The 275,569-nt window shown below is 54.1% G+C and overlaps 13 protein-coding genes and 1 pseudogene across 33 annotated transcripts; 9 read left to right on the top strand and 5 right to left on the bottom strand.

Moving 5' to 3' along the window:
- The first annotated feature begins 16,474 nt into the window (after positions 1 to 16,474).
- On the top strand, positions 16,475 to 19,559 carry LOC148184942 (protein XNDC1N-like). The gene is made up of 5 exons (XM_088051312.1): positions 16,475 to 16,478; positions 18,460 to 18,503; positions 18,792 to 18,930; positions 19,035 to 19,190; positions 19,510 to 19,559. Exons 1-5 carry the CDS (start codon positions 16,475 to 16,477, stop codon positions 19,557 to 19,559), a joined length of 393 nt encoding a protein of 130 aa, XP_087907438.1.
- Positions 19,560 to 25,748: 6,189 nt separating this feature from the next.
- Positions 25,749 to 31,242, bottom strand: LOC102102079 (uncharacterized). Its single transcript, XM_088051311.1, has 4 exons — positions 31,200 to 31,242; positions 28,495 to 28,631; positions 27,021 to 27,705; positions 25,749 to 26,820 (listed from the first exon to the last, which is right to left on the bottom strand). Exons 1-4 carry the CDS (start codon positions 31,240 to 31,242, stop codon positions 26,063 to 26,065), a joined length of 1,623 nt encoding a protein of 540 aa, XP_087907437.1. The 3' UTR covers positions 25,749 to 26,062.
- Positions 31,243 to 36,895: 5,653 nt separating this feature from the next.
- LOC148184941 (endogenous retrovirus group K member 5 Gag polyprotein-like) lies at positions 36,896 to 38,490 on the top strand (annotated as a pseudogene).
- Positions 38,491 to 46,401: 7,911 nt separating this feature from the next.
- LAMTOR1 (late endosomal/lysosomal adaptor, MAPK and MTOR activator 1) lies at positions 46,402 to 50,966 on the bottom strand. Of its 2 annotated transcripts, XM_014253634.2 has the most exons (6): positions 50,755 to 50,927; positions 49,146 to 49,340; positions 48,908 to 49,053; positions 47,836 to 47,913; positions 47,270 to 47,396; positions 46,402 to 46,992 (listed from the first exon to the last, which is right to left on the bottom strand). In XM_014253634.2, exons 2-6 carry the CDS (start codon positions 49,167 to 49,169, stop codon positions 46,900 to 46,902), a joined length of 468 nt encoding a protein of 155 aa, XP_014109109.1. In that variant the 5' UTR covers positions 49,170 to 49,340; positions 50,755 to 50,927; the 3' UTR covers positions 46,402 to 46,899. The 2 variants fall into 2 exon arrangements, with proteins under 2 accessions (XP_014109109.1, XP_005524188.1); XM_005524131.3 differs by lacking the exon at positions 49,146 to 49,340 and having other exon boundaries at positions 50,755 to 50,966.
- A 2,565-nt stretch (positions 50,967 to 53,531) lies between these two features.
- TOMT (transmembrane O-methyltransferase) lies at positions 53,532 to 55,806 on the top strand. Its single transcript, XM_005524134.2, has 4 exons — positions 53,532 to 53,666; positions 54,245 to 54,505; positions 54,865 to 55,077; positions 55,303 to 55,806. Exons 2-4 carry the CDS (start codon positions 54,260 to 54,262, stop codon positions 55,621 to 55,623), a joined length of 780 nt encoding a protein of 259 aa, XP_005524191.1. The 5' UTR covers positions 53,532 to 53,666; positions 54,245 to 54,259; the 3' UTR covers positions 55,624 to 55,806.
- Positions 55,807 to 55,907: 101 nt separating this feature from the next.
- Positions 55,908 to 57,711, bottom strand: ANAPC15 (anaphase promoting complex subunit 15). Its single transcript, XM_005524136.3, has 4 exons — positions 57,535 to 57,711; positions 56,475 to 56,534; positions 56,256 to 56,393; positions 55,908 to 56,145 (listed from the first exon to the last, which is right to left on the bottom strand). Exons 1-4 carry the CDS (start codon positions 57,652 to 57,654, stop codon positions 56,098 to 56,100), a joined length of 366 nt encoding a protein of 121 aa, XP_005524193.1. The 5' UTR covers positions 57,655 to 57,711; the 3' UTR covers positions 55,908 to 56,097.
- Positions 57,712 to 57,806: 95 nt separating this feature from the next.
- On the top strand, positions 57,807 to 60,519 carry LOC102102259 (folate receptor gamma). Its single transcript, XM_005524204.3, has 5 exons — positions 57,807 to 58,815; positions 58,980 to 59,127; positions 59,344 to 59,532; positions 59,606 to 59,741; positions 60,106 to 60,519. Exons 1-5 carry the CDS (start codon positions 58,769 to 58,771, stop codon positions 60,378 to 60,380), a joined length of 795 nt encoding a protein of 264 aa, XP_005524261.2. The 5' UTR covers positions 57,807 to 58,768; the 3' UTR covers positions 60,381 to 60,519.
- A 1,055-nt stretch (positions 60,520 to 61,574) lies between these two features.
- INPPL1 (inositol polyphosphate phosphatase like 1) lies at positions 61,575 to 77,117 on the top strand. The gene is made up of 28 exons (XM_014253505.2): positions 61,575 to 61,782; positions 65,880 to 65,943; positions 66,630 to 66,780; positions 66,865 to 66,985; positions 67,072 to 67,209; positions 67,292 to 67,382; positions 67,577 to 67,666; positions 68,007 to 68,105; positions 68,285 to 68,435; positions 68,652 to 68,758; positions 69,011 to 69,113; positions 69,192 to 69,388; positions 69,761 to 69,878; positions 70,349 to 70,445; positions 70,537 to 70,675; positions 70,766 to 70,865; positions 70,948 to 71,036; positions 71,116 to 71,197; positions 71,292 to 71,381; positions 71,493 to 71,606; positions 71,718 to 71,806; positions 71,903 to 71,990; positions 72,072 to 72,227; positions 72,298 to 72,382; positions 72,779 to 72,928; positions 73,000 to 73,723; positions 73,814 to 73,932; positions 74,482 to 77,117. Exons 1-28 carry the CDS (start codon positions 61,610 to 61,612, stop codon positions 74,570 to 74,572), a joined length of 3,816 nt encoding a protein of 1,271 aa, XP_014108980.1. The 5' UTR covers positions 61,575 to 61,609; the 3' UTR covers positions 74,573 to 77,117.
- Positions 77,118 to 78,168: 1,051 nt separating this feature from the next.
- PHOX2A (paired like homeobox 2A) lies at positions 78,169 to 81,634 on the bottom strand. 3 transcript variants are annotated; one of them, XM_088051881.1, is made up of 3 exons: positions 81,427 to 81,634; positions 79,475 to 79,669; positions 78,169 to 78,617 (listed from the first exon to the last, which is right to left on the bottom strand). In XM_088051881.1, the coding sequence occupies exons 1-3, from the start codon at positions 81,632 to 81,634 to the stop codon at positions 78,169 to 78,171; spliced, it is 852 nt and encodes a 283-aa protein (XP_087908007.1). The 3 variants fall into 3 exon arrangements, with proteins under 3 accessions (XP_087908007.1, XP_087908005.1, XP_005524194.1); XM_088051879.1 differs by having other exon boundaries at positions 78,169 to 78,675; positions 79,482 to 79,669; XM_005524137.1 differs by having other exon boundaries at positions 78,169 to 78,597; positions 79,482 to 79,669.
- A 3,561-nt stretch (positions 81,635 to 85,195) lies between these two features.
- Positions 85,196 to 159,157, bottom strand: CLPB (ClpB family mitochondrial disaggregase). 2 transcript variants are annotated; one of them, XM_005524138.3, is made up of 16 exons: positions 158,430 to 159,157; positions 157,510 to 157,561; positions 143,570 to 143,656; positions 131,684 to 131,787; positions 127,394 to 127,522; positions 113,354 to 113,451; positions 107,176 to 107,290; positions 100,354 to 100,431; positions 98,076 to 98,131; positions 94,577 to 94,621; positions 92,545 to 92,706; positions 90,752 to 90,908; positions 87,776 to 87,849; positions 87,167 to 87,286; positions 86,628 to 86,732; positions 85,196 to 85,884 (listed from the first exon to the last, which is right to left on the bottom strand). In XM_005524138.3, exons 1-16 carry the CDS (start codon positions 159,103 to 159,105, stop codon positions 85,633 to 85,635), a joined length of 2,310 nt encoding a protein of 769 aa, XP_005524195.3. In that variant the 5' UTR covers positions 159,106 to 159,157; the 3' UTR covers positions 85,196 to 85,632. The 2 variants fall into 2 exon arrangements, with proteins under 2 accessions (XP_005524195.3, XP_014108992.2); XM_014253517.2 differs by lacking the exon at positions 94,577 to 94,621.
- A 2,804-nt stretch (positions 159,158 to 161,961) lies between these two features.
- STARD10 (StAR related lipid transfer domain containing 10) lies at positions 161,962 to 169,189 on the top strand. Of its 2 annotated transcripts, none has more exons than XM_005524139.3 (6): positions 161,962 to 162,215; positions 166,186 to 166,333; positions 166,549 to 166,652; positions 166,833 to 166,950; positions 167,690 to 167,742; positions 167,817 to 169,189. In XM_005524139.3, the coding sequence occupies exons 1-6, from the start codon at positions 162,033 to 162,035 to the stop codon at positions 168,042 to 168,044; spliced, it is 834 nt and encodes a 277-aa protein (XP_005524196.2). In that variant the 5' UTR covers positions 161,962 to 162,032; the 3' UTR covers positions 168,045 to 169,189. The 2 variants fall into 2 exon arrangements, with proteins under 2 accessions (XP_005524196.2, XP_087908284.1); XM_088052158.1 differs by having other exon boundaries at positions 162,099 to 162,215; positions 166,191 to 166,333.
- Positions 169,190 to 170,067: 878 nt separating this feature from the next.
- On the top strand, positions 170,068 to 206,032 carry ARAP1 (ArfGAP with RhoGAP domain, ankyrin repeat and PH domain 1). Of its 12 annotated transcripts, none has more exons than XM_088051252.1 (34): positions 170,068 to 170,175; positions 177,954 to 178,705; positions 184,779 to 184,921; positions 186,418 to 186,485; positions 187,209 to 187,378; positions 187,818 to 187,988; positions 189,607 to 189,676; positions 189,956 to 190,076; positions 190,192 to 190,397; positions 190,765 to 190,871; positions 190,954 to 191,153; positions 191,240 to 191,325; positions 192,444 to 192,626; positions 193,569 to 193,743; positions 195,170 to 195,304; positions 195,544 to 195,679; positions 196,183 to 196,285; positions 196,373 to 196,568; positions 196,893 to 196,938; positions 197,147 to 197,310; positions 197,612 to 197,824; positions 198,769 to 198,874; positions 199,098 to 199,245; positions 199,448 to 199,531; positions 199,689 to 199,757; positions 199,915 to 200,032; positions 200,875 to 200,988; positions 201,418 to 201,560; positions 202,888 to 202,970; positions 203,438 to 203,488; positions 203,868 to 203,931; positions 204,122 to 204,277; positions 205,194 to 205,231; positions 205,414 to 206,032. In XM_088051252.1, the coding sequence occupies exons 2-33, from the start codon at positions 178,032 to 178,034 to the stop codon at positions 205,209 to 205,211; spliced, it is 4,521 nt and encodes a 1,506-aa protein (XP_087907378.1). In that variant the 5' UTR covers positions 170,068 to 170,175; positions 177,954 to 178,031; the 3' UTR covers positions 205,212 to 205,231; positions 205,414 to 206,032. The 12 variants fall into 12 exon arrangements, with proteins under 12 accessions (XP_087907378.1, XP_087907376.1, XP_014109086.2 ...); XM_088051250.1 differs by lacking the exon at positions 170,068 to 170,175 and adding an exon at positions 171,074 to 171,096; XM_014253611.2 differs by lacking the exon at positions 170,068 to 170,175 and adding an exon at positions 174,807 to 174,923 and having other exon boundaries at positions 187,209 to 187,312.
- Positions 206,033 to 218,244: 12,212 nt separating this feature from the next.
- PDE2A (phosphodiesterase 2A) lies at positions 218,245 to 259,644 on the top strand. Of its 2 annotated transcripts, XM_014253591.2 has the most exons (31): positions 218,245 to 218,442; positions 236,689 to 236,740; positions 247,744 to 247,833; positions 248,344 to 248,432; positions 248,865 to 248,974; positions 249,423 to 249,478; positions 249,553 to 249,612; positions 249,712 to 249,871; positions 249,955 to 250,007; positions 250,489 to 250,563; positions 250,660 to 250,701; positions 250,788 to 250,856; positions 250,979 to 251,109; positions 251,241 to 251,352; positions 251,437 to 251,476; positions 251,916 to 251,979; positions 252,072 to 252,150; positions 252,234 to 252,411; positions 253,302 to 253,414; positions 253,672 to 253,749; positions 253,927 to 254,049; positions 254,253 to 254,323; positions 254,719 to 254,841; positions 254,945 to 255,032; positions 255,135 to 255,182; positions 255,290 to 255,364; positions 255,521 to 255,620; positions 255,852 to 255,964; positions 256,216 to 256,254; positions 256,401 to 256,507; positions 256,715 to 259,644. In XM_014253591.2, the coding sequence occupies exons 1-31, from the start codon at positions 218,375 to 218,377 to the stop codon at positions 256,938 to 256,940; spliced, it is 2,832 nt and encodes a 943-aa protein (XP_014109066.2). In that variant the 5' UTR covers positions 218,245 to 218,374; the 3' UTR covers positions 256,941 to 259,644. The 2 variants fall into 2 exon arrangements, with proteins under 2 accessions (XP_014109066.2, XP_014109067.1); XM_014253592.2 differs by lacking the exons at positions 218,245 to 218,442; positions 236,689 to 236,740 and adding an exon at positions 237,568 to 237,647.
- A 2,148-nt stretch (positions 259,645 to 261,792) lies between these two features.
- Positions 261,793 to 273,904, top strand: ARRB1 (arrestin beta 1). 4 transcript variants are annotated; one of them, XM_088051344.1, is made up of 16 exons: positions 261,793 to 262,030; positions 266,966 to 266,996; positions 267,625 to 267,685; positions 268,151 to 268,195; positions 268,562 to 268,758; positions 269,353 to 269,412; positions 269,532 to 269,599; positions 270,020 to 270,155; positions 270,235 to 270,319; positions 270,418 to 270,490; positions 270,827 to 270,964; positions 271,155 to 271,238; positions 271,432 to 271,455; positions 272,309 to 272,383; positions 272,743 to 272,794; positions 273,435 to 273,507. In XM_088051344.1, the coding sequence occupies exons 1-15, from the start codon at positions 262,011 to 262,013 to the stop codon at positions 272,753 to 272,755; spliced, it is 1,110 nt and encodes a 369-aa protein (XP_087907470.1). In that variant the 5' UTR covers positions 261,793 to 262,010; the 3' UTR covers positions 272,756 to 272,794; positions 273,435 to 273,507. The 4 variants fall into 4 exon arrangements, with proteins under 4 accessions (XP_087907470.1, XP_087907471.1, XP_005524198.1 ...); XM_005524141.3 differs by having other exon boundaries at positions 261,794 to 262,030; positions 272,309 to 272,379; positions 273,435 to 273,904; XM_088051345.1 differs by lacking the exon at positions 271,432 to 271,455.
- Positions 273,905 to 275,569: the final 1,665 nt, after the last annotated feature.

The following is a 275,569-nucleotide window of genomic DNA, read 5'->3' as shown; positions in this document are numbered from 1 at the left end:
ATAGAATACACTGCTAAATTAATCTGCTCTTCAGTTTCATGGGACTAGTATAAGTAACAAGGTGATTATAAACACCACTTATCCATTTATTAACACAATGCTCCGTTTCTTCAGGTTAATGTTTAACTTCATCATGCTGTAGCTGTGAGGTCATTATTGTACACAATCAATCGTTTTGCTGCCTCCCTGCTTACCTGTGTTCTGGTCATTTATTAATAAAGATAAAACCATTCTTGGCTGCATTTCCTATGTTGCAAAGTTGTATTGTTGGCTTAGGGAGCTCAGTCTATCCAGAACCAGTCTCTGGGGTGGCTGTAAAGGGATTGGAAGAGATGTGAAGGATACAAACTCACTTGGACATCATGCACTAAAAAGAGGGAAATTGTTCATATTCTGTGTGTGAAATGGTATCTTTTTCAGTATGCATGGAAAACAGTCTCTGATGGAAAGCTAAAATTTCCTGGACAACATAAAACCCCTGTGGAAGAAGAGCAGAAGTAGCCAACTCTTACTATGATGGCAGCAAAAGACACATGCTTGAGATCCAGGCAGCTTTAGGGCTGCCTTAATGGGCAAGCCCAGATCCAGCAGCACTGTTTTCTCCTGTGTTTAGACAGTAACAGCTCCAGACCATAGTCCCATCTCTGCCCCCACCCCTTGACACACTGGGGAGAAGTGTGAGCAAGGTAAAATTTCAGGAGTCACTGGTGAACAGTGACTTTGCAGCACTGTTTCTGTGTTCAGAGCAAGCCTGAACAAGCGCTGGGAAGCTTGGTGTCTGCTCCAGACAAAGGTCAGCACATTGCTTCTGATTTAGTGTCAGACTGGTTGTTCTGCCAAAGGATTCCTCCCTGTATCATCACCTTACTCTCTCCTCTGGACTCTGCAGCAGGCTAGAAGTAAGCCAGAAGAAAATATCACAATTGCTCTTGAATCTTATTTTGAAATGGATGAAAATGTTGTTTCCCTGGTGCCCACTAGGTGAGACACCAGTTTCAGCAATGAACAAAGAACTATGAAAAGTGACAGGGAGACTTACACCTCTAAACTGCTGGGATGGAATGAGGTCAAGTTTGGCATAGTGCATTACATCATCTGGAGGAATCCTCCTTTAAGAAAAGCCCTTTCCAGCAACACCAGATGCATGTTCTACCCTGCCTGTGCAAAACCACCACTGAAAGCCTCTTTGTCCACCAGGGCTGTGACAAAGATGTTCAGGTACGTTTCTGCAAGAAGCAGCATTAATGCCTACTGTCTTTTATGTATATTTGTAATACAGCTCTGTGGGCTCTCAGTCATCCACAGCACGCTGTTCCTGGAGCATGCCAACAATCCTTTGCCATAAAGCAAACATCAGAACCTATCTTTTAAATAAAGAAATACTTCTTCACACACATGAAAATTCAGGCTTGCAAGAACTGTTAGTACTGTGATACAGGACACAAGTTTCTTGGTTGCTTTAGGAGTGTTCTAAGTCCACCTGTGCTTGGACTGCATTGTTACTTAACAGGAATGGCAAACTTCAGAAGGATAACAAATAAGACTGAATGAGTTTTCCTCATGTGGCAGACTGGAAACTTGTCTATGTGTCCATGACAGAGACAGAATCAACACCAGATCCTTATTAAATATATTTGTTTGTCTTCAAATTCTTCCAAAACATGACAAAGTGCTAAAGGCACTTTAATCTTGGCATGTGCAATTATTTCTTATGAAATGAAAAGTTTGCTTACGAAATCTTCCTGTCCCTGCACATCATTCCAAGTTGCCTAGGTACCAGTACAAACCAGGGCCAACCCTGACCTTAAACTTAACCAAGTACCTGAGCAAACGTTTCATTTGTACCTATGAACAGTTTTACTGAAGTCACAGGTCTGAAATTCTGCATGTGTTTTTCCCAGTCATGTGCTAGTTCATTATACAGAAAGCAAAAATCCAATCTACATACACATATTATATGTACATATATATATACATATGTATCTATCTGTAAATGTATATAGCAGACTGCTAGCAATCAGATTAATTTTTGAACATTACCCAGATGTTTTTGACTCCAGGCTCTCCTGAATTCCTTAAATGTGTGTGTCCAAAGGTACAAATAGGTCATTGGAATGAGAAGGCAATTCGCTGAAATCCATCATTCACACAATATGGTGAATGGCAAACCTGTGCTGAATACACATAAATGCCTAATAAGGAGACAGCCATAATATGACTGTGTGAGATCTGATTTCTTTCCAGTGTTCATATGTAAGTGGACTGTAGTTGACAAATGTGAATATTATATACATGTTAAGAAACAGCACAGTCTGTGCCTTAGCTTTTGACTTGGAAACTGAAGGATTCCTTGGTATCATGCATTTTTGATCTTGTAGAAGTTTTTTTAACTATTATTTAGAACACATTCCACCCAAAAAGGTGCCTAATGACATTATGTGAAAGGACAGGAAGGCATATTGACTTATAATTTATTGCTAGCTGTACTAACACTACCCATATTAAATATAAATCTTCTACTGTTGTGAACTGTACTTGGAGAAATCAGCAGCAAATTATACCAGCTATGGCTATTCTGCCTCCTTTCATTCCCAGGGCATTATCTTACTTGTTATGTTTCCACCTTGGAAGAGGCAAGTGAATTTAGAGTGATAACTGCTCATCAGCCAGTGCTACGCACAGAAATTGGATTTGAACGTAAGCGTATCTGCTGCTCCAAGTTCTCTCCTGGGGCTAAAAGTGTAGACTTTTTTGCTGTGGTAAGAAATTTTACCAATAAAAATAAGAATAAAAATAATTAAAACCTGAGGTAGATCCTGTTTCTTGAGCTCCTGGGTGCGTTTGGGCTTAATGATACGTATGAAACTCTCATAAATGTCAATACATGGAATATTTCTGACCTCACAGCTTTAGATATAGTTTCCAGCTCACTGTCTTGTCTTATCCTAGGTGTGTTTAGCTCTGTTCAAGCAGGACAATGTCCTACTTGCTGTTTGCTCCAGTGGTATCCCTAATCCTGGTTCAGCTTGGGGTGGGTTCATCAGGAGAGGGAGGGACAGCACCGAGCTGCTCAGTGTGCTTAGAATGGGAGGGAAAGGAAACTGCAACGACTGAAATGGACCACCAGAGAGAGCTTTTGTCTTGCTGACTTTATCAGAGCTGTACTGCAGCTCTCAGCTAGCAATGCAAGGTTTTGTAGGTGTTGAATTATCAGGTGGAGAGTAAGAATCGAAATTCACAGCACTGATACCATTTTAACATTGGTCCTTTGAAGCGATCAGGACAGCTGGGAGAACTGATGTCAGCATGGGGAAAGCTGCTACGAGATGAATGTCTCCTATCTACAAAACCCTGGTCTCTCTGATTTTGGCTGGTACAATCTAGAGAGCCTGGGGAACTCGGGGAGTGATGGGACTGCCCTTGGAACTGAGCAGCACATCTCTCCTTTGCCATGAAATCACAGATTCATAGTGTTACAGAATCACATAGGTTGGAAAAGACCTCCAAGAGCATCAAATCCAACATTTGACCAATCAAGCTCAGGCATAAACTTGCTCTGGGAATATCACTTTTGGTTTCCACAAGTGACACACAATTGGAAAATATTTGTCAAATGTATGTGATCACACCTTCATTGAGCTTTGAAATACTCTTTTTGATTGCTCTGGATTTCTTAAGTGGAGAAAAACAGCTTCCATGAAATGGATACAATTTCACAGAAAGTTTTGTTTCACTCCTCATTTGCCTGTGTGGTAGAGCTTGGAACGTATTTTATCTGGTATTGTTTGTGGCAAAATACCAGTGTTGGCTCAGGAACAGAATCAGGTAGGTCAGAGTTCTGAAGCTGTTTCTGGAAAGTGTCAGGACTTGTTTGCAGGTTTCCTGGCTTCTTTCCTGGGCAAAGAGGATACTAGGCAAAATGGATGCTAACTGGGGATCCAGCATCTCCACCAGCCTTGTGGTTTGAGAGGAAGCATCTCCCTCTCTGCCCTCCCCACCTCCAATATCCCTTCTCCACATTATTGCAGAAGTGTGTTTGCAGTTTTAAATGTGAACAATACCATCATCATGTGAGCCCCCTGAGACCTGTGTGAAAGTGGATGGAAACCTTCACTGAGGCAAAAATGTCCTTGTGTCCTTACAGGAAGATGATTATTGTCATTCAGATCTTTCACTTAACTGGGCCACACCGGTCCTTCCCACACTAAAACTTCAGGGACTGCTGGGGAATAGGGATGTTCAGGCCTGAAAAGAAGTTCTCACTGCAGGTAGAATAATTGCAGCTGGTTCCATTCTCTTCCAGAAACAGTCTAGTCCTAGGAATTTCTTAGTGTCTTAAATGCTCCTCATTGCAATGTCTCAGTGTACTCCATTTTTCTGTTGTTGTTGTTTGTTTTGTTTTGTGGGAAGTGATCAAACAGCATATTAAATAGCCACCAAAGCAGCACATATCCTCCAAGTGAGCCAGACACGTGACCAAACTCCACACAATCTAATTGTATGTAGACATGTAATGTATGTAGACATGAACATCAAGAAGTCCTGGAGAAAAAGACCATACCACAGGTAACATGGATTATTCTGGCACATTATATCAAACCAACTTAATTATAGATTGTCTTTAATGCTGTGTTCCAGGTTTTAATTTTGTGTGTGTGTGTGTCTGTGTGTGTGTGTGACTAAATAAATAAAAACACTGACAGCCTAAAAACTTTTGTGAAGTCCTAAAAAAGCTAAGCTGTTTATGTTAGTTTGGGATTCATATAGACAAGGTTTCAAATTTCAGTGGTTCCAGATAGGAATGGGTGACTATGATCAAGTATCCTGGTACAGGAGCAGGCTCTAGTTTAATTGTGTGCTCAAAAAAACCATTGTGGCAGTAGATGTAATCCAATGCAGCTTTCAAAAATTTATTTTAACAAAAATGGACCTCTTCAATTTATTCCATCCTAATTTTCACCCCAGAGCGAGCAGTAGCTGCTTGCTGAGAATCCTGTGGCATTCCAGGCCTTGACATCAGTGAGGACAGACACATTGCTGCACTACTTGATTGACCAGGTATGCAGTCAGAGCTGATCATATTAAAAATTCATCCGCTCCAAGTGAGGTTTTAGAGTTGCTACATTTGAGACTGTGCTTGAAAGCAAAGGTGAAAAGTTGTCATAAATAATACAGGATTTGACCCTGAGAGACATTGTGCCCCTTAGGTAATAAGTGAAACTCTCCTCTTAGCCACCTTCATCATTCAGAGTTAATGATAATAAAATAAAGCTTTGGACAGGCTGGACTGATGGGCTGAGGCCAACGGGCTGAGGCTCAACCAGGCCAAGTGCTGTGTCCTGTCCTTGGGTCATAGCAGTGCTGGGCCAGAATGGCTGGAAAGCTGCCCTGGGGAAAAGGACCAGGGGGTGCTGGTTACAGCAGAGCCAGCTGTGCCCAGCTGTGCCCAGGTGGACAAGAAGCCAATGGCACCTGGTCTGTATCAGCAGTGGTGTGGCAGCAGGACCAGGGCAGTGACCGTCCCCCTGTGCTGGGCACTGGTGAGGTCACACCTCAGTCCTGTGCTCACTTTTGGGCTCCTCACTGCAAGAAGGACATTGAGGGGCTGGAGCATGTCCTGAGAAGGGAACACAGCTGGGGAAGGGGTCTGGAGCACAAGTCTGATGAGGAGCAGCTGAGGGAGCTGGGGATGTTTGATCTGGAGAAGAGGAGGGTCAAGGGGAACATTATCACTCTCTACAGCTGCCTGAAAGGAGCAGGCAGCCAGGTGGGGTCAGGCTCTTCTCCCAGGTAACAAGTGACAGGACAAGAGGAAATGGTCTTAGGCTGCACCAGGGGAAGTCTAGATTGTACATTAGGGAAAATTTCATTCCCTAAAGGCATCAGAACAGACTGCCCAGGGAATTGGTGAAGTCACCCTCTCTGGAGATATTTAAAAGTTGTATACACGTGGCACTGAGGGTCACGGTTTAGTGGTGTACTTGGCAGTGCTGGGTGGACTTGACGATCTTAGGGGCCGTTTCCAGCCTAAATGATTCTATGATTCTGATTTCAAAACCTTAAACTGAGTGCCTGGCTGTGTCTGTGGGTGCAGTTTGGCTCTTTTGCAGCTGCTCTACAACCTATTCCTGCACACAGAGGGTAAGGTGTGATACTGGAGCAGGGGCCCTCCCTCTGCCCAGCAGTGCGTGTTCCCAGGACCATGGCCTGTGAAGCGGCATCAACTCAAGCATTTCTCAGACCACACTGTGAATCAGCTCAGGGAACTGCTTTGGGTGAAAATAAGCCAGCAAAACACAGTGCACAGGGACCTGTGCCTACCCACCTGCAAAAGCAGAGCAGGCTGCATAAGGAAAGGGATGTGGAGAAACTTGAGGAGGCACAAAGCCAGCGAGAGCACTGCAACCCTCTGGTTACAATGTGCCTCAGTATGCACCAGGTCATGGCTCTTTCTCTTTTCCACATAGAGTGGGGAAGGGTGTGAGCTGGCAGCACAAACCTCCTCGTGCCAACCAACTGCACCAACACTCATCACTGTCCTTCCTGACCTTCCTCCCTGCCCAGCCATGAGTGCTCCTCGTGAGCCAGAGAGCCAGCAAAGGCTGCAGCTGGTTTTGTGCCTCTTTAAGGACCAGCTCCCCAGAAGGGTTTGGAAGAGGCCAGAGCTGGCTCAGTGGCTGCAGTGGGGAGACAGAGCACTCTGGTGCTGAGGGAGGGGACATGGGTAGTGGGGATGCCTTTGCTTGGCAGAGCTGGCTGGGAAAGCACTGCACCAGCACAAGGCAGCCCACTTCAAAAGCTGCTACACCTGGAGCCTCCTGGTTTGTCCAGAGAGCGGGTATCAGTGGAGTTCCATCACTGCTGACTGAAGGCTTCTGGGCTTGGACAAGAACAGTAGAAAGACCTGTATTGGAAGGGACCTTAAAGATCATCTTCCAACCCCCTGTTGTGGACAGCAAGCCCTTCTACTAGACCAGACTGCTCAGAGGTCGATCCAAGTGAACATTTCCAAGGATGGAGCATCCACAGCTTGTCTGAGAAATCTGTGCCAGTGCCTCATCACCCTCACAGTAAATAATTTTTTCCTAATATCTAAAACATACTCTCTGTCAGTTTGAATCCATCCCACTTGTCCTGTCACTCCAGGCCCCTGTAAAAAGTCCTTCTCTGACTTTCCTGTGGGCTCCCTTCAGATGCTGGAAGGCCACAATTAGGTGACCCCAGAGCCTTCTCTTTTTTGTGCTGATCAATCCTAATTCTCTCAGCCTTTTCTCACAGGAGAGGTGCTCTGTCCCTCTTGGACTCACTCCAACAGGTCCATGTCATTCTTGTGCTGAGGACTCCAGAGCTGGATGCAGTACTCCAGGTAGGGTCAAGCATCCTCCATTTGATGGAGTGTTCACTTCAGTGTTTAGGATGTCTTTTCCACTGCACCATCATCCCCCAGTGTGCCTGATGTGTCTTGATAGATCTCAGCACCTTTTTCCCTGCAAATGACTCCTTTGTCCTTTCCAAGTGTATCTTTTCAAAGTTTATAAAGAGAAAGCAATACAACAGACAAGTTGCTCTGCACTGCTTTCATAAATGCCAGTGCTAGGCTGAGAGTTTATACTGGATTTTTGAAGCAGGGGACTAAAAGCATTACCTTTCTTCCTCTTCTATAATGCTTCAGCCCAAGGCTTCTAATTTCAGTATATTGCTTATCACAGGACATACCACGAGGTAAAAACTGTCTCCAAAGCACAGCAGTTTGAAATGGAACTGACATACAGCCTTGTGATATAGAACAGCTGACTCATATCAAAGGAAAAATAAAGGGATAAGGAATATTTGCAACTAATTTCATGCAGCTGTTGTGGAGGGAGAGGGTAGTTATTGTCTAGAGGGGCAACACAAGCAGATAAACCTCTGCAAGGCAGCAAAAAAGCTGTTTTACACCTATTACAGGTGACCTGGCACCACACTTGCTTACTGATTACTGGTTCAGCAAGACTGCTTTAAACCATGGGCAATGGAAGTAGTTCCCAGTGGCTCTCAGGCAATTTTGAATTTACCAGAGCAAGGATTATACAGCACAAAACACCTTCAATTTGTATTTTGGGCTCTACATTTTTTAAATAAGTCTGAAGGAACCTGCTGTCCATTTCAGAGAACTTTTGGAAGGATTAGTCCTCCCAAAAAGTGGAGAAGCAGAGACTAGTGGCACTGCATTGCATGCAGCTGGATTTTTTTTTCTGTAATTTCCTCTTGTAATGGTGTTTATCTTCTGGAAGAGGATAAGGATATATAAGTATCTAAGGATACTTAGAGAAGATGTGGAGTATCCAACCTTTGAGATATTGAAAATCTATCTAGACACTGTCCTGAGCAACTTGCTCTGTCTGGTCCTGCTTTGGGCAGGGTTTGAACCAGGTGATCTCCCAAGATGTGTTCCTGCCTGAGCTGATCCTGGTAGTGAATGACTCTGTGTGTCTGCTAGCGAGAGAGCAACAGTGAGTGCAAGAGCTGCTCAGTGGCCTGCAGCCAGTGCATGTTACTCATCTCCAGATTATTATTTAGTCCCTGTTTGCTGGGTGAAACTCAAGCCTGGCTTGGGAATGAGAGCTCTGCCAGAGCACCATGAATTCACCTTTCCCACAAGCGTAAGCAAAGGTAATAACATGATTTGTGTTTCTGGACAGATCTGATCTTGCGTCTGAATATGACGCAGGAAGGAAATATCTAGTTTTTTCTGGTTTAGTTCAAAGTTGTGAAAGGTGTCTCAAAACCAGCATTAAAGTGCTGTAGAAAATGCAGCATGTAGAGAGCTAAGTTTGCAAAATGGAGCATTCTGGTTTGCCACGCTGCAGTTAAAGTGAGCAGTGCAGTGTGGTTTGTCCCTCTGTGGTTAGTCATCATGAGTCTTTGCTCAGACCATCACATATAGTTTTTCTCTATGCTTTCCTCCTCTTCTCCCTCATTCCCAGAATAGATGGAACTCACTGAATGAGCAACCAGAGATACTCTTTTAACCTTTCTCAGTGTTTCTGTCTGCTCCAGCCCAGAGAAACAACTGAGACACGTGGGCGCCCAACAAGCTGTGTTCATCCTGTGTTCCAACCATGTTTTGGGGTCATTCCCATCTGTGGTTCCCCCTCAACCTGACTCCAGTGCTCACCACACTTGGCCGCTCAGGGGAAGGGTTTTTCCAGCATAAGCCTCTCAGGGAAGCTGGATCCTTTGCCTGGGTTCTCAGGGAGCTGGTGCTGAGGGCTCCCACTTGCACCGAGCAGGGTCACCTGGTGGCCTGCAAGTGCTTCAGGGATGGAAGCACAATGACCTGACAGCAGGGCTGGGGGCTTTACCAGAGCAGCAAGAAGCAGCCCTTGGTCCCAGCCCACTGTCAGGCCCTTGCAGCCTCCTCAGCTTTGTAGGGCAAGTGAGTCTCTGACTCACTTTCTTTCAACATGAGCCAGGTTGGTTTGGGCTTTATTTAACACCATGAATTATGGCGGTGGGTGTTTCTGTTGTAGGACAGCTATGAAAGGAATGGGAACAGACATCCCTCACCTGTTCCCTTGGTGGCCAAAAGGTGCCTTTGCCTCACCAGACCCAGCACTGAGCTGTCAGCAGGTGGAGTTCATGGCCAGCTAAACCCCACAGCACAGCTGGCTTGGATTGAGGCCTCAGCCTGGCATGGACAGCCCTGCCAGCCCAGCTTGGAGTCACAACCTCTCAAGTGACTGTCACAGCACAAGGGATGTCTCAGAGGTGTGTCAGCTTTGGACACAGACTCACAGGGGCAGGAGAAGGCATCCCTCCAGGGAGGGTTCCATGACCTTATGCCCATGCACAGGAGCTCATCAGAGCCACGGCTACCAGCAGTGAGAAAGGAAGCAGACACCTTGTCTTGAGGACTGTACACCAGCAGTGCCAAACTAGCAGCTGAGGGATCATGTTGTGATCAGAGGAGTCTGAAATCTGCATTGCTGGGAAATGCAATTTTCTTTGCTTACATCAGATCTGTAAAATGTGTAATTTTTTCTCAAGAAATAATACACAGCTACAAGCAAGTTTTCAGAAAAGATTAGTCTTGGCTCAGTCACGCCTTTAAAGAGGCCTTTAAAAAGGCCTATGATCAGCAAATGAAACTGAAATGCTCACAAAACCCTATAGAAAATGGTGCTGAAGAACTGGTGCATTGAAGTAGAAGATGAATAAATAATAAATTATGACTAAGCCATGTGCTTTCAGCAGGGTGAAAAGCTGCATTTCACTTAGTTAGCTACACAGTGTCTAGGATCTGCCTCTGATAACAACATGAAGAATATCAAAGCTAAATTGGCAAAGGCTTGAGCTGACCTTCACCATGAAGTAACTTTCCCATGATGACTTCCTTTGGCAAGGCCTGCTCAGGTCTTGCTGAAGATGACAAATCATGGGGACAAACCTTTTAGCTGTGCTTGTTGTGACATGACAAGGAGTAATGGTTTTAAACTAAACCAGGTTCTAGTTAGACATCAGAAAGAAATCTTTTACAGTGAGGGTGATGAGGCACTGGAATAGATTGCCCAGGAAGAGAGTAGGTGCACCATCCCTGGAAGCATTCAAGACCAGATTGGATAGAGCCCTGAGCAACCCAGTCAAGTCAAGGTGTCACCACCTGTGGCAGGAGGCAGGAACAAGATGAGCTTTAATATCCCTTCCAACCCAAACCATTCTGTGATTCCATGACACTGAACCAGCTGTCTCACTGTCACTGATGGATCTGTTTTAAAGCTCTTTGGCCAGATAGAACAACCAATATAGTTGTGATTGAGATTTGCAGACACACATGTGTTGTACTTACAAATAAATGCTACCTATTACTGTGTGTAAGTTATCTGCTTTTAGAAGAATGTTTTTGTCATCTGAATTTTCCTCTGTGGAAAACCCCAGTTGCTAAACAACATGCAGTACAAAACCAGAATTAGTAAAGAGATCACATTGACCATGATGTGGCACCAAACACTAAAATGTTGAATTTAAACATTAACATTTTGATCAATGCAGTTAATTCACAGATTTGTTGTGGTTGTTGAATAGGATGGTACAGAAATAAGGGAATGGATGAAAGCATCTGGTCACTAGTTTTATTTTTGTGGCACTGAGAGGCACCATTACATTACTGGGAGCAATAACTGGTCTCCTGTTGGATCAGTGTCTTTCTTTGACCCACACACCAAAACTGGAAGGCTTCTCTAAGTGCTGTGTTATTTTGACACATACAAAAATAAGCACAAGCCAGCGACCTTGGCCATTTGTCACACTGAAGGAAAACAACACAAGCAACAGGCTGGGCTTGTCGCTGTGGCTGAGCTGAAGGCCTGGCAGCTCTGCTGTGGTCACCATCACCCAGAAGAAAAATGCCCTTGGAACAGGCTGTTCTTCAGCCCCAGCCCTGCAAGCCCAAGGCCAGGTGGTGGGTGCTGGGAGACAGCACAAGGACAAGGCCAGCTCAGCACTCCTCCTCTGGGAGCAGAGGCTGGAGGGAAACAGTCCTATGCCTGCTGGCAGAAACCCAGCTCTTGGGGCCTGCATGGGGCTATCCCAAACCACAAAACTGCAGCTTCATTTGGGAAGGGCTGGAAAAGATGTGGTTTCCTCCCACTCATCCTCATCCCCCACATCTCAGGGTGAACTCTCAGCAAAGTCAGCTGCAGAAGTAGCTGATGCTGACAGAGACTCACTGAAAACCTTGTGTGGATGCTGACTGGCTCCTCCAAGGGCAGGATCTTGTTAGTTACTGCTGTGAGAAATCTTATTATCTTTTTTTAAAAGCTAAAGAAAGGAGGGAAAGGCCATGCCTTTTCCTTCCTGTTCCTTTGCCTCTCAGTATAAAGCACCACCACCTTTCCTTCAAAAATTAACCTCCTTCCCTTCTCAAGAGCTGATTATGAAGAGCAAATAAAACTGTTGAGAACTGGCTGGTTTGGATGAAACTGCTGTAAGGGAAACCTTTATGAGTATACACAGTAATAAAAAAAAATATTTTTTTTATTTGCTGCTGGAAAAAACATTTACAAGAGGATTTCAGGCTAATGAAGATGAGTTTGACCCGACTGCTGGTTAGAGGTGTAGGTGAGTGCATCTTTTCCATGACTGTGTTAAGCACTTTTTAAGCACTTTTTGGCCTTGCCTTCCTTTCCTTACCCTTCAGGTACTGGGAAGGCCACAACTTGGTCACCCCAAAGCCTCTTTTTTAGGCTGAAAAATCCCAATTCTCCCAGCCTTTTCTCACAGCAGAGCTGCTCCATCCCTCTGATCACCTTGGTGTCTCCTCTGGCCCGGCTCCAGCAGCTCCCTGTCCTTGCTGTGCTGGGAGCCCAGGGCTGGATGCAGCCCTGCAGGTGGGGTCTGAGCAGAGAGGGGCAGAGGGGCAGAATCCCCTCCCTGCCCTGCTGCCCACGGGGCTTTGGATGCAGTTTTGGAGGGTGCTGTTGCTTGCTAAACTCTTTGAAGCCTGTAGGTGCTGAGTGAGGAGAAATATTGCATGTTCCAAAGTTATTTGCAGATTAACGAATATGCCAATTTGCATTATTCCTTCACCTACCTCCACACCGAAGCACCAACTATCCTTTAATACAGTCACCTGTACAAAGGCCTTGTTAATCTTTAACTGCACAAAGAATATAAAGTAATGGCACTTCAAACAAACCTCTAGTCAGAAAGGAGCACAAGTGATTTTCAAAAGCACACTCTATGTAAACTTCTATTCAGCATCTCCTTTTAAAGCCGTCTGGGAAGAGAAGTCCATAATTGTTTATTTCAATTCACAGCTCTAAACAGAATAATTTGTAGCCTATGATCTTTTTACTTTGAAGGCTGGCTGCCTTGGATTTTGAATTCTAGTTACTTTACCTACTGGAAGCCAAAAAACTGCTGCTTCTCCTGCCTCAATCCCCTTAAACTGACTTCCCACAGTATTTTTGGTTTTTTAGCAGATTAGCAAGGTGAAATTGAAAAGGTGAAAATCCTGAAACTATTTTTTGATACATTCATCTCGCTTTAGGTGGATTAAAGAAGTCCTGTCATGTAAAGCTGGTATTTGACTTCACAGAATTATTTTCTTTCTGCTTTATCAGAAGGAAAAAATATTTTAAAGAAGAACTACTGGACGTGTTCTGCTGAGGACCTTGGACCAAACTGGTGTTACTAAATAAGAAGTTAGTCTATCCTTGGCAAATAAACTCTTGTCTTTAGCCATGTTTCTTCATGTATGTGTTATAACAATCTATGCTACCATGACAGTAACATACACTCTTATATATATACATGTATATATTATATACCAAGATATTTTTTATTATTTTATATTATTATTGACTTAAGAGGAATCAATGAAGGCTGATAGGTGCTTGAGTGACCACAGAATCAACACACTGACTTGAAAGTATTCAGAATACACAGAAAAGCACAATAAATGTTCAAATAAGAGGCAGGAGAAATTCTTACCCAAGTTCTCACTATAGGTAGACGTGAACGTATCTCATCAATTTTGTGAATATGGCCACACAGACTCCCCATGGGACTTAGACTGAAAAGGCCACCTCTGTCCCATAGCCCATTTCTGCTTCATCTCAGCATTGCACACTTGTGAAATAAGGATGAAGGTGATGACAAAGATGCTAAAGTTTTTGCAATAGAGGTTCACATATGATCTGCTCCAGCACCAGTCTCTGTAGGCCTTTTGTTATTGCAGAGGGTTTTGCTCAGAGACATCTTGATGTGGAGTCAATTTAGCATCTCAGTGAATAAGGTACTTGCATTCACTTCTTTGTCATTGAGAGTAAAACTAAATGTTACAATGAGGTTTTTTTAAAGCTAGCCTAATGCCAAGACTACATCTCAAAGAACTGAAAAAGGCACTGTTTGACTCCTGAGTTACTGAGGCAGATGGAGAAGACAGAACAGAACTGCATAAGCTTCCCCTTGTTAGCCATTTGGGGATTATTAATAATCATGCACATTTTTCATCAGTGCTAAATCATATCTTCCTGAAAATAACATATTTTGAACATTTTCTTAGTATTCAGGTAGGGACGTTTTCAGCCAGCTCTGGGCTTGACATCCGATTTCTTCCCGATTTTCTGCCTCTTCATGTCCATGCTTTACTCCTGAATCCTTGAGCTACCCATAAATTGCTCTGTCAACAACCCTACTGTAGCCTGCAATTTTGCCTCTCTTTGTCATGGTGCTGTCTCACCTTTTCTGAGATGGGGCTAAACATCTGTGCCTGGCACTGAGGAAGGTGAGGGGGTGAGTGAGGGAGGAACTGGGGGGTTACCAAGGGGAAGAGAGTAAATTCTCAGGTGTTACCAGTACTGAGAAGTGAACCTTGATTTCGCTGTTGTTCATGCCAACAGAAGAACAATGGCATTTGTCAGGCTTTTCATGGTGGCTCAGGACTGCAGACAGCAAACAGAGAAAATTGCTCCTGCAGGCAAGGACTGGGAGGTGTCTGATACAGCTACCTTAGGAAAAGCCTTTAGAAAAGAATTAACTACATGACTACAACCACCAAATTAATTTGTTCTCAGTAACTGAGAAGAACAGTCCTTTACATAGATATGCATATGGTAGATAAACAAGTGATTGAGAGATGTTCCTGCAGGTTTAAGGACTTTGTGGCAATGGGAACCCTATGGGATACAAATCAAATAGAGCTGAAAAACCCAGTGAAGTTCTGTCTTTCATTGCAGCACAGGATCTGCCATTGATTTGTGATACTACTGTACTACCAAACAATAGTAATTTAGCATCATCTTTGGTTTTTTCTACTCTATTGCAGAATTTAATCTACTTTGGGAGCTGTGGTCACTGGCATTCCTACTTCCCTTTATTCCAACACAGTCTAAACATACCACCCTTATGAAATAATTTTTTTAGAACTTGAAGCCAAGCAATGCTAACATATTTAATATTGCAAAACAAAAGTGAACAGAGGGCTATTTCACACAACACAATAAAAAAAGGTCTTTTTAAAAAACAGGCTTCCTTGCAGACTTTGTGAATTTAAATCATGGCTTTCTTTAGCCAGAAGCATCATGATTTTGAGATGTTTCAGAACCACAGCTATTGTGTGGAAGTTCCCTTAACATAAAACCCAACCAACTTTAATAGCCCCAATGCTATTTCTACAGATACAGCTTCCCTAGTGTAGTTGCAGTTATACATCATCAATTTATATGAGTAAAAACCAGAAACAACATTTTATTCTTTATTAGAACCAAAAATCCTGGGGGGGGGGAAAAAATAAGCAATCTGCTAATCTGAAAAAAAGAAAGTAGCAGATTGCTTTATTACTTTTCCCTCAAAATTAACTCCAGTATTTAAATATGTACATCTAGATCTCATAGCTGCAGAACAAACGTAAATGCCCCTGTAATCCATTACATGTCTGCTACATGGAATTAGCATTTCCCATTTTGACAGAAACAGTTGCATTACCTAGACAGAATAGAATATTATCATAGAATCCTAGAAAGGTTTGGGTTGGAAGGGACCTCAAAGATCATCTTTGCTCCCTGCCATGGGCAGGAACAACTTCCACTATCCCAGGGTGCTTCAAGCCCTATCCAGCCTGGCCTTGAACACTCTCAGGCAGGGGGAAACCTGTGCCAGGGCCTCACCACACTCACAGTAAAGAATTTTTTCCTAATATCTAATCTAAACCTGCTCTCTTGTGTAGCAGAAATATAAAATCCCAAACAAACAAATCAGTTTTGTTCTGAGGGTTTGATTAATTAAAAAGCAGCAATAAACCCCAAGTTTCCTCCCTGCTCTCTGGACATGGCTCACATTTAACTCAATATTTACCCACACACATTTTCCAGTGAAAAGTCAGGAAAGCAATGAGGAAAGAAATCCTCCATGTATGTGATGATTTGCACATTTTCTTACAGCCATGTCTGTCCTCTTGAACTCCTCTGGGCTACAGAGATGTGCTGCAGAAAATGTAGCTTACAGCTGACAGACACTGGGGTACATGTTGACCCCTTCTGGAACTTGGGCCTTAGAAAAAGAAGCTATAAAGCAAATTTTTCAGCATGTGTGCCAGGTGTAAGCTTTCCTTTCCCCCAAGTCACAATCTGAAGCAAAGCACAAAAAAACCTGCTTCTCCACGGCTTACATGACCCCAAAGTCAGCATTCCTAATTATAATTCCTCTTAAAAAAAACCAGCAAAAACAACCCTCAACCTTGCCTGATCAATAACCTAATATAACAAAAATAAAACATTTCAAATCACAGCAAGGACTTCAAAGTGTAGATGGTATGCATTTAATTCCCACAAAAGCAAACAGAAGTGTTAAGTATAACTTAATTCTCCTCACTACATAGTTGAACTGAAATTGACCTTCATCAGTCTGCTCAGACACCTGGGGAATGCTAAATCCAGCCTCCCTCAGACTGCACAATGGCCACTTTCACAGGCAGGAGTAACAGAACCCCACAATGGGTCAGGTTGGAAGGCACCACAGCAGGTCATCTGGTCCAATCTCCCTGCTCAAGCAGGATCATCCCAGAGCACACAGCACAGGATTTCATCCAGATAGTTCTGGAATGTCACCAGTGAGGGAGACTCCACACCCTCCCTGGATGATCTGTTCCAGTGCTTGGTCACTGCACAGTGAAGAAGTTCTTCCTCAAGTTCAGAAGGAACTTTCTGTGCATCAGTTCCTGTCCACTGCCTCTTGTCCCATTGCTGGGCACCACTGAGCAGAGCCTGGTGCTTCCTCTGATCCCTCCCTGCAGGCACTGACAGACATTGATGAGGTTCCCTCTCACTCGTCTCCTCTCAAGGCTGAACAGCCCCAGCTCCCTCAGCCTTTCCTCGTAAGAGAGATGCTCCAGTCCCCTCATCATCTCTGTAACCTCCACAGGACCTCCAGGAGCTCCACGTCCCTCCTGTCCTGAGGAGACAGAACTGGATACAGCACTCCAGAGGTGACTGGACTGACAGTCCAGTCTGACTGCGATTTTCAGTAAGCATCTGGATTAAACTGGTTTGGCTAGGGGAAAAAGAGGAATTTTTCAAGCCCCTTACTGTAAGACAGACACTGAAGGGCTGGAGGGTGTCCAGAGAACGGTAAAAGAGCTGGAGAAGGGTCAAGAGCACAAGTCTGGTGAGGAATGGCTGAGGGAGCTGGGGACACTCAGCCTGGACAAAAGGAGGCCTGGGGGGGATAGTCTTCCTCTCTACAAGGCCCTGGCAGGAGGGTGGAGCCAGGCAGAGCTTGGGCTCTTCTTCCAGGTAACATGTGATGGGACAAGAGAAAATGGCCTCAGGCTGTGCCAGAGGAGGTTCAGGATGGATATTGGGAAAATTTCTACCCAGAAAGGGCTGTCCAGCCCAGGCACAGGCTGCCCAGGACAGTGGTGGAGTCCCCATCCCTGGAGGGATTTAACACACATGCAGATGTGGCACCTGGGTGTGGACATCATTTCCTGAGCCTGAGAGAGTTTTCAGCCTGTCAGCGGCTGATCTGTTCCCAAAGGAAAGTTTCTGGAGAACATTTTTCTCTCAAGGACTGATTTTTGTAAATAGATTTTTGGTTCCCAAAACAATATTGTACAGATTTCCTGAGTGTTTTCTCTTGTTCCACCAATGGGATGAGAGAGGTGTTGTTCCCTTTACCAATCATGTTAAACCTGCATCGAAAAAGGGGCTGGAAAACCCCAAAATAAAGCCTTCTGATGATATCTCTGGATGCTGTAATTGAATCCATGCTCCTATTTCCTGTCCACTAGCGACACCTGGGGACACGGTTTAGTGGTGACCTCAGCAGTTCTGGGGGAATGGTTGGACTCCGTGATCTCAGAGGGCTTTTGCAACACAAACTATTCTGTGATTCCATATTTAGCAGCAGTTTAAAAGAAAAAAAAAAAAAATATTATTGCCTTTTAAGACAGTTCATACTTCCCCCCCATCAAAAAACCCTTTCCTGCCCCACTGTGACCACAGGCTGTGCTGCTGATAGCTCTGGTCAGTAGCAGGAACTCAGTTGAGCTGTGTGCTCCAAATCAGTTCCCAAAACACTCACCTCCATCTCTCCTCTGGGGACAAGAATGAAAGATCGACTTAGGGAGGGAAAAAAACCACCCATGAAATCAGCTGCTGGGAAGCTCTGGATTTAGATGCTTTAAATAAGAAGCCTTGACATGCCCACAGTGCCAGCACAGCCCAGAGCTGTCCTTCACCATCCCAGGAAGAGCAGTGATGACCACAACCACCACTCCCATATTTTATTGGAGCCAAGGCTCTGCCCACCATCCCACATGATCAGAACCAGTGAACTAGTTTAAATCCTACATTCACAACCCAGCCAGGTGTCTCAGGGCACAGAGTGGTGATCCCAGTGAAGCCAATGCTCCCACCAGTGGTAGGATCCAAACAGAAGTTACGTTCTGGCAGACTGTTGTCTCCAAAGGATTCTGAGTGGCTCCAGTTAAAATCAGCTATGTGGTGTCCTTCTCCTCCCAGGTGCCTGGGGGCTTCCTCTGGGGGGCTGAGTGTAGGGGTGATCCCTCTGAACTGCTGGGGTCTCTGAAGAGGTGGGTCAGGGTGTGAGAGGATGCAGCACTGGCTCTCCTTGTTAGGCTGAAGGGCAATGATTCACATGATTCTTGCTCTCTCAAAATGGGGTGTTGTTCCTGTAGGTTACCAGAGAATTCTGTGCTTCTCCCCTGTGCCCAGAACAAGCTGGAGCTGGAGGAGAGGACATTTAGGGAGGGGTTGGTGCATGATGCTGTGTCCCTGCAGTGTGTGCAGGACCCCAGGTTGCCAGCAGCGAACCTGCTGAGTGAGGATGGCACATGGTCCTGGCTTGGCTGCCCCAAGGAGCACAGCAGGCAGCTGAGTGTGGAGCTGCACCTAGGGAGAGCCGGTCCCATTGGCTGTGTTGATGTTGGTACTTGCCTGTCCTCTGCCCCCATGCAGGAGACAGGGCTGTGCCCCACATTGGGGTCAGCAGCTCTGAACCCCCTCACCCCTGTGCTTCTCGCTGCTCCCCAGGGAAGTATGGCTGTGTCTTTCTGCAGATTGAGGTTGGATGTTCCTCATGGCCCTGTGACCAGCCCTATTTCACCCTGGTGCCCACTGTCACACTGATGCCACCAGCTGTCTTGAAGCTGGACCAGAATCACTGCAGGGTTTGGATATTTAAGGAAGGTAAGGATTGAGCCGAAGGAAAAAGGCATAGGGAAGAGCTGTGGGCCTGGTGGTGGGATGGAGCTGATGCGGGGGGATGGTGATGGAATGGGGCTAGGGGTAGGATGTGGCTGATAGGAGGGTAGAAGAGGACAGGTAGACCAGGGATCAGGGTTGTTCATGTCCTCAGGAAAGCTGTACCAGCTCTGCTTCCCTGCCCCAGCTCTCTTGTGCCCATAATTCCCCACACACCCTGGGTGGCACAGCAACAGAGCAACAAGCAGAGGCAGGAGTGGTGTTGGGACAGTGCCCCATCCACCCCAGCTGCTCTTCCCCACAGAAGACTTCTCAGAGCTGATGGTGGGGCAGAAGTGGGACCGCATGCCGTGACAGCTAGATCTGGTCTGTGAGCCGCACAGATGAATTTGACACAACAGACCACAGATCAGCCCAGTACATTCAAGAGCAGAAGTAAACAAGTCCCCGGGTAAAACAGTGATAGGCTGGATTCGGATTCAAACAGGAGACGTCAGCCAATCCCATTCAAGGCTGAATACAGACATATCATTGGCCAGTGAGCTGGGCAGTGTTAAGACCCCAACCAATCAAATGCTCAAGTGTGGGAATTTTGAAGCCCCTATAAAAGGGGGCGCTCATCAATAAACTCTGTCTGTTGTTGCATGAGCTCGGTGTGTTTGGTTGTGCGCCTGACTCCAAAACTGCAACAGCGTGCAGCTCACCTGCAGCCAGCCCGTCAGTCCGTGCAGCTGCTTCGGGCTCTCCATCTGCCTGTGCGCACCACAGGAGCCTGACCCCCCAGCCAGCCTGGATGCAGTAGGTGTCTCTCACATCTCCATGGGGAAGCAGCAGGAAGGGGCCACTCCTCCACAGACATCACTTGTGCCCCATGGAAAGCCCAGGAGGTGCTTGCTGGGCTGAGCTAGTGGCTGTGTGCAGAGTGGTGGGCACAAGGTACCAGTCTTAATCGCCTGGGGCCTCCCCTTGTCCCACAGGAGGACACTGAGCTCTCCAACAGATCCTGGTGCTTCAGCTCAGCCTTTCACCACTTTCTTTCTTGAACCATGCTTGTAAGGCGGCCTGGTGTGGTCCACCCTATCCTGTCCCTGCACAGTGTGGCCTGGAGCCCTTGAGGTGCTTCCTTGGAGCCCAGAGCCCCAGCTCCCACCAGCTTTGTCCTCCTGTGAGGCTGACACTCCCTATCCCCAGGAGATCCAGGGAGGAGGAGCTGCCTGTGGAAGCTAGAAGGGGCTGCCTGGAGCCCACCTGAGCCAATCTGCCCAGTTGGTGCTGTTGGCAGAGTGGAACCAAGAGCTGAGGCCCAGAGCTGGCATGAGTACCCTGGGGGCTCACCCGGAGCTGCCGGCCGAGGATGCAGGAGGTCCCGCAGTGCCAGGTGGGTGAATCTGCACAGCCTTGTCCTGGGCTGGTCCCCAGCCACTGTGGGCAGTGGGGCAAGGGGGAATTCTGCCCCTCTGCTCTGGTGAGACCCCACCTGCAGAGCTGCCTCCAGCTCTGGGAGCCCAAACATCAGAAGGTCTTGATGGAATGAGACCAGAAGAGGCCATGGAGGTGCTCTTGAGGAGCATCCTCTGATGTGGAGACAGGCTGGGATATCTGGGGCTGTTCAGCCTGGAGACAAGAAGGATCTGAGAACTGGGAGTCCCTTCCACTGCCTAAAGGGGCTCCAAAAGAACTGGAGAGGGACAATGGCCTGGGAGGACAAGACAAGGGGCAATGGCTTCAAATTGACAGAAGATAAGGTTAGATGGGATATTAGGAAGAAATTCTTCCCTGGAAGGGTGGTAAAATACCAGCATAGATTGCCCAGAGCAGCTGTGGCTGTCCCATCCCTGGTAGTGTTCCAAGGCCAGATTTGATGGGGCTTGGAGCTACCTGGTCTGGTGGAAAGTGTGCCTGCCCATGGTGAGGGGCTTGGAACCAGATGATCTTTAAAATCTCTTCCAACCCAAACTGTCTTTTGTCCCTATGATTCCTGCCTGCTCTTTCCCAGGCTCTGTACTGGATGTCCCTGCAGCTCCTCTGAGCACCTGCAGGCAGCTGGACAGGCACTGTGCTCCCAGCCCTGTTGGTAGGTAAATCCCACACGTCACTGTCTTCCTCCTGCCCTCACCCTGGCCATTTACCATTCTCAGTCTTTCCCAGGTAGTTCTGGGCCCAGTCCTTTACTCTTTTGGGCTAGCAGAATGTGGCATAGGGTGCCTTCAGTATGTGACTCCTCTGCAGGGCTCCAGCTGCCACCTCAAGGATGGACACCCAGGGTGAATGGAAGAGCCCGAGCCTGTGGCGCCCGAGAGAGACACATCAGGAGGAATGATGGGAAGGCCAGCAGTGACGAGGAGACAGATGTCTGCCCATCTCCTCAGCTGGGTGCTTGGCAGGGTTGTCCTCTGGTGGCCAGGGGACACTGAGCAGCAAATGGGGATAGTGGTGGCAGTTCTGTGACGGGGACATATGGCTCCTGCTGGTGCCCTGGCACTGGAGGGACATCACAGTGCATTCCCAGGCTGCCATGAGAAACATCAGGGAGGGTGTCAATCCAAACCCCACATCATCAGTGAGCCTGTGACAACCACATCACCTTCACTTTCCACAGGCTGCTTCCCGCTGGATCTGCTCCCCACACACACTTCTCAGTGTGGAGAAGACCCCACCACAGCCTGGTCTCATTGGGATACAGAAAGACGGGGTCAACTGAGAGATGTTATAAAAGGTGTTTTATTGCATAATCAGTCTCATAGAAAGGTGAGACTTTTAAGGTGTTAAATTCAACACCATCACATCAGAGGCCGTCTTAATTCTAGTTACAATGTCTTTTATAAATTTCTTAGCCAATCAACAACTTACATAAAGCTCGCTAGCATCTTCATAAACCAATCACTAATTGCTTTTTCTCACACCATTCTACTGCAATGCATCTTTTCTTATCCAATCATATAACACTACAGAAACTTACATTGCTACATCTTTAATTTCTAACTAGCTTTATAACAAGTTCTACTGCTATATAACAAGTTCTACTGCTAGACTTTAAAATTTTCTATATCTTGCTTAAAATATTTATTTGCTTAGATGAGGCATATTTCTGCTTGCTTAAAACACATTTCTGCTTAAACTATAAACTTCTATTCTTACTTCATGTCCGTTTCACTTTATTGCTCTAAAGCTTCAAGCCTTCTCCAAGGTCTCAGGTCAAACATTGTATCCATCTACTGTCTCTGAGCCTGTATGTTCAAGGCCTCCAGTGCTTTCTGTGCCTCCATTTCCCAGTCTTTCTTGTCCCCTGATGCCTGGGTGTCCTGCCCCATTGGCGTGGCAGAGGTGGAGCAGCATGCCAGCAACTGTGGGGAGACACGAGAGGTCCTGTCCTCACCTCAGTGCTTGCAGTAGGACAGCAGAGCTGGGGACAAACCCTGTGCCACCACCCCTGAGGGCTGAACCTGCAGTACTCCAAGGGCAGAGACACTGCAGCCTCTGGACGTTGGTGGCAAGGCTGGTATGAGGATGGAGAAGGTGCATCCAGCCCCATAGCCAGGTTTGATGGGGTTTGAAGCACTGTAATGGCAGGAGTTTCTACTGGAGAAGAATAAGTTAAAGGAGAAAAAGAAGACAGGAATCTGCATTATGACTGCTTGGTGCTACAGCAGATTCCCTGGGTGAGCATCCTGCCTTGGGACAGCCAGTGTAGTTCATGGGGAAGGTGACAGGAAAAGGAGGAGGTCATGCTTTTCCTCCCCTCAAGCCCTGATAAGGGTTCCAGTGCATATAGACTGTAGGAGAAGGAAGCCAGGACCCCCAGAGCAGTTGAAAAATACACTTTATTTACAAGTAGAAAGGGCCAGCCCCTGCACCCCTCTGTGTTTTTAGCTCTCAACCTCTGTGCATCCCCTTGCCTTGGGTTCTGGAAGGGTTTAGGGTGATGATGGGTGCAGGAAGGGCAAGGGGACCTTGTCATGCCCAGGGCACCCCCACAGTTGTCTGTGGGATATTCAAGGCAGTCATGTGGGTGGTCCCACCAGTTCCCCCTCAATAGATTGTAAGAGAATAGAGATAGTGCCGCAGGCAAATTTCAGCACTAATGAATTGCATCTGTACTAATTACCAAAGAGTGGAAGCAGCCTTGCCCTTAACAGGTCACAGCTATGGCCCATAAGGATGGGTGTTATAAGAGTGGTGCAGCCAGTCATGAGCAGTAAAAGGAGCGAGAAAAAGAGTTGGTGTTGTGTGGAGCTGTCCATGGGAAGTTGACAGAGAGATGGTGTAAGAGGTTTTAAGATAATAAGGGACTGATGTTTTCATCAGTTGTGTGTCCACCATCAATTGGTGTCCTCTGTGAGGAGCTACCAATAACATCCCTTAGTGCTCCTGAGGCCTGGGGGGACAGGGAGAAGTAAGGGGGTGCAGGTGGGGGCCAGGGCAGAGCCAGCAATGCGGGCACTGGGGAAACCTCAGGGTTGTTTGTCCTTGTGTGACTGGGCTGGAAAGGACAGAGCAAAGACAGGAGGTTAGGGACTGTGAACATGACCAGGGTCCCATGCTGGAACCTGCTGTTGCCATGGCACCCTAGGCACAGCAGGGACTGTCCCCCCTTTTCCCCATGGCCAGTATGAACCCAAGGCAGGGGTTGGGAACACTAGGGTGAGCATGAGCTCAGAAGTGTGCCCAGGGGGTCAGGCAGTATCTCCCTCGCCCTTGGGGGACTTGGCGGTGCTGCTGCTGGTGGAGGTTGTGGGAGTGCTCCTCTGGGCACCCATCTGGCACAACACACGCCTCCCCAGCTCCCTGGGGTTGAGGATATGTCTCTGTGCTGCAGAGGAGGGGCAGGACAGAGTAGTCCCTCCTGATCCCTCTTTTTTCTCTCTGAAGCTTAACTGTGTGGCTGGGGCTGGCTGCTTGCTCTCTTGACTGACCTGGGAGCCACTCTGCTCACTGCAGTCCTGGGTGGTCTGGGGCCGTGGGAAGCAGCAGGTTTTCTTGGACTGCAAAACAGGGGACCAGCCAGTATTGTCATCTGTGGGTCACCCTGCTGTGGGCCTGGCAGCAACGAGGGAACTGAGGGGCTGCAGGGAGGGGACGGGAGAGAGGGTAGCAGTGCCCAGGGAAGGCAGGAGGGCTCAGCCCTTTGCCTCTGGAATGGCCTCTTTGGCTCCCAGCACTGGGAGCATCATGAGTACTAGACCCACTGCTGGATGCTGGGAATACTGGGCACTGGTATCCAGGATCAGTGGGAACATGTGGCCATTGGGGGTGTTAGCCACAGGGCCACAGCAGCTCCCTCAAAACCTGGAACACCTGTTGTTCCCGGTAGGGTGCTGTGATGGGGCAGTGGGCTGAGCTCACTGGGGGGGTGTCAGGGTCCTGGTGGGTCTCTGAGAGGCGCTTCCTCTGCTGCTGGGTAGTGATGCTGCTGGCCTGGGTGCTGCACTGGCTGCCTGCCTTGCTGCTGGCGGTGATGATCTGGGAGAGCTGTGTGCTGGCATGTCACAGCATCTCCTCTGAGTCCCATCTTCACATCCTCATGAGGGGATGTGGGGATGTTGCTGAGGGGCACTGTCTGTTCCCAGACCCCCCTCCTGAACCCCGGTTCTGGAGAAAGGGCTGCCTGACCTGCCCCTCCCAGCCCCCACCATGTTCTCTAGGGGGTAGCTGGTCTTCACGTGGGGTGGTGGGCCTCGTTCCACTGCTGCAGCTCTGCAATGCAGTTCCAGTCATCTGGCTGCACCCTCTTTTCAGGGAGCCAAGACTTCCTCCCTTTTCATCTTTCCAGGGGAGAGATGGTTCCCCCTGAGCCTCCTTTTCTCCAGGCTTAGCCCCCCACAACTCCCTTAGCTGCTGCTCATCAGTCTGGTGCTCCAGATCATTCCCCAGCTTTGCTGCCCTTCTCTGGAAACTCCAGTACCTCAATGTGACAGTCTCTTCCACACCTAGAAATGTGTCCCACAACCCCAGTCCCTGTGCTGAGCAGGACATGGATTCAGGGGTGTGCAGAAGAAAAAAACCCTCCTTTTTTCCAGCAGGGCTCTCCCACCCACAGCCCTCCTGCTGGGAGTAGAACCCCTACCTGAGCTGTCAGTCTTTGCTTCTCTTCCAGGAGTTTCTTCCTCTCTTCCAGGACTGCTGCTTTGCTGCTCTCATACTCCTTACTCCTATCCTCCAGCTTCTGTACTGCCTCCTTAGCCTCCTGCCTGCTGCTGGTCACCAGCTTCTCAGATGCTGCCCGCAGCTGCTCCAGCTCCTGCATGTGCCGCTCCCTGGCCTGGCCCAGTTCCGCCTCAAGCTGCTGCTGCCCTTGGCTGTGGCTCTTGCTGAGCCCCTGGTTCTCCTCAGCCAGCTGAGCATTGGCCTGTTGCAGCCCTGCCAGCTGTGCCCCTGCCTCTGCTGCCTCAGCCTGCAGCCGCTGAATGGCCCGGTCCCTTCTGCCAACTGCTCCCACAGTGACGGCACCTCAGCCACCTCCAGCTTGACCTGCGCTAGCTAGGCTTGCAGTGTTGTCTCTCTATTGGGAACAGTGAGAAGAACAACACAGACTCTCTTGTGAGCTGAACAGGAGAGCTTAAGGTTTATTACCTCAGATCTTCTTTTACAGACCAATATGTGAAAGTACAGAAAGGTAAAACTCTTATTGGTTAGTGAACTAACACATCACCATCATCGGTCAGTGGGGTGCACCACCCCTCAACCTTCTCTTGCAAGAAAAAAAGAAACTGACAAACAGCACCTGCAAGGCTGTCTTCTGTCTCTGAGGATTGTTTTAATTCCTCCTTATGATTTCCCAGGCCACTTTCTAGGTGAGACTGAGAAAATTATGTGGCCTGCTTTTCCAGAGGCACTGTGCTCCCTGCTTTTGCTCATATTTAGCATCCATACAGTGTGGACATGGCTTTTACTCTCTGTTCCAGGTCCTGGCGGTGCCGGCTTCCCAGGGAGACACGCTTGGCCTGAGCACTGTTGAGCTCCTGCTGCAGGGCAGCCAGGAGCTGTTCCTTCTGTAGGCATTTGTCCTGGCAGACCTTTGCCTCCTGCTGCAGCTCATCCTCCTGCTTGCTCTGGCAATGGCGGTCCCTCTTCAGGGCCTCAATGGTCATCCGCTGCTTCTCCATCTCTTCCTGGCACCGCTGCACCTCCACCTTCATCAGTGAGCACCTCTCAGCTGCACAGGAGGCTGCAGTGGCCATCTCCGGCTGCAGCAGCCGCAGCCTCTCCTCCAGCTTCTTGCTCTTCTCCGACTCAGCCAGGATCAGGCGTTTCAGCTCCTTGCTCTCTCCTTCCTTCTCCATCACCTGACAATGAAGGATGGAGACCTCATGCTCCAGGCTGCTGATCAGACTGTCCTTCCTGTCAATATCCTGGAAACACTGGGATACTAGCTCCTTCCAGCTCTCCTTCTCCTCCACAGCATAGTGAAGGGACACCAGCTCCTTCTCTGCTACCCGCAGCTGACCCATGTGCCTTCCAGCTCCTTGGATTTGAGCTTCTCCTGGGAGAGCTGTTGAGAGACTCCCTTCAGCAGCTCTCTGGGCATCTCCCACCAGCTTGGCCACACACTGGACTGCTGTTTGCTTTGTCACAGCCATCTTCTCCTGCAGGGAGAAGTCTTGGCCCTCAGCTTCTGCTCCTCACTCTCCTTTTCCTTTGCCCATGACTGAATGCTGGACAGGTCAGCCTGGAGTCGCTCTGCCTAGGCCTGCAGCACAGCCACCTTCTCCTGCTCAGCCTGCAGCTGTTCCTGCAGCGCCTGTATTTCCTCCTTCAGCCACTTGCACTCTTCATCCTCCCCTCGGGCAGCAGGAGAGGCTCCCATGGGCTGCTCTCAGCTCTCCTCCAGCACCTGGCGTGTGGCCAGCTCCTCACTCCGCTTCGGCAGAGCTGGCTCCCGGTCCTGAACCAGCTGCTGTCTCTCTGCCTCCAGCTCAGCGATCCTGGCCAGGTTGCCCTCCAGGCACTCAGCTGCCCGCCTCTTCTCATCCTCCAGTATACCCTCAGTGTTCCGCAGGGATTCCTCCAGGAAGAGCAGCTGCTCCTGCAGGCGGCTGTTCTCCCGGGCCAGCTTCTCCCTCTCGGCCAGCTTCTGCTGGCTCTCCTTTAGCCTGCACTCCAGCTCCTGCAGCTGGGCTTTCAGTGCCTCTGCCGCCATTCCCTGCTGCCGTTGGGCACCCAGCTCCAGGATCTGGGCTTCCAGTTCGCCGATCTTGCGGCTCAGTGCAGCCTTCTCCTCACCCACGGCCTGCAGCTGGCTGCTCAGGGATGTGTTGGCCTGCTGGAGCTGCTGCAGGGCAGAGTCCCTTTCCCGCAGGGTCTGCTCATGCTGGACACTGAGGGCAGCCAGCTGCTCAGCCTGGCCCTCAGCAGCCTGTGCCTGCAGGTCTCGCTTCAGCCTCTCTCGGGCCTGGTGGCTCTCCGAAAGGAAGCTCTGCAGGCTGGTGACACGGCTCACCAGCTGCTGCTTCTCCTCCACTTCGGCTTTGAGCCTGGACGCCTTCTGCTTCAGCTCCTCCAGCTGGAAAAGACAAGAGCAGGGAGACTGTATTAGATCTTGTTAGGGGTTAGGTGTCCTTCCTTTTGCTCTTTCTCACCTATAGAATTTTTTGCCATTAGTTGCAGGGAAAACCTGATGGCTGGTACTTAGTGGGTGCTTGAGAAACACAGAGTTTGGCTGGGCCCAGGGGGGAAGTGAAGCAAGGGAGGGGGAGGGCAGGGGCAGTTGGGGGCTGGCTGGTTTCTTCGGCTTGAGAGCGAGACACTGGCTCTCGGAGCTGTTGCTGTTTGGAGAATTCGCCATCACCTTGAGAGTTTCATCTCATCAGCAGACCCACAGCTTGTTTATGAAGACAAACATGTCATTCCTATTACTGAGAGATAACAGAAACAAGGGCATGGATTCCACTGAAGGACGAAAGGGAGGGACTCTGAGGAAACACCATGAATTCCACAGGAGTTAAGAATTAAGAGGGGGGTTGTGCATGGTGGGGAATGTCCGGTATTAGGCATTCCGGGAAGCCTGTACCTCTCAAGTACCTCAGCCTATGGGGAAAGAGAGAAGGGACATGCGGCCGGGAAATTAGGATAAAAAGGAGGCTGTGCCCTCCAAAAATTTGAGAGACCCCAGGGGAATGCCCCATGGCCTCTCCCTTTATTCGAATAAAGTAAAAGGACTCTCCTCCGTCTCCTTTTTGGACATAAACCTCTGGTGTTCGTGGATTAATTTTCCTGACAATTTTGGGGGCTCGTCCGGGATATTTCCACCATCCAGGGCAGCAGGCAGGCAGCGGAGCTGAAGGCGCCTCACCCAGTTTCGGTGATCAGCTCCCCTTGGTAGTGGCCGGCACCAGGCGATCGATTGGGTTCCCGAGACTGTCCAGGAGGCAGACAAGTGGCAGACCAGGGGAGTCCATGACGAGTCCACAGGGAAGGACCACTGAAAATCTCACCAGTGAGTAAAATGGGATCTTCAGGGAGGGCACCTATGGAGGGTAGCAGAGGTAAAATAAGGCACCCATAGAGGGCTGCAAGGGTACCGCTGGGAAGGGGCCCCAGCAAAAGTGATGACGATCCCAAATTTTCTCTGAAGAATCCCTTGGAAGAATGTAGAGTTGGTTTACACATTCTCACAGAGGTAATTAAGGATATAGATGCCCAAAGGGGGCAATAAGGGAAAATCGAGAAGGGATCTTGACACTCCATGCCCAGGGGGGCAATAAGGGGAGTTGAGAAGGGGTCTTGACAACAGGGGATGGATTGTTGTGTTGTTGTGTTGGAACAGAACTGGTTAAAGGAGAGTGTGGAGAGATATAGTTGAGGTAAGGAGCAGCAGGACCAGGCGTGGAGGTGTGGGACTGGGAGCACAGGCTGGGGGCCTGTAGGGCTGCTGGGACTCAGTGCCGGGCAGTGCCTGACACCGCCAGCCCCGGGTAGGGGTGGCAGCGGCTGCCAGCCCTGTGAGGCTGCAGGACGCCCCAGCTGCCTGTGGCCTGTGGAAATTAGATTATTAAACTATTAGAATGTTTCTCTTAATAATCTTACCTTTATATTGTCAGTTAAGTTTGAGCTAAAAGTGGGAAAATTTTTTAACCTTAAGAAAAGAAATAGTAAAAAACCTTTAACCTTAGCAATTGTTGGGTGTGCAGAAGGCCAGGGGGATCTGAAAAGTGACCATGGGTGGCCAGCCCAGTCGAACCTAAATGCTGGGTTATCACCCTAAGTGAAGTCCATAATGGAACAAGATTTTGGGACAAAGAAAGAAGTCCATGGCAGCTTTATTCTTCTGAAAGAGGCATTTATTGTCTAAATAGAACAGGAAGCATATACATGGGGAAAAAGCATTTGCAACTGGACTTTATCTTTGGGTTTACATTGTTGGACCCCCAACTCCTTATGATTGTTCCAGATATTGAGGCAGATGGAACCAAATGCATGTTAAGCTCACTAATGGTAACTGTGTAAGGTGTTCCTTCCATAATTACCAAAAGGATTTTGAAGGCTGTAAAGCAGCAGGGAAAGATAAGTTTTTTTACCCCATATTTTTAAGCTGCTCCTGCTGTGGCAGGATGGATGGTAGGGGTGCTGTGACCTCCCTGATGAAGCACCTTTGAAAAGATGGCCCAGGGGCACAGGCACATCCCTAGCCTGGCAGGTGATGTTCAGCTCAGGCTCAGTGGCAGCTCTCAGGCGACACAGAGAGGGACTCAGAGCACTGTGTGGCATTACCACAGAGAACAGGCCTTTATTAAAAGCAAGGCCCTCTGTGAAGGGAGCCAGTGACAGCAGCTCCCCTTGAACGAGGAAAAACTGGGGTTTATACAGGGAAAAAGAGGGGCGGGGTGGAAACTGGGATACAGTTAATAGGGTAGAGTGTCCGGGAAGAAAACCAATAGGATACAATGGATTAACATGTAACTCACAAAGGTCCCTGGGAAGGACACTTTCTCACTATAAAAGTGCCTTGCCTAAGGAGAAGCTCTCCAGGGGAGCACCACACTCCTGCTGGCTGATTCTTTGGCACCCACAGCCCCTGAGATAATTCCACAACTAAGACACGTTGTCTGTGACTATCAGTGAAAGTGGCAACACCAGAATGGAACCCAAACCCTTTTCAGTAGGTTCTGGTCCAGATCTAACAAAACAGATCTGGGATGTGACTGCAAGTGGAAACCTTATATGGGTGCTTGGAAATGCAAATATTGTGATTCCTTATGGTGAGGCAACTATTGTTGGGGGACCACTAGGCCCTGGAAGTGAGCTGTATTTTGACCCATCAATTGATGATAAAAATTAGTAAAGTCCCTTTGCCAATGAGATCTGGGCTTTAAAGGGGCATTACTGGAATTGTGCTCAATATGCTTACTGCAGGTTACCCCCAGACTGATCAGGGATATGTTATGTGGGGTATATTAGACCATTGTTCTTTCTGCCACCACAAGTTCAGGAAAATCAGTTAAGAATCAAAGTATATGATAATCTAATTAAAGAAAAACGGTCACTTGATGCATCCCTGGCTGGAGGGAGAACCCAAAAGTGGGGCAAAGATGAATGGCCACCTGAATGACTCATGTAACACTATGGACCAAGCCACTTGGAATCCAAATTAATTAATATCAGGTGCCAGAGAATCCATTTTTAATTTAAATCAGATAATTAAGTTGCAGGCTGTCTTTGAAATAATAATCAGCCAGAGAGCTACAGCTCTTGACCTTCTTGCTGACCAGTCTACTCAGATGAGAAATGCAACATTTCAATATTGGATGGTATTAGACTATTTATTAGCAGAAGAAGGAGTGTGTGGCAAATTAGATTACTCAAACTGCTGTTTGCAAATAGATGACAATGGAAAGGTGGTGAAATAAATAACAAAAGGAATAAGAAAGTTAGCTCAGGTACCGGTCCAAACATGGAAAGGATGGGAATGGGACATGTTTTCATGGTTACCTGGTAGACTATGGGTTAAACAAATGCTTTTTTTCCTCTTATGTGTTTTAGCAGGTCTAGTCTTTTTACCATGTATGATCCCTTGCATCAAAGGGATGCAGGTAGCAGCCATGCCTACTGATCCAGAGATGGCTACAAAAGGGCAGAGAGTGATGCCACTGCAAATAATTGCAAAACCAAAAAAGACCCAGGAACAATAAGTCAATGATAACTAAAGTTTGTAAAAGCAATTATTAAAAATTAAAAGAGGGGTGAGAGGAATGACAGATTTGTCTTCACAAACAAGCTGTGGGTCTGCTGGTAAATAAAACTAGCACTGAGAGATAAAATAAACAGTAAGATGGATTCCACTAATTGATGAATGGAAAGGAGATATTTGCCTTTACAAACAAACTGTAGGTTTGCTGATGAAATTGGATATTGAAAGATGAAAGAAACAATGGGGAAACACCATAAATTCCATAAGAATTAAAAATTAAGAGGAAAGGTTATACATTAGAGGGGAATCTTAGGTATCAGGTGTTCTGGGAAGTCTGTACCTCTCAAGTACCTCAGCCAATGGGGAAAGACAGAGGGAAATGTGGCTGGGAAATTAGGATAAAAAGGAGGCTGTGCCCTCCAAAAATTTGGGAGACCCCAGGGGAATGCCCCATGGCCTCTCCCTTTATTCAAATAAAGTAAAAGGACTCCTCTGTCTCCTTTTTGGACATAAACCTCTGGTGTTTGTGGATTAATTTTCCTGACGGAGGACACATGTGTCAGATTATTGGGGTAATAATGAAAATAAGTTATTTGGCATTTCATTATTGGATGAGTTGACACTTAAAAGACCTTGAAAAGATACTTCTTCAGCCATTTTGAACCCTTTTACCCTACTATATATAGCTCCTTGTACTATGTAAATATGTAATATAGATAAGGAAAAATAAACAACTGAGCCCAAACGCAAAAACAGGTCTCTCATCAATCTCGATCCTGGGTAAAAGAACTGAATCACCAGTGTCACCCCAGTGTCACTTCGGCGTTCAACGTGTGAGGAACTCAAAATCAGGAGCCCTTTGGAGAAGGCAGCTAAAAGCTGGAAGAATCCCCGGGGACCAAATCAGCCATCTCTGAGCTGGTGAGAGCAGACAAGCCAGAGCCAGCCACCCGTGAGCTGCTGGATGGACCACGGACAGAGGAGCCAAGGCTCAGACTGACCCAGAGGTCAGGTAAGACTCTAGAGGGAACTTAGAAAATGGGAAACTCTGTTTCCAAACTAGAGAGAGAAGTTTTGATTCTCTTAGAAGCAATGCTATGTCTCCATGGATGAGATTTAAAGCCTATTATCCTGCATTCAGGCAGAATTTCCTGGCATGGATCCACAGACAATTTTTAGCCCGAGCCTGTGGAACACTGTAAATACAGGAATTTATGAAAAAGCCACTCTGAAGAACTCGGCAGCAGCCAAACTCCTGCCGGCTTCTAGAGTGATTTATGGAGTAGTTTCCACCAAGTGGAACTCCAAAGCCCGGGCAAGGGACATCACAGAGACAAACACAGGGCGAGACTCTCTCTCGCCAAAGCCAGAGATGGCGGGGTCCGATCTCCCTCTTTCCGCAGAAGCGGGGACACCCCAGTCCCAGAATACAGCGCTGCGAGCATTGGAAGTCCTTTCAAAGGATCAAATCTCGGCGGTAATAGCCCAAGAAGACATTTTACCCCTCATAAACCCAGCGGGGACGGCTCCGCTACCACGACCGATCTCGGGAGCCGAGAGTGGGACTGCGGAACACAGAGCCCACCCGGAGAGGAGCCGGGGTCTTCCCAGCCGGCCGCGAGACTTTTACAAGCGGCAGATTCGCCACAAACCTCTAAAAACTCTCCTCCAGCAGCTGGAGCGGGGCGACCTCAGGAAAACCCATTGGCGCAGCCACGGAGAGACCTGGGGGCGATTACAAAGCGCAGACAGCAAGCCCATATCCTGCCCGCAGCGAATAAACGCCCAAAAGGCGCTTCCGGGCTCTCAGAAACCGTACACACATCTTTAACGTTCTCCGGCACTGCGCATGCGCCCGGGGCGGCAGCGGTGAGGGGAGCGCTCCAGCCCGCGCGGGCCTGGCCGCGCCCCTCTCCAGCCCTTGGGAGGAGGAGCGCAGGAGCCTCCCCGTGTGCCCTGAGCAGATCCCCGTGATGTGCGCTGCACGCCCCGCAGCCCGCCTGCCCTGTGTGTCCTTCCAGCCCCAGCTGCCAGTCAAATTACGCCAGGAATGACGCCACCGTCCTCGGAACCCTTCGCCCCACCCGTGCCGTCTCCTCCTGGTCCGCGCTCGGTAGAGGCGTGTTCCACACCCCGTCCAACCCCTGTACCCCTGCTCCAAGCCTGTTCCTTCCCTCCGTACACAAGCCCGAACTGCGGGGGGAGGGGGGGGGGGGGGGGGCGGCGACGGCGGCGGCGGAGCCAGCGACAGCGGCTTCGGCAGCTGTGCCGCGACAGTAGCGCTGTTACCATGGCAACCGCAGCACGGCCAGGGTTGCTACAGAGGGGCACCCCCCACTCCCCAGGCCCCCCGGCCTTGTCCTGCAGGGCACCATGAGCTCCTTCTCCAGCTGTCGCTGCTTCTCCTGCGACTGCCGTGGCAGCGCTGTGCTCCTTCCAGAGCTCATCACGGGCATGGGCATCGCGAGGAGACAGCTGTGTCCTGGGCTGCAAGGGAGGAGGGAGGAGCAGCTCCTCTCTGGTGGGACCCCATCTGCAGAGCTGCCTCCAGCTCTGAGGTCCCCAGTATCACAAGGATGTGGAGCTGCTGGAGCAAGTCCAGAGCAGATGCTCCAAGGGCTGCTGGAGCCACTCTGCTCTGGAGACAGGCTGGGAGAGACCTGGGGGTGTTCAGCCTGGAGCAGAGAAGGCTCCAGGGACACCTCAGAGCACCTTCCAGCACATAAAGGGGCTCCAACAGAGCTGGAGAGAGACTTTGGACAAGAGTCTGAGTGACAAGACAAGAGGGAATGGCCTCCTGCTGACAGAGGACAGGTTTAAATCGGATATTGGGCAGAAATTCTCCTTTGGGAGGGTGGTGAGGCCCTGGCACAGGTTGTCTAGAGAAGCTGTGGATGCCCCATCCCTGGAAGTGCTCAGGGCCAGACTGGATGGGGTTTGGAGCAACCTGGTCTACTGGAAGGTGTCCCTGCCCATGGCAGGGCGTTCCAGCTGAATGAGGTTTAAAGTCCCTTCCAACCCAGACCCATTTTTGATTCTGTGCCTGCTGTCTTCTCCCCAGGACACAGTGGCAGAGGAACAAGAAGGTTTCTTTCTCCTGTTTCATGCACTGCTGGGAAGAGACAGACAACACAGAGTCTGGGGATGTGGGAGTGACAAGGTCACACCTAGGAGGAAGGAGTGGACGTTCCTGGAGGATTACCTCTCATTCTTCTCCCTAAGCTCCTACATTTCTTTGGGCTCCAGCTGATATTCAGCTTGCTTCTCACCAAGCTCTATCAAGCGATCAATCTGCTGCTGCATTGTGGTGATCTGAACATCTGGGGAAGGGGGCATGAAAGTACCCACTGCCAACTTTTCATGTCACCTGAAGCCCTCACAACAGCATTTCTGCAGAGAAACCCTCTGCAGCAGATCAAAGAGCCAGGCTACCATGAGAGCACCTATGCTGCTCAGCATAGCTCTTGCTTCAGTCATGGCTTTTGTTGCTCAGGATATATAAGGGAATACAAGAAGGAAGAAAGAACCTAGACTCTCACTTGAGGCCTGGCAGGATGGACCATGCATGAACAGAGTTGTGGTGGGGTCAAAACAGAAAGCCAGAGAAACAGGGGGAGATCTCTGCCCCACAGACCCCTCCCTGTGCCCCAGGACATCCAGCTAGTGACTGGCTCTTTTCCATGATGAGCTTGTGAGCATCCGCCTCTTCCCAGTTCTCTCTCTCAAAAGCCAGCTGCTCCTCCAGCTGCCACAGCTGAAACCAGTGGGTCTGCATGATGTGTCCACCATGGCTGAAGAGGGAGTGCTGGGCAGGCTGCAGGCAGACACACTCTGAGCTGGATTATCCTGAGCCAGCTCAGGCCCCGTGCAGCCAGACCCACTCCGCTACCCACTTTGGATGCTGAATGTGAGAAATCAGGCAGGTAGCACAGTGTCTGTGTGAAACTAAGTCACATAACTTTCTCACACTGGCCTGAGAAAGTGTGGCCTGAGAAACTGTGAGGCGGAATTCAAACAGTCCTTAGAGAAGGTAAACAATCTTTGCAGGTTTTGTTTGTTGCCTTGTTGTTTACTTGCAAGAAGCGGTCGAGGGCTGTTGTTCCTAACTGTCCAGTGATGGTGATGTGTTGGTTTGATGACCAATGAAAGTTACCTTTTCGGACCTTCTCAGAACTGTCTATAAAAGAAGATCTGGAAGAATAAAAAGGGCTCTCTCTTTGCAACTAAGTTGAGAGTCGTCACTATCGCCATTCCTAATACAGTGTGACATCTGGCGATCCTGATGTTCATTGCAGCCAAGAGCTGAAGAACAGGAGTCTCCCTCCGCCTTCCCTTGAGAGGTAAGGAGTCTTTCCCTGTGTGCTCCTGGAGAGCTACAGGTCTCAGTCACCCCGGGTAGTGGACCTTGCCAGTAATTGGGTCTGGAACGTCCCTCCTGATAAAGCTAGAGTTTATATATTCCCGGGATAAACTACTTCGTCTGTATATCGCACTCGCCAGCTGCTGGGATAAAGGCTTCCTACAATGGGGAACCAAAGTTCCACTGAGAAACAAATCATTCTCTCTGTGTGGAAGGATGTATTGTCACACTTGGGACTCACTATATCAAGAGATTCCATGCATGCTTTATTTCAGTGGGCAAAAGCCCAGGGCTTTATAGTAACCACCGACAATGCCTTTAGTCCAGATGCTTGGCACCGCCAGATGCGGTGGGGGAGCGCTTATGGTTCGAGATAACTGATGGAGGTACCAGCGTGTGTGTGGCCTGGAAGCCACCTGGGGCACACTCTCTAAAGCGTTACAGCGCTGTCCATTTCAGGAGGGCGACGGGGGGATGGAGGATTCGGATGCCGAGGCTGCCTTTCCTATGCACACTGAGAGGATGGAGGGTGGCAGGGCTGCGGACGCCACAAGCGGCGTTCCCTCGGCTCTGCCCAGACCTTTGAGGGACATGGGAATTGAGCGAACGAACTATTGGTCACCACAAGATTACGTCCCTGCAAAGTGTCCCTCTCCTTGGGACTTTGCAATGGCAAGGTATCCGTCACCATCGCGGAACAGTTTGCGAGGGCTCCGTCAACACAGGAGAACATCCACCTCCTTTTGCGCTCCCCGTGGCGCTGTTCTCAGTAATGCAGGCGGCCGCAGGAGAACCTTTGCTGCAAATACCTCCCTTCGCCCCCTCCCCACGCTTCCTGCGCCTCTTTCTCCTGCATCGCAAGCAACAGTACAGCAGTCCCCGCAGCAGACCGCCGGCACTGTGGGAGGGGTCGTTCCCTCGGCCCCCCCACTTCCATCTGTGGGGCCCATGCATGTGTCAGCATTGCCAGGGCAATTGTTTCTTCAGACCGCTGCCCCCTAAGCGCCTCCGCTTCCAGCTATGGGGCCCATGTCTGGGCCCGCACTGCCCCCAGATGCTCTGCCACCGTGCCTCCTGTCATTCCGGACCAACCACCCGCGATGCCCATGGCTGTGACCTCCACTGCCTCCGCATCTCTGGCCGGCCCACCCTCCTCCGCTCCCCGCGCATCATCTCCCGCATCGCTGCTGCTGCTCCGGGACACGGATGGTGATGCAGCTGATGACCAACACTCCTCCCCACAGCGGGGAGGCAGTCTGGCAGCTAGTGCCGAAAACACCGAGCTGCGAGATCGTCCCAGAGCTATCTCTGGACATTGCCACCGTGTCAGGTGACCGTGAGTCTGGAGCAGCCAGGACGCTTTTGGGAAGCGGAAAAAAGCAAGCTTTGGAAATGGTAGATTGAGATTTATTAGATGGGAAAGCCCGGAAATGAAATTATTAATGACATGGTGCTGGAGGGAGGGAAACTGAGGGAGGACCAGAAGCTGCTTCAGGCTCTGATGAAGAGATGCAGACAGATCAGGAAGTCAGTGGGGCACCAACCCCACTCCAAACCTTCCCTTCCCCAAGGCTGCCCAGAACATGGGACAGGCTGACAGGAATGACATCATAGCATGGAGAGTTGTACAGGATATACAAATTAAGGTGGCAAAGTATGGACTCGGCTCTTGAGAAGTCCTAAAGATTATCAGGGTGTTAAATACTGCTTCATTTGATATTAATCATCTGGCCCAAGTGTTATTCCAGCCTGTACAATTTAAAGTCTTTGGAGACAATTGGAGGCAGAGGGCTCAAAGAGCTGCAGAAGAGAACATGCACTTGCCTCTGCATGATCTCAGGCATGCTGTTGGTGTAGATGTTCTTATGGGAACAGGTGATTGATAGTTTTAATCCTGATCTTCAGGCCTGTTGGGACCCTCGAGATCTCAATCAGGGACAAAAAACAGGCATTGGAGCACTGCTAAGGACCACAGAAACAGATGCTCCTAGTCCACGATATGTGAAAATCACTCAAGGATTAAAGGAAACATTTTCGCTATTTGTTGAGAAAATAGCAGCAGCCTTGGAGAAACAGGTTGAGGATGATAACCTGAGACACATTCTATATAAACAATTAGCAAAGATAATGCCAATGAAGATTGCAGAAATATCATAGAGGCTCTTCCATGGAACCCTTAGATAACAGATATGGTCCAAGCATGTGCTAAAGTAGGTTCTGTAGAGCACAAGGTGTCTGCTTTGGCTGCTGCTATAGACCCAAACAGGCAGGCCATTGGGGTGGATCACAGAAGCAAACAGATGCTCAGGGTAAGGAACAAAAGGTAAAGCAGAAGAAAAAAGGAAAAGGTAGTTTCCTGTGTGCTAGATGTAAAAAGCCAGGTCATTTTGCAAACCAATGTAAATCTAGATACCATGCCAATGGTCAGCTTTTGACACATTCGGGAAACGTGAGCAGGAGCGCACAGGGGAACTGTGCTCTGACACAAATGGGCACAGCACCAGTACAGGCCTACTCAGCCAGCTTAGGGGCAGCACCCAGGGAGCTGGATTTACACACCACAGCAACAGTCACACTAGATTCTAGCTGTTTATATAAGGTTCTCTTATGTATGTGTATATAAGGTTCTCCTTATGTGTATGAGGATGCATTTGGTCCTTTGGGTCAAGGATTAAGTGCACTGCTTGTGGGAAGATCTAGTGCAACCCTACAAGCGGTATTTGTGCATCCAGGAGTCAGTGATGCTAACTTTACAGGCCAAATTATGCCATGGTTTCCACGCCCACCCCCCCCCCGTTACCATCTCTGAAAAGACTCACGTTGTTCAACTTGTGCCTTTTAAGTCATGTGTTCCTAGGAGTGCTGAGCAGAGTCATGGAGATGGCAGCTTTGGATCTACCGGTCTGCTGGACTGCATGCATTTCCAGTTAGCAACCACAGATGATGTGTACCCTGATTCTACTGAATGCCAGCTCACCTCAGATCCAGCTTCGAGGCCTCATTGACACAGGTGCAGACGTGACGATTATCTCCTTTTCTGCATGGCCTCCAACACGGCCTTTGGCTTCCGTAGATTCGGCCATTGAGGGTCTGGGAGGTGCAACGAAGATCTCTGTGAGTCAACGGTCCACGCTGATTAAAAACACAGAGGGACAAACAGCTACAGTTCAGCCTCATGTCACTGCAGCTCCACTTAACCTCTGGGGCTGGATATTTTGGCAGCATGGGGGGTACAGATTGGGACTTATTTTTGATGGGGGCCACTGTGTTGAAGGGCGCACAGTACCCTACTCTGCCTTTAAGGTGGCTGGTGACCAAACCCATCTGGGAAAACCAGTGGCCCCTGGCAAAAGAGAAGTTGGTCGCCCTTCGTGAACTGGCCCAGGAACAACTGCAACAGGGACATATTGAACCTTCTACCAGTCCCTGGAACACTCCTGTTTTTGTAATTAGGAAAAAAATCTGGATAATGAGATTGTTACAGGATCTCCAAAAAATCAATGCAGTAATGGAAAGCATGGGGGCACTGCAGTCTGGTATGCTCTCACCTACCGTGCTTCCTATGGGGTGGACAATTTTGATCATTGATTTGAAGGAGCGTTTTTTTTACAATTCCTTTGCATTCCAATGTAACACTGAATTTGGTCACTGATTCTGCTTATGTAGCAGACTTGGCCAAACATTTGGGTTGTTCACTTCTGAAAGAAGTTGATAATGAAAACTTATTTCAGTTGTTGAGATCTTTGTGGTGTGCAATCCAGGCCCGACTTCACCTATATTACATCCTGCACATTCGTAGTCACACTAACTTATCAGGTTTCATAACAGAAGGTAATGCCAGGGCTGATAGTTTAGCTAACCCAGTGTGGGTAGCACCTCAGCCTGACAAAATTGCACAGGCCATAGTGTTGCATAGTGTTTTTTCATCAAAACTGCACATACCCTGCAAAAGCAATTTCAATTAACACCAACTGAGGCTCGTGACATTGTCAGTTCTTGTACTCACTGTCATGGACACTGCCGTGCTGGACAAGAAATGTTAGTGACATTTGGAGGCAGGAGGGAGGGAAGGCACAGCAGGAGAATGAGGAGCCTGAGCAGCAGTTTTCCACTGACCCCTTGTCAGGATCCTAACTTGTGGGAGTGGACCTGCCATCCTCCCTTGGTGGGTGCAGAGGCCTGGTGCTGGGTGCAAGTCACGTCAACCAGGTCTGACTAAATATACCTGTGGTGCAGGCAGCTCCTTCCTCCCCACCCACTGCAGGCAGATCCCTGCTACAGGCATGCTCTCCTTACCCTGCCCAGGAGGTAATTAGCACACACAGGCTGCCAGCAAGCCTCCCACCAGAAGGGTTTGAAAGCAATGCATGGCAGCCTCACACCCTCTCAATTTGTTTTGCCAGTTCCTTAATCACCAGGCTTCATCCCACCTCTGATGCCCATTATGGCTGTAGATTTTAGTTGTCCCTTGCTCCCAGGCAACAAACACAATTCCCAAAGGAGGCATTCCTCCCACCCCTGCCCAGCCACCTCAGGTGCCAGGACAGAGCACACAGCACTCCATCCTGACCACACTATACTCAGCAGCAGCCTGACATCCCCAGGCAACAGAAGCACTTCATGAGGCAGAAACTGTCATTCTTTACACTGCTTTCCAGACACAAGGCTTCCTCAGGATCCCAAGGCTGCCACTCAGGATGACTTGCTGGGCTGTTCCATCAACAGAAATGAATAAGCTCCTGTGCAGCTGCAGGAACCCCTGTGCCACTGACAGCAGAACTCGGATCTTTTCTTCAATCTCAGGAGCAAACCCAGATGTTAAGTGCTAGATGTGATAACAAGTCTCAAATGACAGGAACTCTGACCAAAACATTCCCTGCTCTGCAGGACCCAGCAGCTCTGCACAGACCCCAGCTGTGCAGCAGCACAGAGGAGACGGAGACCCCATCATCTCATGTGCCAGAGGAGGAATACCCCAAGACTCCCTCCCTGCCCAAGAAGAGACTCTTATCTCCTGGGGGCTGAGACCATGGCTCCAGGAGGCAGCCCAGACCCAGCTGTGTGGTTTGAAATGTGCACACAGCACCCCATACTCACACTTTGTGTATCATTACAAATTGGGATGGCAAAATAACGATACGAGACTCCAAGCCTTCATCGGAGGGCATGTATCGAAGGTTTATTAGAAACACACTCTTTTTATACAGCACTTTGGTACAATGAATATGATTGGTCATTTAGAACAACACCCCTTGACTCTTATTTCCAAGTAAATAACAAGTTAGAAAAACACCACCTTTTTCTAACAGTTTTTCACCTTCCAAGGATTGTTTGGATTCCTCCTTATGATTTCCCAGGCCAGAGTGAGGAAGTCGTGTACTTGACTTTCCTACAGGCTCAAGCTAGTGCCTGAGGCCTGAAAATCTCTTATTTGACCACTGTCAGTTCCCACATTTATGGATAATTCTGATGAAGACACTACAGTGCTGGAGCTGGGACAGATCATTGAGGGGATCAGGACAAACATTTGTGCTGTTCTTCTAGAAATGGGGTGGCACAGTCAGAAGGCAGAAACTAAGACAACACTGTGCTGTGCCACCCACCACCTCCAGTCCTGGCTGGGGACAGCACAACTGGTCTGGGTGTGAAAATAAATCTACCCCTTCAAACCACCCCTTCCCGGGGAACAGATGAACGTGATCCCCACAGCTCCACATCTGAAGTCTGGCACAGGTGCCATTTATCACCCTGCTGGAGCCCCTCTTCTCTGGAGAGGCTGAGAGACGTGGGTGTGTTCAGCCTGGAGAAAAGAAGCCTCCAGGGAGACCTCAGAGCCCCTGCCAGTGCCTAAAGAGGCTCCAAAAGAGCCGGAGAGAGACTTTGGACAAAGGCCTGGAGGGACAGGACAAGAGGGAATGGCTTCCCACTGACAGAGGGCAGGGTTAGATGGAATATTGGGAAGAAATTATTCCCTGTGAGAGTTGTCCAGGGAATGGCTGCCCCTATCCCTGGAAGTGTTCAAGGCTAGGCTGGATGTGGTTTGGACCAACCTGGTCTAGTGGGAGGTCTCCCTGCCCATGGCAGGGCATTCCAGTTGAATGAGCTTAAAAATCCCTTAGTCCCTTCTAACCCAAACCATTTTATGAGTTTTTGCTTGGACACAGCAGTGCTTTGTGAGACAGATCCAACAGCCCCTTTACACTACAGGTGCTTCAGGCTCAGCTCCATCTCCCAGGCAGTTTCCATGACCAGACCAAGCCGTTCCAGCATTTCTGTTTCCTCAACAGGAAGAGTGAGCAAGGCTTCTTCTGGAAATACCCACCTTCCCAGGAACAGTAGCAACTGGGCTACCCTAAGGCCTGCTCCAGCCACAATCCCTCCTGTGACAAGCCCCAGCATCGTGCCCTGAAGCTGCCAGTGCTGGCAGCAGCATGTCCACCTATGCAGTGAGCTCCAGCAGAGGAGGGGGGACTTACCCAAGCAAGGAAAGCAGCAAATCTTGTACCATGAAGAGACATCATAGCCAGCCTGTCAGGTCACTGCCCAGACCTAAAAACACCAACAAAGGCAGGGGGGCAATAAAAAAGCTAAAGTATAGTAATTATGTTACTAAGTGACTTGCACCCAGCACCAGGCCTTTGTGCCCACCAAGGGAGGATGGTAGGTCCGTTCCACATGTTAGGATCCTGACAAGGGGTCAATGGAAAACCGCTGCTCAGGCTCCTCATTCTCCTGCTGTACCTTCTTCCCTCCCTCCCACCTCCAAATGTCACTAACATTTCTTGCCCGGCAAGGCAGTGGCCAAGCCACTGAAGCGCTGCCAGCTCCCCTTCCCACTGCTGCTAGTCAAAGAACCACCTGCTGGGGGCACAGGGAGCTGGGGCATCACTGCATTGGAGGGGAGCAGGGATGAGCTGCCCTGACTGGATATGGGATCACTGCCAGGTCCCCTTCACACCGATCTTTGTCTCCATGCTGGCTGCCCCAGTGCCACCCTGGGAATCTTCCAGGGGAGGAGACTGCTGGGAACCCAAAAGTCACCCAGATGAGGAGGGGGCTCCTCACCCTGTATTGCACCTGGAGACTCACACCATGACAGACCAGGAGCCTGGTCAGGATCTGCAGCTGCTCAGCACAGCACAAACAACCAGTCATGGTGGTTTTGGGGACTACAGAGCTCCCACTGCCGTCAGCCCAGCTGGGAAGCATGGGATCCTCAGCGGGACAGGTCTTCCCTCTAAATTGACTAAAACCCAGCTCCTTGTCCCATGGCTGGGTCACTCAGCAACTACTGTCCCTCCAGCCGGTGCCACAGCCAGGACCTCTCCCTAAAAATCCACTCAAAGGCACTCGTGCAGCACTGGATGTAGAGCCTCGGAGAAAACCGTGTTCCACCAGCGTCGAGCTGGTTTTTACCAGAACCAGTCTGCAAATACACTGGTGCCTTGTGTGAGATGTGGACGGGCAGGGCTACCGCTCCTGCGGCGGTCACAGCCTGGCTTGTCCCTGGTGACGCTGGCCATTCTGAACACCAGGGACAGAGACAACGCCTCCGTGAGGACGCGCCTTTGGTGATGGCAGGCGGAAAGTGGTTGGGGAGCCCGCCAGCGGCCGTGAGCGCCTTCCAGCCGCGTCCCCGAAGAGAGCAGCTGCAGGGGAGCGGTGGGCACCGGGGAACGAGCCCCGGAGGTGGCGGCGTCCGCGGCGGCATTGTCCTTCCCCGAGCCCCGGAGGTGGCGGCGTCCGCGGCGGCATTGTCCTTCCCCGCTTTCCCCTGCTCGCTCCGGTCACAGCACAGCGTTACGCAAGCCCCGCGCTCCGGAGCTCCCGACGCGCCACCGTGCCGGGGGGCCGCGCCCGCGGGCCCCGGGCTGTCCCCGGCCAGGGGTCCGGCTGCGGGAAGCAGCCGGGCGGGGTGAGCGACCCCGGAGAGGGGTCGGAGGCGGAGAGCAGCCCCCAACCCGAGCGCCCGGATGTTGGCGAGCCCGACGCGGCCACCCGCGGCCCCGGGGGCTCGCGAGGCGCCGGGCCGGGAGCCGGACGGGGCGGCGGAGCTGGGCGCGCGGAGCTTCTCCGCCCCCGCCTCCCTCCCCCTCCTCCGCGCCCGCCCGGGGAAAACAAAACAAGGAAGAGGCAGAAAAGTCTTTGCTGGGGCCTTACCGGGGCCGCGCGGCCGTCGTCGGCGCGCTGGGGTTAAGCGGCCGTGAGCGCTGGCAAGCCGCGGAGGGCCGGGGAGCCAGCGGCCACGCACAAAAGAAAAGTTGTTGAGCTTCTCTTCGGCGGGGCTGGCAGGCGGCGGTTCCCCTTCCTGGCCCTGGGCCACCCCGCGTCACCGCGCCGGGGCCGCGCTCGTTAAAGGCGCACGGCCCAGAAACCTCCGGCGCCTCGCCATGGAGGGGAGGAATCGTCCGAACCTGGACGCGCTCACTGCCGCCACCCTGCCCAGGTACCGAGTGACGGGGAGCTGGTGAGGCCGGCACAGACCCGCTCCCGGCCCCAGCGCAGCTCAGGAAAAGCCGGGGGCTCGGCAGAGAATGCCCCCAATGTCACGGAAGACTGGAGTCACATCCCAGCTGACCCCTGAAAAACTCCCCCCGACACGCACACACCCCGCGGCCACGGATTCAGCGGGAACCGGACCCTACAGGTCGCCAGCTCGACCAGGGAGGTGCCGGGCGAGGAAGGGACGCAGAGGAACCCTCGAGTAACGCGGCCGCCGAACGCCGCGGACGAAGGCTCCGACTTCGCCAAGTCCCGGGGAACGAAGAACAACACGGCCGAACCACAGCGCTCCGGCCGGGACCGCCCCCCGCCCCCGTCCTTAGGGAAAGGGGACACCGCTGAGCTTGGCTCGGACGGAGGAGGCTGTGCCACAGGCGTGCCCCGCCGGCCCGAGGGTTTCGCCTGTTGCCTGCCTGTGGCACAGCCCCGTTCTGCGGCCCTGAGCCCCCGCCGAGGGAAGCACCGGGGCCCGCCCCGCCTCAGCTCTCCCCCTACCGTGACCGCGGCTCGGAATCGTGTCCGTCCTCAGTGCCTTCGGCGTCACCGGGGCTGTCGGGGCTCCAGCTGCATTGAGTCCCGTAGCAGAGCGAAGCCGGCAGGCTCGGTGCCGCGGCCGCCCTTATTGGAACGGCAGCGCCCGCCCCCCGCTGCCGCGCATGGGGCACGGGCGGGCCGGGGCCGTGAGGCGGGCGGAGCGCGAATGGCGGGTGCGGCACACACGGGGGGCTGCAGGGGGCGCGCTCTGCCCGGCAGCGGGAGCACGGCCCGGGCTCCCGGGAAGGCGCAGGGACACACACGGGACCGCGGCGGTGTGTGCGAGTGTGGGTCTCGGGCCCGGGGCTGTGTGAGGCCACATGCAGGGCACGGAGTACTGGAAGCCCACAGTGAGTCACGGGACACGTGAGGGACTCTGGCGGTGTGTCACACGCAGATACCCCACTCTGCCCTGCAATGTGGCCCTACCACACCCCAAACGTGTACTGACCTACTAGTGGGGCCTCATCTCACTTGGGGGATCCTGGCCTTGTCCCCATGGCCACAGCCCTATTTCATCCTGTAGAGGCCCAGAGAAGTTTAGGCATGGACTGGATTGTGGTGGTGCATATCCCTGCCACCGCCCAGGCCCCACCGAGACCTGAGAAATGCTTGTTAAGACTTTGTCCTCAAAAAACAGCACCTGGGCTAAGCCCCTCTTGAGCTTATTGGATATATTCTGTTGCAAGGAACTAACAGATGTTTATCAAGTATCTGATTTTTAATGAACGGACTTGGAAACTGATTTTTCTTGCCTGAGTAGCAACCCAAGTGAAATAGTATTTTTGTTGTTGAACCTTCAACCAACTCAAATTGTGGCCTGGATGGAAAATGACTAAAACCCACTGTCTTGTAACCTTCTAGACAGGAATCCAAAGTGAGACCCTTAGAGCTCTCAATTATAAAGGGCTAATGCATACTGAAGCTCACTCTATAAACCCTATAAACTGCAGTCCAAAGTAAGTCTTACTGAGCATTCTATTCCCAGAACATAATAGAGCTAATGTGTATGTCTCAAACATAGATAATTGGACGGCTGTGGAGTCAAGCAAGGTCTGTTGGTAATAGGCAAGGACTTGATATTAACACGCCATGAGAAAGAACAAGATGTGGCTGAAGAAGGGGGGCAAGGTGAGATAGGGCAGCACTGGAAAAACATCCCTGTAGTTCCTGCTGATAAGCACAAAACAGTACAGCATAAGCACAGGAATGAGTGGCAGGAAGTGGGCACGGACTATAGGGTGGGATTAAGACCACCAATGACCCCTAAACCCCTCTGACCCATTTCCAGGAAGACCTGAAAGAACAGACAGTGCATGATAACTAATTTGCATAGAAAATGAGAAATCCATCTTCAGGATGGGGAAACCTATCCATAGAAAGGTACCCTGCAATTTCCATGCCAAGTGTGTAATTTACTAATAAAACTTTCTGATTATTTGCAAACCCTCTGGCTTTTGACATTCCTTTCTATAACAAGCATTTATGAATCTTACGTGCTTCCTTCCCCTTAAAGGTAGGTCATCATACATTTCCTGTCCCCTTGTCCTCTTGGCCCTGTAGGACATGATCAAAGAGGTGACAAGGGACAGACAGATGTGTGTACCCCGCCCCCAGGGCATGGCTCCTCCATCACGTCCATGCTGTGTCCGACAGAGAACAGTGGAGACAGGCACTTGGATGAACGTGGCTTTATCTACTGTGGCAAAAAATAATAGTAATTAAAAAAAAAAAAAAAACCAAAAACAAACCACCAAAATAAAGGTCTAAACATGTAAAAAGGAGAAGGGATGGTGTTGGAGCCACCAGGCCCCACGCAGAGCATCATATCTTCCTGGCTCCAGCCCACCCATCCTGGTGACCTGGCAAACGGTGCTGACCCAGCACCACAAGGACCTGCTTGCTGTTCCCTTTGTGCCCATCCCTGTGCAAGGCAGTGTCCAGCTGACACAGCCTCCTCCCCATGCACACCCACCCACGAGGAAGAGAAAGCCTCAAGCAATGCAGGTGGGCTCGACGTGCCAATGATGGGCGCCTTGGCATTTAGTAGGAAACAGGGTATCTGTCCAAGTTCTGTGGCAGCAGCATGGGGAGAGAAGGGATATAAAGAGAAAAAAAATGGGGAACAAATAAAAACAACCCAAAGCGGTGAATGAGCGGTGGTGGGGGCAGATTCAGGGAATGCCAAACTGTACAACCAGTTCTTCTTTGGCGTCGACACGGATCTGTGAGAGCGCACTGGAGGCGTAGGCAGCTATCCGGGACACCTGCAGGCACGAGGACATGGCTGTGTCACCGGTGGCTACGGAAACTCACGGTTATCCCAAAGAAACTGTCGCAGGTGGTTAGCCTCTGGCCCTGACGAGTTCCTAAGCCCGTCCTGGGCTTTGCTCCCGCCTCTAACAAGGCCTTAAACCTGACCTAGGCTTTACCCCCAGCTCTAACAAGTCCAGTCAGGGCTCTGGGCATCACTGCTCCTCCAGGATGAGGATGTGTCCCTGGGGAGCATCGCAAGGGCTCACGGCTCACCCCAGCCCTGCTCACCTGCTGCAGGTCTGCAAAGGGGACAGGATCACTGGCGAGCACTTGGTGTGGTTGGTTAGTCAGAGATGGCAGCAGTGGGAGCTTCTTCCAGTGCGTCAGGTTGTTGCTGAGCATGGCCAGGCGTGTGCTGTGAGGGGAGAGCAGAGAACATCAGCACTGTGCCAAGACATGGGGACACCCAGAAGATGGGTGCTGCACCCCCAGACGAGAAAGGGAGAGCAATGGTACTGCAGTCCCAGCATCTGGCCCTCTTCACCCCCTGCAGCAGGAGGATGAGGGAGCTTCCAGCTCTCCCACAGAAGCACCTTTCAAGCAGAAGCAGTCACATCCAGCCCCCCACCATCTGCCCCAAGGGCTGGGTGAACACAGGAGCCCCTTGTCCTGGGCTCTGCTGCCTGCACTGCCATGGGCCTTCCCTGAGCAGGCTGCACCCTGCTCTCTGAGATGCCGCAGCCCTTCTACATGCCGAGTTCAGTCCCCCAGGCCCAAACCCCTGGGACCTGCCCAGGGACACACACAAGTGTGAAGGGACTGTAGGCACCCCAGGGGAGAAGTGTAGGTCTCACCTGTACTGCCTGGCTCTGTCCATGTACTCATGCTGCTCCATGCCCTGGGAATCTGCGGCTGACACGTCGATGATGTTGCTGCAGAGACAAGACAGTGGCTCCCACTGGAGGCTCATTGCTCCCCCTGAGTTCCCTCCCCATCTCAGAGCATCCTCTGGCTGGGGCAGACAAAATCCAGCACCAGCCAGCACCCCAAAACAAACATCTCAGGGCCAAACTCGCCCAATGAATGCTGCCAGCTGGACACAAGTGTGCCAGGCTGGAGTGGCTGGCTGTTTGCCAGGAAGGAAATGCCAGGGACTGTTTGCCCACAGCTGTCCTGGGGCAGAGGCAGGCAGAGGCTGCAGGAAGCTGGGGGCCGGTCTGGGCTCTAGGGAGCTTGGCATGCAGCCGCCTGGAGAAAAAAGGAACCACTGGGAGGACAGTGTTCTTGGCAGATGTCCTGAGAGCCCTGGTACCGGGCCCTGGGATCACAGAGGACCTGGGCGCTTGCCCAGGGCCCTGCCGCAGCCCCATTGCATGCACCCCACAGGAAAGTAGCACTCAGGGCTGCTGTGGCCCTGCATGTTGGACACACACCAGTGGCCACTAGCTCCCCAATGTCAGGCAGGGCAGCAGAGGGGCCTACGAGCATCCCAAAGCCCTCCCAGCCAGGCTGGACACAGCCCTCTTCTCACAGTGCCCCTGTGAAGGCAGTGCCTCCAGTGCCCATTTCAGGAAAAGCCTCCTCAGAAGTGGATGCAGTGCTGCAGCCTCAACAGCCCCCCTCTCCACATCCCCATGAACTTGCTTTCGTATCCAAACCCTGCCCCTATTTCCAGTCCAGCAGCTGAGGGGCTACCTCACATCTGGGGTCTTGTTTCTGCGTCCCCATGGGGCTCAAAGCTGAGGCAGGGGGCTGTCTGAGGGCAGAGGGCCATGGGGGGCTCTGCCACAGCTCCTGCCTTCCCCTCAGCACATACGTCTGATCAGCGGGGCCCACAGCCAGGCCCCCCAGCTGTGTGCCACATCCAGGGTCACCGCTGGTCCCCAAGGTGTGCTGCCTGCCCCACGGGCACAGCCTGAGGCTTACATGGCTGTTTTGGCGAGGATGGAGGACAGCATGGCCTGCTCATCAGTGCGTGCTGACGGGAGGTTGTGGTAGCTCTGCTCCGCCCCATTCAGCACCTTGTTGGGTGGGCTGGCTGCGGGCTCCAGCAGCCGCTTTGTCTCTTCCTCCTGAGCAAAAGGCAAGAGGAAAATCAGCCCTGTCTTCCCCACACCAGCACCATTAACCCCAAGAGATGAGGCGAGTCTCACCCTTCCCTCACCTGCCAGGAGGGCTCCCTGTGCATCCCAGTGTAACCCAGAACAGCCTCAGCTCTGCCAGGCACCTCTTTGCCCAATTCTTTTGCTTTTTCCCAGCTGAAGCCCCCTCAGCCACAAAGGCAGCAAGTGTGGCTGAAATCAGGCAGCACATCTGGAGAGGCCAATCCTGCAGGCAGGAGCCTGCAGCCAGCATCAACCTGCATGAAACCCCACAGTTAAATGAGGACCTACTGTGGCCCCACAGGCAGCCCACCCTGGCATAGCAGGGTGCTCACCTGAGCCAGGGGAACCCCACCTGCCATTGCCCAGGGACTGTGTGGGGTGGGGGTTTCCCAGAGTCACAGGGCACATTGCCCCACTCACTCCAGGAGCTGCAGCTCAGCCCTTGATCCTCTGGTTTGTCTGAATGGTGCTACAGGGGCTGTGACAAGAATCCAGTAGAGAGATCATGGGCACAAACACCCAAGAGAACACTTTCACAGAATCAGTAAAATTGGAAAAGCCCTCTGAGCCCAACCTTTCTCCCAGCACTGCCAAGGCCACCACCAAACCATGTCCCCAGGTGCCAAGTCTACACAGCTTTTAAATTCCTCCAGAGGTGAGGACGCTAACAGTGTTCTGGACAGCCTGTGCCATGGCTTGTACAACACTTTTAGGTAAATTTTCCCAAATATCTAACCTAAACCTTCCATGACACAACCGGTGGCCCTTTCCTCCTGTCCTGTTGTTTGTCCCCTGGCAGCAGAGCCAGACTCCCACCTGGCTTTACTCTCCTGTCAGGGAGTTGTGGAGAGTTAGAAGGTCAACCCTGAACCTCCTCTTCCGCAGGCTGAGCCCCCTCAGCTCCCTCAGCCACTCCTTGTGCTCCAGCCTCTTCTCCAGCTCCATTCCCTTCTCTGGACATGCTCAAGCCCTTCCATGTCTGTCTTGTCCTGAAAGGATGCTCAGCCTGTGACCCATGGTGAGCTGGGAGTGCAACCACTCCTCCACACGCACTGTTGGTGGCATCTCCAACTCCTCCCCAGCCAGAAGCTTCCTCTCCCCTTCCTCCTGCTGGGAAATGCTGCTGCAATACTCTAGCCCAGACCCTTCTCTTTCCTTTCTCATGACACAAGTGGGAGGCAGCTGGGCTCCCCTGGGACAGGCTGTCCCAGCCGAGCTCTTGCTGCACCCATGGATTAAGTTTCGCAGGACAGGTGACAGCCCCAATTCTGCCCTGGCCCCTGAGCTGCGTGGCAGTCACGCTGTCCCAAGAAGGAGAAGCTGGCGCTGCTCCCGCCAGTACCGTTTGAAGCCTTGGACTTACAGCCGCAGCGGGACGGGGGAAGGGTCTGGCACGACCCCCGAGCCCCCGCCTCCAACTCCCACACACGAGGGGGACACGCGAGGTGCCGCGATACACGCGAGGAACGAGTGACACGAAGGCGATGACAAGTGGGAGCAGCGCTCACAGACTGCCCCGGGAGCGGGGAAGGGCCGGGCCCCGCCGGGGACGCGCACCGCCTGCCCCCCCGCCACCGGGCAACCCCGGGGGAGCCGGGAGTGGAGCCGAGCGTCCCTCCCGGCGCCACCCCCGCCGCGGGCCTAATGTCCCCCTGGCGCCAGGCCCACCTGGTCGGAGGCCTCAGCTTCGCTGCTGTAGCAGCAGCCCATGGCGAGTGCGGGCCCGGCTCCGGCACGGCCCTGGCGCGCGGTCACGTGAGCGCCGAGTCACCCCGATCACGTGAGCGGCGGGGGAACACACACACACACACACACACACACACACACACACACACACGGCCGCGCCTGCCGCCGGGGGCGCGCGTGGGGTCACGTGGGACAGGACGGCACGTGGCCTACGTCACGCGGCCTTCCGCGCGCGGTCACGTGTCTCTTGCGGTGCGCCGCCCCCTGCCCCCCCAGCACTCCCGGTGTGCCACATGCCCCCAGTGTTCCCAGTGTCCCCTGTGTCCCCTGTTCCCAGGTCTTCCAGTGCTCAGAATATAAACTGGGGGGAAGATTGAGGAAGAGGGGGGTGTCTGGAGTTATGGTGTTTGTCTTCCCAGATAACTGTAACATGGCCCTACTCTCCTGGAACAGCTGAACACCTGCTCGCCCATGCAAAGTGGTGAATTAAATTCTTATTTTGCTTTGCTTGTGTGTGTGGTCTTTGCTTTCCGTATTAATGCATCTTAATGTCAACCCACGAGTTTTCCAGCTTTTACCCTTCCCATTCTCTCCCTGACTTTGCTAATGGGGAAGTGGATGTGTTGGGCTTGGTTGCTGGCTGGGGCTAAACCACAACTGCTCTTATTTGTCACCCAGCGTGGGGCACTGAGGGTTAAGATAACGATGGCTCTGTCCAGAGTAGGTTGGAAACAGACTTCATCTCAGCATTTGCTGTATTAGGGCCAGAGCCATTGGTCACACTGGTGCTTGGTCGGTTCATGTGGGTATGGTACCTAACCCTGGCTCTGTTCCTGTATTCCTGTACATGCTCCTTTGGGTGGCCTTTTACAGAGCAGGGACAAGGATCGGCATTTCTTTGTTGTTGTACTGTGGGATATGAGTTTATGACATCATAACATCAAGGGCAATGAGGGTACACTGGGATGTGTATTCAGTGCTGCTCTCCTGCCCTTACTTCAGCACTACCTTTGGGTAATAACTGTACCCAGCCTGTGAGGGGAACAGGGGAAGGATGATTTCCCCCTTTTTTTCCCCCCTCCTTCAAACCTATCACAACAGCATTTGAGAATTTTGAATTCCCTTTGGATGGTAAGGAAAGCATGTTGCATGTTCTTGTTGCTATGTCTGCTGTCTCTGTGCAGTCCACACTCTTTAGAGTCATGTTTGGGGGCAGAACAGAGATTTCCAAGAAGGCCATTCAGAGACCTGTCCCAAGGGGGAATAGTCATGAGTGGTATGGAATGTGTGAGAAAATTGGCCAATTTTTTGAGAAATTCTCTGCTCCAGTAGTTTGGGAGTTCATCCCTGAACAACTACAGGACTCTGATAAAGTGACAGAATATTTGCAAGGAGAATGCTGTGGCAACTCCAGAGATGAGCAGCTTACTTCAGTGTGTTTGGCCCTGGCTACTCTTTCTTGGACACTGGTGGTCAGTAGACAGCACCCTTGGGGGAGGAGAAGGAAGAAACAGAGCAGCAGGCACCGTGGCTACACCAACTGCAGCTGAACCAGGGAAACAACCCGTGCTGCTGGGAGCAGTCACCCCTGCACAGAAGAAGGAATCCAAGACAAAATCAGTTCAGTTAGCGAGGGATGGCAAAGCAGGGCCCTTAGGACAGGAGGAAGAGGAGGCAGGGACAGAGAAAATCACCTGGTCCATGTCCATGGGTGAGCTGTAAGATGTGTGAAAAGGTTCCAGCTGCCAGTTAGATGAGCCCCTAGTGACCTGGCTACTCCAGTGCTGGGATATCCTGGCCCACGATATGGAACGGGATGGTAGTGATGCCAGGCAGCTGGGATCCTTGTCCTGGGATGTGAACATTGCCAAGGGCATCAGGAAGAGGACAGAAACTCTCAGTCTCTGAAGGCACCTCCTGTCAAGTGTGAGGGAAAGGCATTCTCTCAAGGATGATCAAGTAGTACACTGAGACAAGTGGAACACTGTGGAGCAAGGTACCCAATATCTTGGAGAGAATTAGCTGTGCTGGAGGTTGAATCTACTATAGGGATTCAAATAACCGAGTCCCCTGTGGGCCCCAATGTCCAGTGTACACAGTCCTTGTGACACAAGTTTGTACAGAGCACGTCATTGTCATAGGCCAACTCACTGTCGTGTAAGTTGGCAGAGGGAGCTGTCTGGTATCACCTGTTGTCAGAGGGGGGTCTGCCATGTGAATCTGTTCTTTTCCTGTGCCCTCTGTCATTAGTATTGTTGTTGTTACTGTTCATTTTCTTCTAGCCAGTAAATTGTTCTTATCTCAACCAGAGATCTTTACCTTTTGTGCCTCCAGTTCTCCTCTCCATCCTGCCACTGAGGGAAGGGGGAGAGGAAAGCAGGGGAGGGAGAGAATGGGCATGGTTTGGAGGGTCTCTGTGGGGGCACTGAACAGGGGAGTACCATTCCTAAACCACAACAGATCCCAGTGCTCCAATCCTCCACACCCCCAGTGCTCCCAGTGCCCCCATTGTCCTGGGACCCACAGTGTCCACTGATTCTGCCTCCCAGTCCTCCCAGTGCTTCTGGCTCCCCATTCTCCTGGTGACCAGCGTTTCCAGTACCCCAAGTTCTCAGTGCCCAGTGACAGGAGCTCAGCTCCAGCATCAGGACCACAGCTGCTGGTACTACACACCAGTCTTGGGACCCCAGCCACACCATTGGCCCCAGGCCCCCTTGTGCAGCCCAGGACTACCTCCCAGCCCCAGCCTGGCCCCGTCTCCGTTGCCAGCCCCACTGAGCTGGTAACCAGAGCTCCGATAGCAGCTGCAGCTGAGGTGACACCATCAATAATTGAGTGGCAGCAGGACTCCACACAGGACTGCCTGCCTCTGCCTGCCTGGAGTGTGGGAACAGGTAGGTGCTATCCCCATTGCCCTATCCTGTCGCTGTGGCTGGGCACCACCAACAGCTTGAGCAGGGTGTGGGGAGCAGGGTGTGGGGTGTGGGAGCAGCAAAGCTGGACCAAGGGGGGTGCAAGGGGTTGTGCTGTACAAGGCCCCTCACTGCAGCACAATCCCCTGGGATGCCAGCCCTGCCGACCCCAATATCTGGACTCTGGCAGATGGGTCTCCAGAACTCCCCAGCCCTGGCACAGGGACCTCCACAGCATCCTGGGGTGCCCCAGGCCTGCAGGCCCAACAGCACTGGAGCCAGGGAGAGGTACTTCCAGCCAACTCATGCCATGAGTGGGAGCTGGCACCCTGGGAGGATGCCCTACCACAGCATCCCCTGTGAGGGGATAGATTTGCCTCATTATGGTTTAGGACTCACGTGCTTCAACAATATCTGCACAGGGTAGATTTTCAAAGCCTAGGCCCAAGTTTATGCTACTGATAGTAGACACAAAGGGTGCAGAACTTCCCATTTGGCAGAACTCCCAAGATAAGTAGGAAACTAACAAAGTCAACTCAGCAACTGTACAAAAATCACAGCCTCTCTCGCTTGTGATGGTGTCTCCGGCGATTGCCCTGGCCTTCCTCCCCTTCATTGTCACCCTGCTGATCCGGTACCGGCACTACCTGCTGCTGCTGTACCGGGCAGTGTTGGTGGCCTGGCTGCGGGACCGGCTCACCGGCACCTCGCGGGAGCAGCGTGCCTTCCAGTACCTGCTGGCCCACGCCATCCCTGGGGACCCCCACCACATCCTCCAGACCTTCGACCAGTGGTGCTACCACTGTGAGCACCTCAGCTGTGTGGGGCCTGACAAAGGTGAGTGCCGCCCTTGTGTGCTCACCCCACGTGGGGCACGGCACTGGGCTCAGCCATGGCACCACTGGCACGGCCGTGACACCACTGACGTGGCTGTGACAGTGTTGGTGTGGTGCCAGCACCATTGGCATGGCGGTGGCATTGTTGATATAGCCATAGTACCACTGGCATGATTGTGGCACCATTGCCACGGCCATCGCACTGCCAGCACAGCCACGGCACTGCTGGTGTGGCATCACTGACCTGGCTGCGGCATTTCCTCCATCCCTCTGGGCACTGGGAACCGCTTGGCACCTTCGCCCTGCCCAGGGCTGGGGTGGCACAGGCGCGGGGGTGCTGAGAGGCTCGTGCCACGTCAGGGCGGATCGTGGAGCGGGTGCTGTTGGAGCGGGCACCACTGCGGGTGCTGGAGCTGGGCACGTACTGTGGCTATGGCACCGTGCTGCTGGCACAGGGGCTGCCCCCAGGTGCCCGCCTCTACACCATCGAGGGGGACCCCCGACACGCTGCCGTGGCCGAGAAGGTCATCCGCCTGGCTGGCTTCAGTGAGCAGACGGTGAGCACCCGGGATCTGGGACAAAGCCCAGCTCTGCAGCCGAAACTGGGGAGGAGACGGGTGGGGGTCCTTGACTGCTGTGGCAGGGACTGCGGCACCTGCTGGGTAGTATATGTGGGAATGGAAAGGTCCTGTCCCATCTGGACCTCTCAGCACCCTGTGAAGCAGGGTGGTGGGTGGGCACCCTGACACCCTGCCCCAGCAACTGAGGGTCCTGCAGCACAGGTGGAGCTGATCGTGGGCCCCTCGGAGGAGGTGATACCCCGCCTGCGGGAGAAGCACGGCCTGACGAATGCCAACTTGGTCTTCATGGATCACTGCAAACGCTGCTACCTGCGGGACCTACGGCTGCTGGAGAGCCACCAGCTGCTGGCTGAGGGGGCCACCATCCTGGCTGATAATGTCCTCTTCCCTGGAGCACCCCACTTCCTGCAGTACGCCAAGACCTGCGGCAAGTACCACAGCAAGGTGCACCGCGCCAGCCTGGAGTACTTCCGCGCCATTCCTGATGGGATCGCCGAGCTGCGCTACACCGGCACCCACTGAGCAAGCAAGGAGCTCCTGCCTTGTGGTGGCCATGGTTACTGGCAGGGTGCTAGGTCCCCAACCCCCATCTCAGCCTCAACATGGGCTCTGGAGGAAACACAGTGGCTGCTGTGGTCTGTGGTGGGGCGCAGTGGGTAAGGAGGGGGCTCATTCCCTGTAGTGCTCCTGCCTGCACTGCACAGGAAGGTCTGCCAGGCACACCAGTGGATGGTGGGGGGCAGCCCTGCACTTGCCTGAGTGGCACCCCCTGCCTGGCCTGGTGGCCTCAGACACCAGATTTGGGGTTGTTTTCTTGAAAACTGAGTTTATTAGAAAAGATGTGTCAGCTCCAACGTGTCAGGTGGCAATCTCCCCTCAGAACCCCCCTGCCCCACACAGCACCCACGGCAGGAGGAGCTTCACTGAACTGTCCCCCAGAGCCGTGAGGGGCAAAGGCTCTCCCCCAGCCTCCAGTTTGGTGTGGTTGTGGCAGAATCAGATCATCCACTGGTCCTGATCCTGCTCTGTCCCCTCCATGTCCACCTGGGAAAGAAAGAGGTTTGAGATCTCGCACCAGAGCGAGAACCCAACAGAGGGAGGGAAGGAGAGAAGACAGCCCCTGGAGCTCATACTCAGGGTCTCACACTACTTACCTCATTGATCTCCCCATCATCAGGAGACTCATTATAATCATTCATCTCATCCATATCCTGCATGTCCTCATCGTCTTCTGAGTCCTCTTCGCTGTCTTCATCATCTTCGTCATCCTCCTCCTCCTCCTCATCATAGTGCTGTGGACATAACAGCTCCAGCAACCCCCTCTGCCCCTCAAGCCCTGTGACAACCCCTCACTTCCCTGCCCACACACCCACCTCGGATGCTGGCTTTCCTATGGGCACCAAGTTGTTGTCCTTTTCAGCAATGCTCTGGAGCTGGGGAAGGCAGAGAGGCGGGTGAGCACCCCGACAGCTCCATGGTACCCCAGCAAACAGGGCCCTCGGGCTCAGCTGCTGCCTTGTGTCACTTCCTGACCATGTCTAATTGCAGCCCGAGTCCTGCTGCCTCCCTGGCAGCCCCCAGCCAAGCAGGGAAGAGCAGCTGCGGACACCTGCCTGAGCACCCTGGCTCCAGGCAGGGCCCCAGTGCCACTCTGGGGCTGAGAGGGTTCCAGGTGTCCCCTTGTGTGGCATGAGGAGCCACACTTTATCAAAAAAGAACCAAATCTGAGACATCTGACCAGCCAGATAAGCACAACCACATTAGATAATTAAAGCTCAATTAAAATATGTCAGCACCTCCCACCCAGAGGGACTTGGAACCTCTTCTAAGTGCTGGGGTTTTAATTGATTTAAACTTTATTATTTAATTATAAAAACTTAATTACTGCTTGTTTTTTTTAAACTTTAATCAAATAGATGTTCTTCCCCCCATACTCAGGGGCACTGTAGCGCCAAACCAGGCTCACAGCACAAACACTTGTCACTTACCAGGATCAGAAATCGCTCCTCGCCTCCCTCGGGAGATTAGTTAATTCATTAATTGGGAGCTGATGCGGGAGCCTCGGTTCAGCAGCAGCTTATTAATTAACCCCCCCCCAGCAAACGGGGAGCTCCGGTATCAGCCCGCCGGAGCCAGTGTGACACACGGATGATGCACACGAGAGCAGCGGTGCCCGAGCCGGTACAGGCAGATGTAGCACCGGCACAGGTACCGGCACAGGACGCTGAAGCACGGGCACGGCCGGTGAACAGGCGGGGGAGCGATGCACCGGAGGAGCCCCGTGTGCCGGGACACGCGCGAACCCCCACCCCTGCACTGAAACGAGCACCGCGGCCGTGCCCGCTGGAGGAGCGGAGGCCGCTTCCCCGGCCCCGAACCCGTTCCCGGCCTCCGGATACCCGGCCCCGCATCTCCCCACACCCCGGTGCCCACCCAGGCCTGGTGCTGCTGCTCCTGCTGCTGCAGCTCGGTCTCGTCAACGCACGGCCGGTCGAGGTTGAACCAGAGGGACTCGGTGAGGCGGGGCAGGAGCGAGGGGAACAGCGTGGACATGGCAGGAACATCGGCAGCAGCGCCAGGCCGGCGCCGGCCGCCGAGCCGGAAGTGGAGTCCGACCCGGAAGCAGTTACAGCGCACGGAGCATGCGCAGAGGGAGGGCGGTGATGTCCGGCGGGCCCAGGCCCTCAGGAGGAAGAATGGGTGGGCGTGGCCTGGGGCGGGGATGTGGGCGGGGCAAAGCCTGATTGACAGGTGGTGGTTGAGTCTGGGGCGCTCGTGACCACCCCCAGAGATGGCTGTGACCCCAGTGAGGGGGTATTTGTGATCCCCACGGAATATCTGTGACTAATGGTGGGTATGTGACCCCCCCACGGGTACCAGTGACCCCAGGGGGAGGTATCTGTGATCCTCATGGGGTATCTGCTCCTTTGGGGGCAGCTGGCAGCCATGGCTGGGGGTCTCTGTCATCTGTGCTGTGAGGGCGGTATCTGCGACCCCACCAGGGTGTGTCTTCCCCCCTCCTCAGGGCACCTGTGACCCCCGGGGCATGTCTGGCCCCCCATCATGGGTGATCTTGGAAGTATCTGCATCTTCCAGGGTATCTGCCCTCCCTCCCTCCTCGAGGCATGTCCCACACTGGAGAGTTTCTGTCCCTGGCGAGCCACAGGTGACTGCTCTTCCCCAGGGCATCTGGTCCCCCCGCCATGGGGCATCTGTGATCCCCTGGAGTACCTGTAATTCCATGAGGGGTATTTGCCTCTACCCTGTGGCCATCGGTGACCCCACAGGGGTTCCTGTCCCCACCAGCAACATCTCTTACCCACTGTGGTGCTCCCCCCCGGTCACTCACAGGGACCCGGTGGTGTTGGGGGGCCAGGTCCTGCCCCTTGTGCTGGTGTCAGGGAATCAGGCCACCTCCCACAGGAGGGAAGGAAAAACAGCCATAGGTGGATTTTGGCTGGTGCTGGCCCCAGCCTGGCGCCAGGAGGATGAATCCCAGCTGCATGTGGGGCTGGTGGTGGGCCAGGATATGTAGGAGTGTCAATCCAGGACACAGCAGGGTGCCAGGGCAGGGTGCACTGCCTCCTCTGTGCCCTCAGTGCTGTCCAATCTGCCGCATTCCCACATCCCGTGATCCGTGGCCAAGGGTTGCACCACGATCTTTGAGATGAGCTGTGCTCGTCCCACGGCACCTGGAGCCCAGCTGCCCCCCAGGTAAGAGCCCCGACCCCTGGCACCCCCCAGGTAAGATCCCTGGACCCCCTGTTGGTGGCAGTGACCACGTGCTGCCGCACTTCCACACGCACAGTGGGGGACTTTGTCCCCGCTGTCACCGCGTGTCTCAGTGCTGCAGTCCTGACCTGCTGTCGCCCTGGCAGAGCGATGGCAGCGGTGTTGGCTCTGCTGGTGCTGGTGGCCTGGCCAGATCCTGCCGCAGCAGTGACGCAGGACTCTCTGCTCAATGTCTGCATGGATGCCAAGCACCATAAAACAGAGCCTGGCCCTGAGGGGCAGCTCTATGGGCAGGTACGGTCCTCATCCACTGCACCAGCACACGCTGGTGTCACTTGCTGTGGGGTCACCAGGATGGAGGCTGGGGGGCTCTCTGCTCCGACATGAATTCCATCACCCAGTGTCACCCAGCCATGGGCACTAGCGCTTTCCCTGGACCCACAGCAGGTCCCAGCTGAGCCCTGGTGGGTCCTGATGGGTCCCAGCTGAGCCCAGGCTGCCCCGGCGCAGTGTGTCCTCTGGAAGGACAATGCCTGCTGCACTGCCAACACCAGTTTGGAAGCCCACCAGGACCAGTCCTACCTGTACAACTTCAACTGGGACCACTGTGGGGCCATGCCAGAGAAGTGCAAGCGCCACTTCATCCAGGACACATGTCTCTATGAGTGCTCCCCTAACCTGGGGCCATGGATCGACCAGGTAGGTGCAGACCTCCCCTCACCCACCCACCAGGATCCCTGGGGTGAACTGGGGGAAACTGGGGGCCCTGCAGGCAGACAACAGCTGGCGGAAGGAGCGGATCCGGGATGTGCCACTGTGCCGGGAGGACTGTGAGCAGTGGTGGGAGGATTGCCAGGATGCTGTCACCTGCAAGGTCAACTGGCACAAGGGCTGGAACTGGACTACAGGTAAATAGGGGTTGTGGGGCACCCCCCATCACGCCTCGACTCTCCTGTGAGTCTCCAGTCACCCTCCATCTTGCTGCAGGGGAGGTTGTGTCCCCCCTCTGTGGTTGCTGTGTGTGGGTCCAGGAGTGTGAGGGTCCCCATGGGGTGGGGGTAGCAGCCAGGTGGGAATCCCCTGTGGATGTGCGTGGGTCAGGGAGTGTGAAGGTCTTCATGGGGTGTGGGGTGATGGAGACCCTGTACCACCTTGAGGTCAACTCAAGTCTTCCCCAGCAATGCCAGTGGGACCCATTTGCACCCCATGCACAGGAAAACCACACCTGTTTTAAAAAGCCCTTCACCCACTTCACCCCCTGCCTGCCCCCAGGCACCAACCACTGTCCCAGGGGTGCCATGTGCCAGAAGTTCAAGTTTGTGTTCCCCACGGCGGCTGCACTCTGCGAGCAGATCTGGTCTGGCTCCTACCGCTACACGTCCCACCACCGTGGCAGCGGTCGCTGCATCCAGATGTGGTTCGATCCCACACAGGGGAACCCCAATGTCGCTGTCGCCCAATATTATGCCCGTGGCGATGCTCCCCCAAACTCCCCGCTCTCCATCCTGCTGTGCCTGCTGCCCCTCATGTTCCTGACCCCGCTCTGAACAGGAGAGGCTGCAGGCAGGAGCAGGCGGTAGATGGTCACCAGGCTGCCTTGTGCCTTCCCATGGCACGGGGAAGGCACAAGCACTCAAGCTGTGTCCCCTCCAGGCATGTGGCTCGTGAATAAACACTCCTGCCCTCTGCTTGGTATTGGGGTGCTGTGGGACTGAGCGTTGGGGCGGCAATAGGATGGTTGAGGGACGTGGGGGTGTCTGATCATCCGATCCTGCTTCTGGTGAGGAGATGAAGCAGACATCACTCCCATTCATTTCTACCTGCCAACCTGGCTACCCAGCACTGGCTCCCCCAAACCCAGGCAAAGTAGAAGGCATGGAACTGCCTTCCACTGGGGCTCAGGGGAATGGGATCACTGAATGTGTCCTAGCACCTGACACGGATCCAGGGCTCTGGGCATCACTGATATCCTGGGGTGCACAGGACAAGACTGGGAAAAAAAGGGAGGACATCCTGGGGACCCTGAGGTGGGAGCATGGCTGTCAAGGGAGTTCTGCCGGCCCAGAGCCCATTCCAGAGGTCCCTTTCCCGATACGTTCCGAGTTCCCAGCTGTGGGTTGGCATCGCCCCGACCTCTGGGCCATGGAGAAGTCCCCGGTTTTGGTGGCAAAACCGGGTCGTGCTCCCAACTTCAGCCCGTGGCCCCAGCCCTGCCCCACCGCGGCACCCGTTCCCCCAGTGCCCGGCTCCCCGGTATCTTCACACTGCCGGTGCCTTCACACCACCGTGCCCGCGCCCTTCCCTTCGGGCACGCCCCTGGGTACCCCCAATCTCCTGCTGCTCCCCTGGTGTCCGCCTCTCGATCAGACACCCCTGCTACCCCCCTGAACCTCCTACCCATTGGCCCCGGATTTGCCCCGGTGCCTCTCGCGGTGCGGTCCCCACGACCCCACCAGTGCTCCCCCGTTAGCTCACTGGTGCTTCCCCCAAGCTTCCCCCTGCTTCTGCCCCAGGATCCCCTCCGGTGTCCCCCTCGACCCCCGCGGGTCCCCTCCCGCGATCGCCCCTCCCGGTGGCCGCCCCCGGATCTCCCCCCGTGGGCCCCTGGGTACCCCCGGGGGCGCCCCCCTCTTGCCCACGGTGCCCCCAACTCTCGAAGCCCTGGCCTGTTCCCTGGATGCCCCCGTCCCCCACCTTTCCCCGCCCCGGTGCCCGCCCCCCTGCTCCCCCCTCCCCCTCAGAGCGCGGCCCCGCGGCGCGGCCCCGGTGGCGGAGCATGGCGGGCACGGGGGGCGCGGGAGGAGCGGCCCCGGTACCGGTGCCCCCCTGGTACCACCGGGACCTGAGCCGGGCGGCGGCCGAGGAGCAGCTGGCGCGGGCCGGGCGGGACGGCAGCTTCCTGGTGCGGGACAGCGAGAGCGTGGCGGGGGCCTACGCACTGTGCCTGCTGTGAGTGGGCTTCGGGCGGGCGGCTGCCGGGGGCACACCCGCGAGGTACCGGGGCGGCACAGGGGGAGATCCGGGAGCGGCCATCGGGGTGACGGGAGGCGGTGCACCGGCCGGGGACCGGCGCAGGGCCGGGGGAGCTGCGGAGGCACGGGCAGGGCGTCGCGGGGAGGACCCGGGGCGACCCTGGGGGAGCAGCAGCGGGGAGCTTGGGGGAGCACCGGCGAAGTACCGCCGGAGCTTTGGGGGGATCCTGGGAGAAACGGGACGGGGTACCGGGGCGATTCGGCGGCGTAGGAGTGGAGTGTTCAGCGGCGCACCACAGGGGCCTCGGGGATGGTCCGAGGAGAGCGGGGAGGCGGGGGTGGGTCCTGGGCGAGCAGCGGGGAGGATTTGGGAGAGCACCAGCGAGGTACCGGGGTAACACTGGGGCGTCATGGGGGTCACTGCAGGGATTCGGGGGAACACTGTGGTACACAGGGCGAGTGTCCAGGGAAGCACTGGCAGAGAACCGGGAAGAACAGCGGGAGAGGCACCGAGGGCGGGAGCGGGGGGCGCCAAGGAAGCACTGGCAGGGGAAGCATTGGGGATCACTGGAAAGGATCTAGGGGAGCACGCAGAGAGCACTGGGGATGCCAACACCAAGAGAACAACAGGCAGAGGGGGGACCCACCTGGGGGGATACAGCAGACATGGGGGTCACCAGTACCGTGTGGCTTGTTAGGAATTTGGGCCCAGGGAGACTGTGACAGCTCTGGTCAGTGGGTGCTGAGAGGGCACAGATGCGAAGAGACCTGGGGGTTCGGAGGGACGCTGGCACTTCTGGGACACAGGGCACCAGGGGAATGTCACCTGCTGTGGCCTGGGTGTCCCAGAAGACCAGACACCAACAGACTCTGGAGGGGCTGGGGATCTGTGGGTGCTGGGGGTGGTACTGGGCTGGCTCCAGGGGGGCTGTGACAGCCACCCTTGCTACCATGGGGGTCTATGAGATGGGCGGCCTGGGCCCTACCCCACACTCTTGGGGTCCCTGAGCCTACCCATGGCACTGGGGGTCCCCAGCTCATGCCGTTGTGTCTGGGGTTTCCCAACCTGGGGAAGGGGAACAGCTCTGTGACCTTGAGTTGTGCCATGGAGCTCCATGGCTCCCAGCTTGTGCCAGGTCACAGGTGAGTGCTGACAGCCCTTGGGGTCCTGAAATGCCTTTGCCCAGTGGTGTACCCTAGCACCCCACCATACCTGGGGCCTCTGGCACCTTGTGCTGATGGTATTCCATGTGTTGCAATGCTTCTGGGAGCTCCCAGGGCTTGCCACTGCCTCTGCTTGAGGCTGACTACCTGTACCAGCATCTGGACCTTGATGTGGTTGTGGGGTGGTGGTTGAGGGCACTTGAACTCAAAGCTTTTCTGTGCCCTGAGAGCCTGTGGGAGAACTGTGAATACACTGGGAGCTGGCCTGCCCTGGCCTGGGGTTGCTGTGTGCTGGTGCCACGTGCAGGTGCCAGGCATGCAGTCTCTTTCGTGGGATGGTTGTCCTTCCCTGTGGACAGTGGCAAATGCAGTTTCCCAGCCATGTGGGCATAGCATGGTTCTGGGCTCTCTACCACAAAGCTGGGCTGGCGAGCAGCACTAGGCACAGCCCTGGGAGAGCACATTATTCTGGCACCTAGTGGTGCCATATGGCTGGGGGGCATTGTGGTGCCAGTGTGGGTAACAGAGGGCTTACAGACAGCATCATGGTGCAGGTGCCTGGGGAAGGTGTGTCTGTCACTGATGTCTGTCAGTGCCTGGTGAGGAGGCCATGGGTGCCACATGGCTGGGCTGTGGGACTGGGACCATGCAGCATGGCAAAGCCTGTCGTGGGGATGCCAGGCTGGGAGGCTGCACTGCAACAAGTACTGTTGGGAGTCCCTGGTGCTGTGATCTCACCAGGCATCCCTGTTGTCAGTGAATAGGTGGACAGGGCTGCGGGGCCATTGGCCCAGCTATTGCTGGGGCCCTAAAAATAGCTGCAGGGTCAGAAGGAGGAAAGGGAACTGCAGCGGGATCCCAGCAGTGTCGGCTTCCTTTAACCCTCCCGCCGGTCTGCCATGGACTCACTGGGCTGGATGTGGCACACCAGGACATCTCACTGTGCCCTCACCACGGCACACTGGGGTGTCACGTCACACTTGCGGCCTCAGGGTGGTATATTGGGGCATCACCGGAGCTCACAGTTCCAGCTGGCATGTGGCAGTGGCATCCCAGGGTGTGCTGACATCCCTGGTTGGTGAGCAGTGCCGGTGGGGACAGTCCTGGCGTGGTGTCCCACAGGAGTGCGGGGGCTTGGAGCTTCCATCCCAGCTCACGGCCAGTTCATGGGGACACCAGTGCCAGGGTGGTGCCAGTGGGCACACGGTGTCCCCCTTGCCAGTGTGCCCACATCCTGTTCTTGGTGGAGTAGGGTACCAGAGAGCAGTGGATATGGGGTGCCCACTGTGCTGCTGGCAGGGCTGTGGCAGGGTGCTGGCTGTGCGTCAGAGACGGCAGGGGAGTCCTGTGGCTCCCGCATAAAGGCTCTTTGTACCCAAGCCCGGTGCTCTCTGGCCCCCCCCCTCCCGTCATTGCTTACCAAAATAGCAGCCGACAACGGTGCAGGACTGGGCAGCCAGGGGGCCCTGCAGTCCTCCTCCACAGTACCACTCCCGGTGCTGTGTGTCCCTCCAGCCCCCCGTCACTTATCCATAGAGAGCCCCTTGATATCCCCCACAGCTGAGGTTCCTCCTAAGGGTCCTGCTCCTTGCCCCTCCAATCTTGAGTTCCACTTACTGGTGCTGTGCTGGGGTTCCTCTTGCATCCCCGTCACACCTCCACTGGTGTTCCTGCTATGGAGACCCCAATTGTGTATTACGACTTCCCACCAAGACCCTTTATGCTACTTGTATAGCATACTGGTTTGGGGGTGTCTCTTTGTGCCCCCCCTGCCATCCCACCAGCTGGGATTCTCCCACAGACTTGAGCTGGGAACCCCTGATCCTCTCACCCACAGCAGCGTTTTCCATACAGCCCCCCCGGAAGTGGATTCCCATTAAGCTCCCCCTACCACTTGGAGGGCTCTCCATGGCCCCACCCTCCCAATGACCCCCAACTGGGCATTGGGGCACCTGGGAAGATCCCAGTGGTGCTGGAGGTCATACCCTGCAGGGGAGGCAGGAGAAATGGGGTACCTGCCACTGCAGGGAGCTTGGTGGTACCAGGGTAACCAGAACTGAACTGTAGGATGACACCAGGGGACGTGACAGCATGGCATAGGATGCGAGGGCATGGCACCCTGTTCAGGGACGCAGCACAGGATGGGGGGATGGATGCTGCCTTGTTCCAGTCCTCCAGCCCTGTGTCAAGCTGCCACCGGGGCAGGGGACACAGCAACTGAGTGGCCCTGGTGTGGGGACAGAAGCCTTAATGCTCATGGTGACCTCTGTGGCCAGAGCCCAGCCAAGGAGTCACTGTTCCTGCTGACAGCTGTGGAGTAGGGAGGTCTGGCAGTGCTGAAGCTCCCTGTCCCCTGGAGTCCCTGAGACAGGGAGGGGTCCCAACCCTGCTCGTTGCACCCAGTGATGTTGTCACCCCATCTCTTAGCACTGCCCATCTCCACCTGCCATGGGATCATGTCCCTGGTTCCTGTCAGCTCCCACTGGAAAAGAAATCGTTTCCTGGTGTTTCCTGCCTGCCAGCTCCTGCCTGCACCTGCCAGCTCCTGCCTGCACCTGCCAGCTCCTGCCTGTGCTGTGGGCTGGGGACAGTGCCTCTGGCACAGACAGGCAGTGTGGCAGGGGAGCAGCACTGCCAAGAACATAGCAGTGTCGATTGTGGGGTCGGAGCAAGCAGGGGAGTCACTCTGGGACTCCCAGCACCCATCCTTTGCAAGCATTTTCCGATGGGCTTTCCTTGTCAGCTCATTGCATTCCATGGGGAACAGTGCTATTGGAGCTTCTCACTGTGGGTGAAGTAGGATGACTGGATGAGTACTGGGCATCCCTTTGGGGCTGGCAGGGGCCATGCAGGGAGGTGGGGGGACACCACCCAACCCCCAGTACCCTGATGCCCTCCCCGCTGCCACAGGTTCCAGAAACACGTCCACACGTACCGCATCCTGCCAGACGAGGAGGATTTCCTGGCCGTGCAGGTGGGCAGCGCGGGCATGGGACACCCTCTGGCTCATGGGCAGTGGGGGATCTCCAGCTCAGCAGCGCTCAGTGTTGACCTTGTGCTGTGAGTTTGTCCGTCTCTCTGGCTGTGCTGGGTGGCTGTGCTGGGCTCAGCCCTGGCCCAGTGCCACGTGTGTGCCCGGCTGTGCCGGATGGCTTGGCTGTGCCCATCTTGGCTGGCTGTGGCACTGGGTATTTTTAGAGCAACAGAGCCCTCTTTGTGCTGGCCAGGCGGGCAGGAAAAGCTGCCCCTGGGAGGGAGGAAGCTGAGGGACGGCTGCTGCCTGCACCCTGTCAGCCTGCCTACCAGCCCTGCAGGCCCCATTGCAATGGGCTCTGGTCCCCACCATGGGGCTGTGGGGTCAGCCCCCCATCCTGCACGGTGCCATCTCTGCATGGGAGGATCCCTACATGGGGGTCCCTTCGTGGGAACATCCCTGCATGGTGGCAACTCTGCATGAGGGGATCCTTGCATGGTGGTATCCCTGCCTGGGGGTCCCTGCATGGTGGTATCCCTGCCTGGGGAGATTCCTGTTTGGGGACATCCTGCATGGTGGCATCCCTGCATGGTGGGTTTCCCTGCTTGATGGTGTCTCCACCTGGGGGGTGTCCGGTGATGCTGGCTGCAGGCGCTGATGGTCCTGGTGTCCCCATGTCCCCGCAGACGTCACAGGGGGTGCAGGTGCGGCGCTTCAAGACGCTCAACGAGCTGATTGCCCTGTACCTGCAGCCCAACCAGGGGCTGGTCTGCACCCTGCTTTTTCCTGTTGAGAGGGAGAAAGAGAAGGAGACCGTGGAAGACAGGGACTACTCGGGTATGGCAGGTGACATGGGTGGGTGAATAGGGTCCTGAGACCCCTGGGGTGGCGGTGACTGGCCCCGTCATTGCTCCATTGCAGACGGAGAGGATGAGAAGCCACCGTTGCCACCACGCTCCGGCTCCACCAGTTTCTCTGGCACCTCGGTGGGACTCAGCCCCACTGGCCTGGGACCATCTGTGCCGGAGGGACCAGTGGAGAGGTGAGGGTCCGTCTGTCTCCTGCTTGTCCCCCTGTCTGTCCCCTGCTCCTCCCTGCTGGCCCTCACCCCCTGGGTGCTCTCTGCAGCACCAATGGGCTCATCAGCATCTCCCATGAGTACCTGAAGGGCAGCTACACCCTGGACCTGGAGGCAGTGAAGGGAGGGGCCAACAGCCTCCCCCACCTCAACAAGACCCTCGTCACGTCCTGCAAACGGCTGCACAGGTGAGTGCTGGACACTGGAACAGTTAGACAGATGGAAGAATGTCTGTGCCACTCGGTGAGCCGGCTCCTCTTGCCCTTCCAGTGAAGTGGACAAGGTGCTGGCAGGGCTGGAGATCCTCTCCAAGGTGTTTGACCAGCAGAGCTCCCCCATGGTCTCCAAGATTCTGCAGCAGGTAAGCAGAATACGGGGACACAGCAGTGGCAACCCCCTACCATCCATGGGTGGTGGAAAAGCCTGTGGAGAAACACCCACCACCCTGCCCCATCCCAAATTGCCAGTGGGCTCTGCCACTTGGGGTGAGGGGAAGCTCTGGGGTGGGTCTGGGGTTCACGTCCCTGTGCTGGGGTATCCTGCTGGGGATTCCAGACAGCAGGGCAGAGTGGAGAGCAGGAGCTGGAGAACCTGGTGTTGAAGCTCTCTGTGCTGAAAGATTTCCTGTCCTCCATTGAGAAGAAGGTGAGGCTGGAGATGCTGGGGTGGATGGCCTGATGGGGGTGTTCTGAGGGGGTCTGGATGAACTGGAGGGACTGTGGGACTGAGGGCACTGGTGGGACTGGGGCAGCTGGCAGGGATTGCTGGGCTGGTGGAGCTGAGAGACTGGGGATGGGCTTGTGGGACTGAGGCACCAGTGGGCTGGGGAGGGCCAGTGGAGCTAGCACTGGTAGGGCTGAGGGGGCCAGTGGGGCCTTGTGGACTGTGAGGGCTGGTGGGGCTTGGAATATTGGTGGAACTGGAGGGGTTGATGGATCTAGGGGGACTGGTGGGCTCTCGGCTGACCCAGCTGGGACTCTGGCAGGCACTGAAGGCCCTGCAGGAGATGAGCTCAGCCGCTCCTGCCACCCCCCCTCAACCCCTCTCACGCAAGGCCAAGAGCATCCCAGTGCAGACCTTCGAGGTGAGCCCTACCCTACCCCCTGCCCTGCCCAGTTTTGGAGGTTTGAGGGGTTTTCAGCATCGACTGAGTACCTCCAGTGTGACACTGAGGGCACCTAGGTGTCTCTGGGGGAGGCCAGATGCCAAATTGGGTGCTGGGGTGTCCCCTGTGTCCTCCCTCATCCCACTCTCCTCTGGCAGGTGAAGCTGGATATCACCCTGGGGGACCTGACCAAGATTGGGAAGTCACAGAAGTACACTCTGAGTGTGGACGTGGAGGGGGGTAAACTAGTGGTGCTGAAGAAGCAGAAGGACTCCCAGGAGGACTGGAACACCTTCACCCATGACAAGAGTGAGTGTGGAGGCGTCTTGGGGCCCCAGCACTCATGGGATTGCCTTTGTGCTGGGGAGCATCCCTGTAAGGCTCAGTGCTGGGCTGGAAGCTGGAGGATTTCCTCATGGCTTGGGGTGTCCCCAGCTTGGGGATCCCCCAAAGCATGGACTGGGGGGGGTTCCAGCACCCAGCTGGGCACCCAGCAACCTCCCAGCTCTTGCCACTCCTCCGCAGTCCGGCAGCTGATCAAGTCACAGCGGGTGCAGAACAAGCTCGGCATCGTTTTTGAGAAGGAAAAGGATAAAACGCAACGGAAGGACTTTGTTTTTGTCAGTGCTCGGGTGGGTAATGCTCAGCTGGGAGCAGGTGGGGGACAAGGGGTGCATTGTAGGGCTGGGGTGGGGCAGGATTTAGCCCCTGGGCCCTGATAGGGCTCAGGGACAGGTGCTGGATACCGGTGCCTGATGGCTGGGTGATGCCCCTGGGGCAGTCCCCCATGTCCAGAAGGTGCCAGGTTTGGTTGAGCCAAAGCAGGGGGGCTGGAGAGGGTTGTGGGGAGCCCCTCTACACCCCCTCACTGCCCCCTCCTGCAGAAGCGTGAGGCTTTCTGCCAGCTCCTGCAGCTGATGAAGAACAAGCATTCTCACCAGGATGAGCCTGACATGATTTCTGTCTTCATTGGCACCTGGAACATGGGTGAGTGGGGCCGGGGACAGCTCACGGTGGGGTGTCAAGGCCCTGGAGTCCCCCCTAACTGTGCCGTCCCCCCTGCAGGCAGTGTTCCTCCCCCCAAGAACATCACTTCGTGGATCACCTCCAAGGGGTTGGGCAAGACTCTGGATGAGGTGACGATGGCCATACCACACGACATCTATGTCTTCGGCACCCAGGAGAATTCTTTGGGAGACAAGGAGTGGGTGGACTTTCTGCGCACTGTCCTCAAGGACTTCACAGAAGTTGAGTACCGCCCGGTAAGAACCAGGGCGTCCAGGGCTGTGGGGTGCAGGCACTGGTGGGTAGTGGAGGTGTGTGTTTCTCAGTGTCCCGGGGGTGGCTGTGCTCTGGCTCTGTGACACTGGCTGTTCTGAGATGCTCTCATGGTGCTGGGTGGCTGTGGGTGCTCCAGGTCTGCTGACAGCAAGTATTTTGGTGTGTTCTCCTGGTGCTGGGTAGCTGTGGATACTGATTGATGGTGGTGGGATTCCCTCGGCAGCAGGCCTTGTTGGGAGAGGCTGGGATGAAGCAGTAATGAGCATCCCCTGTGGACACACCAGAGGGGCCCCTAAGGCCCCAGGTGGCCCCAGTGCGTGCTGACGGGGGGCTGAGGGTGCTGGTGCCCACAGGTGGCCATGCAGTCCCTGTGGAACATCAAGGTGGTGGTGCTGGTGAAGCCAGAGCACGAGAACCGCATCAGCCATGTCAGCACCTCCAGCGTCAAGACAGGGATCGCCAACACCCTAGGTAGGGGCACAGCAGGGCGTAGAGGGACACAGAGATGTGCACTGCACTGGGGGGAGTCCTTGGATATCTTCATTATGGGGGAGATCCTTTTGTTGCATGTGTTGCATGATGAGGATTCCTGGTATGTGGGCATTGCATGGGGAGGGGTCCCAGTGTGTGTGTGTTGCACAAGGAGGGGTCCCATAGCACGGGAGTTTCACAATGGGGGGCTTTGTGTGCAGTGCACAGGGAAGGTTCTGGGAATGTTTGTGTTGCATGAGAAGGCCCTGGATGAGCGTGCTTTGCATGAGGGGGATTCTGTGGGGGTGTGTTGTATGAGGAGGGCTCTCAGTGTGTTCTGCATGTGCCTGTGCCAGCTGGCCAGGTGAGGACTGTGCCCCATCACTGTGACCTGAGGCCAGCTGGGTGTCCATCCCCGAGGTAGAATCAGGGGTTGCCTGATCCCATCCCATGTCTCCATTTCCTCACAGGGAACAAAGGCGCTGTGGGTGTCTCCTTCATGTTCAATGGCACCTCCTTTGGCTTTGTCAACTGCCACCTCACCTCTGGCAATGAGAAGACGGCACGGTGAGCACCCCCACCCTGGGCTCGGCTGGGACAGAGCTGTTGCCCCTGTCCTCATGTCTGTGACACCCTGTCCCCATGTCCCCTGCTGCAGGAGGAACCAGAACTACCTGGACATCCTGCGCCTCCTCTCACTGGGGGATAAGCAGCTGAACTCCTTTGACATCTCCCTTCGCTTCACTCACCTCTTCTGGTTTGGGGACCTCAATTACCGCCTAGACATGGACATCCAGGTCAGGGGAAGGGGTGGGTGGGGTTGGGAAGGTGGGTGAGGCTGTCAGGGTCCCCCTCCCAGCCCAGTGCCAACCCCTTTGTTGCTGCAGGAGATCCTCAACTACATCAGTCGCAAGGAGCTGGAGCCGTTGCTGAAGGTGGATCAGCTCAATCTGGAGAAGGAGAAGCACAAGGTGTTCCTGCGCTTCGGTGAGGACTGGGGGGGTCCAGGAGGGTCTAGGGCTGCAGCCCCTGTTGTCGGGACTGTCCTCACCCACTGCTGTCCCTGCAGGTGAGGAGGAGATCACCTTCCCTCCAACCTACCGCTATGAGCGAGGCTCCCGGGACACCTATGTCTGGCACAAGCAGAAGCCCACAGGGGTAGGTGCTGGGGCAGGGGGAGTCAGAGGAGTGGAGTACACCCTAATCTGAACCCCCACCCTCTCCCCACCCCTGCCAGGTACGTACTAACGTGCCATCCTGGTGTGACCGCATCCTCTGGAAGTCCTACCCTGAGACTCATGTCAACTGCAATGCTTACGGTGAGCAGTGTGACCACCCCCAGCAGCCTTGTCCCTGTTCTGGGGATGGTCCCCCCCTCCATCCTGACTTCTTCCCCATCCCCACTGACTGCAGGGTGCACAGATGACATTGTCACCAGTGACCACTCGCCTGTCTTCGGCTCCTTTGAAGTGGGAGTGACATCCCAGTTCGTTTCCAAAAAAGGTGCCTATGCCCAAGGGGATATCTCACTGTCCCCTGCCCCTCCATGATCCCATCTCTCCCTCTAAATAGAGGGGTCCTAGGGGGATTCCAATCCCTCGCCTCTCCATGGAGGGCTCTCCAAGTCCTCAGAGCAGGCATACATCGAGTTTGAGAGCATAGAGGCCATCGTGAAGACGTCCAGTCGCACCAAGTTTTTCATCGAGTTCTATTCTACCTGCCTGGAAGGTGAGTACTGGGAGGGCAGCGGGGGGTCCCAAGGGGCTTGAGAGGGGCCCCAGGAAGCTCATGGCATCCTGGGAGGTTCAAGGATTGATGCCATGTCCCGCTACCCCACAGAGTTCAAGAAGAGCTTTGAGAATGACAGCCAGAGCAGTGACAACATCAACTTCCTCAAGGTGCAGTGGTCATCCCGGCAGCTGCCCACGGTGAGGAGGGGTTGGGGGCTGACACGTGGGTGCTGGGGGAAACTGCAGGCAGGGAGACACCCACTCAGTGCCAGCACCCCATTCCCTTGGCCACAGCTGAAGCCCATCCTCTCCGAGATTGAGTACCTGCAGGACCAGCACCTCTTGCTCACCGTCAAATCCCTTGACGGTTATGAGTCCTACGGTGAGTATCCACTCCAGCACCACGCCAGCACCGGGGGTGCATGGGGTGCAGACCCCCAACCTCCCCCACTCTCACCCCCAGGGGAGTGTGTCATTGCCCTGAAGTCAATGATTGGCAGCACAGCGCAGCAGTTCCTCACCTACCTGTCCCACCGTGGTGAGGAGACCGGCAACATCCGTGGCTCCATGAAGGTCCGGGTGCCCACGGAGCGCCTGGGCACCCGCGAGAGGCTCTATGGTGAGGTTCCCTCACCCCAGGGGGGACGGTGGGGACAGGACTCCACCACTGAACCCCTCTTCTCTGGCAGAGTGGATCAGCGTCGATAAGGATGAGACGACAGCCAGCAAAGGGAAGGTGCCACTAGCTGCCAGGGCCACCCAGGACAATGCCAAGTATGGGGGACAGGGCTCGGCAGGGTGGGGGGCACCAGTTGCTGGGGGTCAGCAGGCCTCAGGGATTCACCTGAGCACAGGTATTGCTCAGAGTATATCCCTCTGGGTTGGTGTGTGGGATGTGACTGGGGACAGTCCTGATGCCAGTTCTGTGCCACAGAGGGTGGGGATGGGGCTCTGAACCTCTAAATACATTTCTGGCTGTGTTTTGGTAGCTGAATCCCATCCTGGAGGGCAGACCCCCATCCTGGGGATCTGAGCCCTGACCTGGACTATTGAGATCCATCCCACGGGGTCTGAACCATGTTCTGGGTGATGTGAGCCCTGTCCTGGGAGTCTGAACCTGCACTGTGGAGGTTCAAGCCTAGAGGGACACCCAATACCTCCTGTTGGCAGGTCTGCAGGGCGAAAACCCACCGGTGCTGAGACCCTCACCACCATCCTGGCGAAGCTCCCAGAGGAGCCTGAGAAGAGCAGCACCCCAGCAGCATCTCGTCCCCCTGCCCCACACCGCAGCACCCCCAGGGACGAGGCCGCCCCAAGCCGGTGAGGGAGTATGGGCAGGGCTAGGGAGGGGGAGTGCTCTGTGGGTGCCACGCTCACCCCTGTGCCCGTAGGTCCAAGGCGGAGGCAATGCCAGAGCTGTCAGGGGGTCCCCTGAAGAACAGCTTCAACAACCCAGCATACTACGTGCTGGAGGGGGTCCCCCACCAGCTGCTGGTGCGGGGTGACCCTGGCAAGCCCCCCAAGGCCAAGGTGCAGCTGGCAGTACAGGAGTGCTGCCAGTGCCCCTCAACGTGCTGTGGTGGCGAGAGTGATGAGGAAGAGGACCTCGGCACCCTCAACCTGCCACCGCCGGATTTTCCCCCACCGCCACTGCCACGGGAGCTGGAGCTCCCCCCAAACACCTTCTTCAGCACCACGAAGGAGCTGCTGGTGTCCACCGGGTGTGAGGACCCAAAAACCCACCCTGCTGCCTTAGGAGAGGCTCCCCTGCCTAAGCCTCACCCCCGGCCACCCCCAGCCACCAGGGCTGGTTTTGGGATGGAGGGGGCTGGTGGGACGCCTGTTACCGGGGGGCTGCCTGCAGTTGGGGGGCTGCCCACTCCTGGCGGCCTGCCGGGAGGGCTGCTGGATGACCGATCCTGCTCAGTGTTGCAGATGGCCAAGACGCTGAGTGAGGTGGACTATGGGGGTGGGAAGGGGAGGGTGGTCCCCCCACCACCACTGCTGGCCAAGGGGGGGTTGCCTCCCCGCTGCCTGCACCCCGACTATGGCCACCCCCTTGCCTTCCCTCCCCACTCCATCCAGGAGAGCATCCAGGAGGACCTGGCTGAGGAGGTGGGTGATACAGGGTGGGTGGGGGTCCTCAGCACCTCAGCTGGGGCTCCCTTTAGGGTGCCCCATGGTGCTGAGGCTGTTGGGGTGCAGGCGCTGGGCCGTGGTGTGGGCACCGTGCCCGGTGTGGGCGAGTGGCTGCGGGCCCTGGGGCTGGAGCGGTACGAGGAGGGGCTGGTGCGCAATGGCTGGGATGACCTGGAGTTTCTCAGGTGAGCAGCCCCCCAGAACGGTGGGGAGGGACCCCCACCCACTCCCACCAGCAGCCTGGCCAACCCCAGTGGGTCCATGTCTAACCCAGGGGGTCATTGTGGTACCTGGGTTCTGGGAAGGTCCGAGGGGGTGCGTCCCTTGATGGTCACCACTGTCCTTGGGGGTTCCCCACTGCCCACTGAGGGTCTCCGCTTCCCCTGCAGGTCCCCACTGCCCCTGCAAGTCCCCACTGCCCCTGCAAGTCCCCACTGCTTCCAACGGTTCTGTGCTACCCTGGAGGATGCCATTGCTCTTAGGGGTCCCTGATGTCCCATGGGTGTCTGGGTGTCCCAGCTGCCCAAGATGTCCCCACTACTACCACATCCCCTTTGCCTCTCGGGATCCCCACTGCCACCCGAGGGTCACAAAATCCTGCAGCAGGGGCAGGGTGGAGCCTGGGTGGGCACCCAGCAACCCGAGTGGGGGCTCCAGCACTCCCAAGTGGGGACCCCACCCGAGGTTGGGGTACCCCTCGGGGGCAGAGCCCCATATTTGTGCTTGATTCCCAGTGACATCACAGAGGAGGACCTGGAGGAGGCTGGAGTGCTGGAGCCTGGCCACAAGCGCATCCTTCTGGAGAGCCTCCAGCTTCGCAAGTAGCTGCCGCTGCACATCCAGCATCCCGTGCATCCTATGGCCCAGCATCCCAGATCCTGCGGCTGCATATTCTGCATCCTGCAGCCCAGCATCCCAAATCCTGCAGCCCTGTATCTCAGACCTTGCAGCTGTGTGTCCTATGGCCCAGCATCCTGCATCCCACAGATGCACATCCTGGATCCCATGGCTGTGCATTTCACATCCTGCTGGCACGTATCCTGGACCCTGTGGCTCTGCATCCTGCAGCTGAGCATCCCAGATCCTGCAGCCGTTCGTCCACAGCCCAGCATCCTGTGGCCACATACCCAGGGTGCCATGGATGTGCATCCCAGGTCCTGCAGCTGTGCATCCTGCAGCTGAGGATCCTTCATCCTACAGTCCCACATCCTGCATCCATTCATCCCACCATCACCAGCAGCAAGTGGGAGCCCCACGACCTCCACAGCCCGTCCCCCACCCTGGATGCTGGGTAATGGGGTGGGAAGGGGGGGTGGTGTGTCCTGGTCAGATAATTTCATATGAGGATCCCTACAGGGTGCCCTCACATTTAAGTTATTTTTTATTTATTGGGAGAAGGGATGGTGGTTGAGGTGTTTGGGGGTAACCCTTGGGATCCTGGCTCCCCCCATGACTCCTCACAGCTAGGAGGAGGAGGCTCTGAGCAAAGTCATGTCTCAACCCAAGTGCCTTCATGATGCCTGGGCTGAGCTGGGATAGGATGGGATGGGATAGGATAGGATGGGATGGCTCAGCCAGCCCCTATAGACAGCACTGGGCACAGCTCGGAGTCCCCATCCCCAACTCTTAAGGATCCTGTCCCCACCCTGAAGGTCCCATCCCCACTTTGAGGGTTCCTGTCTCCTCCTGGGCACCCCTGTCCCCCTGAGGGTCCAACATGGATGTCCCACTCCAACCCTGGAAGATCCCCATCCCCACCCACGGGGTGCCTATCACTATCCCCTTGCTGTACATCCCTGTGCCAACTCCTGTCCCTATGCTGGACATCATATCTGCACACCAGGGGTTCTACCCCACCCTGATGATCCCCATCCCTGCCCTGGATGTGCTGTCCCCACCCCTGGGGGTTCCTGTCCTCACCCCATGGGTCCCTGTCCCCATGTCCAGGGGTTCCATCTCCACCCCAGGTATCGGTCTCCATGACAGGAATCCCTGTTACCATTTCTGGGGGTCCCATCCCCTCCCTGGGGGGTCTCTGTTCCTGTCCTATGGTTGCCTGTCCCCTATCCCTGGAGATCATTTTCCCACCATAGGGGTCCCTGTTCCCACCCATGGAGGTGCTGCCCCCATCCCCAGGGCCCCCACCCCAAGGATCCATCCCACCCAGAGGTTCCATCCCCAGGGGTCCTGTCTTCCCCATACTGGGGATTCTGTCCCCACCTGGATGGGTGTTGTCCCCACCCCTGGCGTCCCTATCCCAACCATGGGAGTCCCATTCTCGCATGGCAGGGTCCCCATCCCCACTCTGGGGAGATGTCCCCATGCTGGAAGTACCATCCCCAGCCTGGCAATCCTTTCATCGCAGAGCCAGATCAGTGCCTTCCCCCAGAGCCCACCCCACACCACCAGTGCCTCTGGGGCATACCCCCACTCCCACCCAGTTTGCCCATTAGGTACTTGCTGGGTGTGCCCACCCCTCCCCGGGGCTTTTGCGTTGCCCTTGGGGGCAGCGGGGCTGGCAACCAGGTCTCCTTGTGGGTGCTCAGCCCCCAGCCTTGCCAAGTGTCCTTCCAGGAGGGTTCCCAGGGTGGGGGTCCCCAGGACAGGGATCCTCCCGCTGTGCCTTCCCCACTGGGATACCCCCCCCCAATCCCCCACTCCGGCTGAGATGAAGGATGGGCCAGGCCCCCCTGGCATCCCCCAACATCCCCCCCTTTCTTACTGGGGGTGTTTGGTGTGAACTTCCCCCCACTAAACCCTCAGCTCCTCTGTTTGGAGGTGTTTGGTAAATCTGGAGTGATTTTTGTCATGTTCATGCAATGGGTATGGTGGAGCTCTCAGTGTGGGGAAAGGTCTGGGGAGGGGGACAAGATAGGGAACCAGGGGGAAGAACTGGGTCCCAGCATAACCTGTGACCCCTCCAAGCTGTCTGTACTGGTCCCAGCAAGGTGGAGTCCCTTGTCCCCTTCTTGACCGTATTGGGTACCTCAGACCACTCCCCCAATAGCCTGGCATGCACCTTGTCACCATGCCAGTGCCCCCAAGACTTTCTTCATCATCACCCCCCAAAGGGTCCCTAGAGGCCAGGGGAGCTGTGTGGGGCACCCCTCTCCTCACCCCACCCCACTTGGGGCTTCCCATGGGATGCCCCCTCATCTTCCTGCAGCTGTTCAGGGTCTTTGAGTGGGGGGCACCCAAAACAATCCCTGAGGTGCTGGAGGTCTGTGGCATCACCTGGGGGGTTCTGGTGGCTTTCAGAGGTTTTGGGGATGGGACTATGCAGCCCCCCACCCCTGAAGCCCTTGGCGGGTTGGGGTGCAGCAAGGGCTGCAGGCCAGCAGCAGCGTCAATAAATTAAGTTTAATTTGGATTAGTGGCATTTGCAAACATGGGTAATAAATTACAGAATGGTTAAAAACCAAAAGAAAAGTGGGGAACCCACCTCGGGGGGACTGGGAGGGATACAGGAGGGAACAGGGACGCGTGAATGGGCTGCCAGCATCCTCAGCGTGCCATGAAGCCCAGCAGCACCGGTGTAGTGGGTGGCTGGGTCGAGGTGCCCACCGGCACCACCCCCCTGCTTCGGGAACCCTTTGGGGGGTCACGGGGTGGTGCGGGGGGGTCCCAGCCGCACCAGTGCCAGCTCCAGCCGGAACACCCAGCCTGCTGCTGGCGAGGGGTCATGGCTGCTCCGAGGCATCTCCCTGGCTGCTCCATCCCACAGCGGAGCCCGCGGCGGGGGCCACCTCACCCCCGGCAGTTCTGTCCCCATTGGCGGCGTCTGCAGCAATGCAGGTGAGCGCTGAACCTCCCAGCCCTGCCTTTACTCCCCACAGTCTCCGGGGGCGGGGGGAGTGTGTTTTCTCCCTGCCAGGTGCTGCTGGGTGGGGAATCCATGTCAGCAGGCAGGATCTGGGGGAAATCGGCCCCTCCCCACACCAAGGGGTGTCTCCATACCGGACTCCCCGGCACTGCCCACCCTGTGGGCCCCAGAGCCCCCCCATAAAGTGCTTTCTCGCCCCCAGCCCAGCGGCACAGACCACTGAGGGGCGCATCTCCTGGGGCGATGCTGGAGCGCCCTCAGCGCCGTGGGGACCCCCACATCTGCCCCCAACCCTGGAGTGCACCGGGAGCCCCCAGCCCCGAAGGCTCTGCCAGGGCCACGCTGGCCGAGCGTGGGGGCGGTGTCCCCCGCCTCGCACCCCCATGGTCCCGCAGCACCCACGGGAGTCGGTGGGAGCTGCCCCCACTCCGGGTCCGTCCCATCAGCGCAGGGTGCGGGAGGCGGCGGGGGCGGCCCCCGCTCCCTCTCCCCGTTTGCTGAAGCATCGCGGCTGGGTCCGTGGTGGGGGCGGTGGGTGGAGGGTGCAGGGTGGGGGCCGAGGGGGGTTTGGGGGCAGCCGGAACCGGTGATTCAGTGATCAGAAGAGGTTTGTCTTGATGCCGCTTGGTTTCCGATGGAAGGAGGAGAGGACGCCGGAGAAGGGTCCCGGCACAGCCTCGGTGGGCTGCCAGGCCTTCAGCAGCTCGGCCGTGTTGGGGGCGCCGCTGCCGCCGCCCACCCCTGCCCAGAGGGGTGCCTTGAGGGGCTGGGGGGCATGGCCGGACCCCAGCGGTGCCCCCACGCCAGGGCTGGGGCTCAAGCTGCCGCCGGGGCTGCCGATGGCAGCCGCAGGCAGGGACGCCGTGCTGTCTGGAGTCGGGCTGCAGTTGGATTCCTTGGATTCGTCGTCTTCTGAGGAGGAGCGCGGCTCCGACTTCTTCCCTGTGCTGCCGGTGCCACTGGCACCTTTGGCATTGGCCGCACGCTCCTGCTTGCGGAATTTGGCTCGACGGTTCTGGAACCACACCTGGAGGGGATGGAGGGGATGGGAACACCCGTTGCCACGGTCCCCGGGGGTTCGGGGAGCCGGTGGCTGCGGGGAGCCCTCCCAGGCTCCGGGGTGGGTCTCGCAACCCTCCATTCCCTCGGGAAATGTCTTCCACATCAGCACAGGGATCGGTGTATCCGCAACAACGTGGATTTGTGAGGTCGGTGCCAGGCACTGGCCTGTGCTCCGGTGTTGGGGAGGGAAATGGGGAGGGGACATTGTCACACTGCACCCACAGCTGCACCTTGTGCGGTCAGAGCCCACCCCCCAGCTCCCCATGGTACCAACAGTGGGGCCCACTTCACTCACGATCCCCCCGGGGAGGGAGGGGGCAAGGACCCCCACTTCTGTGGGTCCCTACATCCCTATGGGGACAAATGTTCTGACAAAGGGGAAGCATGCCAAGGGGGATCTGAAGCCACAACGGTGGTATTCACTGACACAGGGGGGATCCCACACAGAAGGACCCCATGAAGAGGGTTCTGCACTGACACAGGGTGTCTGCATCCCCCAGGAAAAATCTGCACTGACACGGGACATTTGCATCTGTCCTTCTTGGACTCTCATCAACCTCAAGGTGTTTGGGACTGGACTAAATCATTGATGACAGTGACAGTGCTGTGGCATGAACCAATGCCCGCACTCTACTGGGAGCCAGGCTGTCCCCCCAAGCTCCCAGCAGGGCAAGGCTGTGACAACAGTGTGTCCCCTGAGTGCGGCAGTGCCAAGGCCAAGTCCCTTCCTGTCGCCCCTGCCCATGCAGGGAGCAGAGCAGCAGTGTCCCATGGTCAGGGTGCCTGCTCTGGTGGTATTACAACCTTCCACCCCCACCCCCAGCCCCCTCCTCCCTCCCCGGAGCTGACCTGCACCCGGGCCTCGGTGAGGTCGATCTTGAGGGCCAGCTCCTCGCGGGTGTAGATGTCAGGGTAGTGGGTCTCGGCAAAGACCCTCTCCAGCTCCTTCAGCTGGGAGCTGGTGAATGTTGTCCGGATCCGCCGCTGCTTCCGCTTCTCGTTGATCCCCGATGGGTCCGAGAAGAATTTGTAGGGAACTAGGAGGGAAACAGGGAGTCAGTACAGCGGGAGGGCTGTGGTGGACACTGGGGGACACCTGGGCAGGGGGCATCAGGCAGGGGTGGACCAGGAAGAAATGGACAGAGAAGGGATGCAGCAGGCATGAGACGCCAGGCAGGGATGGATCAGGCAGGGATGAATGGAGCAGAGATGAACCGGGAAGGAACGCACTGGGAAGGGATGAACGGGAAGCAATGGACTGGGCAGGGGACACTGGCCAGGGATAAATGAACCAGGAAGGATGAACTGGGTAGGGAGGAACCAGGAAGGGAAGGACGGGGCAGGGAAGGCTTGAGCAAGGACTGCCTAGGAAGAAAATAGACGGGGAATACATAAACGGGCAGAGGATGCACCGGGCAGAGGAATCGGCAAAGGACATATGACCAGGAAGGACAAACTGGGCTGGGGTGATCGGAGAAGGGGTGGACGGGGCAGGATGAATCAGGGCACGATGAACCGGGCAGGACTCCGCGGGCAGGGCGGGAAGGACGAGGGCAGGGCTGGATCGCTGCCCCCGCTGCGCCCCCGGCCCCGTTCGTTCCTTCGTTCGTTCCGCGGGCCGCGGGGCCGCGGGGCAGGAGCAGGGCAGGAGCAGGGCAGGAGCAGGGCAGGGGGGACAATGCGGTACCGGCGCGGATGGGGTGGCCGGTACCGATCGGCAGCTTCTTCGTTGTCGGCGCAACCACAGGCAGCGCCTCCGCGGTGACAACGAATGCGGAGCGGGGAGTGGGGTTCCAAGGGCGAGGACCTGCCCCAACCCCTCTCTGGGGCCGTCACAGCTCCAGGGATCCCCAGGACCTGCGGCCGTGCTTGGGAAGGTTCACCCACACGGGCGGAGGCGAGCGGGGACACCCGGGACGGGGAGGGGGTAAGGACCGAGCCAGGCAGAGCCAGCCTGGGCTTCGGGCTCTGGCAGCGCCGGGAACCGGCGGGACCTAGCACCAACAGTGCCGGGGATCGACAGCACCGGGAATCGATGTCACGGGGAGCTGACGGCACCGAGGACCGACAGCAGCCGTTACCGAGGACATCGAGCCTGACAGTGCCGAGCACCGGCGGCAACGGGAACGGACGGCAGCGGGCACTAGTGGCACTGACGGTACCGAGAACCGACAGTACAATTTGCAGGAACGGGCACTGGCTGCACCGGGAACAGACGGTTCCCGGAACCGGCAGCATCGAGCACTAACGGTGTTGGGCACTGGGGTCACCGGGAACCGATGATATCGGTCGCCAGCGGTACCTGGAACCGATGGTTACGAATCCTGACAGTGCCGGGCACCAGGGGCACTGGGAACTGGCGATAACGAGCGCTGTCGGCACCGGGAACCGATGGCAGCGGGTGCCGATAGCAGCACCGAGCACTGGCGGTACCGGACAACAACGGTACCGGGAATTGGTGGGATAGGGCACCGGCGCTGCCGGGAACCGGCAGTAATGGTACCGTCGGCATCGAGTCCTGGCAGTACAGGGCAGCGGCTCCGGGAACCGACAGTATCGGCCACCGACGGCATCGAGCACTGACCGTACAGGAGACCGACGGCTCCGGCAAGCGATGGCACAGAGCCCCGGCATCACCGGCAGCCGTCGGTCCCGAGCCCCGGCTGCCCCGGTGCCCCGGCAGTTCCGATCCCTGCCAGCCGCGACGGCTTGGCCGCTCCCTCACGCCCGTCCAGGGGCTGCCCGGGTAGTGTCCCTGGTAGCTCCCGGCGGCTCGGGGGTCCCTCTCCCTTACCTGCTGAATAGGGTGAGGGCTGGTGGTCGCGGAGGGCACCCAGGGCGCAGCTGGCGGAGGCGAGGGGGGCGCAGGCGGGCGCGGGCCCGAAGCCCCCCCGCATGGGGCTGTACTGGAAGGAGCCCGCCTGGCTGCAGGGGCTGAACTCGTAGCTCGCCTCCATGGCGGCCACGCAGGACTCGTAGGAGTTGAGGTAGGAGTAGTCCATGGCGAGCCCGGTGCGGCCCCGGCTGCCACCCGCCCGTCCCCGCCGCCTCCTGCCCGCCGGGCCCCCCCCCGCCCCCGCCGCCGCCGCCGCCGCCGCCCCGGCCCGTTAATATACCGGCGGGGGGAGCGCGGACAAAGGCTGCGCTCGCCGGGGGCTTTTGCATGACAATATCTCCCGGGGACGGCGGGAGCGGGCGGAGCCGACACCCCCCTCCTCTCAGCCCCCCGCCCCCCTTAACCCTTCGTGGGCGCACGCACCCCCCACCTCGGACCGACTCTGGCAGCCGCTACTTCGGGGCGGGAGGTGGGAGGGGAGCGGCCCCTGGACACCCTCCGGAGCAGCACTCGGCGGGCCCGCTCTGGGACCAGCGCTCGGACCTTCCCCCCGTGTCCCCATCCTTCTGTATCGTCCCTGTCCCCAGCGCCATCTCCATCCTATCCCCATCATCACCCCACGACATCCCATCCCAGTGCCTTCCCTGTCCCCATCCCGTTCCATCCCGTATGTGTCTCCATCCTGATCCCCATTTCCGTCCCTATCGCCGTGCCATGCCATGCCATGCCATGCCGTGCCATGCCATGCCGTGCCTCTGGGGCTGAGCAGCCCAGGGGCAGGAGGGCAGCACCACCACCACACCCCATCCCTGGGTGCCCTCCACCGTCCCTGGGTGCATGGGGGAAGCAGGCGGCTTTGGAGCGGTACTCAGTCCCACCCCTCTCTCCTCGGGGGGCTCTGGCCTTTGCAATCCCCCTCCCCAGTTTTCAGCCCGGATGAATTTCAAAGCACACCATCCCCCCAGCCCCCTACAGTGACCAAGGCAAAGGCTTTCGCCCCTTTCAGGGGCACTAGAGGGGGATGTGGGGAGGGGGGATGCGGGAGGATTTGGGGAGGATTTGGCGGGATTTGGGACATTTTCAAGACAAACACTTGCACTAAAGAGGATTTAAAAGTCTAATTGTGCCTAATGAAGGGCTTTGGGCCCCCCAGGGGACCGGGGGGGCTGGGGGAAGAAGGGACTCTGCCTGAGTCCTGTGGGATCGGTTCGAACCTGTTCTGCTCCATGTCCTGCCCTGTATCCAACCCCTCATCCTGTCTCACTTTCTGTCCTATGTTCTTGTCCCATCTCCTGTCCTAACCTGGGTCCTTCCCCATTTCCTGCCGTGCATCCTGCCCTGTGTCTTGCCCCGTGTTTTGCCCCGTCTCCCGCCCTGTCTCTTGGCCCATGCCCTGCCACCTGTCCTGCCCTGTGTCCTGCCCCATGCCCATCCCGCATCCTGCCCCACATCTCAAGCCACAAAGGGTCTTGCTCCGTCCTGGACTCCGTTCCCTGGGAACAGCCCCCACTGCTCCCGACCGGTCATCTCTGTCCCCGCTCCCCCGCCCGGAGCCCCGGGCCCCCGGTGGGTGCTGCTGTTGCCCCCCTCGCGTCCACCCCAGCTGCACGGCCAAAGCGGGCAGCTTGCTAAACAAGTTAATTCGATCAGGGCGTGGGGCTGGCGCGGAGCGAGGCCCCACTGTCGGGCTGCTGGAGCTGTGAAAAGTTAATTCAATTAAGTTTTCCCTCTAAACTAATTAGGCAGCAATCTGCCACGCAAGGAGCTGCTGGTGCTACCCAGAGCCGGGGAGAGCCGGGAGGGCGAGGAGGAGGAGGGAGATGTAGGGGGAGAGCAGAGGGAAGGGAGCACGGAGGGGAGCGGGATGGGGCGCAGCTAGGGGGTAGAGCCAGGGAGCCGTCCTGCATCCCTCGGCTCCCGTGGAATGTGGGTGATCCCTGCAGAGTGTGGTGGATAAAGGGAGAAGGGTGCTGGCAGTGGCCCAGCTGTCCCCGGTGCTGCCGAATGGGAAAGAGGGGGGGTGTGGGTGAAGACTGATGCTCCTCACCCTCGAAACGGGCAGCACTGGCAGCAGGGGAGGCTGGGTGCAGTGGGGGAAATGGGGACAGGGACCACTATCACTCCATCCCATTGTGTGCTGGGAGCTGCCTGTAGGCTTGTGCCTCCATGTCCATGTGCCTGGGTGGATTGGGGTCCCTGCAGAGCTGGCTGGGGGGAGCTGGTGGGACCCTCTCCAATGGGACCCCTTATGACAGGCTCCAGAGGGACTGTGCTGATGGGACCCCTGTCTGATGGGGTACTCCTTCCAATGGAACTCTTTGAATGGGACCCCTCTGATGGGTGGAACCCCTCCAATGGATCCCATGCTGATGGGACACTCTCTGATGGGACCCCTCTGCAGGGTCCCCTCTGATCACACCCCAGACTCCCCCAGCTCTAGTCCCAGCTTGGTTGGGATGATAGCACTTATCATTGCTGTCTCTCCCACACTCTCTAGCCTTCATCACCCCATGGAGTACCCCAGGTTTTGTGTCAGGGGGTCCTGGTGGGGCTCCCAGCCCCACAGCTGCTCCCAGTGGTGCTGGAGGCCTCTGTCCACTGCCACATTGTTCCTGGGGACAAAGCTGAGGTGCTCCAGGGTGTCCCGAGCCCTCATGCTGATGGGTACACTCTGCCCTGACCAGATTAGGTGCCAGCATGGGGTTCAGATGCTGGGAACTGAATGTGTCTGGAACAGCCAGAGGATTCTTCCTCCAGATCCCATGCTCCTAGGCACTCTTCTTGGCAGTGGAAGCCCATTTACCTGTGTTGGCACCAGGAAATCCACCTTGAAGGGTTGAGGAGGGCCCACGCAGCCCTGGCTCCTGCCTGTGGGACTGTGATCCATGGCGCAGGCACAGCTTGGCACACTGGGACGTGGCATGGTGGTGCAGTGTGGAATGGAATGGCACGGTATAGGATGATGTGACTTGGCAGGACAGAGTGACCTGGCACAGCATGACATGGCACAATATGGCATGGCACAGCTGTACCCCCAGGGACAGCTGAGCACACACCCCAGAGCACACCCCAGGGAAGAGCTGTGCTCAGAGGTCCACACCAGCACACGTGTACATTACACCTTTGTGCTGCCATGCACATACACAGACCTCATTGTACACCTCAGTGCACACCTGTGGAAGTGAATCTCACCTTGGTAGGCTCCAGCAGAGCCTGGTGACACTCCCAAACCCTCCAGGGACAGGATTCTGCTCCAGCCCCTGGCATTAAGCCAGGAAAAAGCAACTGGTATAGGAAGTGGCTTCAAATAATCCCCCACCAAACCTCCTCGTATCCTGAGAAGACAAGAACCAGCACTAGAACCAAAACCCCCAAAGGACATCAGGGTAGGGGGTAACAGTGGGATAGGGATCCTGTCTGCATCCCAAGGGACAGTGACTCAGGGCTCATTCATCCCAGTAGTGACCGTGTCTCCTATTCCTTCCACCATAAGCAGCACCCTGAAGGGTGAAGGAGCCCCCATGGGGGGGCCACAGCCTCTGTGTCCTCACGGGGACAACTTGGACAGCTCAGTTCCACCTGAGATATTAAATATTTCCTGGAAGAAGTGGTGATGGTGGTATCTCCTGGTGACATTCCTGGCTCCTGGTGATGAGCAGGAGACCCCAGAGCGCCCTGGGATGAGGACAGTGGTCTCAACAGCTGTTCTTTCTGAGGACACCAAGGGTTGGATGCACATAGCATGTTTATTGCCATAAAGAAACAGGGACAATACAGAGCAAGTGCCTGGTGGCTTTTACACTCAGTTCCCATTCCCTACCTTGCCAGCCCAGCTAACCCAGCAAGCCCCCTCCCATGGGAATGACAAATTGGCTCCCACATGGTCCACAGTTTCCCCTTGCTTAAAAACTCCAACACCCTGTGAAACCCCAGGACCATCCACTGACCCATCCCTGAATGGCACCAGGGCACCTTGTCACCCACAGCTGCATGCCTAGAGCCCTTCATGCCCATCCTGGGGCAGCTCCTGCCTGTATCTGTGTCCGTGCCTGTGTCCACGCCCATGTCCAAGTGGTGGCAGGACTGTGGCTCTGCCCTTTCTGACACCAACGCTCACTCCAACTCTTGGGGTATTTTATTGTTACTGTGAGCACCCTGTGCTGCCTACAAGAAGTAAGTGATGTTTTCGGGGTTCAGTGGTGCCTGGATCTCCAGTTTTCGGGCCTTGCTGTCCTTCTCTACAATCTCCAGCCGCAGGGTCGGCCCCTTGGATTTTTCTGTGCTGGAGGAAGACTCCTTTGCGGTTTTCAGCAGCTGCTTGTCAAAATCCTCCACGATGATCCTGAGGGTGCAGCCCCGTGGCAGCAGGTCCTGCTCGTAGGCAGCTGCCAGCTGGTTCACCACGCGCCGCTCCACCTGAGGGACAGACCAGATCCTGACAGGAAAACCCTGTGGAAAGCCTCCCACAGAGATGGCCAGTTCCTTCCCACCCTCAGCTTGTGCAAAATCATGCAACCTTTTCTTCATCCTACTTATTCCCTGCCTCTGGAGTGTGGGTGTGCCACTTCTTCCCCCAGACCATGGACATCTCCCCAGAGATGTCAGACCCACAGAGTCAGGAAATCATGGAACGGTTTGGGCTGAAAAGGACTTTTTAAAAATTTGTTAACATTTCGTACCACCCTGCCATGGGCAGGGACACCTTCCACTAGACCAGGTTGCTCCAAGCCATGTCCAACCTGGCCTCCAACACTTCAGGGATGGGGCTGCCATAACTTCTCTGGGCAATCTCTGTCACAGCCTCACAGAGAATTTCTGCCCAATCTAATCCTGCCCTCTTGCAGCCATTTCCCCTTAATTTACTACTCCAGGCCCTTGTCTGAAATCCTTCTCCAGCTGTCTTGGAGCCCTTTTAGGCACTAGAAGGGGCTCTAAAATATCCATGGAGCCTTCTCTTGTTCAGTTTGAACACCTCCAGCTCTCCCAGCCAGTCTTTAGAGTAGAGGGGCTATAGCCCTCAGAGCATCTCCATGACATCTTCTGGATTTGCTCCAGTGACTCCATCTCTCTTTTGATGCCTTTACAATTCTGACTGTCCCTGGGCAGTGGGGCTGGAGGTGACAACATGAACTTCACCCCAACTTCCCTCCTGCCTTCACCTCGTGTTTGATGGAGCGGGCACCATAGTGAAGGTTGTAGCCATCAGCCAGCACGTCCATGACCTCCCGGTCCCACAGCAGTGTGATGTTGTGCCTTGCCTTGGCCTGCCAGGGGAGAGGGGAGGAAAAGGAAGAAAAATTAGGGATGCTCCCCAGCAAACCTGGCATCCTTCTCCTTGAGCAGTGAGGATGCTGCACTGGGATGCTGAGATGGGTTGAGCTCCACTAAGCCAGTGATTCCACAACAAAGGGACCCCAAAGTCCCATTTAGCCCCCAGCGAGCTCAGATGTGCAAAGACCAATTAGACAAATGACATCTATGAAGGCAGCCTGGAGCTCATCCCTGTTCCAGTCCAAGAGGAACCATCTCTGCTGCTCCCAGAGCTCTCCCCAGCACCACAAGTTCAACAGCTTGTATGATGATGGTAAAGATACACACATCATTGTGTATCTTTACCCCAGGACAAATGCTCCAGCAGGGATTTCTTCTGGAGTTATTCTGAGAAGTCCCTCTAAAGCCATTAATTCTTTTTTTTTACCTTTTTGGCCCAAAAATTGAGCTCCTTGTTGACCAGCTGGATGAGCTCCGAGTGGCAAAAAGGGAGAAAATAGACAATTTCATTGATCCTCCCCAAGAATTCGTCCCGTCTGAAGTGAGCCTGCAGGGACAAGGGAGGAGGTCAGCAGGGAGAGGGATGATGACCCTGATGGGAACAGCAGTGAGAGAGGCACTGGAGGAGCTCCCCAGGGATCATCCCACCTCCCATAGCTCCCAGGAGCCATCCAAGCTCCATACCATGGAGCTGGACAGCATCCTGAGGTGCTTCAGAAACATCTTAAAGAAACTGAAGGTCATGGGGAAGTCACTGCAGACAGGTTTTCCTGACCTTGGGAGAGCAGAGAACCCCCAAATCACACTGCAGCACTTCCTGTCCTGTGTCCCCTCCCCACTACACATTGTGGCTCCACTCCAAGAGTAAAGAAGCTATGATTTATTTCTGCTGGGCTCTGACCTCTCCAACATTTTTAGTGGGGTTACATCCCTTCTCTCATAGCTGGGAGAGAAACACAGGGAAGGAGTGCTTCTTTTTGTATGGGACCAAAGCTCAGGACACCTGAAACATGAGCCATGAAAACACCATCCATACCTTCAAGATGGGGCGAATAACCTTTTCCTTGAACTGCTTGGAAATGGTGATCTTGTCAGCCATCTGGACATCCTCTGGAAGAGAGGTGGATGGGGGGTATCAGTAGGGAGAGTGGGACAGTGGCATCACTTCTGTATGAATGAGCTGGAGCTGAGGGCAAGGAAGGGTCTGGGGGTCACTGCAGGACAGACCTGGGACCTGCACATGTGCCAGCAGTTTGCTTTGGCAGCTTGATGTCCCTGCACCTGGCACTGTGGACAGCAGTTCCGGGTCCTGTGGTGCTCCAGGGGAACATCCTGTGCTGATGTGGCTCCCTTGAACAGCCAAAGAGCCCTGGCTCTGCCTTTGCTCCCTTTTCTGTGCCTACAGGAGCTGCTCCCAGAGGTTTTGGGAAGCTGAAGTGCCCAGCTGGGCTGCACAGCAGCTGATGACCTGTCACAGAGAGCACACTGGCCCTCTGGGGCTGTGAACACTGGAAGAGCCTACAGTCTCTCCAGCAAACATCAAACTCATGTTCAGGGTGCCTGCAGCACTGCTCAGGCTGCAGTCTACTTCCCTCTGCTGACTGCAGATGGAGCCAGGGTCTGTCTGCTCTCAAATCCTGGCTCCCAGCCACTCTGGATGCTTGGCTGCAGCATCACCCTTCTTTCTCTCAATGTCGTCTTTGTCTTCATCATCCCAGTTCTTCCCACAGCTTCACCCATTCCACACTCATTCGCCTCCATGCGCTGTTTGACAGCAGGGTGCTCACAGCAAGAGATTCCTGTGCTCTGGATTGGATCCTGGCACACAGGGCAGGACACAGGACACAGACCCATGCTGGGTGCTGGGACCCTGCCCCAGCTTTGCAGCCTTGATGAAGATTGCTGTCCCTCACCAGCAGTGGCAGGAGGGGTTCTTAGGCTCCTCTGGAGAGGTAGTCTAGGTTGGAAAAGCCCTCTGAGACCATTAAGTCCAAGTGTTCTCCCAGCACTGCTGAGCCCACCACTAAACTGTGTCCCCAAGTCCCACATCCACCTCTTAAATCCCTCCAGGGATGGGAACTCCACCACTGCTCAGGGCAGTCTGTGCCAGGCCTGGACAACACTTTTGGGGAATAAAATTTCCCAATATCCAACCTAAACCTCTCCTGGGATAAATTGAGGCCGTTTCCTCTTGTCCTGTCACTTGTTACCTGGAAGAAGAGACTGATGCCCACTTGGCTACATCCTCTATCCAGGCAGTTGTAGGGAGTGAGGGAGGTTTCCCCCTAATGCCCAAAGTGGTGCAGGGTGCTCTGGAATCACCTGATTTAGTTCCAACCCCTCTCTCTCAGGCAAGGATGCCAGTAAGTCGCAGTGTTTTAGCAGAGGAGAGTTGGAAAGGCAGAGGGGCAGAGGAGCCAGCACTGCTACCAGCATTCCCACTTCTCACATGTAGTATCTGCTGCCGCCACTGGTAGATGCAGAGCCCACTGGGGAAACTGTTCCTTCCCTTTATCTTCCCATTTATCTGCCTGCCAGGCACTTCAGTGACCTTCTGCCATGGCATCTCCACACTGAGAGCTCAGGAAATGGACAGGAGCTCCTTGAAACCAAATTGAGGGCAGCTGTTGTGCCCAAATGCCTTCCCCAGCTCCTCTCCTGCTGCAGCTGTACTGTCCCAGAAATTAAAATTCAATGCTCTCCTCATTGAGCAGAGAAACAAGAAACATTTGGCATTTTCAAATGTTATTCTGGAAAGTTCAGTTGAAAATGTGTTTCGTCCTTTATCCAGCCTGATTGAAGTTTAAGGATTCTGAATTAAGCCAGTGTTGACAACCACTTCTCCAAAGTAAAAGGAAGAGACAGGAAGAAAGAAGCTGGAAAATAGGTTTGATGCCAAAATCCAATGTTTTTTCCTGCTCCTGTGGAGCTGATGCAGGAACATGGTGTATCTGAGATGGCAAAGGCTGTTGGATACCTTGAGAAAGATGTGGCATCCAGACAATTAAGATCATAAAAGGATCTTAAAAAGGATCTTAAAAACCCCAAACTAAGTTTTTTAAGAGTGATGAGAAAAGGGATGCAGTCACTGTCCATGGCTTCCTGGTTATCCACAGGCACAGCAGCACTTGATGGAAACAGGCTTTCCCTCTGCTCCATGGGACAAACACTGCCTAAAAGGAACAGTCCCTGGTGCTAGCATCACCATTCCTCTGTGATCCTCAGAGTCACCAGCAAAGTCGCTGAACGTTGCACATCAAGTTGTTCCTTTTCAGTCTCAAAGACTTTGCTCTCCTCATTCCATTTTTATTACCTAATTCACATTTTGGGAATTTTTTTCTCCAGAAACCTGATATGTGAGGCCAGGGCTCCCATTCCACAGGGAAGTAAAATTCACTAAGCTCAGTCCCTTTGCAAAGGACTGAGAGGAAACAGAACTTTTCCTCTTTTATATGAGCAGCTGAACCAGCCACAGCCTTTTGCAGGAAGCATTTGAAAACATACCAAAAGAAAGAGAAGGGCGAGTTGATAAAGAGAATCATGGAATCATGTAAGAGTTTGGGTTGAGAAGGACCTTAAAGACCAGCCAGTTTCAATCCACTTGCTCTGAAATCCTCATTATTTGACATTGCATCCTTCAGAGGGAGACTGCTTCTTTAAAGCCCTGTCCAACCTTTCAGCCTTTCTCTTTCTGTACTTACTTGCCTGGAAGTGTTTCAGGCCAGGTTGGATGGGGCTTGGAGAAACCTGGTCTATTGGGAGGTATCCTGGGCCATGGCAGGGGGTTGGAATGGGATGGTCTTAAAAGTCCCTTCCAACCCAAACCCTTCTGGGATTTCATGACTTCCTGGCAGAGGAGCATTCCCAACTCATGTGCACTTGTTAGGACCAGTATAGAGGGGACTGAAGAGTCTGGGTGTGCCCCCCTACTGAGGGATAGCTGAGCTGGTGTCAAAGTTGTGTTAGGAAGGACGGAGGTTCTTTAGGGATTTGAAGATTAAAACTCCAGTACCTAAGTTTTCTGCAATCCTTTTCTTGCTCATCTCCATGGCCTCCTGCCGGAGCTGCAGTGCATGCTGTGCAATCTCCTCACTGGCCACGTTGGAGGTCATGATGAAGATGGCATCCTTGCAGTCAATGGTCTTCCCCTTCCCATCTGTCAGCCTGCCCTGCAACAACAGCAAGATGACACCAGCCGTGTCAGCAGGTGCTGGAGGACACAGCCAAAATACTAGGAAAAGGAACATGGGTCCCGTTTTTCCCCAGAGTGGATGTAATTTTGAAGGTGGAAGAAAGCAAGGATGAGTTTGGAGAAGTCCTTGTCTCTCCATGAATGGCAGGAACATCTCCTGTACATGGTTCCAGCCTGCCCCATACAGGACAGAATTGATAGAAGCACTGGGAGATGCCTTGGCAGGAGGAGGGCTGGGGAGAGGGAGAGAGGAGGCACTTCTCACTCTCTACAGCTCCCTGACTGGAGGAGGTTGGATCTGGGACAGGCGTCTTGGCTTCCTCAAGGTTACAAAGGACAGGCCTCAGGCACCAGGGAAGGTATAGGTTGGATATCAGGAAATATTTCCTCCCTGAAAGTGTTGTTCAGCCTTGGCAGAGTCTACCCAGGGCAGTGTGGGAGTCCCAATCCCTAGAGGGATTTAAAAGCTGTGGGCATGTGGCATTTAGGTTTAGTGATGGGCTTGGCAGTGCTGAAGGAAGGGTTAGACTTGACGGTCTCAGAGAGGTTTTCCAACCTCAATGAGTCCATGACTGTTTGGCTGCCCATACAGAGCTCCCCAGCCTTTGACCCTCTGCCTACCTCACTGTGATGGTTTTAGGTCTGACACAAGCCCCAGGCTCAGGTCAACACTAGTGCTAACCCTAACCCTGAGCCTGACCTGCCTGTGGCTGTGGTTTGGGCTGGGCAGAGCCCACAAATAGCCATGTTATGGCTGTAACAGAGTGACCTGAGCAGCAGAGCTCCTCATTCCTGTGGGATTGATCACCTGGCAAACCAGGGCTGCCCAGCACCACCACTGCTGCAGTGGCATCAACCCTCAGCCTCCCAAACCAATCCAGGAACCTTTCCAAAGCACCAGTGCTCTTGATTAATAATATAAAAAAGAGAGGGAAATAAGGAAAAAAACAGCATCTCCCCAGGCTGTTTCTTTCCTCAATCCATCTCCAACAGCAGAGATCCAGCACAATGACACAAATCCTTGTTGGGCGCTTGAGATTAACATTTGGGTTATTGCCCTGTCAAGTGCCTGGTACAGGAATTGATTTCACATTGAACTGCTACTGTGATGATCTATGCAAGAAAAATGGTGCTATTAATCCTTACAAGAAAAACAAAAAAACCCTTCAAAACCTTCCAGCATGTTGCCCTGAAGTTTGGTGGCCTCTGAGGACAGACTGGGACCTTCAAAATCAACCAGAGTGCAGGAGAATGACTTTGGACAAGGGCCTGGAGTGACAGGAGAAGGGGGAATGGCTTCACACTGCAAGAGGGCAGGATTAGATGGGATATTGGGAAGAAACTCTTCCCTGTGAGGGTGGTGAGGCCCTGGCACAGGTTGCCCAGTGAAGCTGTGGCTGCCCCATCCCTGGAAGTGTTCAAGGCCAGGTTGGATGGGGTTTGGAGCAACCTGGTCTAGTGGAAGGTGTCCCTGCCCATGGCAGAAGGGGTGGACTAGATGAGCTTTTAAGGTCCCTCCCAACATAAACTTCTCCATCTGTCATCCCTCCCACCCCTTACTGTCGCCTTCTGCATGTCCCTTGTATTGACTCTAACCCAAGATGTGGATTTACCTCATCAAACAGCTGCAGCATGATGGTGAGCACATCAGGGTGGGCTTTGTCCACCTCGTCAAAGAGTACCACAGCATTTGGGCACTGCCTCAGCTTTTTGGTGAGCTGTCCACCCTCTTCATGGCCCACATAGCCTGGTGGTGAGCCGATGAATTTCGCGACCTGGGAGGAAGGAACAGGAAAGGTGAAGGCTGATCCATGGACAGTGGGAATGAAGCCCTTCTGGTAGCTCCTCAGGCTGCCACCACTCTTTGCTGCTGACAAAACAAGTTCTATGTTCTTTGTGACACCTATCGCACCCCAGGTATCCCAAAATCTGCTTAATAAGCAATAATTAAGCAAAATAAGGATTTAGCAATTCCCTGCCCAGAGCGCAAACCAGCAGAATCCAAGGAACAGGCATGGGCATGTAGGAAGGCACCAGCTCTGTTTCGCTGTGCAGGGTCTGAGTAACCTGTCCCAGATGCCCAAGACTTGTTTTCATCTCTTTTAGCCTTTTTAAGAACAAGGATTCAAAGGATTATGAGTGGCAGGTGGTTCTGGTTCAGAATCAAAGCCACAAGTAAGCTTTGTGGGAAGAGGCCTCAAATAAAACACTTTTCCTGTGTCATCACTTCTTGACACGGTGATTTTTAAAAAATGTCTAGAAATTTAGAAGGCTATAAAGAATAGTATTTCTGCCAACTGGAAAGTTTTAGCAAAATGACAATTTTTGACACATAGCTTGGTGCATCTTACATCTACCCATAGCTGAGTGTCATCCAAAGTCAGTCTGTTATCACAGAATCATGGAATGGTTTGGGTTGGAAGGAACAATGTAGTGCCAGCCCTGCTGCCATACACAGGGACACATTCCACTGCACCAGGTTGCTTCAAGCCCCATTCAATCTGGCCTTGAACACTTCCAAGGATGGGGCAGCCACAGCTTCACTGAGCAACCTGTCCTGGTGTTCTACCACTCTCATTGCTAGGACCTTGCTGCTTTCTGGGGAGACAGAGCCCTCCAAAGGGATTTAGGACTCCCTCAGCTCCAGGGATAACCTTGGCAAGGATCGCAGAAAACTTGGCACCTTGGACCTCCCGTGGCACAAGAGCTGGGCAGAAGTTGTGATGGGAGGGCTGGACTTGGCACCACTGTCCTGTATTCTGCTGGATTCTGGCTGAGGCAATGATCCCACACTGGACTTAGCGAAGTTCTGGGGATAATGGCTTGGGGTAAGCTGTGCCTGCGGATTTTGATGCACAGGATGATACTCTGGATTCCACCATCTCTTCTCAGCTGCTCTCTCCCCAAGGGCTGACCCCACCCCAAGGGAACTCACAGCACTGGACACATATTGTTAAAGTTTTCCTTGCTCCTTGGTCTCTGTTCCTAATTTGCCTCAATGCCTTGGTTCCAGCCAGGAACAGGGTTAATTTTTGCAGTAGCTAGGAGAAGCAAGGCTTGGACCTAGAGGATATTCTATTTTATGTAATTGCTGGGAGCAGAGGGAAAGGAGTCTCTTCTGGGGAGAATGGGTTCCTTCTGCTCAAATAAGAGTGGCAGAAGGATGTGGAGTAACATGAAGTAGCTGGTTCTGAGCTGGAGGGTGTGACTGGGGGATCCTGGCTGTGGCTGGGTTGGGCCAGTGAGCATTTTGCATGTGAATCAGTCTCTCCTTTTTTTACATACTTTTGATATCAATATTGTTGCTTGTTTGTTTTCTTATCTCATTTCTGTTTCCAGAAAGCCTTTACCTTTTGAGCCTCCAGTTCTCTCCAGCCCATTGCTGTGGGGAGGGATTAGGGGAGGTGGGGAGTGAGTGAGTGGCTCCTGGTTTGGAGTGTCTCAGTAGAAGGACTAAATTGGGGAGTACCAATTTACTGAACCACGACACTCAATTAAAGTTGCTTTCTGGCAATTTACTTGCAATTTAATGCACAACCTGGAGCAACTCCTGTTGTTCTGCTGTGCTCCCACCCTGACACACTGAAATGCCCATTTTTTCTGGATTATATTTGAAGTTGCTCCCTTCAGAGCCCATTTACTGACCTCATGCCTCTCCTGGAACTCCGACATGTCTAGTCTGATGAAACCCTGCAAGAGACTTAGGATGAGATTTGATCAATCTGCTCACTGCCAGAGCTGGAACAGTACTGACAGCACTGAAATTTCCTAAATAAAATTGATATTTTTGTGGTTCAGCTTTTTAAAAATCAATCAAAAGAAGAATGCAACACTCCTCCACAAAAATCTAGCAAAAATCATAAAGCTGAGGTGAACTAGGCTTGTAGTGATCACCTGAAACAGAGAACAGTGTTAGAGAATTTATAGCTTCCACCCAAGTTTCCACTTTGCATATGAAAAGCTGATGATTCACTGCAGGTCCTGAATGTTGTGATCACGGAGCTGTAATCCACATCCTAGATGGGAAAGGAAAAGAAGGGAAGGAGAGGGAAGGGGAAGGAAAAGGAATATTTCAGTTGGAAAGGACCTACAGTGATCCTCTCATCCAGCTGAGCAAGAAGAAGCCACACCTGAACTTGTCAGCATCATCCTGGACATATGTACATGGCACACACATGGACACCCTCACATGGGGATCCGAGAATCAGAGAACAGAATCACTGAACCGTTTGGGTTGGAAAAGCCCTCTGAGACAAAAGAGCCCCCTCAGCACTGCCAAGCCCACCACTAACCCATTTCCCCAAGGGCCACATCCACATGTGTTAAAATCTCTTCAGGATGGGGACTCCACCACTGCCCTGGACAGCCTTTTCCAGAGCTGAACAGAAAAAAAAAATCCCTAATATCCAACCTGAACCTCCCTTGCTGCAATTTGAGGAATTTTCCTCTAGTCCTGTCATTTGTTACCTGGGAAAATAATGTAATCAGAGAATGGTTTGGGTTGGAAGGGACCTTGAGGACTATCCCATTCCAACCCCCCTGCCATGGGCAGGGACACCTTCTACAAGACCAAGTTGCTCCAAGCCCCATTCAACCTGGTTTTGAACACTTTCAGGGATGTGACAGCCACAGGTTCTCTGGGCAAAATATTCCCAGGCAATAATTTCCCTGAAAGTTATTTAAATATCTACAAACTGCCCAAGACAAAGCGAGATGGAAGAAATTAACTCTGTCTTTCAGATGAAAGGGGGACAGTTCCAGGTTTTCCCTTCTTAATCCATTAGTTCCTGTGAATTGCTGCCCCTCATCAGAGCCTGTGGGAGGTATGACCCCCTCTCATCCCTCATTAGGGAACCAATGGCTGAGCTGGTTCATTACTAGTAAATCCCAGATTCCTGCTGCTATCAAATTAACACAACACTCAGGGTTTAACTGATTTCCCCATTGGATGTCTGGCCATGGAGTAGTTCCACGTGTGGGATTAGGGATGAAGATGCATGAGATCCAGCATTTATGGCTTCTGGAAAGCATTTATAGGGGCATGAGGAAAAGAAACCAGAATAGCTATTTTTATAGCATTGGTTCCAGTTGGTCTTCTTTCTACACATATCACTGCATTGTGTGTCCATTCACTGCTGGAGGATGTGGGAAAGAGGGATTCATCTACACATAGCTCTGCTTGTCTTTCCTTCTTTTCCCTGGCTTCTCGTGGGAGAGAGTTAAGTACCTCTTACAGGTCAGCAGAGACTTAAATGTAAAACATGGAAGAAAATGTAATGTAACAGATTGGAATGGAATGGAATGGAATGGATTTGACTGAAATTGAATAGAATTTTGGAATGGAATAGAACAGAATAGAATACATTGCAATTGAATGTATTGAAATAATTGAAATTTAATAGAATAGACAGAAAGGAATAGAATGGATTGGAATGAAACAGAAAGAACAGAACAGATTAAGAATGAATGGGAGGGGAGGGGAGGGGAGGTGAGAGGGGAGGGGAGGGCAGGTGAGAGGGGAGGGGAGGTGAGAGGGGAGGGGAGGGAAGGGAAGGGAAGGGGAGGGAAGGGAAGGGAAGGGAAGGGAAGGGAAGGGAAGGGAAGGGAAGGGAAGGGAAGGGAAGGGAAGGGAAGGGAAGGGAAGGGAAGGGAAGGGAAGGGAAGGGAAGGGAAGGGAAAGGGAAGGGAAGGGAAGGGAAGGGAAGGGAAGGGAAGGGAAGGGAAGGGAAGGGAAGGGAAGGGAAGGGAAGGGAAGGGAAGGGAAGGGAAGGGAAGGGAAGGGAAGGGAAGGGAAGGGAAGGGAAGGGAAGGGAAGGGAAGGGAAGGGAAGGGAAGGGAAGGGAAGGGAAGGGAAGGGAAGGGAAGGGAACGGAAGGGAAGGGAAGGGAAGGGAAGGGAAGGGAAGGGAAGGGAAGGGAAGGGAAGAGGAGACTCGAGGAGAGGAGACTCGAGGAGACTCGAGGAGACTCGAGGAGAGGAGACTCGAGGAGACTCGAGGAGACTCGAGGAGACTCGAGGAGAGGAGAGAAGAGGAGAGGAGAGGAGAGAAGAGGAGAGAAACCCCAGACAGCACTGACAGCAGTCTTGCAAAGCCACCACTCCATGAAATAATTCCAACCCATCTTCTCTAAAAATCTGACCACTGGGTAACAAACTAAATAATTCAAACTGCTTCTGGATACCAGCACTTAAAACTCTGAGCAGGAAATCAATGTTGCAACGCTACAGTTCATACTGGCAGGATGTAACAAGTGGTGGAGCTGGGGACATGGAAAACAGATTTCTGGAATTTTATCCTTCTAGCAATTTACAGTGATAATAGTAATAGAGGCAAAAAAATATGTTCACAACACAGGATGTCAAAATGAGCAAAATTCAACAGCGAGCACAAATGTTACATCCATTTAAATTTTTACAATTCAAATATTCTGGTGACATAGATAGGAGTATAAACAGTGTCCTGGGCTGATCCCACAGTGTGGGCAGCAGGGTGAAGTGGGGATTTTGCCCCTCTGCTCTGCTCAGGGAAGACCCCACCTGCAGAGCTGTCCCCAGGTCTGAGGTCCAACATCAAAGAGATGTGGAGTTGTTGAAGTGAGTCCAGAGGAGGCCAGGAAGATGCTCCAAGAGCCGGAGCCCCTCTGCTCTGGAGAGAGGCTGGGAGAATTGGGGATATTCAGCCTGGAGAAGCGATGGCTCCCAGAAGATCTTAGAGGTCCTTCCAGTGCCTAAGGGGCTCAAGAGAAGGGTATGGAGTGACAGGACAGGGGGGAACAGCTTCCTACTGACAGAGGGCAGAGTAAGATTGAAAAAATTATCTGCTGTGAGGGCAGTGTGGCCCTGGCACACACTGCCTAGAGAAGCTGTGTCTGCCCCATCCCTGCAAGTGTTCAAGGCTAGGTTGGATGTGGCTTGGAGCAACCTGGTCTAGTGAAAAGTACCCCTGCACTTGACAGGAGGGGTGGAACTGGATGAGCTTAAAAGGCCCTTCCAACCCAGGCCTTTCTGTGACTCCATGGCCTTCACAGGTCCCTCTCAGTGCAGAAGAAGCACTGTCTCAGGGCAGCACAGCCATGCAATGAACCCCCTGATGACCCTCCCCGAACCCCTGTACTGCCAGCAGAATGCTGGGATGAGCTATTACCTTTTTGATGTCCTTATGGATGTACTTGGCTGTTTGCTTGGCCAGCTCCGTTTTACCTGTTCCGGAGAGGGAAAGGAAAAGCTTGCATTAAACCAGGTCTGTCCATCTTCTGTCTGTTCATCAGCTCTGCTAACACCAGAGCTGGAACTTCCTGCAACCAATACATGTGGGAAGTGGGTACTGCTGCTTTATCTCCAGGATCACACTCACTGGGGTTCCCAGCCTGGGCAAGGTGAACAGATGCATTGGAATAGTGGCATCTCTGCATTGGCTCCTTCAGCTTTAATTGATTCTCATATGATGGGAACAAAGCTCTTGATTTTTTCCACAAAAAGATGTGGATAGATCAGAGTTTTGCTATATTGGATGGATCAGATTTTTGCTATATTTACCCTTGATATTCCAAGTTCCTTGTGCAATGCCTTGTAATCTCCAAATAAGGAATTTCAAGGAAATGGGGCGTTTTTTCTTTGCTTTATATAAGATGATGGTCAAAAAAATCTGGGATTAGGATCTATCAGTAAGGGAGCAAATCCATCCTGATGAGGGTGAATACGTGCACCAGCTCATGACAGGCCATTCCCAGCCCATCCACCTGGGGAAAAACTTCCATTAAAGAGGCAGTTTTACTATAGTGTGGGTGCCAGAAAACTTCTCTTCCCTGCTGCTACCCCCCAGCACGACACTGCCACCTCTGTCAGGTTGGTCAGGGGAAGGATTGCGCTGATTCTGGCTCCTGGGGTGACCAGCAAAGTTGAGGTGAAGCCTGTCACTTTCCCAGAGGATGGATGCTCTGAGGGTTCACACTTGTCCCTCGCACACCTGTCAGCAGTGCACTGCACATGGATCCCTGTGGGATTTACTTGCACACTGAAAAATCAATGAGCAGGGACAGAATTAACTGTTCTGAAGAAAAAACCCATGTGTTTTTAAAAGGAAATTAGGTTAAAAAGTACATTCTTACTGGAGTATTGTACATCTGTCCACAGCTGTATTTCAGGGACAATAGATCTGGTGGGTCAGATCAGCAAATCACCAAAAAAAGAGCTACAAATACAGGAATTCATGGGATGTGCTCTGCTCCACCTGAGAAATCTCTGTCAAAACTTCGCATTTGATTTCAGTTTGAGTTTTGCTGACTTTACATGATGCTGGATCAGGGCTCCTAAAGTGTAAGAATGCAAGAACCTATGTTTCTTATAAAAAAGAAAGAAGAAGGGGAAGGGGAAGGGGAAGGGGAAGGGGAAGGGGAAGGGGAAGGGGAAGGGGAAGGGAAAGGGAAAGGGAAAGGAAAAGGGAAAGGGAAAGGGAAAGGGAAAGGGAAAGGAAAAGGAAAAGGAAAAGGAAAAGGAAAAGGAAAAGGAAAAGGGAAAGGAAAAGGAAAAGGAAAAGGAAAAGGAAAAGGAAAAGGAAAAGGAAAAGGAAAAGGAAAAGGAAAAGGAAAAGGAAAAGGAAAAGGAAAAGGAAAAGGAAAAGGAAACCCCCCATGAAAGGCCATGGTATTGGAAGGGCCAACAATTTACATCCCTGAGTCTTCAGGTCTGCTGTAGCAGGACAAAGAAGTACCAAAAATATTTTATCCTGGTTTTATACAGCTTTATAGCAACTTATTTGGAGTTAATGCTTGGCCTGGCACTGTTCTGTGGCAGGAGCTTGGTCTCACCTGTGCCCCTTTAACCCTTCCAGCACTGGAGACCAGCCCTTTGGGAGGCAGTGGAGGCAGGAGAAGCCCTGAGGTTGTTCCAAATGTCACAGATCAGTTACTTTGAAGCTGTTTTGTTGTGTTTTTTCCCACAACTAAAAGTCATTTGGACTATTTCATGAACTGATCAGCTGTCATGTGGCATTTGATTGGGCTGGAGGACAAATCTTATCGGTGTCAATAAAATCCTGTCATTCCAAAGCAATCTGTGCCCACAGGAGCAGACAAGCAGAGATTCAGTTTGCAGGCAGCAAATTTCCACTATTATCCCACCATTCCCACTGGAATAGAGGGGTTTTCACTTGAAAATGGTTAAAGTAATACTTTTACTCTGCAAACTGTCCCTTTTTGAGACTTGGAGCAGGGGTGTCCTCTGGAATAACTCAGCACGAGGCTGGATGTGGCTGTGTGTGCTGGTGTCCAGCTGTGGTCACCCTGCTGGATGATGGGTGACTCACTGATAGATGACAGTGTGTTTAGCTGGTATTTTGTTCAGACCCTGCAGCCCTGCAACAGCTTCCACCCCCTCTCCTCAGGGCTCTCCGTCCCCCTCCGTCACCACAACCCAAATGTTACCTATTCCAGATGATCCCAAGAAAAGAAACACCAGCGGGTGCTCCTCATCATACCAGCCATTTTCCTTCCTCCGAATAGCTGCATTTGAAGACAATGAAAACAAAAAAGAGGGGGGGAAGCATATAAATCAATGCCACAAAGCAAGTGTAATTATCACTAAGTATACGCTATGTTTTACTGCTCTCTACCCACTCCCAGTCCTCCCTGCCATTAGTGCTCTCTAATTTGATTAGCCAGTCAAGGCCCCAGAGACACCTAATAAGGTTAGCATGGATTTGGAAAGCTGCCCAGAGCAGATTTCGGATAAAGTTTTCCAGGATGTGCACTCAGCGTTGCCAGGGAGACGGCAGACGGGGGGGACAAGGATGGATGGATGGACAGAGGGACGGAGAGGCACTCTGCCTCGCCAGCTCCCAAGTGCAACCTTTCTGTGAGGAAAAAACAGCAGTTTTGAAGAGGCTTATAGGTTATTTCTGGCATGGAATGGGAAGAGGGAGGTGGCTGAAGGTCACAAACACTCTGAATTGGTGCAAAGATTGGGAGAAGTGTGGTGATTATCTCAGTGCCTCTCTAGACAGCAGCATCCAAGTGCATCCTGGGTGGAATACCAGTGGAAAATTTTACAAAAGGCAAGAGCCCTGATTCCCTCCCAAACTCCTGTCTGACCAACACAGTCCTTTCTCAGGACAGACACGGATCTGCTGCGCAGAGTGGGTGATGGCTCCTACCCCCATAGGTGCCCACAGCTTCCCAAGGTGCTCTTCAGCCCCCCAGAGCAGCCTCAGCCTCTGTGAGTGTGCTCACCAAACCAGTAACATCACTGCACTGGGCTTATTTTTAGGAGGAGGAACTGCTTTTGAGGTCAAAAGATCAAATCTCATCTTCTGCTGGCTGGATCTGGTCTCTGGAACACAGAAGTGATTCCCCTGGATCAGACCAACTTCTAGTTCAACGTGAGAGATTAACTGACATTCCAGCCTTTCTGCTTTATCCGCAGTATTTCAATCCAGCCTGTATTACAGCTCTTACACAGAGTTAATCCTTCCCTATGAAATCTTGTAAGGTGTTTTGTAAGAGTGAACATGCACTGTACAGACTCAGGACCCCTCAGACCCAGCAAGATCTCATGACTGGTGCACAGCACTCCCAGATCCTGCCAACCCCAAAATGTGGCACATTAGGCAGCAGTGGATAAAAATGGCAAGATGTCCAAGAATTGTAGCTGACAGGAATTTGAAGGTAGCAGGGGAAAGCAGCAGCATTGGAGGTGGGACAAGCAGCAGGAAAATGCTGGGAGAGCTGTGACTTAAAGCTCTTGGAATGCTGCTGCACACAGGCATGGCAAAGCTTGGCCTCTGCTGCCTTTCAGTGGTGTCCACAGCAAAAGCAGGAATAAAGCCAAGAAAAAATAAATCCACTTCTCTTTGTGACCCTTCTCTTTTGTCACCCTCATCTCCTTCTGGCCACTATCCTGGGTCTCAGCCTCTGTCCTTGTGCCTCAGTCCTGTGTCTCCCTTGAACAAGGCACTGGCTGGCTCTGTGGGGAGCTGTGGGTTTGTTTTCTTCCCTGAGCTGTCAGGAGACCAAGACAGTGGCTTTTAAAATTGCAGAATTCTTAAATTCAGTCTCAAAGTCCAGTCCATAAAACCCTTTTCTTGATGGGGTACAGTAAATAGAAAACACCTAAGAAAAGGCATCCTAGGCATGGCATGCTAAGAGTTCTTCCTGCAGGGGAGAGCAAACTGACATGGGAAATATATGGTGCCATTTTGCACTGAAAAAGATTTGTATATAAAAATATTTAAACAATATTTCCATTTTGCATATAAAAATAAATGGAATGTCACAGCCTACAGCCTGACACATAAAGGCTGCCTGTGCCAGCAGGCACACACTGGGAAGATGTTAAACAGCAGTAGCTCAAGTGAGATATTCCAGCAGCTGGAGTGTATACATGCATGGAGGGGTCTCATGGCAATTTGGAGCTGCAAGACCTGTATGAAACTGAGCTCCTCAGAGTCCATGCTTGTATTCCAGGAGACCCAGGTAGCATGGGAGCCAGCAGATCCAGTGAGGATTAGGAAAACAAGAGCAAAGCCTTACTGCAAGAACAAATCAATGAGCTGAGGTTAATGATGAGGGGTATGAGGAGTGACCTGACCAGAGTCATTAAGGATCTCCCCAAGAAGGCACTGAACTTGCTCAGCTACAGAGAAAATGAAGGTGCTCCAGGGGCTGAAGCAAGAGGATCAAACTACAAATAAAGCAGAACAGTTTTAATAACGAGGGTGATTAACCACTGCAGCCACTTAGGAAGAGAGTGGGACTGAATTCCTAATCCCTGTAAAGTCTTCAGGAAAAGCCAGAAGGGCTTCCCAAAAGGCAGAGGTAGCTTAGGACGAAGATAAATGACTGCATCGCTGTCTGAGTATCAGAAAAATCCCCAATTTAACCTTAAATCCAAGGCATGCAGAATCATGTAATTGTAGAAGGATGTGGGTTGGAAGGGATCATCAGTTCCAACCCGTTCAGAAATGGAACTGAGTGCTGGGATTGTGCATTTAGTGGGAGCTGGACCTCAGCGGTGCAAGAACTTGCCATTCTGTGCCCAGACACAGGCAGATGCATTACCTGTTCTCCTGGCCATGCCAATGAGTCCTGACTCCTGCCAAGGCTTAATTATCTTGGGAACAAGCCCAGATGCAGCACTGGCTGGTGCCTGACTACGTTTCACCCTGCCTGGGCATATCATCACGACAGACCAGCTTGACTGCAGCCAGCAATCTGGTTCTGTTCAAAGTCCTGGGCAAAGCCTGGTGGGAATCCTGTCCTACCCTTCAGCTGCTCACTGGCCATGTCATCCCTGGAAACAGCCACCACAGGAGATGAAGAGGAGAAAATGCTCTGCCACTGGCAGGGAGGTGCAGAGAAGAGTCTGCTGCATCTCTGTGTGCCCTTCCCTTGTTGCACATGTTCCTTCTCAACCCTTTACTGCAGTGAACACGTGGGGTGGGGAAATTTCATAAAAATTTATGGGGACTAACACAACTGCTGATAATTCCTGCAACTATCTCAGCTAAAATAACAATGGTAATAAAAGTAATAAACTTCTGCTTTGGTGCATGGAGTCACCACTCACAGGGTCAAGAACATTCAGGGTCCAAAGACAGTGGGGTTAAGTGCTGCCTTCTTCCCCTTCCCTCTGCAGCAGGATGCCAGAGTTCATGGATAAATACTCAAAGCAACTCCAGGGATATAAAGCACCCCTTAAAAAACTACCACAAAGTTAGAGCTTGAGATTCAGCACGTGATCTCTGTCGAAAGATGATAAGCATCATATTTAGGAAGAAATTCTTCCCTATGAGGCTAGTGAGGCAATGGCACAGGTTGCCTAGGGAAGTTGTGCCTGGAAGACCAGGCTGGAGCAACCTGGTCTAGTGGAAGGTGTCCTGTCCACATTAGGGGGATTGGAATGAGATGGGCTTTAAGGTCTCTTCTAACCCAAACTGTTCCATGCTCTCTAGTCAGCAGGTTAGTCAGATCAACAGAGTGATAAGGTGTCAATGCTTTTCTACAAGCAGCCTTAAAATGATGAGCTATTCCAGCACACAGCACTCTTAAGGTTTGGAAAAACTTAAAAAATCTGGATATCCCTAAGGAAGAGACACCACTCCCTAGGTTCCACCACTGGTGCTGGAAGAAGCTCTCTCAGGCTGTCCAGTGCAGTGTTCAGCTTCAGCAGTAGGAACAGAAGCCCCATCCCAGGCCAGAGCAGAACATCAGTGCCAGTTCCAAGGATGAAAATTTCAGCTAAGAAAGCCAGAGAAATACTCTTCTCCTTGGAGTTTGCACTCCCAAAGCAGCTGCTGGCCATGCTGACCGCTCTTCATTGTCACCCAAGCATGAAATCCATGCTCTGCCTCTGGGAAAGCTGCCCCCTTCCTTCCTCCTGGCAGAAATGAATAAATAAATAAATAAATACCAGGAGGGAGGTCACACTGCTGTGCTGAAATCTCATTATGACATTCAGCCCCAATGTCCAAAACAAGAGCCTGATGGTGATGACGCTGGGGCCTTCTTCTGCAGAGCTGTTTCTGACATTGCTGCCGTGCTCTTGCTTTATTTTGTCCATCTGTAACGGTGTGACTGCAGCCCTGTGTCTCCAAGAGGCCCTTCAGCCCGCTATTGAACTGATAAATTCACTGTATTACTTTACACAAATCAATACCCCAGCAGTTATCAGCACTTGATGTGACTGAAATTGGTTTCAGCCAATTTGTGAGTGTAATAAATGTCCATTTATCAAATCAATTCATTCTGTGGGGCTCCTCGGCCCATCCGGGTTTGGGGTACTGCAGGGTGAAGGCTCTGGGGCCAAACCCACTGTGGGATCATTGCCTCCATCCAAATTCTGCATTGATGCTCCAGGGTCTGCAGCATTCCCAAAGAAGCTCCTTTCCAGCCCTGCTGCTGCTGGCTAAGGATTATGGAACCCCAAATTAGACCAACGCCATGTCCTTGCAAAGTTTCACCTGACCGACAGGCAGCAACACACATCAAACAACAGCCCTCATAAAGGATCCTATATTGGCCAAAATAACCCCAGTTTCCTTTGAACCAGAGCAGAATGATAGTCCTGCTCATCCATTTTCCTACAGTTTTGAAACACTGACTGATTTCAACATTATAGCTGCTCAAAATTGGGAATTTTATCATTAAAACATAGATTTTTCTGTACTACCCTTTCTTCAAAATCTCTGAAAAATAAACACTTTTCCTTCCTTGCTCCTTATTCAGCTTCAGGAAGAGCTGTAATAGACTGCTTCAACCCTCAAGATTTATTCCCCCTGAAAGGGGGAAGTGGCAGGTTTGAACCACCCTACTTCTAAGTGAGCACTGACCAGCAAACATTGCATATCCATATAAAAAAGGTATTCTTTACCTGCCATAATATTTAGGATATTACACCAGAAACCGAATACACATACATATATATTTGGGAAAAATGACTCCTTTAGCTTATAACCTCAGAGAGGAGATGTTGCTGATCCCCTCTGCCTCCACATCTTCCAGTGAAAAGGAAAAGCAGCCCTAACCAGCTCCAGAGCACAGACATTTAATGGAAGTGCCTGGAAACACAACACTAAGCCTTTTAGCTGCTCATTTGTATGTACCAGTTAGAGAATCCCAGCAGTTCCTGAGATGGCAGAAATGACCTGCTTGTTTCTGATGTCAGGAGATGGAATATTTAATGGGGATTTTGTTAAGATGAACTGAATATCTAAACCTGTCGAGGGGAATGGCCAAGCTGCCTCCCACCATCACCCAGTCAGTCACTGGTAGAAACCTTGTATGCTGGGAGATGCCCAGTTACCATCAGTTAACCATCATCCACCTTCTCCCAGTCCTGTCCTGTTCCACATAGCAGAAAAGAGTGCTGCAGGGCTTCAATATATCCTATGGAGGCAATGGGGAAGGATTTTCCCTATGTGGCAGCGATGCCAGGCTGTGGGGGCTGTGCCTGCAGTGGGCTCCCCACCAGCACTCCTGGTGCATCCCCTTGCAGGGGGTTGCTGGGATAACAGCTGGACTTGGTGATCTTAGAGGGTTTTCCTGAATGATTCCACAATTCTGTGATTCCATTCTATCCCCATCACTCCAGACCTTGTGCTTCTAACCCCAGATCACACGTTCCCTTTGTATTCCTGGCTAAGCCCCTCTGGAGACTGTTTGGATCATGCACCGAGTGACGGATTAAATCCAATTATTCAATTAAGGCACCAGTTATAAATTAAACATATCAGCCAGGCTCGGTGGCTCTGAAGATGTGGCATGTGGCAGATCTGCTCACCAGCAAATGGCAGTGGCAAGGGCAGAGTGGAGGGATGTAGGGACTACAAAGCAGCAGGAAAACCAGCTGGGCACAAAATAAATAGCAAAGATAGAGAGGAAGTGCTTGAGAGAGAAAGTCCTGCCTCAAAATTCATCCTTCTGGACAGAAAACTAAAAGAAAAGAAAATGAAAAGAAAAACCAGGCAGAAGGGAAGGGAGGAGGGGACAGAGTCTCCCACTATCTTTTGGTCCAATATCCCGAGGCTGCAGGGGTATCAAGCACATTCCCTATAATTCAATAAGAAAAACCTCCATAAAGGCAAGGACGTTAATGCGCAGAAACGCCACCTGTGTCAGGAACAGGCACTGACCATTAATCACAGCTCCCCAATTAGCCAGGGCTGCTGCCCCCAGGCACAGCCGCCCTCTGAACACATCGGGTGGCTGTTGTTTTTGCAGGAGTGTAGACTCCTTCCCAGCTCCTTCCCGGTTCCTTTGCAGCTCCCAGCCCACACTGGGCTCCTCTTTGTAAACTAAACGCAGTGAGTTTCTGTTTCTGCCAGCATGTTCCTTGTGGTTCTGCCCTGCCCTCAACAGCTCTTATTTTGCTGTCTCATTTTCAGGCATTAACTGGGATGCACGGATGGGTCAGGAATGATTGACAGGATCCAGAGGTTTTGGACTGGCAAATCAAACCCAGCCCAGATTGCTGGAGCCTTGATTTCACAGAATCACAGAACAGTTTGTGTTGGGAGAGTTTCAAGCTTATCTCATTCCAACCCTCTGCTATGGTCCACTAGACCACATTGCTCCAAGCCCCATCCAACCTGGCTTTAAACACTTCCACAGATGGGGCATCCACTGTGAATTCCCCAGCAACCTTGCAGACCTGCCTGGAAGCAGCGTCAGATCAAGGCTTGAGGGAACAGCTTGTCTTCCGTGTGGAACAGGTATGGGAGGGCAGAGTCAGCAGCATGTGAAGGGTCCTACCTCCCCCCACTGTGGCTATGGCATTCTCCTGACCAATGATGTGCTCTTTTAGCCGCTGTTCCAGTGGGAATCTCCGCCGTTCCTCCACTTCCCTCCTGCGCTGCTCCTCCTGGAACTGTGGAGGGAAGAAAACATAGGGATCAGAGGCTTTAATGGAGCATTGGGTACATGGAAGTCAGAGCCCTATATGGGGACCTCTCTGACATGGAGCCAGAGCACCCCAGGTCACATGCAGTTTGGTCTGGATGCACCAGCTTTAGCTAGAGGAAATTTCTGGATCTGTCACAGATAGAAGTTGGGGTAAGTGGGAATGGGGATCCTGCAGATGGGAAACCAGACCCTGTGCTACCACTGTACTGGTGACAGAGAGGGAACAATGGCACTGCTCAACAGCTCTTAACCATTAGGTGCTGTTTGGGAAATAAAGCCATGACTGTTCTACCTAGACTTGTCTTCCTAGCCTCCAACCGTTTCCTGTTCAGACTCCAACCAGATCCTGCAGGGATGGCAGAGTATCACCATGCCTTACATCCAAGAGCTGGAGAGGGACTTTGGACACAGACATGGAGTGACAGGAGAAGGGGGAATGGCTTCCCATTGACAGAGGGCAAGGTTCGATGGGATATTGGGAAGAAATTCTTCCCTGTGAGGGTGGTAAGACCCTGGCACAGACTGCCCAGAGCAGCTGTAGCTGCCCCATCCCAGGCAGTGTCCAAGGCCAGGCTGGATGGGGCTTGGACCAACTTGGTCTAGTGGAAGGTGTCCCTACCCATGGCAGGGGGTTGAAATTAGGTGAGCTATAAAGTCCCTTCCAATCCAAAAACTGTGATTCTAAGATCTTTAGAAAGTGCTGCTGAGCACCCCTTCCTGCCACAAGCTATGCTTGGCCATTCCCCACTGAGACTATTTCCTCGGGAAGATTTCATCCCCCAAAGCCAGACTCATATCAAGACAGAACACAAAGAGCCCATGGTATTTGCCAAGTGAGTAACTGTACCCACAGAACAGCCCTTGTCATTGAACCTGCCTCACTAAGGAGAAACACCCTCTAACAAAGCCAGAAGGCAGGTGCCAAAGCTGCAGCAGGGTCCAGCTGCTGGAGCCAGAGTGGATAACCCCCAGCCAGGCTGCTGACATCTCCTGGGCTAGCAGTGATTCTGACAGAAGTTTAAAAATAATAAATAGCAAACAATCCAATTTTGGCCAGTGCTATCAGTCTCACGTGTAACAGAGATGCCATCAGCCCTGATCCTCACACAGAGCAATAACTTCCCTGCAAATCCCAGTGGAGCAGCTCTGGGACAGACATCCTGACTGTGCTGATCCCCCCAGTGCTGGGTACGACCTCACCATACATCTGTGTCTGCCTGTAGGATCCTGACAAATCTTTTCTCTCTCCCTCCTCTCTGGCCTTTTGGAAGGTGCAAGGATGTGATCAGTGATGTTAGGAGAGTGGGTAAGATGTACAGGAAGAGAAGGAAAAGATACTCCTCCTCTGAAATTCCCTCTCCCTCCTGCTTTGGAAAACTGACACAGTACAAGTCCTGGGTAGGAAGGAAGTCCCTTTCATGGGTAAAAGACCAGTGTTACAGCTTTTTCCATGCTGTCCCACTACCATTTTCTGCTCCGGGTCTGTTCTGGAGAGCCCTGCACTCATGCCAGCTCCTCAGTAGGCCAGAAGTCCTAAAAGCTCCCAGCTGGGTCATGCAGCTGGCCTGGAGCATCCTGATCATCTGCCTTAGCTCACACTGTACAGGGGACACTGGGACAAAAAAACCCACCAAGAAAAACATATTTTAGATCCATCTGTGACAAAACCTCCAAGAAAAAGCCCGTAAGACACGAACTTCCACTCCTCTTTCATCTGTTCTCCTCTCCATACACATACAGCTGTTCCCACCTCCTTGCTTTGTGGTGTGCAATGGTGTTGGTGGGGACTGTGTCCTCACCCTGTGGTAGCTGATCTTCCATTGTCCTGATGACACTTGTCTGGCTCAGCATCAGCACTTAAATGGAGCACAATGGTGCCACTTGCTTGGAGAGCAATGCAGGGAGCAGTGCTCTGCTCTTATGTTGGAGGCAACCAGACTTCTGCACTCTGGGTTTCTGCACTGGGTTAAGAGGTTCTCTTGGTGCAAGGCCAAAAGCATCAGAAATCTTAATTTATAAAAAGAGAAGGACTCACTCTGTGCTTTGTCAGGTGATAACAGCTGTCTGCCTGTCACTGGGGTGGGCATGGCAGTCATAGAATCACAGAAAGGTGATCTTAAGAAACCTTATAGATCATCCCACTCCAACCCCTTAGCCACATGTAGGGATACCTTCCATTAGACCTAGTTGCTCCAAGCCCCATCCAACCTGGCCTTGAACACTTCCAGGGATGGGGCAGATATAGTTTCTCTGCACAATCTGTGTCAGAGCCTCACCACCCTCACAGGGAAGAATTTCTTCCCAATATCCCATCAAACCCTGCACTCTGGCAGCGTGAAACCATTCCCTCTTGTCCTGTCCCCCCACGTCCCTGTCCAAAGTCTCTCTCCAGCTCTCTTAGAGCCTCTTTAGGCACTGGCAGGGGCTCTAAGGTCTCCCTGAAAATTTCCCTTCTCCAGGCTGAACACTCCCAACTCTCCCAACCTGTCTCCAGAGCAGAGGGGCTCCAGCCCTTGAAGCATCTCCATTGCCTCCTCTAGATTTGCTCCAGCAGCTCTATGTCCTTCTGATGTTGGGAGCCCCAGGGCTGGAGGCAACTCTATAGGTGGCATCTAACCTGAGTGGAGCAGAGGGACAGAAGCCCCACCTCACCTGCTGCCCACGCTGTGGATCAGACCAAGACACAGGGGGGCTCCTGGACTGCCAGCACATGTTGTTTTAAGGAAGTGAAGTGGAGAATAAAATAACTGAGAGGGGTAGAATTATCCGCTGGGTAAATGCTCTCTTGAGCCCAGCACCAATAAGGAAACCTGCCCTGAACAGTCTGAAACTTGCCTTGGTTTTTATGTTTAAGTAATAGCTGGAGGAGAGAAAGGAAATATATCTCTGGAGCTGCTCCTGAGGAAGATGATTGTACTTGTATATAAACCACCAGACTGCCAAGCCAGCCTGTGATGAATATTCAGTTGGGGGGGAACTGGTGCTCCCGGGGTTTCATCCTCCCCAGCAGCCGCATTCCACCGAGAGTCTTTGAGAATTTATTGCTCATTTTAATCACTGCTAGAGAATGAATAGGCAGAACTATTATGGGATGGACATATCCCATAGATTTTATTTACATATCTTTGTGACAGAATAACAAGGAGTTTTCATATGTATTTTTAATTTATTTTGATTTCCTTTATTCTATAAAAAACCAAACCAGTACTCTGTGTGTGCTTTTCCTGAGCTTAGACCACACTTGCCTGGTGTTGAGGACTCTTGAGTTGGTTCCCAATGCTAAACAGGCTGAAGAAATTTAAATAAGCACTTGTGTATCTACAACTGAAAGGGAAGGAAAAGCCCTTGAAACTGGTGTCTTTCCTCTGTCACGGGAGGGATAACAGTCCCTGGACTGACCTTGGCTTTTGCAACTCTGTCCTTGCCATTCAGCTCCTCTTTGAACCTGTCAAACCCATCTGGTGACCTCCTCTGTCTCCATCAGTGTCTGCTGAAGGGTTTTTAAGGAATATTTTAGCCAGGAAGAGCACACAGTTGCCTTTTCCCTAACGCCCTTCTGGAAGCAGCAGTGTGAGACTTCCTGACCAGGAGCTGGTGTCCACTTCATCCCAGTGAGTCACCTTTGATAGACCTTTCAAAGAAAACAGGCCTGCAGCTGTGACTCACATGCTTCTTTTTCCATCCTGAACATCCTCAGGTTGCTGGTTTAAGCATATTTCATGAGAAAAATGTCTCTTTTGGTTACTTGAAAACTGGCTGTTGGTTAATCTGGGCACAACCTTCTATGTGGAGTTTAGAGCAGTGAAAGCTCATTTTAACCTTTCTTTAAACCCACAAGAATTACATCAAGATCTATTTTGCTTTTCCCATGGAAGAACCCCACTCCAGACCTCCACAAAGCTGTCACAGCTTAGCTCATGTCCCTGACATCTTCTGAGCTGATCAGTTGCTATCCTGCTTTCCATTAATCTTTGAAATTCATTTTCCTGTAAGGTGAAAGACACTGTCACGCTTCGCAGGTTTTATGCCAAGGTTTGGTTCTGCTGGTGCTGTGCTCATGGACCTCTTCCCTTGGAGTGTTTTCTCATAAATGCAGCCATGCACGGGAGGGATGAAAGAGGGATAATAAAGCTGATGGACATGGAGGTACTCCAAGGGCTGGATCACCTCTGCTCTGAAGACAGGCTGAGAGCTAGGCATGTATACCTGAAGAAGGGAAGATTCCAGGGAGACCTTAGAGCCCTTGCCAGGGCCTAAAGGGCTCCAAAAGAGTTGGAGAGTGACTTTGAACAAGGGTGTGAAGGGACAAGGAGGAATGGCTTCCCATTGACAGAGGGCAGGTTTAGATGGGATATCGGGAAGAAATTCTTCCCTGTGAGGGTGGTGAGGCCCTGGCACAGGTTGCCCAGAGAAGCTGTGGCTGTTCCATGCCTGGAAGTGTTCAAGGCCAGGTTGGATGGGGTTTGGAGCAACCTGGTCTAGCGGAAGGTGCCACTGCCCATGGCAGGGGGTGGAATGAGATGAGCTTTAAGGTTCCTTCCTTCATGATTTTATGAAAACCTGCTCTCAGAGCTGCCAAAGTGACCACATAGTGCTACTGGCTACAAAAGCAGCAATCAGGGCCACAGAGGACAGCCATCACAGCATTTCCTTTGCCAAGAAGGAGTATGGAGAGCCCCAGAGGAAAGATCACCCTGTCCCTACTTAGGATAGAGGTTTAGCACTGGGGAATGTAGTTTTGAACTCCTGCCTGAGCAATGACTTTCAGAGGCGAGCACAGACAGTGCAGTAGTTGACACTTGGCAGGTTTATTTCATGGTAATACCTCCTAAGTGCAGTAATTGACACAGTTTTAATTACCTTCATCCTCCACTTGTGGGTAAATTCTTAACCTCAGGCTTATAGCATGCAAGTTTAAATTCCAAACCCATAGAACAAACACTGAGGTACAGAATGTCAGAGGAACTTTGCAGCCAGGAACAAACCTGGTCCCCTTGTACCTCAGCTCCTGCTCTTGAGGTCTGGTGACAAGGGAATGCCCTTTATCTGGGATGCAGGGAGTTCCCTGCCCTAGCTGATCTGTGCTGCTTGGAGAGATGATGCTCACAAGGCATCACAGAAGGGTTTGAGTTGGAAGTGATCCTAAAGCTCACCCAATTCCAACCCGTCCCATGGGCAGCGACACTTTCCACTAGACCAGGCTGCTTGAAACCCCATCCAATCTGGCCTTGACCACTTCCAGGGGTGAGGCATCACTCATCACTGCTGTGATGACCTCTCCTACCCCTTGATAATTCACTGAACAAGGCCTCTGCCCAGGAATTTTAAATCCCTGAGATCTAGCTGCAGATCCCTCATTGTCTAGTAGCTCACTGCTCCACAAATGTACTGATTCCTGGCATTTTTATTGGAACCACGATGGCAAATGTGTTTCTTTTCCTTCTTTAAAGCAAATGGGACACGGAGGCTGAAGAGATGAGATCACACCATGGAAATGGGTGTCTTTTGCCTTAGACTGGTGCACATGAACACCTGGACCCCAGGCCATAGCTGGACTCTGGATTCTCAGCCCTGCTTGTCTGAAAGAGAATTTCAGAAAATACAGTAAAAACAGGCTCAGAATTTTACTGCATCCACGTGTTACAGAGCAGCATTACTGGTCCTGGGCAGGTCACTGCTGAGTGATAAATGGTACCTTGGAAGAGGTGGGCACAGCCACAGTTAAAATATTACAGAAATGGGTGTTTTTTCTTATGCGTCATGTTGTTAATTTTTACAGACTTCTTTTGGAAAAGGATGGAGCTATAGGTGTGCTAAGGTGGTCCTCCATTGCTTGCACCCCAAAATCATTGAATCATAGAATGGTTTGGGTTGGAAAAGACCTTTCAGATCATCAAGTCCAATTGCTCACCCAGCACTGCCGAGACACCACTAATCCATGTTCCCATGTGCCACATCCACACGACATCTTTAAAATTGTTCTTGTAGTGGGAAAGGAAACCCAAACTGGCCAGAATCTCAGGCTCACCTTTGCCTCTGATGCTTTCAGAAGGTTCATGATTTCCCCTTCACGGGCGTAATCCAGGGGTGTATGTCCCATTTCGTTCTTCTGCAGTGGGTTGGCACCTGACAGCACAAGAAATGAGTAACATCAGGAGCTCAGAATTCAGTCTTGGGGCAGAAGGAGAAGGAAGCACATCCTGTCTGTGTCCCCTCCTAACCTTTGCTCTGAAGGGTGTCTGGATCAGAAAGAATGTACAACCAGCAGTTACAAGCACAGGTCTCCAGGGAGGAAGAAAAGGGATTGTCACTGCTAATGGTTGGCTTGTCAGTGAAGAGCTGCTGTGGGGGGATGAGAGCACACAGTCACCAGAAGGAAATACAGTCTCACAAAAGCACCCACTCTCAGTCCTGTGGGAGACACATGGGACCATTACAGCTTCAACTGGACACACTGCCTGTGCCAGCTGCAGCTGGAGCTGAAGCTGGAACTGGCTATAGCCTGTAGACCAGCTGCTCCACTGAGCCCCTGGAGCACTTCTGGGGGAAAATCACACCCTTCCTTGGAGTATAATTAAAAAAAACCCAAACAAATCCCAAAGACTGAGCTGGACTGAGTTGGATGCACACCCCACAGAAACACACACATGGAGAGAGATCTCCCTCCTAGATACACTGGATTGCAGAAGAGCATTCCATGTCAAACTGGTCCAGTCGCAGTGATGGGAAATATATGGAGGGAAACGCAGTGATATCAGGAGACAGGGATAATGGGCAATAGCCAGAGGGGCAAACAAGATCTCAGGATTAATCTCTGACTCTCAGTATCTCAGGAGCTGTCTCTAAGGCAGAGAATTGTCACTAACACTGGTGCACTCCATGACCCCACAGCAGCTCCTAACTGCAAGAGTCTATGAGAATGAACCTTCAAATTAGTCCCAAACCCCCTAAACTGGTGCTGAAACTGACCATCCCACCAGTTATCAAGCCTTGGAAAGCAGCTTGGTGGAGGAAGAGCCCATAACTGTGCTCAGCAGGTCTGGGATGTCTTCTATCCCAATCCTTCCACTGCAATTCTGGGCAATGTGCTCCTGCCTGCCTGAGCAGGGGAGTTGGTCCAGATGACTCCTCTGGTATCCCTTCCAGCCTGAATCATTCTGTGCTCTTGCTGGAAACACGGGAGTGAGACAAGTACCCTGGCAGAGGCAGACCAAACTGCTCCTGTGACACGAGACAGCGCAAAGCACCGGGAGTGCTCAGTAACAGCGAGCAGCAATCAGAATAGATGAATGAAGTAAGGGGAGTCTGTGGGAGCGAAGCCGGAGAGATTAGCCATTCCTAGGCATTGGCATCAGGGAACTATATTTGCTTACAGGATGAAAAATGTGCTCCATAAACATTCGACACGGACTAATTTCTATGGCAAGCCTTGTCTTCACAAATAAAGAATATGATCAAGACAGGTGAGATTACACACTGCTGGGGCTGGCTGCTCCATACACATTAAAGAGACAGTGCTCCCATGATCCCCCCCCTGCCAAAACCCACCTGGGTCTGTGCAGTGAGCAGTGGGGCATGTTCCTGACTTCTCCAAATGATGACATCCTCGAGGCTAGGCCTGCTTTCATTTCTGATGGAGTGTTTGTTTGGCTTTGCCCTGGATCTATCAATAATGGCTCTCCAATATTGGCCTAATCCCCCTGTTAATGGCTTTGACGACTTGACTAATTGCTGCAATAATTGATAGAACCTGACTCCTATAACTGGTCGATTCCAACCTCGAGTACCGGCAGCAATAAAATATTATGCTGTCATAAATAACGGTATCACTTGGCTTGCTAATAGAAGGTAAAAGTGGCCACTGGTCTGTCGGTGCCCTGGCTGACCCCACTCCACATCATCCCCACCTCCTCTCCTGCCCTCTCCCACCCTGTGCCACAGGCTGCAGCAGTATCCAAGGGGACGTCAACCTTCCACGACTTAATAGAAGGCAATTTGTCACCTCCCACTCGCTGTCTGTAGCTGGAGATGGACACCTGGGCAGCACCTCAGGCTGTATGAGCCCGTCGCCTCCTCCCGCCCTCCATGCTCATATTAGAAGGCCCCGGCTGATAATATTTGATAAATAGCATGGGGGTTCTCTCCCTGCACCCGCCCAGCATTGTGGCGCTGCAGCAGCTGCAGAAGGTCACTCATTGGGGAAATATGTTTCTGTCAGTGGGATCGAAAAAAGTTTAGTGGAGTGACAGGCCTCAATTTTTCAAATTTTATTAACTCCATCCTCTTAACAATTTGTCTTGAATTCCTTCAGATTCTGGATAACTGTCAATAGAGCTGGCGACGCAGCAGACACTGGTACTTAGGTCCCTCACTGCTGTCAGGACAGGGATGGGGATGGCAAGAAGAGAGAGAGATGGCAGGAGGAAAAGGAGAATGCCAAAGGGCACAGACAGAACCTGGAGTAATATCCCAGTAATGCTCCCTGAATCCTCGGCAGTCCCAAGACCCTGCTCCTGTCACTCCATCCTGTCAGGGCAGATGAGCAGCAGATCTGAGCCTGCTGCAGCCAGAACAAGGTTCACACTTCTAACAGACAGGACAGGGCAGGGCACACGGTGGCATTGGAGCCTTATATGGACAACCAGAAAAAGACATTGCTCTGTAGAGTGGACAATCACAGCTTGAGAAATCCCCGAGTACTGGGACAAGGAAAGGACTCTTGGGGACCTCATTTCATAACCCAGCCAGATGGTGTGAAAGCTCCTGCTCCTGGGCATATCCACAGGTAGCCTCCAGCTGAGTGTTTGGGCCTTGAGCTGCTCCCAGGAGTGGGTGTGTGGACAAAGAGCTGGCATGAGACAGTCCCTGTCCTGATGCCACTCCAAAAGTCCTGCCTGCAAATGAACTGGGCAGCAGCAGTGGCCTGTGGTGACCTGTGTTACGGAAAGACAAGATGCAAAAATGTTCAGTGTCTCCTATCTCCCTTCTCTGGTGTCCAGAAGGTACAATATGGTGAAGGTGGCAACCGAGTGCTTGCGCAAGTCTCCAGCACAGAAGACAGCAATGCTTCAGTCAGGAAAGTCGGGGAAAGCCATTTTCCCAGTATAAAGCCATTCAACAAGGATGGCCTTCACAGAACATTTTAGGTGTGAAAAGCCCTCTGACACCATTGAGTCCAGCCATTCCCCCAGCACCACCAAGGCCACCACTAACCCATGTCCCCAAGTGCCACAACTACATGGCCATCCCCTTCAGAGATGGGGACTCCACCACTGCTTTGGGCAGCCTGGGCTGGATAGCCCTTTAAGGGAAGGAATTTTCCCCATATCCAACCTAAACCTCCCCTGGCACAACTTAAGGCCACTTCCTCTTGTCCTGTCTACCACTTGTTATCTGTGAGAAGATACAAATCCCCACCTACATAATACAGCCATTGCATAAAGCTGCTCTCTCCAGTATAAAACTGTTCTCCCAGTATGAAGTAATTTTTCCCACTATAAAAACATTCGTAGAATCACAGAATCATTGACTGGTTTCAATCCAAAGGGACCATAAAGATCATTTATTTCCAGCCCTCCTGCCATGAATAGGGATGCCATTCTCCCTAATACAAAGCCACTGAACCAGTACAAAGCCATTATTTCCAGTATAAAGCCATTTTCTCCAGTATAAAGCCGTTCTCTCCAATATAAAACCCCAGTGCTGAGTCTGTCTTGAGTGGAGGGTCTGAGCACACTTGGCACCTGGGCAGGACAAGTACAGGCAAGGCCTGGGCACAGGCAGCAGGGATAAACCTCAGGGCACTTCTCTCTGCTCCTCATCTCACTGCACCCAGGAGTACTTCAAGATCTTTTATCAGGCTCTGTGAGCACCACTTCTGCCTAGGTCACTGCCTTGGACCCATTCTGTGCTCCAGCACACTGAGGGGATTTGGGGAGCATCCCTTTCCCTGCAGCAGACTCTGCTGGATCCAATATCCTCGAAGTGTGTGGGAAATAAACTCTTTTTTCTGTTGAAGGAAACTAAACTCCAGAAAAGAAGAGCCTGGAAGTAGCAAAACCCATGGTGGCTGCTGCTGTGGGTGCTGGAAGTGGACACATTGAGTGGCCATCATCCTAGACCAGGATGTCCCCATGTGCCACTTCTATACATCTGTTAAATCCCTTCAGGAATGGGGACTCCACCACTGCCATGGACAGCCTGTGCCAGGGCTGGACAACACCTTCAGGGAAGGAATCTTCTGTAATATTCAACCTAAACTTACCCTGGTGCAACTCGAGGCCATTTCTTCTTGTCCTGTCACTTGTTTTCTGGGAGAACCTGGATACAACCTCCTTTTGAGTAGTACTATGGAGTGAGAAGGTCCCCCCTGAACCTCCTTTTCTCCCATGAGGGGCACAAAACCGACCCCAAGATTTGAGGTGCGACCTCAACAGTGCCCAGTACAGGGATCAGTCACTGTCCCGGTCCTGCTGGCCACACTATTGGTGACACAAGCCAAAATCCCCTTTGTCTTATTGTCCACATGGGCACACACATTGCACCTGCACCATTTCCAGTTCCACCACATCAAGTGCTGCCTAACACACAGCCCTGGGCTGTAGCAGCCCTCACAGAGCTCTAGGGAACAGGATCTGCGCTCCCTTGGTCCAGTGGCCTCACTCTCAAAGCACAAGAAGCCTTTCCAACCTAAATTTGTCCAGCCAGGTTGGATGGGGCTTAGAGCAACCTGTTATAGCGGAAGGTGTTCCTGCCCATGGCAAAGGGTTGGAACCGGATGAGCTTAAGGTCCCTTCCAATCCAAATCATTATGTGATTCTGTGAAGGAAGGATTTAGACTTAATTCAGAATGTGATGTTTCTGGAGTAGAGTTTACATGGAAAAGCAGACACCCAGAGCTCTGTGATGAAGGTCAGATGCTGACAAGGGCCGGCAACAACCAGCAAGGGAGGTCCTCTTGGAGATGCAGCTTAACCAGTGTTCCCAAACCTTGTGAACCAGATTGAACACAAATCTTTATGCACTTGGACAGACAGAAGAGTCATGTGTCATGTTCAGGACCAGATGTGCAAGCTGGAACAGAGGCAAAGGAGGAGACTGGTTGGAGCAGCATGTAAACTGGACTGCAGATAAGGACTGAGTCCCACCGGTGGAGAGGTGAGGTGTAATATTAAAGACTGGGAAAAAAAAGAAGGTAAGAAAGGCAATTATATGAGCCAGTGACACTGGATTTGTACAAAATGAAATGCCCTGACTGAACAGGGAAAATACAGCATGAGGGTCACCCCTCTAAGAGACTGAAGGGCACTGCAACACACTGGGAAAACTAGCCCAGGGACTGTAAGGGTAAAGAGCACAACACCAATAAATTGTTGAACTGGTGAAAATCAGAGACCAAGAGCTCTGGCAGTCAGAAAGCTCCCAAGACAAGGTGCAAGCCTTAATTCAGCCTTGGACAAAGCAAAAGGCTTTCTCCAAACCTCAGCTCCTAAGCACAACACTGCAATGGGACGCGTGTTCATGCCAAACTTCCTCACCAGAAAATCCAGCAAGGAATCCATGGCCAAGGAGCTTTGTACCACAAGAGGAAAACAGGGATCTTGCTAGAAACAAAGCAGCAGCCCACCAGCAGCTAAACAGGTGTCAGAAACATGGATGTAAAGACTGAAGAAACCCATGATATTTATTAAAGTCCTTATCATAAGAAGAGTTAGGATCTTAGGAATAAACCACACTGTCATCCTTCTAAACCCAGGGGAGATGAAGAAAACAAAATGAAGTGTTTGCTCTGGCAAATTAAATGTAAAAAACCCACACGTAAAAAAGGATTTAAAAGAAGCCCCTTCTTTAGGAATGAAAGCTAGTACCTCTGAGCCTTATCAGAAGTCAGCCTGAGAGGGTGAGTTTCCATAAGTGATAAATGTCAAGGCCAGGGTGGACAGGACTTGGAACAACCTGATCTATTGAGAGGTGCTCCTGTCCATGGTGAGGGTTTGTAACAAGAGCCTGAAGGTCACTTCCAATCCAAAAACGTTCTCTGATTCTAGAGAAAATGGGAAAGTTGCAATAGAAGAAAGAGGGAAAGAATGAATGAACGCCTTAAATGGGTGCACCTTTCACTCTCTATTGGAACCTGAGTGTAAGTTTGTCTATGCCTACTTGACAACTGTGTGTGAAAACATTCCACCTGACTCCTGACTCTTGTTTTGTAAGGTAAGAGAGAGGAAACTACACAATCATATTCTTCCCATATATCCATCACCCTTTCTCCATATACCCATGTGTGCAGAGCTCTTCAGATCATGCCAAACATGTTGTCACTGTCAAGTCTGTCCCCAGAAAACACTTCAAGAGGTATCTATTTACTCCCCTGCCCTAAGGGAAAACTATTCCTAAGTGCTCCAACACAGACAGAAATGTGCTGGCACTTCGGACTCTTATTGCTTCCACCACAGTGGGATGCTGGATGCCTCGATGCTCGGATATGATTGGTTTCTAAATCCCAGTTTCATAGGATTTTAATTACTGGTCTGGCATGGTGGGGAGTGGAACTGGCTGCGGTCAGACGAAGGATCGATATGCCGGCCCAGAACATATTGAGCCTCAGCACTCACAGATGCTATTGCACTATTTAATCATCTTTTGCAAAATTTACAGTGCAACAGCAGGAATCAATACGGAATTTATCACATTCCCTTCTAAATATGAGCATGGAGAGGGAGAGAGGATGTCAGGCACTCTGCATGACAGCTGGCCTGGGCAGCAAACCTCCAAAACAGACCACCCAGGACAGCTACCATGCCTTATGACTCACCAAAAAGGGCTCAGCCAGCCACTGGGACTTGCATTCCCAGGGACAGCTGCATCCACAGTGGCTGCATTTGTATGCTCTGACCTGCTTGCAAGCTAAACCTTGTCCCATCTACTCTTAAGGAAAAACAGAAGGAGACCACAAAGGTTGTGCAGAGCCTTACTCTGCACAGCATGGTTTACAGAGCCTGTCATAGAGTAATAGAATAGTTTCATAGGATTTTCTGGGTTGGAAAAGCCCTGCCAGACCATCAAGTCCAACCACTCCCCCAGCACTAACCCGCGTCCCCAAAAGCCACACCCACAAGGCTTTTAAATCCCTCCATGGATGGGGACTCCAACACTGCCCTGGGCAGCCTGTGCCAAGGCTGAACAACCCTTTTGGGAAAGAATTTTTCCCCGTATCCAACCTAAACCTCCCCTGGCAAAACTTGAGGCAGTTTCTTCTCGTCCTGTTGCTTATCACCTGGGAGAAGAGCCCAACCCGCACCTGGCTCCACCCTCCTTTCAGGGAGTCGTAGAGAGGGAGGAGTTCTGCCCTGAGCTCGTCTTGTCTTTTTGCTGCTGACTGCAGCAAAATAATGTTATTTTCTCAGGATGTGTTAAAACCAAAGGTATCTCCTCTCTTGAACTGGCTGCTGGGGACCTGAGAGCCTACTCTCTAGGGATATCCTTTACTCTCCCTCTGGAAGAATAGACCCTTTTAATCTGGGATGCAGCAGAAAACACTCAAGACATATTATGCAGTGGTTAATAAGAAATTAATTGGGTTAGAAAAACCCAATTAATTAGAACCTGATTTTTCCAGAGAATACCATAAGCACTTTTGCCTTCTGATGTCCAAAACCCATCACTTGCAATGCTGGCTCCATAATCTGTTTACCCATCACTCACCCTACTCACAAGATCTGCAATTACACTGAACTGAGGAGAGGAGTGCACAACATTATAAACAAATGCACTGAGCTAAATTTACCAGCAAATCGAGTTCAGCAGACCAGGTTATTGCAGCTTCAGCTAAAATGTTTTCACAAATGTATGTTTGTTTCTTCCTCTCTCTCACATCTAATTAGAGATGAGAGACTCCAAGATTGCTGTAGAGGACCTTTGGACAAGGGCAAGGAGTGACAAGACAAGGAGGAATGGCTTCACACTACAAGAGGGCAGGATTAGATGGGATATTGGGAAGAAATTCTTCCCTGTGAGGTTGGTGAGGCCCTGGCACAGGTTGCCCAGAGAAGCTGTGGCTGTTCCATTCCTGGAAGTGTCCAAGGCCAGTTTGGATGCAATTGGAGAAATCTGAATTACTGGATTGCACCCCATTGCAGTGGGGTGGAATGAGAAGAGCTTTAAGGTCCTTTACAACCCAAACCATTTTGTGATGCTGTGATTCTGCTAAGGGTGTACTGCAGGAGGCATTTCCAATGCAGTAACAGCCTGGTCAGCCTGTGTGCTGGCTCTAGGAGGAGCTGGGAGCAGAGGGGATGATTTCTGAAGATGGGAATTACAAAGCAGGGCAGTCAGGGATGAGGAGAGCATTGAGGAGAGTGGAACACATATGGAGCCTGCTCAAGTTTGGCAGGAGGGCAGGTGTCTGTTTCTGCAGTGGGGATGGAGAGAGCGGAGGTCCCATGAACTGGCACAAGTCAGCCTGTGAAGGAAGGAACTGCTCTACTTTTAGGCAAGGATAGGAAATACAAGCTCCTGTCGACCTATGTGCAGCAGCAGAATAGTGTACTGCCACACAACCATCTGAAAACAACACTTCCCCACATCAGTAGATGACAGTTCAGACAACCCCTTGCTATATGGACACACATACACACCAAACACACCTTGGAAATGGATTTTGAGATCCTAGAAAAATGGCAGCTGAGCTGCTACACACCAGGAAAACCTTGCTTCTACACTTCTTCCTGTGCCTAGTTTCTCAGGTGTATACATAAGCAAGAGCTCAAAATATTCTGATTTTGCATTTTGTAAGCTCCAACCTAAGACAGTTCCTGAAGCATCTTCTGTGCTCTGTCTAGTGTAACTTTAATTTACAGGAAGGTTATCACAGTTATGACAACTCTTCCCAACACAAGGCTGTGAGAGGGGAACAGTTTCTCATGCTGGGAGAAGGGTCATTTACCTGCAGGGCAAATCCCTGAGCAGCACAAGTACTATCCCTAGCTCTGAATCACAGAATCACAAGATTGTTTGGGCTGAACAGACCTTAAAGCCCACCTCACTCCACTCTCCTGCCATGGGCAGGGACACCTTCAACAACTCTTGGTTGCTCCAAGACCTAGCCAACCTACCCTGGAACACTTCCAGTGATGGAGCAGCCACAGCTGCTCTGGGCAACCTGTACCAGGGCCTTGGCACCCTCACAGGAAAGAATTTCTTCCCAATATTCTATCTAACCCTGCCCTCAGTCAGTGGGGAGCCCTAACTTGTCCTGTCACTCCATGCACTTATCCACAGACCCTCTCCAGCTCTCTTGGAGCTCCTTCAGGCACTGGCAGGTGCTCTAAGGTCTCCCTGGAGCCTTCCTTTCTCCCAGGTGAACAACGCCAGCTCTCCCAGCCTGTCTTCAGAGCAGAGGGGCTCCAGCCCTCAAACAATCTCCATGACTTGCTCTGGACACATAAATCAGTGCCTGCTTCTGGCTCCCTGCATTTCAGCGACAGCTTCTGGAGCAGAACAATTTGTAGAAGGGTGGTTGATGCTCTATGCTCTATGGCAAGGTGACACCATTGCCAGAAAGCTGCACCTTTTAATACTGGCTATTTCACCTAAATACTGGTATAATAAAATCTCCCTCTAAAACAAGGAGACTTCTGACACCAGCGAGCTGGTGACCTTGCCTGCCTTCCTCCGAGCCAAACACAAAGTCCCTGGAATCAATTGTGCCTGCAGTAGCAACTGGTGAACTCTGTGGATGTGAGTGCTCACCCACCCCTTCCCCAAACACCAATATTTATGGTGTCGCCTCAGGTCAGGCAACTGTGAAATGTCACCAACAACCGTCCGAAAGGACAACAGAGCCGCCACTTCGTCTCGCGGTCTGCTGGGCACACACATGCTGACCACAGGGCTATAAGGTCCTGGAGGGGTCAAGCGAGTCACTGAATGGGCCACAAAAGGCTAGGGATGTGGGGTGAGGGGAAAGTGCAGGGGGCTTCCCTTAGAAAACAACAGGGGGGTTGGGAAGTGGTTGGAGCAGAGAGGGGCTGGGCGGTTAATGGCTTTGGCCTGAGGGCAGGGCACCAGCGACTAAAGTTAAGAGGGAGAGTAAATGGAGAGTTAGTAAAAGGCAGGTGTAGGGAGAGATCAAGGGGAGCCTGTTCCATGTCAGCAACCAGGAGCCACCCTGTGTGCGATGTCAATGGCAGCACAGGGGCATTACCCTCACAAAGGGCTGAACGGTGTTCGATCTCCACACCAAGACCCTTGGCCATGTATTCATCCCAGATTACACTGATAAGCAGGGATCCCCTGCTTTGTTATCCTACGGAACCGGGAGGAGGGAAACGCCCCCAGTGAATGCCCTGAAATCCTCCTATCATGTGGCAATCAGGAAATCCAACTCCAGCACCCAAACTTGCTGAAAGGGTCTGCTGTCACCCCAGCAGCTCAGAGTCCACCTGACAGAAAGATGAAGCTTATTACATTTAGCAAAAAATTCTCGTAACTCTTCATCCTAACCATGACTGCAAAGGGTAAGTGGGCATTGCGGATGGTGAACAGGGATTAATCTGAGGAATACTGTGAAGTCAGCCCTGGGATTCTACCAGGGCTCCAATGGGATCTTTTATACCATCACCAAATGGAGACTGCCACCGGTGGGTTGCTGTCTCCAGGATCTGCGCACTGGGACACGCTCTACAAGACAAGGATTTCCGCTTGGAAATGAACTCCTAGTGTAGGCTCTTGATCAGGATCCAGAAGGATTTCTGTGGGGCTGGACTAAGAACAGAACAGTGATGAGTGACCACCACATTTTCTGGCTAAGTTCTGAATTTTCACTTCAATTTCACACAATCCTTCCATTTGTATCCAAACAAACACAGTCCCACAGATTGTTAAATGCTTTTTTTTTTTTCTGGGATCCAAGTAAGTTCTTTCAAGCTGAGACACTTTACTACAAACAAAGAACTCTCTGTGGGCACCAGGCAGAGAAAGAGCCATTCACAGGAATGGCAGTGGCTCCAGGACAGACACAGAAACATCTCTGGAACAAAAAGAACAGTTGCCTCTGTGAAGTGAGGCCTGGATTGGCACAGTACTCAGAGAACTAAGCAGGGCACAACTGGAGAAATAAGGTGAACTTACTCCTTACAATGATTTATTCAGGATGGAAAAATTTTTTAGTGCTAACTTCACTTATTTGCACCCATCTTTTACCTGTACTTAGGGTAAAGCAAGGAGCTGCCTTGGTACTTTCAATCAACTGATAATATGTATCATGCAAGGAGGCTTTCCAAGGCAGAAAGGAGAAGCAGGCATCTTTGTAGAAAATGCTATTCCAGGTGATTCTGCCCCTCTGCCCCACTCAGGTGAGACCCCACCTGCAGAGCTGCCTCCAGCTCTGGGGTCCAACAACAGAAGGACCTAGAACTGCTGGAGTGAGTCCAGAGGAGGCCACAGAGGTGCTTTGTGGGCTGAAGCCCCTCTGCTCCGGAGACAGGCTGGGAGAGCTGGGAGTGGTCAGTCCAAACCATTCTGTGATTCACACCATGACAAATGTGGAACACTCTCCAGACTCAAGTAAAGACTCTCTCTGCACAGATCTCTTCCCAATACCACTGTGATAATAACTTTTCCAGCACTTCAACCCCACTGCCCACTGTAACACCCCAGAACCCCCTGCACTCTCCCACAAAGCTCTTCCAGGTCTGTGCATTCACAACCTGTTGCTCCACTCTGCTCCTCCTGTGGGCATCCCTGCCCAGAACTGTGGGATCCCAGAGGTCTTGTTGGAGCAGCTCCTTCTGACTGACAGTGCCCACGGCCAAGTGACCACTGAGCACGTGCTCTTGGCCCATGCAACAGACATACAAGTCTGTTAAGTCATATAATCTGGGACCATGTCAGGCTCTGTGTTCAAACAATGCCCACATGTGCTGTGAACACAGAGGGGGGATTTATATGTCAGAAAAATGTGATGGACCCCATTTGGGCCAGTAGTTTTGTCTGAAGACCTCCCAGCCACCATGTCCACACAGTCCCATAGCTTCCTGAGCAGCTGCCTGCTTTTTCAGCTCTCTTCCCTGCAAGGAACCCTGCCTTTGCAATAGAATTTCTTTCATTGGTTCCTTTGTTTTTGGGTTAATTTATGGACAAGAGCTGAAGTTCTGGTATGTGTAAAGCTCCCAGAGAAACACTGGCATGGAGTTTCACTCTTATATTTCTATTTGTGAAAGATAATAAGCACATAGTACAGATGAGTATCAAGGTTTAATGTTACCACATTTAATTTTCCTCATCCCATCTGGGGATGTTTAGCCATCACAGATGCTACTTTCTATTATCTTTTTAGCTGCTTTCTTAAGGAATGAGTCTTATGAGACCACAGCATACCATTACATACTTGTCCGCTCCCCTAGAATTAACTTCTGAGATGCCCACACCATGACACTGAAATGTTGAAGACTACAACATTCCTCAAATCCTTGTAAAAATCAGCATCTGGCCAGGCAGACCCTAGAGAGTCCATCTCTGGTAGGGCCAGACTGGGACAGGTGGCCCAGTCTGGCCACATAAAGGTGGCTTTATGTTCCACCTGGCAGAGGCTGCTGGCAGCATACACCTGAGGCAGGCACAGCACTGCTGTGGCTGGCTCATCTCCAGGTGACCTTGGAGACATCACAGGAGGAGAGCAGTAGAAATTACTGGAGAAGAAGCAATGCTGGGGACAAAGGACATCACATCTGGAGGAAAGCAGAACTATGGACCAGCTTGGTGGTCTGAGGAACAAGGTAAAAGCACTGTGCTTGTGCAGGTATACACTCACCAGATGTCAGCTCTGGAGAACAGCACAAGAGTCACAAATATCATCCCAGAAGCACAGCAGGAGGATACATATAAAAATCGTTATCATGGCAGCACATTCCTATTCTGTTGGCTAAATGCATCTTCTCATTCTACTCCACCAGTGCTAATAAGCTTTTTCCCCATGAAGACAGCTGAGCACTGAACAGGTTGCCCAGGTGAGTATACAAGAGATGACAATGAGGCAGGCTCCATGAGGAGAACGGCCCTGTGATTTAACCAGGAGGACTAGTAACTGCATATACTAATTCCTAGCAATTCTCACCAGAGCTGCACTGTCCCAGTGTCCACCATTTCATCTGGGTACCAGCACTTATCCTGTGCCTCGTCTACAGAGCAGATCCATTCCTGGTATAGCAGGGACGCTTCCACCATTCCACAAAGGGGCATGAGGCATATGACAGATGTCCTGAGTAAATACTGCAAGAGGGGAATGAAAAAAATGCTGAGCAGGGACCAGTGGGGGCATGTGGGGCACCAAGTTCAGATATGGGGCTCCCAACATTAGAAGGGTGTGGAGCTGCTGGAGTGAGGACAGAGAAGGTCACAGAAGCTCTCCAAGGGCTGAAGTTCCTCTGGTCTGGAGACAGGCTGAGGCAGTGGGGGGTGTTCAGCCTGGAGAAGGCTCCAGGGAGACCTTAGAGCACCTGCAAGTGTCTAAAGAGGCTCCAAGAGACCTGGAGAGGGACTTTGGATGAGGGTCTGGAGTGACAGTACAAGGAGGAGTGTCTTCGCATTGACAGAGGGCAGGGTTGGACTGGATATTGGGAAGAAATTCTTCCCTGTGAGGTGCCAAGGCCCTGGCACAGGTTGCCCAGAGCAGCTGTGACTGCCCCATCCCTGGAAGTGTTCAAGGCCAGGTTGGATGCAGCTTGGAGCAACCTTGTCTAGTGAAAAGCAGAGGGGTAGAACTGGATGATCTCAGAGGTTTGTTCCAACCCAAACCATTCTAGGATTCTATGATTGTCTGGCTGCTGAACTGTAGGAGGAAAGGGAAAACTCAATGACTAAGGTGAGAAGAGACACTGAAAGCACATGGGAAAAAAACACTGGAAATGAATGGGAACACAGAAACTAAAAAGTAAAGAAATGAAAGCAAACAGCAAATCACACCAACTTGTGACAGAGTGTGGCCTGTGTCTGAACTTGATAGCTCTGTGGGATGGGCTGACTCAGAAGTGCTCCTGGCCCATGAGCTGGGGAGAACTACAAAACTCACCTGCATCCAGTAGCAGTTTGACTGTCAGGTAGTCATCAGCCAGAACTGCGTAGTGTAGAGCTGTGCAGCCCTTGAAGTTGGCTCGGATGTTAAGACGGTTGTTGAACTCATCTTCCCGGGTGACAAGGACTGCAGGGGACAAAGAGTGAAAGCTCAGCTCACTGAGATAATTACAGAACTACTCACCTGGATGTGCAGCAGCAGCATGGACTCAACACCCCTCACCAGGCAAAAAACTTAAGGTCTTTGTGATCTTTTCTGAGACCAACAGGACCCCAGTGGGGATTTCTGGTGGCCACTATCCCCACTCCACTGAGCAGCAGTAAAGATAAGGACAACATGGTTTCCATGTATCCCAGTGACTGCCTACACAGCACCCAGGAAGGGGAGGAGGCGGGTGGAGAACACCTGACCGAAGACCTCAGCCTTCTTCCAGCCATTTATTGTAGGGTAACAGGAAGGCTTGACTTGGAAGGGACCTTAAATCCCATCTGGCTCTAACCCCCTACCATGCACAGGAACACCTTCCACAAGATCAGATTGCTCCAAGCTCTGTACAGCCTGGCCTTGAAAACTTCCATGGATGGGGCAGCCAGAGCTTCTCTGGGCAACCTGGGCCAGGGCCTTGACACCCTCACAGGGCAGAATTTCTTCCCAATATCTAATCCAAATAATGATTTTAGCAAACAGGACAGAAAAGAATGCTGCCTCACTACGGCTTGACCTTCAAGCAAATTTGATTTTGGGAGTTTCCAGCACGTAAGCCCACGTGCCTCAGCAGAGCGTGGCTCTGCAGGAAGGGTCTGAAGCACCCCTGCTCTCCTGTAGCTGGTCTAAGGATCAGGCTTTAGAAAACCTGGATTTTAAACTCTTTGCTCCAGCAAAAAAAATAAGAGAGTGACTTTTTACAGGGGCAGATAGTGACAGGAACAGTAAGAATGTCTTCAAACTGACAGTGAGAAGGGTAAGATTGAATATTGGGAAGAAATTCCTCCGTGTGAGGATGGTGAGGCAATGGCACATCTTGCCCAAAGGAAGCCTCATAAATACCCTGCCCCACTATAGAGCATGAGCGATGGTGGGACTGGCATGTGCTGTCTCCACTCAAGTGAGCACCACCCATCTGATGGGCCAAATTCTGCTCCTGGAGGTGAGTCCACCTCCCTGGTGAAAGGGTCTGTACCCAAAACGCAGCAGACACAGATTCAGGGACAGGGAGAGCTTCCACGTGCTCTGAGCACCTTATACTCTGCTATGGCAAAGCAATCAGAGCTGGAAAGAGGGTGGGCCACAGGGACTTCTTCACAGTCCTTCCTAAGAGCCATCAAAAGATTTCCAGGAGATTTGAAAAGTTCAGGAGAGAGAAACTCTGTGATGAATACCTGATGCTGTCTGAGCCCAGCATCTCCACTAATGAACCACAGTCCCTCCAGGAAGAACAATTAATGCCCTGGCTCCTTTCCTTCCCTGGGTCCTTTCTCCAAGCACACAGGGTGAGTATGTATATTTATTTATTTGTCGTCATTTCCTACCCAGGGAGGAGCAGGATAATGAACTGCGTGCGTCAGGGAAGATAAATCTGAGATACTAGGGAGCAGCACAGTAAAGAGATTAAAGTGTTATTATTGTTGGTTTTTTTCCCCCATGGTCCATTGTGACAGCTTGGCCGTCATCTGTAAAAAATGTCTCTGAGAGAGATAATCATCGGAAACTCAATAAAGCGTCAGGGGAAGCCTCGTCCACCATCCATCACTGGGTGCCTGGAAATTTTCAGCCCTCTGTCTCCCTTCCTGCCATCCATATAAATGTCTGTAATATATTTTGTGCAGTGGTTGTGGAGCACACCCTCTTGATTTGGATGTTTTTATGAAAAAAAATTTATACACGAAATATGTAAATGTCTAAAAAAAAAGGAAAAAACAAAGGCAGTTTCTCTCTCTCTCTTTTTAAAAACGCAACTGAATTTATTCTTTTTAATAAAACATGTCAACTGAAGAATTAATGCAACTTCTCATGGAGTGGCCTTATCTTTTCTTCACCCCAAAATATATAACATTAGAGAGGGATGAATGCAGACAAAAACAATTAACTTTCTTGGTTGATATACTTTATCTTAAATAAAGTCTATGTACATGCATTATGTATTGGCAATCTATTGCTCATTTTTTAATGTAGTTTCATACATTTTACATTCCCTGCTATAGGGATGTGATCTATGTATGCTCTCTCTCCCATGAAGAAGTAGGTCTGCTGCACGGGTGGGTCACAGTGAGGGATGAGAGCAGGGAGCTTTTAAAAATACACAATAACGCCCTGTCAAAGCTGTCGCCTCACTGTTCCATCTTCTTAACTCAACCTGTGCTTTATGAAAGGTTCAAATATTACACCTTCATTAGGCTTTCATAGAGCTTTTGCCTCTTAGCACTGAGTCAAAAGCACAGACAGGCCCGTGGATAAGTCACTGTGCCTAAACAGCATCCATGGTGTGGCTGCAGGATGAGGGAAGTGACTCTGCTGGGCTCTGCTGAGGCCACACGTGGGCTCAGTTCTGGGCCCCTCACTCCAAGAAAGACATTGAGGCACTGGAGCATGTCCAGAGATGGGCAGTAGAGCTGTGGAATGGTGTGGAGCATAAGTCTGGTGAGGACTCAGGCTGACTCCAGGCTGAGCCCTCTCTGGCTGAGGGAGCTGAGGGGGCTCAGCCTGGAGAAAAGGAAGCTCAAGGGGGGACTTTCTCACTCTCCTCAACTCCCTGACAGGAGAGTCGAGCTAGGTGGGGGTCAGGCTCTTCTCCTAAGGAATAAGGGACAGGACAAGAGGAAATGTCCTCAAGCTGTGCCAGGGGAGGTTCAGGATGAATACTGGGAAAAATATTTTCATGGAAAGGGTTATTTAGCCCTGACTAACCTGTCTGCCCATCCCTGGAGGGCTTTAAAAGTCATGTGGATGTGTCACTTGGAGACACGGTTCAGTGGTGGCCTCAGCAGTGCTGGGAGAATGGTTGGACTCTATGGTCTGGAAGGGCTTTTTCCAACCGATACGATTCCATGATTCTATTCTCTGACTCTATGACTCAGGCTCTGCAAACTATGCTATGCTGACTGAAGCTCTGGACAAACGGTGTGGCTTCCTCCCATTTTCCACTTAGAGCAGCTGGGACAAAGTTTAACCTCCAAACAAGTCAGAGGACACAAAAGCAGCCACTATGGATTCAGCCATAACTGGGAATCCAAGTCCCAGTGGCTGGCTGGGCTCTGGCAGGGCAAGGGGGATGTATGGGAGACATCCCATGGTCTGCCAGCTCAGAGGTGAGGTTGGCAGGCCAGCACAGTGCTTGGCTGGAATGGGGAAGGAAAGACAGGGACATTTCAGGGGGGTTGATTCCTACTATCATTCCTGCCAGCATGGGGAACAGAAGAATCTCTGAACATGCAGCTGGCTGCTCCAAAGCACAGCTAGGCACCAGGAATCCAGACATATCCTGATAATCACAAACCAAAGAAAATTTTACCACCATTTATTGTCATAAAAAGTGTAAACAATCTGGGAAATTTAAATAGGTCTGAATAAAGAAAGCAGGTGTCTGAGAAACCTGGCATAGTGGAAGGTATCCATGCTATGGCAGGTGATTAGACTGGCTGGGCTTTAAAGGTCCCTTTCTACCCAAACCATTGCATGATTCTATGATTCTGAGTCTGCATCAACATCCCAGTGATGAGGATAATGAAGGGGTGAGAGTGGAAACTGAGATCTGCCAAGAATGTCCATAATGAGATGAGGTGACTCTGCAGAAAATGATCTTGTTTTCATGGAAAGACATCTAGGGTTGAGAGCTGGTACTGATGCCTGTCCAAACCCAACAGTAGTCACTGCAACCACTTACATCATTCAGCTTTATTTCAATTGGCCAAGTCTGTCTGCATTTCACAGATCCTGGTAAGATCTAGATTAAGGCTGCTGGTGGAATACACTGCCCTGAACCCTTCCCCTTCCCCAAGATGTGTCTGCATGTGAGTCAATGGAATGATATTCCTATCTATGACTTTGTATTATGCTCTGGTTATATTAAACCAGTTCATCTCTGGTAAATTGAAGGATTACTTCTATATAATATCTATGCAAGGTTTCTTTCCTCTTCAGTCACACATTCACCCAAGTAGCATCAACTACTTTCCATTTAAATGGAAGAAGATGAAACAAGCTCTAAAAAAACCCCATGAGGTCAGATCAGGAAACAAAATTCTGGGACCTGAAAAACAAATGTCGGAAGCTACACACAAACCATCTTACCTTCCAAGGAATGGAGGCCTTTTTCTTTGGCAATCTCATACACACTGCTGAAATCATCCCCAAGGTTTGGATCTGCATTAGCTGTGAGCAGAGCCTTTACCACACTGTCACAAAACAGAAGGAAAGTAAGGCAGAAGTAATAGATGAGGAACTGAAGCCCCTCAGAGACCAAGAAGTTCTCAGAAAGCCCTCTTCAAATATTCCCGAGAATGTTAACATTCCAGAGAAGTTAACCCACAACCATAACTGAACATTTCAACAAACAGAGCTCCACTAGCATATGCTAAAATGAATGAGATGAGGGAGGCACTGGAGGAAGGGGTGACACTGTACAGATATGCAATCCTTCTGAGGAGACATGCCCAGAACATGCTCCTAGCACAAGGCATACTCCTAGACACAGACCTGGCCTCCAAGGTCACCTCTGTCCCTGCAAAAAGGAAGATTATTTTAACACTCTGAAGATTAAGGGAAGCAAAACAACATTGCTTTTGGGAGGCAACTGTACAGCACCTGCAGCTCTGACAGCACTAAAGGTGCTATCCTACCACAAGAAGTGCAAACAACTTCCACAGCAAGCAGTTCAGAGGAGGCACTGAAGATGCTCCAAGGTCTGTAGCACCTCTGCTCTGGAAGACAGGCTGGGAGAGTTGGGGGTGTTCAGCTTGGAGAAGAGAAGGCTCCTGGGAAACCTTAGAGCCCCTTAGGGCCTAAAGGGGCTCCAAAAGTCCTGGGGAGAGGCTTTGGGCAAGGGCCTGAAGTGACAAGACAACAGGAGTGGCTTCCCACTGACAGAGGGCAAGGTTAGGTTGGATATTGGGAAGAAAATCTTGTCTGTGAGGGTGGTGATGCTCTGGCACAGGCTGCCAGAGAAGCTGTGGCTGTCCCATCCCTGGGAGTGTTCCAGGCCAGACTGAGGCTTATACAAATTGATCTAGGTGTCCCTGCCCACAGCAGGGGGTGGAATGACATGGGCTTTAAGGCCAAACAATCCTGTGATTCTGTGACTCTATGACTAGAACTTTACAGTTCTTTTAGACACTGTAAGGGGCCCTAAGGTGTCCCTGAAACCTTCCCTTTGCCAGGCTGAGCAACCCCAGCTCTCCCAGCCTGTCTCCAGAGCAGAGGTGCAACAGACCTTGGAGCATCTCCTTGGTGTATGCTGGGCTGACTCCAGCAGCTTCCCATACTTCTGACATTGGACCCCAGAGCCAGATGCAGCTCTGCAGGTGGGGTCTCATCTGAGTGGAGCAGAGGGTCAGAAGCTCCTCCCTTGCCCTGCTGCCCATGGAGCTACGAATCAGTCCAGGACATGCTGGATTTTGGGCTGCCAGCAAATGTTGCACATTAATAACATGCTGCAGCAGGACAGAACACACTGGATGCACTACCCAGGCAGTTTTGGTATGGAACTCCTCATTCTCTGCTTCTGAATCCAAACAATCATCAGGCCAGAATTAGATTTCTCACTCCTTCTGAAAGCAACTTGAAGCCAGTTAATTCTTAATTTTTTTTCCAGCGTGTAGGCTTCCCATGACAACTAGACAGTAACTCATTTGTTAGCATTCATCACCAGTGACATGGCTGACAGGCTGACAGCAATGTGCACCACAGCCTGACATGTACCTGCAGGCTGTGGCTTGTCAAGTCACATCTGGAATTTAACTTAAGCTCCTCTTCCATTTACCCTATAAATGCATTAGCAGAATCAAAGGTGGTTATTTTATCATTTGAGCATGGTATAAGAGAGGCCAGCTTCTTACCAGCACTGGTGCACTCCTCACCATAGGCAGTCACCTCTAGTGAGCACAGCACCAGGACTGGGGACAGGAGATAGAATCGTGGAATTGTTTAGGTTGGAAAAACCCTGTAAGACCAGCGAGTCCAACTGTTCCCCCAGCACTGTTAAGCTCACTGACACCCAGAAAACAGAATAGATTTTCCCAACAATGTTAGAGTGAATACAAAAGCAAATCTTTACTTGAAAACTTTCAGGTACACAGTGTGGCAAAAAATTGCATGTGATATAATAATTCTACAATTTTTTAAGGTTAGTTGATTAGTACACTTATCATATATTGCCCAATTAAAAGGTCAGTTGTTTAGGTAATATTTCCTGGGGTCTTGCTCCACTGGAAGCAGTCCAGAGGTTTCTTTTGCCCCACTTTTGTTACATCTGGCTCAGATTATGGCTGGAAAAGAGAATGTCCTGGTAGCTGGTTCTCTTCTTGGAATAAGACTAAACAATACTTAGGAATGTGTTTATAACATTAGCTTATTTTTCCTAAATGTAGGAAGGAAAGATAAGAGAAGTACTAGAAGCTACATCTATGCTTTAGTAATCTACAAAGCTATAAATATATGAAAAATATAAAAAAGCTAAACATCTTAGGTATCATTTCCCCCTAAACTACATCCCCATGTCAAACATCCAAATATTTTTATACCCTCCAGGAATGGGAACTCCACCACTCCCCTGGGCAGGCTGTACCAGAGCTGGACAACCCTTTTGGGGAAGAATTTTTCCCAATACCCAACCTAAACTTCCCTTGGTGCAACCTGAGGCTGTTTCCTCTTGTCCTGTCACTTGTTACCTGGGAGAAGAGACTGACCCCCACCTGGCTCCACTCTCCTTTCAGGCAATCCCTGTGAGCATACAGAGCTCATTTACATCTGTATTCCATTTATATCCATATTTCATTTACATCCACATTTCAACAATGTCATTTGTTCTATAAGATTTAGGTTAACAGTTTCTGGCTCTTATTCTGCAAACACCAATTTCCAATTATGACCCTTCCCCTTTTCAGTCATCAGAAGCATAGTACAATGCACAGGTTCTTGAGTGGATTGAGTTGCACAGCCATGATCATATTAAGATACCTTATGACTTAGAACAGGCACTAAGGATGGGCATCACAAAAACCTGGAATGCTTTGGGTTAGATAGGAACCTTAAAGCTCATCTCATTTTGATCCCCTGCTATGGGCAAGGACACCTTCCACTAGACCTGGTTGCTCCAAGCTCCATCCCATCAAGCCTGGAACACTTCCAGGAATGGAGCAGTTACAGCTTCTCTGAGCAACCCATGTCAGGGCCTTACCATACTCACAAGGATGAATTTCTTCCCAATATTCCATATAACTCTGTACTCTGCCAGTGGGAAGCCACTCCCCCTTGTCCTATCCCTCCAGGCCCTTGTCCGAAGTCCCTCTCAAGGTCTCTTGGAGTCAATTTAGACACTGGCAGGGGCTGTAAGGTCTCCCTGGAGCCTCCTCTTCCTCAGGCTGAACAGCCCCACCTCTCTCAACCTCTCTCCAGCCCCTGGAGCATCTCCATGGCCTCCTGTGTATTTGCTCAAACAAGCTGACATCTTTCTTAATGGTAGATCACCTCATCTACTTTCAGACGTCAGCACTGGAAACCATAAAGCCCAGAGCAGCCTCTCATCCCAGGAGTGCTCAATCCCTGCCACACAAATCTCTTCAATGAGCCTGAGTTTTCCCTCAGTTCACTAAGTAGCTTTGATCTTGTTTGAAGGGTCAGTGCGTGAGATAACCCATGATCTTCAGTACAGTTCCAGTGAGACATAACCTCTCTGTCTCATCCTCAGGCCTCTATGGTGGTGCAGCCCCTGCCCTACTCCCAGGCCATACTATGATCTGAGAATGGACAATGTGATGCCAGGGAAAAGACACTGATCCAAATACCTGCTCCATGTGGAGAAGAGACATGTCTACATTGTCTTGCTACACTACTCCTTAAGGCCATGTCGGTGAGGACATCCCATTTAGGAGTGCCACAATAAGCCTATAGATCCTTCTGGACTTCCTTAGGAGCGCTGATAAGGCACAGGGCACAAAATGTATCCTGGAACTCCTTCAGCACCTCTAGGAAGGGCTGCTCAGCATGCCTAGCTCTACTCTCACCCCTGCTGCAGAACTCAGACCTTTACCACTGCCCTCTATGGTGGCAGCAAAATTCAAAGCAAGGAAGCCATCTGTCTGCAAGAAAAGCCCTGTGAGGCCAAGTGTGTGGCCTTGGACATCCAAAATGGTAGTCACAGGCCACCAGCCCAGGCTCTCCCACCTCTGGTCATTAAGTAGGTCAGACCTACCCTTGGCATCTGTCTGGCACTGTGCCATCTGTCAAAGGCTGTGGAACAGAGGGAGATGCACCACATTCAGTCTTTCTAGTTGGGAAAGCTCTAGCACAGGTCACTGATCTGTGTAAAGTTCTTCTGGAAGATCCAGTGCTGGACTCCTCTGGAAACATCCTGCATCTCCAGTACTTGGTGCTACTGTGGTCAACCCAGTCATCAAGGTAACTTCATCAAAGACCTTGAAGAGGAGGTCTCCCATGAAATCAGGAGGTGCAGGATGGAAAATGGTAGGGCAGGTTGTGTCTTGTTGTTTTATGGGATCTGTATTGACAATCTCCATATTGCTAGAAATGGACATCTACCTACTGAACAGAAACCATCATAGAATCATTGAATCACGGCTTTCAAATCCCTCCAGGGAAGGGGCCTTCACCACTGCCCTGGGCAGCCTGTGACAGGGCTGGACAACTCCTTCAGGCAAGAAATTATGTGCTGCAATTAAGCCTTTGATGATCTTGTCCTAGCAGCTGACTTACTGTGATCCTTGCAATCAGGGCTTTTCCAGCATCCCCACCAGGCAGCTGAGCCTCACAGATCACTCAAGTCCTTGGAAGTACAGCTTCTGATATGGTCAAACCACCCTTCTGGGACACCACTCTCATGGCTATCACCACCAAAGAGATCCCTCTACTTCAATTCTAGCTTACAGGCTATGATATACCTTCCAGTCCCTGAATCTGTCTCATTTTAAGGGAAATGATCCTAATTCCCAGTGAAGGACTTCAATCCAAAACATTGTGGCCCATGATTGAGCTACAGGTACTGAGTGAGTCATATGGCAAAACAGGATGACTTATCATTTTCTTGATAACTCTATCCATCTGCCTTTCCTGCCCTCAGTGACTACATTGAAATGAATGTTCTTCCCAGACACTCCATCAGATGCTACCTCTATGTGCTCTCAGATACTCAGGAAGCTCTGTCCTTTTCATCCACTGCCTACAGGTTTAGCACTCTTCTCTGGGAAGTGACCTTCTGTGAGAAGTTGAGCAGAGGATCATAACTGCTAGATGCACGGTGGTCTGAGAGTGATCCAGCAGGTGGTAGCAGCAGAACTGCTCTACTCTCTCTGCACCATATTCCCTATGGTAAGAAACATTTCCATAGCTCTTACGATGGCCTAGAGGCTCAAGTTTAATAATAAACACTGATATCATCATTTCCTGGCAAAATCTGCTGTGCCAAAATCCTGTCACTAGTCTAATAACAACACATCACACATCCAGCCTTCCATCTTTCAATCTCATCTCCTGCTTTTGGGATGTGCTGACCCCTCCAGGCACTTGTCCATCAGCCAGACTCCTGGAGTCACAACTATTGATTGTACCTATCCAATTTGCAGGTAATGGGGCATTTAAGCAAATTACCCTGTAGGAAAGGTAACAGCACCATGAAAATGTAAAGAAACTGTACTCAGTAATGCAAAGCATATGAATGTTCCTGGAAAAAAGGAAGTGACTTGCAAAATCAGGTGATTAAAGGGGCTCCAAGGGAGCTGGAGAGAGACTTTGGACAAGACCCTGGAGTGACAGGACAAAGGGGAATGACTTCAAAGTGACAGAGGGCAGGGTTAGATGGGATATCGGGAAGAAATTCTTCCCTGTGAGAGCGGTGAGTCCCTGGTACAGGTTGCCTACAGAAGCTGTGACCGCCCCATCCCAGCAAGTGTTTGAGGCTTGGTTGGATGGATCTTAGAGCAACCAGGTCTAGTGGAAGGTGTCCCTGCCCATGGCAAGTGGGCTGGAAAGAGATGAGCTTTAAGGCCCTTCCAAACCCAAACTCATCATGAGTGAGTTTCAAATGAGGGATTCTCTGGCACCTACACTTTTTGTGTTCCTCCTCTTGCAGTGAGGCACTGGGGCAGAACAACACCCCACGCCAGATCCTAGCAGGAGTGGAATGCCACTGTCCAGCTAGGCTGCTCCAGCTTCCCTCCATAACTCACCTGTGCTCAACAGCCTCAACAAGCTGAGTTTTAATTTGCTGATCAAGTTTTGATTGGATTAGAGGTAGAGCCTATTCATCAGCATAAATATAAATCTAAATTGACCCTGGTTATGACTCAGAGGGCAATGCTGAACTAGAGTTGGCTGGGCAGTTCAATCGATTGGGGAAAGTGCTTTCTGCTTGTAATGGCTGGACTAACATATTGTTCAATAAATAAATACATATACACGATACAGGGGGTGGGGAAATCAATGGTGAGATGGTGGGAGGTGACTGGGGCTGCATCAAGAGAGACGTTGTGCCTGGACCAAAGCGTCGACAGCTGGGGTTGGTGAACCAAGAAGCCTGGTGATCCCCATGACCGTGTGTTATCAGCACAATGCAAACGTCTGGGCGGGTTTTGATACGCGGCTGCCCTGAGCTTTGGCAGGAGCCACATGTCCTGCCTGGACACAAAGATCCTTGTGTGGTTATATCTTAATTGTGTAAAACTCAGCACAGCAGGAAGGCTGGCAGGAACTGTTGCTCAGATGAGGCTAAATAGGGATGTGTGCCTTCCCAGGAGCATGTTTACATCTACCTATGGCACAGAAAGCCAGGCAGCCGCAGCAATCCCTCACACAGTGATGTATTATTATTAACCCAAACGAAAATAACCAACTCCTCAAAAAGGGATAAAAAGGGATTATGGAATCTGAAACATGGAAAAAAAATAAATCTTGAAGGGTAGTAATTGTTGGATTGTTCAGTTTTCTTTAAGAGTGTGACATGGGTGAATCATCTTTCAGAGGTACGGTGAAGGCACATAAGGGAGTTGAGGAGTGTTAGAAGCCCTGCTCTGTGCCTGGAACAGTAAGAAAATCTGAAAAGAAGCCATTTCTGTGGCTTGGAGAGGTGCAGGAACCTGCTAAATTGACAGTATCACATTGTGCCTGAGTTGCAAGACATCAGATGGTGTTCATCCCTGAAAAGAGGGGTGTTTGTGCCCAGGGGTCTGAGATGGGGGCACTGCCAAGGCAGAGGCATGAGTTAACAGCTGCAGGAACAGCCAAGGGGTCACTGTTCATCAAAAACACCCAGAAAAGGAGTGGCTGAAAGCCACTTAAAGCTTTAAGCTTAAACCTTAGACTTCAACTTTTTCACCTAGTGACTTAAGAAAACTCGCTAATTTACACACACTCTTAGTTTTTCTATTTAACAGTTGTTTTCATGGTGTTATATAAAATTCGGTGCTTTCTTGGATGTCACAGGCAGGTATCAAAGATAAGGGCACATACTCTATGCCTCTGACTCCACCAGAGAAGGGCGAGGGATGAGATGAAGCCATGTTGGGCCAAGCCCTACTAGTTCTGGTTCCATGCTAGAACCTCTGACCCGCAGATCCTTTGATCTACACAGAAAGGCAGAGAAGGAAAAGGAGAGCTGAGGCTCAGGGAAGAGTCACTTGACATGGATCATTCACGAGGAAAGGTGTTGAGAAGCAAAGGTGAAGAAACGCAAAGAGATGCAGACCTGAAGAGGAAGGTAGAAGAAGAAGAAAGGGTGTGTAGGAAGCCAAAGCTGCAAAAAGAAAATGAAGATGAGTAGATGATGTGGGGAAGAGTCAAGACGAATTTGGAGGCTAAAGTCCCCAGTGAATCAGAAAGACAAAGCTAAACATGGTCTGACAGTGCGCTTTCACAAACCCAAGCCCTGGGCTGATTCCACAGCATGGGCAGCAGCGAAGGGGAAATTCTGACTCTCTGCTCCTCTGCACCTGCAGTGCTGGCTCCAGCTCTGGGCCACCCAAAATCAGAACGATGTGGAGCTACTGGAGTGAGTCCAGAGGGGGACAAAATGATGCTCCGAGGGCTGGAGCACTTCTGCCCAATTAAAACATGAGTATTGCTGCTGTTGCTACTGTGAAAGCCATTATGGACACTTGCACAGGCTTGAACTGCACTTGAACTGGATTCTGAGAAAGGAATCCCTATGAATGCAACCAGGTGCTCCTCCCCACCACCTGAGCCATGAAGAAAACTTTGGAAGCCCTAATATCATAGAATCACAGAACCATTTAGGTTGGAAAATCCCTCTGAGATCATTGAGTCCAACTATTCTCCCAGTACTACCAAGGTCACCACTAAACTTTGTCCACGAGTGCTACATCCAATATGACTTTTAAATCCCCCCAGGGATGGTGACCCCCACCACTGGCCTGGACAGTCTCTTCCAGGGCTTGACAATATTTTCAGGTTTGGAATTTTCCCTAATAGCCAACCTCAAGCTCCCATGGCACAATTTGAGGCTGTTTCCTTTTTTCCCTGTCCCTTGTTACCTGGAAGAAGAGACTGACCCACATCTGGCTCCACCCTCCTGTCAGGGAGTTTTACAGAGTGAGAAGGCTGCCCTGAGCCTCCTTTTCTCCAGGCTGAGGCCCCCAGCTTCCTCAGCCACTCCTCATCAGATTCATGCTCATGCTCCAGCTTCAGAATTGCTGCTCAGGAGTTGTGCCAATGTGGTTGAATGGGAGCAGAAGCAGGTTCCAGTGATTTTCAGAACTACTCAAACTTATCCCACAGGGACTCAGACTTCCCATGCTGCTCTGTGCCTTAGTTTTCCCTACCTCACAAGTAGTTCTCTACCTCAGAGGAGGTGGAGAAGATGACTTGATATTTCACCGTCACTTTATTTCTGTGGAAATGATAAAAGCCGTAGTAGCTGATAACTGGATATAACAAAAGTCACTATGCTACAAAATACAGACATACAGCTAAAGTCCTACCTGCTTTGGGGTTTCATTTATGATAGCTTGATTGCTTATTTTAACAAATGCACAAACCTCACAAAGCTCTGAGTATGCATTTGATTAAAGCTTAAATACTAAAAATATGCCAATGCTATGGTAATTCCTGCAGCAATGGGAATTACAGCATAAAACCTTCCTTTGCTGCTGTAAACATTGTCACAGCTGATGTGTCTTTAGCCCACGACCCAGTGACAACCTGTATCATCATGGAGCCAAAGAATTTGGATGTTGACTCTGTGTCATCTCAAAAAGGAACCCTAAATGTCTGTCTCCACTAGAGACTCCCCTCACAACTCTATCTCCCCTCCCAGGCAGACACCAGTCTCCTCTTGGAGACTATCCAAGATAGTCTATCCATGGGAATATTGCAGAAAATTCTTAATGCCTCCCCACATTTTTTGATACAAGACATTTCCAAGAGGAAGATGATCACTGTTTTGCTGTAAAAAGAAAAGACGGACCCCAAACTTGCCTTCTAGCACACTGGATTTCATCTTAGTAGTGTGATGGCAACTGACAGAAATCATTAAAGCAGTGCCTCTGGAATTAAATTAAACAGATGGACTGGGGCTGTCTAATTGGAAGAGAGAGGGCTGTGGAAATTGGGAAACATGACAAAGCTAAAGGACAGGTCACAGAAATCTCCAGCACGCAATGGAGACTGAAAACGTTGTTCTTCTCTGGAAAACACCTTTGGAAAGGCAGTAATCTGAGGATGAAGGCTTCCTTTTTCTTAGATGAAAACACTCATTTCAGTTCTCAGCAACCCAGCCCTTCAAAACCATGCTGAGGAACCTGTGCAGGTATCAGCAGCCATGAAAGAGGAAGTGGTGAGAGAGCCAGTAAGTTAAACATTGGAATGACCTTGATCTTTTTGCAGGCAAACAGTACCTGTAGGTCCAGCTCAGCTGGCTGCACCTCGGCCATCTCTGAGCTAGGGACAGCCCAGCTCACCTCTCCAGAGGCTGCTGGTCTGAGGGGCTGAGGATCAGAAGTCGTAACAATTTCAAATCCATCACATCGGGTGGATTACACAAGCAATTGGACCAGGGGGGATGGCGTCACACTGTCAGAGGGCAGGGTTAAAAAGGGAAGCAATTCTACCTTGAGAGGGTGGTGAGGCCCAGGCACAGGCTGCCCAGAGAAGCTGTGGCAGCCTCATCCCTGAAAACGTTCAAGGCTGGGTTGGATGGGGCTTGGAGCAACCTGGTCTAGTGGAAGGTGTCCCTGCTCAGAGCAGAGGGGTGGAAGTGGATGATCTTCAAGGTCCCTTCCAACCTGTGATTCTGAGATCAGTTGATGTGTCTGGAGAAAGCAGATTTAGAGCATAACCTTTTACAGAGGGACCACACTCTACAAACAAAACCATCCTGCATCCTTGTGCCTCTGACTCCTCCCTTCCCCATACACCCTGGCCACATCATCTAGTTTCAGATACACAGTTCACCCTGTGGACTAGGTCCATTAGGAAACAATTTGTAAGGAATTTCAAGCTCTCTGTGGTCATGTACCAGCTCAATGCATTTCCCACTCTGCACTGTGAACAATTCTAGAAAGAGGACCAAGGGCCAAAACTTGTCTGGCACAATGCCAGAGCTGTTACATACGGAATACTGTCTGCATTTATGTTTACCTCCAGAAAGGATAGAATCAGAGTCGTAAAGGTGGGAAAAAACCTTTAAGATCATCAAGTCTAACAGTATCTAATTACTCTTCTGCTATATGGAGACAAGTTCCACTGAGCTTCAGGTATTCAAGGTCTTCTTAATTTTCACTTTAAGTCAGTATGCATCTAAAATTTGGGAAAAAATAAACAGAATTTGCCCAACACAGCCAAGCCCTTTTTTCTTTTGGCCAGGTACACAGACAGATGTGGTGATGGCTCTGCCCTCTCAGCAGGGACCATCCTGGGGTCCACACATTTTTTACTGTCAAGATGTTTTTATTAGCATTTCCACTTGATTTTAGGCCTGATTTTAGGTAATTATTGTCCCATGAACAGCCTTTCTCCCTGTCTCCCCTTAGCCTCTGCAACTCGGGAAGTCCTGTTCTGCTTCACCAGTCACTCGGAATGGTAAACAGTCGTCACACTCTGCTGCTGACCATTGTCCACTGGGAAAGGTGGGAGGCTCCCAAGCCCATCCCTTCATGGACAGGCAAATAACAGGGCCCGTTGCTGCTCGGACATCAAAGTTAAACAAACATTTGCAAGCCCCCACCTCTGGGCCTGTTTTAAGGAGCTCCCTGAGGAGGTCACGACTTTCAGCTTGTCATAGCACACATCAAAGTTTGCACCACACACGAACTCAGCACATGGACTGGAATAGTGTCACCCGAGAGCGGATATTCAGCCATTGTGCACTGCTTTAATCCTGTGTTTTCCCAAGTAATTAAGCTTTTTTGCTTATGAACTTGTGACTAAGTAAAGCATCCCTGAGAGGTTGTAACATCAAAGCTCATTCTCCCGTCTGTCCCACATTTTCCAAAATTGGATTTCTTTTTTTCTTTTTTTTTTTTCCTTAAATAAAAAAAAATCTAATTGAATTTAGTTGTAGACTGAATATATTTAGGAGTGTCTTTAAAAGGTTACAAGAAGCCAGAGTGATCATCATGGGAACTGTGGAGCAAGGGCACAGCATTCAACCCCAGCTACAGCCTCACCAGTGAGAAGGGATGGGACAGCTCTTATGGGAGTGATTTTGGCTGGTGGGGTACCCACCACAATGACATCACACAAGTACGGACTCATCCGTGGTCAAAACCTGAGAGCTGCTGTGGAATGGCACCATCAGTTCAGCTGTAACATCTGTGGGACTGGGGGGCAGCCTGCCCTGATCTGTCACACCATGTACTGGGCATAAGGAGAGTGACAAGGTCACTTATGTTAAGCTCCACAGCACATCGCAAACTTTATGGGAACTCTCTACAGAGCTCAGTATGACTTTAGGAAAAAACTGAAGTGAGTCACCACGATGTCACATGCACATACCTGGAGTTCCTGCTGATGGCTGCCACCATGAGAGCTGTCCAGCCAAGCTTGTGCCTTGCGTTCACATCTGCGCCTTCTTCCAACAACCTGGAGAACGAAGAGATATGGTCAGGAAACAGATACGAAAAGAGCACCCAAGCATCCCCGAGCTAATGAGGGAAAGCAGAATGTTTTACTGTGCAGGCAGCTGTTCCTAAACGGAAGACCCAACATAAAATTGATTCAATACAGTTCTCAAAGGTGACCAAACTTAAACAAACATCCAGGTGATGGACATCCCACTCCCTTCAAAGGCTGCAATGCCAACATCTTGTTTTCTGTATTGTTTGTTTGTTTATTTATTCTGTTCAGTCAAATTCCCGAAGAACCAATCAGTAGCAAAACTGATAAACCCAAATTCCAATGACATTTGAATCCTTTGGCTGCAAAGCACCCATTAAGCTTCAGAAGCAGTTCAGTGGACCTCCAAAGCCCATGCGATCTGCAGATACTTTGCAGTTTTCTCATACAGCACAAGAACAAATAAGACAACCCCCAAAAATACTAGAAACCAAACTATCCTCATGTCTCCAAAATTTTCTCAGCTTTTTCAAGATAATGGCAAGGGACAGGTTCTTGCAGCAGATACTTTAGCTCAACCTGAAACACGTGCTAAACTGGACAGTATGGAATGATAGTTCTCTCCACACCACAAAGAAGAAGGGAAGTTCAGAACTGAGACACAAATTTTACAGCGCTCAAGTTAAATGAAACAAACTCTAAACCCTGCATGTTCAAGTCATAAAATCATACAAAGATTCACAAAAGGGTTTGTGCTAGAAGGGACCTTGCAGATCATCTTGTTCCATCCCCTCTGCCAAAGGCATGGACACCTTCTGCTAGAACTGGTTGCTCCAAGCCCCATTCAAGCTGCCTTGGACACTTCCAGGGATGGGGCTGCCACAGCTCCTCTGAGCAACCTGTGCCAGGGCCTTACAACCCTCTCAAGGAAGAACTTTGCCATATCTAATCTAGATCTTTCCTCTGCCAGTTTGAAGCCATTTCCCATTGTCCTGCCACTGTCTGCCTGTATAAAAGGTCCCTCAACACAACCAAATCCATGATTACAAATCCATTTTTCTTGCAGGAGCAAGGTGCTGCCAGTATCAAGACAGGGCAGCCATGGGTCAGGCTTTAGAAAGCAGGGTGGACCATGCAGGAGTCAGCAGTTCTCTGCCCCTTGGTTTATCCTTTTTTCACAAATTAAGGCTTTTTCATCTTATGTGTGAGGCTGTCCCTGCACAGTGCATCCTCCACACTGGTATAACAAGGAAGACATGTCATTAATCTCCTTGCTGGGAGAGACACAAGTGAACACACCAGCCATGTTCCACCCGTGCAAGCACCACACTTGAGAGTCTTGAAATTCCACCCAGAATTCCAGGCAAGGAAGTCAAATTCAGGTGTGACTGCTTACGTGCACTGAACAAGTCAGATCACCTCTTTAAGGAATTGGAGAGGTAAACATCCGAACTCAGATAGCCTTTCCAAATTCCTTGCTCTTGGTCTGCTCCGTTGGCAACGCTGTCAGGTGGTTAAGAGTGCTGGGATGGAATGAGTAAAAAGGAGGTAAATGAACCATATTCCCCCTCTTACAGTTGGAAAAAAAAAAAGAAAAAAGGCAAGCAAAAATGCTGGTTGAGGGAACACTCACAGCTATATCCAGGGTGTCTTGCCAACCTTCCTCCACCTCATCGGAAAACTTCACAGTGGTTTCACTAGAAACTTATCCCAAGGAACAAATACACTCATACACTGAGACACCTGGGGTGTTCAACCTAAATGAGAGAAGGCTCTAGGAGAACTTAAGAGTCCCTGTCAGTGCCTAAAGGGGCTCCAAAAGACCTGGACAGGCTTTGGACAAGGGCTTGGAGTGACAGGACAAGGGGGAACAGCTTCCCACTGACAGAGGGCAGGGTTGGATGGGATATCAGGAAGAAATTCTTGGATGTAAGGGTGGTGAGGCCCTGGTACAGGTTGCCCAAAGAAGCTGTGGCTGTCTTATCCCTCAGAGTGTCCAACACCAGGCTGGACAGGGCTTCTGGCACCCTGCTCTAGTGGAAGGTGTCCCTGCCCAAGGCAGAAGATGGTCTTGAAGCTCCCACCCAACCAAACCTTTCAATGCTATGGTATGATAATCCTAAAGTTATTTCTAACCAGCAATATCTGGTTGCCTGAACTTTGTCTGATATTCTGGACATAGCTGAACACAGTTCACCCCACTGACCGAAGAAACCAGCCAGATAAACATCATCTGAATAAAAAGCCTGTAATAAAAATTCCTCTCCAGTTGAACCACCTGCCTTATTTGACAGAGACTGGGGCTTGAGAGCCAACAGGCAGATGGCTTCAGCCAAGCTCTAAGCAGAAGCATGTTGGTGAACTCCTCTGACTCAAGTGGTGGTATGATACACAGGTAATGGGTCTGGCTGGACAATGTGACCACCCTTTTTTTGACAGAAGGAGTGGTGAGCACTAGCACTGTGGTTCTGGATGCTCTGAACTGTTCATCCGTACTTGGACAGAGACCTAATAGCTGAAAGACTAGAATCAAAACTGGCAGCCTTCATTTGTATCTCCCAGCTGTGATTCAGGAGCCTGTGACCACTATAATGATCATAGCACCAACAGAAGGTTCATGCTTTCTTTACCAGGGTTACAATTTAAAGTTTAATGGTAATGAACTGTCAGGTCAACAACAGGACCTTGGTCCAAAGAAATTTGACACTTGAGGAACAAATTTTCACACAGAATCCGTATCAGATCCAATTTTTATTTCTTTTTTCTATGCAGTTTAATACCTGAAGAACCACCCAGCAGACAGAGAGCAGGGATGATTCACCTACAGTCTTATGGGGATTTGGATCTACACAGCCCTGCACATGGCTAACACTGGTCAAGCTGCAGCTCCTGCATTATTCAGTGGCCCAGTAAACTCATCTGCAGAGTTGCACAAGAGCAACCTTGGCCCCCTCATAGGGTATGGCATAGAATTATGGAATCATTTGGTTGGAAAAGCCCCTCTAAGGCCATTGAGTCCAACCATTCCCCCAACACTGCCAATCTCACCACTAACCTATGTCTCCAAGTGCTATATCCACACATCTATTAAATCCCTCCAGGGATGGGGATTCCACTACTGCCCTGGGCAGCCTGTGCCAGGGCTGGACAACCTTTTCTATGAAGAATTTATTAAAATATCCTTATGCTTTCTCCTTCTGCCAGTACTACATCCCTGCAAGTGAATGTCAGGAGCATGTTGCCAGTTCTGCTGCCTGAAGAGCACTCTCAGACAACAGAATGCTGAAAGAAGAAATATCCCTGTGCAGCCACAGAGCTTTCTGTCCTGGTGAGGCCGGATGTGCCCAGACACATAGAGGATAGCAGATTGCTATCTTCAGAGATCAGCTCCTTTTGCAGCTCCACTTACAGAGGTGTTTGCACTCACAACAGAGATAAGGTAAGATAAGCCTGACTCAGACCCATGGCCACTGCTGGTCACACCATCCCCTGCTCCAGCTGGAAGGATACTGCCTGGGGGAGAAATCCACACCACAGCTCCATCTGTGCTACCATGTGTGCCATGTCCTCTGCACAGGCACAGGGAGCTGCTCCCTCAGCTGGAAAACTGTTCACTTGCTGCCACTGCAGGAACAAACTCCACACTCACTCCCCCAGACCCTAAGGAGCCATTCCCACCAGCACCAGAACTCAGGGAGTGCTGGTCAGGATGCTGCAATGGCAGAGAACTTACCGTCTCCCCCGACTCACCCCAACTGCTTCCAAAAATCCTTTCCCAGACATTGTGATGCCAAATCCCCTTCCTCTTGTCTCTCAGAGTGGTGTGGACCAACGTGCTTATTATTTCTGAATTTCATTGTACTTACTTGGCCATTTGAAAGTCCTTTGAAAGCAGTAACATTCACATCACCCCCTTCCTACAGCGTGTCACTGTGACAGCCTAATAGCCACAGAAAATCCAGGAAATAAAGGCATCTTGGTAACAAGGGAGAGGGAGCCTGAAAGAGGAACCCAGAAGGGGCAAGGTAACCCCAACACCAAAACTGCAGGTAAGAAGGTATCAGCTATGCCAGGATGGAGGCACACAAACTCCTTCAGGCTGGGAACTTTTGTCTGGCAATAAAAAAACAACACCAACCACTGATTAACATCCTCAGTAGAGTTTAATGAATGTAGTTTTGCAAAGTATCAGGCCCATTTACACTTGACCATAGTATTTATATGATTTTACATTACAGGGGCAGAGAGACCATCCTGCTCACCTTCTGCCAGCCCCTCGGTTACTTTGCTGCAAAGGGTCAGTCTAAATTTCATCTGTCATGAATTTTAACGTTTTATGGGAGGGTTTGGACTGGAAGTGACCTTGAAGATCATCCAGTTACAACCCCACTGTCACAACCAGGGACATCTTCCCTTAGACCAGGTTGCTCCAAGCCCCATCCAACCTGTCCTTGAACACATCCAGGGATGGGGCACTCATCCATCATACCCATGTGGATGGATATTTCTTCCCGGTATACAATCTAACCCTGCATTATGTCGGTGTGAAGTTAACCCCCTTTCTCCTGTTACATTTGTTTTCTCATAAATGGGACCTGCAGTGTAACTCTTCAGCATTTCCCTTTGAGACAAAGGACAGGACATCAACCCTTATTTAAAATGAAAAGATGATGTTTTAAACTAAAAGATGGGAGAATTACATTAGATATTGGCAAGAAGTTCTTCCCTCTGAAGTCGGTGAGGCCCTGGCACAGGTTGCCCAGAGAAGCTGTGGCTGCCTCATTCCTGGAAGTGTCCAAGGCCAGGTTGGACAGGTCTTGAAGCAACCTAATCTAGTGGGAGGTGTCCTTGTCCATGGCAAAAGGGCTGGGACTAGATGATCTTTAAGGTCCCTTCCAGCCAAAGCCATTCCTTATCCTGTGATTTTAGAATTCTCAAGGCACTTTGAAGCCACTGAAAAATACCTATGAACTTACTGAAAGGCTTTTTTCTCTACAGACACACTGGAAGGAGATACTGAATAATGAATTATGTTCATTCTTAAAAAACCAAAAATAACGGAAAATATCCTAGTCCAGCAGTCAAACCTGTTTAGTAATCATGCATCCAACAGGAAGGATGCTGGAGCCTCTCTTTTGGGATTAGGTTACAAACTTGGAGCAAAGGTATTAGGATCACTCAAATACTTTTCTGCTCAGTTCTGTTCTAGATCATCATAAGCATCTGGAATGCCACATCACTGAGCCCAGTGAGAGAATTACTTGTATCACATCATCTACCATAATATGCATTGACATTTCATTTAGGAGCTGAATTGCTTTTTTTTTTTTATTTTATTTTTGTTAAATCATTGCAAGATGCTCAGCAACTTAACAGATTTTCAGACAACTGAACTTTATGTTCAGGGTCTTCAGGCCCATCATTTATTTTTTCTCCGCCTGATTTAATGATATGACAATCGATAAAGCCACGACCACTGCTCAGATCCCAGACAGCCAAATGTATTTACCAGAAGGAGTACTTTATTTTAATTAAATAAAATCCTCTGATCAATGTTTAGGATGTTTATCCACATTTTAACCAAGTAAGATCCAGGACACTCACCTCCTAAGGAGTTTCTCACATGGATACAGCTCTATTAGCGCCATTTCCAGTGTTTCTCAAATGACAAACTGCTCCTTGACTGCAGTGGTGCCACCAAGATATCCCTGCCCATGGTGGGAGTTGGACTGGATGACCTTTAAAGGTCTCTTCCAACACAAACTCTTCTGGGATTCTGAGATTCAAGACCCGGCCAGGAGAAGAACCCTGAGTCAGAGCTGGTGTTTCTGGTTGGGGAAGTACTAATTTTTAAGGGATTTCAATAATTACTATTTTTTAATGGTTTTAGGGCAGAAAGCTGTCAGACAGCAGGGTTAGATTGAATATTAGGGATCATTTTTTTCCCTGTAAGGGTGGTAAGGCCCTGGCACAGGCTGCCTTAGGGAAGTTGTGCCTGCCTCATCCCTGTAAGTGTTCAAGGACAAGTTGGATGGGGCTTAAAACAACCTGGTCTAGTGGAGGGTGTCACTGTCCCTGGCAGAGGGTTGAAACTGGGTGAGCTTAAAGGTCCTTTCCAACCCAAACCACTCTGTGATTCCCTGATTCTACGAACGTCACTGTCTGCTCTGGAATTTGCTGGAGGAATTTGGGAAGAGCAGCACCTACTGCTTTGTGCATATGCCCTATTTTACCTCGAGACAGCAGCTCCCAAGGCCTCAGCACTTTGATCCTTGCAGAAGAGATAAAGAGCCCACATTGGCAGCAATGAGCCTTCTCCCCCCACTGCCCCCGGACAGATGTGCCTTCTATTCACCCCGCCACTGGGGTTCTGGGTGACTGACTCGGTGACACTGCTGAGCCCAGAGGGCATGTTTGAGTTTGTGCTCAGTGCCGGGAGCATGCCCAGCACTCCATCCTGACAGGTGGAGGAAGAGGAAGCTGGAAACTTGAACTTTTGCAACAACAATAGCTTCTGTTTCTCTCAGCCTCTTAAACATTTACCCCAGCCCTGTCCCAATATGTCACTGTTTAACTGCAGAGTGGGGGACACTCTCAGATGTGCTCACCCTCTTGGGAACTGCCCTCTGCTTTGCAGAAGAAGAGGGGAAGAAAACCATCCCAACTGAACAATATCTCAGAACATGAAAGCACAATCCCTGCTAGATTTTCCTGCCAGGAAGGGATCTGCTTGGACAGGAGGACACAGTGAGCTGCTCGAAACCCTTTGATGTGGCTGCTGTATTCTTGGAGAGAGCTCAAGGCTGTTTCTCACCCCTCACCATGTTTGCAGGGCCAGTAACACACCATGGTGCGCTGTGAAAATGGGAAGGGGAAGGGGAAGGGGAAGGGGAAGGGGAAGGGGAAGGGGAAGGGGAAGGGGAAGGGGAAGGGGAAGGGGAAGGGGAAGGGGAAGGGGAAGGGAAGGGGAAGGGAAGGGGAAGGGGAAGGGGAAGGGGAAGGGGAAGGGGAAGGGGAAGGGGAAGGGGAAGGGGAAGGGGAAGGGGAAGGGGAAGGGGAAGGGGAAGGGATTTCTCTGCAACTCTCATGGCAGGAAAGCTGCTCCCAGGACATGGGGGATCCTGGACGAATCCTGGTAACCCTAACCCTGACAGCACAAACAGGCCATGTAGAGAGGCCAGTGGCCCAGGAGAAACTCCTGGAAATAAATTTTCAAAATCAAAGGGAATATAAATATAAATATAAATCCAAGTTTCAGGAGGTAAAGCAAACTCCAAGAGGACAGCAGGTCTGGGGGCACAGAGGGTGGGCAAAATCACCATGGGTGAGAGCACACAGAACAGGGAAAGTCAAAGAGGTACAACCCAGGCATGAAAAGGCTAATACAGACATGTGAGTAGCTGTAGCTGCCCCATGCCTGTAAGTGCTTAAAACCAGGTTGGACAGGGCTTGGAGCAACCTGGATTAGTGGAAGATGTCACTGCTCATGGCAGGGGGCTGAAGTGGATGAGCTTCAAGATCCCCTCCAACCCAAGTCTGTGATTTGACAGTTGGCATCACCAGGCTTAGAAGAGAATGTGAAACCTTACATGGAGTAGCCCAAATTCAGTTGCCCCAGTGCAACAGCTGAGCTTGTATGCCAGAAAAATACCCTGCCAGCCTGCTCTGGTAGAGGCCAGCAGCATAAGTGGGAAATGAATCATCATTGTTTGCAGAGGAATTTGAGCATAATACAATAACTTCTGACAATCTGTTTCCACTGGAGGTGGCATGGATTACCTGCTCAACTTACTCTGCACAGGTCCGAGCTCAAGTGTCAGACTCCCTCATATCCACCAACATTCACAGTTTATGTGCTGTGTAAGCAAGTACTCAGCAAGTTTTTAACCCGCCGCCTGACACCTTCCAAGATGTCCCTTAACTCCTGAGCTTTGAGGAAAGTGGAATAGTTGCTTCCCTGGTTGTACAGGCCACATCCCTGCTGGTGGACTGCATCTCCTCCAAACCCAGAGCTGCGCAGAAGGCTGTCCTGCACTCAGCCCTGCTGATAAACATCTCCACTAACTGGAATTAACCCTTTGATGGTTCCCAGATGTATTCCAGACCTACAGAAACTCCCACACATCCAGGTGTGTTGGTATCTGCTTCTGCAGAGAGGGATCTGGGATTAAGGGGCTTTAAAGCAGTTTTGGAAAGAAGCATGAGATCTCCTGTCTCCCATGGTTGGCTTGGCACCGACTGCAGAGACACTGCTCTGTGACTCTGTGCAAACTCAAACAATCCTGGGAGGCCAAAATACACCAAGAAGCAGATGAAAAAGGGCAGTTTTGCAGCTACCTAGTACAGGAAAGCACAGCACACACAATACTTAATTGACAATATAAAGAAATCTGGGCTGTTGTATCTGCTCTGAATTCCTGAAGCCACAGGCCAAATCAAACTCAATAACCAGTAACAAAACTTCCAGTGAAACTCAGTCTTGGATAATTTGGTCATTTAGGAGAAAAGGTTAAAGGCAACATTTACATGATAAATGTCCTTTTATCCTAAAAGCTCTAGGTGTCTGTAACTCAGATACACACAGAAAAATGCAGGCTCAACATCATATAAATATGGAGCAATGGAAATAAATGGAATTATAAATCATCTCCCAATCCTGTTTCCAACCTGTCCTCACTACCACTACTGAAGACGTGTTCAGGACTGAGGTAAGGTACATGATGGCCATAATGCTCCAGAAGCCAAAGACATGACTCTTCTGCTCACCCTGCAAAGCATTCAGACATCCCTCCAGGCTCAGTCACAACACTCACAACTATTCTGTGAGAGAAGATGCTTCAACAGGTAACATGGGATACCAGCTCCCATAAGTCTTTCAATGATCTGATGTTCCAGGTAAGCAAAGCCTGACTCACAACAGAGGGATTTTTTACCCAGTCTCTGAATACAAATGCAGTCTCTGAATTCTTTAACAAACCCTTGAGCCAGGAAGCAAACAAAAGGTGTTGCTGTAACCCCAGTCCACCCCCCAAACTGGAGAGAATTGAAAGGGTTCCAGTTGGGAGAGACCTTAAAGCTCATCTTGTTCCTACTCCCTCCCATGGGCACGAACACCTTCCGCTAGACCAGTTGGTCCAAGCCCTGTCCAATCTGGCCTTGAACACTTCCAGGGACAGAGATGGGGGAAGTCTTTCTCAATGAGCTGTGCTGCTTACAAACAAGGGAGAAGAGACAAGCACAGTCTGGAGGAAGCAAAACTGTAATGAGTCAGAGCCAGGATGAGTGGTGCTGCTTGAAAATGGAGAGATCACTATGTGGGCCAATCAAGCCTAACTTAGCTGTTTTTGCATCTCTTCCACCTAAAAAATCAGCCTGGGGAGAGCAGATTCAGATGCAGCAACTGACATGGAGCTTCCTGCCCCACTGCCGTGTCTGTCTGGATCCCTGTGGGAGCAGGAGAGCACCTGGTCAGCTCCAGATCTCATTACCACACAGACTTGAGTGGCTGCCTGCTGTTAGGAATGAAGCTGATAACAGCTGTCTGACACATGCTCTGTGTCTCCATGAGTCACACTTGCACAGGGCTGAGGAAAACACTGCTCCATCATAGTTATCTGGTAAGAAAACTGCTCAAAGCCTGTGCTTTTGGGGTGGCTCACTAAGAAACAAAGCTGGAAGACAAAGAATCAATATTAATACTGAATATCAACACAAGTGGGATTGAGGTGGACATGTTTTATGCCTTTGCTCCTTGTTTTCCCTCCAAATGCACAGAACAAGTGAGGCTGAGGGAAATGATCTACATCAATTAGGTATTATATTTTGTGCTGGCTAACAGCATGAAGGGCTTGAAGGGAAGAGCTGGTTTGCCACATGCTCCAAAGAGGATGCTCTCAGAAGTTAGGGTGTTCTTTCAGCTCAATGAAGAATTCAGCCTCATTCCCTGCATTGAAAAAGTGCTTAAAGATGAGAAAACTTGGCTAGAAGCTCAGAGGAGCCCAATGGTAGAGGCAAGCCTACAGCAGAGGGGCTGGATTCAGCCTGTGGATATGCATTCTTCCTGCAGCAAGACAGGATGTGTATTCCAGTGAGGTCTGTCTGTTATGTCTGAAAGGCCTGCTCCTTCACTGCTTGGAATAATCACAGAACCATGGGATGGTTTGGGTTGGGAGTAACCTTAAAGTTCAGCTACTTCTAACCCCCTCTGCCATGGGAAAGGACTCCTTCCACTAGACCTTGTTGCTCCAAGAGCTGTCCAACCTGGACTTGAACACTTCCAGGGATGGGCAGCCAGTTTCTCTGACCAGCCTGTGCCAGGGACTCACAAACCTCACAGGAAGAACTTCTTCCCAGTATCTCATCTAACTCTGCCCTCCATCAGTTTGAAGCCATCCCCACTTGTCCTGTCACTCCATGCCCTTGGAGTCCCTCTTCACCTGTCATGCAGCTCCTTTAGACACCGGCAGGGGCTTCAAGGTCTCTCTAGAGCCTTCTCCAGGTAAACACACCAGCTCTCCCAGCCTGTCTCCAGAGCAGAGGGGCTCCAGCCCTTGAAGCATCTTCATGGCCCCCTCTGGGCTCACTCCAGCAGCTCCACAGACTTCTTATGATGAGGACCCCAGAGCTAGAATCAGTACTTCAGGCAGGATCTCATGATCTTCTTGGTACCTCCCACCCTCTCTCACATGGCCGTTTTCTACACTTTAGACTAAAAGATTGTATTTCCTAGTAACTGTATTCTGATGTTTTCATGTGTAGAGAGGGCTATGAGCAGCTGTCAGCTGAAGAAGGCACTTGGGAAAGATCAGCACTCCACTTCAAACAAGCCTGAAGCTGTATAAGAAACACCAGCACAGCCTCCCCTCTCCTGACAGCCCAGGGGACAGCACAGGCAGAGAACAGCAGTGTGGTGAGGACAGGTCATGTTCCATGGATGGTTGCCCAGCTGGATTGTCGCACTCCCACCCTGTCAAGGCTCAATTTGGACTTTACCCCTTGCAGGTGGAGAGAGCATTGAAGATGAGACTCTGTCTCCTCTGTCAGGTCTGCAGTAGCTCTGGCAGTCCTAGTCTGTGGAAGCTTCTTGTAAAGAGATTAATGGAATCAGAGTGGTTGTGGTGGGAAGCAACTTCTGGAGATCACCTTGTCCTACCTTCTCCTTCAGCAGGTTCACCCAGAGCAGGTTGCACAAGATTGTGTTCAAGTGGGGTTTCAATATCCCCAAGGAGGAAGATTCCACAGACTCTCTGGGCAGGCTATTCCAGTGCCCTGTCACACTCACAGTACAAGGCTCTTTCTCATAATGAGATGCAACTTCCTGTGCACCAGTTTCTCCTGATGCCTCTTGTCCCATTGCTGGGCACTACTGAGCAGCACCTGGTCAATCCTCTGACAACCTCTCTTCAGACACTGACAGACAAGGATGAGTTCCCCTCTCAGGTCATCTCTCCTTGAGGCTGAATGACCCCATCTCCCCCAGCCTTTCCTCATAAGAGGGATGCTCCAGTCTCCTCATCATGTTTGAGGCTGAAACTGCCTGCAGCAGGGTGAGTCAGTAGTTTTCACCATTCATGCTTTTCGCACAAGCAAAAAGCATGCACCAAGCAGAGTCAGGCACAGAGCTTCAAACAGTGGGAGGACTGCCAGCCCCACAGGGAACAAGATTGGAAGACAGGCCCTGGAGAGCGTTTGCAGAGGGATCTGGACAGGCTGGCTTGATGGGTTGAGGCCACTGTAGGAGGCTCAGTACGGTCAAGTGCTGGGTCCTGCACCTGGGTCACCACAACCCTGTGCAGATATACAGGCTGGGATCAGAGTGGCTGAAAAGCACAAAGCAGCAAAGGCCCTGGGAGTGCTGGTTGACAGCAGCTGAACATAAGCCAGGTGTGCCCAAATGGGCAAGAATGCCCATGTACCCTGACTCATATCAGCTAGTGTGCCCAGCAAGCCCAAGGCAGATCCTTGTTCCCTTGCACTGGGCATGGATTAGGTACTTCAAATCCTGTGTGCAGTGCTAGGCTTCTCATGACCAGAAAGACTCTGAGGTGCTGGAGTGTGTCCAGAGAAGGGTCTGGACCAAAGGGGCTGATGAGGAGTGGCTGAGGGAGTTGGGGAGATTCAGCCTGGAGAAAAGGAGGCTCAGGGGGACCTTCTCACTCTGTACAACTCTCTGAAACGAGGGTGTAGCCAGGTGGGGGTCAGGCTATTCTCACAGGTAAGAAGTGACTGGATGAGAGGAAACAGCCTCAAGTTCTGCTATGGGAGGTTTAGGTTGGATGTTTTGGAAAATTTCTTCATGGAAAGGTTGTCAAGCCCTGGCACAGGCTGTTCAGGGCAGAGGTGGAGCCCTCATCCTCGGAGGGATTTAACAGACATATAGATGTGGCATTTGGAGACATGGTTTAGTGGTGGGCTCGGCAGTGCTGGGGGAATGGTTGGACTCAATGATCTCAGAGGGCTTTTCCAACCCAAATGATTCTGTAATTCTGTGACAGAGTACAGAAACAAAGGGAGAAGCTGTAGACGTGCAGCCCAGCAGGATGGTGTACAGCCACCAGCCCTGCCCTGACCAGCTGGAGCACAGAGCATGCCTCTTGCTGTTCTGCCTGACCAGGCTCACAAATCACCCAGACATCCCTAAACAGCAGCTTCCTGCAATTACAAGCAGCAGAACACATGTGCCAATTAGCTGCACACCAATATCCTCTTTGGCCCTTGATCTAGGCCAGATCTCAGCCCTGCGGTGCACTAGAGCCAGGCTGCCTCATCCAAGATCCTGGAAACTGGATGGAACACCCCCTGGCTGCAGGCCAAGAGGGCTCTCCTCTCCCCCTCCTACCTTTTCTTTGCTTCTACAGAGGGACAGCAGCTCCTACCTCCCCAGGTGCCTGTGCTGGGTGGGAGACCACAGCCAGAAACAGGAACACGTGTGGTGCACACAGGAGAGCAGCAATGTCTCTTCCCATCCTACACAAACCACCAGGCTGCCAAAAAGTCTGAACTCCATACTGGCAAAGGGCAGCACTTGGGACCTGGGAGACCTCTGGCACTCTGAGAGAGACCAGGTAGGAGTGCCAGGTCCTGTTCAAGCAGCAGCTCCAAGGTTCTCACACTTCCCACTTTAGGGGAGACCTGCTTTCCTCCCACAGTCCCAGACCTTGTCCCCAGCACTGGGTATAGCAATTGGTCAGTGACATCACTGCTGCTCACAAACCATCCTGGCAACCTTTGGGTCTCTCCCTGGAGGTTTGGCTGCAGAAAGAACATGTCTCCTGGGGATTAGTCACATGCTGAGCCTGAGAAACTGGCTCTTTGTTACCTCCTCAGGGAATGTAACACTGCCAGATGCACCCAAAAGGTGCCATGGCATCACCCCAATGGGGCAGGCACAGCCAACTGTGACAAAATGCCTGCTGTCATGGGACAGGAGCTCTGGAGATGCTCCACTCCCTAACAGCTATATCTTTGGTCACCCAACCAGTCACTTCCCTGGCTTCCTTGCGTGGGTGGAGCTCTCTCCTCTGCTCCTTGTGAGACAAAAGGCCCCTGGAGAACTCCTGGCTCAGGTTGAGGAACCCACAAGGGCTGTTTGTTCAGAGGCAGACCCCAACCTCTGCAGGGTGCCGCTCACAGGGATACGTCTACATCTGCACAGTATGGCCTCACACAGTCTCTCTCAGCACTAGGATCTGTGATCCACCTCCTACTCAACAAGTAATAGTGCTCCCCATCTCTCCCCACCCACTCTGGATCTGAGAAGGTGAAGGAAGCACCCCATGGGGGCTGGGAGCAGCCAGCCCCTTCCTTCCCCATGTGCTGACAGGGTTTTCTGCCCTCCCAGCCTTTGGCACACTGCTCTCATGTCTCAGAACCCTGCTCACCTGTTGACTTCTGAAACGCTGTTAATCCTTGCAGCTTCCAGAAGAGCATCCTCTGAAATGCAGAAAGAAGGAAGAGGGAGTTAGCATGGAGGGCACACATGGACATCCTAATCTGGAATGTGCAGGGGCTGCTGCTGCTCAGAGCTCTCATTGACCACCCCAGTAAATGAGAGCCTATTCCTGCGAGCAGGTTACCTAAAAATTCCTCACTGTCTTGGTGACTGACTCCAGCCCCACATCACACACCCTGAGAACAGGGGGCTGCGGGAGCAGCAGGCATCCCAGGGCAGTGGACACTGTCACCCCAAGGTGTCAGCCTCAGACAGAGGTTTCCAGATACCACAGTAGTGTTCCTACCACAGAGTCAGAATGACACCCCCTGGCTAGAGAAGGGAAGAACAGCACCCAGCTCTGAGAGATGGGATGAGAGCTGGCTTGAGTTGGGAGGGACCTTAAAGCTTATCTTATTCCACCTCTCTGCCATAAGAAGGGACTCCTTCTACCAGATCACACTGCTCCCAGCCTTGTCCAACAGGTCCATGAACGCTTCCAAGAGATAGGGCAGCCAAGCTTCTCTGGGGAACCTCTGCCAGGGCTTCACCAAACCTCACAAGCAAGAATTTCTTCCCAATATTCTGTCAAAGCCTGCCCTCAGGGTTAGAAGAAGCCACTCAGTGGGAAACCATTCCTCCTTACCCTGTCTCTCCAGACCCATGTCTCTTTAGGTCTCTTGGAGCCCCTTTATGCACTAAAGCATTAAGGATAACCCCTTCTCTGGAGAGTTTTCCAGGTCACAGCCAGCAGGCAGGTTCCATCCCCAAGGAGGGACTGACTCTACATCCCCTCCCAAAGGGCACAGGATTCTCTCTCCTGCAGCCCACTCCTCCCGCCCCGGGGCCGGTCCCAGCAGCGATAGTCACCCTTGGACAGACGGTCCCGAAGGTAGCAGTAAGCCAGCGCAGTGATGAGGGCAGGCAGCCCTGCTCCCGGGGAGCAGCTCTCAGCTCCACTCTGATGCCCACCGGGGTCTCCCGCATGACAGCAGTGCTGCTCTGCACCCGAAGGCCATGGCGTCGGCTCTCTGAGGGATGCCATGAGGCTGGACGGTGTTCCCGGCACAAGGCAGCCAGTGCTGGCCAGGCCGGTGGCAGGTGGCCGGGGGGTCTGCAGTGGGGCCAGGCCTGGAGCAGGCAGCCCTGGCCTCTCCGCTGTGGTGAGCCCCTTTAGGCCTGTCCCATTAACCACGGGAGAGCCCCCTGGGCCTGGCCCCATTGCTGAAGCGGGGCCTGGCGGAACAGGTAGCGGAGAGCCCCCGGGGGCCGGCCCCGCTAGCGGGGGTCCCCCCAGCGGGCCCCTCTGTCGCCCCCTGCAGACAGCGATCCACCACGGCAGCCTCGCTCTTGGCGCCGGCGCGAGTCCACGCCGCCCCCTGGCGGCCAATACCGGCAGTAGCCGCGGTCGGGCGGCCCCTGCCGCCTCTGCCACAGCCGCCGCCGCAGTCCCGTAGGTCGCACGTGGCGGCGACCACCGTGGCTGCGCCCGGAGGAGCCGCGGCAGCCCCTGTGGCAGCGTGCGGAACGCCAGAGAGGCCAGCATACTCCCCTCGGTCCTCCCGCTGCGCCGCTCGCACCTTACCCCCCCACGTCTCTGCGGCCGGCGAACCAAGATGGCGCCCCCCGGCCGGCGGAGCCTGAGGCAGGCGGTGCGCAAGGCATGCCGGGAGATATAGTCCGCACGGCGGCCTGCGGCCTCGCTTATCCGCCGCGGCGGACTACAACCCCCAGGAGGCGCCATGGCGCGGCCTGCCCGGGGCATGCCGGGAAAGCGGCATCGGCTGACACGCCGGGAAGTGGCTGGCGGGCTCCGGTAGGAGGCCCAGTGCGGCGGGGAGAGGTTCGAGACGGACAAACGCGCGCTAACAAACGCCAAACACATATCACACGTCACACATAGACACACCTGCATCACACATGCACGGGCACACACGTGTATGCACACACATCGTGCGCAGAGGTGCGCACAAACACGTGTGCAGTCGCACGCACAGGGGTGTTTCTACATGCACACACGCAGTGCCGCACGTGTGCACACGCATGTTCTCCTGCGTACACATCCCTCGTGCAGCCGTGCACACACCTGCAGCACTTGTACCCCCAGGCAGGACTTGCACATCTCGTGGCATGAATCCCGGGCATCTGCTGCAGGCTGGGCTGAGAGTGGATGTCTCTGGGGGACGCATGCAGGTGTGTGTCAGTGCACGTTTGTGTGCATGCTGTCCTACAAAGTTGCCCACAGCCCTTTCCCACCTCAGGATCTGCCACCAGCAATTCCCATTTCCTCCTGTTTCAACCCAATTCCCTCCATTTCCTCCCATTATCCCAGCAGCTGTTTGCCCAGTTTGCCATCCCACCAGCACTCCAGCACTTCCACAGGGTCCCACAAACTTCTGGATTAAACAGCTGCTAAGAAGATACATTTTAAGGATTTGATTTAAAAAAAAAACAAACAACTTTTATTTATAAGACTTGGGTTTGTTGCCTGCATTACTGATTCCTAGATTTAGTTCTGCATACTACTGGCAGATGTGGATGGTGGAGCAGGAATAAGAATCAGGAGCCAGGGAGCTGGGAAAGACCCAGGAATGTGGGGGAGGGTGTCAGAAATGGACATTTCTGCATCCAGACTGGGGCCACCAGGACTGGGAGTTGTTACAGAAAACCCAGTGCTCCCAGTTTCCCAGCTCCATCAATTCAGTGCTCCCACTTCCCCAGCCCAGCTCACCCAGCTGCATCAACTCATTGTTCCCAGTTTTCCAATTCCATTAGCTCACTGCTTCTAGATCCCCAGCCTACTTCTTCCAGCTCGATCAGCCCCATGCTCCCCGTTCCCCAGCCCAGCTTCCCCAGACTGACTGCTGGCTCCCCTTGCTCAGTCCATTCTTCCAGCTCTAACAGCCCAGTTCTCCCAGGTACCCAGCCCAGTCTCTCCAGCTCCCCAGCCCAGCTTCCCAACTTCTCCCAGCTGCAACAGCCCAGTTCCCCAGCACAGTTTCCCCAGCTCCCTAGTTCCTTCAGCTCAGATACCCCATTCCCCCAGCCTATCCTCCCTACCCCATGACTCCCATGTCACCTGTGTTCTAGACTGGGCATGGCATATGATGCCACATGGCTGGGCTGGCTGGGAATGTTGGTGCTCCTGCTTCCAGCATCAGGACTGCTGGGGGCTGGGAAGGGCTGTAGTGTGACGGCTTTCACCTTTCTGCTTCCCTGAATACAAGATGGGAACAGCCCAGGCTTTCACAGCAGAGCTGCCAGAAAGGGCAGGGAGAGAAGAATGAGGGGAGAGGGTCCACCTGCACCAGCCACAGCAGTTTGTCCCCAGCTATCCACTGCAGATGTCCACTTCCAGTAGGATAGGATGTCAGAGATTCTCTTGGCTCCTTTTCCCAGGTGAGGATGCTGGGAGCAGTGGTGTGGCATGGTGAGCCACGTGATGCCAGGTCTCTGTCTCCTCACAGGTGCTGAGTATGGTGACATCCCTGTGCTCTCCTATCCCTTCAGCTATTGCATCCCTGGAAGGGCCTCATCCTGGATAAAGGGGCTCCGTCCCACATTCCTGCTACTGAGACAGACTTTGCTTTGCCAGTCTAGGTACATGCCACATTGCTCTGTCATCATTTACACAGTTATTCATGGGAGCTGGAAGAGGGTTCCCCGGTATTCCCAAGTGGAAAGAAAGAAATCCTGAGTCGGCAGCATTTTCAGAGCTGGATGGGAGCCAGAGCCTCAGCTCTTCCAAAAATAACATCCTAGTCAGCACTGCCAATGGCAGCATGCCCACCCGCTCCTGGCCACGGCACCGTGGGGATGCCATGGCAAGGCCCAGCACTGGCACAAAGGATGATAATGCTTATGTGCTGCACAGGTACAGGGCATGGGCTCGCAGTGACAGCGTCACATCAGGGTGACCCACAACCTGGAGGTAGCCTGTGTGTCTCTGTCCTGCACCTGTGTCCCCTCCTACCCCAACTGGCTTGGAAAAGCCTGCTGAGACCATTGAGTCCAACCACCCCCGCAGTACTGACAAGGCCACTATTAACCCATGTCCTCACGTGCCACAGCTACATGTTCTCTTAAACCTCTCCGGAGATGGGGACTCTACCAGTGCCAGGGCTGGACAACCCTTTCAGTGAAGAAATTTTCCTAATATCCAACCTAAACCTTCCCTGGCACACAGTGCAGGTATCCCTGCAAGTGCCACAACTCTCTGCACCCGTGTCCTTCAGCTGCTCCCGGTACCCCGCCAACCTGGGCTGCTCCGCTCTCCCTCGGGCTGCCCTTGCTCCCGGTCACCGCTGTTTTCTCGCCGGTCTCCCCCCGCTCCCGCCCCCCGGTGCTTCCCGCCCCGGCCCCGCCCCGGGCCCGCCTCTCCCGGTCCCATCGCGCCCCGCGCCCCGTAATGCCGCCGTAGGGGCTGGCACCTCCCGCGCCACCGGCACCGGCACCGGCGGGCGTTCCGGGGCCATGTCGGGTCACGACGGCGGCATGTCGGGTCGCGACAGCGTGCAGATCCCTGACGACCGGGACTTCGGGGCGTTCCGGGCGCAGTGCGAGTCGGAGCGCGGCTGGAGCCTCACCTACAGCAAGGGCGGGGTGGGGGTCTGGGTGCAGCTGCTGGAGCCCGAGCGCGCCCTCCACAAGATCAAGGTGAGACCTCCCGCCCGGCACTCCCTGGTACACGGTGAGACATCCCCACCCACCCTGGGCACCCCCGATCCGCGGTGAGATCCCCCCGCCCCGGCATCACCCCGGGACTGGCGTACCCGGCGGCAAGAGGGTGGCGCGGTGACCCCGCCGGGGACCTGGAGGCAGGAGGGACCCTGGGGCGATGCCGCACCTTGTGCTTGTGGGGAAGGAGCGGGGACCCCACAGGGAAAGGGGACTGGGGGACCCTACAGTGAGTGAGAACTCGGGAGTTGATCCACCACCCAGGAGCGAGTGGGAATCCCAGGGAATACTGGGGTCCCTCAGGTGATGCAGTGCCTTGGGGCGAGTGGGGACTTGGCCGAGCTGGCCCCTGATGGCCAGCAGGGACCTCAGGACAGGTGGGGTTAACTGGTACATTAGGACAAATGGGAAGTCTGTGGGGGAGTGGGGACCCCAGGACAAACACAACTCCAGGGCCGAGCCAGGGACAAGTAGGCACCCCTGAGGGCTGTGCAGGGGGGACTGGGGGCTCAGCCAGGGACAGACAGGAATCCCCAGGGTGTGTGGTGCCATGGGTCCTGGGTGCTGCTTCTCCCCACTTCACCCATTGGGAATGCACCTCCCATGCTTGCCGCACACCAGGGCTGGACTGGGGGACTCCTTAGAGCCTGCAGCCACTGGTCTGCTATCACTGGGCTTGTCCCCTTGCCCAGAGCACCCTGTGTCCCCATTGCATTTCCCCGTGGGTCCCTTCTCTCTTAGTGCCACGGTGCTGGCAGAGGCAGGTGCATGCTCATCCTGGCTCTTCCCTCTGGCAAAGTGGGGACACTGGGATTCCAAGGGACAACTTGAGACAGGAGCAGTGTCCAGATGGGGTTACACTGGAGTCTCTGGCTGGTGTCCCTGTCCCTGGTGGCACCTCCATGAGGCTGTCCTAGTGTAGTGGGTGGCATTGCCCTTGCCGTGGTGTCAAGCCCGGGTGGTGGTGGTGGTGGTGACGGTGGCAGCAGTGACGACGGTGGCAGCAGTGACGATGCGGCCTGCTCACACACTGCTCTGCAGCAGCCATGCGAGCAGTTGGCACTGGCACTGATGGGGAAACCTGTCCCTGGGGCACTGGCACTGGCTGTGCCCTGGTCCTGCCATGGAACCGCTGGGTTGCTTCCACCGTAGCGTGCTGGGGAAGTTTGGGCAGCCGTGACCCAGGAACAGGTCCCCGTTGTGCCCTGGTGGCAGCAGTGAGCCCTGGGAGGGGGGATGGTGGTCTCTAGGGTAGGGAGTCACTGGTGCCACTTTCACCCTACCCCATCGCCACAGAGGTGGGTACCAGTGGCGGGTGGGATGCAGGGCATCCATCACTGTGGCATCCAGGAGTGATGGCAGTGGCATGGCTCTGTGGGACAGTTCATCTTGACCCCCCCACCCCAAGCTCCTTGTGTCCCCCAGCCCTGCTGCTTGCTCTTGGGGGTTGCATCCCAAAACATCCCCCGGACTGAGGTGGCGTTTGGGTGCGTCCCCTGCCTGTTCCACAATCCCAGTGTGCCACGTTGGCATGGCAGGGACCCAGCCCACTCCAGGATGTCCTGGCACAGCTGCTCCCACCACAGCACCTGGAGCTGTCTTTTGCCTCTGGGGATCACTGAGCCAGGTCCTGCCCCTTTCCATGCCCTCCTGGAAAAATCCTGCTCGGAAAGGTCCTGCGGTGTCTTAATGTGTTGATTCCATGTGCCACTGGGTATTGGAGACGCTGTGGGGTAGCTGTACTTGTCCCCATGTCATGGTCCCCAGCAGCACCCAGGCCTACCATCCCTCCCAGGATCAGATGCTCCTGCTGGATTTTGAAGGCATGGACACATGCGTCATTGCTGATGTGGCATGGCAAGGTGCTGCCCAGGGGTTTGCCACTCACACTGGGGGTCTCTGCGTGGGTGCTGGTGATTTTCTGCAGCTTCCCACAGCTGGTTTCCCCTAAATTTATCCTGGATTCCTCCTGCATTCCTTGCTTAGTTAAGTGGAACCTGAAGGTCTCGCCCTGCTTTGAGGCTGCCGCCCCCTCCTCCCCGCCCCCCTCCATTAGGGATGCAGCTCCCGTTTAACCTGTTTTCTGGAGTCTGGGAACAAGTTGGCGCCATGGCTGATTTCTCAGTGGGACATTTGGTGGCCTTGGGACTGGCTACGGGTTGGGGTAACCCGGCCAGGACACCCCATCCTACCCAGTGGGGCAGTGAGTCGGTGTCTGGGCATCTGAGATCTCCCAGGGAATATGGTTTCCTCTCTAAATAGGCTGTTCCCACAAGATGGCCAGGAGCCATCCTGTAGGATGCAGCGGAAGGATCTGGGGTGAAGCCACCAATGTGGCTGAGCTTGGAGACCCCCTTGGTGCCCTCACCACTGCTCCAGGCAGGGGTGGCGGGTCTCCCCTTTGAATCTGCTTCTGTCCAGTCTGGCACTCATTCTGTGTTCCCTTGGGCACAGCATAACCTCAGCCCTGGGGACTTAATCTCTTCCTCCTCCTTCTCCTTCTCCTCCTCACCCCATTAGTCAATATTGACTCAGGGTTGGGGCGTGCGTTTGCGGGCGCTTCCCAGGTGGCACCATCCCCTCTCCTGCTGCGACCCCCCTAGCACCCCCCCTGGCATATGAGTCACCTGCAGGGCAGGTCCTGCACTACTGGCTTGACCAGCCTTGCTGCTCTGGGAATAATCCACCTGAGCATGGTGCCTGGCTGGCCTGGGTGCAGGTGGGAGCAAGGGTTCTCCAAGCAAGTCATCCAGGCAGGCTCTCCCCTGAACTGCCCTGCAGGGGTGGGTGTTCCCAGACAAGTTTTTGGGTGAATGGAGGAGCTGGAGATGGGCTCTGTGGAGCAGACATGAGTCTCTGAGTTTGAAGATAAGCACTGTGAGGTTGGGGACAGACTGCATGGGGCAGGGATGGGTCTGTGGGGTTGAGGATGAGCAGTGTGGGGGTGGGCTCTGTGGGGCAAGGATGGGATTGAGGATGAGTGCTGTGGGGGAACAGGCTCCATGGCTGTATCCCACCAAGGGGCCATGTGAGGCTGTGCCCCATTGCTGGGTACTTCTGTCCCTCTTCCCAGTGCTGGGGGGTCTCTAGTTCCATGTGCTTGGGCAACCCCTAAATCCTGAACCGCAGGGTCTGGGGTGCAGGAAGAGCTGGTGCCATCCTTGGGGAAAAACAGGAGCCGGTGGCATTCCCAGGAACAGGCTGCTGGCTGCTCTTTGCCCTATGCTTGGCTCTAGCACCCTTGAGCTCAGCAGATGGCATCCCTGCTACAGGGGTAGCTGCCCTCGCCTTCTCCTTTCTCTTTGTCTCCTTGCCTTCCCTGGATCTGGCTGCCATGGTTATGGAGCGGGTCCCCACTCTGCACCCCCCAACCCCTTCTGTGTGATCCATGCTGCCCTGAGGCACCAGGCAGAGCCCTACATACTGGCTCCCCCCAGCTCCCCTGTGCAGGGATGCTGCTTAGAGGGGAGCACATCCACAGTGATGGGGAGGGGGGCAGGTGGGAAGCAGGGTCCCCTAAGTACCCAGGACTCAGCTCCACGCTGCCTTGAGGCCCTGCATGCCTGTGCTATGGGGTGGCTCTGGGTGGCAAACTGAGCTGCTGGTTGGAATGCGGGTCTTCTTGGAGGAGGTTGTGTTGATTTTTTTTTGTTGTTTTAAATCTAAGAGGAGACACCACCCCCCCCTGCTCACTGGGACTTCCCACAGCTGCCTTCCCACTTGGGGGTCCCCATGGCTGCTCTCTCACCCAGGGGTCCCCACTGCTGTCCTCTTATGAGTTCCCCACAGCCACCTTCCCACCTGGGGGTCCCAATGGCCATCCTCCCATCACGAGGTCCCCACTGCCATCCTTTTGGGGGTCTCCACAGCTGACCTGCCATGGGGTCCCCATGGCCACTGTCCCACCCTGGGGGCCCCTGGTGGGTCTCTCATGCCCCCTGCCTTGCAGTGCAGGATGGAGTGCAGGGACGTGCCGGCAGAGACGCTCTACGACGTGCTCCATGACATCGAGTACCGCAAGAAGTGGGACACCAATGTCATCGAGACCTTTGACATCGGGAGGCTGACGGCCAACTCCGATGTGGGCTACTACGCCTGTGAGGAGGGGGCTGGGGGGATCTGGGTGGTCCTGGGGGAGGGCTGAACCCCAGGGCTGCTACCACTCCACCCTTGGGTTTGGCATCTGGGGGATCCATGGTGTCTGGTATTGAAGGGGAGGAGCCTGGATACCAGTTTGGGGGGATTTGGAGGGCATCCCATACTTAAGGGTCGGTGTCTCTCTCTGGAACATCCCATCTGGTGCTGTCCCTAGGGAGGTGTCCCAAGCCCCTGAAGAACCGGGACGTGGTCACACTCCGCTCCTGGCTGCCCATGGGCTCTGACTACATCATCATGAACTACTCTGTCAAGCATCCTGTGAGTTTAGCGGGGCACCAGGGGTCCTGTGGTGTTGGGCTGGGGCTGGGGCTCACTCAGAGCTTGGGGGGATAGGTTGGAGAGTTGAGGGGGTCATGACAGCCCAGCTTTTGGCTGGTGTCTGCTGTACCCCACCTGCCCTGCCACTGATTCATGTTTCCTCCTTGTTCCCCACCACAGAAATACCCACCCCGCAAGGACATGGTACGGGCAGTCTCCATCCAGACAGGCTACTTGATCGAGGGGACGGGTGCCAAGAGCTGCACCATCACCTACCTGGCACAGGTAGACCCCAAAGGTAAGAAAGGAACCCCCAGCTCTGTGCCCTGGGGCTCAACACCCTCAAGTCTTTCCCTCATGTCAGTGGGGTCTTGGGGGAACTCAGGGCAGGCTTAGTGGGGGTCTCATGGGTTCTCAGTGTAGGCTCATTGGGAGTTCAGGGTGGCTTCTGTTGGGGCTTAATAGGGGCTTTGGGCTCAGTGGGGGCTCAAGAATAGCTTGGGGGGCTCAGGTGGGCTGGGGGAGGGCTGAATGGGCACTCACTTGGATTTAATGGGGGCTCAGTGGGAGCTCAGGTTGGGCTGGGGGCAGCTCAGTGGGGATTCAGCTGGGGCACTGGGGACTTCAGGGCAGGGTCAGTAGCAGGGCTTCAGTAAGTCTCAGGTTGAGCTCAGGGGAGTTCAGGAGGACCTGTAGATATGCTCGAGGTGGGCTTGGAAGAGCTTATCAGCAGGAGCATCTCGGGATGCAGCCAGAGCCAGACACGGAGCATGGAGCAACGTCAGGAGAAAACATCTTGGGTCTGTTCTCTTGAACTCTTCTATTTTTAGGGGTTGAAGAGGGACCTAAAATGCTGAAATCACTGTTTTTGACCTCTGCAAGAGCAGGGAGCAGTATGGATAGAACCCTGTTCCCTCTCTCCAGCCACATGTCCCCATTGAGAGTACCGTGGGGGTCCCATGTGTGGGGGTCCTGGTTTTCAGGCACCTGGGGGATGCTGGGGGTCCCACTCCCAGCCACCCTTCCCTTCTCTCCAGGTTCTTTACCAAAGTGGGTGGTGAACAAATCTTCCCAGTTCCTGGCCCCCAAGGTGAGTTTGTGGCACTGGGGTGGGTCTGGTGTGGTAGCAAGGGGTCTCTGTGCCCATCTCACTCTTCTTCCCAGGCGATGAAGAAAATGTACAAGGCATGCCTCAAGTACCCTGAGTGGAAGCAGAAGCATGACCCTCACTTCAAGCCCTGGCTATACCCGGAGCAGAGCCGACTCCCAGCCTTGGCACTCTCCGAGCTCTCCCTCCAGCATGCAGATTCCCTGGAAAACATTGATGAGAGCTCCCTGGCCGAGAGCAAGGAGGACCGTGGCGAGGGCAGTGACGAGGACAGCCTGACCTGATTCCCCTGGGAACTCCTCTGCTTGTTCCCCTGGCTAGGACAGCCTGACATGTGCCCCACTGGGGGCTCCTCTCCCTGTCCCCCCACCCACTTCCAACATGGTTTGTGTCTCTATCTCACACACCTGTACACATGCACCCCCACTTTGGGTTCAGGGGGACCCCCCCCCATTGTTGTACCCCTGTGTGGGGACAGCAGGGACATAGTGGGTCCCCCAGGGTGGGAAGCTGGAGGTTGTCTGGTCACTTAGCCCTCGTGGGACACCAGCGTTGTCCCTATTGGTGGCAAACCCAAAGTGTCCTTCAGCTTCTCGGGTAGCAGAGGAAAAGGGCAGCCCTGTGCCTGCTCCTCAGCCCTGGAGATCCTTCCACTGCACTCCTCCTCTGCCCCCCATCCTTGCTCCTCATTTCTGTTGTGGTCCAACAGAACTGCCTTCATCCCATGGGATCCCCACCCTCAGCAGACCTCCAGGGCGTGCTTGGGCACTTGCCTGCACCTGTGGTTATGCAGAGGGAATTTGGGGGGCTCCTGGCACCTCCTGGCATGCTGGGAAGGAGGGCCTTTGGGGTTTTTTGGCATCTCCAAGCATGTAGAGGGGAAGCTTCTAGGCTCCTGGCACCTCCAGCATGTTGGAGGGGATATTCTGGTCTTACCTTCAGGCATGTGGGAGGAGTTGGGGGGCTCATGGCACCTCCAGATGTGCTGTGGTGGGTATTTTGGGGGCTCCTTGGATCTCCATACACATTGGGGGGGGGGGGGGGGTCTTACAGGCTCTCGGCATCTTCAGGTTTGTTTGGGGGAAGTTTTGGGGTAAGCTTGCACCTCCAGGTGTGCTGAGTGTCTCTGGGGGCTCCCAGCATCTTCACGTACATTGGGAGGACTTGGGGGAGCTCCTGGCACCCCCAGATGTTCCATGGGTCTCTGAAGGTTCCTGTCTCCTCCCACACCTTTCCAGGATGGGGACCCTTTCCAAGCTGGGTGTCTGAACCCTCCCTCCACTGGAATTTGAGGCCTTGACTGGGGGTTTGGAAGCTGGTCTTTGGCCATGCTCCTGCCCCCTCCTTTTCTGGGGGTGCACAGGGAGATGGGAGATTTTGTACCTTGTACCGGAGCTGATTATTTAGGAATAAAATAATTAAATCACCAGAGGGACTCAGCCTCTGTCCCACCTCGGTCCTTTGGGAGCCATCCCTGTCCCCATAGTGCACTCGGGCAGGGGCCCCCTGCTCATGGTGGGTGGTGGTGGGACCCTCAGGTGTTGTGAGGACCTCCAGGGAGGCTGTGAGTGATGGTGGTGCCACCAGAGGGTGATGGAGAAATCCCTAAACTGAATTTGCACTGGGCACTCACTAACTGGGGATGAGGCTACACACCCTTGTAGCTGGTTTTCCCACAGTCTCAGCCAAGCCAGTACCACCAGTACATTTCTCCCAAAAGCACCTCTGGAGAGGAGACTGGGTGCTGAACTTTGGGGGCACTCTGTGGGGATACATTCTGGCTTCTCCAGGAGGAGAATCCTGGGGAAGAGAGCTGACACTCCCCGGGATTGTGGGCCCTTTGTGGAGCCCAGGACTCGTCTCCTGCTCCTCCTTCTGCTTGTGCACCCCACTTCTGCCCTCCTAGTGCTCTGGCACCCCAACACCTCAGCAGGCCTCAGCCTTTCTCTGCACCCCAGCAGGGTCTTGGTGGCTGGCATTGTCCAGCTTGTGCCATTCTCTGTGTCTCTGTCACCTGTGGGGCTGGGGTGGGCACTAAGGACTTGCTTCTCGTTTCTCCTGTTAATTTCCACCCACCACACCCTCCGCCCCCTCCCACCCTCCTGCACTGATCCCAATTAAAAATAGAACCCAATTAAAAAGGAACCTGGCCACCACCCCCCTCCCTGGCAGGTTGAAAATGGAGCTGAATTGGATACAGGACATACTGCAGTGGCTCTGGAGCCAGGGGGACATGTAGCAGGGCAGGTGATGGGGTAAAGCCCCTCGTGGGGAGGGTTTAGGTCTGTCAGCTCTGAGAGGTACAGCCGGAGACCCAGAGTTGCGGTACCGGAGAGAAAAAACGGCTCCAAAGGAGGTGGAAAATGCTCTGGCACATGCCTGGTGCCAGAGGGGTTGAGAAGAGCTGGGGCTCAGGTAGGATATGTGGAGGGGGGCAGTGATCTCAGGATTGTGCTGGGGACATTCTCAGATACTGACATGGGTGATCCCTGAAATGCTGCTGGGAGGCTTCAGCCCTTCGGGGATCAGGCTGGGGCACTGCCGCTGGCCCCTGGGGTCTCAGACAGCACTTTGTTGTGTGACACCCCCCAAATCGGGTGAGGCCATGGCACCCTCATCCTCTGCCAAAGGCTCTGGGAGAGTATTCACCCCCGCATGGACCCGAGGGTCCAGGATAGGAGAGCAGGGGCATGTGATGATTCTGGGAAGCAGGATGGGATAACGTGGGGGATGTGATGGCTCCGAGGAGTGGGATAGGGGAGCGGGCGGCTGCGATGGACTGGGGGAGCGGCAATTCCAGGAGTAGGGGGGATGCGGGCAATAGAGGAGCTTTTTGGGATATTTCACACCGTCCCCCCGGCTGAGCCCCACCGAGCACCATACCCCGACTGTGGGGCTGAGCCATGGCCCCTCCTGCCCGTGTCCTCGCGTGGGCGAGGGGCCGAGCGGGGGGGCCTTCCCACCCCCGGAGCAGGCAGCCAGCGTGTCCCGGTCCCTGAGCGCCGGGATGAAAGGACCATTGTCCCAGGCTGGGCAGCCGTGAGGGCTGGCCATGGACACCCCACATCCCCTCCGTGTCCCCAAGCCCTCCCACTCTCCTTCTTACCCCCCACCAAGACCTTGGGAATCGTGTGGGGAGGCAAGAACCCCCCCACACAACCCATTTATTATTTTTTGGGGAAAGTCCTGGCAGTCTTCCCCTTGAATCCTGTTTCCATGAGGCAGCCAAAGCTCCGTGCGGGAACAAGCCTGGGCCTGGCAAGGGGGGCCCTGAGTGCCCCCGCCCCGGGAAGCGCCCCGGCATCCTCCGGGAGCCGCCGCTGCCAGCAGACAGAGGTACCGGGAGCTCCAGGGGGGCTGCAGGGGCAACCCCAGCTCGGGTGGGGGTTCGGGGGGGCACTCCACCTCCTCAGCCAGGGTTTCTCTCCTGGGGGAGGTCGTGTTTCTTTCCACGTGCTTCTGTGGGTCTCTGGGCACACAGTGCTGGGGTGGGGGGGCGGCACCGGGGGTACTGGGAGCTGCTGGCGCGGTGGGGGGAGTACGGATTGTTCCCCTGCTCGGCTGCAACAGCGGTGTGCCACCCCCCCTTCCCCCCCGCGATTAGGCACTCATGCCCCAGATTAAACCCAGTAGACCCCAGCTCAGCCCCAGTACTCCCCAACCAATTTCCAGTATGCCCCAGCTCGCTCTCAGCACATTTTATCTCAACCGCAACATGCTCCAGTTCCAGTTCACCCCCAGAACACCCCACCGCAATCCCAGTACATCTCAGCTCAACCCTGGTTCAATTCCAGCGTGCTCCAGTTTCCCCCCAGCAGACCCCAGTTCACTCCCACCAGACACCGGCTCACCCCCAGCACACCCGAGTTCAATCCCAGCTCAACCCCAGTACACTCCAGTTGAACTCTGGTGTTCCCCAGGTACCCCCCAGCTGCCCCAAGCAGACCCAAATTTATTCCCAGCACACCCCCACTGAACCTCAATATACCCCAGTTCACCTGAGCACAGCACAGCTCAAACCCAGCTCGTCCCAGTTTAATGCCAGTACTCCCCAGCTCCCCCCAGCACATCCCAGCTCCTCCCCAGTATATTCCAATTCACCCCAACACTTCCCAGCTCAATACCAGCACATCTTACCTTAACCTTAACCCCAGTTTAACCCCAGCTCCCCACAGCAGACCCCAGCTCAGCCCCAGTATAACCCAGCTCAGTCCCAGTCTCCAGGGAGCCCTGGCATTGCTGATAGCCCTCATTCCTGGGCCACTGCGGGGGTCCTACTGCCTGGTTGGGGTGAGGGACGTGTTGGGGAACACTGGGTGGTTGTGCTGCTGATGCTGGGGGTGAAGCTGAGGGTCCAGCTGGCAGATTTGTTTTCTGCTGGGGATCTGCAGCCCCTGGGCACCCCAAACACCAACTCAATGGCCCCAGCAGTGTGAAAGTGTCCCATGGAACCAGCTTGTCATTACTGGATCATGCAGATCCTAGGTCTAGCACCATTGCAGGGACAGCAATTTTAATTTGTGGGTTCAGCCCCAAAAGCCAATTTTTGGAGGCACAGAGCTGAGTGCTGGGGGTGGGTGACTATTCTGGGAGGAAGGTAGCAATGAAAGCTCCTCCAAGAGCTGATAGTGGTTTTCTGGGGGTGCTCCAGCAGCTACTGGGGATGCATTATTATGGGTCACAGCCAGGACATCAGGGATAGGGATATTTAGAGCAATACTGAGGAGGCGTTTGCTGCCAGAACTTAGCCTCAGAACAAGGTGAGCCCTTGAGATTTTGGGGGTGTCTCGTGGGAGGCAGGGAGTGATACTCCCCATGTAGGGAGTGATGCAGTTCCTGTGGCAGAACTCTGGTGGTGGGGAGGTTGATGCTTAGGGAAACTTGGCAGATGGGCCCCGAAATCTGCAAGCGAGGGAGAGCCTGGCTGTGCAGAAAGGTTTTTGCAAAGTGGGGGTGGGTGCATGTGGTTGTCGATCCCTGTACTTCTGTCCCTGCTGCAGCATCCCCTGGCTTGGCTTGGCTTGTCTGCAGTGCTGTGGTGGCCAGGGGGATCCGGGGGGTGGCCCTGGTATGGTGTGACCCTGCTGCTGGGGACAGAGCCTGTGCATGGGGTAGAGTTGCACCCCAATGAGCATGAAGAGGAGGCGGGAGGGCATCAGGGCTGGAAAAGGGGACACCCCTTCCACAGCTGGAGGGGTCACCCCTTTCCCATGACACTTTCACTTCCCACTTACGAGAAAGTGAAACAGGGACCTGCATGGTTTCAGTGCTGGATGTTGGGTGATGGGGCTGATTTCTCACGGAGGAAGGAGGTGCCATGCTTCTCAGGGGGACCCATCCTCCGCAGCCAAGCTGTTGGCACAGACCCCTCCCCCAGCATCGCCAGACCCTGGGACATTTGGGCTCCTCTGGGGTGGCTGTGCATGTGAGGTTTGGCTTCCTGACCTAATTTGCTGACAGCTTTCATAAAGTGTGTCAGGAGCTGAGAGCACTCCAGTGAAACTCAGTGGGTAGCAACAGCATTGTCAGATACATTTACCTGTTTTCTGGGTGGATTTTCCCATTTCTGCTTGGATTTACTGCTTTTTTGACTGGATTTGCTCATTTCTGGCTGTATTTGCCCCTTTTCTGGCTAGATTTGTGAAGCAGGCAGCAATGCTCTGTAAGGGAATGCTGGGAAGCTCATCTGTTTGTTGATGTCACAGCCTGGGACATGTTTCACCTTCCCAGGTTTACTTTCATGGGGGAAGGAAAATGCAGGTGGGACCTTGGGGAAATGAAGAACCCTCAGTTTTCCTGCCCCCTTGTCCCTGGCTTCTCACCCACCTCATCACTGCCCACCTACCTCTAAGCACACCCTCCATCTGCACACAGAACTGGCTCGGGGTGGTTCCCATGTTAGGGCACACCCTGGTGTGTGTGTGAGCCCTCAGGCCCCTGAGCAGGGAGCCAGGCACCCTCTGGCTTCTGCACATGAACCATCTGGAGATGGAAACTCATGGCAGAGGGAGGAGACTTCAGAGAGGCAATTCCACCTCTGGATTGTGATTCTGCAAGCCTGAACTTGATCCCTGAACAGCGCCTGGGAGGTTTGAATATCATTTGCAATTTCTTTGGCTGAGAAGATCTTGAAAATGAAAAAACTTCACCCTCCTAGGAAGGAAGACCTTGGGCTCTGCTGAGCAGATGGGCACCCACTGAGGTGGAGTCTGGAGGGTTTGGGTGGGAAGGGGTCTGTGGGGTGCTGGGTGCTGTCCTGGGACTCTTCATTTGCTTTGGGGTATTTGCTGCTTGCTGAGGATTCTGCTTGGGCAGTTTCAGGGTTTCGATTCCCAGCTGGGCGGGGAATCTGCAAGTAGCCCTGGCAGATAGGTCTGTTGGGGACATCACATTCACCCCCTGGTGAATCCAGCAGGGACACTGGTGGCATTGGCCTCATTCTGGATGGCCATGGCCCCTTGTCTGATGATCTCTCCTTAATTTAGGCAGGAAAAGGTAAAAATCGCTGTGGTGTGAGACCGGTTGCCCAGTGCTGCTGGAGCATGGCGACTGAGGAGCCCCGCTGCCACTGGTGGCCAGCCCTGTTCCCACAGGTCCTTCTGCCACCCGGCTTTGTCCCCTGTGCCCACAGGAATCCTGGTGGGTAACAGCTTGCTGCCCTCCATGGGAATCCACAGGGGTCCTGGGGTGGTGGGACACGGCAGCCTGCTTGTCCCTTTCTGTCCAGTGGCCAGCAGGCTTCTCCTGCTGCCCCACAATAGCCCGTCCTTGGTAGCTGGTTCCTGCCACAGTAGTGGTGAGCTCTCACTTCCCAGACATCACCCTGCCTGTCTCTTCCTTCCTCTCCTGCTGAAAGCCCTGCCCCGTCCTTCTGTCACCCAGGGCTCTCACCGCCTCAGGATCCGGCCTTCTTGTCCCCTACGGCGGCTGTGGTTGGTGCATCACCACACTGAGGCCTTACAGTTCTGCTGGGGCCTGGGGTGGATATTGCACCACATCCCAGCTCAGAACTCTGCTTGGCTTTCTGAAAACTTCCTATTGCTGAGGTGGTGTTTGAGGAAGTACTGGGGCAGGCAGAGACCCCTGGGCAAACCTCCACCACGCCAGCTGGACCACAGGCAGGCCAGCCACCTCCTTCTGCTGAGCTGAGGGACCATGTTCTGGTAATTATCTCTCTTTGATTAATGAGCCCACAGACCTGGGGAAGGGGAACATGGGGTGTAGGCAGGGTTTGCCTGCATGGGAGGAGGAATTGCAATGGGAACTAGATCAATCAAGTGGGTGCCAGACACCTAACAGGGCTCCTATGCTGGATTTTCCTGGCTCATGGCCATTATCTTGGGTCCCATCAAAGGGACAGGCAGGGAAGAGCTGTGGGATGGCCACCACTTTATTACCTGGTGCTTGGGTGCTGAGTGCAGCTCTGTCAGTGACAAACTAATGGCCCTAGTCACACTACTCGATCCCTGGCACCTCGTTAGCGGTAACACTGATTACCTGGGGGAATCTGGAGCCAGTGAAGGGAGCTCGCCTGTCACTCCCAGTCAGAGCCCATAGACTCCATGGCATACACAGCTCCTTAATTGAACAAGCCCAGCCCTCATTAGTGCCCCATCTGAGGGCTGGGAAGCCCTGAGAGCAGTGGTAGGATGCAGAGGGTGGGCACACCCATGCTTCCTGGGGGGCTCCTGCCTGGGCCAGGATGCTCAGCTCGGAGAAGAAGTGCATCTCAAATGTGCTGTGTTGAGTGAGTTGAAGGCATCTGAGGTGGGCTGGGGTAGCTGCAGCAGCCCCCAGAAAAGCAGCCAGTACCCAAGTTTGGGGGTAGAGGGGTTTGCTGAGCCCCTTGGTCCAGACAAAGGGGACCAGCACCAAGCACCCCCAGATCCTTCATCCCCAGCACTGGCAGAGTGAGGGTTGTGTGGGTTTGGGATGGGGCTGAGGGGTCTGGTCCTCGTGTATTTTGGCATCCTGACTTATCCCCCCCAGAGCACCAGCACCACAGTGCCAGGGTGCTGTCAGCCTTTGCCATTCCCTTCTCACGCCATTTGTCCAGCCTTTAAGTCTCTTACAAAACAGCCCCTGTGGTGTTGCTTAATCCTGGGGAGGAATGCAGTGGGTCAGCACTGGGAGGATTTGGGCTTGGCAGGGGCCACAGTGAAGGTTGATCCCCAGCAGCCAGATGGGTTACGGCATCTCCCTGTGTTGGTTTTGCTTCTGGAATATCCTTGTCTTGTTTAGCACAGAGGTTAAATGATTAATGATTGAAGAAGGGAACCTAGCAAAGGCCTGATGAATGATTTACTTGGTGAGGGCAAAGGGCCAGCCTGGCACACCGAAGATCCTGCGCTTCCCTTGTTGGAGTTTTGTCCCTGTCCCTGGTGAGCAGCAAGGAGGGCCCTCAGCCACCCCAGATAGTGCTGGGACAGTGCCAGTGGTGAGTGCTGGTGCAGCTGTCCTTTCCTGATAGGTCTGCCCCACCACTGCATCGATGTCCTGGCATTGGGACAACAACTGGGGATGTTGGCACTGGTATCAATGGGTGACACTGGTGGTGGCTCCTTGGCTCTAGCCAGGATGGGGGGCATTTGTGGGAGCTCCATATACTGGTGTCACTGTGTTTCCCTCTGCTTCTCCAGAGCCAGTGCCCAGCTGGGGTTGAGCCTGCCTGTGCTGGCATCACTGGGATCTGGTGACAGCAGTGTCACCCAGCAGCATCACTTAGCCATTTTCAATAACAGATGAGGGCTTTCTAGGTGTGGAGGTGGGAGAGAGAATTTTATTCTGAATCAGGGATTTTTGGAGTGCTGGTTGGGATTGCTGGGACCAGTGGGAAGGTTCTGGGTGCTGCTGATTTCTGTCATGCTGCTGATTTCTCTGGTGCTGCCAGCAAGGAGCCGCAGGGGTCAGCCAGCCCTGGGTTCCTGTTGCTCCTTCCTTGGACACTTGGTCCTTGGAGCCTGAAGTAAAGCCGAACTGTGACAAGAAGTTTGAGGGAAGTGGCACTGTGGCCACATGCCAGCAGCACCACTGGGATGCTGGTGTCTCGAAGTGTAGGGGTCACTGGCTGTGGGGACCCCATGGTGCCTCTGGCTCGGCAGTGTCCAGTTAGTGCTGGGTCGAGGATGAGCCTTGCTCAGCTGTGCACTTTGCACTGAAACCGCAAGTGCTGCCGAGGGCTGGGACCTGCCTGAGTCACAGTAAACGTGACTCTGACAGCAGATCAGACTGGCCTATTTACGGCTCCAGGAAATCCTCTGGCTCTTTCTTAGCAGGTCTAAAAAAACCTCCAGCAAACCCAAAATAAGATGGTGCCAGGGTCACTAGCGATGCTGTGTGTGCCGACATGATGGGATCTGCCTCCTGCCTGGAGCCTGCCAAGGCCATGATGCTGGTGGGTGGGAAGGGCAGGGTATCCCATCTGCTGCTTCTTGGGATAACAGGGATTTGCCCTGCCAACAGCTATGGTGTGTGAAGGGTGTTCTGCTGCAGGAGCTGGGACACCAAGTGAGCCCTCATGTCCCAAGCTCTGGATGCCACAAGGGCACTCTGCTAGGTGTGCACAGGTGCTCTGTCAGCACTCCAGGCTGCCATGCTAGAGCAATGCCAAAGACAGACAGGGCTCGGGAGCTGGGAACAATGCCACGGTGGGCATAAGGTCTGTGGGGAGGGGTTTGGTGTAGTTTAGGTTGGCTCCAGCAACAGCACCCTGGCACTGGCTGTGATGGGGACAGGCTGGGAGAGGGGACAGCCTTCTGGATCCAGCTGTCCATGTCACTCCATCCTGGCTTGCTGCTGTAAGCCAGGGGAGCTGCATCCTGGACGGTGGCAGCCCTGAGGTGCAGCCAACAGTTCCCCTGCCCTTGGGATTCCCTCATTATCCACAATGTGGATAATCCCCTACTGCTCTGTCCCACTGCCCAAATGTCACTCCCTGGGACCATGCTGGGGGCTCACAGTGCCTTCACCTCTAAACAGATGGCCTCTATATTTCAATGCCTAAACCAGGACTCTCCAGCATTTCCACACCCCTGCAGGCCCCCAGTTCAGGACTGGGTGATCCTGGGGACACAGCATGGTTGGATGCCATAGGAAAACCAGGTTGCTTCACGGGGAATGTTGGTTTTGGGACTCCAGTCTTCAAATGGTGTGTGTTTCAGGACTGGTCCTGATCCTGTTGTCTCCATTCCCAGGTCCTCATGTCATCCTGAGTCTCGCTGGCAACGGAAGATGCACTGAGTGGTGCGGGTTTCTGTGGCCAGCCCCCTGCCATGGAGGAGGAAGGATCACTGCCGGTGGCCGCCTGGCTGTCTGCCCTCCACCTCGACCAGTATGTGGAGAGCTTCCAGCAAAGTGAGCTGTGGTCAGTGTGGGACTGCCGAGCTCTGACGGACGAGGAGCTCACCCGCCTTGGGGTGCTGCTGCCCGGCCACCGCCGCCGCATCCTCCTGGGGTTGCAGAAAGCCTTTGTTGAGGCCCCGCCGCCCGCTGGGACTCAGCAGCCCCCTGCCAGTAAACCTGTCCCCATGAAACGCCACATCTTCCGCCTGAGCGCTGCAACACGGCCGGAGCAGCTGGAGCCCCGTTGCCTGCCAGTGCCCGGTGGGACCCCACTGCTGGAGCCAGAGAGGGGTGCAAGCTTCACCCAACTGCCCCCACCCATCCCACCCAGGGTGGGCTGCCGCCCCCCCCTGAAGTTCTCACCATCACTATTGGGGGGCAGCCCTGAGCCCCCCACTGCGTCCTGCAGCCATCTCCCAGCCCTGGAGGACCCGTCTCCGCCAGCCCTTGGGGAGAAGCCCCCTGCTGATGGCAGGGCCAGACCCCCATTGCCGCCGCTGCCAGCCAAGAGACACCAACTGGAAACCAAGTGCCAGAGCCTGAAGGGCCCCCCACTGCCTGACCGCCCCCCCGTGCTGCCCCCCAGGGCCGTGTCCCAGAGGAGGTAAGGGGGTGGCAGGGACATGGGCTTGGGAATGCCCCAATGAGCCAGGTCTGGGGGGGGGGGCTACTGTGTTGTGGGTGGGACCCTCAGGGACACAACATGGGTTGCCTGGGGTACCTATGCCCTCCCCAGACCTTAGCACATCTCCTGGGAGTACCTCCACCCCAGAGCTCAGCACATCTCCTGGGAGTAAGCCCCAGCCCCAGCACATCCCGTGAGTGTACTAATCCTCTCCCCAATCCCAGCACTTTCTGTGAGGGTACTCACCCTCCTCCCAACCCCAGCACAACCCCTGGGGGTACCCCTGCCCCAGGCCATAGCACATTTCCCCGGGCTACCAGCACCTGGGCAGGGGGGTTGGGTGCTGAGATATTTATTTTGGCTGTGGCTGGATGTATCCGCCCTGATCATCCCTGTCACCCAGGTCTCCCCAGCCTGGCATGGGCTGGGATGCAGTCTCCACAACAATGTAGAGCCCTGACTTGCCCCCATCTGCAATCTAGGTAGTGCAGGAGCCTCAAGAACTCTTGACACCAGTGGGTGCAAGACAGTGAACCACAGCGCACAGGGAGCATGGGGTGAAGCTGCTGCCAGGTGCTGTGGCCAGATGACATGGCAGCAGGCTGGAATTTGGGGACAGCAGTGCTTGCACACCCCCCCTCTTTGATGTCCTGACCCCCCAGTACACTCCCAAATCCTGCAGAGTGCAGGCAGATGCGGAGTGAGGACTGGGAATGCAGTTTGGAGGGGGCGGATGAGCTCCTGGGTTCCAGCACCCTCCTGAGGTGGGGGAATGTGCGCAAGCCTATGTGCCCCCCCTGCCCCAGGAATCCTGCCCCATAACCTCCCCAGGACCCACAGACTCTAAGGGATGTGTTCCTGGAGCTGGGGTGTCTAGCTGGTCCCCTAAGGGGGGTCCTGGGAGTGGGGCTGGGTTTGTGCTGACTGAAGGTGCTGGATGGGACCCCATGTGTAGTCAGGATGAGAATGGGAGGGCTGCTGGCTGCGCTCCCCCTCCGGCTTCTCATTCCTGTGTCCCAGTGGGGTTTTTGTGGTGAGGTGGGTGGAGGTGATCCCTCTGCCCATGCTCTGACCCTACCTGCTGGGATGTGTTTGGAGTGGGCTGGGATGCTGAGCTGGGGAGGGGGCTCAGGAAGCTGATGTGGGGGGCTGGCATGCCATGGGGTGGGCAGCACCTGTCCCTGGGGCTCCTTGGAATCCGGATCAACAGTGTCTGTCCTGGCGCCCCAGGAACTGTTCCCACCACTGCATTTCTGCACCAAGATCCTCCTGGAGCTAGTCTCCATCCTGCCCTGGCCAGGAGGCTACCCAGGCACGATGAGGCCACTGGCTGCCATTTTGGTGCAAGCTGTGCTGGCTTGCTGCTGGACGTGCCACGCTGGTTTGGCACCAGCTGTGCCGTGGGCTTAGTGCCATCCGTGCTGGGTGTTTGGTGCCAGCCATGCCAGAGTTCTGCCACTGCGTGTGCCGTGGGTTCTTAGTGGCCGTGCCGAGTGTTTGGTGCCGGACACGCCAGGAAGTTTTGCTGCGGTGCAGGAAGTGCCGGGGTGAGAAGCTGCGCTCCCCGCCGGGCTCCCCCAGCCCTCCCCGTGCTGCCGATCGCTGCCAGCGCGGTTCCTGCCAGCTGCCCAGGTAGGGAGGGGGGCACGCCTGGCACGGTGCCGTGCCCAGGGACAGGCGGCGGCGGCCGGGGCGGAGGAATTCTGGAGATGGGATTGAGCGCTGCCGGCTCCAGCGGGTGTTTCCTGCCCTGGCCTGCGTACCCACAGGCATTGTTGGTCCTCCAGTCCCTGCTGCTCCGGGGACGGGCGCTCTGCCGCGGAACAAGCGCTGCCCGCCCTGGCACGGCACCCCGGAGGCTGTGCGCTTGAACTCGGGGGCCGGGATTCCCCCCTGGAACTGCCCCGAGGGATCTGGGGGTGCACGAGGCTCCCTTGGGAGCTGCATGCAGGACTCGGGGTGGGCTTGTGGCCTCGCCGGGCGGCGGTGACTGAACGGCACACCCAGGACACAAAGATGTCCAGTGGCTTGGGGGACTCTGAGGTCACCGTGGCAGAGCCTCGGGGGCTGTGCCAGTGTGGGACAGGTGGGTGGCCATAGCTCCTTGGCACTGTGCTGTGATGCACTCATAACATATAGATTACACATATGTATTGGTGCTTGGTAGCGACAAAAGGGAATATGTATGGGTGTATGTGTGTACATATATAGTTCTCAAATAGATCTTGATGCTGTAGTGAATATATAGGAGTAGGAGTATATCTGTGCATCCATAAATATGTTATACGTGTATTATATGGAGATATTGGGAAGCTCAGAACTAACCGGTTGAACCCCAAAATTGATTTCAAAAGCCACTTTAATTGTATGACTAGGAATATATTGACTATAGGTGGGTTCTTGTTTTGAGAACATTTTAAAAATAAAGAGCTATAATTTCCTAAGGAATTCTTCCCTGTGAGGATGGTGAGGCCCTGGCACAGGCTGCCCAGAGAAGCAGTGGTTGCGCCATCCCTGGAAGTGTTCAAAGCCATGTTGGATGGGGCTTGGAGCAACCTGTAGGTAATCCTGCCCACGGCATGAGATAAGCTTTAAAGTCCTTTCCCAACCAAACCATTCCACAGTTCTATGACTCTTTGGCCAGTGCTGGTGCCATGCCCGTGGATGGAGGAGATGTGGTGGTGCAGGACAGCTGGCACAGACTAGGGGTGCATTTAGGAGGATGAGGGTATGAGTCACCCTATGGTGGGTGTTGGTCTCGACTCTATGTGTGGGGCAGCATCTACTGGGAGCTTGGGAAGCTATCCACACTGGAGCTCCCTGGAGTGATGGGTGACTGGCTAAAGTGCCCTGTACTGGGTCAGAGGGAGCTCCACAGCCCTGGGGTGCTGCTGATGGCTCCAAACCCATCTCCTGCCCCCTGGGGGCACCTGGCCTGTGTGCCTGCAGCCAGTGAACATGAAAGGCCTGGGTTTAGGGGGCATGCTGCTGGGCTGCCCAAGGACCAACAACAGTGGGGGATGCTTGCCTGTGTTGGGGCTGATGGTTGCTCATGTCTGGATGATCCTTGCTGATGCTGAGTTGATGCCCACATCAGGGTGATGTTTGCCCAGGTCTGGATGATACTTGCCCACATCAGGGTGATGCTCACTGCATCTAGGCTGGGGCCAGGGCTCTTTGCCAGCAGCTGTGAGACAGCTGCATTGGTCTGGCCCTGTCTCCGGGTGGGAATGAGACCCCACCATAAGATGGGAGTACTCACAGGGGAGGGACCTCCGAGAGTGAGGGCTGAAGAAGAGCTGGAGCACCCCTGCCTATGCAGACAGCCTGGGAGCAGTGCAAGTGACCTGGGCATTTCTGAGGTGACACCACCCACCCATCTCCCCTCATTTCCGGGTCTGCTGCCGTGGTCCCTGGCGCTTCCTCCTAGCTGCTTGCAGAGCCATATTGTGGTTTCCTCCAGGCCATGTTCACCTCCGGGTTCTCACCATCCCCCCAAACCCTCGGCCACCCCAAGCATTGCTGTGCCAGGAGGTGATAGGATCATCCCAGCCCTGCTGGGTGTGGGATGTCTGAGGTACTGCCACCCATGGGTTGATGGCAGCAACTGTGTTCAACACTGGGAGCTCTCTCACCAGTTCCAGACTTGATGCCGCCCTCCCAGTGCCAGCTGCAGGGCTGTGAGCCCCTCAGTTTTGGCCACTGATAGCTCAGACCTAGACACCCCACAGAGGGTCCCATGAGCAGTGGATGCTCATGTCTGCACCCTGCTCATGGGATGAGGCTGTCAGTGAGGGGAGCACCCCCCCCCCATGCCTAGGGGATGGTCTAGGTATTAGAGCAGCCCCCTGAGCAGCTGGTGGGTGGAGAGGGGTTGTAGAAAGTGATGTCCAAGGAAGTGATGACAGAAGACTCCTTTTCAGAGGGTTGGGTGAGCTGGGCAGGGGTGGTGGCCTGGGCAGAGGTTTGGTTTTGGGGTGGTGCCTGTGGGAGAGCACTGTCCCCCTTGGAAGAGAGGCTTAGATAAAGGACAGCACGTAAGGTGCTGGTTTGCCATTTCTCTAATGGCAGAGGTGGCACCAAGCAGACCCTTCATGGAGCAGGACTGGCATCCTTTGGGCATGGCTGCATGGGGGTCCAGGGGGTGCAGAGGGTGATAGGGCACCCACACTACCCCATGGAGCCATGGGGGGAACATGAAGCCCAGGGATGCTACAACAGCAGATCATGACGTGGAGAGCAGGCAGACCAGTGGGGAGAGTGTTGTGGGGAACTGGAGTGTTATTTGTACCCGAGCTCTGTGGGTGCCCATTCTGCTGGTCCCTGGGATGGTGGGGCTAAGGGCTGTACAGGATGGGCTGAGCCAGAAACCCTCCTGAGAAGTCCCCATCCAGGAGATGTGGGTTGTCCTGGCCTGAGGCTTGTCATCTCGCTGCTGGGCATGGGGTTTGTGCTGGAGCCCTCCAACCACACCCCAGGGGACAACCACCGTGCTGGGTGGCTGCACAGATGCAGACCCCAGCCAGGCTCTTGCTGGAGGCTCTGTGGCTTGTGTACTGTCACCTCCATGTCTCTGGGTCTCTGCACACATGGGTGCCCCAGCAGCTCCTGCCTGATGATGCTGGGAACAGTGCTGCTCCACTGACCACACTCCCCTGCCCATGATCCGCTCCTTCCCTGCCAGCATTCCCTAATGTATGGATGGTTGTGGCTGGTTCCCATGGAAATAGCTGCTGAGTAATGAGGTCAGGCTGACCCAGCTAGAGCCAGCACTCCCATCCTCCCCTGCTTCCTGCTCCAGCCTGCGAGAAGTTTCTTCTCCAGCTCACCCCAAGCTAAGGGGAAGCTCATGCATGAGCCGTGGTGCTGGGAGGCACATCCCCAGAAACCATGGGGTGCTAATGGCATCTTTGGTCAAGGTATCATGGGATCACAGAATGGTTTGGATTGGATAGGACCTTAAAGCTTGTTTAGTTCTACCCCCCTTGCCAAGGGCAGGGACACCTCCCACTAGACCAGGTTGCTCCAAGTCCCATCACACCCGGTCTTGAACATTTGCTGGCATGGGGCAGTCACAGCTTCTCCTGACGACCTGTGTTAGGGCCTCACTACCCTCAGAGGGAAGAACTTCTTCCCAATATCCTATCTAACCAGCTGTTCGTTCTTGTGGCTACAGTGGGAGGTAGCTGGGGCAAGGATGGGGATGGTTCCAGCATGCAGGTCCCCTGGGGCTCACCTGCCGAGGCTTGGTGTGGAAATTCTGCCCACTGCCTCTGCCCTCTCCCTGGATTCAGGAATGCTCCAAAGGTATCTTGTATTTTTATATCCTGGAGAAACTTCTTAATCTCCTGCCCTTGAAAATAACCATTACCCCAGAGGTTTCTATTGATTGCCTGTCACCTTTGAGTCTCAGGAAGGCAGGAAGCAAGGAACAAGAGGTAGAAATGGTTAAGCCCAGGTGCTCTGTGGAGAGGAGGACAGTCCCCATGGTCCCTCTCCACACTGATCAAGGTTTTGGGGCTGGGGGCATGGCTCACTGAGCCAGGAGAAGCTCCATTTCCAGGATTTCTTGCTGCCATAGCAGCTACCTGGATCTCCAGTGTCCATCCCACCATAAGGAAGCTGGTGACACAGAGCATCCCTAGGGCTCTCGTCCTGCTCAAGGAACCCTGTGGCCACCTGCAAACCAGCTAAGGAAGTGGCTTTGCAATTGTTTAGACTGGAGGAAGGAAAACAACCTGCTCTGGGATGTGGCTTCAAGGCTGTGGGTGGCTTGGGGTGTCCCAGGGTCAGATAAGGATCCTGAGCCATGGAGCACACACAGGGGAGTGAGGCTGGATGCCAGGAAAACATTTCCAGGCTAGAAAAGTAGTCATATTCCCTCAAGCAGGGGAAGGCTTTGCCATGGGGTCTTACGAGTTGGTTTGTGGGTTTGGGTCTGCTGGGGTTTGGTCCCTTTTGGGGATCATCTGTGACCCCCTTGTAGGTGTATCATGGTTGGGAAGTGAGGCAGGGGCTGGCATAAGGCAGTACTTGCTCCTCTCTCTCACAGCATCCCTGCCAAAGAGGAGGTCCCCATCACTGAAAGAGCAGCTGGTGTCACCCTGTCCTCCCTGTTTCCCCTGCCTCGCACAAAGACACCAACACCACCAGCACTGCCCTCCAAGGTCACCCTTCCCTTCGTGCCAGAGTTTGGTGAGTACAAGGGGGGCCCCTCCAATCTTCCCCTGTCACAAATCTTCCTTTGGGATGTCTGGCTGCCAATCCATCAGCATCCATCCTACAGGTGCTGTGCCTTCCTTCTTGTCAGTTTGTTCCTCTGTCCTTGCTGTGGTCTCTTTCTCCTCTATCCCCTTGCTTGCCTTTTGGGCTGGGTGTGTCAGGTGTGCAAGACCTGGGTTGCGAAATTTAGGGTGTGTGAGGTCTGAGCTGGTGGGCTTCAGGGAAAGGATTTAAGACCCAGGTTTGGAGTTTCAGGGGATGCAAGATGTGGACTAGGGGTTTGAGTGCAGCCTCTCCTAGGGCAGAGCAAAGGTTTCTGTGGGTGCTGGAAGCACTCCCACCCACTCACAGAGGAAAAGTGAACTCATCAGGGGAGTGGAAAGGAGATGTCCCTGGTTCTGGGATCCTAGGACTGTGCCTTTGCATCCCCCAGCCTCATCCTCAGGGTGTCCCTGGGGCTCAGCCAACTGCAGGGAGCAATGCTGAGCTGGGGATCCCCATGGGAGTGAAAGTTTGGTCTCAGGGTGCACTGGTTGGACTATAATTCAGCTGGAATAGCTCCATGGAAGGAAGAGGAAGCGCTGAGTTAGATGGGGTGCTGGCTGCCTCTCAAGGCCAGCAGTCCTGCAGGAAGCAGCACTGGTTTAACCGGGAGCTGGGGTGTGTTTCAGAAGCTGGGAGAAGCCATGGAGAGGGAGGGGGTGCAGAGAGGAAAGCTGCTCCCACCCTGATGGATTTGGGATGCAGAGTCTGCAGGGGCTTTCTGTGGTTCCAAGGTGAGCATCTACCCACACCCTTCAGCCCGCTGCAGCCTGGGAGCATCCTCACCTGCTGCCAGGGCCCAAACACCATCATCTGGTTTGGGGTTTTGGGAAGAACCTGCTCCAGATTTTCAGTGGGATTTGGGAGTGGGTGTCTGCCAGGGCCAGGCTGTCTGGGGCCACTTGTTCCCTGTGGGCTTACAATCCTGACCAGGTTTCCTGCTGACATGTGGTCTGTGTGAGGAGGAACCATCTCTCATTCCCATCATCCTCTGGGATCTCATTTCCATGGTGCACAAGCTCAGGAGCTGATAAGGAATGAGAGAGGAGGGAGGGGAATTCACCCTGGAAAACAAGCTGTGGAAAAAGCCCCTGGGAACCACCAGCAGCAGGAGCTCCCGGGCAGAGACATGAGAGCCTGGATGGAGCCATGGTGCTGGGGCTGGTGTCACCAAGTCCCCTTCTGGAGAGGCCAGGAATGTCATGACGGTGCTGGGAGGTGCCACTAGCGGGATTTTGCCCTCTCCCAGCTCTTCCCCAAACTCCTTGATAAAACCCTTCTTGTCACAGGGACCGTTATTGGCCAAGGGCAAAGCAAGGGGAAGCCAGCCATGCCTGCATCATCCTCCCCACAGGATTCAGGGTAGCAGGGGGAATTGGGACCTCTTGCTCTATCCCAGCTGATTCCCAGCATCTTTCCTTTGTCAGATGACTCAGACTACGAGGACTCGGCGTGGGAGGAGGAATTAGCCAGACCAACGGAGGAGATGGCCAAGGTTGGTCCCACCATGGGGCTGGAAATGGGCAGGAGCTAGCACGGTGACTGGCCTGCAGGACAGGTACCAGCCTTGGGATGCTCCAGAGATACTGGTTAGGGCTGGAGGAGCATGTTGGCAGTGGCTAGAGAGGGGGTTCTGCCTCACTGAGCACCCACTGGGTCTCCCATAGGTCCCTAGGGAGTACCCCCTGGGTCTCCCATGCGGGCTGGAACCTCAGGGTTTCCAGGGAGCACCCACAGCTGCTCCCCCACACTCACATGCCCAGAGTATGTGCTAGTAGATGTCTCCAGCACTGCATCTTGAATGTAATCCCTGGATTGTGAATTTCTATCTGCCTCCCTCGCTCTCTGGGATGGGATCAGATGGATTTGAGGAGTCCCAGAAGCTCCAGAGCCCCCTGAGCACCTGAAGCCCCCACCTGCCTTTGTTTGGGAACACCAGGGCCAAGGAGGCGATGACAGATTTCTCATGAAGCTCCTACATTTTTAGCTGCTATAAATAACCATCCTAGTGTTCAGCTCCTCCCTTGACTGCACTTCCCTCTCTCTGTGAGCCTCAGCATGCCTCTCCTGGGCACCCTGGCACCGTGGGCACCCGTTGAGCTGGGGATGGGCTGGCGACATGGCATCATGTCCCCTCTCCTTCCATCCACCCTGCACCCTCACGGTGCAGTGGGAGCACCGTGGAGAGCCCATGTGTCACCCATGTGTGTCTCTGCAGGAGGATGCCGAGCCAAGGATGGGGCGACCACGGTCCCTGCGTTTCAACAGCCTCTTCAGTGAAGATGAGTTTGGCGAGGAGCACCCCAATGCACCCCCTGCCAAGTACGAGCTTGGCTGCTGTGCTGTGTGCGAGGCTGGTGACATGCTGTGTCTGTGTGTAGGCAAGGGGTACGTGTGCATGTACCAGGGGCTGTTTTTGATTGTGTGGAGGGTGTGAGCACAGGTAGAGAGGGCATGGCAGGGTAGGTTAGTGCACAGGTCAGGGCTTGTGTATGCACAGCTCGACAGTGCACACACATGGACACACACAGGGACTGTGTGTGTGAGCAGAGAGCAGCTCTGTGTCACTGGGTTGGGGCTGTGGTCTTGGGGGTGCCCCTGTCCCCTCTCCCAGAGCTGGGACTCAGGCCTGGGCTGTCCATGGGACTGGTGGATATGCTGGGACCCCATTGAAGGGACCATCCCCAGTGTCCCTGCTTGCATACAGCTGACCTGCATTGCCTGTGCCTCAGGGAAGGTCACAGGGAGGCTGAAGCATGCTGGGGAGCCTCAGCCCCTCCTGGGACCCGCCAGCTCTTAACCCCCTCCCTCGGCTCCTCATCCCCAGTGGTGGCAGCAGCTGGAGTGACAGGGACCCGAGCCTGCACCCGTCTGCACCTGACACCTTCCCTGGCAGCAGCGCCGGCACGCTCAGTGACAGCATGGAGGGCACCAGTGCCACCACCCCGCTGTCACCCACCATCAGAGCAGGATGGCTGGACAAGAACCCACCACAGGGGTGAGTGATGTACTGGGGGTTCCTGTGTGACATGGGTGATTGTCCCCTCCTTTTCTCACCTGTAATTTCTGCTCATGGGGGTGTATGGCAAAAATCCATCACTAGGGGTTCCTTCCACTCCCTTCTATCCTGTGATTTAGATTAGAAACACCCATTTTTTGTCAAAGAGCCTTTCTCAGAGCAGGTGCCACCAGTTGTTGTACTGTGCTGACAAGGGGAGGCTGCAGCTCAAGCTTCTTCTCAGATCCTGCATCACTGGGAAAAAAGAGCTGCTTTTCCTCTGGGGGAGCCCTGGAATAGCAGTGACCACAAGAGAAGCTGTCAGGGATGAGGTGGGGTGTCTGGGCTTGGCATGCATTTGGAATCGCTGGGTTTGCCACAGGAGGATGTGGTGATAGCCTCTATCCCATGGGATGTCAGCCCCAAATCCCGGGCTTATGGTGGAAAGTCAGAGTGGTGCAACAGTAATACAGGGGAAGTGCTAGGCTTGTGTGTTTGTGCTCCAGGGTAAGTGAGCCAGGGAGTCATGGGAAGACCAGTGATCGCCCTGGGGAGTCTAGTGAACCCTGGGCAGTGAGCACAACCAGCACAGTGTGCACAGGGAGCCCACTCAAAGAGCCCCTGCACTAACTGAGAGGCAACAATCAAGCAGGAGATGTGACAGAGGCTTCTTAATCTGAGCTCCAAGGAAGCCCTGAGGCAGCAGTTCCACCAGGAGGAGGAGAAAGCTCAGCTGTTTGCAACAGAGCAGCCTTGCTGCTGGGGAAGTGAGAGCAGCTGGAAAGTCCCTGGGAATCTGCTCCAGCAAACCTTTCCTGAGTAAACAAGCCCTTGAGCAACCGTGTCCTTGCCACCACAGCAGCCTGCAGCCCCACCAGCAGAGGGGGACCTGGGGGTTCAATGCTGGTAGGGGGCTGCATGGAAAGGCTTGTGGAGCTGTGTGGGAAACAGCTTGGCTCCTCCTGCAGCCCTCATGCTAAAGGGGTGGGCTGAAGAGTGTCCTGCCTTTCCCTGTTGTGCATGGTTGCTCTGCATCCTCAGCTGAGGAGGGCAAAGAGGTCTCTGGTGGGCTCTCTTCCAGACCCCAGAGGGTCCTGCCTCTCATCTCTATCCCCATCCTGATAGAGATGCATGGCTTCTCCCTCTGCTTTGGTGCCACTGACCCCTCCTGGAATGTGTCTCCTGGTTGAATCCTGCCTGGCTGTTAGGGGCAGCCCTTGTTCTCAGCTCCATATTTTAACTGGTGCCTGGAGGAAAGCATGAAATCCCCATTGCTATCCCCAACAGCAACATGAGGGCACAGGATCAAGGGCTGGGGACTTCAAGGGCTGGCCAGGACAGGCCTCTTATCCCTATGCAGGATAGAGGACTGGGGATATAGCACCAGATCAAGGGCTGGGGACACCCAACACCAAGGGCAGAATGGAGGGCTGGGGACATCAAGGGCTGGGGACATGGCACATGATGGAGGGCTGAGGACATCGAGGGCTGGGGACACAGGGCAGGATCAATGCTGAGGTGGCCCCAGGCTTTTGGCAACTGGGGCGTGAACACGCAAGCAGAATCATTCTGAGTTCAAGGGCATCCCCTCCAATGGATCCCTCTGGTTCCCTCGCAGGTCCTACATCTACCAGAAGCGCTGGGTGAAGCTTGATGCTGACTACCTCCGATATTTTGACAGTGAAAAGGTGGGTGGAGAGGATGGATCTGGGGGTTTGGGATGAGAAGGTGGCAGAGGAGGTGCCCCAGCAGGGTCACCTCCCTCTGGGCCTCCCAGCTCGGAGATGTGGCTGTGCCAAGGGTCAGTATCCCAGGGAACAGCCATGGCTGGGTGCTGGGGATGAGGTGTGGGAGGCTCAGAGCCTCCTGGCCATTGGAGCTGGAGCATTGGGAATCCAGGGCACTAACTGCCCTGTTTCCCCAAGGCCACAGACATGAGCAGCGTGTCTCCCCACTCCCTGACCTAGGATACCTACTCCAAGCGGCTCATTCCCGTCTCCTCCATCTCCCGTGTCTCCAGCGTCGGGGACCAGAAATTTGAGGTTGTCACCAACAACCGCAACTTTGTGTTCCGGGCCGAGAATGATGGTGAGTGACAGGGGTCCCTGTTCCCCACCTGCTTTCCCTTCCCAGCCCATGGGATGAGTCCCATGGGCTTCTGGGCCCAGGCTGATCCTGACCCGTCTCGCCTCTGGCCCCACAGCAGACCGCAATGAGTGGATACGGACCCTGCAGGAGATTGCGGAGGAGCGGAAGAGCAAAGCTCCAGAGAGGACACTGATGTCCTTAGCCACCGATAGTGCCACTGAGCTAGCCAATAAGAGTGGCTTCCTGGAGCTGCGGGGCTTTAAGCACAAACTCTTTGTGGTGGTGTCTGAGGACAAAGTGTTCCTTTACAAGAATGCAGAGGTGGGTTTCTGGGAGGTGCTGTGGTGCTATGAGGGACCCTGATGCTGTTTCAAGGGGGACCCCTTCCCTTTGCACTCCCAGCCTGAGCAGAGAAGCAGTGAGCCAAGGCATTCAGGCCTGCCATCCCTCAAATGGGGACAGCACAGAAGCTAGAGTGCTGCCCTTTGAGCCCTCCCTCTCTGCTAACTCTGAGCCTTGGGATCTCCCAGGAGCATCACACCCACTGTAGCTGCTTCCAGAGTCTGTAGTGCCCTAGGTACCCCCATAATGAGAGCTGGGCAGAGATGGGACAGAGTTACCCCAGCTCCCAGGCACTGGATCCCATCATCCATCCCCCCCTCATCCCTTGCCCACCCTCCCTCACCAGGACTATCAGCTGGGGATTGGCATCACCTACATTGAGATGAATGTGGGGAATGTCAAGGAGGTGGATCGCCGGGGCTTTGACCTCACCACACCATACAGGATCTTCAGGTGAGCCCAGGGTGGGGAGGGGGTGCTGAGGGTGCTGCGCACCCCAAGCCATGGTATATCTCACCCCCATCCCTCCTGGCAGCTTCTCTGCTGACTCAGAACAGGAGAAGGAGGAATGGGTGGAGGCCATGCAGCAGTCCATCACTGAGGCACTCTCCAACTCGGAGGTGGCCGAGAGGATCTGGGCGGTGGAGTCCAACCGCTTCTGTGCTGACTGTGGTTCCCCCAAACCTGACTGGGCCTCCATCAACCTCTGTGTTGTCATCTGCAAGAGATGTGCAGGTACCCATATCCGGAGGGGCACAAATGGGGATCCCCAGACCTTTCCCACCCCAAAACGGGTCCCTAATGGCTCATCTCACTGGTAGGGGAACACCGGGGATTGGGCCCTGGCATCACCAAAGTTCGAAGCCTGAAGATGGACAGGAAGGTGTGGACTGAGGAGCTGATCGAGGTAGTGGCACAGACCAGTCCCAAAAAGTCCTTTTGGGGGGCAACACCCTGTTCCCTGTGCGTCTTGGAGCTGCTGGCAGTGGGCTGGGGGTGCTGGAGCACGGCAGGGCTCTGCCAGGCTGATTGCAGCCCCTTGGGGGGAACACCATGGCGTGGCTTGGCTGGGGAGAGGACCCCCAGCAGCCTTTCATTCTGTCCCTGTGGACACCTGGCAGCCAGCTCAGCATGCCGGCGAGGACAAGCAGCACTTCATGTACCACAGACAGGTAGCGTGTCTTTGTCCGTGGGGACACGGCTGTGGAGCGGCCGGAGTGGCCGTGGGGCCGAGGGCAGAGCAGTGCTCCGAAGCGGCACGGCCGCCGCCGGGGAGGAATGTGTCAGTGCAGCCAGGGCCGGGAATGGGTGGGCGGGGGGAGCTGGGATTCGTTTCAAAACCTAACCTGGCAGCCATTTCCCACCGGCAGAGCTTGCTTGGCTGCCTTCTTCCCATCCCTCCTGCTCAGATCTTGCATTCCTGCTTGGCGTCCCACCCGCGCAGCCCCCGCCTCCAGCATTGCCTGCTCCCCGAGCTCCCAAACGCTTCCAGCTGCTGCTGCGGCTGCTCCCTTTCCCCTCCCCTCTCTGGGAACGCTGCCTGAAACCACCCCAGCATCCCCAGGGCCCCTGCTCGCACCGCCCCTCCTCGACTCTGGCATGCACCCATTCCACCCCTGAGAGCTGCGGGGTGCTGGGAGTCTCCGGTGGGTCTCTGATAAACCTGTTAATGACAGTGCTCAGCTGTGGTTATCGGGGTGGCAAGGGGTCACCAAAAGTGCTTTGAACCTGTCCCCATGGATATTGAGCACCGCCCCACCTCCCACAGCTGGATGCTGCTTTCCAGATGTGATTTTCCGGGCCAGCAAGGGGAGTTGGAGGTTATGGGGGCTGTCAGATGCTGCGTGCCTGCAGTGGGTGGCTGCACCTGCATCCTGCCCACACGCACTCCCCACTCCCCTACACCACCCATGTTCTTCCTGCACCCCATTGTTCCTCCAGGGCAGCACCGTGCCCCCAGCAGAGCCCACCAACGTGCCCTAGCAATATTGTCACATTGGTGTCTCCTTGTCCTTGTCCCCACAGCTCTTCCAGCAGTTTGGCAACATGATGGCCAACCAGTTTTGGGCTGCAAATGTGCCTCCCAGTGAGGCCATCAGCCCCACCAGTGGCAGCCAGGAGAGGAGGCGCTTCCTCATCGCCAAATACCGGGAGGGCAAGTACCGCCACTACCACCCACTCTTTGGCAACCAGGAGGAACTTAACAGGGTCAGTGGCCCCCAGGGGTGGGCACTCGCTTGGGGGTTCTGCCTGGGTGCAAAGTGGTGCTGAGCTGCGTGCTCTTTTGGGAGTGAAGTCTGTGTCCGAGCAGACTGCCCACCATCCCTACCTGCCTGTATCCCAGCCCCCATTGCACACCCTATGTCCTCACTGTGCACCCCAAGCCAAAGCCTGGGGTCTCCAGGAAGGATGAGGCTGCTGTGGGGACAGGCTAACATCTCTGCCGTGGGGTGTAACCAGCTTCATGTCCAGGCTGGAGAGCCTTGTCCAAGATGGGATCTCCCTACCACAACCAGGCAGCCCCAGGGTTTTCTTCTCCCTGGCTTGGAAATTGTTTTGGTGTCAATCTCTGGGCTGGATGGGGCTTAGGGGAGCTGGTGCTGGGGGCACACTCCAGCTGAGGCAGCTTGACATCCCTCTCCAGGAGTACCTGGCTAGCACTCCTGATCACCAGCCATGGCAGCCGTTCCCTGTGCTGGCTGCTGGCAGGGTGCCAAACTAGAGTGTCACACAGGGAATGTCACACAGGGAATGCCATCCTGGCGCTCTGGCTGCTGACCTTCGCCTCCTGCTCTGCTATAGCTTCATTCCTGCCGTAGCTTCCCCAGTGTTTGCACAAGCGGTGGGGGTACACGGCGGGGCCGAGGCAGCCAAGGGAATTCACATGTGGGCTTGTTTGTTTTCCTACTCTGGCTCGGCCAGCCCGCCCTGCTGCCATATGACTTCACCCCGGCTCCTTAAGGGAGGGATTTGCTTCTGGCTCCAAACTTTTTCTTCCAGTTTGAGCCTCCTTTGTTCTGACCAGGCAGCTGGGAGGTGGCCGGGAGGCGCTCACTGCACTCACCCGGCTCCTTTTGCTGGGGTGAGCGCTGCTCCTGCTCCTCGGTGGGAGCCATCAGCTTCACTGCTGGCCTCCTGGCTCTGCTGCAGGCTCTGTGTGCGGCTGTCACCACCAGTGACCTGGCAGAGACGCAGGCTCTGCTCTTCTGTGGGGCATCAGTGACCTGTGACACTGGGGACCCCCAGTGCCCAACACCCCTGGCCCTGGCTGAGAGAAGTGGGCAGAGGCTGCAGATGGAGTTCCTGCTCCACAACAAAACCTCAGGTAAGGGCTGACCCCCTTGAAGCTCCACCATGGGCTCACACCCACTGACAACATTCCCGGAGTTGCCACTGGGGTGTTCTGGGAGACACAGCTATATTTTGAGCTGGTCTCAGCTCTGTGTCCTGCCCAGCAGCTTCCTGGTAGGAGGCTCTCCGTTTGCTGGCACTGTTGGGAGGCTGTGTACCCTGCAAGAGGGAAGAGATGCTTTGGGGAACCCCTATGCCACTGGGGGCTCAATCCCAGCTGGGAACACAGGTCTGAAGCTCAGCTGGGGATGCAGACTGGGGTTGCAGGCACCGGAAGAGATAGGAGAGAGTATTCCCACACTGTCTTGGCATGCTGTGGGCATTCCAGGCAGCTTCAAGGGACATTCCTCTGTCAGATGGGCAGCCCCCACCTGCAGCATGTCCCTGGGGCAGGAGGACTGACCCCCTAACGACCAGTCCCATTCTGCTGGATGTGCACCCCTGCCCCTGAACTTGACTCCAACGGGGGCTGATGGCTCCCATGGGATCTGCACCCTAATACAGACCTTGGGTGGGTGGGCAGGAACACTTGAGCAGGTGGAGCAGAGGTGTGGGGGGCTGGTCAGCACCTGCCAAAGCCATCACTTCCCTCCTTGCCTTAGCAGCCAAGTCTGTCCTGCAGAAGCTGGAATTTGCCCAGGTCTGGGGCTGGCCCAGCTCTTCCTGACATGTTAGCACTGAAGATGTCTGGGAGAGCTGTGAGGCCTCCCAGGCCACCCCAGCGACCCAGAGAAATCCAAAGCTTGGGCTTATACTGCTGGGGACAGCAATCCCAGTGTCCTGGGATTGTTGGGGTGGATGAGCCCAGCACTGTGTGAAGGAGGGCTGTACTGGGAGAGCAGGGATCTGCCTCATCCTGGATTCCCAATCTGTAGAGCTCCAGGCACTCCACACTCTGACTTGGGTGTGATTTAGGGGTGTACCTGCATCCTATCTCTGTTTCATCCCAGAGAATGTGGAGGTTGAGTCTTGCTGGCAAGGTAGGGAAATCAAGGCAGGGGACATGACTGTGATCGGAGGAGGCAGTGACAGAGCCCTGGGCTGTTATTTCAGCTGCAGGAGTCTGATGCTCTGCCCTGCACCTCCTGCAGAGCAGCAGGGTCCTGGGACAGCCTGGGAGGGACCTCAGTGGTGGGGGAGCCTGGACCCCATCTCCCCACATTGTTCCTATCCAGTCCCAGCTCAGTACTTAGGGAGGGGCTTTGGGGAGGACTCAGGATGTGGGATGACTCCCAGGAAGCCTTGGATTTGGATACCAGCACTGTTCTTGCACCTGTGGTGGGAGCTGGGGGTATAGCCTGTGAGATACTCTTTGTGCTGCGATAGGGGAAACCCAACTGCTTTGTGGGGCTGGGGGAGGAGGGCAGCTCCCCATGACAGACTGATCTCCCTGCTTGCAGAGCCACCACGCCTGGAGATGGTGTGCAGTGAGGAGAAGCCCTACTCTGTGCACCTGCCCTCCATAACCCACAATGGCTTCCTCTACAAGACCCCCTCCATGGTCAAGCCCATCAGTGAGCGAAAGGGCCCAGAAGGTACATGTGTGAGACAGGGGAAAGAGAGCTAAGAGATTGACAGAACACCCTCCCGTGTTCTCTCGGGCATTGGAAAGGTGGTGGGGAAGTGCAGCATTATCTGGTAGCCTAGTTTGATGGGTGGTCACATCAGATGTGCACCCAGTGGGTGCTGCTGGAGTGCTCAGGCTGGTTTGGTGGGTGCTGTGGGGTGGGCCAGAGCTCAGGGAGGTTGCTCAGTGCTCTCCTGTGCTGTGCAGAGTTCAGCCGGCGGTGGTGCACGCTGCAGGATGGTGTGCTCAGCTACTATGAGAACAACCGTAACACTGTGCCCAATGGTGAGATCAGGGTGGAGGAGATTGTCTGCCTGGTGAACAACCCACTCCATGCCCATGGGTAAGGCTGCACTCCCCTGGAGCACTCCCACAGCCCCTCTGTTCTTGCAGGGCCTGGCACAGCTGCAGTGGCCCCCATGAGGGGTGCCATGAGGGGACTGTAGTCCCCAACCCCACCAATGGCCCCTGAACCTATGGCTTTGCAAGGATTCTGTGTAAATAATTTACAGTCCCTTTGGAGTGTCTTCCTAATACTTTTGTAACACCTTTGTGACCTCTTTGCAGCTGCTATGTAATCCCTCTGGAACCCTCTGTCCAACTCCTTTGTAACCATTTTGTGGCCCCTGTGCAGTCCCTATGTCCCCTGTTGGAACGTGTCTGGTAGCACAGGGATGCTGGAGTGCCCGAGGCCATGGTGAGGGGATTCCACATTAGATCAGCCATTGTCAGAGATATCAGCAGCCATGCAGCAGGATGCTCCCATCCCTGGAACACCCCTATTGTCCAGCAAGCTCTATCTTACCCCTGTGGGCACCCAGGCTCCCCTTTTCCTCCCTTCTGAAGGATCGAGAGCACGTTTGAGGTGTACACTGAGGCAGATCGACTCTACCTCTTCGGGCTGGAGAGCCCCGACTCTGCTCGAGAATGGCTCAAGTCTATTGCCAAGGTGGGATGCAGGGGCCTGGGGTGGCCCTGGGTGCTGGTGGCAGCTGGACACAATGGTACTGATGGATTCCTCTCCTCCCTGGCTCAGTCCTTTGTCCACCCCTGTGCCGAGGGGCTGCTGGCACTAGACTTTGAGCGGCTTGGCCGACTACATTACAAAGGGGGTCTTACCCTGGAGCATGCCCAGGAGGGCTGGTTTGCCCTGGTCGGCTCCACACTCCATGTCTGCTCTGAGGATGGCTGTCGGCAGGAGCCTCTCCAGCTGCGCAAGCTGCAGGAGCTCTGTGAGTACCCCTGCCCTGCTGGCAGAACCCCCTGGCTGGGAGGGAGGGTGTGTCCCCCAAATCCTGCCCTGGGCTGCACCTACGTTTTGGTGGGAGTCTGGTGGGTATCACTCCTGTGGAGTTCAGTGTCCCTTGAATGAGAGGGAATGCAGCTGCTCTTTATCCTCTCCATCTTCTTCCCCCTCCATCCTCTTTTCCATCCCTGCTTGTCCCATTTGGACTGGAGCTGGACCTGTTGGCAGAGTCTCCCACAGCATGTAGGTCTAGGGGAGCTGTGGCACCCCATGATCCCATAGGTGATGGGCTTCCTGCCTTCCTTTCCAGCCATCCAGGGGGACCATGAGGTTCTGGTGCTGGTGGAGAGGCGGAGGTAAGAGGATGGGGGAGACAGGAGCCCCCCCCCCAAATACCACTCCCTGTTCTGGGGTGTCTTTACCCTCCCTGCCATGACTCTAGACCCCCAAAACTGAGTTGGTATCACCTGCAGGCTCCCAGGGCCAGCCTTCCTGGGGGTTGCAGACATGCAGTGGGGTCTGGGGGAACATGTAGCCCCCAGCTGAGCCCAGGCATGCTGGCAGGACACTGTACATCCAAGGAGAACGGAAGCTAGATTTCCTGGGCTGGGTCCACGCCATCCAGAAGGCTGCGGGCAGCTCGGGAGACACCTTGTCGGAGCAGCAGCTGACGGAGTCGGACGTCCCACTGCTGGTGGATCGCTGCATTGACTACATCACCCAGTGCGGTATGGGTCAAGTCCCAGGGTGCTGGCAGGGACCGGTGTGGCATTCAGTTCACCCCATTGGTGTGGTGTTGTGGGCTGAGAACCCTACATGCTTGTGGTACATGTTTCCCTCCCTCCCTGAATGTCTGCTCCAGCTCTGTGGGAGGGCTTCATCCCTAGCAGGGCTTTGGCTCCAGTCAGAGGAACACCTGCAGGATGGGATACTCTGTGGCACCTGGCAGTGTTTGATGGGGAGCTGGTGGGCCACCAGTGGGGTCTGTCTCCTGCAGAGGGGGTGTCATCCCCACTGGCTTCATCACAGGGCTGACTTCTGAGGGAATCTACCGAAAGAGTGGGCAGAACTCCAAGACCACCAGCCTTCTGGAGGCGCTGCAGCGGGATGCCCGCCGTGTCCGCCTGAAAGAGGGCGAGCACCAGGTGGACGATGTGGCCAACACCCTCAAACGCTTCTTCCGTGACCTTGGGGACGGGCTCTTCACTCGGCAGTGGGCCCCAGACTGGCTGTGGGCAACAGGTGAGCCCTGGGGGCTGCTTGGGGGTCACAGGAGGAGGGATTTGGGCTACCCAGTTCTGTGCAGCCTATTTGTCCCCTTCGTGGGTTGGAGGAACATGTCTGAGCTCCACATGTTCCCCTGTGCTGGGGTCTCAAGTGGTGGGTGGGGTGGGGAATGTGTTCATGTCGCGCCTGTGCAGACTCATGCTCTGGCAAGGGTGGGGCTGAGCCAGGGGAGACAGCCAGACCCCCCTTCCCTTCTGGATCTGCTCACTGGACACTGGGGATGGATTCACCCAGCAGAAAAACAGACGTAAGCTATGGCCCCATGAAGCTGGGATGCTCTGGCTTCAGAGAGCTGGAATGCTCCAGCCTTGTGATGCTTCAGCTCTGTGGAGCTGGGATACTCTGGTTCCATGATGCTGGGATGTTGCAGTCCCTTTAGGCTGAGATACTCTGTTCCTATGAATCTGGAGTGATCTAGCCCTGCAGAGCTGGGATGCTCTGGCCCCATGGAGCCAGGGTGCCCTGGCCTCACAGGTCTGGGATGATTCAGCCCTATAAAGCAGGTGTGCTGTCGCCCCATGGACCTGGGATTCTCCAGCCCTAGGATGCTCTGGCACCTTGGAATTGGAAGGTTCCAGCCCCATGCCACTGAGATGGTCCTTCCCCATTCAGCTAGGGTGCTACAGCCCGATGGAACTGGGACACTCTGGCTGCATGGAACTGGAGTGCTTTGGCTCCATGATGCTAGGTTATTCTGACCCCATGATTCTGGGATGCTTCAGCTCCCAGAATGCTCTGGCTCTGTAGACCTGGGATGTTCTCTGGCCTCATGGATTTGGGGTGCTCCATCCCCAGGCTGGGACAGGAGAGGGGAAGTGGAGTCTGTAGGGAGGATGGTGTGGCCCTGAGCCTTAATCTCTGCTTTGTGCTCTTTCATATTCATTCTTTCCCTCTGGCAGCACTGGAGGATGAGGAGGCAAAGGTTGGCGAGTACCGGCAGCTCCTGGCTGCCCTCCCACCAGTGAACCGGGCCACATTGAAGGCACTCATCAATCACCTCTTCCGGTACGGCATCGACCTGTTGGGCATCAGCCTCTCCACTGTGGAGTCCTTGGTGACTCTGGGGTGTGGGAGAGCCCTCATCCTTTGGTTCATGTCCCCAGCAAGGAAAGGAGAGGACTTTGGGGTCAAGCTGTGCCTGATGCCAAGTGTTGTGTCCTGCACTGGGGTTGAAGGATGGGGTCTGCGGGAGGCTCTGGTGCAGGAGTCTTGACAAAGTTCCCCACAGGATCCAGTGCTTCTCTGGGGAGAACCAGATGACCACACACAACCTGGCCATTGTCTTCGGGCCCACGCTCTTCCAGACGGATGGGAAGGATTACAAGGCAGGACGTGTGGTGGAGGACCTCATCAGTCACTATGTGGAGATCTTTAATGTAGGTTCACCCCTGGGTCCACTGTGTAGACATTCACAGGGAATGGAGAGGTGGAAGGAGGAGGAAGTCAGATCTACTCTGTCTGTAAACATCTTTCTTTGGAGACAATGGGAGAGAGGACCATGTATTTTCAAACCTTGGAAACCCAAAGCTTGGAGCCAGGATAGTCTGGTGAGCCCTGGTGGCTTCTCTTCCCTGGTAGGTCAATGACCAAGAGATGAAGAAGCAGCAGGATGAAATCACAGCCATCATGAAGATGCGGGAGGCATCATCCAGTGGAACACAGGTGGGTCCTGGACATGGGGATGTCTTCTCTTGGGGCCCTCGGTGTCTACTGTGGCATCTCCTGGACATGCCCTGGGCAAGGATGTCCACGCTGGTGGGGGGGATCTCACCCACACATGTGAAGCTGCAGGTTGAAGCACTTTACTGTTGCCCTCCAGCAAGCTGGGGACTTCATCTGCACTGTCTACCTGGAGGAGAAGAAGACAGAGACAGAGCAGCATGTCAAGGTGAGCTGTTGGGCAGAGGGTGAAGAGGGGACAGTGGTGCCCTCGTTGTATGTCCAAGTCTCTGTGGTGGCGTGGGGACTCATACTGAGCTGGTACCTCTGTGGTGTGAGGATGGAAGGGCCCTGGGACTGATGGAGACTTGCCCCCTCCCTCTCAGATCCCAGCTACAATGACAGCTGAGGAGCTCACCTTTGAGATCCTGGACCGGCGGAAAATTGTCATGAAGGAGAAGGACTACTGGAGCTGCTTCGAAGTGAATGAGAGGGAAGAGGCAGGTTAGTGCAGGGGCATAAGGGTGGTGATGAGGGGGAGGAAGATGCAGTGGAGGTGGGGAATGATGTTAGAGGTGGAGATGGGGATAAAGTTAGAGATGGGAATGAAGTGGGGATGAGGATGGAAAGGATGATGGACATGGTGATGCAGATGGAGTAAGGACAGGCATGGGGATAGAAATGCAGATGGAGATGGGAATGGATATAGGGGTGGGTATGAAAAATTTCCCCTTGTGATTGCACCATGGAGCAAACTGGGATGTGCTTCAGGTGCTGAGGGGAGGACATCCTTACCTCATCCAGCTTGCACAAGTTACTGCAGATGGGTGGGAGTTTGGGCCAGGATGTCTGTCTGTATCCTTAGGAGTTCAAGTGCCTTTTGAGCTTTATGGGGAGAGGTGTCCAGGTTCTCCAGCCACCAAAGTGAGCAGCCCTATGTTGCTCTAGGCAGCAGCAAGGGAGAGATCAACAGAAGCAGGATGAGACCCTGGTCCTGCCTGCTAGTGCCTTGAGCTCCTGCTGCCAGTGGGTGGAGGTCAGTCTTTTCTAGGTAACAAGTGACAGCACAAGATGAAATGGTCTCAAGTTATGCCAGGGGAGGTTTAGGCTGGATATTTGAGAAAATTCCTTCAACTAAAGAGTTGTCCAGCCCTGGCACAGGCTGCCCGGGGCAGTGGTGGAGTCAGTGTCCCTGGAGAAATTGATAAGACCTGTAGATGTGGCACTTGGGGACATAGTTTAGTGACAAGACCATGCCAGACCCTCAGGACACAAGTGTGACACTCTCTGTATGGGAGCTGACCCTGGGTACACTTCCTGAGACCTGCCTGTCCCCTGACTGACAGAGCGGCCCTTGCATTACTCGGAGAAAGTTCTGCCCATCCTGCACTGCCTGGGGACAGAGAGTTACCTGGTGGTGAAGAAGCAGATGTCCATGGAGAACATGCTCATCTACCTTGGTGAGAGGCAGGGGCCATGGTCTGGGCAGGGAGAGAAGGGATGGGATGGGATGGCATGGGATGGGATGGGATGGGATGGGATGGGATGGGATGGGATGGGGATTGGATGCGAATGGGGATGCAGAGTGGAGGGGAGGGGATGGAGAAGGGGTTGGGAATGGGGAAGAGGATGGTATGGGATCCATGCAAGTAGACACCAGCTCAGTTAGTGACTCGGAGCCCCCTGATACGGTGTCAGGTCAAATGCTGTGCCCAAAGCAGTAGGGAAGCTGGTCCTGCCTACCCTGCCTGGCCTGGGAGTTGAGGGGAAGTGCCAGAGCTCTGCAGCACTGGAGGGCTGCTGTTATAGGGGATGAGGGTCTGGCTGTGCCCTCCTTGGGGGGCCTGACACCCCAGGGGGGCCAGAGCTGCTTAGGCATGTGCCTCCAGCCAGCAGAGTGGGTGACTGCAAGCACGGCATGATGAAATTCCGGGAGGAGAGGAACCTGTTGGGGCTTGGACTGAGCACTGGCTTCCATGATCGCTACTTCATCCTCAGCCACTCCTGGCTGCGCCTCTACAAGGAAGTGCGGGTGAGCCCTGCCTTCCCCTTCCCCTTCTTCCCCTTCCCCTTCTTCTCCTTCCCTTCCCCTTCTTCCCTTTCCCCTTCCCCAGCCCTTCCCTGGCCTGCCCTGCCACACTGTGACTTTGTGGGGATTCCCTGAGGAGCCATGTGGGCTGGCCTCGCTCAGGCAGTGCAGGCAGCAATGGGGTTACCTTGGCACAGGCAGTGCGGGCAGTGCCAGAGAAGGGCTGTCACCCAGACCTGGAGCAGATCCCAGAGCCCCTGGTCAGTGCCAGGGGACATGCTGGCATACTGGCTGTGCAGGGACAGCCACTCCCTGCCCCCTAGTTCCTGGTCGTCCTGATCTGACACTGCAGCCTAGCACATTACCACTCCATCCTTACGCCCTGTCTGTGGGCACAGGGGGGCTGCAGGGAGGGGTCCCCCACCTCTGCTTTAACCCCTCTCCTCTGCTGAACAGAGCCTGAGGCAGTGGAGCCCCACCTTGGAGAGCACGAGTAGGGAGGGGAACAGGGGGCTTAGCTGGGGTGCAGAGGCACCCATGCCCTCTGTCCTTAAAAGTCTGCCCAGGGTTGGCCTCAGATCCAATGCAGGGTCAGTCCCACATCCAGTCCCGCAGCACACATGTGACAATCACTGGAACTGTCCCCGCTGCTACCGTCTCTCCCCATTTGGCCCTTCTGGCTTGAGGGTCACGCTGTCCTTCACTCCAGGCAGCCAGAGCTGGGTCTGGGGAAGGGAGCAGAGAGGATGGGGATGGGCTGAGATGCTTCCCCATCCCACAGGCATTGGATTGGGCTCTTGTAAGTCAACACTGCTTGCATGTGAACATGGATGGAGGGTCCCCAGGGTCCCCAGTGTGGCACCTGCTTCTGGGTCATGGCAAGGCATAGCCAGCGCTGGAAGGGTCCTCATACTGTGCCATGATGGCAGTGGGACATTTAGGAATGTGCTCTGGGTACAGATCCACCACTGCCATGGCTGTGGCTGTGATGCTGAGGAGGCATATGATGTAGGATCCCATGGGGAATGTCTAGTGCCAGGCTCTTGAGACCCTGTCACAACGTGCCCGTGCTCGTCCCAGCTCTGAAGGCAGCCAGCACTGTCTAGGGGGTGCAGGCCCCTGTGTCCCTTTCCTGCTACCTGTGGCCCTTGCCATGGGTGACAGACATGCTCTGCTTCACGCTGGGCTTCACCCTCCTCCCTGTCACCACATCATTACAGCTTTTCCTCCCTGCTGGGGGACAGACCCTATCCCAGCAACGGTGGGGACTGTGCTGGATGGGGACAGGTCTGACAGCCACCAGCCCAGTGCCGGTTCCCTGTTCCCCCAGAGTCACAAGCCGGAGAAGGAGTGGCCTGTCCGAAACCTGAAGGTTTACCTGGGTGTTAAAAAGAAGCTTCGACCTCCGACATGGTGAGCAGCAAAGGGGTGGCCTGTGGGGCTGAAGGATGAGGATAGGAGTGGAGATGGGAACAGGGGAAAGGGCAGAGACAGTTTTGGCTGCTGGACCCATCCCCTGCTGGCCAGGCCTCCTGCCACCAGGTGTCAGACCAGCCCTGTAGGACGCTGCTGCAGCCCTGTCCAACCAGCAGGGACTGGGCTGTCCCCAGCCCTGTCCTCAGCCCTGCATTCAGTGCTGTCCCTGACCTCTCTTTCTCCCGAGCCCTGTTCTGGCACTGTCCCCGGGGGTGTTTGTAGGACTGTGGGGATTTGCAGAACTGAGGGAGGGTTTGTGGGGCTGGAGGGGGCAGTTGCAGGGACAGCGGGGGGTTTGCAGGGATGGGGGTTGGCAGGGATGAGAGGGGTTTGCTGGGGTACTTGGTCAGCAGAAGAGGGCAGCACGGGCTGTTTGGATTCATGATTTCACTCCCCTCTTCCAGCTGGGGCTTTACAGTATTCTACGAAAACGAGAAGCACGAGAAACAGCAATGGTGAGGGAAGGCGACACGGGATACTAAACTTATCCCTGGGACAGACAGACACGTGGCAGCTCTCTGGAGCCTTTGCCATGGCAGGGGGAAATGGGGAATCATGTAAATCATGAAATTATTTGGATGGGAAGTGACCTTGACGATCATCCAGTTGCACCCTCCTGACATTGGCGGGGACATTATATGTGTGGAGACAGCCTGTCTGAGCACTCATGGCCCCATACAGTTCCCCCCGGGGCCTGTGGCTGTCCCCTTCAGTCCCCTGGCGTCTCATGCAGAGCAGCTGAGGTCTCTGGAGCAGGCAGGTGTCCCTGGAGTGGGCTGAGGGGACACCTTACTTGCCTCCACCTCCTCCTCTGGCTGCTGACACTTTCCACAGGTACCTGTGCTGTGACACCCAGGCCGATCTGCGGGAGTGGTTTGCCACCTTCCTCCAGGTTCAGGTAGGGAGTGGGACAGATGATCACTCCCTGTAAAAGTGGGGCATCCCATGGGGGACAGTCCCAGAGGAATGCTTGGCCAGCAGAAACTCTTTGGGGTATCCAAGAATCCCTAAACACTAGCACCCCAGAGCAAAAGAGAGGTCCTGGGCTGGATAAATCTCCAATCTCTCTCTGTCCCCTCTGTCTGCAGAATGGGGGTGCCCTGTGGCCCTTGGAGCATCCCAAGATGCGGGTGGCACAGCCTCAGCAGGATGCCAGGTTGGGTAACATCTCCCTCATCCCGCTGCGGGGCAATGAGAGCGAGATGAGGAACAGTGTGGCTGCTTTTGCTACTGACCCCCTAACTGTGAGTGATCCAGGGCACTGGATGGCCCTTCGTGCGGGGTTGCATCCCTCCTGCATCACATGTTGGGGGGGGTCCTGGTCTCAAACCTGGGTGGGGGATATCCTGGCTCCCATTCCTGCTCCCATTACTTACGTACTGCGTCATCTCCAGTAATGGATTGGGGCCGGGGGGGCTAGCTGATCCTTTGGGGGATGGTGGGGTCTCCTGTGTCCAGGGGGTCCCAAACCATGTGATGCAAAAAGAGGGGATGCTGCCAAGCTCCTGATTTTTCCTCTAACAGGGGTGGGTTTTCTGTCCTGGTCACAGATCAGCTCCCCATCCTGCTGTCTTGTCTGTCTGCAACAGCTGTCCTGCCCGCTGGCTGTCACCCGTCGAGTGTCAGTCAACCATGCGGGTGCTGGTGCTGAACTCTTGCCCAGCCACGGGGGCTGGTGGTGGGGCAGAGATGATCCCACCACCTCCAAGCCAGTCACTTGGGCCCTCGTTGCTGTTATAAACCAGGGGACAGGGCTGTGCCAGGGGGATCCTCCAAAGGCACCCAGTGGGTGCTCAGGGATTCGCCAAGGGCAGAGAGCAGCATCTTTGCTGCCCTGGAACCCCTGCACAGGCTCAGGTTTATAATGGAGGGCAATGGGGAAGCCTCCAGGGGCTTTGCTGTGGGCTGTGCTTCACAGTGTGCTTGTGGTGGTGTGGTCTGGTACAGGGGACCAGCACACCAGGGCTCCCAGGGGACAGTGGGTGAGTGTCCCCTGTCACGGGGAAGGGGTGCTGGGACTGCAGTGACCCTGGGGCAACTATGGTTTCTCTTGCTGGGGGTTTTCCCTGAGTCCCTCTGGGTACCATGCTGCCAGTGATGCCCAGACAGAGGAGGAGGATGCTGAGGATGAAAGGTGATCTGTCTGCCCTTTGTCCCCAGCTTCTGCGGAACGTCTGAGCTGGAAAACTGACACGCCAGTGAGTTTCCCTCCTGCCTGCACCCTCTGTCCTGATCTGGTGACAGCAGGAGCCAAATGGCTCTGTCTGTCCTATTGCCATCCTGGCTTGGGAACATGGCACATGTCCCCAAAGGTGGAAAGGGGTTGAAAGTGCCTGCTCTGTCCCCTTCACTGACTCTTTGCTCTCCACTTGTGCCACAGGTTCATCTCCAAGTGGGGCAGCCCTCGGGGTTCTGCGCCAGCCCGGCACCTGCCAGGAGTCCTGTTCCTCCAGAGCCTTCACTGGGCCCTCTCACCTTCCACTGTGGGGACCACAGGCAGCCAGGAGGGGAGATGGCAGCAAGGCCACCCCCCTGCCGCAGTAGAGCTGGGCTTGGGAGCCATTGCCAGACAGCCCACAGGATGTCAGCCCCCCGACTCAGTGTCCCAGCTGCCTTTGGCCACCACTTCTTTTCCCAGCTCCAGGAGGAGAAGCAGAGCCTGGCTGGGAGCTGCAGTCAAGGGCTTTTACGTTTCTTCTTCCATCCCCTATTTTGAAGTCTTTCTCTAAAATTGTAAGGCAGGTGGGAGCTGCCCTTCCTGTGGGATGCAGGACTAGCCCATCCCATGGGATGCATGCCTGGCCCCAGGCACCAGCATCATCATGCTCGTGTTACTTTATGCCAGGTAGGACAGGGTGACAAGAGCCTCAATATTCACCCAACACTGGGAAGGGCGTGCCCCATGTCTCTGTCCTCCATCCATCAGGATGGAGATGGTAGGAGCAGCCCCTGCGTCCCACTGCTGCCTCTTGATGATATTAAAGGTCTTAAGAAACTAAGTGGGAGTGTTCATGTCTCTGCCAGCCACACAGGGCAGGGAACACCAGGAGCTGGCAACCTGGAAGTGCAGAGGGATGGTCCAAGATGCACCTGCTGGGCTGTTGCCAGAGAGTGGGTGCCATGGAGAAGGCAGTGAGCAGTGAGCTGCCCTTTTGGGGACAGAGCAGTGGCACAACAGTCCTACAATCCTCTGCCAGGATTGCTGAGCCTTGCCAGTGCAGCCAGGATGCTGTGCCAGTGCCAGAGTTGGAGTCTGTGCTGGACTGCCACTGTAGGTCACCAGGACCGGGTGGGAGCTATCAAGAAACGTGTGTAGGTGTGTTTCAGGGCCTGGGCCCCTGCAGTGTGAGGCACAATGAGCATTTCAAAGCCAGAGATTGGGAGCTGTTTCTTTGGATCATGGCAGCAATAGAAACTTCTCCCCACAGCCCATGGCTGATGCTGTGTGCTGCTGCTGCCTGCCAGTGCTTGTGACCTTGAAACTTGCCATGGAAACCCTTTGAGCTTCATCTCGCAGCCATTGTGGTGGGAAACATCCTTGGAGCTCAGCCTGAGTTGCAGAAGGTAGCTGGGACTCCGCTTTCCCTGGTTTCCAGGGATGTGGGGATGCTAATCCCCACAGATGTGGGGGTGCAGGGGTGATGGGAGGCAGGGATGCTGGTCCCCAGGAATGGAGGGATACAGGGGGCTGGGTGTAACTGCAGGGCTGGGAGCATCACTCCCTGCTGAGTTGTCTGTGGCAGCCCTGGGTGGGGGTGTCCCACCGCCCCCTCCTCGTGCTGAGCCGCCACAGGGGCTGTCGGTGAGTCATGCGTGGGAGCAGGAGGGCTGTCAATCACCTGCAGGCGCTACCAGGGTGCAGGATGGTGGCAACGGTGCTGGCAGTGTCACCTGCAGCGCTGGAAGGGGTGGAGGAGCTGCCAAGAGGGAGACAGAAGGGAGATACCTGTGTTCCCTCCTCCCCATGAAAACAGCACCCTGCAAGCCTCAGCTATACTGGTGTTTGGCTCAGGCCCCTCATTGTTATGACAGGGTGAGGATGTAGGTGTTGGGAAGAGGGGAAGAGCCTTCAGCATCCCTGGTTTCATGACCTCTCTCCCCTTCTGCTGTGCCAGGCTGCCTCAAGGGGCTTTTAGTGCCCAGGACTCTGGGCCAGGAGCAGATGCCTGGCACCAAACCCCAGGAGTGTGCCAAGAAATGCCATTAGTGCTCAGCTTTGTTAGATACCTGTTCCATCCATCCCTCCATCCCTCCATCCCTCCATCCCTCCATCCCTTTCTCCCTCTCTCCCCTTCCCCACCACCATTCCCTCAATCCACCCCCTCCTTCAGCACTGTCTGTCTCTCTGGCCATGCAACTGGCCCTCTTGCCCTCCTTCCCGCTCTTTCACCACTGGGACATCCAACCCCTTCATCTTGCCCTGCTCCAGGAGCCAAACAAACTCTTTGCAGCTCCTGATCAGCCAAGCTTCCAGTCAGTGCTGGGTCTGTCCTCCCTGCGCTCCTCAACAGATTAGGGCCAGACTGTGGGTGCAGCAGGGGGTACTGAGGACCCTTCTGGATCCCACGAACGTGAGATTTGGAGTTCCCTTCATCTCTAGCCATGTTCTTTGGGGAAGGGATCAATAGGGAGCTGCTGGTGGCCCACTTGAGGGAATCTGGGAGTGGGCAGGAGGGATGCAGTGGTGGTGCTGGGAACCCCTGTATCCCATAAGCATGAGGTCTGGGGTTCCCCTCACCTGCATTCTCTTTTCTGGGGAAAGATGGGCAGTGAGCTCCTGACTGGCCATCTAGGGTAGCCAGGACACTCTGCAGCACCACTGCTACACTGAGCTGGTACAACATTGCCCTGTAGAGAGATGGATCCATCCAGGAGCCTGTCACTCCAGAGCAGGATGGATCGGGCCTCTCTCCAGCTCTCACTATTCATAGTGCTGCGGAGGCGAACGCCATGTGACACCCCACATCGGCAAGTGATTAATTGCAGAGACATTTACAAACAACTTAATAAACTGACATTGGTGGGGGTTGGGCATGTGAGAGTGTCTTCTGGCTTCTCCACAGCCACAGGCTGGGACTCAGCTGGGACCTGGCTGAGACCCACAGCTTCTTCCTGGAGTGCTGGAGTCACTGGCACTGTCCCTGTCCTTGCCCATGGTCTGGTGGTGGTGGTGGGAGCATCGGTGACCTTGTGTGCCAGACACATAGATTAGCTGAATGCCAGGCTTGAGTCATGGTCACGGTGTCATCAAGGACAGTGCTGCCTGCCCTGAGGTGCTGCCTGCCCTGAGTGCTGCCATTCCTGGGAATTGTGAGGACATTCCTTATCCTGGGTACCCTGAGGAGGAGCCAGGTGGTGCCTGGACAGCCCGGCATGATGCCAGAATTACCCCGTGGCACCAGTATGGATTGTCTCCAGGGGTTCTGCCCTGCATCCTGCATGCACAGCAGCTCAGCCCATCACTCTGCATCCCACTGAGTGGCTTCTACCCCTGCACTCCCCCTCCCCCCTCAGTAATGAATTCAGCAGGTTATCAGGTCCTGGGTTATTAGAGATCAGCCACACTCCAGCAGACTTTAAACCAGTCATTATTTCATCAACAGTCCAATTAAGCTGTCACTGGCTTTTTCCAGCCTTTTCCCCATTATTTTTCTCTTTTCCTTGCCTCCTGCCTTTTCTCCATCTATGCTTTTTTTTATCAGAGCATGTGGCTGCCAACACAGTCAGGATGCTCCCAAGGGGTTCACCACATCCCTCAGCTATCAGTTTACCAATTCCAGAAAATGGGATCAGGCTGGGGAAGGATTTGAGGAAATCTACCACTCCCCAAACTGACACAGGAACCCCGTTCCCCATGCTCCATTCCACTTTCAGCCTGACCCAGTTATGGAAAAGGGCTCTGGATGTTGGAGAAGGAAGAGAAGAGCCCATGGGAGGGTTTTAAAAGCAGAAATTGAAGGGGCAGAGGAAAGGCCCAGCTGCTTGAAGCCTTTTATCCTTCACAGTGCTCTCCCCCCTCCCCCTGCTCTGTCCACTCCCAACTTCCTCCCTGGCAGCCACCCACTCACCAGCAGGCTAAATAACAAAAATGAAGGAAATTTAAATATCTAGATAAATGTTGGGCTGGTGCAGGGGGAGGAAAGGCTGCGGTGGTGTTGTGCCTTGGAGGGCCCCATGGGATGGGGGTTCTGATCTGCCTCTCCCAATTCCCATGAGGTGCTAGCAGTGCCAGGGACTCAATGCCACATCGCAGGTTACAGATGTTGGGAGCTCAGAACCTTGGGAGAATGGAGAAAGTGTTTAGGAAGGGATGTTTGCCCTTGGCCTGCATGGCCAGAGCTGGTCAAGGAGACATGACTAAAGCAAGAGGGTGATGGGTAACAGAGGTGAGAGCCAGACTGGGATTTTCCCTGTCAGGGGGACCTTCCCAGTGGGCACAGGGACCAGTGGGCACAGCCATCTGGCAACCCTCTTCCCAGTGGAGGCCAATGGTGTCATTGCATCCCAGAGCTTGTGGATCCAACACCTGAACAAGGATGCTCTGGCTGATGGCTGTTGATCCATCACTGTCATGGCACTGGCTCTGACGAGGAGCTGCGTTTGTCTTTCTCCATTAAGTAGATGTTAATTTGCATTTATTTAAAAATAACAGAGCTTTCAATCTCTTCGTTAATATCGGAACAGCAGCGCTTCTGGGTTGTCAGCCCAGAGATATCCCTGATACATCCCTGTCCAGGGCTGGGCATGGAGCCCAGCTGGGGTCCCCTGGGGCTAGGATGTGTGCAATGTGGGACAGGCAGATACATATAATTGCTGAGTTGTCAGGATCCTGGCTGCTGCATGTCCCCTGGGTGACAGCCCTGCTCCCCTCTATGCTCCGAGACTTCTAGGGGTGGGGAGAAACAGGGATGAGTTTTTCAGGGATGGAGGGCACTCAGTGTCTCTGTGGGCTGTAGAAGGGTCACAGAAGGGATCTGAAGCATCTCTGGAGCCTTCCTGGAGCATTCTTCTCCAGGTGGAGGCTCAGAGCTGCTCCCTGAACTACAGACAAGACCCTGGCAGGTTCTGCAGGTTAAGGCAGTGAAATCCCTATGAATCAAGCTGTGGCTTAATGACCACGGTGCTCCAAGCAGTGACATGGATGTGCCATATGTCCTACAGGCACCCATCCCCTACCCAGCCCTACACCCAGATGCACCAGACATGGGTCCAGCTGCAGAGGAGCAGGCACAGCTCTGCCCACCCACTATGGATGACATCTGTCTCTGGTTCACCAGGACTCCAAAATCTCTGTTTGCCCTTGTTCCCCTGCTGGGAGATTCCTGAGGAGCCTGTGTTGGGCTGTGATCCCATATTGTGTGTATGAGCCCCCGGTATGCTTTCACTGACATGGCGTGCCTGGATCTGCAATTCCATGCATTACCATGCGTCTAAACACACTCATACACCCTCTGGTGCACACGTGTATTTATCCCACCTAAACACATACCCAGGTGAGCAGCAGCTCCATGGACATGTTGCCCTGAACCTCTTAAATGATGCCACCCCAATTCCATGTGGGCTGCCACTGAAATAGCAATGAGCTTTGGCTTATTGAAGACAAGAGAGATGTCAAACCTCTGTCTTGAGTATTCATGGAGGCCAGGCCTTGAATCAAAGGAAAAATAATAAAGAAAAAAATGACAAAAAAATAAAGAAACAGGTGACAAAATAAAGAAAAATAATAAAGGGAAACAATAAAATAAGCAAAGGTAAACCTAAAAAAAAAATCCCTGAGACTTTGTATAATAAAAAATACAGGGGAAAAAAGCTTTTTGAGGAAAATCACTTCAAATTGGCTATTTATCGGTGCAGCATCCTGCCAGGAGGTTTCCATGGCTACCTGGCAGCCAGCAGCTGGGGCGGCAGCATGCCAGCCCCATGTGCCTTGCCGCGTGTCCCTGCGGTCCCACCGGCCACCAACCTTTGTGCCACACTGGCTGTGCCTGATGCTGCCGGTGTTGAGTGAACACCATCGTCCCCAGCCCCGCCATGAGGTGCTGCCCTTGAAGGACAGATCCTGAGGATTGGTACCCACCTGGGGGGATGCCCAAGGGACCAGAGTCTGGCATTGGAGGCATGGTGGGAAGGAGGTGTCCTTGCAGAGCCACCTGTGCAGGTTGGGAGCAGAGGTGAGCCCCCATTTGGGAGGGAGGGATGCCTCAAGGCACCTTCTGCTGCCCAGAGGAGCACTGAGTTCCCCCTTTACCCCTGAAAACCTCATCACTGCTTCTCCCCACCCTAAGAAGCCCTGGAACATGGTGGGGAGCAGGGCTGTCATCCAGAGGGCATTCTATCACCACCCTGGAGGAGCTGAGCCCTCTCCTTCCCTCTCACCAGCCGTGGTTTGAAGCAGGTGGTTGGGAAACCTTTGGGAAGAGTCTTTTGAAGCCTCGTGCTATCCCCTGGGGATGCTGCTGCTGGGTTTGGAGGGATAATGTGCAGAAGCTAGAGAGTTCCCTGGTCAGTGCTTGTATGGATCTCTTCCATGACCCTAAAGGACCATCTCAAAGGCAGCCTCTCTCCATGGGACCCCCATTCCCCCTTCTGGATGCACCCGTGGGTCATGACAAGGGGACTCTGATTGATCCTGACCCCTACTGAAGGTGCAGGGAAACTTCTCACCTGCCCCAGAACTGTTGGAAGGCAGAACACTGGGACACCTCTTCCCAGGAACACTGAACTCTATCCTGCTCTTCCTGTGTCACCAAGGCTGCCTGGTTCCTGCTCTGTCTCATGTCCCCCACCTCATCTGCCACTCTGGGGGCATGGGAGTGTTGGGTGCAGAGGAAAATCCTCTCCACTCCTTCTGTCATCTCCAAAGCAGGGGTGGACCCCTGCCTCTGGGTGATGGGAAGAGGGAAGAGGGGATTTTGGACTTCTGGGCTCAGTCTGCACCCCAGTGCCACCCTAGGATTGGATGCCTTGGTGCCCCCATGCCCTCTTCCACAGGCAGCAGTGGGTGAGAGCTGGGAAGGGCTCAGGGGTGGCAACAAGGATCTCCAAAACCTTGAGCATCTTTGGAATGGGGAATCAGTGGAGGGGGTCAGGTCTGGGTCCTTGGTATGAGGGATGACTATGGGGATGGTACCTGGGCTGTGGTGCCTGGTAGAGCCCTGGGAGCATCCTTATGACTCCTGACAGTTCCCAGTACCAGGGTCTGATCCTGCTTACATCCCTTTTCCCACTGCCTGTGTGCTGAGTGTCCCCGCAGTGCAGCCTAGGTACGGAAGCTGACACCTGGAGAATGCACTGCAGGGGTATTTTCCCATACTTTGTGCTCACATCATGCTAAGGGAGGACGGAAAAATTGGAGGGGCAATGAAAAGTGAGGTTGGAAAGTGGGGCAGTGTTCCCCCATGCCCCTAAGTGTCCATGAGCACCTCATTCTCCTGGCTCAGCACTGGGGAAGGTCACACACGTGATGTCCTAAGTGCGATAGAGCCAGCGGGTCCCTGTCCCCTCCCGCACCCGGCTGACAGATGTGACCAGGCAGGGGACACTGGCAGAGGCTGCAGGGCAGGTTCAGTGGCAAGTGCTGGGTGGGGCTGCAGGAGCTGGCACCAGCCGCCCTCCCCTGCCCTGTCAATCCCAGGGGCCTGCAGGCTGAGGGAGCTGCGGGTTGGGGGGCTGTAGGCTGGGGGGCACTGCTGAGATCAGCTTATGATGGTGTGAAACAACCCTGGAGAAGGTGGCTAACTCAGATCTCTTCCTCCTCCCTTTCCTCTTCCCCTTCCTCTTTTTTTTCCTCTTCTCTTTCCTCTTCCTTTTTCCCTTCCCCCTTTCCCCTTCACCTTCTTTCCCCTTCCTCGCCATTTTTTCCCCCTTCTCCCTTCCCCTTTCCCTTTTTTTCCCTTCATCATCCTTCCTTTTCCTCTTTCCCCTTCCCTCTCCAAATCCCATTTCCAAGGCCAAGGAAAGCCCTTGCTTCCTCAGGCTACCCAAGCCCCTTCCTGTGATGTTCAGAAGCTCCATCCCAGCTCCAGCACCTTCCTAACCAGCAGCACCAAACCTGGATGGCTCCAGCATGGGATGGGCTGGCACTGGTGACAGCATTGCCCCAGTGAGAGGTGTGGGATGTAGTGGATATGCTGCACTCCAGCAGGTCCCAAACACCTCCCTGGGACACTCATCCCTACCCAAAATACACATGGAGTGTTTCTCCCTGTTCTGCCCCATCATGGGTGAGCTGTTTGACCTGTGGACACAGGGAATAATTTTCTGGTTCACTGTGAATTTATTTCCTTTTTTTTTTCATTGAGAACATCTTGTACCGATGTTGCAATAAAAACAAGGCTCCAGGTTCCTCTGTGTATTTTTTTCTGTTCTTAATCTGTTCCCAGGATAAATGTCAATGGAAATGGAAAAGCTTTTATCTGTTTTGCTGTTTTCTTCCCTCCCTGAAAAACTCCTCAGGTTTGTGAGAGAAAATGGTGGAAAAATCAGAAAGGGGAAAGAAATCCCCAAAAATTGCTGAAATTGAACTTTCTCATGGATATGTCTATGTATGTGGCAGGACTGGGAGGGATTAAACAGATATCCACAGGCACTTGTGGATGTGTTTTAGTGATGGGCTTGGCGGTAGTGGGGAACTGTTGGACTTGGTGGTCTTTGAGGGCTTTTCCAACCTTAATGATTCTGTGATTCCATGATTCCAAGTAGGAAAGTGTACCATGGCTCAGACCATCCCAAGAAGCTAGACTGGGTGTCTTCAGAGGAAGGAAAGTATCTCCTTGCACGCATAGCAAGAAAGCTCACAGCTCTGAGTGTGATGTGGAGCCCATTTGTAGGGAAGGTGTTAAAGGAGCAAATTGCTTTGTATCAGCAAATACATCTCCACCAGTGCTGGAATTGGTATCCTGCATAATGCAAGCTCTAGGACAAAGCCTGGCTATTCAGAGCTCACAGAATTCAATGCTGTTGCTGAGGTGTATCAGCAGAAAGCAAAGCAAGGCTCGTTTCGTATTCACGGCACAAATATCGGTATGAAACCACGGAGATGGAACACTGCCTACGGAACACTGGCATCACTTCGCTCTCCCAGCAGTAAATAAATTCACACAGCCCATGTTGGTGCCCAGTGCAGGATCCCCAGCAGCTCCAGCAAAGAGAAACAAGAGAGATTTGTAGGAGACATTGTGTCAGGACTTGTGACTGTTATCATGTCTGCCAGGACCCTCTCCCTCCACCAGGAGGTCAGGCTAAGGTGCCCACATCAGATGCGCCTGGAGAAAGTTTCTTGGCAGATCTCACTGGCCATCACTGGGGCCTTGCTCCTGTGAGATGGATCAATGAAGCCCTGGTTTGACCAGCTTTGTAGCAGGAGATTGGACCAGGAAAGTCCATGCTCGACAGCAGCCCTGCTAGACAGGGAACATTACAGGGAGGGGATGGCCACAGCACACTCTCCACCAGGCACATTCCTTCTACTCCCCACAGGGTGGAGGGGGCCACTCAGAGATATCTACCCAGAGATGCCCATCCAGCAATATCCGCACTGCAATGCCTACCTAGAAATGCCTTGTGTGCTTCCAAGCAAGAATTAGCAGGCATTTATCAAAAAAAACCAAAACAAAACCAAAACAAACAACCTCACCAAAAAAGAAGGACTTTATCTTGAGGAGAAAGTGGTACAGGGAGATGTGGAGCTGAGAAAAACATGTCTCTTAAATACCAGGAATGACATTTGGAGAAGGGAATAATAATGGAGAGAGCTAGGAATCACATTGGCCGCATGGACGGAGTCCCAGGGGGTTTGGAGCAGGTGGGATGGAGGGGATACATGCAGATGTGGCACTTGGGTCTATGCTGTAGTGGTGGGCTTGGCAGTGGTGGGGGAATGGTTGGACTTGATGGTCTCAGAGGGCTTTTCCCACACAAATCCATGATTACATGGTAATAAGAAGACATGATGGTCCTTGCCTGGCATCTGGAGATGGATGGTTCCTTCTGGTGGTCCTTGCACCCAAATCTGCTCTGATCTTCTCAGCTGCTTCTGTCTGGGGACCACTGCAAGACAAAAACATCTCTTGGGAATAAGAGAGGCTGGGATAAACAAGCATGGGAACCAGCTTTTCTGGGAAGGAGGGGATTCCTTGTAGATGTCTTCATGCCAAGACGAGGGGGGTTAGCAGCTCACTGGACGTGGGATGGCCCATACATGGCAACCACCCTACTCCCACCACCCACCACTGCCACTGCAGAGTGTAGGGACCAGTTTGGCCACCAGCCACTTTGGTGTGAGAAGACAAATGAGCTCTGGAATGTCTCCCAGTGCTCAGGGCATCTCATGGTGCCCCACAGCAGGTTCACTCCCCAAACAAGTGCAGGGTATGAGCTCAGCCAGATGATGAAAACCTAAGTCATTAAACCTGAGACTGAGGGTGGAAACAGGGATTAGATTAAAGTGATGATCCTTAAAATAATCTCAAATTGGTCCCAGCTCTACTGTCAGCTCTTGGGGGAAAATTTGGGCAAGTAATTGCAGGCCTGGGCCTCAGTTTCCCCTTGCAGATAATAAAGGCAGAGGATCTTATGTAACTGATACAATCCATTGCCTATATCTATAGACCATGGGGATATTAATCCTGGTGAATTTGACAGGAACTGATGTGATTTGAGTGCTAATCCCTTAATAACTATTGCTGCTCTGAACATCCCAGCTGGTGGATTCACAATGGAGCAGGGAAGCAGTGGCCCATCCATGGTGACTTTAAAGCACATTCCTCCTTTCCCCCCATGGGCAAATGATGCTGAAGAGATGAAGGTCTGCAAGGCTAGTGAAGAGCAGAACTATCAAAATAGTTATTTTCAGTGCAAAATCTCAATACAGTAAGCCAAGTTCCCAGCTTGTGGGAGTGTGGGTTGGGCCTGTGGTGCAGCACACAGCATGGGGAGAGAGCGTGGAGGGATGCAGTGGAGCTGGCAGACTCCAGCCACCTGTGTGGCTGTGCTGGCTCAAAACAAAGGACCATGGCCCTGTGTTGCCAGTGGCCCAGAGATGCTGAGGGTGAGGGAAAGAGCAGGAGAAAGACATGCATCTTTGTTAGTGGCACAGGCAGGGGGATTCAGGGTACCACTGGCATGTTTACTGGCAACACCAAGCTCTGTGGTCTGGTCACCATGCTGTAGGGAAGGGATGGCATTGAGGGGGACCTGGACTAGCTGAAGAGGGGTTACTGTGCCAGCCTCATGAAACTCAACAAAGTTAAGCGCAAGGTCTTGCACCTGGGTTGGGGTAATCCCAAGCACAAACACAGAATGGCTGGAGAATGGATTGAGAGCAGCCCTGAGGAGAAAGACTTGAGGGTGTTGATAGATTAAAAGCTCAGAATGTCCTGGCCATGTGCACTGACAGCCCAGATACCCCCTGTGTCCTAGGCTGATCCCCAGGAGTGTGGGCAGCAGGTAAGGAAGGGATTCTTCTGCTCTGCTCTGGTTAGGCTTCTGCAGTGCTGCTTCCAGCTCTGGGGCCCCAGCACCAGAAGGACATGAAGCTGCTGGAGGGAGTACAGCGGAGGCCGTGGAGATGCTCTGAGGACTGGAACACATCTGCTATAGGCATCCCTCCTATGGCTGAGAGAGTTGGGAGTGCTAAGCCTGAAGAAGAGAAGGCTCTGGGCAAACATTAGAGCACCTTCCATTGCCTAAAGGAGCTTCAAGAGAGCTGGAGAGGGACATTGGACAGTGGCCTGGAGTGACAGGACAATGGGGAATGGCTTTAGTCTGACAGACAGGAGGGCTAGATAGGATACGGGGAAGAAATTCTTGGCTGTGAGGGTGGCACAGGTTACCCAGAGAAGCGGTGGCTGCCCCATCCCTGTAAGTATTCAAGGCCAGACTGGATGGGGCTTGGAGAAAACTGGTCTATTGGAAAATGTCCCTGCCCATAGCTGCAGAGTGGAATTGGAGGGGCATCAAATGTTCCTTCCAACCCAAACCATTCCATGATTCTATGATGCTGAGTCAAGATGTTCATCAGATCTCCTCACAGTCTTTGTCTAGGACTTGGTCCCTAGGAGCTTCACCTTTTGTCTCTAGTGCTTGCACTGGAATAAACTGAAATGCTTAAATATCTTTGAAAGCTCAGGTTGATGTTGCTCCTTCTTTATTCCCTCCTCTTGTGCCAGGAGGTGTGAGATTTCATGGAAACCTCTGACCTGAATTCAGTGTAGGATGGGTGTCCTTCCCAAGGTCCCTCTTAGGACTGTAGTTCCCATGCATCGTGTCTTTGGCTGGAGAGCACAGGCAGTGCAGGCACTGCAGCAATTTTAACCCTTCTCCAGCCACTCTCTGGCACTGTCCCACCCTGCTGACAGCTCACACTGCCAGACCCCAGCCCATGGGGCCTAGGACAGATCAGGTTCAAGCTGGGGACCAGCCATGTGGCTGGGACTGTATACAGGGCATCCACTCTCTGGCAGGAAGCTGTTTGTGGGCCAGTGCTATCCAATATTCTAGACTCACATAACCATGGTTTGGAAAAGCTCTCTTGAGACCACTGAGTCCAACCATTTTCCAGCACTGCCAAGCCCACCACTAAACCACGTCCCCAAGTGTCCCATTTACTTGGCGTTTAAATCCCCCCCGGCATGGTGCCTGCAGTGCTTGACAACCGTATTAGGGAAGAAATTTACCCTTATACCAAATATAAACCTCTCCTGAAAAAGTTAAGGTCATTTCCTCTCACAGAAGGGGAAATATACGGCTCAGCGCTGCTCAGTGTCCTTAGGAAGTCAATCTGCCCGTGGATCGAGTGTTGGGTAGTGCAGCTCATTACCCCTGGAACAGGAACCCAGAGCTTCTCCGCACCCCTGGGGCAGGGACAGGTGGGAACAGTGCTGCCCAGTAGCGCTGTGCGCTGCCCATGCCACCAGCAGCAGCACACGGCAGACAGGGCTTGCGGTCCCAGCAAGGCCAGAGGCGGCGGGTGGGACGGCTGTCCCCGCGGGGAGGGCAGGCCCCGCAGACAATCTCTAGACAAAGGCAGCTGCTCCCCGGCGCGGCGCGGCGCACGGGCGAGGCCGGGCGCGGCCCGGGGTGGGCGGCGGCGGGCAGCAGGTGCGGCCCCTTCGGCCCCTCCGCGGAGCGGCTCGGCCCCCGCCCAGCCCCGCGGAGCCGCAGCAGCGCCGTCAATCAGCGTCGCCCCCGCTCCGTCCTCCCCTCCCGCACGCCTCGGCGCGTTGCATCGGGCTCGGTGACAGCAGCGAGCTGAGCGCGGCGAGAGCCTCCGCTCCCAGCCAGCACCGAGAATCGGGAGCGGTGGCGGCGGGGCTGGGAGGGCTGCCGAAGCATGCGGAGCCATGGGCCAGGGCTGCGGACACTCCATCCTCTGCCGGAGCCAGCCGTACCAGGCGGCCGCATCTGACATGTGAGTTCCCTCCCGCCGGCACCGGGGATGGGGGACCACGCCGAGAGGGAGGGGTGCTCCGGGAGTGATGCTGGGCAAAGGAGCGAAGGAGACGTCAGGGACGCAGGAAAAAGTTCCTCCTGCCTGACAGCTGTCAGGGAGGGGGTGGCAAGGAAATGACAAGAGGCTGCGACCCCTCCCTGTTCCCCACTTGCCACCTATGTTAGCCGTGAGGCAGCTCATCACTGGTGTTTCTGTGCCAGAGGGCTGGTGTGAACTGTTTCCCCATCACCCTCATCCCGTGATGATTTCCTGCAAGGGTGGAAGGCTCCTGGCCCAGTGGTGGGCTGCAGGGGTGCCCGGGTGACTTTGTGAAATTCAGGTCAGGCCTCTGAATTGTGGTTTCGGCAGCTTCACACAGGGCAAGAGAAGCCACCTCCTGCACACCCACCCACCCACCCACTCATCAAACAGATTTGGGGGTCCCGGTGTCACAGTGCCTGTCTGAATATGGTGAGGTGGGAATGGGGCTCCAGGGGTCATGGTGGTTTCATGCTGCAGCAGACACAAGGGGCTTTGTGTGAGAGCGTGGGTGACCTTGCTGAGGGATGACAGTGCTCCCTGGAAGCAGGGAAGGGTGATGCTCTGAAGAGCCCACCTGGGAAGAGGGGCTGAGCTGAGTAATGGGAAGCTCTCAATTCCCATTGCCCACAGGCTTGGCTGGGGCTGGCAGAGACCCCCGTCTCTGTGCACACGCATGAGCAGCGCTCACAGGGCTCCACAGCTGCTGGGGAGCAGGCTATGCATGGACAGCTCACAGTACGAGGATGCTCTGGCTCCTGGGTACCAAGAGATCTGGGGTGCTGCCAATCCTTTCTCCCCCTACTCCAGTGGGAGCAGATCCCACATTGCCAGAGGGTGAGCTGAACCACAAGAAAGAGATACAGGTCTAGGGCAAAAAAAAAAAAGAGGAAGGCTTCTCAGTGCTTGGATTCCTTTGTCTGTCAGTGTCTTTGTGCCAGCTCCACATGCTCAGGCTCTCTCAGGCCGATCTGCTTGGCTCAGCAGCCCCCACCAGGACCACCAGAACCAGGAGGCACATCGTTGCACTGGGATGTGCCCAGGAGCAGCCTCAGGTCTCCTGGAGCAGGTGCTTTAGGTGATGACAGGACTATTGGGGTGCAGGGAAGCTTCCATCCACTCCTGCCCCAGTGCTACACATTTCCCTCATCGGGTTTTCACACCTTCATGAGTTGACCTTCGGATGAAAACTTTGTCCCTCTTCATAGAAAATACCCTCCAGCATCTCTCTTGATTACATGCAATGTGTGACTTGGATCTGTCTTCTCAAGACCCCTATAGGTGCTGATTCTCCTATGCTTCCATGGGTGCTGGGTCTGTCTCTGCAGGCAGCATCATTCCCTCAGCTCTCCAGCCTCACTCCCTGGTGCTGTGTGTGCTTTGTTCCCTGCAGAGATCCTTTCCTGGTGCTGCCTGAATACGTGCACATGTCCTTTTCTTTAAGCAAAACACACAAAGGTCTTGAAATGCCATGCAATCCCCATGTTCCCGCCTGCCTCTGCTGCTATTTAAAGGCTTTTAAAAAAAAGTAGATGACAGAAAAGCTTGATGTAGCTGGGTTGTCTGTGCCCCTCAAGCTGGCCCAGGCAGGTGAGGTAGGAATGGTGAGTGAAGCCCTCGTAAACCTGTTCCTGTAAACCCCAAGGGGTATATAGAGGTGGAAAAGCTTCCCAGGAGTTGTCAGAGGATGATGCCCTTGGCCCTGCAGTGCTCCCTGGAGGGGTTGCAGTGGTGAGGTTAGCGCTGTGGGGAGGGGTGCTGCCTGCTCCCTGCCTCCGCTCCAGCCCTGCGGTGTTCGATGCTGGCTGCCAGTGCTGCGTGAGGCCAGGATCCAGTGGTGCCCGGCTCTCCCATGTGCATGGTGCATTTTTTCAAGGGGATGCAGGTGCAGCGTTATCCAGGTCACGTTTTAACCCATTTCCTCATTTTCTCCCGCCGGGAAGTGTGTTCCCGGGTGGGTGGACGCTGACCTGGTTAGAGGTGGGTGGGGTGTCAGGGTGCCTGGAGCTGCTGCTGTCGCAGCCGGGGCTGGGGAAGAAGCTACTGAGCTCTGCAGATGGAAAACACAGAGGAGGAGATGCAGCTCTGAGCATCCCTGCGGGAAGGATCCAGCTCAGCGGAGGCTGGGAGGGGTCAGGGCTTCCTTTGGGGCACAACACTGTCTGGAGTGCAGAGGACATGAGCTGGGCTCAGCCACTCTTTGGAAGCCTTGGAGCACCTGCAAAGGGGAAGGCGGGCTGTCAAACCCCCTGGAGAACCCCCCAGAGCCTTCATGGTTATTGCTAGTCCCTGGGCTGCATGTGTAAAGTGCCATGGAAAATACCCACTCCATCACTCCATGGGTCTGCTTCCCCCCAGGCACTTGCTTGCCAGGGAAAGGAGTTCAGTGGGACGAGGTTAACCTGGTCCCCCATTGTTAGGGTTCTTAGGTGATGTTCTCTGGGTTTTTCAAAGCCTCAGGCTTTTCCTGCCCTTGTAACTGGGGCTCTTCAGGATCACCCACCTGCCTGGACACCCAGCCCTGGAGCCTGGAGGTGCCTGGCAGGGAAAATAGAGGGGAAACTTCTGGTTGCAAGCTTCCTGTGTTCTGCATATGCCAGGAGCTCCCCAGCACCTTGCACCTGCCCACGGGAGGTCTCTAGGGTGAGCGAGACATTTCCCCTCCATCACCCCAGGCCATCTCCCTGAGCATCTTCAGCTTCAGAATAAGCCAGTTGCTTGGAAGTGTTGGGAATCGAGCCAGATTTTGGCTCTGCTAGTGAGGACCCTGGCCAAGTGTGTCCTGGCCATCATGTACAGCAAAGCCCTTCACATCCCCATGAGCTGTGCTGCTTTGAGGGCTCTGGGAAGCCAAGCATCCATCTAGGGCTGAATGCAGGATTCCCCGGAGGCAATGTTGGATGCAGCAGCAATCTGTGGGAATCCCTCTTTACTCCTACTCCCCTCTGACCCTGGTCCTTGCTTTTGCCTCATTCCCAGCTCCCACATGGCTGAGCAGGAGCTGTGCTGGGCTGCAGACAGAAATGCCAGCAGGGCCCAGAGCTGTCTATGACTTTCTGCCTGTCCAGATTCCTCCTGTCCTCCTCAATGGATGGGCCTGTCTGGAGAGGGGTGCGAGTTGGGTGGTCAGTGTTGGGAGATGCTTTGTTTGCTACCATGACTCCATCTGCACAGCAGCAGCACCGGGGTCAGGCAGTATAGAGGCTGTTGAGTGTGGGCAACAGGCAGCCTGGAGCTCAGATCCCCCCAGCTGAGGTGTCAGGAGTGGGTGGGGGGTCTCATGATGACAGCAAGATTTGATGTTTGAGGGGTTGGAGCCTGAATTGTGGGATGATGGGTTTGGGTGGGAAGGAATCTTAAAGCCCATCCAGTTCCTATGTCCCTGCCATGGGTAGGGACACCTTCCACTACACCAGGTTGTTCCTCATCCAATCTGGCCTTGTAGGAAGGTCTGCAAAAGTATAGGAAGGTGTTTGGAAACACCTTGTAGGAAGCTGTCCCCAAACCTTCACACAGCATCCTCACAGAATGGACCAGCATGGCAGCCTATGGGACTTGCTGAGTGTTGGCTCAGGAATGTCCCTAAGGCTGTTTATTTGGCAGCAGCAGCCACCCTTGGTCCACTCCTGTCCCCAAATCCTGCTCCTGGACCCATGTTCTGGGCCCTGCCTGCATCACTGGTGTGGGGAGTCAGAGGGGAGAAAGGATGTGGGAAAATTTTAGGTGGGTGCAAGATTTCTGAGCCTTTGTCAGTTTGTATTTTCTGTGATAAATCAAATAGAACACAGATAGGGATTTGGAAGTGGGATGGGGTGCATTTCCCACTGAAAATATTAAACCCTGACTTTTTTGGCTAGGGCTGAGGTTGGGTTAGGCTTAGCCTGAGCATTGTGGCCATCGAGGACAGCCTCCCTATGTGTTTTGGCATCCCCGAAGCCCTCAGCTTTCCACCCAAGGAGGGAAAAGCACACAGCAGCTGCCAGTGCAGCTCTGGGACAAAGTGCTGACTTAGCCAGAAGCTTCCCCTGGCTCCCAGTTGCTTCCCAGCCCCTTCCCAGGCTGTTAGTAACTTGCACGTTTCAGCTGGGTGACTCAGAAGACAGAAGGTATTTATAAGGAACGTTTGAAAGGCAGAGACTGGTGGAGGGTTTTCTTCCCCCTTCTCTTCTCTTGAGCTGATGCCAGCTGAATGTGGCTGTGCTTTGCTTGGCTGTGCAGTGGGGTCTGGAGTGTGACCTGTCCGTGGCCCCTGAAGTTCAGCATCTGCTTGCCACAGTGTGAGGATGCTGATGCTCCAAAGAAAACCTCCACACAACCCCCTGGTTGTTGACAGGCATGCTTAATCTCACCCCATTGCAGCAGAGCCCTAGTGCTACTGCCTGTGAAGGCAAAAGCAGGCAGGGCTGCCAGAATTTGGGAATACAGGGATTTGCAGCCCCTGCTGGTCTCCAGCCTGGCTCTGAGGCGTGGAGCCCTGCCAAGCGGTGGCATCGATCAGCCTGCTGAGGATGTTGCTGCTTGGTGGTGATGCTCTGGGATGTCTGTGCAGCTTCTTGGTGGTTTGGGGTTTATCCTCACACCAGACCTGCCCTGGGTACTTACTCCTGCAGCGAGGATGTCTCCACAGCCCTGTTCTCAAGCCAATACTTGGCTTGAGCCTGACTGGAAGGACACAAGATGTGGGTGTTGCTGTGTTTTTCCTTGCTCTCCCCAAAATGGGGTATTTTCCCATGATTTTTACTAGTGTGATCACAGACAGGTGGATGGCAGCATCTTTCCTCCATGGAAAAAGCAGGTGGAAGCCATGAAGGCTTTAAGTAAGAAATTGGGGTCAGGGAAGATGGTGCTAGTGATGGGGAACAGTGCCAGAGTCCCTAATCTCCTGACTCAAGCAGGATGATGGCAATTTTCAAGAGTTTGACTGTCAACTGCTTATGCCAGGAACTCCTGCAATGGGATGGAACTCCTGTGGACGCTGAGAAGAGGGTCTTGGATCCTGAGCATGAACATTCTCGGGAGCTGCAGGATGTGGGGACCCCCTTGGTCCTTCTGCAGCACTTCAGGGGTAGAGCTTGGCCTCCCCTTGGCTGCTGAGGGGCTGAAGCTGGGCCTGAGGTTAGGATTAGGGTCAGGGTCAGGGCTAAGGTTAGGGGTAGATCTAAGATGAGGATTAGAGTTAGGGTCAGAGCTAGTGCTGAAGTTGGATTAAATTTAGGCCTGGGTTTAGAGCTATGATCAAGTTTAGGGCTAGTGTTTGGGTTAGGGACAGATTTAAGGTTAAGGCTAAAGCTAAGTTTAGCTTTAACCTTAAGTCTAGGGCTAAGATAAAAGATTCAGGGTCAGGTTAGATCTAAGATCAAGTGTTAGAGCTTGGGTTAAGTCTAGGGCCAGTGTTAGGTCTGTGGCTAAGTTTAAGGTAGTACTAATTTTAGGTTTATGCTTAGGTTTAGATTTAAGTTTAGGTTTATCATTAGCCTAGGGTTAGATTTAGGGCTAGTGTTAGAACTGTGCTGCAGGTTAGTGTTACCATCCATGTTAGAGATAGATTTAAGGCTTAGGTTAGTGTTAGGGTTATAGTTAGGTTTAGATTTAGAGCTAGGCTGGGTCTAAGTTTGGGGTTAGAGCTATGGTTAGGCGTAGGTTTATGGTTAGGTCTATGACTAGCGTTAGGGTTAGTGCTAGACTAGACTTAGTGTTGGGTCTGCCAGGACAAAGGCATGCAGCACTCCATTCTCCCTCAGCAGAATATGCTCCATTTTCCCCATCAGCACAGCCTTGTGGCCTTCCCATCTGTGTTTCTCCCCCTGTGGCTGAGCCAGAGGCTCTCTGGGACCTCTCACGTGGTTTGGTCCTGCACCTGTCCTGGCCTCACTGGGGAGTGGGACAGATGCTGAGTCAGCAACACTGCTGGATGAAACCCCCAAAACTGGAGCAAGTTTTGCTAAAGCTCAAGTGAAGAAAAACTGCTTGCTGTGGACAAAGCAGGTCTTGAGGCATGAGAAGTGTCCATGTGGAAATGCCAGCCAAACTGCTGAGGGCCAAGCACTCCCCAAAATCGGCCCAAGGGCACTAAGGTGCCTTTTGGGTGCTGGTTTCTTTTGGTCAGACTGAAGATGCAGGTGGATGCAGCAGCAGCAGCAGAGCCAGGTGAGCTCTCGCTCCAGAGGATGCCACAGGAAACAAGTTGCTCATGGTGGGAGCTGGGTATAATGAACCTCACGAGGCTTAGGAAGAGGTTGAGGGGGCCTGCTGTTGGCTCTGACTGTCTCCAGGGAAATGATGCTCCTGGGAATGGTCGTGGGTCCCTGTCAGGCGCCTGTTGCTGATCCTGCACCTCCCAGATCAACAGGATACACCTGGAACTGCTTGGGGTAAGATCCATGCTGTGCTGTGCCATGCTGCAGGCTAGGTGGAGGGGCCACCAGTGCCAGTAGCTCCACATGGTTTGGGAACCCAGGGTTCAGGGTAATGTCCTTGGGGTCCCCCATATCCAGTTGTGACCATCTCCCCCACTTCAAGGAGATGAAGCCACCTGCCCCGCTGTGCTGCCCCTGTGGGAATGCAGGGATGGAAAGAAGGTGTCATTCCCCCAGGAATGGCGTGGGAGCTGGCTCCTGGGGTGTGTGGGTATGGTGTTTTGGTGAAGATGGAGGGTTCTGTGAAGGTGAGGGCTTGGTGCTGCTGGAGAACCCCCTCTCCCCCGCCGCGTGGGCAGGGACAGGGACAGCAGGTCCGTGGGCTGGCAAGAAGTGCAGAGTCAGGCACAGTGTGTGTTGCTGTGCACAGAGCCTGGAGAGAGCTCTGTGTGCCAACTGAGAGTGCAGAGAGCTGTAGCGTGGGTGGGGGGACCCCAGTTATGTGCCCCAGTCCCCTCCCCCTTGCAACCCCGTATCTGCAGGCACGGCACCGAGCCCAGGACAGCGACACTCTGGGAACCCTGTTTCCATCCTTACCTGTGCAGGTCAGCTGGATTCCAGCTCCTGAGCCAGCCCAGTCGTGGAGACTGTGGCACAGGGAAGAGGACAAGGCTGGGGACTCTTTTCAGGTGGGAGCTGGCTGCCAGCCGTCCTGCCTCTGTCCAGGCACAGTGCGGCAGGGAAGCTGGAGCCAGCAGTTCAACCACAGAAAAACCATTAATTAATGGAAAGCATGATCGAGGATTAAAAACCTGACGTGCTCCAGCACTGGTGCTAGGGACCAACCCAGAAGGATGCACTAGGGGAGATTCAGTTTGGAAATTAGGGAAAATTCCTGGCCTGAAAGGGTGCAGAACAGGCTGCCTAGGGCAGTGGTGGAGTCCCCATCCCTGCAGGGATTTAAAAGTTTTGTGGCTGTGGCACCTGGGGACATGGGTTAGTGGTGGGCTTGGCAGTGCTGGGGGAATGGTTTGACTTGATGGTCTCAGCAGGCTTTTCCAACCTCAGCAATTCTGTTTCCATATTCCATATGGCATCTCCATGGCTGTCCCAGGGCCAAGCTGCATCTCTCTGCCAGTTCCACCTCTCCCTCAGTACCCACACCAGCCCCACCACTGGCAGTCTGCACAGCCAATCCCCACCCCCAGCTGCTCCCTCCCCTCCTCTCAGGGAAAGCTGAGGCTTTGGAAGTTAAAAACTCAGCTCAGCTCTGGGAAATGGGTTGAAAGCGTCAGACAGAGCCACTCTCGCCCTGATGAGCCTCCAAGGCATGAATGGCTTTGAGCTGTGTTCTCTCTTGGGGACCACAGATGGTTCCCCACTCCCTGCACTAACTCTGGTCCATGGGAATATTTGGATCGTTTGGGAAGAAGTCCTGGCCCAGTGAGCGGCTCCCACTTGTGCCGTGTTCACAGATGGAGGACACAGTTAGAAATCTGTGATGTTGCTTGGGAGACAATCCCTGCTCTTGGGGAGCTGTGGTTCATGGAAAGCATGGGGCATGGAAAGCACAGGCAGGATCCTGGCTCCTGCTCTATTCCCACTGTTTTTAAGGGAAAAAAATGCTGGAAAGGAAAAAAAAAAAAAAAGAAAAAGCAAGGAGTAGGTGATGAACACATGCTGAACCACTATCAACAGCAGCTTTTTCCCTCCCTCTAGTTGTCAACTAAATGGACTAATTGAAAGATCATTTGGCAGCATCTGTAGTGTTGCATTTATCCAAGGATAATTCCCCAGGGATTCAGGGTAACCGTGTGTTTTCTCTCTCACCTTGCTATGCTCCTGCCAGGTTTGGCTCCCTTGGGGTCCTGGTGGCTTTGCCTGGAGGTTCCCATGGTGGTGGGATTTGCAAGGATGCCATGCAACAGGGATGAAGATTTGCAGGGCTGCCAAGCAGCAGGGACAGGGATTTGTGGCTTTGCAGGGCTGCCAGGCATTCCAGCCCTGTCACTGAAACCAGCTGCATTCCTGTGGCTCCTGGCAGCCCCAGGAGCTGCTCTCCCAGCCTGGCAGTGGGGACATCTTCTTGCACAGGACCTGATGCTCCAGGGTGGAGCACCTGGAGCAGTGTGTTTGCCAAGCAAACAGGGCTCAGCCTTCTGCAGCCGGATCAACAGCCTCCACACGTTTGCTCAGCAAATAAATCCCACCCGGCGGAGCTTTGGTGCCGCTGGTCCCCTTCCCACCGTGCTCCTGCCAGCTGCTCTGTCACTGCCCAGCATCCTGCAGCACCTGCCCATTGTTATGCAGGTCTGGAACCGTGCAGGGCTCATGATGGCTTCAAATTAAACGTGGCAGCTCAGTAGCCATCCCTGCCTGTCTTGCCTGTAGATGCCAGGGTGTCGCTTAACCGAGTGTGCCTGTGCTGGGATCTGTGAACGTGCAAGGGTGAACTCCTTCGGCTCCAGTGAAATGTTTTCGCTCTGGACTGAGCAATTGCAGGAATTTTCTGTCACTGCTGGAGGCTGGGGAAGATGGAAACTGCATTGACAGGTGTTGGCCTGGGAGGCTGGCTGCTCTGGTGATGGAGGAAAGGTGTCTGGGTGTGTGGGGATCCTGGAGCACCACAGCAGAGCACCATGCTCTGCCATTGCTGCTTCCCTTGCTCCAGGCTCTCCCGTGCCCCTCCTCTGCCCCAGACCATGTTCCCTCTGTGGTCTTTATCCCCCCATAACACACTGCCCACAAGAAGGGCTCTATTAGGTGGGGACAGATGCCACCTGCCCCCTTCCCTTTGCCTGGAGACTGTGGGATGTGATCCCAGCCATTTCATGGGCTGGTTGGCTGCTGTTCCAGCTGTCATTTTTCTCTGCTTCCTGTTTATTTTCCCCTCACATATACACTCTTTAGCCCCTGACACCTGCAGATCTGGAAAAACCCACTTTGGCACTGTTATTCACCTCAGGGACCCATTTTCTTCCTGTTCCCTCCTCCCTGGGGTGCTGGAGGCATATTGTTCCTTTTACCTTCACTCCCAGAGCAGCAGGACTGTGGCTTGGTCAGGGTGTGACTGTGGGCACTGAGCATCCCATCTCACTGCACCACCCCTGGCAGGGTGGACAAGCCCTGGGGTCACTCCACTGTCACCCCATGGGGACACTGCTGCCTGCCCTGCCACTGAGCTCTCTGGTGCTGGGGCCAAGCCACCTCCAGCCTTCCAGCTTCTCCGAAGTCACCAGAGTCACTTGTGCACTTATAGGCCACTAAGTGCTGTAATTACAGATATGCTTTAATTAACATAATTGCGTTTCTACACAAATAAAACATTTGGCACAGTTAATTCCAAGGCTGCAGCTCCAAACACAAGGCTTCCTGGCCCCCCTGTGGAGGTGGCAGGGGGGCTGGCAGAGAGTGGGGTTCTCACCTCCCTGCCAGAAGATCATCCCAGTCCCAGCCAGGGCCTGAGCCAGAGCCCCCCATTCCCCACTGGAGTGTCATGCCCTGGTTTGGTGGGGACAGCTGTGCTGGCAGACACTGGGATTGCTGGGACACCACACCAGGATTGCTGGGACGTGACACTGAGGTGGCTGGGGCACAGTACTGGCCTTGCTGGGACACAGTTCTAGGTTTAAACACAGCAGTTGGTTTGTTGGGAAGTAGCACTGGGATTGCTGGAGCATGACATTGGATTTCCTGGGATACAGCAAGGGGATTGCTGGCATGCAGTACTCAGCTTCTAGGCCATGCCACTGGACTTGATGGGAGATGGCACTGGGCTTGCTGGAACACTGTGTTGGGCTCAGCAGAACAGAGAACTGGGATTTCTGGGATGCAGCGAGCCCAGTGGTTCACTGGGACACAGAACTGGACTTGCTGGGATGCAGCCCCAGGATTGCTGAGCACTGGGTTTGCTGGGCCATGGTGCTCAGATTGCTGGGGCACCATACTGGGCTTGCTGGGATGCAGTCCTGGGCTTGCTGGGATACAGCTGGAGCCCAGGTGTGCCCTTTCAGCTGTGCCAGGGGCTGTTCATCCTGGCTGGGGAATGGGTGCAATGGGTGCATCCAGCCCCCCCATCCCATCCCAGAACCTCCCACTGAGCTGCCCCCAGGTTGCTCTGCCCTCCCAGCACCCAGAAGCCTCTCACTCCCCATTCCCTCTTTAGCAGACTCCAGAGCTCACCACGCTCTCAGGAGGCTTTGGATGAAGGCTGGAGCCAGCGGCAGCATGCCAGCCCTTTGCCAGGAAGATGCCAGGAAGAACTGGGAAAATGGCTGGTGCTCATGTGCTAAAATGCCCTTTTCATTTAAAAAAACAGAAGAAGAGGGAAAAAAACATATTCCATTTTTCTCCAGCTGAAAATGAAAGTGATTATGTAATGAGCAATAAATTACAGAAAGGAATGAGTCATTGGAGCAAATCCCAAGAAAGGCACAATATTTTTAGCTCCGACACCCTGTGCTGTACTGTGCATTAACCCTTGCAGGACTTGGCCCCCCACTTCAATCTGCCCCTAGGGTGGTGCCCCCAGAAGCATCATATTGAGAATTTTGTCTATGTGACATTCCCAAGGGAAGATGGAAATTATGTAAGCTGTGGGACTCTCATCTCATGGCCCTCCTTCGTGTGGGATGCTTATGGGTGGTCCAGGGAATACTGCTCACTCCAGATCCATGCCCCATCCTGGGCTAAGCCCCCTGGTTCACTTCCCCTCTGCTCATTCCCACTTGGATAATTAATCCTGATCCCTTCCTGAGACCCTGGGCACCACTGCTGTTTCTTTGCCAAAGAGCCTGAAGAATTAATTAGGAAATAAAAGCAAGGAACAAATTAATTGGAAAAGAACTAGCAAGGAAGCAAGTGAGCAATACTGCTTTAATCCAGGTTAAATTGGGCAGTGATTGCTATGCTAACAGAAGAGATGATGAGGAAGAATTGGAGCAGACAGGTGCCGGACGAGACAATGGCAGCAACCATCCAGATGCCAAGGGATGCCCACGGAGAGATGAACTGAGGAGGGAGGATAATCCTGGGACACCAGTGGGAGGTTAGAAGAGGAATCTGGAAGAGAGGGCTCAGAGAATCCCGGGATCACCACTCAGACCATCCTCAGAGCTTGGAGCACTCCTAGGAAGAGGGCTCAGAATATTCTTAGCATTGAGGCATAAGGCACTCCTGGGATCAGGGCTCAGAGCACCTCTGGGATTTGGGCTTGGAGCACCCATTGGAAGAGGGCTTAGAGCATCCCTGGGGTCAGGGCTTGGAAGATCCCTTTTTTAAGTGACACTATCATTCATGCCTACTTTGGAGAATCCTGTGGGATCAGGTACCAGTGCAGGGACAGGCACCTTGTGCTTGTGTGCCCCATTTCTTTGGAGTCTCCAAGCTGGTGGGAACCAGGCCTGCTTCTCTGTCTGAACAGATCCCTGGGTGCTCATGGTGGCACCACACTCCATTGTCACCTGGCCCCACCCCTAAACAAGGGGCCAAGGAGAGTGGCAGGGACGAGTGAGATCTGGTGGCCAAGTCCTCGTGTCCGGCAGCTGGAGTGAGCTCAGCTCAGAGTGACACAGCCAGTGCCAGTGGATGTCATCTCCTCATCTTTTATTTAATCTGGCAGTAAATTCCTGTCCCAAATAAGCTTGGACTGGGATCTTCCTTATTGCTGCTGGGCCACCTGGAATAGTGGCATGGCACTGCATGTCCAAGGGCTGCTGTACCCTCAGTACATGCTGTCCCACAGGCACCTGCTGTCCCTTCTCCTGCTGCATGCTCTCATTCTGGCACATGCTTTCCCCAAAATCCATGTGTCCCTCTGGAGACATCCTGTCCCTCCAGGCAACCCCTGTCCTTATGGACACATGCTGTCCCTTGTCAAACATGCTGTTCCTCTGCAAATGTCCTGTTCTTTCAGGCACCTGCTCTCCCTCAAGACACATGCTGTCCCCAGGTGTGTCGTGTCCTTCCAGACACAGGGTGTCCCCCAGATGCATTCTGTCCTCATGGATGTCACCTGTACCTCTGGACATGTGCTGGTCCCATGAATGCAGGCTGTCCCTATGGATACATGCTGTCACCCTGCAAGCAGATTGTCCCTCTGGACACATGCTGTCCTTCTGGGTTCAGGCTGTCACCCACGGACACATGCTGTCCTCCGGGATTCAGGCTGTTTCCATGGACACCCTTGTCCCTGTGGATGCATGCTGTCCCCATGGATACACGCTGTCCCTGTGGAGACACGCTGTCCCTTTGGACACATGCTGTCCCCATGGACACATGCTGTCCCCCTGGATGCAGTTTGTCCCCATGGACACATGCTGTCCCCCTGGATGCAGTTTGTCCCCATGGACACATGCTGTCCCCCTGGATGCAGTTTGTCCCCATGGACACATGCTGTCCCCCTGGATGCAGTTTGTCCCCATGGACACATGCTGTCCCCCTGGATGCAGTTTGTCCCCATGGACACATGCTGTCCCCCTGGATGCAGTTTGTCCCCATGGACACATGCTGTCCCCCTGGATACACACGGTCCCCCTTGGAAGCATGCTCTCACCATGGCATTTGCTAACGCCTGGATGAGGCTGTCCCCATGGAGATCCCCTCTCCCTCACCCCTCTGAGGGTACACTGGGGGTGTGCTCTATCCCTGCCCACACAGGATAATCTCATGGGACAGGCTGTGTGTGACTCAGGAGATGATACCCAATAGCCAGGCTGAAGTTACTGATAGCCACCATGCCCAGAGCTTGTCCATGAGGACTGTCTGAGCCAGCTGGGAAAGCAGATGAAGAATGGAGAGAGAGGTATGGAAACAGAGCCAAGAGCCGTCTCAACCCCACAGGGACCTGATCACCATGGTGGGACCATCAGGGTTCTGCTGTTCTGTTTGTGCCCCTAATTATCCCTGTTGTGTGTGTGGGCTGCTGGTGGCCCCCCAGCCCTTGCCATGCTCTGAACTGTCTCCATGGAGACCCTTTAAGGGCTCCATCATGTACTCATCAGTGGTATCACTTAATCAGCTGGGCCCTTCCTTATCCCTTCATCATTCCTCCACAGAATCTGCTCAGTTGGAAGGAACCCACAAGGAGGTAAGTTCAACTCCTGGCCCTGCACAGCGCCATCCCCAAGAGTCACATCATGTGCCAAAAAGTACTGTCTGAATGCTGCTTGAACTCTGTTGGGCTTGGTACTGCCCTGGGGAGGGTGAAGAATCATTTCCTGATATCCAACCTGAACTTCCCCTGACACAACTTCAGACCATGCCCTGACATGGGAGTGTCACTGGTCACCACAGAGAAGAGATCAGTGCCTGCCCCTCCTCTTCCCCTCCTGAGGGAGGTGGAACTCTGATGAGGTCTCCCCTCAGTCTCCTCTTGTCCAGGCTGAACAGACCAAGTGACCTCAGCTATACCTCAGATGGCTTCCCCTCAAGGACCTTCACCATCCTTGTTTCCCTCCTTCAGACTCTCTCCAGTGGCTTAGTGTCTTTTTTATTTTGTGATGCCCAAAACTGCCCCCAGCACTTGAGGTGAGGCTGCCCCAGTGCAGAGCTGGGTGGGACAATCCCCTCCCTCGCTCAACTGGGGATGCTGGGCCTGATACCCCCCAGGCATGGGTGTGACTCGTGCCTCATGTTCAACTTACTGTTGACCAGCACCCCCAGGTCCCTTTCCACAACACTGCTTTCCAGCTAATAATCTCCCAGTCTGTATGTGCATCAGGGTTGCCCCATCCCAGGTGAAAAATCCTTGTTGAACTCCACACACTTGGTGGTTGTCCAGCTCTCCAGTTTGTCAGCAGCCCCTCACAGTTTTTTACTGTCTGTGAACTTGCTTAGTCCGAACTTCCAGTCCTGTGTCAAAGTCATTTATAAAGATGCTGAAGAGCACAGGACTTCTCATCCCTTCCTCATCTCTTTGTTATCCTGCTTTGAATCCAATGACAGCCCAAGCTCCAGACTGATGTAACCAGGTCCCCAGAGCTGGCACCTCTGGGGTGCTGGTCAGAGGGGCTGGTGCCAGGACACTCCCATCCCTGGCCAGCCCAAGATCATTCTGGGCTGTGTCTCCTGTGGTGGATCAAGGGATCCACCTGGATCCTGGATCCCACCCTGCTGGCATGCTAGTGTTTCTGGGAGTGAGAGTGGTGTGCACACACACACACACACACACACACAGCTGCTGCAGGCAAGGCACAGCTCTTCCTTCCACACGTTCCCAACTGTCCTGCTGCTCCCAGCAGCTCCATGCTGTGAACCCACCTGATGCCATGGAGCCTCCTAGCAACCCCAGCACTGTGCCTGGCATTGCTCAGGTGAGGGATGCCACAGCATTCCATGTCCCACAGCCTGCCCTGCCCTGCTGCATTCCCTGCCCCACTCGGGCACTGCAGCTGCATCCCAGCCACTGGATGGCATTTATCCATGGGGAAACCACGGAACAGTAAATGGGATATTGATCGGGTGCCTTTGTGGAAATTAGTGCAGAGCAGAAGAGCAGATGGATTGATTTCTGTTGGGGTTTTGAGCTGTCAGTGTACCTTGGATTAGCAGCTCCAGAGTAATAACACCCCAATTCATTCACAGATCTAGAAGGTCCATTAGTGGCCATTCCCCAAGCTCAGCTGAGTCTCAGTCATCTCTGTTCTATGGGGACCCCAGCCCCATGTGCCACCTACATTGTCCCCTCCTTCCCCAGAGGACAGGGATGCTCCAGAAGGCAGCACAGTCCTGTGCCTCCCCAGAGTCAGCGTCTGGCCCTGGGTCCATTCTGGTGCCACAGTTTAATGGAGCACTGCTGATCCTACATGATGCACAGCAGTCTTGGCCCAGCTGGGAAGAGCCAGCCATGCTGCCCTCCTGCCCTGCTCTCCTCCCACCCCAGTGCTCCCAGTATATCCAGTATGCCCACAGATGCTGCTCTGAGGACAGGCTGCTGCAGTTGCTAGGGATGGGGAGAAATGAGATTTCAGGGTTACACAGGGTGTGAAGGCTCATCTTGGTGCCTTAACAACCCAAAATCTTCAACTGGGAGTTTGATACCATCTGCTGCCAGCACCTCCCAGGGAAAAGCTGGAGTAGGGTTTATCTCAGTATCTTTGGTGTGGAATATTCCATGAGCATGGAATAAGTGTTAATATTTACTCGCCTGCATGAACTTTGTTCCCACTGATGCCATCAGACACCCTCCAGATGGGATGCAGGGTGGCTGCTCCCCAAGTTCCCAGGAAGAGACAGGAGGCACAGCGCTGATTGATCCCACTCCAGGTTGGGAACAAGAGAAAACTACAGGATGGATGGAAATGTGGAAAGCCCAGCTGGGAAGCCCACACTGCTGCCTCTCCTCAGCACCTACAGTTATTCCCCAGCAGCTTTGGGGCCGGGTTCTGAGGCTGTGTGTGTCCATCTGACTGCTGTGATGTTCCCGTCCAAGGGATGCCATTCCTGGGGCACACAGAAGAGCCAGGGAGCAGCACATAATTACCCTGGGACTGGCTGGGAGATGAGCTATGATGCATGGATGCAAAGGTGGTACTGCAGCACAAGTCCCTGCACCCTTGCATCCCTGCACCTGTGTCCCATTCCCCTGCCCACAGGTGGCCCTGGGTCCCTGCACTGCCATGTCCCTTTGTACCTGCTCCTGTGTCCCTCCACCTCAATGTCCCTGCACCCCTGTGTCCCTGTCCCTGTGTCTCACTCTTTGTCCCCAGGCCTTTGTGCCTATAGCCCTGTGTCCCATTACCTGCCCCCCACCATGTCCCTGCAGCTCCTGTGTCCCTGCACCCCTGTGTCCCACCCCCTGCTCCCAGGCACCTCTGGACAAGCACTGGGGACAGCTCTGTGCCACGTCCTTGTGCCCAGCAATGGCTTTGTGTTCCCTGTGTGGCTGTGCTGGCTGTGAGCTGCTCCACGGGTGGCTCTAGTGACAGGGATGTGCCATGGATCCTGCCAGCACCTGGCTCCTTGGGGTGTTCCCACTGCTGGCCCCACAGGGAATCTGCTTTATTTATGGATTGCCAGACCTGCATCCATGCCAGCAGGACCTGTCCAGGCTGGGCTGGCACTTGGTACCTGCCGTAGGGTGAACCCACAGTGGGGGATTGCACACCTCGATCCAGGGGATCTGGCAGCTCTGCTGGTGTCCTGGTCAGAAAGATGGGCACCGTGAGACGCTGTCCAGGGAGGGCTGCGTCCGGCTGAGGGATTCATGGTCCTGTGCCACCCCCGGGGAGAGACGTCCTTCGTTGTGTGTCATCCCCAGGGGCAGGACCGCCCGGAGGCCGGGGATGTGCGGCAGGGTGCCCGGGATCAGCCGGCCGGGGCTCTGGCCGCTAGATGGCCCCGCGGCTCCACTGGCCACCCTGAGCCTCCGCCGGGACCCCCGGCCCGGCATCCTGGGGCTCGGGGTGCAGGGGGCGAGGGGGAGGGTGCAGCATGCAGCGTGTCCCTAAACCCTGCCCTGCTTGGCCCCTGCCTCCAGGTAGCATCTCCTTGTCACGACCTGTCCTAGCGAGACGATGCGAGGTCGCGTCCTTTACGGGCCACCAGCCAAAGCCCAGAGCACCCTGTCCCTGAGGAGCCCTGGGGACAGGGACACAGAGATGCAGGAACACGGTAGTGCCTGGGCAGGGAGTGGGACACATGGAGGGGCAAGGATACAGAAGTGCAGGGACACGGGAGTGCCTGGGGACAGGGGAGTCTCTGGATGCGGAGGAAGAGCCGGCCATTGTCCCCCTGCCCAGAACTTCCTCCTGTGCCCAGAGGAGGAGGAAGAAGAGGAGGCGGGGGAGGGATGGAGATTGTCGCGCTGCCGGTGTCCCTCTCACCGTGTGGCTTGTGGCCGTCGTGTGACGGCTGAGCACGTCGGTGCTCTGTGCAGGTTCCCTGGGGCTGTTGGGTTAGGGGCAGCATACCGAAATCCAGGTACTCGTCTCGGGGCCGGAAAGGGGAGGAGGTGTCACTCCTCACTGGAGGCAAGGAGGGATTGTATAGGAGGGTGGGGGCGAACAGACCCTATGAGGGGTCCCCAAGATGGGGGGGTCCCTCCCTATCCAAGAGAGGGATGCCGGGTAGGACCCCTTGAGTGTCCTATGGGATGGGGGCCAGGGAAGACTTTCTGTACTTTGCCCTGCATCAGAGTTACCCCAGGGAAAGGGATGGGATGAGATTTCGGCCCCTCCCAGGGAGGATGAGGGGAAGACAGCCCCAGCCAAAACGTGAGATGCAGCCTCTAAGGGGGCAGGGGTCGCTTTATCCAGAGACTGCAGGAGGCGGGAGAGCGTGTTGGGAGGTGAAACATGCCCCAGAAGGGAGAAGGGACAAGGGGGAAACTCCTGGCAGCGTCCCCACCAGGTGAGGGTTGAACAAGGAGCGGGGTTGTTGCCCTCCCAGATGCCAGATCCGTGAGGGCACACCCGGTACCTGCCCCACAAGGAAAGCGCTGCCAGCCCCCTCCACCACCCCACACCGGGACTTCCACCCCTGATCCCCTCCCAACACCGGGGAGTGACATCCCGACCCACTTCCCACATCGGGACCAGCCTCTCGACCCCCGCCCCACACGCGGGACCCCCACCCCACGTTGGAGAGTGATGTCCGCCATCCTCGCCACCCCACACTCCCCCGCCCATCCTCGCTCCCCGGAGCCCCGGAGCCGCCGCTCCGTGCGGCAGGTGCGGGGCGTGTCGCGGTCGGACGTTTCGCGATGGGGCGTGTCGCGGCGGGGGCGTGCCCGCAGCCCGCGGGCGGTGCAGGGGTGTGCGGGACCGGGATGGTGCCGGGATGGTGCCGGGATGGTGCCACGGCTCCTCATCGCGCTCCTTCGCTTTTTCAGCCGCGGGTTCCTGCGGGCGGGGGACGCCGCTCCCGGCCCCGAGGCGCTACAGGTAGGGACGCCGGGACCTCCACCCCGAGGGGTCCCCCGCACCTCCCTCCCAGTCGGGACCCTTCTCTTCTCAACCCGGATTTCCATCCCCAACCGCGCCCCCTCCCATTCGGGACCCCAATCCCACCTATCTCCCGTTCCACCTGGGACCCTCCCCACCCCCAGCCCTCCCCCCGGGAACGCGGACTCGCCTGCCTGGGGCTCCGACCCTCGTCCCCTGACACCTGGGACCCCCCATTCACCCGCCCGGCTACTGGGGACCCCCACCCCGAGCACCTCATCTCCCACCCGGGACCCTCAACCCTCCTCCCCTCCCAAACCACGACACGCGACCCTCCTCTCCCACCGGGGACCCGCATTCCCACGGCCTCCCTTCCCGCTCGGTCCCGGGGACGGGGGGCTCCCCGTGTTTGTGCCGTGGGGCGGCCTTGGGAGCCGGGGCTCCCGACTCGCCGTGCTCGGCGCTGTCAGGGGTAGGGGGCGATGGGGCCGGGGCTTGCTGGACTCCCCATCCCTTCCCGCACCAGGGGCGAGGGGGCTTTCCCGAGCACGTTTGCACCTGCTTGTCTTCCCCTTTTCGCTGGGGGGCTCTGAACCCCACGGGGAGAGCTCGACAGGGAAACTGAGGCACGAATGGGGCTCCCGAGGCGGGGAACGACGGCGGTTTTGGGCTCCTCCCGCCTCCCCCGCCCACCCGAGGCTTGGGGACACGCTGGGTTTCACGTAGGAAGGAGGCAGCGGGTTGGGGGGGGTGCGGATCCCGGCGGGATCCCGGGAGGAAATGGGCTGGACTGGGGGGGGGTGGGGGTGGGGGTGTCGGAGGGGCGGCCCAGTCCCAGGGGGACCCCCACGCCCTCCCGCAGCCGAGCCAGGAGCCAGACCGTGCCATGGGGACTCTCCAGGACACTGTGAGCGACCCTGGGGAAAGGGGTACCCACGGGGTCCCGGGGGATCTGTGGCCTCGGCTGGGGGTCCGTCCTGTCCTGAGGCGTTTGGGGGTGCGATGTGCTTGGGAGCGTCTCCGTTCCTCCAGGGGGGTTGGAATCCCCCCTTCCCCGTGTCCCCTTGCCCCGCTGGCAGTGGGAGCCTCAGATGCTCGGCTGCGTATTCCATCCTGCGGCCAGACCTCGGGGTGGGTGTGCTGGGGAGGAGGGAGCCCCTTCAGCACCCTCAGCAGGACCCAGCTCTGAGCCCCCTCCCTCCTTGCACCAGCTGCACGTTTTGGGGAGATGGAGGCTGAATCCCAGTATGTGGGCGGAAAAACACTTGATCCTTCCTGCTCCTGTGCCTTCGAGCACACCCAAATTTGGGGAGGGGGTGACTTGAGGGGGGTTCTTCCCCTCTTGCGACTGTCTGTTCGCCTGGATGGATCCCTGACCTGTGTGCTGACGGATTTGGGTGTGAGAGCCGTGGCCTTGGTCCCCCTGGGAGTACAGCTACTGGGGTGTTTGGGGGGCTCCGGGGGACTGAGGGCTCAAGACAGGAGCGAGGACCCGGAGATTCAAGCTGGGAAACGAAGGGAAGGAAACACTCTCTGGGAAATTGCCGAAAGCTGCTGACAGAGAGAAAGAAGCCAAGCAGGGCCAGTGTGCCCCGGGCGGGGGGGAAGTGAGCCCCCCCTCCCCTTCCGGATGGGAAGGTGGCGGCTTGGGGACATCTGAACTGTCACTCGGCACGGGGGTGGCATGTGAGACCCCTCATCCCCCACTGCAGTGATATGGGGGTCTCTGTGATCCCTCCCAGCCCCCCAGAACCCAGCCGGGCCTGACCGAGAAGGGTGCTGACAGCTGGGCAGGCTCTGAGTCCCAGACAGAGCCCCCCAAGGGGATCTGGGGGTGGGGGGTAAGGGAGACACAACTCCCAGCCTGGGGGTACAAAACCCACCCAGATGGGGTAGTGGTGGGCAGACTGGTTTTAACCCAAACCACCAGTCCTGGGCTGGCAACGACGAGGAGGAGGAGGAGGAGGAGGAGGAGGAGTGGATCACAGGGTGGGGAAGAAATGCAGCCCCAGCCATCCCTGGCGTGTGAGGGGCACAGCAGCAATGGGATGTGACCCAGGATGTATGAGGAGTGAGCGGTGGGGATGGATCCTGCCCCTTCTCCAGCACATCCCAGCCCAGGGTGGGTGAGGAACAGCTCATCCCCCACAAAATACCACAGGACTCCTGTCCCCATTGGTGTCCTGGGTACTGACTGCATCTGGAGCTACCATCCCTGAGCCTGGGGGGGCACGTAGGGGGTGTACAGGGCTTGGGGCATTATTACCCCCCAGCACCTTGCAGTGGGGTGCGGCTGAGAATGTCTGTTCCTCCTCTCGCTCCCTGCCACCAGCTCCAATGCAATTCCCTGCAGACTGGATCGTTAATCAAACCCTAACTGATCCATGTTCACAGCCTGGAGAAGCAGGAGGGGTTGGGGGGGCTCTGCTGTCCGCAGGGATTGGGAGTGGGTTGTGGGGGACTACATTCAGGCACCTTTACTGACCTGCCAGGGACTGGGGGGGCCTCAGCCAGCATTGCAGGGCTCCTCCTGCCTCAGTTTCCCCCTGCGTGGGGCCAGCCACGTTCAGTGGGCCGAGGACATGTTTAGGGCAGTGAGGGGACATGCGTATGCGGGCGTTTGTCCTTGCGTTTCCTCTGGCAGACACAAACACATCAGCAGGGCAATAAAGGGGAGGAAAGGCGGCTTCTTTCCATTACATGCGGCAGGGCTGGCTTCCTCCCACACTCAGCAGGGCTGGGGGGCGAGATCCCCAAACTGGGGTGGGTGGGTGGGGGTGCCCCAGTGTTTCCCAGCCAGGTGGTCCCCACAGGCTAAAGATGTGGGGGTCTCAAGGAGTGACTGCTTGCAGGTGTGGAATCAGCCTGTGCTGGCACTTCAGTGCCCTGGTGCTGATTTTTGAGGGGCGGTGGGGCTTGGGATATAGGTTCCAGTGCTCTTGTGCCCCATGACATCACCCAGGAAAGGAGGTCTGAGGTGGGAGTGCCCTGCTGCACCCCAGGCAGGGGAGTTGGGGTGGGGGTGTTCCTGCTGCACCCCAAGCAGAAGGAGTTGGAGGGGATTAGCCCTGCTGCACCCTGGGCAGTGAGAAGCTGGGATCAGGATGCTCCTGTTGCAGGATGACATGGTGGCATCTTCCCCCTGAATGGGATAGGCCCCGTGGGTGACCTTGGCTTTTTGGAGTTGAGCTGTGACATTTAGCAGGGAGGTGATAGCCTGGGATCCCCTGCAAGCCTGGGTCTGGAGGTTGTCCCTCTGGCAGCTGAGCCCATGGATTTGGGGACTGGCCTGGGACCTTTGCAGCTGAATCCCATTGCATTCTCACCCTGGCCACTCCGTGGATGTGGGGAGAGGATGGTGGGGACCTGCCTGAGGGAGGCATAGGGTGGAAAATGCCAGGGAGCAGAGATAGCTCCCGAGTTCCCTCCTCTCGGTGCAGGAGAGATCACTGCTCCTGGCCCAGCTCTGGCAGATGCAGGGTGTTTGGCACCTTTGGATGCCCTGGCCACAGCTTTGGAACTCCCCCATAGACAAGGGGGGCTGGAGGCCAGACCCCTGGCTGGGTGCTGATGCATTAAACACCAGCTTTGTGATCCTTTCTGCCATGTAATGGGCTTTGGGCTTCTCCTGGCCGTGCCTCAATTTCCCCATCTGAGTAGTGAGACCCCCACAATTCCTAGACCCCTTCACGGCAATTAAGAGCTGCATCCCACCACCAAACTCTCTCAGGCATGGAAAATAAGAGCAGTCCCTGTATAGACAGAGTGGAACCCACTGGGGGGGCAACTCTGCCAGCCCCAGCCCCCAACACCCTGCTCCGGAGCACTGCCCAAATCAAATTCCTCCCCAGCTGCAGATGGCCAGGAATTTAATTTTCCCAGATCCCATCAGAGGCTGATAAATGAGGTCCCTAATCACTGTGCAGATCCCATTAGCACCAGCCATACCAGGAGGGGATGCACGGATGGATGTTGGAACGCTGCATCCCCCACCTCCCATCCCACTGATTCCTATCCCCTCAAGGGTCCTAGATGTCCCCTGAGCCCCCCTCTGGCTGCATCTCCAGAGCTTTGCCGTGATGGTCCCAAGTAGAGCCAGGCACAGAGATCTCTGCATGTCTAATCCACCAGAAAACATCAAGGAAAACCCTGGAAACCCAGCTGCGTGGCCAGTGTGGATGGGAAGGGGACTGTGTGCCAGGGAAATTTTTCAAGCAATGCCATGTCCCAGGAATGCACATCATGCCAGCTCCCTCCCTGCACTGCCACTGCCAGCACCCAAAGCCTGGTGCCAGCTGGATGCCATGATGCCTCTGTCCTTTGGGGTGAAGGCACTCACATACCAGGGATTCTCCTAACCATGGAGCATTTTCCCTGCAGCTGCTGTAGGAGGGTCCATATGCCCCTCCCTGACATGGGTTAGGGACAACTGATGTGGGGCTGACTGGGGTCCCTTCCCCCTTCTCTGACATGGCTTAGAGACAAGTGACAGTGAGACCCCCAGCCCTCACCACCTTCCTTCTTAGAACAGTGAACTAATTGGTGACAAACTAGTGATAGATCATTAGGCTAGTGGCCGAGACAGCTGTTCCAAGAAGGCCACGATGTTCTGGGGACGGAAATCCTTGAGGAGTGTGGCTGCTGTCCCGATTTGTCCTGCCCGGCAAAGGGACATCAACAGGAAGCAACCTTGACTCCGGCCCTGTTCTCTTAGCCCCGGGAGGCCAGGCCAGGATGTGGGGGGACAGGCTAGGAGCACCCCAAGGGCTTGTGAGCTGCCAGAGGTTAGGAAATTTGCTTAGTTCAGCAAAACATCGCACTCAGAATGTGCAGGGTCCTCAGGGAGTGGCACTGGCCCGGTTCCAGGCTGTAGGAACTCCACATGCAAATGTCCTGTGCAGTGTGAGCATGCCAGGCTCCAGCGAGGCTGATGTGTGGGTGAGGAGGAGGAGGAGGATGGGGTGAGAGATACACTGAGCTCTGGGGAGACACTGGGCTCAGCATGGCTCATTCCACCTGGACCAAACTCCAGTGCCATCCTAAGCAGGTTTTGCATGGCCATGACCCTTTGCAGGTAGGAAAACTGAGGTAGGAAACCTCCACAGGTAGGGAAACTGAGGTAGGCATAGGCATGCAGGGCTACTTGTGTGCTTTTTTGGGATGGCAAATTCCACAGATTTGCATCCTGTGGCCCTTGGAAGCCTCAGCCTGGATCACTGGGTGCCAGGGTGGCTCCATGCCAGGGTCCTGCACCTCAGCCCTTGCTTCCCATCCATACATTGCAACAGGACTCCAGGCAAATGACTATGAGGAGACAAGAGATATCCCAGAAGTGTTTCCTTCCCATTTGCCCTCATTATCCCCCTGGAAAAGATGAGGTAATTAAGGAGCTACCGTGTTACAGGTTGTTGCTGCCTGATTAGATTAAAGCAATGTAATTTGGGACTAAGAGCGGTGCTGGGAGGAAATGGATGGATGGCTTCCCAGCTGGAGTTGGGCAGAGCTGCCAGCTCTGCCTTCCATTCATCCCTCCATCCTCTGTTGCCCTGGACCTTGCTCCAGGGACACTGCTGGAGCACCCCTGATGGTGCTACTTTGAGGGACTAGGGATACTTCCTCTGTTTTCTCACCCCTACGGAGAGGATGTCCTGGGGAATTGTGGCTGTGGGGCAGAGGGAAGGAGCCTGGAGCAGTGTAGGGGGGTGACAGGGACAGGGTGACAGGGTGTCAGCAGTGTCATTCAGCCCGTGGCATAGCTGAAGGGTGCTCCTGGGGAATGGGAACAGGGATGCTGCCTCTATTTCCCCAGCTCTATGAGGATTCCCTGGGAAATTGTGCCTTTGGGCCTGGGGGAAGGAGCAGGGTGGCGGGGTTTTAGCAGTGTCACTGCCCACAGTACAGCTGGTGACAGCAAAGCTGTAACCTGCTGCCTTCAGGAGTCGCTTCCCCGCTCCTTAGCTCATTTTCCCCACTCATACCCCAGTGTCAGAAGCTGGTGATCTCCTGCCTGGTCCTGCTTTGCCCTGCCTGCTTGTTGTCAGCCCAGTGTTGCCAACACACAGCCAGAGCTCAGCTATATTTAACTACCACTGCTGGAGTATGAGGCTGAGCAGCCAGGGGAGAGCAGACCCCCAGGACTGGAGTGGGGCTGGGGCGGCTCAGCATTGCTGGAAGTGGGAGAGGAGGATGAATCACAGCTCAAGGATATTTTGGGATATTTTTAATGCCGCCAGATTGCTCGGCAAATGCTTGGGCAGGGCGGCGCGGGCGCAGGCTGGGTGTTTGCTGGCAGCTGTGGCTCAGCTTGGGGGGCCTAGGGGGATCAGCTGCTCCCCGTGGTGCTGTCACCCTGCAGCCATGCATTGGAGAGGTGACAAAGATGGGGACATCTGTCCCCATGCACTTGGAAACAACTCTGGGTGTGATGGGTGGGGGAAAAGGGGGTCCTGAAGCAACATCTTCCTCCTTGAAGGGGAGGCAGGAGGAGAGAAAGTTTCCCCATCACTTTCCCTGGAAAGGTGAAAGGGCTGGGAAAAGGCAGAGCTGGGGCATGGGAGAGAGGGTGGGTGTCTCTGCCTGCAGGGTTGGGGTGTCCCCTTGGACAGGGACAGGTACCCAGGCTCTCTGTAGGTGGGACACAGGGAGTGGTGAGGGAGGCTGCCTCCCAGGAGTCCAAACGGGATTTTGCATTTCACCTGTCAAATGTAACAAGATCCAGAGGCTGGTGGCTAAAAATGCATCCTATTTGAAGAGATCCCAGTGGGAGGGAGCCCTAAGCCCCCAGCCCTGGCTCTCAGCCTTACAGTGACGTGACCACATGATCACCCTCCTCATCCAGGGCTCTTGCTCAGTAGGAATTCCCTGGGGAGCAGCTCCTCTCTCCTTAAAGTCTGCAAACCCCCTGTGAGAGACATTGGGGCTGGTGAGACAGGCTGCAGGGGGGTCCTTTGCTCTGCCCCAGATACCTCCTTGCTGTGTTCTGCACTCCCAGGCATCCCAATCCCTTTGCAACCTGAGCCTGTAAAATCCATTGGGAAGCATCTGCATGGGATGTGGGCACTGGGATGTGCTGCCCACAGGCACCAAGAGCTGCACACTCAGCATCTTGGATGTTCTAATTTGATTTGGGGCCCACAATTGGGGGTGAGGTTGTCCAGGCAGAGCAATGTCCAGCTCCATCCCAAAGGTGATTGCTCAGGCAGGGGCTAATAGACTAATCCACTGCCAAAATTAATCTGGCTCATTTTCCTTGCGTTCACAGATAGATGCAGTCCCATTGGAGGGCAGGAGCTGAGTGAGCTCTGAGAGCTCACTGTGTCATGAATGCCTCAAGCTCAAGTGGTCACCTCTGGCAGATCATTTTCTTGGAATCTGTACAGCAAAGCTGGGCTGGAAGCTCGGCAGGGAGATGATTCATTTCCTCGAGGTTCCTTGGGGAGGGCTGTGGCAGTAGTCTGCCACAGAAGCCTGGGCTTCTGCCAGTATCCTCCTGTAGAATCAGCACCCATGGGTGCTCTGGCAGTGATGACAGATTCCATCTGGGGCCTCCCCAGCTCAGCATCCCCTTGCAAGGCAGGGTGGGGATCCTACAGCACTGCTCAGCACTCCTGTGGGAGCAGGATGCTCTCAGGCACCCAGTATTGCTGCCTGGCTCTCTGTGCCTGTTTTCCCATGCTTAAAGAGGAATCCAGTGGGTGGCAGGTCCCGGTTTTGAGCTCTGCCTCATGCAAAGTCTACTCACTAAGTACTCAGGTGTATCCACCTCAGAGAGAGACCCCAAGGTCCATGTACCCTCAACAGGGCTGAACATCTCAGTGGGCATCTCACTGCATTGGATCCAGCCTCTGCCTGCTGCCAGGGGGCTCCTCCTCACCCTTGGGGGACCTCCATTCATCTCCCAGGAGCAAGGCCAGGAGAAGAAGTGCCAGCTCAGAGATCTGAGACCCTGTGAGGTCACTGTCCTCCTCCTCCAGGCCCCCATCCTCCATATAGCAGGTGTGAAATTAAACCTTCTGGAGAGCAATCTGGCCAGGATGGGATTTCTCTACTTCATAAATATCCAGAAAAGCTGAGTGTGCCAGGGGGGACAAACCAAGCTTCCACACCTGGGGGTGGGGGGGCAAGGGAGAGATGTAGCTGATCCTCTTGAAAACAGTCATGTTTTCACTGCTGCTGAATTCCCCCTGCTGAAAAAAAGCTGCTTTCAAATCCCAGCAGGATCTGTGGAAGCCTGGGATGGCAGCTGGGGAGCCTGTGCTGGGGGTCCCCACCACCACAGGATGCTGCTGCATCTATCCAAAAGGAAAAAGAGGGGAAAAAATAGCAGGGGAGAGAAAGGGCCATTTTCTATGAGGGAGAGTGCAGGTAGGGCTCTGGAGGCTGGCCTGTGGCAGGATTTGGTTTTGCTAGAGTAGGGTGGTCTGTGTTGGAGCAGAGACAAATCCTTACTCTAAGGAGATGAATGGTGTCATTGATATTCCACCAGCTCCAGAGGGAATATTAAGGAAGATATGGCTCTGGTGTTGCACCACACCATGGGATGCTGGCAAAATTCCTGCCAGCACTGAGGTCCCATGGGTCACCCTGTCAGCTCAGGAGTCTGCCGGGGTGATATCCTTGCCCTCTCAGGCCAGAGCAAAGGTGACAACAGTCCCCAGGTGGGGCTCCCACAGGGCCATGTGTGTGCACCATGGGGACAGGACAGGGACAGGGTGCTGTTCACCTGCTCTGTAGGAGCAGCATCCTCAGCTCCTGGGGCTGTCAGCGATGCCATGCTATGTCCCCTGCCCACACCCTCTCCTTGGATCTGTCCCCAGAGCCCTCTCTCCATGCCCATTTCCAGACATTTCCCTCCAGAGCTGCTGGGTCTGCAGCATCTGGGATGAGGGTGTTGGACTCTGCTCCAGCAGCTGGGAATTGCAATCCCACTATGCTTTCTCCTGGTTTCGGGAAGTTAATTAACCTCCTGTGCCCACTTGGGAAGTGTTATCATAGCTCTGCCCTCCATGAAGCTGGGATGCAGGGCAGGTGCTGGGAGCTCTCCCTGGGAGAGCTTTGGTCCCCTGCCCCACTGGATGCAGGTACGGGGCTGTGTGAGTCTGGCCTGGTAGGTCCCAGTGACATTCCTGGTGACAGGCATGAGGTGGCTGATGGTTTCCTCTCTCCACTGGTGCTGGGGACGTGTGTGCCAATGCAGCCTCATCAAACACCCTGACATCTGTGGAGAAGTGATGGATCTGGAGGAGCCCCCACCCACACTGGATGTTGTGGATTGCTGGGAGTAGGACACAGGGGACTCCATAGCAAAGGGAAAGGCTGTTTATGGCAATAACTGGGATGTGGCTATGGTAGTGGCTCTGGCTGTGCTGGCTCTGGACCCAGGCTGTGTCCTAGCAGAGACCCCAGAGTAGGTTTGCATCATCCTCAGGGCTGAGGGACATGGGGTGACAGGGGGTGACGGTGTTGGGGTAAACCTCTGCTCTGGGATGGAGCATGTGGACTGCGAGTAGGATGAGTGAGACAAATGGAATTAGTGGGATGAACAAGTGGGATATGCAGGATGAGTGGGACAAGTGGAAGGAGTGGGATGAACCATTGAATGGGATGAGCCATTGAGTGGGATGAGTGGGGTGAGCTGGATAAATGGAACAAGCAGGGTGAGTGGGATGAGTGGGATAGGCAGGACGAGTGGGACAAGCAGTTGAGTGGGATGAGCCATCAAATGGGATGAGTTGGATGAACTGGATTAATATACTGAATAGGCTGAGTGGAATGAGCAGGATGAGTGGGAGAAGCAGTTTAGCGGGATGAGTGCAATAAGTGGAATGAGTGTGATGTCCTTCCCAGCCCACCCTCACTCTCCCTACCTTCTTACTAGGCTGCAAACCCTCCTGCCAGCCTCTGCTGCCATCTCCTTGTCTTGCAAATATCTTCTTTTAGCTCCTGCAGCTTTCCCCTCACTGTTTCTGGATGGACCTGTATTCCCAGCCCTAATAAAGCCACCACCCATGTCCAGCTGCCACCTGTCCATCCCCACACCAAGAATGGCACTGGCATTTGATGCCCCAAGCAGACCCAAGAGACCCACTCAGGATCTACCCCATCTTCCCCTGCCCCAGGTGGGCCACTGTGGAGGATCCAGTAGGACAGAGGGATGGCAGGACAGCCATCTGGCTGAGGCCTGGCTGTATTCTACAGTGCATGTGTCTCCAGTGTGAGTAAGTGACTGGAGATGCTGCCCTGTTGGAATAACATCCAGAGCCAATGTCTTCAGCTGGAAGCACCCTCACCATCAGCCATGCTCCCAGTGCCACTTGGATCTGTCCCCATGGCCAAGTATGCTCCCGGGGTGGGTGGGTGGGTGGCATGGCCCTGTGAGGCTTGTCCTGGGTGGGGTCATGTGGTGCATAGCACATGATATTCATCGATGCATATTCATCGAGAATGGAGCCTGGAGCCACCTGACAAAGCTGGAACCAGAGGAAGAGCAACTCCCAACACCATTATCCAGTGTCTGATTCGGAGCATCTAATATTTCCATCATAACCTCATTCTTATCCCAGTGTCCCAGACAAGGGCTGGAGGCAGGAGCAGAGCTGGGAGGATCACACCACAGAGCCCCCTGTGCCCCCCAGCTTTTCCATGTGTCCATTCCAACACCTCTGTCGCTCCATGAGGTTGTAATCCCCAGACGGGTTTCAATCCATCTCCTTGCCCCATTTCTCTTCCCACTGGTGCTTTATGGCATGGCTAGCACTAAGGGCAGTGTGGCTCAGTGCCAAAGTCTCCTCTCCCTTTTTGGGGACCTCCCACCTCCCCACATGATGGACATTGACCAACACAGGAGGTCTTGGCTCCAAAAAAGGCACCAGGCAGACTGGAGGCCACTGCAGGGGGTGTGGGGGCAGAAGGACCTGTGCCGTAAGAGAGCATGGGTGTCGCAGTGCTCTTCCCCACGGTATCAACCCCCAGTAACGCCCTGCTCTGCTCTTGTCTCTCTGCAGGATGCTCTGCTGAGTCTGGGCGCTGCACTTGATGCCACCACCCTGCGTGATGCCCTCCGCCACGCCCTTGTCACCCTGCTGCCTGCTGTGGTAGGTGGGGCGTGCATCTGCATCCCCTGGGAGACTGGGAGGAGTGGGGAACAGAGCATCCTCCTTGGGTGGGTGGGGGTTGTGGGGTTGCTGAGATCACTGGACTGGGGGGGAGCCCTGGAAGGAGTAGAAAGTGGATTATTTGCTGGTTGATGCTGGGGTTCTCCCTCTATATGGGCCACCTGTCACCACCAGGGTCCTGGTGGTGGCCCTGGTGCTCACAGTGGCCCCAGGGTGCTGGTGACCCTCGGGGTGCTGGTAGCCCTGATTCAGTGGCTGTGATGCTGGTGGTGGCTGGGCATTGTGCCAGTGCCATTCCATGGAGCCCCCCAGCCATGGCTGGGTGTGAATGGTGCACACGTGTACAGGTGAGTGTGCACACCTGTGCATGACTGTGTGTGTGTGCAGGGGTGTGTGTGCATGTGCAGCTGTGGGTGCACACGTGTTTATGCACACGTGTGGCTGTGCACACATGTTTGCACACACATATGTGCTTCCCCTCTCCCCCAGGAGCACGTCTATATCTACCTGCTGGATGGAGACACACGGCTGCTCTGTGATGACCCTCCCCATGAGCTGCCGCCCAACGGGAAGCTCAGGTGAGCTCAGCCACCTCCCCAGCCCTGGGCATGGGCACATGTGTGTGTGTGTGGCCCACCTGGTGTGCATGAACAGGTGTGTGCATGGAAGGCAGGAGGGTCCCCATCCCTGTCCCCATCTCCATCCTCATTCCATCTCCACCATTGTGCCCATCCTCTTTCCCTCCCCATCCTCCTCTTCATCCTGGATGTGCACACATGTGCACAGGGGCTATGTGTATGTACAGGGACACACATGTTGGCACAGGGGCTGTGTGTGTGCAGTTTGTGTCCAGGGGCTGTGCAGGGACACACATATGCACATGTGTTGCACAGGCCCTGAACCTGTCCCTGTCCCATGAGTGTCTCTGCCCAGGGGGTTGCCCCTTCCTGGGGGTTTACTTTCCCAGGTGTCCTTCCCAAGGGGTGCTCAAAGTATCCCTGTCCCCACAGGGATGCTGTGCAGAAGCAGAAGCGACTGGAATGTGGGGGGCTGCTCCCTGCTGAGCTCCCTAGCCGGCACCTGGGACCCCTGGCAGCACCCCTGGCCCCCGGCACACAAGGTGGGAGCTGTGGGAAGGGGGGACATATATGGGGGTATGGGCATAGGGCTGGGTGGTAGGTAGGTGGAGGGACAGGGAGGGGGATGGAGATGTGGGATGGATGGATGGATGGATGGATGGATGGATGGATGGATGGATGGATGGATGGATGGATGGATGGTCCATGCATGGTCAGAAGCAGTGGCCGAGTGATGGATGTACAGACAAATGGGTAGAAACAGAATGGATACATGAGGGACAGGTGGGCACTGGGACTGACTGTTCTCAGGGACAAGTAAGCATGGAGGTGGGCAGATGGATAATGGATGGATGGGAAGATGGATAGCTGGCTGGCTGGCTGGGTCATCACACATCAGGATGTAATGGGGATATGCACCCCAAGAACTGAGTTCCACAGTTCCGGGTTGCCCCTGGGGCCCACCTGAGACCGACACTCTCTTGCTTGCAGTGCTCATCATCCCACTGGTGGACAAGAACAGTGGGGCCGTGGTGTGTGTCATCCTGGTGAGTGCAGGAACATGGGCAGGGCTCTGGGGACAGGGCTTGGACATGAGGTCCTCACATCACTCCTGCTCCAGGTACACTGTGGCCAGCTGAGTGACTCAGATGAGCAGAACCTGCGTGCGTTAGAGAGACATGTGAGTGACTCCTTCTGAACTTCGCAACCTGACACCTGGGGACCTACCACCCTTTCCCCCAGCCCTGCTGTTCCTTGTCTCTTCTGTCCAAACTGGCAGGCCCTGGTGGCATTCCGGCGCCTGCAAGCCCTGCAGAAGTTGCAGCCCTGGCCCCAGGTCAGCCTCTCCACCAGCTCCTCCCAGACCTCTCTGGCCAAACCCGAGAAGGCACCTGACAGCAGTTATAATGACCTGGACTGCAAGATCCTACAGCTCTGTGGTGAGTGGAGGGACACTGGGAAGGACAGGGTGGACAGGGTGAAGCCATGCTCAGCCCCTCATGGCACTGTGACTGTTCTACAGGTGAGCTGTATGACCTGGATGCCGCCTCGCTGCAGCTCAAGGTCATCAATTATGTGAGTAGTTGCTCCACCAGCCCCCTATCCCCATCTGCCCTCAGCCCCAGGACACACCAGGAAGCCCTGTTTTATTTCAAAACAAGAAAATTCCCCAAAGCCAAGAAAAGCCTCAAGCATCAGCTGTGCAGTCATCAGTAGAGACCAGAGTGAGCAGCCTTGTAACAACCATCAATAGTTTCCAGTGCCATCCTCACCCCAAAAACTCCTTGAGAGAACATACAGGTTCCTCTCCTGTTCTCTATCATTCTGTACCTCAGTGTGACCCTCAGTAGTCTCCAGAGTGAGCAGCCTTCCCCTTGCCATCAGTAGTATCCAGAGTGATCATGCTCAGACATGGAAAGGAGGTTTTGGGGAGGGGCACCTGGTTCTCTGTGGCATGTGTGGGTGCCCTGGGCACAGGGAGGCAGAGGAGGGGCTGGATCCTATCTGGGGAGTGCTCAGGGCAGGCTGGGGTGCTGACCCTCCCCTTACCTCCCAGCTGAAGCAGGAGACCCAGTCTCTGTGCTGCTGCCTCCTTCTCGTCTCTGAGGACAACCACCAGCTCTTCTGCCAGGTAGGTGCCACTGGGTCAGTCCCCCACCCCTGACCCCCACAGAGGATTACATGACACCCCCTGACATGGGCACCCCCTTCTTCCCATCTCTTCCAGGTGGTGGGGGACCGTGTCCTGGATGAGGAAATCAGCTTTTCAGTGAGCAGTGGGAGGTGGTGAGGGGTTGGGAGGTCAGGGGGGTGGGCAGTGGGTGCCATGCACTAGCATGTCTCCATTTCCCGCAGCTCACCTTTGGGCGCCTGGGGCAGGTGGTGGAGGATAAGAAGCCCATCACCTTGAAGGACATCAGTGAGGTGAGTACCAGTGAGGGAGTGTCCCTCCCACAGCTGGGGACATGGGTGTCACCCCAGTGTCTCATGGGGGCCAGGGGCGCTGGTTCCAGCTGGTTGCAGCCCCATCTCGCCTCTCCCTGCAGGAGGAGCACAAGCAGCTGAGCAGCATGTTGGGCTGTGAGGTCACCTCCATGCTCTGTGTCCCTGTCATTAGCCGAGCCACCTCCCAGGTGGTGGCACTGGCCTGCGCCTTCAACAAACTGAGTGGGGAGAGGTGAGCAGCATTTTGGCTGGGACTCTCTGTGGGGCTGCACCCCCTCACTTTTGGGATGCTGGAGCATTGTTGCCGTGGAGAAGCGGGGGGGGGATCAATGGGGATGGAGAACTGAGGTGTGCCCCCGCCAGCTACACAGACACGGATGAGCACAAGATCCAGCACTGCTTCTGCTACACCTCCACAGTGCTCACTAGCACCCTGGCCTTCCAGAAGGAGCAGAAGCTCAAGTGCGAGTGCCAGGTGAGCATGTGCAGGGCTATGTCACATGCGTGTGTGTGCCACATCTTGCCATAGTCACTGATAGTATCCTCTCTGTCCCCTCAGGCCCTGCTGCAGGTGGCCAAGAACCTCTTCACCCACTTGGGTAGGTGCATCGGAGAGCACCCATGGTGAGGGAGTGCAATGGGGAATGGATGACCACCCCCCACCCCCAGCCCTGGAGGCTGGTGGCACAGGGGTCTCTATCCCCAGCCAGGGACAACTTTGTCCCCTAGTTGGGGAATGGTTACAGAAGGGTGATATGAGCTGGCACAGAACCTGGCATGCACTGATGCTGCATGGCTGCATGTAGCATGACCAAAGAGCTCTTAGAAACATGTGTGCACATGTGCACAGCTGCACACATGTATTTGCTGCTCACACGTGCACATGCCCCACACAGCCCCCATCCCTCTGTGGCCCCCAGACTTCCTGCCAGGGCTCTGAGCTAAACCCTCCCTCCCTGCTTTCATTGCATGAGTGGGGAATGAGGGGGCAGTGCTGCCTGGCTGGGGGTCCCTGACCCTTCACTGCTACCCCTGCAGATGATGTCTCTGTCCTGCTGCAGGAGATCATTACGGAGGCCCGGAACCTCAGCAATGCTGAGATGTGAGTGGTGATGGTGGGGCACATGAGTGAGGGGACACAGCGGGGACATTAAGCTCCCCTGTGGGTGCAAATGGCAGCGATGTGTCTTGCAGATGCTCTGTGTTCCTGCTGGACCGGCTCAGCCACGAGCTGGTGGCCAAGGTGTTTGATGGTGGAGTGGTGGACGATGAGGTGAGTACAGGATGGAGCTGGGGGGCCTGGGGTTGTGTCCCTCGCCCCAGGCCTTGCTGGTGATCCTCTTCCCCTGCCCACAGAGCTACGAGATCCGCATCCCAGCGGACCAGGGCATCGCTGGGCACGTGGCCACCACTGGCAAGATCCTGAACATCAAGGATGCCTACTCTCACCCGCTCTTCTACCGTGGGGTGGATGACAGCACCGGCTTCCGCACCCGCAACATCCTTTGCTTCCCCATCAAGAATGAGAGCCAGGGTGAGGGAGTGAGGGGGGTGCACCGGGAAGAGGGGGCACAGGTCTGGCCCAGCAGGTGCCTTAGTCAGCACGTGATGGTTTGGTTACCCATCCTGTGGGTATGACACTATCCCCAGCATGCAGGCACAGGCACAGAATGATCCCTAGCCTGTGGGCATGAATTAAGCACATGGGCACAATCCTGGCTCAGCACTGTCCCCGGCATGTGAACACTGTTCTGTCCCTAGCCCATAGGCACCGTTCTGTTCCTAGCCCATAGGCAGAGCACTGTCCCAGCACACGGGCATGACCCGGTCCCAGTCCCATGGTCACAGTTCTGTCCCCAGCATCAGGGCACCATTCTGTCCCATGAATGTGGGCATGGTCCTGTCCCCGTCCTTGGGCTCAGTGCTGTCTCCTGGCACAAGGGCACAGTTCCTGCGTGTCATCCCGTCCCCCTGCAGACAAACACAGCACTGACCCCAGCACATGGACATGATCTTGTCCTAATCCATGGGCTCAGCATGTCCCTGGGCATGATCCTGTCCCCCTACAGACACTTAGCACTGTCCCCCAGCCCATGGCCATGATTCTGTCCCAGCCCATGGGCACAGCACTGTCCTTGAGCACATGGGCATGATCATGTACCCTGCATGTGGCCATGATCCTGTCCACCAACACATGAGGACAGTACTGTCCCTGGGCATGAGCCCGTCCCAGCCCCTGGGTGCTGCACTGTCCCCAGAATGTGGGTGTCATCCTGTCCCCAGCCCACAGGCACAGCACTGTCCCTGCTCCTTGGGCACAACCCTGCCCTAAGCCCATGGACACAGTGCTGTCCCCAGCATGCAGACACGACCCTGTCCCCAGCACAAGGGCCTGATAGCCTTGCTGTCTCTCCTCTGCTCCAGAGGTCATTGGGGTAGCAGAGCTTGTCAACAAGATCAATGGCCCTTGGTTCAGCAAGTTTGATGAGGACCTGGCCACTGCCTTCTCCATCTACTGCGGCATCAGCATCGCCCATGTATGTACTGGGGGGGTCCTCCACTCGGAGGGGGTCACACACAAAGTGGGCTCCCAACTGTGCCACAGCACAGAGGGATGGGGGTAGGGGGGATTTGAGTGTGTGGTCCCAATTCCTTGGGGACAAATGGTAGTGGCCATGGGATGGGAAGGGAATTCATGGGCACAAAGATGTGCTGTGGTGCCAGGGTGGGCTTGGGCATGCTGGAGGGTGTCTGCCCACTCCCAGCACTCCCATACCCTGATGCTGCTCCACAGTCCCTGCTGTACAAGAAGGTGAATGAGGCACAGTACCGAAGCCACCTGGCCAATGAGATGATGATGTACCACATGAAGGTGAGGTAGCATGAGAACGGGGACAGGGATGGGACCCCCGCTGCCAGCATGGTGCCCCCACACTTTATCCCAAGGTGGTCACACTGTTGGATGGTGGTGATACCCCAGGGCTCTCTTCTCTCACTGTGGTTCATGTGGCCTTTGGGACACCTGGTGACCTGGCCATGATTCCTGCAGGTGTCAGACGATGAGTACACAAAACTGCTGAGCGAGGGCATTCAGCCTGTGTCCACCATTGACCCCAACTTTGCCAGCTTCACCTACACACCACGCTCACTGCCTGAGGATGACACCTCCATGGTGAGGACCGTGGGGACAACTCTCAACTGCTACCATTCCCTGCCTGGCCTCAGCCAGGTCATATATCCCAACCCCGGGGTGCTGGGGTGAAGGGTTGTGGCTGCACCTCTGAGCATCTTCCAGCTGAGCAGAGGCAGGGGTAGCTCATGGGGGACCTTGTTGGGCATTGCCATTCCCTGCCACCCACCCTATACCCTCTGCAGGCCATCCTGAGCATGCTGCAGGACATGAATTTCATCAACAACTACAAGATGGACCGTCAGACGCTCACCAGGTGAGTCTCCATCCCTGTCCACCTTCCCTGTCTCCATCCTCATTTCCAACCCCATCCACATCACCATCCACCTTCCCCATTGCCTTCCTCTTCCCCATCCCCCCATCTTCTTCCCCATCCCTGTCCTCACCCACATCCCTCTCCCCATCCATATCCTCATCACTGTCCATGTTCTCTGTCCCCTGTCTGTATCCTCATCCCCGTCCCTGTGCCCATCCCCATATAGATAACTGTCCACCTTCCCTGTCCCCATCCTGCTCTCATTTGCCATCCCCAACCCTTCCCCATCCCATCCTCATCTTCATCCCCATGCCCGTGCTTGCCTCAAGGACACCTGGCCAGGTGGAGGTCCCTGTGGGGTGAGGCCCCCCCGCATGGCTTTGCCCCCTGTCCAGGTTCTGCCTGATGGTGAAGAAGGGGTACCGTGACCCTCCCTATCACAACTGGATGCACGCATTCTCCGTCTCCCACTTCTGCTACCTGCTCTACAAGAACCTGGAGCTTGTTAACTACCTGGAGTAAGGCCAGGTGCTATCCCTGTCCCTGTTCTCCATCCCCTGGCCTGGCTGGGGTGCTCCCTGCTCTCCTGCCTGCCTCAGTTTCCCTCCTCCCCTTCCCCAGAGACATCGAGATCTTTGCCCTCTTCATCTCCTGCATGTGCCACGACCTGGACCACAGAGGCACAAATAACTCCTTCCAGGTGGCCTCGGTGAGCCGAGCCCAGAGCTGGGATGGGGAAGGGGGGGTATGGGGACAGCTGTGGGGGTCTTCACCCCCATAGTTGCATCATTCCAGCTGTTCTACCTTCCAGAAATCGGTCCTGGCCGCGCTCTACAGTTCAGAGGGCTCTGTCATGGAGGTAAGATCCCCCAAATCTCTCATTGCCCATCTCTTCTGGGTTCTGCCTGCATGGCAGCATCCTTGCCTGCTCCCTGACTGCTTTCACGGTCCTTGCTTCTCCCACAGAGGCATCACTTTGCCCAAGCCATTGCTATCCTCAATAGCCAAGGCTGCAACATCTTTGACCACTTCTCTCGAAAGGTGAGCCCTCTACCTTAACACCTCTGTCAAGCCACCCCCTGCCCATGCTGAGCCCCTGCATCCTCTCCAGACCTCCTGCTCCCTATCCCTGGATCCTAGGGGATGTGGGAGCTGGCAGGGGTACAGAGCTGGTCATGGCAGCTGCCTTGCCCACAGGACTACCAGCGCATGCTGGACTTGATGCGGGACATCATCTTGGCCACTGACCTGGCCCACCACCTCCGCATATTCAAGGATCTCCAGAAAATGGCAGAAGGTGAAGCTCCTGGGATAGAGATTGGGATTTGAGAGGTGGTAGGAACTCATCTCACTTAGGCTGGGAGGTGGCACAGGAAGTTCTTATGTTGGGGGTGATAAGGGCTGGGATGTGGGAGGTGACACAGAAGGTTCTGGTTGTCCCTCAAGTCCTCACATGTGGTGTGATGGGGGCAATGGAGCTACGTCCTGAGCCCCCAGCTCCAACCCCTGCCCCACACTCTGCCTACAGTGGGATATGACCCCAAGAACAAGCAGCACCGCAGCCTGCTGCTCTGCCTGCTCATGACCTCCTGTGACCTCTCTGACCAGACCAAGGGCTGGAAAACCACCAGGAAGATTGCAGTGAGTGCCACACCATGAAGCTAAACCCCCCGATTGTCACCTCACAACCCACCTAGGCCACCTGCATGCCCCCAGGCACACACACCTGCCCCTCATGAAGTGGGTCACTCCATGCAGGACCCTGCAGCAGGCCCTCCAAGCCAGGACTTGGTCCCTGCTTGATTCAGAGCTGTGGGGAAGAGTCTGGAGGACAGGGGGGATGGGGGATCATCCCAGGCTACACCCTGTGTGCTAACAACTGTCTCTTGTAGGAGCTGATCTACAAGGAGTTCTTCTCCCAGGGTGACCTGGTAGGTACCACCTGGCAGGGTGGAGCTTGGCCAATGCTCCTAGCAAGCACTGATGGGATGGGGGGTGTGGGCAGTGAGCAGAGAGGTCTTGCCTGGGAATGGTGGGAAAGTGCCACTGGCACTGACCCCCCCCGGCATCCATGCAGGAAAAAGCCATGGGGAACAGCCCGCTGGAGATGATGGACCGGGAGAAAGCCTACATCCCTGAACTGCAGATCAGCTTCATGGAGCACATTGCTATGCCCATCTACAAGTGAGCCCCAGTGCTGGTGCTGGGATGGGGAGGATCCCCTGCCACCCCCACCTCCCTTAGGGTGGGATGGGGTGCTGTGTGGGGAGTCTTGGAGATGTTGGGGGGCGTTCCAAGCAGTGGGGATGGGGTTGCACTCAACTAAAGGGATTGCATCGAAGTAAGGGGGTGTAGCCCTGTGCTGATGGAGTGTATCCCCCCACTCCCCAGATTGCTGCAGGATCTCTTCCCCAAGGCAGCGGAGCTCTACGAGCGGGTGGCCAGCAACCGGGAGCAGTGGACCAAGGTCTCCCACAAATTCACCATCCGGGGGTTGCCCAGTAACAACTCCCTGGACTTTCTGGATGAGGAATATGACCCACAGGCCCCTGACCCCCAGCTCAATGGCTGCCTGGAACCTGAAGCAGGGCAGCCCCCTGAGGCTGGGGCCAAGTGAGGGAGGCGATGTGGGGGGGTCACAGCCATGGCTGGGCTGGGAGCATCCCCAAGCCTCATCCCCCAGACTATGGGGAGGAGGTTTGGGGGGATATCAGTGACTCTGGACTACCACAGCAAGGGCTGTGTGCTGCCAGCACCCACCACCAGTCCTTTCCCACCATTGGGTGACTATCTCCTCCCTCCGGGGCAGGTGTTCAGATGTCCCGTTCACCCAGTGGTCCCTGGGACACTGCCTTGGTGGCTGGGAACACCAAGGGACACAGTGGGGCTGGGGGGTGGATGTGCTTTAAGCTGCCTTAAGACTGCAGGTCCTGTCCCCATGAGGTGACAATAGGAATGATGTCCTTGGTGAAAGCACCCACAGAGGGGTTGGTCACCATGACATGGGTGTGCATGGGTTAGCAGGAGAGAGGGGATGGTGTGGGGCACGATGGCAAGGGGCAGTGTGGGCTGGCTATAGAGTGTATGGGGGGTGTGTTCTTGGACCATGGTTCAGGTCCACAGAAGGTTGGCTCCAGCTGGAGGAGGGAAGAGACACCAGAGTGGGATGGCCACAGCCATGGGGATGTGCCTGCTGGGATCCACACTAGAGAACCTCTTCCTAGCAACTGCTGAGTATCTGTTGGCTAGAAGCCCCACCCCTCTAGGACCCCTGAACCCACTCACCCATGGAAGGGCTCATATCTCTCCACAGCCCAGTCCCATACAATCACACAACCATGCCCCCTACAAGGGCTACATATGTGCCAAGGCTGGGGTCTCTTGTGCTGGTTTGCATGCACAGGGGAGGCTGTGCTCCACAGGGAGTCCATCTGGTCCCATACACATCCTTGCCATGTCCCCACTATGTAGGTGTTCCTCTGAGGTGTCCACTTGGGAGCCTCCTCACTGCAAGCAGCTTCTCTGGTGACCGTGTTGTGAGCATCCCTAGCTCACAGTGGCTTCACAACTCCTGCAATACCAACCTCTGTGCATGGATCCTGCTGACATTTCAGGATCCCTCTGGTCTTGCAGACCACCATGCATGGACCCTGCCATTTTCCTGTGGTCCCTCCGGTCCTACTTGGCACCATGCATGGATGCTGTTGGTCTACCATGGTTGATCTGGTCATGCATGGACCCTGCTGTTTTCCCATGACTCCCTTGTCCTGACTGCCGCGCATGTACCTCACCAACCTCCTGTGGTTTTTCTGGTCCTGCAGACCATTATGCATGGACCCCAATGCTCTCCTCTGATTCCTCCTGTCCTAGAGACCACTGTGCATGGACCCTGCTGGCCTTCCTGTGGCCTCTCCAGTCCCACAACCCAAACCATATGGACCCTCTCAGTCACTGGGGCTCCACCAGCCTCCAGGGTCTGACCAGCTGTATGTGACCCAGGGCTCTGTCACCCCAGCCAAAGCCACTTGAAACACCCATGAGCAGGGGAACTGCAGTGAGTAGCTTGTGCTGCTGAGGCAGAGCTGAAGAGGGGGCTGGGGCTGAGGGGGTGCTCAGCCTTGAGGGATTAGGGTGCACTGAGCCCCCAGGCTGCATCATCCAGCTTGTGGGATCTGGATGAGTCCACCACCACACCAGGGAAAGGTGATGGGAGCAGCATGCTAAAATTCTGGCACTGCTTGGATTGTTGTTGGTTGTGTTGGGATCAAGAGCAGACATGGAGCCATTTGCCACCCCATCCCCACTCCTCTGCAGTATCCCATGGCACCATCCCAAGTGGTACCACGGCAGGTCCATTCTAGATTTGGGCTACACAGTGGCTGCTTCTCTCCTTGGCTTGTCTGTAAGCAATGACTTGCCTGTGTTCTCGGGGTACCTGGAGCATGTGTCTGCAGGAGCAATGGGAGACCCTCAACGCTGAGCTGCGCCACGTGGATGAAGTGATCTGAATTCCTTTTGCCTTACCTACTCAGAAATGCCTTTAGTGAGATGCTTTGCCCAAACCCTGGTGGGACTCACCTGGTGACTGTCTGTTGGCCCATGGCTTTGCATCCAAGACCCTGTTAAGCCCTTCTCCCCCTCCCCACACTGCCATAGGGGGTGGAGATAGTCCCAGAAGGCAGCAAACCCCCAAGCTGCAAGAGGAGGACAGCAGCTCCATCCCCATTGTGACACTGGCACAGCCCTGGTACCGATGTGCCAGTAAGTACAACTGTTCAAATGCAGTCCCTGCATCCCAGTACTGACCCAGGGATGCCTGACGATGCACGGATCTCTCCATCCAGTAGATGTGGGGGCGTCCTGCACTTGGGTTCTGAATCCCGGGTACCACACCATGGTGGGGGCACACAGGGATGCCCGTTTCCCAGCTGTATCCCACTTTTCCAGCCCCTGCTGCTGGTGTGTGTAGGTAGTCAATGCTTTCCCAGCTCCTGCCCCTGTATATACCCCTCTGGATACTGGGGAGTGCAGCTCACACCCAGCCCAGCTCACCCACGAGTGTGCACAGGCGTGTGTGAGTGTGCAAACCTCCTCCAGCTTTTCTGTTCTTCTGTCTTGCGGCACTGGTTGTTCTGGACTCCAATGGAGCCTGAGGAGGAGATGACTTCTCTTTCTTCCTCTCCTCCTTCTTTTCTTATTCTCCTTCTCGTCTTCCTCCTCCTTCTTCTCTTCCTTCTCCCCTACTGTTTCTCCTCCTCCTTTATAATTTCTCTTTTTTGGTGGGTTTTGGTTTTCCTAAATAAATTTCATATGTCAACCTCCCCGTGACAGGTTGGTGGGTGGCCTTGTTGGGGTCTGGGGACCTCCAATTAAGACTTATGAACCCCAAAATCACTCTCAGGGGGAGAATCCAGCTTGGGCCGTGTAGCTCTGACCCCCCCAGGAAGCTCCAGCCCTGCCCTGGATGTTCCACTCCTGTAGAATGCTCCAGTGCCCCAGGATTCACTAATCCCCTCCGAGCTCCAGCTGCTCTGGTCCCTTCCTTGTGCCCTGTTCCCTTCTGAAATGTTCCAGAACCCCAGGATGCTCCAATCCCCTGGGATGCTCTTTCCATCCCCACCTGCCAGGCTGGGACCTATTCAGCCTAGCAGCAGGGGGAGCTGGGCAAGGGCAGGTTACAGCTTGGGCTGGCACTGCTGACACCTGCAGGATGAGGCCTGTGTCAGGACCCCTCTGTGCCTGGGCTGGGACTGGGGCAGAATTCAGCTGCTCCTCTGGCTCCCACAGCCGTTCTTGCATGGCCCCAGAGGGGACCCCCTTGTCTGCCCATCATCCGTGCATCAGGGTGGTGGTTTTCATTCCCGCTGTCTGGCTAAGGAGACTTTTATTATCCAAGATCAATGCAGCACTTTCATCCCAGCCCAATCTTGACAGCTCTATCCTGGGCGTTTGATACCCAGAGGAAAAGTCCCCGGAGGCTTTGGTGCTGGCATGCTCTGGCACTCCATGAGCTGCCAAAATTGGGGTGAGAAACTACCCAAACTACCAAATGCCCCCATCCTGCTCCAAGCGCCAGTTCAAATCCTGGGATTAAATCTTTTAATCCTCCAAACTTGTCCCAGAGCAGGGGTTATGGTGCCCAGCCAGGAGCTGTCCCACTTCTGCCTCTGCCACCAATGGCTCCATGCCCTTGGGTGACATCCCTTCCTGGATGCGTCAGGGTATCACAGCCTTCCTTCCCTCCAGAGCCTCACCACAGCCTCGGCCCGTCATTGCTTTCTATCCTTCTGTCCCGGCTGATCCCTAAGGTGGGGTGCAGATTTCCCCAAGGATGGGGTAAAGCTGCCCCGTATGTGGGGTGCTGGTGTCCCAAGGTGGGGTAGAGGAGACACCATGTGTCCATCCTCTGTCCCCTCCACCCGCCCCACGGTGGCCTTGGGGGCGGGATAGGGAGGGGATGCTCCAGCTGGAGATGGACGTACCACTGAGAATCACCTGAAGCCCGTTCTCCATGGGCTGCTCTGCGACAGGAGGCGGGCGGGAGGGGACCGCAGCCAATGGGGAGGCCGGGGGCGGGCAGGACGGACGTGTTCCTTCCTCCAGGGAAGGTGAATTCTGTTGGAGGGGAGGGACACCTCGGGAGTGGGGTGTGCGCAAGTGCGCGTGTGTGTACCTGGATTGTGGGCGTCCGCGTGCATAGTCTGTGTTTTGTGCATGTATATGTGTGTGTGCGTGTGCACATGGATGCGTGTGCACGCTTCTCTGCATGCACGTATGTGCACGTGTGCGTGTGTTTGTGTGTGTGTGCATGAGTTCACGCGTGTACGCACGGCGGTTGTGTGCAGCTGTGCGTGCATGGATGTGCAAGTTACGTCTCTGCGTTCGGACACCTCTCTTTGTATTCACACTCGTGTGTGTTGTATTCACAGACGTCTCGGTGCTCACCACGAACGTGTCTCCGCTGACACGCGGGTCTCTGTTCACGCACACGTGTCTCTGTATGACCGCACACGTGTCTCCATGGTCACACAAGGGCTTCCCCCCGCCCCTCCATGGCCGTGTGCAGCCGCTGGGGGGCGCCCCGAGCCGTGCGCGTGCTCCCGCCGCTCTGTGTGTGTGTGTGTGTGTGTGTGTGTGTGTGTGTGTGCGCGTGTGTGTGTGCGCGCGCGCGCTCTCGTGTGTCCCCGCACGCGCACCGCCCCACACTCTCCTATCCCCCTCACCGCCTTCCCACCCACCTCCTGGTAGCCCCGTGCCCCCTCTCCCCGTACCCTCTTTCCGTGTCTTCTCCCCGCCCGTGCGGCCCGCGCGCGCCGCCGCCCCCGGCCCAGGGGCCGCGCCGCTCAGGGGCGGGCGGAGGCGGCGGCGGCGGCGGCGGCAGCGTCCGCACCGGAACCGGGACGGGCCGAGCCTTGCCGAGCGCCTCCGAGCGTGTCCGAGCGACTCCGAATCTGCCCGAGCGGTTCCGAACGGCCCCGAACCGGCCGGCGTGGCGTCCGCCCGGGCCGAGCCGAGCGGTTCCGAGTGTTTCCGAGCCCGCTCGAGCGTTTCGAGCGGTTCCGAGCGGGCCCGAGCAGGGCCGCATCGGGCCCGCGCCCGCCCTGCCGCCGCTCCCTCCACCATCCAGCCAGTAATTTTCCAAGCCCAGCTGGCGCTTCCCGGCTGAGCCCGCAGGATCGGCGGGGCCATGGGAGACAAAGGCACCCGGTGAGTGAGGACTGGGACAGAGCGGAGCATCCCGGGGGGGCATGCTCGGGCACGGCGGGGGAGGGGTGGGACAGGCGCTGCCCGTGGAGCTGGGGGTCCCGCGGGGTGCCTGCTGGGATATGGTGCCCCCCGAGGAGTAGTGAGGACCCGGAGACTGGGAGTGGTAGGGGGATGTTTGGTGGGTCCCGCCTTGGGTCCGTGGAGTTATTCGGGGCATCACTGCTCCCTCCCCATCAGATTTGGAGCCTGGGTGGATTTGGGATGGAGGAGGCTGTTGTCACCCCGGTGACGCCAGGGAACCCAGGCCCTGATGTCACTCCCAGCGTGCGGCACAGCTGGGGGTGTCGGGGAGCACGTGCCAGCCCTGGAGCGCGGGGACAGGAGGGCGTGCGAAGCCTTCATCCCATGGGAATGCTGCCATGGTGATGCTGTCTTTTGGGGGCCCCAGCCTGATGACCCCTGCCAGCCCTAGCAGGGAAGCCTGGGGGATCTCCCGTGACATCCGCTCACCAGATGGCTCTGGTGGAGTGGTCAAGGAGTTGACACTCCCATTCTTCACCCCAATCCCTTTCTATCCCCTTGGCCATTAATCATGGAAGATTATGGATTTCAGGGTGCTCCTGCTCACCCCTCAGCACCGTCGCCCTCCCTCTGCTCATCCCCATGCCCCCTTGCCATCAGGATCAGGGGGCTTTGCTGCAGCCTCTGCCCCTCCCATGGCCATGGCAAGAGAAAAGGATGAGTGAGTCTGGCCCTGCCTGGGCAGAACGTTCCAGAAACATTGCAGTGTTTTGGGGTGGCAGGATGGGAGTTGTGGGTTCCTGTTGAACTCATCCAGCATTTTGGAAAGTGGCTGTTGCTGCTGCCAGCCTGCTGGGTGTTTGTGCCCCTGCCGTGGCTGACAGCATCCGCTTCCTCCCTGCTCAATATCCTGAATTCTTGAGAATTCATGTTGCACTCCTGGAGCAGCCAGACAGTCTCACAGATCAGGAGGCTGGGGCATGCACTGGGTTCCTCCCAACGTCTGGATGCAAACCCCAGGATGCAGCTGGTTTGGCCTCCAGGGTTTTTTGGGTGCCGGGGGGAGCTTGGTGAGTGGCATTCCCGTCAGCAGGCAAGCCAGCAGGAGAGGCATGAGCTGATCTTCTCCCTGCCTACGCAGCACGTACGGAAAGCCGGGGGGGGGGAAAGAATTAGGCTGACAAATCCCTCTTCCTCTCCAGTTTGGATCTCCAAACCCAAATCCACTGGGTTTGATCAGGAGGTTCAGCTGTGGGAGCTAATTTACTATCTGGTTCCCCAAAACCCCATTTCTGCTGATTCCTTCTGTGGCACCCCACTTTTCTTGGGAGTCACCAAGCCCTGCAATGGGAAGAGCTGGAAGAAACAGCTGAGTTGGTGGCTGTTGGCATCATTGATCACCTTTTCCTGCTCTTCCCACTCGGCACTCAGTTAGGGCAGCTGCAACCCCACTGCAATTCCAGTTACTGGAATTCCTGGGATTCCTAGCCCATGGCTTGAGGGTGGTTTCCTGGTGCCTGGGAAGTACTGCAGTGGTTCTGGTACACCAGAGCCCAATTTGGTTGGCATTAAGCACTCCTTGCACCTTTCTTCTGGCCCCATAGTCCCATCCAGCCCCTCTGTAGCATTCCACCATAGCATCTTGCTGCCAGGGGGGTGACCCTTGCCAGTCACCAGACCTGCTGCTCAGTCCCTCTACCATCCCATTCATACCCCTGGATGAAGCCATAGGATTTGGGAGCAGGATAGGAATCTCCACCTAGAAGAGAAAGAGCCCTGGAATATGGCCCAGGATGGGAGAATCCTGCTTCCTGGATGTTGTTTGTATGTTGTTTGGAGAGCAAACTCTGGCAATAACAGTAGGACCCTGACACATCCCGGATCCCACCAAGGCGTTTCCTCACCAAGGAAGGTAGTGAAGCTCTTACCCAGCTGGGGGATGCTGCTGCTGAGCCTGGCAGGGGGTAGATGGATGGATGCAGCAGGGATGCAAAATGCAGCGTTGGGCCTGTGGGATGCTCTTGCTTTGGGATTGGCTGGCATGGTTCTCCAGGCTCATCCCGGCACAACTGGCACGGCGCTTCTGGCCACGACCACAGGGTTGTGCCGGTGCATATGATGTGGTTGCTGGTGGTTCCGTTATCCCCGGAGGTCCCTTTTAACGTGGCTCTAGCTAATTAGATCTGCCAGCCAACCTTGTTAGTGTGAGAGCTGGCAAAACCTCTGGATTCTCTGCCCTGGGTTCAAAGGCAATCAATGGTGTTGCCATCAGATCCTGTTCTGATGCCCAGGGCAATCAAATCATCATAAATCTTCCCAACCAAGATCCAATGGACCCCACTCAATTATTGGCCACCCAATAAAGCTATTGTTAGCCCTGGCTGGGTGCCTAACAAGCTCATTAAAGGATTGGATCCACAGCAAGGAGAGGGCAGGAGAGATGGGATCCGGCTGTGCGGCAGCATGATGGGCTCAGGGGATACTGGGACTGCCAGCCCACGGCGTGAGGCCCCAAGCCCCTGATGGGCAGCGTCAGAGGCCACTTCCTGCCTCGTGTCTCCAGTGTTTCGACACCAGGAAGGGCTGGAGGGGGAGGGAAGGCTTCACACTTCCTCCTTTCCTCCCTCTAGATCCGGTGGCGGGCGAGGGTCACCCTGCTGGCAGCAACAGGCCGCTGTGTCCCCATGTGCCCCTTCCCTTCTCTCTGGTGCTTCAGGAGAGATGTGAGCTCCTGCACCCATGGTGTGGGGCCAGGCAGGGCTGCTGCATCCACAAGTATGAGGGCATCACACACTCATGTACCCACGGTGCGGAGCCAGCCTGGGCTCCTGCATGCACAGCATGGAGCTGTGTGGATCTCAAATTCTGTGGAGCTTCTGCACCCATAAAGTGGGGCTTCTGCACCTGCAGTGTGTGACTGGGCAGGTCTCAGGCTCTGTGGGGCTCTTGTTCCAGTGTGGGGCCAGAATGAGTATGTGCCAGACAGAGTGGTGAGGAATGGCTTCCTGCCACACCTGCCATCGATCTCATTTGTGCTGGGTTCATTAGTGGCTCTGTTAGTGTCTCCAGGGCTGGGTGGGGGTATCACCCGTGTCCTAGGGGGCTGGAAGTGGCACTCACTGAGCCTCCAGCCTTGGCTGCCTTTTCTGGGGTTTCCCAGCACACCTCAGGTTGTGATCCAGCATGCTGGACACTCTTTGGGGTTTCCCTTGGGAGCTGGTCCATGGGGTGTGGGGTGTCAAAGGGGTGACAGGCTGGCAGGGGATGCTCCTCATCCTGCTTTGAAGTAATGCCTCATTAATTACCCATGAAAATGCTGCTGTTAGTTGCTCTGGGCTCTCAGGAGGATGCATTCATTGCCCCTCCATTCCTGACTTTGGAGACTGATTCCCCCATAACTTTCAAACCCCAAAAACTGTGGGGTGCTGATGCCCCTCCCAGGAAAGTTGAGGCCTTTATCACACCAAGTTATTTAATTGGAGCAGCATTCCCATTAATTCCATCTTTCCTTGCAGCAGCACAGGATCATACCTTCACTAGCAAACCCTCATACAAACATCCTATTGTGGAAGTGCTTTCCCATTTCGGCTGGGAAAAGGCAATCCCCCAACCTCCACAGAGAAAAGCCGTGCAGGAAGAGCCAGCAGGATGTTCTGACGTGCCCAGTGGCTTGGGACAGCCAGAAGGATGTCCCCAATATTTTATGTGTCTGGCAGAGGGTTCCTGTGGCTTGTCTGGGGACAAGAGAATGGAGGCACCCAGCCCCCACACTCCCTTATCCAGACTAGATCCTGCTTCCTGGGCAGAGCCTGGCCAGGCTGTGCTGTTCCCCATGGCTCTCAAGAGACTGGGGTGTGGAGACTTGGGCATGCAGGAGTGCAGGGTCACAGGGAGGTATGGACAGAGGATTTCAGGGATATGGGAGTGAGGGGTGTGCCCACAAATCCCCTGATGCATCCTACCCCATCGCCAGGTCAGTAGTCACTCCCAGGCTGGCACCCACCAACTGCTGCTTTCCCTGCCTGCCCCTTGGCTCAGTGTGGGTAGCTGCAGGCACTGGGGTGGCTGAGAGTCCATCATCCAGTAGCAGCCTGGGACATTTTGGCAGAGCCAAGCAACTGCCCTGGGAAATTATTATTTCCAGCTTAAAACCACTACTAATCTTCTCAGATGGTTTTAATGGAATTTAAAGGCGAGGAGGGATTATCTGAGGAGAGCCCATTATAGGTGGCTTTGTGCCAGGGCAGGCTCCGAAAAATCTGGCAGTGCCAGGCACCCTAGCTGCCTCCACCCGTTCCCTGCCTGCTGCAGACAGGCTGGGAACGCTCTGGCATTTCCCAGCAGTGGCATGTTGGACCCACATCCTTTCTCCCATGGCTTTGTGGGGTGTTCCAGAAGGATTTTTCCTGTTGAGAGGGGTGTCTGAGGGCTAGTCTCATGGTTTGGAATAGGAATAAAAAGCCCTGGGGACAGGACCACCTCAGACTTTTCTTGCTTCTCCAGCGGCTTTGGGATGCATCCATGTGAGGTAATGGTGAGGTATGTTCATTCCGTGGGATGCTACCATCCTGTGTGCTTTGACCCGTGGTCCCACAGTCTGGTCCCCAGGGCCAGGTGGATGCTGGCATGCTGCTGCCCTTCACAGTGGTCTCTGGGCACCATCCTCAGGCGAAAGGGTGGGCTGGGGTCCTGACACCTCCATTATCCAAAGCTGGGCCCTGGCAGTGGGTGCTGAAGGTTGGATGTACCTGGCGCCCAATGGGACTGTGCCAGTGGATGCTTCTTCCCCCAGGGACCTTTCCTGAGCGGGAGAGCTGGACAGCTCCATGGGCAGGGAGCCAGGAGCAGAGTGGGGGGTTCGGGAGTCAGAGTACCTCCTGCTCCAGCACTTACACTCCCTTTGCTGTTTTGCAGGGTGTTTAAGAAAGCCAGTCCTAACGGGAAGGTAAGGGGGACATAGTGGGGGAAACCATGGGGTCACAAGCATGGCTGGGCCTGGGGGATGGGGGGTTCATGTCCCTGAACCCCAGATGTGCCCTGCACCCTGCTGCCTGCCTCAGCATTCTGCCAGGGTAGCAGGAAGGGAAACTGAGGGAAACACAGTGGAACTGGGAGAGGGGAGTGGGGCTTTCCCAAGGTCAGGGGTCAAGCAGACAGGTTTTGAGTGCTGGGGTGCAGGTGACCTTGCGTGTGGGTGACCCTGCGGTTTTGGGTCTGGCAGCAAGAGCTGATGCAGAAAACCTTCTGCCTTGGCAGCTGCCTGCCCTGTGCCTCAGTTTCCCCATCAGAAGAAAGGTGAGAGGGTGACACTGGGGGGCTCATCCTCGCCCAGCAGTGGAGTACAAACCCCTGGGGTGCCACCCAAGAGTCCCCAGATGTAAAGTACCTCCAGCTCTGGGGCCAACTGGAAAGGTTCCAAGCTTTGACTGGAATGGGGTGGGGTTGGCTTTTGGGTACCACAGGGACAGGGTGACACTGGGGTTGATGAGGAATATGGACCCCAGCAGGTGGGACAACATAGGGGACCCTGAAGTCTGCTCTTTGCATGCCTGACACCCTGTTCCCCCCTGCAGCTCACTGTCTACCTTGGGAAGAGGGATTTCGTGGACCACATCGACGTGGTGGACCCCGTGGGTATGTGGTGGCATGAAGGGGACGTCAGTTGCAGGAAGATGCTTGCCAGGGTGGGCTGGGCTGTCTGTGAAGGAAGGATTTTGGGGAGCAGAAAATAGCTGACTTGGGATAATATTCATGACCCAGTGTGGCTTTGCATATGCCCTGGGTGCAGTAGATGCAGACTGTCCCTGCTGGCAGCGTGTTCCCCCAAGCCATGTCTGGCAGCTTGGAGGTGATGGCTCTCTGTGTAAAGAAGGGACATTAACTTAACTGTGCTGGTGTCCCCCCAGACCCTACCTGTACATTCCCCTCTAACCCTACCAGCATGTCCCTTAATTCTGACAGTGTGTGTTCCCCTGCCAGCAGTGTCCCCCATCCCAGTGGCATGTCCCCTGACACTGCCATTGCATTCCCTGACCCTGACTTTCCAGTGTGTCCCCCCTTTCCCTGTGACACATTTCTAACCAGGCTGTTTCATTGCAGATGGAGTAGTCCTGGTGGATCCTGAATACCTGAAGGAGAGAAAAGGTAATGTCTACCCCTGGGATCCCTGGGGCCACAGAAGTAGCACTGCCACAGGGTGATGCTAGCATCCCCATGTAGTCCTACCCAGGCATTGGCATCTCTGGGCCCTTTGGTGACATTTTACAGCCCCTTGTTCCCATGGCAGGTTCCCTGTCCTGTAGAGAATGGGGGTGCTGTGGTGGGCATCCCAAGGCACAGCTGCGTGCTGAATGTATTCTCAACGTGGCATGTCCTCAAGCCACCACTACTTGCCAGTACTGGTGGGACTGGCATGAGCCAGGATGCCACCTTGCCTTGGTGCCCCCATGCCATGATGGTTCCTTCCATGACCCACACCCTGCTACCAACCTCCCATGTCACTCTCTCCAGTCTTTGTGACATTGACCTGCGCCTTCCGCTATGGCCGTGAAGACCTGGATGTCCTGGGGCTCACCTTCCGCAAGGACCTGTTCGTGGCCAATTCCCAGGCTTTCCCCCCTGTCCCTGAGGACAAAAAGCCGCTGACACGGCTGCAGGAGCGGCTCATCAAGAAGCTGGGCGAGCACGCCTACCCCTTCACCTTTGAGGTAGGGTGACAGCAGGTGTTCTGGGGTGCTTGAAGGGACAGTGATCCCTGCAATGGGGACATCAGGGTCCCATCTGGCCCTGTGGGGTCGAGGTTGGGAGTGAGATGCTGCCGTCTGTGATCAAGACACAGCTTTTGGTGGATCTTCGAACTTGTGAGCAGAAAGCAGCCACCAGTTGGGAAACTGCCAGTCCATATCAGCACCAGGGGGTCCATGCTGACACTGGGGATCTCTGCCAGCACTGGACAGCTCTGGCAGGGAATGGCGTGGGGGCTGACCCCCTGCTTCATGCACCTGCTCCTCTGATTTCCTCAGCAAAGCTTTGGCAATGGTGGCCATCCCCTCTGGAGGTCTGTGGCATTTTATGGGGCTCAATCCTATAGCCTTAAAAGTGGCCCTGACACCCTGATTTCTCAAAATTCCACTGGTTAATTAAAACCCTCTAAAATAATGTATTTTTATAACGTTTTGGGATTTGGGAAATGCAATAATAAAATGAGGAAATCCTTCCTGGATTTCCTTCTTTCCATTGTGGACAGGAAAGGGAAGTACTGGTAGCCCACAAAAAACTCATTACTCCCCTTTCCCTTCCAGATCCCCCCCAACTTGCCTTGCTCTGTCACGCTGCAGCCAGGCCCAGAGGACACAGGGAAGGTAAGGTCCCCCCATGTTCCCATGCCACTAGGCTGTGGTGAGTGGCCACTGCTGGGGTCACCTTTTTGGGGAGTGCAAAGGGGTTTCCCTCCTCCTTCTTCCCCTTTCCTTGTTTTCAGGCCTGTGGGGTGGACTACGAGGTCAAAGCTTTCTGTGCCGAGAACCTGGAGGAGAAGATCCACAAGAGGTAAGCAGAGAGGATCCATCCAGCTTGAATGGGAGAGGCATCCTCCTCTGGTGCTGGTGCTGGCAGCAGGAAGGGGGCACCACAGTTTGTTGGGTGAGATGTTTTCCAGGATGGGGCTTGGATGGGGATGCTTTCCAGGATGGGGCTGGGATGGAGGTGTTTTCCAGGGTAGGGATGGGTCAGAGAACATCTTGGGGCTGAGATATCTACCACTGTGCAAGGAGCCCAGCACTTGATGTGGGTAACCTAGCCAAGCCATGGGGCTTTCCCCCTGTAGCTCGGGTGGTCATCCAGACAAGACCTTACATGGCATCCTTCTGATAGCAGACCAGAAGAAAAAGAAGGATTTGACCCAGAATGGGTGAAGAAAGAGGGTAGCCTGTGGGCAGCCTGAGTTCTCCTCTCTCTGTCTTCCCCCAGGAACTCGGTGCGCCTTGTGATCCGTAAGGTCCAGTATGCACCAGAGAGACCCGGCCCCCAGCCCATGGCAGAGACCACCCGGCAGTTCCTCATGTCAGACAAGCCACTGCACCTTGAGGCATCCCTGGACAAGGAGGTGGGCAAAGACTGGAGAGTGTACACTGGTAGGGTGACCCTGGGGATCTCACCATCCTGTCTGCTCTGATCCCCTACAGATCTACTACCACGGGGAGCCCATCAGTGTCAACGTGCATGTCACCAATAATACCAACAAGACCGTGAAGAAAATCAAGATCTCAGGTGAGCAGTAGGGCCCTGTCCCCCCACCCCACTGCTGTTTCTGTCCCCATCCCTGTGGGGGCCTACCCTGATCCCCATCTTGCTGTATCTCACCCCAGTGCGCCAGTATGCCGACATTTGCCTCTTCAACACTGCCCAGTACAAGTGCCCAGTGGCTGTGGAGGATGCTGAGTGAGTATCGGCTTCTTGGGGACATCATAAGGAGCCCTGGAGACCTCAGGGGGGTCTTGGAGGAACCTTGGAGGTCTCCTGCTCCAGTGTAGCCCCACTGGGATGTTGCATTTGGCAAGCAGGGACTGGTGGGAGGAACAGGGAGATGGAGACCTTTTTTTCTGGTGGCATCTTGGGGACATCAACCTCTGCATCCTCCAGGAAGGAGATGTTCATCAGGCTGGGGCAAGGATAGGAATGTGGAGAAGTTCACCAGACTAAGATGGAGATGTCTGGGGTGGCCTGTGGGAGCTGTGGGTGGCTGGGGCTCTGGCTGATGGTCGCAATCATCTCCAGTGACATGGTGGCCCCGAGCTCGACGTTCTGCAAAGTCTACACCCTAACTCCCTTCCTTGCCAACAACCGGGAGAAGCGGGGGCTGGCGCTGGATGGGAAGCTCAAGCACGAGGACACCAACCTGGCCTCCAGCACACTGTGAGCCCCCCTACCCCTCAGGGCTTCTGTCTCCCCTGCAGCATGGGGGCAGGACCTGGCCCCGGTGGGCGTCCAGCCCCTGCTCCAGGGGTGATGCTTGGGGTGGAGGAGATACCATGGGGGGACCTTCAGGATGGCTCTGATCCCCACAGCCATTCCCTCACTGATGCCCATCTGCCTCTTCCTCCAGGTTAAGAGATGGAGCCAATAAGGAGATCCTGGGCATTATTGTCTCCTATAAGGTGAAGGTGAAACTGGTGGTGTCACGAGGAGGGTAAGTGTTGGGCACCCCCCCACTGTGCTGCACCTCCTCTCTAACCTTGGGAGTGGTCTGTGCTGCAGGTGGGGCCCCTTCATCCTTAAAGCTCCCCTGGGACTAAGCAGGGGTGGGACAAAAGATGTGTGGGGGTTGTGTGTCCTTGGGAGGGGACAGCGACTAATGTGTTGTATCCTTTGACTCATGCCAGCCTGCTGGGAGACCTCGCCTCCAGGTAACACCCCACTCCCCCCAGCACCCCCCAATCCTCACTGCAGCCCCCCATTGCACCCCCCAGCCCCTCAGGGTGCTACCTGATCCCATGCCTGTCCTTGTGATTTCACTGTTAGGGATGCTGTCTCACCTAAAGCAAAAAGCCTGGCAGAGGTGGGGTTGGGATGGTGAGGCTGGGAATGCTGGCAGGGTTTGAATCCTGCATCCTCCTACTTGTACCAGAGTGAGAGGCCTGCGGGTGCTGCTGGGGAGAGTGAGCAGGGCACAGAGGGCTGAGCATCTCTGGATGTGGGGAGGCAAGTCTCTGGGGCTTTCCAGGTCTTCATTCTCATATCAGTTCTCTCCCACTGTCCTATGGGGACCACAGTACTACTCGTCCTCTTTTGGGACACTTCTCTGTCTGAGCTCTGCCCTACGTGCCCCTGGGGCAGCTCAGGGCAGATCAAACAGTTTAGGCTGTCATGCCCTGCTGTCACCATGCCCACTGAGCACTGGGAAAACTTGGTGGACTTCCTGCCATTCCTATGGCACTGCTGGCTGCAGCCTAAGCCCAAGGGATTTGGATCCCCCCCACAGCTGCTAAAGACAGATTTTTGTCATGCTGCTCTTCCTCCTGATGCCCCTTTACTTCCCAGAGGGCCTGTGCTGATGCCCCATCCTGGGGTCCAAGTTCAACCAAGAGGCATGAGAGGTGCTGTGCAGCTCCATGGAGGATAACACAGGGGTTTGCCTGGCTTTGTGGTCTCGACAGCACCTCTAATAGGGGGTGCTGTTCTGCTCCCCCTCTGCAAATTTGCCTCACTCTGCATGTAAAGTGCAGGTAGGCCCGTGCTTTACCCTGGTGTCTTTTGCAGTGATGTTGCAGTGGAGCTGCCCTTCACGCTGATGCATCCCAAACCCAAGGAGGAACCAGTACACCGGGACAGTGAGTGTGTCCCTGGGTGACAGGGCCAGTATCCCTGGGCATGGGTGGGGGAAAAGGGGGCCAGTGAGGCTGTGTGGAGGGAGATTCTTGGCTCCTGTTGACTCTATTCAACAGAGCTCAGTGTTAAAACCATGGGGGTGCTCCCATCACCCCAGTGCAGCCAAACTCCAGGAGGGTTGGAACAGTGGTGGACAACCCCAGGGGAATCTCAGCCACCCCAGTGGGATGGCAATGATGACTGCAGGGGGGGTGTCACCCACCCTGGTAGGTGAGGGCAGAGATGATCCTGGGGAAGGTGTCACCCACCTCGGTGGGATGGCAGTCACCACACTGTGACTAATCCTGTGTCTTCCCTCTGTTCAGTTCCAGAGAATGAAGCACCCATAGATACCAATCTGATAGAGCTTGATACAAAGTAAGAGACTAAAGTACACCCCTCCCCTAATTCCCACATTTTGTGTGGGAATATGAAACATGGTGGTTGCATGGCACACCCCCCCGAATCCTCTAACACCTGCTGTGCCATGGGATTGGCACGTGTGATTAACCCCCACACATGTCACCTGTAATGCATGACGTGTGCTGTTCCCCTCTCTTTTCTCTTCTCCTTTGCCCTTTCCTGCATGGCTTTCCAATAAACAGGAGAAACTGCAGTAAGAGGCCGCCGGGATCGTGTTGGGGGTGTGGGAGGTTGTCGCCACAGCGTTTCCTGTGCTGGTGATATGTTTGGGAGGTTCTCGGGTACTTAACCCACCCAAGCTGCTCCCTGCCAGTGTGCGGTTCCCTTAGAGTGGTGCAAGTGCCAATGGCCCTGGTAAAGCTGCACCTGCTGGAGAGCTTGGGGGCTCTTTTTTGGGTGCATTGGGCAAGTATTAATAAGGCTTTGAAAATTGAAGCTGTTTGCTAGGGATGTGGGATTTGGGGCCCCCTGAGCTGCTGTATAACATTGTGGCAGTGCAGGTTGAGCCCACTGGGCAAGCTGGGACAGCTTTGTGGGGCAGGGTGTGTTTCACCTTGCACCCCACCTAAACCACTCTCCCTTGTGTCCCCACTAGCGATGATGACATTGTGTTTGAAGACTTCGCCCGCCAGCGACTGAAAGGCATGAAGGATGACAAGGAGGATGAGGAGGAGCGGACAAATTCCCCGCAGCTCAACGACAGATAAGCGAGCCCCCCCTGCTCGCCACCCTGCCCCAGGGACACCCCTACATTAGGCTGCTTCTCTTTTCTATAATTAATTAATTAATTTTGTTTTCTACCTGTACTGGGAGCCTACAGATCACCTGATGGCCACAGGACCTATAACCGTCCAGCTGTGCCGTGTTGTCTCTTCATCCAGCTGCCAGAGCTGCTGTTTCCTGTGCAGGGCATGGCCAGGGGGGTGCTGGAGGCAGCAGGGCTCACTGTAACCCCATCCCTGTCCAGCCTCCTGCCACTTACCAGAGCCCTTTCCTATGAGCTGCCTCTTTTATGAGTTTTATATAAGCCCAGTCTCAATACCAGTTTGCTATGGGGAGGGGGGTTGCAGCAGAATGGGGGTCGGGGGGTGGGTGGTTTTTTTTAGGCAGCCTTCTCATGGGAAAAGGCACCTGTGCACTTCGGTGTCCCCTCCTTTCACCCATGGCCAGTCCCCCTCTGTCCGGCCCTGCTGCATGTGTTCCCCCCCTGGGATGCATGAGCCTGGCTTTGACTTTGGCCCCTGCCCCAGCTGCTCCAAAGGGGGTGGGCAGCACCTGCCCTTCTCTTCCCCCAAGTCCCCTCAAAGTGGCCAACCCCAGGGGTCCTCCCAGCTGCATCAGTTTTCACACCAGTATAATCTCCCTGGAGGAAACCAGCTCAGAGCTGGGAGCTGCTGGGGCCAGGTTAAGGTGGCAGAGGGGACACTGTAGGTCTGTGCCATCAGTCACACACTGCTTGGTCTGGGAGAGGCCTCAAATGCCTCTTCACAACCATGGCAGTGTTGTGGCGGAATAGCCTGGTGCCCAGCAAGATATTGCCAGGGCTACTTTTGTCCTGCAAAAAGCTGCAAAACCCTCCTGGTTGATGTTTTGCTCTGCCTGCATGGGATCTAGCACCTATTTGGGGGTAGTGGAGAAGTGGGGTGTTTGCCACCCTAGTGTTTCAACAGATGCTTGTACCTCCTGGATTGGTGGTGCCTGGACCCCCTCCCCTCTCTAAGGGTCTCTGGTTTCCCACCATCCATTGAGAGGCCATTCCCACTATTTATTGTGCTGTTGCAGTCAGCATTGTCATCTGAGAGCATTTTGTGGAGGTAGCTCCATCCTCCCCACCTGGTTTGTGGGGTGCTGAGCTGAGCCCATACCCCTCTCCCCCCGGTAATTTTTGGGTAAAGCTGATGGGCAGCGTGGTACTTCTTTTTGTAAAGTGGTTCCTTTGTACTGATCATTGATACCTGCTGCTTTGGTTTCTCCACCCTGTCTGTGATGTTTCTGTGTTCTGTCGAATAAATTATTCTAGTTTATTAAACTCAGAAAAAAAAAAAAAAAAGACAAAAGAAAAAACAGTAAAATACAGTCCCAATACCTGGACACTTCTGTTGGCTAAGGACGGGGGAACTGGCGTAGGCAGCAAGTCACAGAACCATAGAATGGTTTGAGTTGGGAGGGACCTTGAAGCTTATCCAGTTCCATCCTCCCTGCCACGGGCAGGGACAACTTCCACTAGACCAGGTTGCTGAAAGATCCATCCAACCTGGCCTTGAGCACTTCTAGGGATGGGACATCTTCTCTGGGCAACCTGTGGAAGGGCCTCACCATGCTCACAGGGGAATTTCTTCTCTCCTGTGCAAGGACCAGGGAGCAGCAGCTACCTGCCCTGCTCGTGCCACCCCATCCCTCCTCTGATGACAGCCTCCTTGGTGTGCAGAGACATGCAGAGAGGATCCAAGGAGGAGATGAAGGTTTCTGTGTCCTGCAGCAGGGACTGGGCATTATTTTGGAAATGAAATGCACAGCCATGCTGTACCTGATGAGCATAGGGCACTAACGAGCTGCTTGTTAAACAAGCAATGTCCAGTCTGTGTCCTGCTGAGGAACTGCTCAGAGCTGATTGTTTCAAGGATCACAGAATCATGGAGGTTGGAAAAACCCTCTAAAGACATACAGTCCAGCGATTCCCCCAGCCCTGCCAAGGCCACTAAACCATGTCTTCAAGAGCCACATCCAAAC

Source organism: Pseudopodoces humilis, chromosome 2, assembly GCF_049639895.1.
Source record: "Pseudopodoces humilis isolate 2021_Gansu_Grassland_sample_001 chromosome 2, ASM4963989v1, whole genome shotgun sequence".
NCBI lineage: Eukaryota > Metazoa > Chordata > Aves > Passeriformes > Paridae > Pseudopodoces > Pseudopodoces humilis.
Note: the sequence above shows the minus strand (reverse complement) of the source record. Positions and strands in the feature narration are given on the sequence as shown.

What these genes read in the sequence shown, in the direction of transcription:
- TOMT (XM_005524134.2), top strand. Translation starts at nt 54,260, where the DNA reads ATGGTGTCTCCGGCGATTGCCCTGGCCTTCCTCCCCTTCATTGTCACC. An exon ending in ACTGTGAGCACCTCAGCTGT is followed by an intron (nt 54,506 to 54,864) that starts GTGGGGCCTGAC and finishes GGGTGCTGAGAG; the next exon opens with GCTCGTGCCACGTCAGGGCG. An exon ending in CTGGCTTCAGTGAGCAGACG is followed by an intron (nt 55,078 to 55,302) that starts GTGAGCACCCGG and finishes CCTGCAGCACAG; the next exon opens with GTGGAGCTGATCGTGGGCCC.
- PHOX2A (XM_088051879.1), bottom strand. Translation starts at nt 81,634, where the DNA reads ATGGACTACTCCTACCTCAACTCCTACGAGTCCTGCGTGGCCGCCATG. An exon ending in GCCCTCACCCTATTCAGCAG is followed by an intron (nt 79,670 to 81,426) that starts GTAAGGGAGAGG and finishes TTTCCCTCCTAG; the next exon opens with TTCCCTACAAATTCTTCTCG. An exon ending in TCACCGAGGCCCGGGTGCAG is followed by an intron (nt 78,676 to 79,481) that starts GTCAGCTCCGGG and finishes GGAGCCTGGGAG; the next exon opens with GGCTCCCCGCAGCCACCGGC.
- LOC102102079 (XM_088051311.1), bottom strand. Translation starts at nt 31,242, where the DNA reads ATGGCTGCTACCTGCATCCCTTTGATGCAAGGGATCATACATG. An exon ending in GATGCAAGGGATCATACATG is followed by an intron (nt 28,632 to 31,199) that starts GTAAAAAGACTA and finishes CTCACTGGTGAG; the next exon opens with ATTTTCAGTGGTCCTTCCCT. An exon ending in GAGCTGATCACCGAAACTGG is followed by an intron (nt 27,706 to 28,494) that starts GTGAGGCGCCTT and finishes TGTCTTTTCCAG; the next exon opens with CTGGAGGAGCTGAAGCAGAA.
- ARAP1 (XM_088051252.1), top strand. Translation starts at nt 178,032, where the DNA reads ATGGAGGAGGAAGGATCACTGCCGGTGGCCGCCTGGCTGTCTGCCCTC. An exon ending in TCCTTTACAAGAATGCAGAG is followed by an intron (nt 190,398 to 190,764) that starts GTGGGTTTCTGG and finishes CTCCCTCACCAG; the next exon opens with GACTATCAGCTGGGGATTGG. An exon ending in CATCTGCAAGAGATGTGCAG is followed by an intron (nt 191,154 to 191,239) that starts GTACCCATATCC and finishes TCTCACTGGTAG; the next exon opens with GGGAACACCGGGGATTGGGC.
- PDE2A (XM_014253591.2), top strand. Translation starts at nt 218,375, where the DNA reads ATGGGCCAGGGCTGCGGACACTCCATCCTCTGCCGGAGCCAGCCGTAC. An exon ending in CCTGGCCCCCGGCACACAAG is followed by an intron (nt 248,975 to 249,422) that starts GTGGGAGCTGTG and finishes TCTTGCTTGCAG; the next exon opens with TGCTCATCATCCCACTGGTG. An exon ending in GAGCTTGTTAACTACCTGGA is followed by an intron (nt 254,842 to 254,944) that starts GTAAGGCCAGGT and finishes CCCCTTCCCCAG; the next exon opens with AGACATCGAGATCTTTGCCC.
- LAMTOR1 (XM_005524131.3), bottom strand. Translation starts at nt 50,796, where the DNA reads ATGGGCTGCTGCTACAGCAGCGAAGCTGAGGCCTCCGACCAG. An exon ending in ATCCTCGCCAAAACAGCCAT is followed by an intron (nt 47,914 to 48,907) that starts GTAAGCCTCAGG and finishes TTGTCTCTGCAG; the next exon opens with CAACATCATCGACGTGTCAG. An exon ending in CCTTTGCAGACCTGCAGCAG is followed by an intron (nt 46,993 to 47,269) that starts GTGAGCAGGGCT and finishes TCGTGCCTGCAG; the next exon opens with GTGTCCCGGATAGCTGCCTA.
- LOC102102259 (XM_005524204.3), top strand. Translation starts at nt 58,769, where the DNA reads ATGAGCTGTGCTCGTCCCACGGCACCTGGAGCCCAGCTGCCCCCCAG. An exon ending in TGGGGCCATGGATCGACCAG is followed by an intron (nt 59,533 to 59,605) that starts GTAGGTGCAGAC and finishes GGGGCCCTGCAG; the next exon opens with GCAGACAACAGCTGGCGGAA. An exon ending in GGGCTGGAACTGGACTACAG is followed by an intron (nt 59,742 to 60,105) that starts GTAAATAGGGGT and finishes GCCTGCCCCCAG; the next exon opens with GCACCAACCACTGTCCCAGG.
- INPPL1 (XM_014253505.2), top strand. Translation starts at nt 61,610, where the DNA reads ATGGCGGGCACGGGGGGCGCGGGAGGAGCGGCCCCGGTACCGGTGCCC. An exon ending in TGTCCTCCATTGAGAAGAAG is followed by an intron (nt 67,667 to 68,006) that starts GTGAGGCTGGAG and finishes GGACTCTGGCAG; the next exon opens with GCACTGAAGGCCCTGCAGGA. An exon ending in CAGAAGTTGAGTACCGCCCG is followed by an intron (nt 69,389 to 69,760) that starts GTAAGAACCAGG and finishes TGGTGCCCACAG; the next exon opens with GTGGCCATGCAGTCCCTGTG.
- STARD10 (XM_005524139.3), top strand. Translation starts at nt 162,033, where the DNA reads ATGTCGGGTCACGACGGCGGCATGTCGGGTCGCGACAGCGTGCAGATC. An exon ending in ACTACTCTGTCAAGCATCCT is followed by an intron (nt 166,653 to 166,832) that starts GTGAGTTTAGCG and finishes TCCCCACCACAG; the next exon opens with AAATACCCACCCCGCAAGGA. An exon ending in CCCAGTTCCTGGCCCCCAAG is followed by an intron (nt 167,743 to 167,816) that starts GTGAGTTTGTGG and finishes TCTTCTTCCCAG; the next exon opens with GCGATGAAGAAAATGTACAA.
- ARRB1 (XM_005524141.3), top strand. Translation starts at nt 262,011, where the DNA reads ATGGGAGACAAAGGCACCCG. An exon ending in ATGGGAGACAAAGGCACCCG is followed by an intron (nt 262,031 to 266,965) that starts GTGAGTGAGGAC and finishes GCTGTTTTGCAG; the next exon opens with GGTGTTTAAGAAAGCCAGTC. An exon ending in CTGATAGAGCTTGATACAAA is followed by an intron (nt 272,795 to 273,434) that starts GTAAGAGACTAA and finishes TGTCCCCACTAG; the next exon opens with CGATGATGACATTGTGTTTG.
- CLPB (XM_005524138.3), bottom strand. Translation starts at nt 159,105, where the DNA reads ATGCTGGCCTCTCTGGCGTTCCGCACGCTGCCACAGGGGCTGCCGCGG. An exon ending in CTTGGGATCATCTGGAATAG is followed by an intron (nt 98,132 to 100,353) that starts GTAACATTTGGG and finishes TCTCCGGAACAG; the next exon opens with GTAAAACGGAGCTGGCCAAG. An exon ending in TCCATAAGGACATCAAAAAG is followed by an intron (nt 94,622 to 98,075) that starts GTAATAGCTCAT and finishes AGTCTCTTGCAG; the next exon opens with GGTTTCATCAGACTAGACAT.
- LOC148184942 (XM_088051312.1), top strand. An exon ending in CATTGGCTGTGTTGATGTTG is followed by an intron (nt 18,931 to 19,034) that starts GTACTTGCCTGT and finishes GCTGCTCCCCAG; the next exon opens with GGAAGTATGGCTGTGTCTTT. An exon ending in GGTTTGGATATTTAAGGAAG is followed by an intron (nt 19,191 to 19,509) that starts GTAAGGATTGAG and finishes TCTTCCCCACAG; the next exon opens with AAGACTTCTCAGAGCTGATG.
- ANAPC15 (XM_005524136.3), bottom strand. Translation starts at nt 57,654, where the DNA reads ATGTCCACGCTGTTCCCCTCGCTCCTGCCCCGCCTCACCGAGTCCCTC. An exon ending in AGCAGCAGCACCAGGCCTGG is followed by an intron (nt 56,535 to 57,534) that starts GTGGGCACCGGG and finishes TGCCTTCCCCAG; the next exon opens with CTCCAGAGCATTGCTGAAAA. An exon ending in ATGATGGGGAGATCAATGAG is followed by an intron (nt 56,146 to 56,255) that starts GTAAGTAGTGTG and finishes TTTCTTTCCCAG; the next exon opens with GTGGACATGGAGGGGACAGA.